The sequence below is a fragment of the Myxocyprinus asiaticus genome, chromosome 1 (assembly GCF_019703515.2).
Source record: "Myxocyprinus asiaticus isolate MX2 ecotype Aquarium Trade chromosome 1, UBuf_Myxa_2, whole genome shotgun sequence".
Taxonomy (NCBI): Eukaryota; Metazoa; Chordata; class Actinopteri; order Cypriniformes; family Catostomidae; genus Myxocyprinus; species Myxocyprinus asiaticus.
Window position 1 is genome coordinate 55,293,258 of NC_059344.1, and position 288,358 is coordinate 55,581,615.

At 37.1% G+C, this 288,358-nt stretch overlaps 11 protein-coding genes and 1 non-coding gene across 43 annotated transcripts; 10 read left to right on the forward strand and 2 right to left on the reverse strand.

Moving 5' to 3' along the window:
- Positions 1-1,094: 1,094 nt before the first annotated feature.
- On the reverse strand, positions 1,095-29,876 carry LOC127446536 (mucin-3A-like). 14 transcript variants are annotated; one of them, XM_051707533.1, is made up of 11 exons: positions 29,495-29,873; positions 25,785-26,057; positions 24,851-24,943; positions 24,412-24,504; positions 23,967-24,059; positions 23,535-23,621; positions 7,628-7,720; positions 7,183-7,275; positions 6,605-6,691; positions 2,320-2,409; positions 1,095-1,215 (listed from the first exon to the last, which is right to left on the reverse strand). In XM_051707533.1, the coding sequence occupies exons 1-11, from the start codon at positions 29,553-29,555 to the stop codon at positions 1,178-1,180; spliced, it is 1,101 nt and encodes a 366-aa protein (XP_051563493.1). In that variant the 5' UTR covers positions 29,556-29,873; the 3' UTR covers positions 1,095-1,177. The 14 variants fall into 14 exon arrangements, with proteins under 14 accessions (XP_051563493.1, XP_051563501.1, XP_051563548.1 ...); XM_051707541.1 differs by having other exon boundaries at positions 2,320-2,382; positions 29,495-29,866; XM_051707547.1 differs by lacking the exons at positions 1,095-1,215; positions 2,320-2,409; positions 6,605-6,691; positions 7,183-7,275; positions 7,628-7,720 and adding exons at positions 20,779-21,596; positions 22,095-22,166; positions 22,301-22,369; positions 22,467-22,541; positions 22,956-23,042 and having other exon boundaries at positions 29,495-29,869.
- A 2,867-nt stretch (positions 29,877-32,743) lies between these two features.
- LOC127444608 (HAUS augmin-like complex subunit 6) lies at positions 32,744-47,725 on the forward strand. 3 transcript variants are annotated; one of them, XM_051704069.1, is made up of 16 exons: positions 32,744-33,202; positions 33,384-33,479; positions 33,555-33,633; positions 34,390-34,522; positions 34,635-34,779; positions 35,052-35,114; positions 35,231-35,285; positions 36,150-36,323; positions 36,482-36,675; positions 38,167-38,296; positions 38,530-38,632; positions 38,713-38,788; positions 38,922-39,075; positions 40,107-40,205; positions 43,236-43,362; positions 46,633-47,725. In XM_051704069.1, the coding sequence occupies exons 1-16, from the start codon at positions 33,093-33,095 to the stop codon at positions 47,313-47,315; spliced, it is 2,421 nt and encodes an 806-aa protein (XP_051560029.1). In that variant the 5' UTR covers positions 32,744-33,092; the 3' UTR covers positions 47,316-47,725. The 3 variants fall into 3 exon arrangements, with proteins under 3 accessions (XP_051560029.1, XP_051560036.1, XP_051560042.1); XM_051704076.1 differs by having other exon boundaries at positions 40,107-40,196; XM_051704082.1 differs by lacking the exon at positions 40,107-40,205.
- On the forward strand, positions 43,040-43,170 carry LOC127449311 (small Cajal body-specific RNA 8). The gene has a single exon (XR_007898711.1). It is a non-coding gene; the product is annotated as a small Cajal body-specific RNA 8 (non-coding RNA).
- A 2,223-nt stretch (positions 47,726-49,948) lies between the features above and the next one.
- LOC127431374 (DENN domain-containing protein 4C-like) lies at positions 49,949-139,445 on the forward strand. 6 transcript variants are annotated; one of them, XM_051682034.1, is made up of 36 exons: positions 49,949-50,169; positions 55,751-55,835; positions 57,721-57,891; positions 79,581-79,891; positions 85,044-85,296; positions 88,603-88,672; positions 94,088-94,257; positions 94,506-94,747; positions 97,084-97,150; positions 97,378-97,436; positions 100,421-100,565; positions 101,637-101,812; positions 101,920-102,020; positions 103,527-103,745; positions 106,796-106,941; positions 107,495-107,533; positions 108,518-108,648; positions 111,986-112,118; positions 115,268-115,474; positions 116,955-117,083; positions 118,332-118,479; positions 121,178-121,327; positions 122,008-122,139; positions 122,318-122,455; positions 123,524-124,638; positions 125,903-126,092; positions 126,341-126,447; positions 128,186-128,361; positions 128,543-128,734; positions 130,074-130,257; positions 133,545-133,655; positions 133,769-133,906; positions 134,105-134,222; positions 135,267-135,420; positions 136,575-136,639; positions 136,747-139,445. In XM_051682034.1, exons 4-36 carry the CDS (start codon positions 79,593-79,595, stop codon positions 136,881-136,883), a joined length of 5,841 nt encoding a protein of 1,946 aa, XP_051537994.1. In that variant the 5' UTR covers positions 49,949-50,169; positions 55,751-55,835; positions 57,721-57,891; positions 79,581-79,592; the 3' UTR covers positions 136,884-139,445. The 6 variants fall into 6 exon arrangements, with proteins under 6 accessions (XP_051537994.1, XP_051538077.1, XP_051537918.1 ...); XM_051682117.1 differs by lacking the exon at positions 55,751-55,835; XM_051681958.1 differs by lacking the exons at positions 55,751-55,835; positions 57,721-57,891.
- A 1,672-nt stretch (positions 139,446-141,117) lies between these two features.
- LOC127438279 (alkaline ceramidase 2-like) lies at positions 141,118-155,688 on the forward strand. Its single transcript, XM_051693798.1, has 6 exons — positions 141,118-141,505; positions 142,793-142,907; positions 145,108-145,249; positions 146,232-146,369; positions 150,394-150,531; positions 154,442-155,688. The coding sequence occupies exons 1-6, from the start codon at positions 141,401-141,403 to the stop codon at positions 154,626-154,628; spliced, it is 825 nt and encodes a 274-aa protein (XP_051549758.1). The 5' UTR covers positions 141,118-141,400; the 3' UTR covers positions 154,629-155,688.
- A 566-nt stretch (positions 155,689-156,254) lies between these two features.
- On the reverse strand, positions 156,255-163,239 carry ppp1r15a (protein phosphatase 1, regulatory subunit 15A). The gene is made up of 3 exons (XM_051693682.1): positions 163,018-163,239; positions 159,583-160,513; positions 156,255-159,128 (listed from the first exon to the last, which is right to left on the reverse strand). The coding sequence occupies exons 2-3, from the start codon at positions 160,498-160,500 to the stop codon at positions 158,910-158,912; spliced, it is 1,137 nt and encodes a 378-aa protein (XP_051549642.1). The 5' UTR covers positions 160,501-160,513; positions 163,018-163,239; the 3' UTR covers positions 156,255-158,909.
- A 9,883-nt stretch (positions 163,240-173,122) lies between these two features.
- LOC127447314 (cytoplasmic aconitate hydratase-like) lies at positions 173,123-197,595 on the forward strand. The gene is made up of 21 exons (XM_051709503.1): positions 173,123-173,255; positions 182,107-182,240; positions 182,468-182,636; positions 183,029-183,166; positions 183,935-184,004; positions 184,765-184,948; positions 185,180-185,319; positions 185,453-185,624; positions 185,798-185,898; positions 186,259-186,375; positions 186,576-186,735; positions 189,078-189,213; positions 190,622-190,706; positions 190,801-190,957; positions 191,181-191,305; positions 191,651-191,755; positions 191,862-192,004; positions 192,178-192,325; positions 193,601-193,723; positions 194,090-194,275; positions 194,521-197,595. The coding sequence occupies exons 2-21, from the start codon at positions 182,132-182,134 to the stop codon at positions 194,635-194,637; spliced, it is 2,685 nt and encodes an 894-aa protein (XP_051565463.1). The 5' UTR covers positions 173,123-173,255; positions 182,107-182,131; the 3' UTR covers positions 194,638-197,595.
- A 400-nt stretch (positions 197,596-197,995) lies between these two features.
- LOC127419823 (O-phosphoseryl-tRNA(Sec) selenium transferase-like) lies at positions 197,996-215,963 on the forward strand. 2 transcript variants are annotated; one of them, XM_051661984.1, is made up of 11 exons: positions 197,996-198,317; positions 202,185-202,339; positions 202,555-202,673; positions 202,833-202,991; positions 203,547-203,766; positions 203,891-203,993; positions 204,149-204,278; positions 206,987-207,078; positions 209,957-210,050; positions 211,213-211,303; positions 215,508-215,963. In XM_051661984.1, the coding sequence occupies exons 1-11, from the start codon at positions 198,204-198,206 to the stop codon at positions 215,752-215,754; spliced, it is 1,524 nt and encodes a 507-aa protein (XP_051517944.1). In that variant the 5' UTR covers positions 197,996-198,203; the 3' UTR covers positions 215,755-215,963. The 2 variants fall into 2 exon arrangements, with proteins under 2 accessions (XP_051517944.1, XP_051518743.1); XM_051662783.1 differs by having other exon boundaries at positions 197,998-198,317; positions 203,547-203,700.
- A 4,300-nt stretch (positions 215,964-220,263) lies between these two features.
- On the forward strand, positions 220,264-230,230 carry LOC127417815 (leucine-rich repeat LGI family member 2-like). Its single transcript, XM_051658433.1, has 8 exons — positions 220,264-221,266; positions 221,525-221,596; positions 224,189-224,260; positions 224,748-224,819; positions 224,935-225,006; positions 226,875-227,044; positions 228,031-228,195; positions 228,615-230,230. The coding sequence occupies exons 1-8, from the start codon at positions 221,034-221,036 to the stop codon at positions 229,430-229,432; spliced, it is 1,674 nt and encodes a 557-aa protein (XP_051514393.1). The 5' UTR covers positions 220,264-221,033; the 3' UTR covers positions 229,433-230,230.
- A 9,419-nt stretch (positions 230,231-239,649) lies between these two features.
- Positions 239,650-242,677, forward strand: LOC127440131 (uncharacterized). Its single transcript, XM_051696554.1, has 7 exons — positions 239,650-240,060; positions 240,154-240,328; positions 240,415-240,578; positions 240,657-240,877; positions 241,161-241,290; positions 241,647-241,747; positions 241,845-242,677. The coding sequence occupies exons 1-7, from the start codon at positions 239,650-239,652 to the stop codon at positions 242,008-242,010; spliced, it is 1,368 nt and encodes a 455-aa protein (XP_051552514.1). The 3' UTR covers positions 242,011-242,677.
- Positions 242,678-243,780: 1,103 nt separating this feature from the next.
- On the forward strand, positions 243,781-252,414 carry LOC127412400 (uncharacterized). Of its 10 annotated transcripts, none has more exons than XM_051651483.1 (8): positions 243,804-243,864; positions 244,156-244,222; positions 244,437-246,429; positions 246,539-246,702; positions 246,791-247,011; positions 247,542-247,671; positions 249,905-250,005; positions 250,095-250,789. In XM_051651483.1, the coding sequence occupies exons 3-8, from the start codon at positions 246,315-246,317 to the stop codon at positions 250,231-250,233; spliced, it is 870 nt and encodes a 289-aa protein (XP_051507443.1). In that variant the 5' UTR covers positions 243,804-243,864; positions 244,156-244,222; positions 244,437-246,314; the 3' UTR covers positions 250,234-250,789. The 10 variants fall into 10 exon arrangements, with proteins under 10 accessions (XP_051509045.1, XP_051505076.1, XP_051509860.1 ...); XM_051652278.1 differs by having other exon boundaries at positions 243,819-243,864; positions 244,147-244,222; positions 245,611-246,429; XM_051653085.1 differs by lacking the exon at positions 244,437-246,429 and having other exon boundaries at positions 243,781-243,864; positions 244,147-244,222; positions 250,095-252,408.
- A 14,407-nt stretch (positions 252,415-266,821) lies between these two features.
- LOC127410252 (coiled-coil domain-containing protein 149-like) lies at positions 266,822-285,871 on the forward strand. 2 transcript variants are annotated; one of them, XM_051646422.1, is made up of 13 exons: positions 266,822-266,957; positions 267,810-267,971; positions 268,696-268,734; positions 268,845-268,952; positions 269,040-269,156; positions 269,776-269,948; positions 271,315-271,387; positions 271,516-271,600; positions 272,100-272,244; positions 272,491-272,567; positions 277,741-277,854; positions 280,691-281,161; positions 281,230-285,871. In XM_051646422.1, the coding sequence occupies exons 1-13, from the start codon at positions 266,907-266,909 to the stop codon at positions 281,262-281,264; spliced, it is 1,650 nt and encodes a 549-aa protein (XP_051502382.1). In that variant the 5' UTR covers positions 266,822-266,906; the 3' UTR covers positions 281,265-285,871. The 2 variants fall into 2 exon arrangements, with proteins under 2 accessions (XP_051502382.1, XP_051501709.1); XM_051645749.1 differs by having other exon boundaries at positions 280,691-285,871.
- Positions 285,872-288,358: the final 2,487 nt, after the last annotated feature.

The following is a 288,358-nucleotide window of genomic DNA, read 5'->3' on the forward strand; positions in this document are numbered from 1 at the left end:
ATTGAGGCGAGTCACTACGCCACCACGAGGACTTAGACCAGTGCTGGGTAGATTACTTCTGAAATGTAATCGGCTACTGATTTCAAATTACACAACTGAAATCATAATCTGTTACATAATCATGTAGATTACACTTTTTAGGTAATCTAATCTGATTACTTTTGGATTACCCATTTCTTATTTTGATGAAAATTTCATTATTATTTTTAAATGTATTAAGTACCCATTAACAAATTAGTAAACATAAAATCAAACGGAAACTTGCTATTTGTCAGTTGCTAAGAAAAAAAGTTCTTAAAGGATCATACAAATTTGGACAATTGGACAAAAGACAATTAGAACATGCTTGTATTTTTATTTCTTTTTTCTTCTCCCAATTTGGAATGCCCAATTCCCACTACTTAGTAGGTCCTTGTGGTGGCGCGGTTACTCACCTCAAGCCAGGTGGCAGAGAACAAGACTCAGTTGCCTCCGTTTCTTGCCTTGTCAATCTGTGCATCTTATCACGAGGCTCGTTGTGCATGACACTGTGGAGACTCCGCATGTGGAGGCTCATGCTACTCTCTGCGATCCACGCACAATTTACCACGTGCCCCATTGAGAGCGAGAACCACTAATCGCGACCACAAGGAGACTACCCCATGTGACTCTACCCTCCATAGCAACCGGGACAATTCGGTTGCTTAGGAGACCTGGCTGGAGTCACTCAGCACACCCTGGATTCGAATTCGCTTCTCCAGGGGTGATAGTCAGCGTCAATACTCACTGAGCTACCCAGGCCTCCCCTAGAACATGCTTGTATTTTTAAAAGAAATTTTGAGAATTTCATTTAGAGAATGTCTCTAGATATTATGTAGAGATGTACCTCCTCCTCCTCCTATGTTTGTTTACTACCTGTGTTTTTACAGAACAATGTTGGACAGGTGGATGAGAGCTTGTCTGAAATACATTATTTTCGAAGCAGGGTGCAACTACAAACAGCTCTGCATTTATTTGTGCATTAATTTAGAAACTAAATTTTAAACAGAAACCTAATGCCCTGTGTGTATTTGTGGATTGTATTAAGCACTTTCAATGCAGTGTATCAGATTCGGTAGCCATGTTTCATTTTTTTTTATTAAGAAATTTTCATTTTTTTACATCAAGGAAAATGTATGAATTTCATAAGGTCCACTGTCTAGATCCTGTGGTACACTACAAAACTGTACTCCTCATCTGGGAAGAAAAAAAAATAGATGTGTTTAGAACATTAAAATCATTATACAAATGCAGTAATGAGACGCAGATCGAGAAGACTGGTGTAATTATAGCTACATATGTCTGAAACTGAAGTATTACTGATATTAACCTAACTGTACAAATCTGCTTTTTACTTTATAAGGTATTGTTAATCACTGTAAAAATTACAGAAGAGCACATGATGACATGAAGTTCACCAATAGTGGCTCTTCCAGGAGCAATGACCAATGAACATGTAGAGACAGTACTCAGTGTCACTCACACAAACACTAAACACCGTCAGGGTAACACATATGAAATTTAGATAATGAAATTTAGATAATGCAGTAAACATTAACTAAACTACATCAACACCCCAATGTACATAACTGATATTAAAAATAAGAAGAAACATAACTATTCCCATAAAATATAATTAAATATGATGGGTCATGCAGGGAATTGTGGGAACACCCGATTATTGTTTTTTACTGTAATTTTAACAATAATTTACTGTAAAATGTACATGTACTCTCTTGTTAAAAATAATGTACATTTTTACCATTAATTATACAGGAAAAATTTTACATCTAAAAAATATAATTTTTACAACATTTTATTGTAAAAACTACTGTATTGTCTTTTAAAATATATATAAAAAAATACATACTGTATATTTTACAGTTAATATTCGTTAATCAATTAACGTTTTATTTCTGTAGCATTTTTACAGTCTTTTACTGTTAAAATTACAGACATTTATTACAGTGTATCAGTAAATTTACTTCTGCATTCCAACTCATAATCAAAGCTTTACTGTCAAATGTGCTTTTCTTTGTGACAAAAAATGCAATATCAATATTGTTAACTGCATTTGTTCAAATTTTCTATTATTGTTTATTATTGATTCAATTATTTGAAATGTTAACAGGAAAATGGGTGGGCCCAATTGGCTGGATTATTTCCAGGACAGAGGTTTTTGTCCCAGTTCAGCCCTGCTTCAGCGTTAATAGATAATTTATGCCAAAAGATCAAAGATTTTTTTTATAAAAAAATCCCAAAGTTTATCTAATAAGACCTGGAACAAACAGCTGAAAGTACCTGGAGTTGAAGTGAATTTTGGGTGGGTGTATTTATTCGTGGGTCCATCCAGACTGTCAAATCCTGAAATGTTTGTATTAATGTGGATCACTGAAGGTGGTCAAAATATGAAAAATTACATCATCTATGGCAGTTCATTATATTGAAAACAACTGGAATATACAGTTAAATGTAAAGGAGATTTGGGGATGGTTATAAAAGGTAACATCTGGGTTACTGGTATAACCCCTGTTCCCTGATGGAGGGAACGAGACGTTGTGTTGATGTAGTGACACTAGGGGTTCGATCTTGAGAGCCCCAATCACCTTTGCTTAAAATAGAAGAGGCCAATGAGGCCCTGGACATACGGGTATAAAAGATGGCGTGCATCACTCATTCATATTTATGCCGAGGAGCCGATAGAGAGTCCTGGCCATGTCAGCGGCCGATTCAGCGCCGCGGCAGGAGAGACACAACATCTCGTTCCCTCCATCAGGGAACAGGGGTTACACCAGTAACCCAGACGTTCCCTGTCTGTCACTCACTCGACATTTGTGTCGATGTAGTGACGCTAGGGGTTCCTATAGGAAACGCCACAGGCGCTGAACTGTGTCACAAGGTATGGAAGAGTGGACACGGGCAAGCTGCGTGCCTCGCAGCGAGCACTCGACCACGTTGTACGATTCCGACAGCAGAAGCCCACCCTCCGATTCTGCGACCGATAACTCATCCTCGTCACGAGCCCCGAACGAGACATTAAATCCGCCCTGAGGCAGACTGCCTGCATCGCTCGACAGCTCTCCCGGGTAGAACGAGCGTGCTGGGGGATAGGAGGTCTGCGGGGGCTGAGCCACCATGTCCACATCCAGATCGCCCGCGGTGCTCACCGACCCGGCCGCCTGAGTTTCAGCGCAGGACGGACTGGGTTGGGAAGCAGCCATGGTGGCTCCTTGTTTCACGAAGGAGGAAGTGAGCCGTGACCGCAACGTTCTCATGGGCATGTTCTCGCAATGAGAACATGACCCCTCCACGAAAGCTGCCTCGGCGTGCTGGCGCCCCAAGCACTCAAGACAGATTTCATGGCTATCCGGAGGGGAGAGATAATGGCCACATCCAGTAGCACAAAGGTGAAAGGCCATCTTTAAAAAGACAGCAATCGTTTGTGCGAGCTCTTTTAGAAGAAAATATACTCTTTAGAATATACTCTTTTAGCACCTGCAGACTCGGCCACCGAAGCACCCAAGAGAAGCACAACACTCGACTGTGTGAGGTTGACCTCTCATATGCGCTGTAAATCCAGCAGCATAAGCGTTGGTGACAGGGACGAACACACATGCGTTCTGCTCCGAAGAAGAAATCTGAATGAGTGATCCACGATATCTCCTTTTATACCCGTATGTCCGGGGTGGAGAATGGCATGTAAATTCCACTTGCCAATTCTCATTGGCCTTTTTTATTTTAAGCAAAGGTGATTGGGGCTCTCAAAATCAAACCCCTAGTGTCACTACATCGACACAATGTCGAGTGAGTGACAGACAGGAAACAGATGGTTACTCAATATACATTTTTGCAAACTGACTTGAAACTGACAGTTTCCTGATGAAACATTAGAGGCACTACAACAACTGTGTGGTTTAATCATTGTCACACAAATCACAAGTACAATTGCTGATTTTGATTTTATAAAAACGTATTTTTCACTCTATTACTTACCCCCTGCTATGTTATGATATCAAAATACTTTAATGCATTATTTGAAAAACAAAACATTTTAACACTTGTATTACAGACCCATCTACGATTATACACTTATTCCATTGTCTTTAACTTGCTTGGTAGTTCAACTGATAGAGTGTTAGACTTGAGGATCGATGATGGTTTGAATCCAGCTAAAGCTGCACGAAAATGAAAGTGGCATAGAAGCAACACAAATGATGTGGCTGCTTCAGTTAATGTGTGTTTTCTTTTTTTATTTTGAATTTGCATTTTAAAATACTATTGGTTAGGATTAGATGCTGGTTAGTGTAATTATGTCTGTTTTGTTAAACTCTCATTTATCTTTTCGGACACTATTGTTTAGGTTTAGGGTAAAGTTTTAGGTTAGGGAGGTATGTTTTACTTATTAAAACCTCCATCTAAAATTCACCTTAAAAACCTTGTCTGACTACAACCTCTTTTTGTTCAGACGTTTCACTTGAAAACTGCAGCCAAACGTGTAATGAAGCATATCTGCCCTGTAAATGCACACAAGAATTGATACGCAGAAAGTCATCTGACAAAACCAAGCATCTGACCGCACCTCGCGGACACCTTTTCCCCACTGTTTACCGAGCTGAGGGCTGTTACAGAGAAAGGTGTGATATTTTAATGGCACCTATTTCAGTTATATTTGACTGGTAATAAGGATGTTTTCTGCATGTCATCTTGTAAAAAATTGAGAGCTCTTGGACCAAAAATCTCGTATTTGTGGTTAGACAAATGAGTTACAATGATCCCTAGTCTCCCTCATCTGGTGTTGAGGTTAATGCTGGATACGTGTATTTAGACTGAGTACTTCTGGGTTCATCCATCCTGGTCATTTCTAGATTGGAGTGTAGTGGTGCAGAAGAACATTTTAAAAGTAAAATCATTACTTCACATTCACCGCTTCATAAACAACTCTGAAAGATTGAAAAAGATGATTACATAACCTTTCTGAATGTCTATTCAAACTATTTATTGCATTGTGATGTCTTTTGCAATGTAAATTATATACACAACTCTATGATTTTAGATGATAAGTACATCTAAATTTGTTCAGATTATTTAAAAGAGTTTGATTAAATGTGTTTGACATAAATGCTCTGTGCTTTTCATGGTATATCTGGTTTAAAATCACAAATCTGAAAATGACGTACATTTGTAGACAGATGTAACTCACTTGTTGAATAATATGAAAAAAATTTTTTCCCAGAAATGTAACATTTAGGAGCATTAAAAGCACACAAACTGATTTACAATTTTTACTCTGTACTTGACGGTTTTTACTGTGGCATTCAGCCAAATATTATCCTATAGTGTTTTTTGTGTTATGATGTTTTGTAAATTATTCACAAATACTTTTGTATGGATGGATGATTTTGTGAAAGCATAGAGAAGTGGAGGGGTTCTGCTACCCTTGCCTAGAGTGGGCAATATTATTAATCACTGGATAGTTGGGAAAAATATTACATGACCTCTTATTAGGTTTTCAAATGTAAGCACTTTAAGTTGTATGTGTACTTTACAACCATTTGTGCTATATTTATGGAAAACAAGCCAGATGAGAAAACAATGCTGCTTATATGACAAGCCTGCATTATGCTAATACATTGGTAATACATGGTAAAACATGCATCTAATTAGTCATTACAGTGAACTTACAGATCTTTGACCTTCTGCAACTTCCTTCTCAAACTTATAAAAGTCTATTTACGACACAATTCAGCAGGATGTAGCTCAGACTCAGAATAATGTGTGTGAGCATTTTTCGTTTCGTCATATTGACAGGCATTACATTATAGTTTTTCTCAGTTGATTTAATACATTTTTCCTAACTATAGTCAATGCTCTCAAAACAATTCACACAGCCAAACTAAACATACTCCTAATTTTTCTGAACAATTCACTGCATAATGCAGCACTGTATTTTTTTCTGATAATGCATTTATTTAAAGTAAATACTAACATCAAAGCTATATACTTGTTCTCTACTGAATTAATAACGTATTCAGCAATAGACACACAATTATACTATTGAAATAATATATCTGTCAAAAATATCCACGCTAAAGCCATTTTTTCCCCCCATGTGTTTTCTTGAAATGTCTCTAAATTTAAACATTCACCAAGTCTTTCCTTTCTGTCCGGCTCAAAAATGTCATCCACATCACACAATATCTTCCGCATTGTTTGTTTGTTCTGGGTTTTCACATTTGACCGCTTTTGTAAATAAATGATAGTTTTGCACAATATACAATTTTGTGCATTTAATTTGCTGTGTGCATTGCTGACACAACAGATATCAGCATTTGACAACCTGATGTGTAAATCTGGAGAATACGGCTTTCATTATATTGCCTTTGTCAGCTGTTTGTTTTTTTTGGTTTTTGTTTTTTTTGTTTTTTTTTTTGTAGTGTTTCGAGAAAATTATGAAAATCAATAATAAAAAAATAGGACAATTAATCATTGTTCATATGACTGTGTAAGCTAATTGTTTTGAGAATATTGAGAATATCTTAGTTTGGTAAAACATCCTTTTCCATAAAACTAGTTAATAGATTCTCACCTTTCCTTTTGATACATGCCAGTATCAAGAGTACGAGGGCCACAAACACAACTCCACAGGAGACTGCCACGATAACACCAACAGAATCTAGAAAAGCATTCAGACATTTTGTTTTTTTGAGAGTTTAATTTTTGATTAATTTTCAATTAGAATACACACAATCAAGACAGAATGACACCTTTAAATATCACTTTTTAACACATTCTGTAAACATTTTGCTGTAGTGGGAGAATATTTCGAAGATTTAATGAGACCTCAGCCCATTTAACGTCAGTCCTATGATTACATTTGCAAAAGAGCAAAAACAAACTGTACATGGGATTTACAAAACCTTTAAAACTGTCAGAGAGAAGATTTCAAGAATACTGATGATTCAACTAGATGATACATGACAAACAATTTTCCTTTTATCAAGAAAAGACTTTAACTAGCAGAGTCAATGTAAAAGAAAACTGCAATATTTTAATTAACCTGGTGTTGTTGTCATAGTTCAACATACTGTATATGCCTGTGCTTTTTTGTCTGATATTTGTGGACCATAAAATCTAATTAGACCTGGAACAAACAGTCAAATGTACCTGTTGAGGTGAATTGTGGGTGGGTGTTAGATTGAGTGCTCTTGGATTCTTTGACAGTGCTACTTTGTGAACTCACTGTAGTTATGGGGGTCACTAGAAGAAGACAAAAGAAGAATAGTGACACCATAATTTTTTCACTGCTAAATGGACAGCCAAAGGAAAAAATCATAAGCCATGTGACTATCCATAAAACATGTCATTATGCTAATATTCATTCATTTAGAGTGACAATGTCTCTCTGATTTTCTATAATTTCTCTTCTAAATTTACACCAACAAATGATTTACCACACAGTAAATGGAAAATGTGGTATGCATTTAACTCTATATACTGTAGGCTGGTGCCTATGTGCTATTTTGCCTAATATTTATACACCATAACAGTAAAAAGCCCAAGAAAACAGTCTTCTAATCTAATTAGAATTGGAACAAACAGTCAAATGTACCTGTTGAGGTGAATTTTGGGTGGGTGTTAGATTGAGTGCTCTTGGATTCTTTGGCAGTGCTTCTTTGTGAAATCACTGTAGTTATGGGGGTCACTAGAAGACAAAAGAAGAATGACACCATTTTTGCACTGCTAAATGGACAGCCAAATGAAAAACATCATAAGCCACGTGACTATCCATAAAACATGTCATTATGCTAATATTCATTCATTTAGAGCGACAATGTCTCTTTCTAAAATGTATCTTCCAAATTTACACCAACAAATGATTTACCACACAGTAAACGGAAAATGTGGTATGCATTTAACTCTATATACTGTAGGCTGATGTGATGCCTATGTTCTGTTTTGTCTAATACTTGTACACCATAACAGCAAAAAGCCCAAAATCTTCTCTCTAATTAGAACTGCACAAACAGCCATATGTACCTGTTGAGGTGAATTGTGGGTGTAGGCAATAAAACTAACTAATGCGACCTGCCTGATCTAACGCAATGCTCGATTTTTGTCCTTTACAGATGTCTGTTTAGTTTACTTTTATAAATAAGATCTCTAAGCAGATGAGACTTCAGTTAAAAAATAAACAGATTAAAATATGTATTAGGTAGGACCTGCTGAGTGTTGAGCATTAAATGAGATATTCATTTATTAATTAATAAAAAGATAAATTACATAAGCACCTAAACCCCATTGACTAGGAACTAAAAACTACTGCTTACCACTTCTTATTAATGCTTAGTTTTATTAAACACAACAAGGTAAAAAAATATATAAGTTTGCAGTAAAAATGTCAAAGGCTATAGACATTTTATATAGAATATTTTTATGAATACATAACCTGACTTCAAATTGTTGCATATTTATAGCAGTATGAAGTAACATTTTTCAGTAAATATTACATTTTATGAATTATGTGGAACATATGAACACTCACCTGATGCTGTTACTGTCAGATACACAGTTGTATTCTCATTACAGTTGTAAATTCCAGAGTCTGAGAGAGAAACACTCTTTATGTGTAGTGATAAATCACTCAATACACGATAACGGTTGTGCGGATCATCAATGTATTTCTTTATCTCTTCATTTTGAACACTGAGAATAGTCCTTCTTTGTCCATCTCTGTCTTTAGTCCATACCACTTTCCCCTCATGTTTACAGTAGAGGGATGCATTATCTCCCTCAGTGACACTCTGACTGTATATTTCTGTCAAAACAAAGAAGCAGAACTGAAATGCTGCAGATTCACAGCAGTGTAATTCTGCTATATAAATGTGAAACGTTTTTCTTGCTGTGTTTATACACTATAATATACTGTACACTTCTGTGTCCTGACATTAATGACAAAGAGAAAACTCAGTCTTTCATCCTTTTACACAAACTGTTGTTCTCTTATTGATCTGCATGTTAAGAAATATTAGTGTTTTAGTAAACAACTCTGTATGTATTATCATAATAATATGAAATCATTAATATATGATATAATGAATATTATAAACATATGCATTATGAATATAGACCTATGTTCCTTTCTGTACAATAACGTTTCAGACCTGATTGTTCTCCATTAAACAAACACGTGAAGGGCTGGATAAGCAAAAGAGTCTCATTTGTGTTTATCCATTTAGTTTTTCACAATTGCTAAGACACATTTCTTGAAACCTTCACCCATTTTCTCACAACTTTGAACACAAAACCAAATCTTCAAACTACATTCACAAAACCCCTGACTCTTCTGGCAAAATCAAACAATCGCCTCAAAACCGTTTCATCTGTGCTCAAAATCAAACAATGCTTTCAGATCATACACACAGCCAGTGAATATATAAACACTACAGAGCATTCATAAGACACTACATCACAAAATGGACTGTACTACTTTAAGTTGTGATTACTTTCTTCTAACAGTAATTGCAAAATGTGCTTACTATATACAATAAACTTTTTTTCTGTAACTATATGCCCTGGATGCTGTGTTCTCCATTTTCTGATGTAGTGTCTAATGAATGCTCTGTAGTGTTTATATATTCACTGGCTGTGTGTATGATCTGAAAGCATTGTTTGATTTTGAGCACAGATGAATGTAGTTTGTGAATGTAGTTTGAAGATTTGATTTTGTGTTTAAAGTTGTGAGAAAATGATTGAAGTTTTCAAGAAATGTGTCTTAGCAATTGTTAAAAAATGTTAAACATAAATAAGTGTTTTCAGTTCAATCTTTACGTGAATTTAGTCTCTAGACATGTCAGGATAGTAATACTCACCACTCTGAGTTGTGTGTGTGTTTCTGTAGAGCAAGAGACACATTAAGACAAGGTGCTTCATTACTCCTGACAGTGTGAGAATGAGACAAGCCTCTGGTCACAGTTTTAAAGGGGCTCTCTGAAGGAGAACTCACCTAGGAAGTTAAGATTCTACCTTCTGATTCTACAATAAATCTTTATTAATTTTGTTTTGTGCATCATAGGGATTGATTAGAAACCTACCTGCAATGTTCTCATTTAAAAATGTGTATGTTTGTTTGTGTATGTGTGTATGTTTGTGTGTTAGTGTGGTGTGTGTGTGTGTGTATGTGCATGCATGCGTGCTTGCGTGTGTGTGTACATGTGTGTATTTTGTGTCCGTGTCTAAATATGTTTGTTCCTAATTCTTAAGTGAACATCCCTTTTCTGCAGACATCCATGAGACCACAAGATGAGTAATGGCAGATTGTGCATGTCTATGTTGTTCAGAGAAAGATAAAATGTCACGCAGTGTGTGTGTGTTACACATGTATAGTAAAACATTTGGAAATACATCAGAAAACAATCCCCACAAGGAAAACATCTTAATACACATACAAAGTAATGTCTAAATGAAAATGTTAAAATGTTGAAAAGTTTCTGTGATGTGTTAGGGTTAGTGGTAGAAAATATCATTAACCCTAAGTATAAAACATGGTAAGTCCCCACCATGGAAAGAAGTTTTTGCTTTGTTTTTCAGTAAAATATCTATACAATCACAATGTCTATATCTATACATAACAATAGCTAAACATCCATTCATCAAAATTGTGTAGCCTATAATGTAGTATTGTGAAGCAGTTTTGTTTTTCTTACCCCTTTCTTTTTTTTTTTTTTAAGGATGTATAGATCTTTTTATTGGAAAACAAGACAAAAATAGGCCTGATTAAGAAAATTATTTTTGCAGTGCAGGAGATGAGATCATAACTGTGTTGCTTGCAGACAAATTTGTAAGTTGTAGAATAAAGCTGATGTTAAAACTGCAGTCTCTTTTTCTCTGTTTTATTTTAAAAGGTAGACGAAGTACAGTCAAAATCAGTGTGCACAATTGCATTAGCATCCTCTCTCTTCATAGGAAATTTGAAGGACATATTTTAAGAGCAAATCTGTTTTGGGGATTAAGTTTGAAATTTTCTTATCTTTCCATGTGAATAAACCATTATTCCTGTCTGACCATGAAAGGCTTTCTGTAATTAATGATTTGTCTACTTAAAATTAACATATTTTTGGGACATGCTAGGATGCAAGGTCAAAAATCAGGCAGACAATGCAAGGTGGTCATCGGGGGACTGATACACTATTACACTTTGTTACAACTGTATCCATTGCATTAGAAACATGGTAGCAAATAGTCCTTCTAACGTTGTGTTAGCATTAAGTCAGTCAGAAAGCTTAGAAAATAAAATAAATAGACATTACACAGTGGGGTGGATGGATGGATGGATGTGCATGAGTTTGGTTTGATGTGTGTTCATGTCTTCATTGCCTCGTATCAGGGTTAAAAAAGAAAGAAGAGTTTTAGCTGTCAGAATTTATACATATGCAAGCAAATTGGAAAACAAGCATATTGGAAAACAATCGGAGTATAAAATGAAATCCCTTGACATTTGTGCTTTTTTCAGTTGATTACACTGTATTCAGCACAAACTGGGCTACAATAATATGTAAAGAACATGTACATGTTTGTATTTTTGAGAACATAACATTTATGCATGGTTTTTGAAAAAACTAAAATTGTAAGTCACTGAAATAAGGCCATATCACATACTAAACATTTGTTCACAAGACTTTTGAGAACTGGATCTTGTAGCCTAGAGTTTTTGCTACAAAAATGATGTGAAACCATCCTGATCACTCATTCATACAAAACAATATAGTCATTTAACTTTTGTAAGACACTTTTAGTGTTAGAAAGGCCATATCCGAGGAGGCGTGGATGATCATGAATATTGAAGTGATTCACAACTGAGGAGACAAAGACCCCTCCCCTGAGAGAGGATGAATGTGAGGAGACTTAATGATTGAATGTATTTTTTGTAGCTTATTCACAAAATCAAGTTTAAGTTAATAGAAGTAATCTGACTATACATTTTCTTTACATAAAGACTTTACTTAAAAACTTTAGACCTACACTACCATTTAAAAGTTTTTAGATCTGTAAGATTTTTTAATGTTTTTAAAAGAAGTCTCTTCTGCTCACCAAGGCTGCATTTATTTGATCCAAAATACAGCAAAAACAGTGATACTGTGAAATATTTTTACAATTTAAAATAACTTTTCTATTTGAATATATGTCAGGTGTATTTTGTTGATTCATGTCTTTTATTTTGAAAAAAAAAAAATTTGTTCCCTAGTCATGTGATGTCTTGTTTTCCATCCATGTTCATGTGTCATGTTTTCATTGGTTTATTGTTTAATTATCTTGTTATCAGTTCTGTTTGTTCATTGGTTTATGTTCTCCCAAGTCTTGTATTTAAGCCCTCATGTTTTCATTGTCTGGTTGTCAAGTATTGAATGTGAATGTTTATAGTCAATTCATAGTCAAGTTCATGTTTAGTTTAGTTCACGTGTAGTTAGGGTTTTGGATTTCACGTACTTTGTAAATAAACCGCACTTGGGTTCTCTACACTTCGTCTTCGTCATTGCCAGCAGCCAACAACGTTACAATATATTGTAAAATGCTATTTATTCCTGTGATCAAAGCTGAATTTTCAGCATCATTACTGCAGTCTTCAATGTCACATGATCCTTCAGAAATCATTCTAATATGCTGATTTTCTAATATGGGCATATTTACAGCACATTTTACACATTTACACCCGAACAGATATTTGCAAGCACAAGCTTCGTTGATGATGAGGCAGCATAAAAAAAAAAGTTTATATAATCTAAACATTCATATTATTTTTATATCATATTACATATATTTATATCATACAGCATACAATTTAAATACCTGCTTTAGCTGAAACATTTAAATGTAACTAAATCTTGCCTATTAGGACATATTTCAAATTTCAATACTCTGAATCCTGGCTGGCAATTCTGGAAATAGTCCAACTAGTAAAATATGTACATGTTTATATAAAATAGCATATCAACTAATATGTAAGTAAAACTAAAAGACTTACTCATCTGGAATTGTATCCTCGGCTGGATCGAGTCGCTCTTCAAAATACAAACATTCATTGTCGGAGTCCCGCTCTTCTTCTGAGGAAAATTTGAACACTTCGTCACTATCCAGGACCATCTGTAGAGCTTCCTCACCTGTGTAGCATGCCATCTTTCAAACGCTCAGAAAGTGAATGAATCTGATGATGAACTTGATGTTTTTTAAGGCATTTTTGGGGGGCGTTTACCATTTGCATTGATCACCTCAGCACGTTACCATATGAATACCGTGCTCTGCTGATGGGTGTGATCACATTAGGGATAATTAGCTGAGCCAGGAGAAACTGCACATCGCTTTGTTTCATACAGATTACATTGCAGGAGAATATTAGTTTTGAATTGTTTTATTTAAAAGTAGATATTTTAAGCTTTCTTTAGACATATGTTTCATGTTTGTCTAATAAGTATTTGTGGTGTTTCAGTTCATTTTTGTGACGCGTTGCAGAAAGATGCTCGCGGAGACAGAGACAGCTGAAAGCGCACCCTGTTTATTTTCTTTATTTTACAAAAGCACAAGGTTTTGTTATTGTGAGTGTACACAAATAAAAGTAGACATATGGTCTCTACTGATGACTTACACTTATCTGTATGCCCAAAAATGACAGAGTATTTTAAGTTGTTTCCCCTGTTATGAGGAAAAAATCCAGCAGTTCGCGCCGGCGCGTCCGTCGACCCCAGAGGGTTCATCTTTCTCATGAATCATATCTCTATTACATAATACATAGTGTACATTCTGTGCTTTAAGAGGTTGAGATCTGTATTGTGACCCACTTGTCACAATATCATGTTATCATTGTGCTACTTTTGTATCTTCTTACATGGAAATGAATTCATATGATGCTTTCGGGTGTGGGATCACATGTTATAGCTTATATGCAACCAATTAAAAGTAAAAACCATAAAATGCATCTTCATATAAATTTAGGACACTTTCACCATTTTGACAATGATAAAAAAAATTTAACCTTAAATATGTACAAAAATATATTTACCACATATAATTTCCCTAGCATATTTGAGGTCTGAACATATGTCAGTGGTCCTAAAAGTGGCTACAAGGGTCTGTGCATAATATACAATAAATAGAAACAGACAGCTAAGATACAATTGTTAACATTTCCAACCACATGAGACCGGAACTCTGAGGGTTTCACATTATAAAATGATAAACAGACATTTCTAATTGGCTTGTTTAACTTCCACATGCTAACAAGACAATGAAACAGGCAGTATGCACAAAGACTCACATGTCCAACAACAGGTAAATGAAGATCAGAAGTGCAGATCACAGCAGAGTGGCCTAGCCACATGGATGAGAACAATGTTTTGTGGTGGCAAGTGTGACTTGTAAAATATCTTAAAAATACACTTTCACATACAATGTTTCTGTAACAATTTAGAAAAAGGACATATGGTCCATGTGATGAGTTTTATTAATAAATATAATATACAGTATAACAATTCAGTCTAACAATCCAGCACTACCCAGAGATCACTTGTTTTCACACACACACAACACACAAAACTTAGATCATCATAATAATATCAGAATAGCAGCACCAGTTCTATGGTTTTAGACAGAACATTATATGAAATGAAACTCAACCAACTTTCTTGTTTTTAGGGAGTGTGGACCAGAGCTGATAAAGACTCAGGTATTTGTTTGAATTACTATCTGTTTTGTTTGGTTTGATGTTTGATATGGTGGACACATAATTCTTTGCTTTCATAAACTGCAAAGATAATGAAAAGACAAAAGCATGATCTAATTGATTCTTTGAAAATAAATGGAAGAATTAGTGTTAGGAGATGACCAACTATAAACAAGAAAATGTGATCAGCTGCAGATAAAAATGTGATTTGAGGACATCCTTCTGACTGATGTTGCAAATGAAAGACTAAAAAGGTTAAACAAGCACAGTAAACACCTTGGCAGTAGCAGAAGGTAATAACATGGAACAGTGGTGAACCTTCCCAGGAGCGGCCGGCCGACCAAAATTACCCCAAGAGCGCAGCGACGACTCATCCAAGAGGTCACAAAGACCCCACAACAACATCCAAAGAACTGCAGGCCTCACTTGCCTCAGTTAAGGTCAGTGTTCATGACTCCATAAGAAAGAGATGGGGCAAAAATGGCCTGCATGGCAGAGTTCCAAGACGAAAACCACTGCTGAGCAAAAAGAACATTAAAGGCTCGTCTCATTTTTGCCAGAAAACATCTTGATGATCCCCAAGACTTTTGGGAAAATACTCTGTGGACTGACGAGACAAAAGTTGAACTTTTTGGAAGGTGTGTGTCCCATTACATCTGGCGTAAAAGTAACACCGCATTTCAGAAAAAGAACATCATACCAACAGTAAAATATGGTGGTGGTGGTAGTGTGATGGTCTGGGGCTGTTTTGCTGCTTCAGGACCTGGAAGACTTGCTGTGATAAAATGGAACCATGAATTCTGCTGTCTACCAAAAAATCCTGAAGGAGAATGTCCGGCTATCTGTTCGTGACCTCAAGCTGAAGTGAACTTGGGTTCTGCAGCAGGACAATGATCCAAAACACACCAGCAAGTCCACCTCTGAATGGCTGAAGAAAAACAAAATGAAGGCTTGAGTGGCCTAGTCAAAGTCCTGACCTGAATCCTATTGAGATGCTGTGGCATGACCTTAAAAAGGCAGTTCATGCTCAAACCCTCCAATGTGGCTGAATTACAACAATTCTGCAAAGATGAGTGGGCCAAAATTCCTCCACAGCGCTGTAAAAGACTCATTGCAAGTTATCGCAAACGCTTGATTGCAGTTGTTTCTGCTAAGGGTGGCCCAACCAGTTATTAGGTTTAGGGGGCAATCACTTTTTCACACAGGGCCATGTAGGTTTGGATTTTGTTTTCCCTTAATGACAACTTTCATTTAAAAATGCATTTTGTGTTTACTTATCTTTGACTAATATTTAAACTTGTTAGACAGCAATTGTATGCAAGAAAAGCTGATGACCTGTTTGTAGTATTGACACTTCATACTGTCTAATGCAGAAGAACACTATTCTTCCTGTGCTGGCCAATTTCCTTTCTGAGAAAAAAGTATATAGAATGTGGGTTTTAAAAAAAACCCCAGCACAGTAAAGTTAAAGAAAGGTGATGAGTTCCTGTTGCTTCATTCTCTTTTGCTAATCTGAGACCAGTTTTGTTTTTCACATCACAAAAATAATAATAGTTGCTATTGGAAGCTAGCAAGCTACAGCAAGAAAAATTTTAAACAGTTTCAGGAATTACTATAAGAATTCAGAAGTTGCATATTGGAAAATTATGTTAATGTAAACAGAGGTTTAAGTACAGACAGAGAGTATTTATTAGAGACAGGCCACTTCTATTCAAATGAATGGGAGAATGTAGAGCTTCTTGGTTGGGCGTTCTAAGTGCCAACGGTCAACAGATGAATAGAAAGGAAGTTCCAACATACAGATAAAAGAGCCAATCACCTTTTAGATACAGACATCGCATGTCAATCAACTCAAGAACGCAGATGCGCTTGTTATACAAGCCGGAAAAAATTGCGTTTTTAACGTAATACGAGGTAATGAAGCACAATTTACTCCACCTTTGACCAGCCCCAACCAGTAGGTGGCTGAATGTGAAAGTTCAAGTCACTTCAGCACCTGAGTGTGGAAGTGAAATTGGAGATTTACAGTTAAAAAAGGAAGAAGGACTTTTGATCTATTTCTCACTCACACTCATATCACTTCAGAAGAAATGGATTTAACCACTGGAGTCTTATCGATTATTTTAAACTGCCTTTTGGGCCTTCAAAGTTCTGGTCACCGTTCATTTGCATTGCGAGGACCAACGGAGCAGATATATTATAAGAATCTTCATTTGTGTTCTGCAGAAGAAAGTCATACACATCTGTGATGCAATGAGGGTGAGTAAATAAGAGAATTTCCATTTTGGCGTGAACTATCCCTTTAAGCACTTTGAGTGTAGTGTCAGAAAAGTACTGTACAAGTGTAACGTTCATTCAACGATCATTCATTACCGGTGTGCTTCAGGTCATTGTCTTGTTTCATCACCCAACCTCTCTTATGCTTGGGGTCATGGACTGCTGCTCTGACATTCTACTCTAAAATGTCTTGATACACTTTTTAATAATTTGATCCCTCAATGATTGCAAGGCATCCAGGCCCTGAGGCAGCAAAGCAGTCCCAAACCATTATGCTCCCCAGAGGTGGGTAGAGTAGCCAAAAACTGTACTCAAAAGTACAATTACTTTAAAAAACAATAATTACTCAAGTAGATGAAAAGGTACTAACATAAATAATTACTTGATTAAGAGTAAGAAAGTATCCAATTAAAAGAGTACTCAAGTAGTGAGTAACTTGTTACTTTCACAAATGACATAATGGACGTTAACTCCCCTATATTCCATTACTTAATAGACATTAAACATGTCTTTCAGAATTATTATTAAATGGAAATTCTGTCATCATTCACCATCATGTTGTTCCAAACCCATATTACTTTCTTTCTTCCATGCAACACAATAAGGAGATTTTAGACAGAATGTTAGCCTTGGTCACCATTTAATTTCAGTGAATGTGTTTTTTCTCCATATTTTGAAAGTGACTGGTGACCGAGACTGTCAGTCCCTAACATTCTGTCTAACATATTGTGTTCCACATAATACAAAGGGTCACATGGGTTTGGAACAACGTGAGGGTAGGGAAATGACACAATATTAAATTATAGTTTCACTTTAAAGGGATAGTTCACCCAAAAATGTTAATTCTTTCATCATTTACTCACCCTCATGTCATCCCAGATGTGTATGACTTTCTTTATTCTGCAGAACACAAATTAAGATTTTTAGAAGAATATTTCAGCTCTGAGGCCAAAGTTTTTATGCTCCAAAAAGCACATAAAGGCAGCACAAAAGTAATCCAGAAGACTCAAGTAGTTAAATCCATATCTTCAGAAGTGATACGATAGGTGTGGGTGAGAAACAGATGAATATGTCATTTTTTGCTAGACATTCTTCTCCCTGCCCAGCAGGAGACAATATGCTGAGAAGAATGTGAATCACCAAAAACACTGATCTGTTTCTCATCCACACCCGTCACATCACTTCTGAAGATACCGTTTTAACCACTGGAGTCTTATGGATTACTTTTATGCTGACATATGCAATTTTGTTTAGCTTTAAAATGTTGCCACCCATTCACTTGTATTGTATGGACCTACAGAGCTGAGAAATTCTTCTAAAAATCTTCATTTGAGTTCAGCAGATGAAAGAAAGTCATACACATCTGGGGTGGCATGAGTAAATAATGAGAAATTAAATTTTGGGGTGAACTATTCCTTTAAGAGCTCTTGTCAGATCTGGATTTGTCAATAAGAGAGGTTTGGAAACATTTCTAGTAATTATTACGGTGAAAAACGTGAAAATGTCCCACAAGGGCATTATATAAAAAAATGCTGAAATATAAATCAAAGTAAGATCATGCTTTATTAATGCCTACTTTCACTATTTCATAGCTTTTAAAGTCCTGCATGGATTCTTATTTCAGTATAGTTACAGTTTTCAGTGTCAAAAGAATTTAGATCATTAGTTCTGTACAGCAGTACAACTGCTCTCTTAACACAGAGTACGCAGCCTGTGTAGGGCACCAACCCCAGTCGCAGAACACTCGCTGTGTCTGAAACCGCCCCCCTATCCATTATATAGTGCACTATTTCAGGTGTCTGCCATTTTATAGGAGTGTCTGAATTCTTAGTGAGTCACTCATTCCCTACTTTTGTTCACTCATTCTTACCCACAATGCCCCCAATTTCGAGTGTTCATTTGATGTACACTCGACAATGGTTAGTTGTCCATAATCCACCACGGGGAAGACGTACGAGCTGGGAGTTTACTGCTTCCTTCGCTCCTGCAATGTTTTATTTAATGTTGAATGTATTAAATTACTTTGACAAATCATTACTTAAGGATTAGGGTTATAATAACCCTAACGATTATGAAAACAAGATAAGAGATAAAACGATTATTGTGCCACGTTCCATTTTGCAATGAAACACCCCGGCATTATATCTTTAAAGCATCCTTTAATAACAACAACATATAGAGGCAAAATATACAGATACATTTTTAAAATGTACTCTTTATTTGATAAAATGTGTTTACTCTTTATATTAACACACAGTATATTAAAAATGACAAACAGAATGATTTATTGTATTAATATATTATTTAAGAATTACCAGTAAGACAAGTATTTTAAAAAGTTCATGTGACGTCGTTTCTGTGACAGTCCTTAGAGCTCCAACACCGTGTATACGTCAGCGTCCGAATTCACTCACTCATTTCGTTCACTCACTGCTGAGATATAGTGCACTCACTGCCATTCACTATATAGGAAATAGTGAATGAATGAACCACTTCGGACACAGCCACTCTCTTCGCCATAGGATCACCTCGCGCCCGCACATCTCTCACGCGAGTGCCTCGCACCCTCCGCTGTGCACTTGCAGAAATGCTGTCTGTTCGCGCTCCAGTTGTCAATCACACGGACGGCAGAGCAAAAGGTATATACACTTAACTTTGTTTACATAGATTTATACAGTTTATCAGCCCAAAGTAGCTGTAATAGTTTCCAGTAAATGCATAAATACTACTCATGACATGCGGGACAAAGCACGCGCTGATATATTGCTGCGCTGATTTAAAAATGTACACTTAAAAACTGATGTCATAAGAGCCCAGTTACATTATCAGTGGCATATTTAGGCATGGGCAACATGGGCAGTTGCCCAGGGTGGCATCACACCAGGGACAACACGGGCAGCCCCCCTCCCCCCACTTCACCCAGGGCGCCATACAGGCTAGAACTGTTACTGTACATTATCACCCTGAAAATGACCATCACATTACACAGAAAAGCCTGTGTCAGCATTAGAGCCAAAACTTACCTCAGCGTGCTGCCTTAAATTGAAGCTGTGATTTTAATCTTGAAATATCCACTTGCCTTGGTGTTAAACGAAGGCATTGCATGACAAACTATTCTTTTTTTTTTTTTTTCCACTGTGCAGAGCGAAGAAAGAGTTTCACTTTGAAGAGTTTAATGCTGCAGCACTGATGACTTGAGTGACAGTCTGTGTCAGCTCGTGCAGCTGTGTGAACTTCTGCTCTCGTAAAAGTCCCATTCAATAACCTCTCAACTTACACATTAACTCAAATTAAACCCAGTAATGTAACGACAGGAAGTAAAAAAAAAAAAAAAATTCATTCAAAATTTAATTGAGTGTAAAAAGTACCCACTTTTAAACCGACTCTAAAAAGTAGATATTTTTTCCAAAAAGTTACTCAAGTGAATGTAACAAAGTAAATGTAGTGCATTACTACCCACCTCTGATGCTCCCTTCACCATGCTTAACAGTTGTTAAAGAGGTTTTGGTGTTGGTGTTCTGTGCCATTTTTCCTCCACACGGAGGATTGCACAAATTTACAAAGATGTTTAACTTTAACCAACTACAGAACATTCCCCCAAAAGCGTTTGTGGAACATGTAGGTGATCATGTGAAAACTTGAGAAGTGCCACAATTATTTTAAATTTATTTTTAACAGCAGTGGTTTTCATCATGGTATCCTTACATGAACACTGTCATTGCTCATTTTTATCATATTTTTATAGTGGACACATAAGACATGTTGTAGTTTGTAGAGTTTTCTAGATGTTTTGCAGTTACCTTTGGGTTTTTCCTCACTTCTTTCAGGATTGCCCATTCCCCTTTGCACTACCCAGACTCCTAGGGAGAGTAGCAACAGGCCTGAATTTTCCCCATTTACAGACAACTAGTCTTATTGTGGACTGATGAACACCCAGGTCTTTGACAATGCTTTTGAAGCCTTTTCCAGCTTTGTGCATCTCCTAAGGTCCTGTAAAAGTTTAGGGATCAAGGAATGGTTCACACCAACCAATCTTTCTTAAGAGAAACAGATTTGTCAGTAACCAGGCTTTGTGTGCGTTTATTTAAAGGGCAGTGCACCTGTTCAACCCATGCTACCAATCTCATCTCCTAAATTAAATCACCTGGCCTCATTTAGCTAATGGAAAAGTCATTAACAGAGGTTCACTTACTTTTTCCAGTCTGAACTGTAAATAATTACTCAATGTCTTCAATTCAATTTTGGAAAGTACAACTGTTTGTGTGTGTCAGATTGTGTTTGTCTATGTATAAATGTGACTTAGAAGATCAGACCACATTTTATTTGTAATCAGTGCAGAACTTCAGGTAATTCCAAAGGGTTTGCAAACTTTTACTTGCAACTGTGAATAAATTATTAAAATATAAAGAAATCAAAGCTATAAACAACAAATATTGCCATCATAGTATTCTTATACTTTTCCAATCTTTGTATCAGAATAATCATAATCTATTCTGCCTCCATTTGCATTTTTTTCCCAGTTCATAGTTTGTTCCAGAATCCACTTTAAGTTATTTGATTGTAGAGTACAATGGCTCATCCTGTCCTTGGTCTGGACAAACAGAGAAAAACAGTAATCTGTCAGTATATTAAATAATGTTGGAATTAATTATTTACATTTTAGGACATCACAGGTTATAGAAAATATGTATTGTTTGTAATGTTTTTGAGTTGGATAAATTGTTTTTGGTATAACGGGTACATTTTGGCCAATAAATCCTTAAAGGTAAAGTCCACCCAAAAATATAATATCTGTCATCATTTACTCACCCATGTTGTTCCAAACCTGTATAACTTTCTTCTGTGGAACACAAAAGGAGATGTTAGGCTGTATATTACACCCCTAACATTCTGCCTAACATCTTTTGTTTTCTACAAAAGAGAAAAAGTCATACAGGTTTGGAAAAACATGGGTGAGAAAATGACAGAATATTTATTCTTTTTTTTTTTTCATTTTGGGGTGAACGATCCCTTTATATCACTCTATTGAGTATACAGTTTTTCATCTCATTCTACATCTCCTTAGAAGAAAACTCTCAAAATTCTTTACCAGTGAGATTCTCCTTTGACTCCGACTCTGATATCAAAGTATACGTGTGATCAGCAATCTCCTTGCTTTGACCTGAGTATTGATTTAAAAAAAATATATTTTATTATCTCTCCATTTATTAAAAATATATCCATCAACACCAATATAACCACACAAAAACAAGAAAACAATCACATCCTGTAAACTGTGAAAATGTCCTGTATTACCAAGATTAACTATATTAGGGTCTCCAGCCAAGTAATATACGGTGTCATTTTGCTTTTGTGGGGGAACTGCTGTAAGAGGAGATAAAGACTTCTGTAAATATGTTGTCGTTATTTATATAAGGCAATAAGATAGCTCATACAAACAGAATATTGTGAAAACATTTACCAGGTTGTGCTGTAGAATCACCATTATCTACAGTCTCATATATATTCACCTTCTCCTTTTTGTTAGTAATGACAGCTGGAAAACCCAGGGAAAAGCAGCACTTATTAGCATATATTTTATTTGTCATTTATATGGCATGTGTCTGGGGGGATTGATAATTGAACATTGTGAATTCAGAATTATTTTTCATTATGCTTCATTTAAAATGTTTAAAGTTGCTGTATAACATGATTTTTGTGTTAGTAAATGAACTTCTGGTATATGACTGAATAGAACCTACAAGCAACAGTCACATAAGCTTTTTTTTAGCCCTGTAAATAAGTACTATTGCATCTTATTCAAATATCAGTTTGTATAAGAAGATGCAATCAAAATTAGAGCTCTTTTTTGTGAGAGTATAGAGTTATAGCTATAGTTTGAAGAGGGAGTTAATAATCAAAATTATCACATGAACATCCTTTTCCATAAAACTAGTTAATAGATTCTCACCTTTCCTTTTGATACATGCCAGTATCAAGAGTACGAGGGCCACAAACACAACTCCACAGGAGACTGCCACGATAACACCAACAGAATCTAGAAAAGCATTCAGACATTTTGTTTTTTTGAGAGTTTAATTTTTGATTAATTTTCAATTAGAATACACACAATCAAGACAGAATGACACCTTTAAATACCACTTTTTAACACATTCTGTAAACATTTTGCTGTAGTGGGAGAATATTTCGAAGATTTAATGAGACCTCAGCCCATTTAACGTCAGTCCTATGATTACATTTGCAAAAGAGCAAAAACAAACTGTACATGGGATTTACAAAACCTTTAAAACTGTCAGAGAGAAGATTTCAAGAATACTGATGATTCAGCTAGATGATACATGACAAACAATTTTCCCTTTGATCAAGAAAAGACTTTGACTCTGCTAGTTAATATAAAAGAAAACTGCAATATTTTAATTAACCTGGTGTTGTTGTCATAGTTCAACATACTGTATATGCCTGTGCTTTTTTGTCTGATATTTGTGGACCATAAAATATCATTAGACCTGGAACAAACAGTCAAATGTACCTGCTGAGGTGAATTTTGGGTGGGTGTTAGATTGAGTGCTCTTGGATTCTTTGACACTTTGTGAAATCACTGTAGTTATGGGGGTCACTAGAAGACAAAAGAAGAATGACACCATCATTTTTGCACTGCTAAATGGACAGCCAAATAAAAAAAAATCATAAGCCACGAGATTATCCATAAAACATGTCATTATGCTAATATTCATTCATTTAGAGTGACAATGTCTCTCCGATTTTCTATAATTTCTCTTCCAAATTTACACCTAATGATTTACCACACAGCAAATGGAAAATTTGGTATGCATTTAACTCTATATACTGTAGGCTGGTGCCTATGTGCTATTTTGCCTAATATTTATACACCATAACAGAAAAAAGCCCAAGAAAATGGTCTTCTAATCTAATTAGAATTGGAACAAACAGTCAAATGTACCTGTTGAGGTGAATTTTGGGTGGGTGTTAGATTGAGTGCTCTTGGATTCTTTGACAGTGCTTCTTTGTGAACTCACTGTAGTTATGGGGGTCACTAGAAGACGACAAAAGAAGAATACTGACACCATAATTTTTGCACTGCTAAATGGACAGCCAAAGGAAAAAATCATAAGCCACATGCCTATCCATAAAACATGTCATTATGCTAATATTCATTCATTTAGAGCGACAATGTCTCTCCGATTTTCTACAATTTCTCTTCTAAATTTACACCAACAAATGATTTACCACACAGTAAATGGAAAAAGTGGTATGCATTTAACTCTATATACTGTAGGCTGGTGCCTATGTGCTATTTTGCCTAATATTTATACACCATAACAGTAAAACGCCCAAGAAAATAGTCTTCTAATCTAATTAGACCTGGAACAAACAGTCAAATGTACCTGCTGAGGTGAATTGTGGGTGGGTGTTAGATTGAGTGCTCTTGGATTCTTTGACAGTGCTTCTTTGTGAAATCACTGTAGTTATGGGGGTCACTAGAAGACAAAAGAAGAATGACACCATCATTTTTGCACTGCTAAATGGACAGCCAAATGAAAAAATCATAAGCCACGTGACTATCCATAAAACATGTCATTATGCTAATATTCATTCATTTAGAGCGACAATGTCTCTCCGATTTTCTACAATTTCTCTTCTAAATTTACACCAACAAATGATTTACCACACAGTAAATGGAAAATGTGGTATGCATTTAACTCTATATACTGTAGGCTGGTGCCTATGTGCTATTTTGCCTAATATTTATACACCATAACAGTAAAACGCCCAAGAAAATAGTCTTCTAATCTAATTAGACCTGGAACAAACAGTCAAATGTACCTGTTGAGGTGAATTGTGGGTGGGTGTTAGATTGAGTGCTCTTGGATTCTTTGACAGTGCTTCTTTGTGAAATCACTGTAGTTATGGGGGTCACTAGAAGACAAAAGAAGAATGACACCATCATTTTTGCACTGCTAAATGGACAGCCAAATGAAAAAATCATAAGCCACGTGACTAGCCATAAAACATGTCATTATGCTAATATTCATTCATTTACAGCGACAATGTCTCTTTCTAAAATTTATCTTCCAAATTTACACCAACAAATGATTTACCACACAGTAAATGGAAAATGTGGTATGCATTTAACTCTATATACTGTAGGCTGATGTGATGCCTATGTTCTGTTTTGTCTAATAATTGTACACCATAACAGCAAAAAGCCCAAAATCTTCTCTCTAATTAGAACTGCACAAACAGCCATATGTACCTGTTGAGGTGAATTGTGGGTGTAGGCAATAAAACTAACTAACGCGACCTGCCTGATCTAATGCAATGCTCGATTTTTGTCCTTTACAGATGTCTGTTTAGTTTACTTTTATAAATAAGATCTCTAAGCAGATGAGACTTCAGTTAAAAAATAAACAGATTAAAATATGTATTAGGTAGGACCTGCTGAGTGTTGAGCATTAAATGAGATATTCATTTATTAATTAATAAAAAGATAAATTACATAAGCACCTAAACCCCATTGACTATGAACTAAAAACTACTGCTTACCACTTCTTATTAATGCTTAGTTTTATTAAACACAACAAGGTAAAAAATATATAAGTTTGCAGTAAAAATGTCAAAGGCTATAGACATTTTATATAGAATATTATTATGAATACATAACCTGACTTCAAATTGTTGCATATTTATAGCAGTATGAAGTAACATTTTTCAGTAAATATTACATTTTATGAATTATGTGGAACATATGAACACTCACCTGATGCTGTTACTGTCAGATTCACAACTGTATTCTCATTACAGTTGTAAATTCCAGAGTCTGAGAGAGAAACACTCTTTATGTGTAGTGATAAATCACTCAATACACGATAACGGTTGTGCGGATCATCAATGTATTTCTTTATCTCTTCATTTTGAACACTGAGAATAGTCCTTCTTTGTCCATCTCTATCTTTACTCCATACCACTTTCCCCTCATGTTTACAGTAGAGGAATGCATTATCTCCCTCAGTGACACTCTGACTGAATATTTCTGTCAAAATAAACAAAAAGAAACAGTTTAAATGCCATTACTAAACTACAGTGTTATTCTGATCTCTGACTGACACATTTTCCAGCTGAATTTGTTACATTCATTTTTATTTAAGAACAGAAATAGAAATAAAAAAAAAGAAAACATTCCTACACTCAAGCATTTTTTTTTTCTACAAAATACTTTTGCTTTTTTATTTTGGAACTAAGAAAATTGTTACTTTTAAAACCATTCATGTAATGATTGTAATGAAAAATGAAACATTTGTTATCACTCTGTGCGCCGATGCCCATCTGATTTGATATTTGTGCACAGTGAGCTCCGCTGTTCATGAGTGCAATGAAAGCGCTTCTCCAAGACACGCACATTCATAGAGTTCTGGGCCTCGTTTCCCAATAACTATTGAACTTAGCTGTTAAGAGCATTTTCTACGAGCGATTTTATGAAAGTTCGTTATTTTTTATGTGCGCCCAGGGTGTGAAATAGCACACGCCACCCGCAAAATGCGACGAGGCTCAATCCAGTTCGCGAGCTCCTCATCCAAATATATTTCATGCTCAAGTAATTTTACTCATCTACCCACAACAGGCGGGTGACCTGTAAGACGTCTCGAAGTGACACATGACAAGAAATGCTGTTAGTTAAAAAGACGCGCTTGAAGAAACACACTTTATTATATTTTTAAGAACAGACAAAAGAACAGCCGTCAGTGCTCGTGTCTGATTCGCTGTTTGTTCAGAGGCGTGTAATGGGACCCTGTCTCGTGGAACAAGCGCATCTAAAGTTATGTAGTTATCACTCCCTTTTCTCTGTTTCATTCGACTGAAAACTGTTTGCAAGAATAATGTAGTATATGAGAATGCTGCAAATCAGGGCCAGAGTGGGATTCATATTCAGTCCAGGATGTCATGTCCAAGTCAGCCCACACCCAAAAGGGGGGTTGGAGGTGAAGATGATAACAATAAAACAAGATCACAGCAAAAATATACAATATATGTAACTACTTGAAAATTATTTAAGCTCTCCATGTCATTATACCACATACGGCATTCAATAAGATTTTCACTTTGTCATAAAACATCATTGTATGTGTTGTAAAATTAAGTGAATGTTAAAGGGATATTTGATCATTTCCTCACCCTCATGCCATCCCAGATGTGTATGACTTTCTTTTGCAGAACATGAATGAAGATGTTTAGAAGAACTGTTGGTCCATTCAATGCAAGTAAATGAGAAGCGGTGAGAAACAGATCAATAATTAATAATTTTTTTACTATAAATCTCCACTTTCACTTTCATAAGCACTCTTCTCTCTTAACAGTTCTTCTTCTGTTTTTGGTGATTTACATAAGCATATCGCCCCCTACTGGGCAGGGAGGAGAATTTATAATAATAAAAAAAAAACTTAAATATTGATCTGTTTCTCACCCTCACCTATCATATTGCTTCTGAAGACATAGATTAAACCACTGGAGTTGTATGGATTACTTTTATGCTGCATTTATGTGATTTTTGTACCTTCTGAGTTCTGATCACCATTCACTTGCATTGAAAGGACCAACAGAACTGAGAAATTCTCAGAAAGTCATACACATCTGGGATGGCATGAGGGTGAGGAAATGATGAGAGAAATTTCATTTTTGGGTAAACTAAGTTTATTTTATAGACTATCTAGGCACATAATAACACTGTAGAATAGAACTGTAAATGTTTATAACTCTTTCAAGATGTACAGGCTCACACTTTAAATGGTCAGTGCTTTGTATTTTAGATAATTAAAATAGCAACAGATCCAGTTAAGAAACAATTAAGGTTGAGTGATTGTTTTTATATGCCATTGAAAAACGTGCCATTTTACAATGATAAGAGTGAAATAAAAGACTAAAAATAACACATTTGTACTTTTCTTTTACTTGGATTGTAAATGTTCAGGACGAAGGCAAAATGGTTACTGTCTCTTTAAGAGGGTTTTGTCGCATTATACAACATTGAAGGCACTTTGTGCAGTTTGTTTCATTGAGTTTAATCTTTTGAGAGCTGTAAAGTCCCATTATTTTTGTACCGTGTCGTGCTGTTGCATCTGTATGCATTTACTTTAAGTATTCTGTTATTTTGTGACAAAAAATAATTTTGCTATTATCATTCTGCACTGCTAGGGAAGAGGATTTCAGAGATTAATTAATTGAGATTGTGAGACTGCAGTCAGTATTAAACTTGTGATGATCTTGTACCTGAAGCATGTTCATTATTCAGTTATTAGTAGCCTATCTGTTCTCGATGCATCTTCCGTGATCCTTCTCGAGCTGTCACGTGAAGCACATCAGTTTCGTCTCTCACAGGATACTCTCTGATTTGTTTGGGTGTGAGATTATAAAATACAGACTGCGTCCGCTATAATACGGAACGCAATTCTGATCCTTTAAATACCGGATGCAAATGATCTCCGATCATCTCATGAGGTGCTGTGAGATTAGCGCAGTTCGCTCTTACACATTGTGAACGCAACTCTGCAGGTTCAGTAATATATACAGGTATCTTTGCATTAAAGAAACAAAGACAAAAGTAATTAAATCATAAAGTAGTTATTTTCTTTAGGCAGCATTAACTGTATTACCAAAACGCAATACAAACACATTAGATAAGAACACACATTTGGCAGCATTTTTTGGGAACACAAGGGAATTTATTATGATGATTATTTTAATTATCTTTACATTTATAATTGTCTTTAGTTCTTAATTTGTAAGCTATAAGTAATTTTTCACCTGTTGTGATACTTGTGTGATGGCAAATGGAGAAATGTTTGGATTTGGGGAGGTGGTTATACATATATAAGATTTTTTTTAATCACTTCGTTATTTTAATTGATTTTTTCGTTTCGTTTAAAGTGCAATTTGAATATAGAAATGTCCTTTAAATTTTTCGTGTTTCAATAACTAAATTTAATTTTTAAAGCAAAAATATTCACCGACATTGGGGGTTGACCATATAATCGGATATCGCGATATTTTAAATGCGATTATCGTTCAAATATTTTTTTACATATCGCCCAGTCCAAAAGGGAAGTTACATTTTTCATGAACAATTGTAAAATGAAGTAATTTTATGGAGACTCGCACAAACACGTGTATTCAATTCCATATTACAACATGTTACCTATTAATTTTTGCATATTTGTTCAATGACTATATAAACATTTTATTTTATTAAAAAAACTTTGCTTTTGAAAATAGTAAATTATTTGTTTGTGGTATGGCTCTTTTGAAAAAATTAATCAACCAAAAATTCAAAAATTGTCTCCTTAGTAAAAAAAGGTTCCAGACCCCTGAACTAGACTATTAAACAATGTCAAAAAAATAACAGGTTGTGTCTGTCTGTCAGTCATACCATTCACACTTAAATCTGAAACTTTAGACAAAGATAATGATACTACTCACCACTCCGAGCTGATTGTGTGTTCCAGTAGAGCAGAAGAAACATGAAGACAATTTGCTTCATGTCTCCTGTCAGTGTCACAATGAGATGAACCTCTGCTGATGAGCCCGTTCAAGTTTTAAGGTCTCACTTCACATTAAACTTTACCACAGACAAATGGATTAACAGAATTTATTTTCTTCGTGGGTACTGTCTTCTTAGAGGTATGGACACATTTATTTTTTTCTGTACTATACGAAGACAGCTGATTCTATTCTGAAATGAAACAGGAAGAGAAGTGTTTGGTTCATGGTTTTGGATTCCTCTGTGTATCTGCGCCTGTGTGTTTTTTTTTTATTTTAGTGCAAGTGTAGTTTGCTATGCAGAAACAGAAGATAGTGAATGTCTGTGCAATCTGCAGAGAGGTCTACACAAACTGGCTGAAACACACCCACTAAGGCACGCACATGCACTCATGCAAACACACTCTGCTACATTTCCATTTGCATTAAGTATGTTGAGTTTGATCAAAAGGTATGTTTAACTGTTCACTCATACACCGATCAGCCACAACATTAAAACCACCTGCCTAATTTTGTGTAGGTGCCCCTCATGCCGCCAAAACAGCTCTGACCCATCAAGGCATGGACTCCACAAGACCTCTGAAGGTGTCCTGTGGTATCTGGCACCAAGACATTAGCAGCAGATCCTTTAAGTCCTGTAAGTTGCGAGGTGGGGCCTCCATGGATCGGACTTGTTGGTCCAGCACATCCCATAGATGCTCAATCAGACTGAGATCTGGGGAACTTGGAGGCCAAGTCAACATCTTGAACTCTTTGTCATGTTCCTCAAACCATCCCTGAACAATTTTTGCAGTGTGGCAGGGCGCATTATCCTGCTGAAAGAGGCCACTGCCATGAAGGGGTGTGCGTGGTCTGCAACAATCTTTAGGTAGTTGGTACGTGTCAAAGTGACATCCACATGAATGCCAGGACCCAAGGTTTCCCAGTAGAACATTGCCCAGAGCATTACACTGCCTCCACCGGCCAGAGTGCATCCTGCTGCCATCTCTTCCCCAAGTAAAGGACGCAAACGCACCCAGCCATCCACATGATCTAAAAGAAAGCGTGATTCATCAGACCAGGCCACCTTCTTACATTGCTCCATGGTCCAGTTCTGACGCTCACGTGCCCATTGTAGGTGCTTTCGGCAGTGGACAGGGGTCAGCATGGGCACTCTGACCGGTCTGCGGCTACACAGCCCCATACGCAGGAAGCTGAGATGCACTGTGCTTTCTGACACCTTTCTATCATGGCCAGCATTACGTTTTTCAGCAGTTTGTGCTTCAGTAGCTCTTCTTTGGGATCGGACCAGACGGGCTAGCCTTCGTGAGCCTTGGGTGCCCACTACCCTGTCGCCGGCACACTGGTTGTCCTTGGACCACTTGGTAGGTAATAACCACTGTATACTGGGAACACCCCACAAGACCTGCCATTTTGAAGATGCTCTGACCCAGTCATCTAGCCATCACAATTTGTCCCTTGTCAGATTTGCTCGTATCCTTACGCTTGCCTATTTTTCCTGCTTTCAACACATGAAATTCAAGAACTGACTGTTCAATTGCTTCCTAATATATCCCACCCCTTGACAGGTGCCATTGTAATGAGATAATAAATGTTATTCACTTCACCTGTCAGTGGTTTTAATGTTTAATAATGTTTAATAATGAAATGTAAGTGTAATACAACTGGAAAACCCTTGTCTTAGTAGGTTTATACAAGACTTAGAGAAACTCCTTAATTTTAAAGCTGAACCCACCAAAAACATCGCAATCTATGATTCTATGAAGTCCCATGAATGCCATCTAGTGGCTGACAGAACACGAAACAGATACGTGTCCTGCAGCGTGACACCCTACCTAAAACCATGAAAAAATTCTGGTTATTATATGTGCAGTTTTTATGGCTTCATATTAATTGATAGAATGCATAAAATATTTGTACATTTAAAATTAATTTGTCACATATAAGGGCTATTTAAGTGGACTGCAAAAATGATAACAGCAAATAGTGAAAAACGTTTATTATTATTATTATTATTATTATTATTATTATTATTTTAGTTTACACATTATAGTTAGTTTACAGTTATAAACAGCTACAGAATGTAAAATATAACTTTACCCTTATACATTCATATAAATTCTAATTTAAAAATATTGATTAAACAAATAATTTATCAATATTGGAAAATTACATTATTTTTAAAGCAAATTTTGCAATCACATTAAAAAAATAATCGTTGAGTTACAATAAATGTAAACAATTTAAAGGCAGTAAAGATATATATAGATTGCAGCCTATGACAATATATATATATATATATATATATATATATATATATATATATATATATATATGTATATATATATATTTGCTGTATTAAAGATAACTTTTTTCCCAAACAGATGCTGTATTCTTTGATTTCCAAATGGACCTGTGTTAAACTTTGCCAGGAGTCTAAACATTCCTCCATAAGTATATTACATTTACCCAAAATGATAAAAAGTAGCTACTAAATAAAACTAACTAACCAACTGACTAACTAACTTTCTAAATTAATAAAATAAATAAATATACACATAAATAAACAAATAAAAAAAAAATTCAGTGCTGTCATTATTGTCCTTGGAATAATATACTCTATATACCTAAATGTAAAAAATCATCAAACCTAAAAAAAAAAAAAAAAAAAAAAAGATATCAGTTTTGCTTCATAATTTTAGGATTTTTATTTATTTTATTTTTTTTATTCAGTTTGCCTTCATAAATTTAAGATTTCTTTTTTTATAATTATTTTTATTCAGTGCTGTCATTATTGTCCTTGGAATAATATACTGTATATACCTAAATGTCAAAATCACCAACCTAAAAAAAAAAAAAAAATTATAAAATAGTTATAAATTATATATAATTATATAATTATAATATAGTTTTCCTCCATAAATGTAAGATTTTTTTTCTACTACTAATTGTTAAAAAACAAAAAACAAAATAAAAAAAAACCACTGTAGGTCAACAAGTGGCCTCCTACATTTAAAAAGTTGTCTCGCTTCTCAATCTTTTCTTTTCGCTTGCCGTAGTACGAACTGTAACGTCACAGAGGTCCCGCCCAAATGCGTCGGTTGTGTTCCAATACATGAAATGCTCTTGCGCTCTTGTCCTCGCGCATGTTTAAACGCTGAACTATAAACACACTGAACAGACCTGCGCCATTCAGACTGAAGCTGACGCCATCTTGCTTTATCTAATCACTGTTACATAGACATAATGATTAAACTAGGGAACGAGACTGCAGTGACAGTTCTGCAGCGCCCCGACGGATCCTCGGACGTTGTAAACACACTCGAAAGATTTGGCGGTAGACGGAAGTTACTTCGTTGTTGTATTGATGTAAACATTTATTCAGTGTATTTTGGAGTCGGCCTCACCTAGCTGTAATAACGCACAGTATGGGATAAATGGGTTATCATTGTTAGTTCACAAACTGCTTGTTCGCTAAATCCGTGAGCTATTATTATATGATTCCCCAGCTAGTTAGCCTGCTTCTGTAAAATGCGAAATGTCTAAACCGCACAAAGCAGACGGTAAATATTTATGGTGGTGCCTTACAAGCCTCGAATTCAAGCCGGACACGGCTGTGAAAAATATAAAACATCTAAATCTAGGAATGTAAGTTAATAATGGATCTGTTTTCCTCTCAACGGAATAGTTACCTCCATTAGCTTATTGCCCTCATTTACTGGGCTCTGGGCTATTACAGTGCTGTTTGGAAATGTACACAAAAATGTCAGCCTTTCAACAGTTGACAAATCACCGTCTTGAGTAAACTAATTGTTTTTTTATTTGACAGAAACATGTTTGACAAGCCAAACAAAGAGGGATTCTACATTGTCAGTCACTTTTTATTCGAGAAGCTCAATCCTACTCGTGCCCAAGAAGCCTTCAGGTAGTTCTACAACACTGTTTTGCTTTCATGTCTTGCTGTTTTGCTTGTAGTACTGAAGTGTTTTTGTTTTTATAGACATTGCTGGCCAGTTTGGGATCACAAATGTAATGCCGAGTTTCGTAAGGTGACTTTGGGATGGCTTCAAGAAATAGCGGTATGTGTATTAGGTGTGCTGTTAAAGGGATAGTTCACCCAAAAATGGAAATTCTCTCATCATTTACTCACCCTCATGCCATCCCAGATGTGTTTGACTTTTTCTTCTGCAGAACTCAAACAGAGATTTTTAGAAAAATATCCCAGCTCTGTAGCTACATTCAGTGCAAGTGAATGGTGACCAAAACTTTGAAGCTCCAAAATGCACATAAAGGCAGCATAAAAATAATCCATGTCTTCTGAAGCGATCTAATTGCTTTTGGGTAGAGACCATTTAGGGACAAATTATAAAATGTCTAGAAGGATTTGCATGGATTAGATATTAGACATCAGAGCCGCTGGCTCTCGTGGGCCATGTCCTGATGCTAGTCCCCCTCTCTTACCCTTGCTTTCCTATAAATAAAAGCAAAAATCACAAAGCAGACCCCAAAAGGTATGAGCAGTTGTTTCTGCCAATTGCAAATAAAATATTAAATGCGTAGCTAACCTGGTAGAGCTCCATATAAATTATTGTATCACACTATTTAAAAGAAATAAATGTAATGTGTGTTTATTGTTACTGTTTTGCAGTTTTGTTAATACCTTTATTTAGTTGTTTGTGTTGTTCATAATGCATGGTAATTGTAGTAAAGCTAAAGACACATTGTGGAAACACTAAACTAAATTAAGCTAAAATAAAAGAGAATGCACAACCATTGGAGAAGTAGTTTGATTTTATACTGTACTGAACATACATACATTTTCTATGTATTTCTAGAGAGAGGAAGGGAGCTCTTTTCCCAAGGTGGCTGCATCACATTTGCTTTCCCCTTCTGGACCAAGATTTATCAACCTGATGCTCCACTTGGCCAAACATGTAATGCTGAAAGCATTGAAGACATTTACCACAAGTATGTTATTAATAATGTTATTTTCTATTTTCCAGGGATCATTTTGTGATGCTCAGGTTCATGTTTTCAATTTAATATGATCGTGTTTTACATTTGTCACATCAACTCGTAGTTGACTCCTGGGCCCCAGAGGCTGCTGCAGTTCCAGCAAGGTCACAGGAGCTGGAAAAGAAAAGATTTCAGGTGGTAATGAGACAGTTCCAGAGAGTGACTGTAGGGCAGGACCGTCTCATTCAAGAATATCAGAAAAGAGCTAAGTGAGTGACATTTGTTATTTTTTTTTAAATCTGTATGCTTTGTATACGGTGTCTATAAAATTTCTTTTTTAAAAGGGAACTTGAAAACTGAAAAGTTTATATTGGTCAACCACTAGTCAGAAAAAACAAAACATGTAACTTTTTATAAAATGTAAGATTTTCATAGAGTTTAACTTGAATAGATTACCGGTAGGACTGTTGTCTGATATTGAGGAAATCAACAGAGAATATTATAGTGATTTAAACTGACTTAAAATTTGCTTTTGTTTCAGAGGTTTGGAGAAGTCTTTGAGGGACTTTAAAGCAGAAGATGCCAAAAATGACAACATTCTTCAGTAAATTTCGTTTAGAAGCATTTTACTTGGCTTAACTTGGTTGAATTGAATTACAATTGCACAGATGATTTGTTTAATTATAACTTTATTTAAAGCAATATGTTTCTTATTTGTAGAGAAGACAAAAGTAACACAGATTTGCTGGAAGACATTCTTCCAAAAAGTCAAAAGGTTTGCACAGAATGTTAGTGCTTGCTATTCAATTGCTTAATTTCTTAGTAAACGGCTTGATCATTTTATTAAAGGAATAGTTCACCCAAAAATGAAAATTCTCTCGTCATTTACTCACCCTCATGCCATCCCAGATGTGAACGACTTTGTCTTCTGCAGAACACAAACAAAGATTTTTAGAAAAATATCTCAGCTCTGTAGGTCCTCACAATGCAAGTGAATGTTGACCAGAACTTTGAAGCTCCAAAAAGCACATAAAGGCAGCATCATAATAATAATCTATACAATTCCAGTGGTTAAATCCATCTTCAGAAGCGAAATAATAGGTGTAGGTGAGAAACAAATAAATATTTCAGTACTTTTTTTATGATAAATGTCCACTTTCACCATCCCTCCTAAGCACCCTCTACTTTCCTAAGAGTTATTCTTTTTTTTTTTGTTTATGGCTATTTGCATGCTTCTTGCATATCGCCACCTAATGGGCAGGGAGGAGAATTTATAGTAAAAAAGGACTTTAAATATTGATCTGTTTCTCACCCACACCTATCATATCACTTCTGAAGACATTAACCACGGGAGATGTATAGATTACTTTTATGCTGCCTTTATGTGCTTTTTGGAGCTTCAAAGTTTTGGTCAACATTCACTTGTTTTGTGAGGACCTACAGAGCTTTTTCTAAAAATCTTTGTTTGGTTAAGCAGAAGAAAGTCATACGCATCTGAGAGGGCGAGTAAATGATAAGAGAGTTTTCATTTTGGGTGAACTATTCCTTTAATAAAATTTCTATCTCTAATTTGCTGTCATTCTACAATACCACTTTGTTATTTTCATTGGTTTATGTTTAAAACGGTTTATGTTCTCAGGTGCGAGACCTTTGGGCTGAGACATACAAAGTCCTATCTACCCTTGAAGGAAAGCGAGAAGTAATGGAGAGTGTGATCCATGGACAGGTAGACCAGTATACCTTGGATGGGAAGGACCTGAATGTAAAGATACCTTCAGTTCTACTTGACAGAATGGAGCGGCTATCACACAAGGTGAGTGCTGCAGGGGGGGAAAAAAGAGTTAAAGGAAACATTTTTAACATAGATAAGGGTAAAACATGCTGACCAAATCAGAAATGATTTAAGTGATGTCTTTCTTAATTAAATAAAATTTTGGTGTTTGAGGAGATGTATGATGTCTGTGTCATTAGTCCAGTGTCAGTAGCTTATATGAGGAAGGACAGCCCATGCTTGTGCGTTTGCTGGAACTTCTGAATGAAGGATTGGGCCTCCTCATCGAGGAGAGGGAAAGGATTGTGAGACCCACTACACAACTCGGTCACCAGGCCCTTCAAGAACATGCCTTGCTCTTCAGTCGCTCCAAAGAGAATCTTAAGCTTATAAGGTATCAGAAACATACTTCTCATCCAGTGTTCCCTTTAAACTGGGCATGTGCGGCGGCACACTTGTGATGTTGCTCCTGCGCAGATGCAAAAAACATCCGCGCATAAGGCAGACTCCAGTTTGTGGGAAATCCTAGAGATTTTCCTGAATCGCAGCTAAATGCATGCTAAGTGTTTCAGCTGGAGTCCATATGAATGATCATTTTTTCCAGTGAAATCTTGTGCGTAAACAAGGTGGAAATACACATTATTGAGTCATGAATAAACACATACACAGCACCGCATTTATCGTGAGTCACAAGCGCTATTGGTGAATGTGTAAATGTGGCCTGATTGGTTAAATGTGCTTCATGGTCAATGCCTGTCTCGTGAGTGATTAACATAAACAGTCGCTTTTGTTTTACGTGAATCCAAACAGGTGCAACCAATCAGGTGTGTGTCAAAATATATGATCTGTGTGTAAGACTTTGCAGTATAAATGCACTAATGCAGCTCAGTAGATCTGCCACTATCTATTATGTTATTTTTAATATTAATCAAACAACAGTATTGAAAAAAAGACAGTGACTGTTCTTTATTTGTTTGTTATTATTAGCCAACTACGTTCTTAGTTTACTTAATACTAATGCTACTTTTGCTATTATTATGAATATTTATCTAATAAAAATAAAAAAATTAAGCATTGTTTACTCAAAGGAAACATTCCATTTGTTTTTATTTAATATATTTATATTATTAATATTTAACTTTTTAAAAATTTTTAGAAATATTTTTAAACATTAAACATTTTTACTGTGGTGTTGAATTTCAAATACCAAGAATTGTAAAAAATGTCACTGTTTTTGGTGATACCAACTAAAATTTTGGTCTCTCTCTCCCTCTATCTCTCTCTCTCTCTCATATATATATATATATATATATCTCCTGCTCAGGTGGCTGAAGCTTCTGCCCTATAGAAATAGGATTTGCTCAGCAAGAACAAAAGTTAGAGGAAACAGAGCTTCTCAATAATGAAAGGAGACAGTCTTAACTGTCTCCTTTTACTCTTAAACATTTAGGATGTGATTTTATGAGTCATTTTGAGAATTATTTTGAAGTTGTTTACATAAAACAAAAACAAAAATCAGTCACTGATTTTTAGGATCAAATTTAGGATTTTTTTTTTTTTTTAAACAGTCACCTGAAAGTTGAACTGTGACGACAAGCTTTTGATTTGATTCATGTGTTGGCAATTAAAATATGTGACCACACCCTCTGGGTTCACAGTCACCTGAATTATAAAGGCATTAGAAGCTATGAAGGGATTGAAGGACTTTTGGCTTTTATGAGTTATTTGGCTTTGGAACACAAGAATTATGGTTCAGTTTGTTACTTAATGAAGTTTAAGTGTCTGGATGGTAGAACTTGTTGTTTTTTGGTCATTCATTTTAGGACTTATTTTGGTTAGATTTTCTTTGAGATGTGATTTTTTTTTTTTTTTTTTTTTTTTTCAGGCATAAACTGATCAAAGAGGATGCACCAGAAATCAAGAGCTCCATTAGAAGGCTGGAAGAGGACTGGGACAGGAGGTGGGCAGAGTGTTTGATAAACACACCCCTGACCTCTTTTCTGAAGGAGGATAATGTAAGTCTTTTTTTTGTTTATATTTTTATTTTTAAACCTTGGCTGTGAGCTGTTGTTTGCTTGCTCTCTGGCCATACAGTTTACATCATCTGTCTGAAACCCTCTGCTTTGACCAAATTGCAAAGCTGTACACTCACAGTATGCTTCTAGACTTTGGTTTGGTGCATTTTGTTAAATCTCTTTGTTTGGATGACTTAATGCTGTCTTCTGACTTGTCTCTGTAAAATTAACAGGTTCTTGACTTTGTCTCCCCAATGGCCCCACTGTCATTTGAGCCAGCTTCTGAGGCTAGCTTTAAGGCTTGCATCCTCTCCCAGTATCCCAGTAAGCTACCTGGTAAGTTGACAACTGGTGGTTGCATTGCTTAACTTCCTCTCATACCTCTGGTGCAAATGTCCTGTTTCCCCACCTTTCAGAACTGCTAGAGCAGACTTCCAAAATAAACCCAGAGGTGGAGAAAACAGAAGTCCACCTGATGCCTGAAGTGCTGAAGTAATAGATCTTTTTTGGGGGGTCTTACCAAATGGTCAAAAAGATGGGAGAAAAATAACTGTAGCTTTAATCTTTAGCATCTTTCCATAGGAATACAGTGTAACTGAAACCATCCTTCCCAACTTCCCAACAGCACTTCATTGCCAGATGAAGATAAAGGAGTCCTGCTTTCCTCCGATTGCTGTTTTTCTCCAAAACCAGCAATATGTGATGCTCCACCATGTGAAACTCCCCTAGTTCACCCAGTTAAAGTTCAGTCTGTTGTCCAGACACCCAGTCCAGTACAGGTATTTTTTTTTTTTTTTTTTTATTGCTAAGCGCTGTACTACTTGCTTTTATTTTCGTAATGCCATGTATTTTGTCATGTTTACAAGCCTTGGATGTATTTTATAAATCTCTGAGGGGAAATTAATATGTAAATGGACAAACATCAAAATTTCATGCACGATACAAGGGTTCTGTTAAAGTGTTTGTGCTCTTTTGTAATGTCCATTTAAGCAATTTTTGCTAAAGTGTTTTATGGCTCTCTAAAACATGGAATTGAAATTAATTCTAGTGAACAATTTAGCCAAATTTGACCTTCTGTTAAATGGTCAATTTCACATAGTTCCTGTTCTTTAACAGGGTTCCTGTGGATCCTTAATCTTAAATTCAGTTTTCCCAAATTTAAGGTCAAAGTCTTAAATGATACAAAAGTCTTAATCATTTTAAAGAGGTCTTAAATTTGGGGGCAGAAAGACAGGAATTGTGATGTGATTTTCAAACTTCAAAAGAATACAATATAATTAAATAAATGCATGTGCCTCGGAGTGAAAACGCGGCACTGTTGTATTTTCTCCAAGCATGTGGGGGCTTGAGTGTTTCCAGCTGTTGCAGAACAGTTCACGATAATTAGACCATATTGGAAATTTGACAAGTGACCACTAATGATCAACTGTTGATAAAATGACTTTACTTTCAACTGTTTATATTGTAATGCGTTGTAGATTTTATTCTAGGAGTGCACATTTGATTTCCCTTATCTGTTTGAATGAGCAGTTGGAAGCCGTGAAGTGCAAACATAAGAGTCCCCGGTGTATTTCAGCCTTTAACAGTTCCAAGCTATGATTCAAATTATTTTTTTCCTCCTGGTTGTGTATATATTAATTAAATTTGGGCTCTTGTTTACTGTCTGGCCCTCCCCATCACAACATTTGTTTTGGTATGGGGATACGGTATTTTATTTATTTATTCAGGTCTTGGAAAAAGTTCTTGGTCTTGATTTATAAACTCTGCAGCAACCCTGGTTAACATGACCGATGATGCATTTCTTTTGTAGGCTTGCCACAGGAAAACTCAACTCTCAAAGACGAAGTCCTCTATTGTGAAGAACAAAGAACAAATTCTAGATTTGGAATGTGACAACTTGGCAAGTCAAGTATGTGGTTTCAAGTGCACAGGGACACTCTAGGGGAACCAAGAAACGGTGGATCCTATTGTATTGATTCACTCAGAGGCAGTATTTAGTAGATGTGTTATGCCACATACCAATGATTAGGGCTGGGTAAAAATACTTAAATATTTTTTTCAAATTAAATTGCAGTCTTCGTTTAAACTATCCTGATATCAATTCTTAAAATCCAAAGATCGATGTTTTACTTTAACGTTGACAAGTTTTGATTTTTTTTATTAAATCTGGTAGATAAATTGCAGTTGAACTGCAGTTTGAGCCTTGTGGTTAATTTTTAAAATTTCGTAGTGTACCAGGTTACGATGCCTGTATAATTTGCAGAATTTCTTTTACCTGTGAGCAAAACTGACATTTTAACATGTCCATTTTGGTTTGTTCTGAGCAGAAGACTTTTTTTCTGGTTCAGAAGTTCTGCAGCCTCCTTTCCAAATGGTTACCAGTTAGAACAAAAAAACCATTAATGTTCTTCTTAAAATGACAGTACTCTGTGCTAAGGGGTGGGTGAAATACCAATTGCAGTGTTGCCAGATCTTGCAAAAGAAATGAGCAACCTTGTCTGGAAAATCGAGCCCAAAAAAAAGCCACTTGCCTCCCCAAAATAAGCAATTAAATGTTTCCCTGTGTGGTGGATTTATCAGCATAGAAATCCTAAGCATACAGTTACCTATAATTTTTAATTACAGACCTGCTTCTGAGTCGAAACCCGGCAGCATCAAATATGTAGTAATGCATCATCTAACAATAATTCAGTGAAGACTTGGAAACAATTGAGAATTATACTTTACCTCTAATGTTTTCCTTTTACCTGGATTAGCTGTGCATGTATATGTAGTAAATTGGGCAACATGAAGTGTAGTTCTAAAAATACTGTGAATAAACCCTTTGATTTCATGAGAAAATTCAGAACAAAATTAACCAGTTATAATTGGTTACCAGCATTTAAAAATAATGCTTTCACTCCAGAACAATTGAAAATCATACTGTTACGTTCTGCAAAAAATTGTTCGCTTTTGTTCCTTGAACCGTTTTTAGTCCCTAATTTTAACTAATACCCAATAGGGCTGCTCTATTATGGCAAAAATCATAATCACGATTATTTTGGTCACTATTGAATCACTAACACAATTACTCACTGACTTTGGAAACATCATGCATTTATTGAACTTTAAAGAAATCTTTAACAGTGGATTTCCTTCTAATGTGGACTGCACTGGGTAGGGGAGGAGGCTATTGTCACTTGCGTATTGTAATCAAAGGAAAGCCTCCATTGTCATTTACAGCAGAGGTGCTCCGTCTATGGAATGAGATCTACTTCATGTTATTGCAGCAAGATCTATCATGTACAATAAAGTCTATACATTATAACGATACCAAAAGTTCAGTAGTCGGTAGTGAAATTTGACTTCTCATTACCAGCTTCAAAACCACAACAAATAACATGTTAATTATGGAAGAATGGTTTCAAGTTAAGTAATTATTCAAGACTAGTAAACAGTCAGTAATAAAATGACATAAAACAGCAATGAATAGAAATAAAAAATAAATTAAAAAAAATCTAGTGTTTTAACAGCAGTAGGCTATCAAGTATTTAAGAATGAAATTCTACCTAAAACTACTACTGGTCTTCACTTAATGATAATCCATTAATACTTCTTAAAGCTACTAAAGTTAACCAAGTCGAGAGCAGTGAGTGTTTTCTTGTTATGGAAACCTCACTCTCGGTGTTTACATGAATACCTCAAGAATTGAAGTGAATTTGACTGTTCAGGTGAGCATTGGTGCAAGCATTTTCGGAACGCGTGAATGTTCAGCACGCACGCGTCAATCAAACGGTGCAGCTGTTACTAGATTGTTAGTGAATTATAAAATAATGTGCTCTTTATTACTTTCAACAGCAGAATAAGAATATGAACTTTTTGAATAAGTGACAGGCCTAGGCTATCACATAGCCAGTTGTTTTTTTTTTTTTTTTTTTTTTTTTTTTTTTTAATCAGTCTGCTTGTCCGGTCAGGCAAGTAAAATTTTCACTTGCCCCTTTCAAAAATCCACTTGTTGCAGACAAGCGTTAATGTTGAGCTCTGATTAAATATTCAACATTCCAATAACTTTTTTTCTTCAGTATAGCTCTAAAGTAAATGCACATTGTTTAAGGAGTTTTCCTAAATATCTAAAGCCAAAAAAAAAAACTTTTGTTCCAGTGTATAATGGGCTAAGACTACACTCGCCTTTTGTTCACTTCAATCCATCTTAAAATCACAAACTAACTTTCTTTTAATAGAGCTGCATATCGCTGATTTTCTTCATGATGTGAACGTGACGCATGTATTGATTTACTACGTTATAATCTAGCTGCAGTAAAAGCACGTGAGTAACGAACATCCCTGCGCCAGAGTGTGCATCAGCCGGGAGAAGATTCAGTCTCTTTCCCCGGTTACTGTACGCAACAAAGATGCGGTGCTGACCACACAGGGAAATGCCAGTTTTGAAGTTTATTTTCATAACCTGCTTCCTTATTTGAACTTTAATGTATGATTTAAAGATGACGTCAGGGCATTTCATTGCGAAACGGAAAGCGGCACAATCTGTCTTGTTTTCATAATCGTTGGAAGTCAAAATTGTAATTGAAAATAAAATGATTAATCGCCTAGGTCTAATACTCATGAATCAGAATTGCATAAAGTTGTATTGGAATCAGATCAAGTTAGGTCTGGGTCGTGATACAGATTTCCTACCACAGATTGTTAAACTTGTATGAAAGCTGCGGTTGCAGTCTGGCTTGGCATGTTGTAGAATTTGCTCTGGGGGAAACTGATACATGGGCAGTCCTGAGCAGTGCTTTGTCCATCACTAGTTTTCCCTATATCAAACCTGCTCTCTGATGACCGGTGCGAATTGATGGAAATCGCCACGGACAGATACGGAGCAGACAATCCTGTACTTTGATTCGGGAAGTTATATGAATGCAAAGTAGAAAAGTCTAAATGCCTTGTTTGTTAGTTTGCAGAGGCTGTGATCATGAGTCCAGTCAATGGAAGGATTGATGTGGACCTGGGGCAGTTACTGAATTCCATATCTGACCCCTTTTCGACTAGGAAGCAGCTGTGCCGCACCCCTGAAAGTCTAAGTAAGATTACTCAAAGGAATAATTCGCCCACAAATTACAGTTCTCTCCATTCCAACCCTGTATGAATTATCTTCTGAACACGAATGATATTTTGAAGAATGTAATGTCTTTTTCCTATACAATGCAAGTCAATGGGGATCGAACTTTCAAACTCCACAAAGGTAGCAAAGTGTTCCATTAAATTTGTGGCATATTCCATGTCTTCTGAAGTGATACGATTCTTTAGGTGAGAAACGGACACAAATTTAAGTCCTTATTCACTATAAAACTTGATCCGGCCCAATTGGAATGCAGTGCAGGCTTCAGTAAGGTGATTCTGCATGCTGTTGCCAGGTACTCAATCCATGTATAATTTTAAATTTAATAAGATGTTGCATTTTTAAATTTGTGTCATCAACCTTTTTGGTGACTGCAGGACATTTAAATAAACTCATCCGTGGCTACATTTTCTAAATGGTTCAATTGCGTGAAATCGTGACCCTGGTTAACACTTTCTGGTTTGTGAACAGCACTCTGCACATGCTTCAAGAAATGTGTGAAAGCACCTCCCCATGAACAAGCCAGTGAGAGCGCATGTATGAAGTATGTACTCTCGGTTTCTCACGAAGCAATCCTATCACTTCAGAACACTGAATATACCACAAGTCGTATGGATGAATTTTGTGCTGTATGTGCTTTTTGGAGCTTGGAAGTTTTGATCCCCATTGACTTGCATTGTATGGATAAAAATGGGGCTGCATGATGATGGTTAAAATGATAATGGCAATTATTTTGCTTTTAGTCACGATTATTCTGCCCTTTGAGTTGCAGGGCTGCACGATTTGGACAAGAAAATACTGTTGCCACAGCTTAGATATCGATTCTTAAAAATACATTAAACAGCAGCTCCTGTTGAACAAGGTGTTAAAACTAGTACAAACTAGCAAATGATTCCTTGACAAATTAAGTCCTGTTTTGCCCATGCTTTACTTCCAATATAAGGGTTTTCACACTTAAGTTCTCTAAAAAGGATTTATTGCAATAAACAATAGTAATATATTTCTGTAGTAACTTATGTAATCTAATCTAGCTACATTAGCCAGGTGCCATGGGTTTACTCTTAAACACTTAATGGCCAAATATACCTGAAATGACGCAAATGTGCAATGAGGTAAAGCTGGAGCACTTTAAAGGTCAGCAGTCGACACGTTAGCGACGTGCATTAACCGAGAGCACAGATTTATTCGTTAACCCAATAACGCTATATGTATCATGATACACAACATTTGACAGCTCCTGCCTTACTCTGTTCAAACTGAGACGCTAAAACGTATGGTAAGTTTCACATGGCACCATCTAGTGGTTATTTGTAAAGCGGTTTCAGTGTTTATATTGATCTGTTTAAAATGGTGGCAGACTTCCACATGTCTATGTTGGGATAAATGAGTTTATTTTACAGTAATATTGTTACTGATATTTTAAAATGAGTTTTTGGTTGCTTTTGTATTATTGAAAAAGCATGTTGAAATGACATGTATCATGACACAATAGGCTTGAGGTATTCAGACCCCCTTCATTTTTTTCACATTGTTATATTGCAGCCTTGTGCTAAAATGCTTTTTTTCATATCAATCTACACTCCATACCCCATAATGACAAATCCAAAAACCAGTTTTTTTTGTTTTTGTTGCAAATTCATTAAAGAAATCACTTAAGTATTCAGACCCTTTAACTCAACTTGCTTCAACCTTAACTTTGAAGCACATTTGGCAGCGATTACAACCAAGTCTTTTTGGGTATGATGCGACAAGCTTTGCACTCCTGGATTTGGAGATTTTTCTGTCATCTCTGCAGATCCTCTCTAGCTCTGTCAGGTTGGATGGGGACTGTCGGAGGACAGCCATTTTCAATTTTTTCCAGAGATGTTCGATTGGGTTGAAGTCCGGGCTCTGTGAACATCCTTGAGTGGCCTAGCCAGAGTTGTCCCTAATGCAAGGGTGGCTTGTCTTGGCTGTGTGCTTCAGGTCATTGTCATGTTGGATGGTGAACCTTTTGGCCCAGTCTGAGGTCCTGAGTGCTTTTGGACCAGGTTTTCATTAAGGATATCTCCATATTTTGCTGCGTACAGCTTTCCTTCAACCCTGGCCAGTCCCTGCTGCTGAACACCCCCACAGCATGATGCTTCCACCACCATGCTTCACCGTTGGGATGGTATTGCGCAGGTGATAAGTGGTGCCTAGTTTCCTCCAGACATTATGCTTGGAATTGAGGCCAAACAGTTATCTTTTCATCAGACCAGAGAATCTTGTTTCATGATCTCTGGAGGTCAACTAGAGTGGCCATCGGGTTGTTGTGGTTGTTCACCTGTCTTACCAAGGCCTTTCTCCCCTGATTGCTCAGTTTGGCCGGGCAGCCAGGTCTAGGAAGAGTCCTGGTTGTTCCAAAATTCTTCAGTTTAAGAATTGTGGAGGCCACTGTGCTCTTGGGAATCTTCGATGCAGCCTCGCTTGTAGCCTTCCCCAGGTCTGTGCCTTGACAATCCTTTCTCTGAGCTCTGCAGGTAGTTCCTTTTTGACCTCATGGCTTTGGTTTTCTCTGCATTTTCAGCTGTGAGACCTTTTTATATAGACTGGTGTGTGTGCCTTTTCCGAATTATGTCCAATCGATTGAATTTGCCACATGTGGACTCCAATGTGTAGGAACATCTGAAAGATTATCCAGAGAAATGGGATGCGCCTGAGCTAAATGTCAAAGTTATCAAATCTGGTTTTTGCTTTGCCATTATGGAGTGTAGATTGACATTAACAAAGCATTTTAGCATAAGGCTGCAACAACAAAATGTGAAGAAAATGAAGGGGTCTGAATACTTTAAGAGTGCATTCACCATTACATTCATGCCCACTATAAAATAAAAATCACTGACATACTTTTTAAAGTGACCCATTGTGTATTTCCATATGCAGCCTGCTCTGTCATTATAAATATCTAGTTTTACAAGGTATTATGACATCTTACCGTAAGTTCTTTAGACCCAGCTTTTTTTTTTTTTTTTATATAAATGGTGTTTGGTGCATAAAATGCATATTTTATTCATTGTATTTGATGTGCTGAATTGAACTGAGATGTTTCAGTCCAAATTTATAGACCAAGGAGAGGAAGTTGTCATGGCTCAAACATTTGGTCTCTTTGAAAAGCCCAGGGAGTCCTCTAATACCAAGATTTACCACTGTAGCATGTATGGGCATAGGAAAAACTTAATGTCCTACACACTTAACATTTTCTCTCCCTTAGTTAATGATGTGCGAAGTTCGTGGAGAAAAGCAGTTGAGGAAGGCATGGCTGAGAAAAAACAAGCGTCCTGGAATCAACAAGACAGCCTCTCTTGGCTCAAGACATCCCCAACTGAAGATGAGAGAAATGGCCTTTGCCACGAACCAAGTCCAGAGCCTTCTCTCTTATTTGACTCTACAGCTACCCATCCCCAGTGCAATTCTCCTGTCCAGCAGGGGTCCTCCCACTCAACTGTGTCATGGGACTCTTCACAGCTGGAGGCTCTTGACAGCCAAAGCTCAAGTGATATTATTAAATTCAGCATTGCTCAAGAGGAGCTCCTAGAAGTGTTTGACATGTCGTTCAACAGCGACAGATCAGTTGAGATCCACACAAACAAGGAAAGCGATCAAGAACTTGTCCTGCCACCTGTTGCATCACATTCTCTTGGAGAATCTTCTCTACAGATGGCTCATATGTGCTTGGATGCCACCTCCGATAAAAGCTCTTTCATGGACTCCTGCTTTGAGAAGTTTAATTACATGCACCCAGTACAGTCAGGGAACAGCCCAGGTTTGAACCCTTGGGCTCGTGATGAGAGGCTGTTCTCTCTTGATTTAGACAAGCTTGAGAGTATTTCACCTCCTGCGTCAGAGAAACTTGCCCTGCCCAGTTTAGTGAACTTAAATCTAGATGAATACTAACATTGTTTTAAAGCAATATTTCCAGGTTTAATACAAGTTAAGCTCAATCAACAGCATTTGTGGCATAATGTTGATTTAACACAATTAATTTTGACTTGCCCCTCCTTTTCTTTAAAAAGTGAGAATCTGTGTTCCAGTGAGGCACTTACAATGGAAGTGAGTGAAATACTCACTATATTTTGAAAGTATAGCCACAAGATGTAAACTATACGCATGTGTTTACTGTGATAAAATCGCTTTTCCTGTGTAGAGTTATACCCAATTTTATAACTTTGTTGCCATGACAATGTAAAGCCTTCATTACCCTAATGCAACTGTAAAAATGACGATTTAAACAATTTTTATGGCTCAAATAATACGTTTTAACGGAACAATAAATGTAAGTGCCTTTTATTAAAATATAAGCTTCACATTCCTGCCTTTTTAAACAATCCAAAAATTGTCCCCCTTTCACTTCCATTGAAATGCCTTTTTGCTGTAAACTTTTTAAATATATAAAAGGAGGGACGAGTTAATTTTGGTGCTGATTAACATTGCCACAAATGCTGTCAATTGAGGTTAACTTGTATTGATCCCAGAATATTTGTTTAATTAAACAACTGCAATGGTTTACATACTAGTATTGATACAAAGAGTATCTGCCAAAATTAATTTACTGTTTCTTTTAATGTACTTGCACTCTGCCTAATCATAAGGACTTGTTGAACAGTTGAAGCACTACAGTCGACTATTTTTCTATAGTGAATTCTTATTAAATGAATACTAAAAACATTTAGTATGTACAGACTAATTCAGTTGTGCACTAATGGAACACAAATATTGACTAAATGTTGGTGTTGCATCTTTTGTAATAAAGGATATTTTTTTTTTTTTTCAAACTGTCTTTCATCTTTCTGTGTTGTGCTTTATTGAATTTTTTTTTTTTTTTTTTTTTGGTTCATTAAATTAGTATTTATATAAACTCAGCAAAACTTTTTCAGGACACTGTATTTTAAAGAATTTTGTAAAAATCCAAATAATGTTACGGATCTTTATTGTAAAGGGTTAAAACGATGTTTTCCAAGCTTGTTCAGTGAACCATAAACAATTAATGAACATGCACCTGTGGAACGGTCGTTAAGACACTAACAGCTTACAGATGGTAGGCAATTTAAGGTCACAATTAAAAAAACTTAGGACACTAAAGAGACCTTTCTACTGACTCTGAAAAACACCAAAAGATGCCCAGGGTCCCTGCTCATCTGCATGAATGTGCCTTAGGCATGCTGCATGGAGGCATGAGAACTGCAGATGTGGCCAGGGCAATAAATTGCAATGTCCGTACTGTGAGACACCTAAGACAGCGCTACAGGGAGACAGGAAGGACAGCTGATTGTCCTCACAGTGGCAGACCACGTGTAACAACACCTGCACAGGATCGGTACATCTGAATATCACACCTGTGGGACAGGTACAGGATGGCAACACCAACTGCCTGAGTTACACCAGGAACGCACAATCGCTCCATCAGTGCTCAGACTGTCTGCAATAGGCTGAGAGAGCTGGACTGAGGGCTTGTAGGCCTGTTGTAAGGCAGGTCCTTACCAGACATCACCAGCAACAACGTCGCCTATGGGCACAAACCCACCAGATAGGACTGTCAAAAAGTGCTTTTCATTAACAAATCGTGGTTTTCTCACCAGGGGTGATGGTTGGACTCAAGTTTATTGTTGAAGGAATGAGCGTTATACCGAGGCCTGTACTCTGGAGCGGGATCGATTTGGACGTGGAGGGTCCATCATGGTCTGGGGCGGTGTGTCACAGCATCATCGGACTGAGCTTGTTGTCATTGCAGGCAAACTCAATGCTGTGCGTTACAGGGAAGACATCCTCCTCCCTCATGTGGTACCCTTCCTGCAGACTCATCCTGACATGGCCCTCCAGCATGACAATGCCACCAGCCATACTGCTCGTTCTGTGCGTGATTTCCTGCGAGACAGGAATGTCAGTGTTCTGCCATGGCCAGCAAGAGCCCAGATCTCAATCCCATTGAGCACGTCTGGGACCTGTTGGATCGGAGGGTGAGGGCTAGGGCCATCCCCCCCCAGAAATGTCCAGGAACTTGCAAGTGCCTTGGTGGAAGAGTGGGGTAACATCTCACAGCAAGAACTGGCAAATCTGGTGCAGTCCATGAGGAGGAGATGCACTACAGTACTTAATGCAGCTGGTGGCCACACCAGATACTGACTGTTACTTTTTATTAACAGTAATCCCCACAGGTCTGCCACGTCTGTGAAACTTGTTCAGTTTATGTCTTAGTTTTTTAATCTTTGTTCATACAAATATTTACACGTTAACTTTGCTGAAAATAAAAGCAGTTGAAAGTGAGAGGATCTTTCTTTTTTGCTGAGTTTATTTGCAGAGTTTAATTTGTGCACATGTGCATTAAGAAACTACAAGTATAAATATATTGAACGGTACAATTTATGTGCTGTAAGAAGGGTGAAGCCCGTACTAAGCCACCTGTAACTCATGGTGCGCACTTGTCTCTAGACAGTGGGCACAAGCAGGCAGTGCAGGGCGGAAAGCAGCGCGCGCGAGAGAGTGGAGCAGCGAGTCACTCATGGGCGGGTCTATCCGCCTCTAGCAGTCAGCCGAGAAACCCGAGAGCGCACCGACCAAAGTAACAAAACACAAACATGGCGCCTACTTGCTGCCATACAGACTGACGCTGGAGAGCAACAAAGTTTCCAGGAATACACAGAGCGCGCTCGTCGCGTACATTGTTGGGACGTTTTATTCTCATTTGAGACGGGGTGAAAGCTGCAACTTGCCTACATGTCAACGTGTTTTCCTGTAGAGGTCTGAACAGCTGGTATGTATTGCTGGGTTTGGGCGAAGTTGCTTCATTTACGAAACTGCATTCGTTGCGTACATTGGAGCCAGCTGATCGGAAGTGACATATATTGCAATGTTTTCGGAATGGCTTTAAGGAAAGCGTGTTCATCTCCGCGAGCCGGTCGACATTTGGGTTTAAACGCGGTGCTTCGCTTAGCGAATGAAGCAGTGGAAAGTGAGTCTGGCCGAGTTGTGGGTGAAGTTGATCTAGTTTGTGAAGATGCAACAGTTGGACGCAACGGAGCTCGTTCGAAGGCATCGTTAGGAGAGAGGAATTGGCTGTGTTCCAAAACCTAGTGAGCTGCCTACTTGGGTATCATTAAAGGGCATCATATTTGTTACCTGAGCTGTGTGCGCGTGTGAGCCCAGCTAACCTGGAACGCGATAGGGAGAGTCTCACGAAACCAGCCTAGAAAATGCCGTTACTATTTTACTCAAATCAGAAGAAAAAAATAAATTATGCAAAAAAGATGGTGATATTCTCATTAGTCGAATGTGATTTTTTTAAAATTTATTATTATTTACATATAATTTGAATTACATCATAGTAGTATTCTCTTGGCACGGCATTCAATTTTTGCTCATTAGTTTAAAATTAAAATGTAACTGTGTTACGGTAATGACAAACATCATGGATAACATTTGGAATATAAGCTAAAAGTAAAATGTCTGGACGCATTGATTATGGGAATGAGAATTGTGGGGGGGTAAATGTGTCCTGAAAATAATGGCACATTGCAAAAATAAAAATTATAATTCTTTAAGAACATCTCATTACCGTAATGCAAAAAAGATGGTGATATTCTCATTAGTCGAATGTGAATTTTTTTTTTTTAATTATTTACATATAATTTGAATTACATCATAGTAGTATTCCCTTGGCACTGCATTCAATTTTTGCTCATTTTAGTTTAAAATTAAAACGTAACTGTGTTACGGTAATGACAAACATCATGGATAACATTTGGAATAGAAGCTAAAAGTAAAATGTCTGGACGCATTGATTATGGGAATGAGAATTGGGGGGGTTAAATGTATCCTGAAAATAATGGCACATTGCAAAAATAAAAATCATAATTCTTTAAGAACATCTCATTACCGCAATGTGAAAACGATGATACAATATTAACATTTCAATCTTAAAAATATATATTCATCATAGTAGTACTCCCTCCCTTTTGCAGATTAAAAATATCATTGTACAACTGCATCTTTTTTTGCTTTTTTAAAGGCATTTAAAAAAATGACTGTTACGGTAATACAAATCAGCAATGAGAATAGTAAAAGTATACTGTGTAAACATGTTATGGTACTGAGATTTTGAGGTTAAAATGTGCTTAGGTGTTCCCAAAATAATGGCAAAATGCAAAAATAAATAAATCTTAATGGTCCTTAATTTATGCTTCATTTTCTTTATACATGTTGCATCTATATATATATATATATATATATATATATATGAGCAGGGCACTTTCTTGACAGGTTTCATTGGAATCACCAATAATGATGTCAAGGTAGGCAGCTGACTAGGTTTTGAAATGCAGCCACTCTTGGTCTGAGTGAAATAAAGCATGCAGGTGCTGTAGGGTGTGTCAGCATGCAGGTAAAGTGAACAGAAATATAAGTCACATCCGCCTCTGTTTGAAGCCCAGGAAGTTATGAAAAGCCAGCTCACTCCATTCTTTTATAGCGTACATATGAGAGTAACTTATTTATTCTCCTTTGTGAATTCAAACTGTAGTAGTACAATTGTTGTCTTGAAGGAACATATATTTATCTGTGTGTTAATCCCTTATCTGACCCAATATTAAGGTCAACTGATCCACGTATGGCGTACTCTCCAATAATGTGTCGAAGTTATTATTGCTTTGTATTTTTGTTTGTTGTTTTAAAGGAGTCCTCAGATGGTTTGTCATTCAATCCTCTGTAGCCAGCAATGTGTCAGTGCTGCATGAGTGTAAGCTTAACAATAATTCTAAATGTGTAAATGCAAATGTTAATCCTAATATAGCATTTCAAAACCAAGGCAGATGGAAATGAATTCATTTATTGGGTGTGTTTACAGATCAAAATTTGTCATGCTGTACTTAATGTAAAAAATCTGTTTGTTGTATAATTATGTATATGCATGCAGTTTTTATGAGCTCATATTAATTGAGAGACAGTGTTCTTAAAAAATCTCTTGTACTGCAACAAATATATAATGTGATTAAGATAGTAAACATCTAAAATATACACTTTCCGTTATATAAATTTAACCTAAAATCTTGAGGTTGAAATAAAGTGCATGTCCATATTATTTGTTAACTACCCATATATGAATTCCAAGATTCAAGTTGTTTGTTGTTGTAATTTGCCAACTTTAGTATTTGCGGTTGAAGAGGAGAGAGAGATAGATGGAGATTATTTTAAGGCTGCTTTGTGTCTGTGAAGCTTGTGAAGGCCAGATGTCACTGACTGTTTCAAATTTAGGTGGTTGATCAATAGCTCTTCTGGCCTCCAGGTTGTGTCAATTTACATTGTGTCTGTGAAATGGACCCCTGTGCATTATACTGCCAATAGTGGGTTATGATCACTAGGTTGAAGGTTTTGTGTACGCCTCCACGTTTGTGTGCATGTGCGCTGACCTTGTGCCTCATTACATTCACTCTGCTGAACTTCAAGGTTGTGTCAGGTGACAGGAATCATAAAAAATAAAAAAATCCTCAGGAGTGGCTAACAGAGGTAAAAGCGAGGCATTGTGGGTACGACAAAAGGCAGGCCAATTGACTAAAGGGCAGGGCCGCTCAAGTGAAAGAGAAATGCAAATCCACATAATAATACTGTTGGTGTGTGTTCTCTGTGTCTATCTCGGAAACGTTTATAGAATCTTTGAGACAAGCAGAATCAAAAAATGTCATTTTTAAACTTTAAAGTTATGATTTATGTCTTAAGGCACTTTCCTCGGAAAGTCATGCTTAAAAGATGATTTTCACAGATCTTTAATGGGTGAATCTCATGAAGAAAAATCTGGGTCATATCTTGCCCTTTAGTCAAAAGAAAAATATAGGGAATTATAAAGATAAAAAAGCATATTTTAGGACCATTCAGATTTTGCACTGTGACATTTTCATTACAATTGTGACTGTAATTACTATGAACATCATCCTGTCCATGTGTAACAACCCGATCTCATGGAAAGTTGTATGAATTAGTAGAAATTGGCTAAATCATATAAATTTGTACGAATTGTAGATTCCCAGATGTGTAATGCAGAAGTAAGAGAAAGTTCTGCCTATTAGACGTTGTGTTCATGCTTTTCATTTTATGCCCTAATCCAAACCCTATACCTAAACCTAACTGTAGAGGAGAGTCTGTAAGCATGATTTGAAATATAAAGAGTACATCGTTGTCATTTAGTAATAAGATCTTGTGGGTGTCTGAATCGGTCGCAGTTTTTTAAAGATTAATCGTGCAGCTCATTCATTATTGTTGGCATTACAGTAATTATACTACATGTGTGTTTGTTTTACACTAAGCCGATGAGTTAACAGATTCCGCATTTTGCTTTTTTGCTGCTTTTCACACTATTTGTAAATGTTAAATCTGAACATGAAGGATGAGAAGAAAAGGGTAAAATGTGGTGGATTTGTAAGTCACAACCTCTTACTATCAAACTGACATGTAACCTACTATACCAGACTAGGCTGTGCTCCTTCCTGCAAATGGTGAGATAAAAATGACTGATTAACAAGCTGTCTAGCTGCTTGAAATAGAAGTTTTGCCACTTATTGTTGCTCAACAAGTATATGTGATCTTCACTGATGTTGACAGATGGTGTCCTCACCACACACTTAAGTTCAATCATATTTGGCAACATTACAAGTAACAACAGGTTGCAGATACACATGGATCTATTGGAGAATTTGGCCTGGTTCTGCAGTGCATTTTAGCAGAACACATTTTTTGGCCACTTAAATGATACAAAATACATAATCATTGACATAGCAGTAGAAGATTTTAGAGGTAGGCTTGATATATTGGAGGTTTAATGATTTCTATGAAGGATAGTTCACCCAAAAATGAAAATTCTCTCAATATATACTCACCCTCATGATATCCCAGGTATGTATGACTTTCTTCACCAGAACACATTTGAAGAAAAATAGACAAATTTCTCAGCTCAGTAGGTCCTTAAAATGCAAGTGAATGGCGATTTCTCTTTTGAAGCTCCAAAAATCACAGACAGTCAGCATAAAATTCATCCATACGAATCCAGCTGTTAAATGAATGTCTTCTAAAGTGATACAATCACTTTTGGTGCGAAAAAGATCAATATTTAAGTATTTTTTTTTTTTTTACTATAATCTAACGCTTCAGGAGAAGGTGGAGTCCAAGCGGTCTCTCGTGTGACATATTCGCGTTGCCATGGATACAGAGGTAAGCTCAAATTCTACACTCAGTTGAGACATCCAGGATGAGAACACAAACGCACCATTGTGAGTAAAGAAACAAATAAGTACAGATCTAAACCAAAATCAATGAAGCTACTGTACAGCTTCCTCCTCCTCACTTGTAAACAGCACTGCTCTTCCGGCTATGACACACGTGCATCAGTTCTCATGTGTTTCAAATACCAATGCGATTACGTCACGTGCAAACTGCTTCTGACCGGAAGCATGATTTAGAGTTAAAAGTACTTAAATATTTATCTTTTTCACACCAAAAGCGATCGTCTCACCTTAGAAGACATTCATTTAACCTCTAGAGCCGTATCGATGACGTTTATGCTGACCGTCTGTGATTTTTGGAGCTTCAAAAGAGAAATCTCCATTCACTTGCATTTTAAGGACCTTCTGAGCTGAGAAATTTTTATATTTTTCTTCAAATGTGTTCTGGTGAAGAAAGAAAGTCTAATGGTTAGACAGAGAACTGGAGAGACATTCAAGTCACAGTGTCTCGCACCCACTGTAAAACTTGTTGGAGGATTGGTGATGATTTGGGGGTGCTTCAGCAAGACTGGAATTGGGCAGATTCGTTTTTGTGAAGAACGCATGAATCAAGCCACGTACAAGGTTATCATGGAAGAAAACTTGCTTCCTTCTGCTCTGACAATGTTCATTCGAGGTCTGAAAACACTGCATGTTTTTTGTTATTTTGACCAGTTGTCATTTTCTGCGAATAAATGCTCTATATGACAATATTTTTATTTGGAATTAGGGAGAAATGTTGTCAGTACTTTATAGAATAAAACAAAAATGTTCATTTTACTCACACATATCTGTAAATAGTAAATCCAGAGAAACTGATAATTTTGCAGTGGTGTCTTAATTTGTTTATTGTTTACAGTTATTTACATTGATATATATACAATACGTGCTTAATCTGTACTGTCTCTTTAAGACTACCAGCATCAGCCAGTGAGCGCATCTAACGAGAGAGGACGTGCATGGATTCTTTAGCGCATCCATCTGTGATTAGAATAAAACGTTTCATTTTTGTTGTTGTTTTAACACTGATTGTAAAGAACAGAAATGGTATTAAAAGAGACATATTTCAATGACAAATGGATTGTGTAGATCTCATCTTTGGACACAGAATGATCAACACACAGTGAATGGATTACGATGCTAAAAACACCTTCGCCACTATGCTCAATCACTGGTAAGTGAAATCTAAAAGTTTAACAGCCAGTGGCTAGTCACAGACATTGATAGATGCATATCATGAAATTTGGTCGCACATTTGAAAGATTTATTTGCTATATGGTTGCCACTTGGAGTAAAAGATCGATCTTGGGACATAAGAACCGAAAATGTATATTTTTACCAAGTCCTACTACTAAAATAATCTAACAGTGTTTCCTGCTGCGCTATTCAGTGGCAGTGCTGCCACACAACTGAATCTATATACAAGTGTAGGCCCATTCCCGAACGATTGTCTCTTTTTAGCCGGTTCTTTTGAATCTACAGTGCAACCAATTTAGTAGTCCGATTCCATTCATTTCCAAATATTTCTTCTTCAAAACTAAGAATCATCAATTGAACCGATAAAGAATCAGAAATGTTAAAAGGAGTCTGTCCATCCATCCATCCATCCGATAGGGCTGGGCCATAGAACGATGTAATCATATATCTACGATATTTTACAAAGATCCCATTGCCGATTGCAACTCTCGGTTGATCAACAATGATCGACAATATCGGGAAATGGTGAAACCATGGATCTGGGAAGTCAGCAAATACTGTATATTAAACAGTAGCCCAGGGTGTGAAACTAGCACCCGCCAAATGCGACGAGGCTGAATCCAGTTCACAAGCTCCTCGTCCAAATGTATTTCATGCGCGAGTAATTTTACTCATCTACCCGCAACAGGCGAGCGACCGGTAAGACATCTTGAAGTGACACATGACAATGCTGTTAACAAAGACACACGCTTGAAGAAACACACTTTATTATATTGTTTAAGAACAGACAAAAGGAAATCTGTCAATGCTTCTGTCTGATTCACTGTTTGTTCAGAGGCGTGCACTGCAGCACGAGCCTGTCTCGTGAAACACACATGTAAAGAGTTCTTACTCTTTTTTTTTTCTCTCTCTCTCTCTCTCTCTCTGTTTCATTCATCTGAAAACTGTTTGCAAGAATAATGTTGTCTATGAGAATGCTGCAAATGATCACCAATCATCTCAGGAGTTTAGTTTGCTTTATTTCCACAGAGCGGTTTGTGGTTAACATGCATTGTGAATGCAACTCTGCAGGTTCAGTAATATATATCTTTGTATTAAAGAAACAGACAAAAGTAATTAAATCATAAAATAATACAAGACACATTCACCTTGAACCTTAAATTGAGTTTAGGCAGCATTAACTTTATTACCAAAGCGCAACACAAACTCGATAAGAACACATATTAAGCGGTATTATCTTAGGAACAAAAGGACATTTATTAGGCTTTATTATGATGATTATTATTATTATCTTTACGTTTATAATTGTCTTTAGTTCTTAATCTGTAGGCTATTAGTAATTTTCCACCTGTTGTCACTGACGGATGCTTGCGTGATGGAAAATGGGGCCATTGGAGGCGTTGAATGTTTGGATTTGGGGAGGTGGTTATATATACGATTTTTTTAATCACTTCGTTATTTTAATTGCTTTTTTGGTTTAGTTTAAAGTGCAGTTTGAATTTAGAAATGTCTTATGTTTTTTGTGTTTCAATAAATGAATGTAATTTTTAATGCAAAATCAATAAAAAAATAATTCACCGACCCTCGGCAGTGGGGTTGACAATATAATCATATATTGCAATATTTTTTAAGGCAATTATCAATGAAATATTTTGTACATATCGCCTAGCCCTACCATCCAATGTTATTAATTTTCTGAGCCATTTATATAGGCTAATGGCTTCAAGACATTAGGACATTTTTATTATCTCCAAAGTGTTGATAACAAGCTATCTGGGACAGTTCAGATGTTTTTTGCATTTTTAGCCAAAAGGAGTATTTTTTTTAAAAATTATTTTAATTTTTAATTTTTTTACTTTCAGAACTTTCATTGATCATGAACTTTTCAACCTTGGACACATCATCTTCAGTCTGTATGTGGCAGAGAAAACTCTGATCCGTCACTGAAACTGCAGTCTGGCTCCACAAGCAGTGTCTATCAGTTGGAATTGAAATTGAATTTTCCTGCTCTATCTACCAAGCACTTCCACCTGGTTAGAAAGTGCTTATTAATATGCAGAGTGAATATCTCAGAAATCCTGCATAACTGTGTCGAGCAACACTGGCAATCAGAAGTCGAAAGCTCACTTGTTCTCTGGTGCCACAGCTTGGCTTGCTCATTTTCTCTTGATTTTGGGGGACAATTATTTTAAATGTACCTGCCAATTTAGACATGCATAAAGACTGCCTGCTGCTTGCTGTCTCTTCTGAGTGCAATTTCTTTGCCTGGCAGTGTATTCTGTTTAAAGGCTTTGGATATGCACAGATATCTCCTTTTTCAAGGTTAAGCCTTAATATTTCTTCTCTTGTTTGAAATGGTTTTCTTCTCGAGATAACAATTATACTGATATCTGGGTTGCAATATGATAAAATTATAAATTCAAAACTGTTATATTGCAATCTTTTACTTATTTGTTTCTCATTGATCTTGATTGGAATTTGAAGCTGTGCACAACTTCAAAGTGCTAAACTTCCTGATTTAACATTGAGTGTATTATTATTATTTTTTTAAAATACTGGGTTGATGAAATACTGAGCTGCACCTAATCAGCTAATTTTGGTGGCCCACACACCTCTCTGTCCAGGTTATTGAGCATTGTATACCTTTTATGTTGCTTAACCTGTGTTCAGAAGAAAGGTGGTGTCTGTGAGTCAGACATTGTGGTTCTTTACACTATTACTCATTTTCCTGTCTGAGCAAGAGCCTGTGGGTGGCACCCATGAAAGGCCTGTTTCAGAAGTCTGGATTTGATGGCTAGCAAATAGCCATATGCCCAGTCTAGCCATAAAACAAGATTTTGAACTGCGGACAAAGTTGTTGCCAAAATAAAACCAGCATTCTAGAATGATTTTCCCTGACGTGTCTTTCCCTGTCATCGTTAATCGACCACAAGAAAGTTCATTCAGAGTTTAATTGGCTGTTTCCAAATAGATTTTGCATTCAATGTAATTTTCTTTCTAATGGATATAACAGACATTACTGCAGCCCAAAAACATATTTTTCTTGCCGAGATGAAGAAGGCTACTTAGTCATTTTGTTAGTTGAATTGAAAGTTCACCCAAAAATGAAAATTCTGTCATCATTCAGTTGATTCGAGGATAATTCAAAAAGATGTTTGTGTCACACTCAGTCACCCTTCACTTTCACTGTATGGAAAAAAAGTTGCAGTGAATGTGAATGGTGACTTAAGCTAACATTCTGCCTAACATCTCCTTTTTTGTTTCACGGAAGAATGTCATATAAGCTGGAGTGACATGATGATGATTAAACAATGTCAGAATTTTTATTTTTGGGTGAACTATCTCTTTAAGAAATCTGAGATCCTCTTAGTATCGAACATGGTGGTGGCATGCACATTGCAAGTGCTGTATAATTCTAAAGCATGTCATATGCAACTTCATTACTCAGAAACTGAATGCTGCTTTTACATTTAGGGAGTTTCTGCATCCATTCAGATGATTTACTGTACTCGGCTGAGTCTGGGGTTTGTGGTTGTTGTTTGTCAGCAGAGACAGTGTGAATAGTGCCACAGGTGCCTGAGACAGGGAGCCACATATCCAGCTGGTGATGAAGCTTTCCATGTGTCATTTGAAGTGGGCTGAGATCTTACACCAGTCAACAGCTTTGAGGGTTTGCTAAGAAGCCTCTTAAGCTTCCTTTGATGGGAAATGGAGGAGTATAATAGAAGATATTAAAGAGTACTTTATTAATGGATAAATTGTTACTATTTAAAGCTGAAGTGTGTAATTTCTACACCACTAGTGACCCAATGGGATTGCAAAAATGGAACACTCTCCTCTCTTCCATTTATTGGTAAAACAGATTGTCTCGCCCCAAACTGACACTGTTGGTTGAGCCAGTGTTGTTGTTTCAGACTGGTCGGAATGCTCAAACAAACAGAGCAATGTTTATAGTGCCACAAAGTCATAGTGTTTACACTTCTTGAGGAAATCAACCTGCAAATGTCTTCCTTATAGTTGTCTCTTTATCGTAAACTGGAATAGGAGAGAATATTTAAAAAAAATAAAAAAATTAAATGCTTCGGTTTTAGCTAAAATAATAAATTATTGTATTGTATTATTATTATTATTATTATTATTATTATTGTTGTATAATTGCATATGAAAATAATAAAATAATACAGATTGATTTATATAAACTACAAGCATAAAATAACTATTATTTAATAAAAATAACAGTAGTATTAATAATGAGTATAGTTATAATAGTTTTCTAAAATTAAATATAATTATATATTTGTAATATTAATCATTGTTAAAGTAAAATAAAAAGTTATGTTTAAAGTATATATTTAAATTATATCATGATTTTGGCTGATTTGCATATGTTTCGAATTTATATCATAAATTGTTATTATTTTGTGATAAGATTATATTTAAATCAATTTGTATATCTATTTATATCATGATTTTGGCAAAATTGCATAGATTTATTTTATTCATTTATCACCTGAAGTTCAATAGACACTTAATCTTTAGCTCTTTTCGAAATCTCAAATTGTCTTTCTATTTCCTTCTCAGACAGCCTTGTACGTGTCAGTCTATGACACATCCTTATTACTGCTGTTAATGGAGATAATGCTGTTACATTGTGTGATCTTGTTTTTTGTGGGTATTGGTCACTCGCCATTCTCCTCAGCCCTGGCCGTCCAGAATCGAGCTGCTTTATTGTGGGGCCTCCCAGAGGCTAAGCCAAGTGAATTGAGACAGGCATTGCTCAGCACAGGGCTACCGGCCATCTGTACACCTCTCCCCCTCTGCCCCACAGCCAGTGATGCGTCCGTTCAACACAAAGTGCTCGGTCCTTTGTGCTTGGATGAGTTACTGTGGGGGTGACCATGGGGACCTGTAACAGGGTGAAGAGTGTCTGTTTGCACAGTGTGTCATACGTTATAAACAACTGTCTCTTATTATTGCACCCCATAACAAGAAATTCTGTCAGCATTTACTCTCTCTCATGTCGTTCCCAACCGTGTTATTTTCTTCTGTGAAACAAAGAAGAAATTTTGCGTAATATCCAAGCTATTTTTTGTTTATACAACAAAAATGAATGGGGCTGTCAAGCTCCAAATACAACAAAAAGGCATCATTGAAGAACCATTAAATTAGTTCATGAGTCTCGTGTGCTTTTAAAAAGTCTTTTAAACTCATACGGTAGCTTTCTGTGAGGAACAGAGAGATATTGAAGTTGTCATTCACAGACAATCTCCCCTCCGCCTTAGCATCCAAATTTGATTTGTGCTTGTGTCTACATTGAAACATGCCTTTTGTGTTAGTTTGACAGTTGACAAATGTAATTGGTTCTTGCATGTCTCGTGACTGATCTCTCATCGATTTCAAACATGCTGTGACAGATCTTGACATGGCACGTTTGGGAATGTACGTAAGCGTGAATGAGGTTTGAGAGCTGTAGTGTAGAGGAACATTTTCATTGAATAACTTCTCAGTGAATTCAGTGGAGATCTGGGTGACCAAATGGTGACAGAAGTTTCATTTTGGGTGAACTATCCGTTTCACTTTGCAAAGAATGTGTGTAGGCTTAAGCTTTTTAACACCATCTGATGACATTACTTAAAGCTACTTCATAAAAGTGTACATGCTTTTTAAATCTTCAAGACGTTGGGAGAGAGCTAGACTTTGGAAAACAATAAAAGTAATTTGAAACAGGGAGGTCGAATTGGATTTTTGAATTGAGGGCTATTCTTTAACTCTGTCATCTGCCTACAGGCCATTGGACAGGTATTGCAGGTTTTTGGATCACAGGTTGCAGCCAGTGTCGTCACTAAGACCCCGTTTACACCTGGTCACTTAAATGCATCTCATGTGACCACTCATGATGACATGCATCAATCATTATGCCAGTGTGCTACTACATGATAATAAACTACAAAAAAGTCAGAAAAGACAAAAAGCGTGAAGCAAACGGCACGCTATTTCTCCCAGAAGCAGCTGAAATGTAATCAAAGGACAAACGCAGCATTTCGAGCATAATTATCCATTATTGTAGTGGATTACCTGTATTAACCTGATATGTGTCCTTGCATGTGAATACCAGACACACTGAAGAAGATTAGTGAAGTTCTCGTGCTTGTGTATGAACTCGCTTTTTTCAAATTTTCAGGTTGGATGGTTACTCCACTCGTAACTGCCAAAGAGAAGCGGTTGATTGACGTGAGGGCTGGTATTGAAGATGTGAAATATATGTTTTTCAAGAAAAATTTTGTAAACTGATGGAAATAATATGCAGATTAACTGATTATCAAAGTATCTGTTAGTTGCAACCCTAATTGTTACAGTAAATATTTTTTGCTTGTCTTTTTTATTAGCCTTTTCAATCTTTTAGACATAGTATATTGTTTGTTTTATATTCAGAGACTGATGACTGCTACCATGTAGAAAGCTCTTTTGTGCAGCAAAATGCCAATGATTGACTAAACTGCTCAACATCTTAAGAGTTTGAATGGGCAGAAATGAATATAGATGGGTTTATATAGTAGTGCAATAGGCTTTTCTTCTTGAGTATTTGAGCCTCAAATCCTGCATTCAAAGACAATACACCTAACAAAGGTGGTGACACCGGATCTACTGGTCTGTGAGTCCCTGAGAAACCAGTTTTGAAATTAAGAGGGGCCGTTTCCAGAGAAGTCACACGGCATTGAATTACAGTTTTTTTTTTTTTAAGAAAGGGACAAAAGTGGGGATAGCAGGAGAAAATCCAGCCTTGTATTGCCAAGTTTTTTTAATGTCTCTTCTTACTCTTTCGTAGCATTAGTATCATCTCTTTTCAACTTAATATGCTATGGCCTAACTATGTTTTAATTTGGTCTCTGACTTGAATTTCAGTGTTGGACACTGAAGAGAAATGCATTTTAAGGGCTGGTGTAAAGATTGCCAATCAGAGAAAAGCATTTGTGGACTACAGATGTTGTTCAAAGTGGCCAGATATATAATTGTATAAGCTTTATACATACAGGCCTATAGGAATTGGAAACTTCTTCCATTACTTTTGCTGAAATAAAAATTAATCCAACAAACTAAAGATATGCTCTTCAACCTTCCAATTTTTTCCTTTTTTTTTTTTTTTTCAATTTTGTGATAAATTTCCCTTTGTAATGCAATTAAGAGTTCCAATCCAATCAGTTTTTTCTGAATAGTGTCACACAAGCAATTGATCTGGTGCTCTAAAAAGTGCCGATTTATGCCGAAATGGTTTTTCTACACACAGGTTTTCTAACAGCTTTGAGACCTTTGCACACCAAAGGCAAATTTCTCACCGCAATCAACATTTTGATTTTTGTGTTTATGTGTGACGTTTTGTTTTTTGAGCAATATAACACAAGTAGATATACATGAAAATAAGATACAATCAGTATAGTTCCAATTGACAACATCTGTTTTAACAACCATTATGTGTGTGAATTACGCCGTTATTTTAAACAAATGTACTTAACCCAACTAAACATTACGCGTGGCAGTGGCATGTAATCAGTATTGTTCCAATTGATGACATGTTTTAAGCGTTAATAACTTGTCAATTAGTTGTCATCTGTGATGGGCAAAGGGCAGACCAGCTGAAAGGTGCTTTAAGACACCAACTGTACTGGGGTAAAATTGCTTATCGATTAGCACCACCTATTGTAAAGTCGTCAATGTATTAACGCCGATCATTTGCGTCACTTTCTATGTGATAGATTGAGTTGAAACTCTGCCTGCTTATTAAGCTCTAGTTTAAGAAAATTCAGACTTTATTCAATAAATTTTTTGAGTCTGCCTTCTGCACATATCTTCTGTCTGTGTCTGTCTGATTAAAAGGAACATTGTCAATGATCCCTATACATTTGGACCACCCTCATATTTATTGATGCCAAGTCTGGGAAAATAGTGAGTTTAATGAATAAACAGTCTGCACGGTGCCTTTTGATTTCCCCCGACTACACAAGATCATTCACATTGCCATTTGTGTATGTGTGTGTGTGTGTTTTAGGGCATGTGCTTTTGTGAGCTGTGGTGGTTTTTGATTATTTTTGGTGCTTCTTGTTATGACAACAGCAGATGTTTACCTGTGCTCTGTGTAAAACAGGACTTTATCTCCTCTTGAACATTCAGATGTAATGCATTGTAATGCTTTTCAAATGCATTATGAATAGCCCCCCTTTCTCATTATTTTTATCTATTTTATAGGCTACTTTTTATGTCCATACACTACTATTTTCTTATTCTTCTTATATTTCTTTTTCAATGTGTCTGTCCAGTCTCAGCAACTGCAAAGTCAGATTCTTTGTAAGAGCAATTTCACCTGGTCAGTCTGCTCTGATTCTGAAGTGGTTTGCTTTGTGTACTCTGACTATAACTGCCTTTGTTCTGTTTGTTGGCAACAACAGGTATTGATGATTGTTTGTGTTTAATAGTTTTAACTGTTTTAAATAGTGGTCAACAGATGTGGGTTTTTCAATGGCAAATAGTGATGTCTTAGAGAAGGGATGAAAAGTAATGCATTGCTATTTTAAAACACATTAGGGCCCACAATACATTTCCATGTTTGTTTGTTTTTTTTGTCTAACATGTCATGAAAAGAACATTGAAAATAGGAAAATTTGCTTTTAGGTTATCTGCCTTCTCAAAAAAATGTATGCCATGTTACATTTAAATAAAGATTGTGAGTTTATCCAGAGTTAATATACAAAGTCACATGCCCAGAGTATTTGCAGGGACCCTTTTTTCAATATTTTTACAAATATTTGACACTCACTCATTGCTCCTCTCCCTATGCATCTTAAATGTTTGTAAAAAGTGACTCATGCACCAAATTGCTGCAATAATGAATATTTATTGGAAAGAATATTTACTAAAATAATTTGTAATAATGAATTTGAAAAAATCCAACACTAATCGGCCAACTGGGAAAATGATCGGCCAGATTCTTATAATTAAAAAATGGCAAATATTAACTGATTTATTGGACTTGTCGATTTATCGGCTGGTCACTAGTTCTAAATATAATAGTCTGTTATTTATTCAGGTTATGTATCAAATTAGGTCTGTAAACTGGATGTTAAAAACAACCCAACATGAAATAATCAAGATAATCATTTAGTCTTATTGTAATGTGCTGAGATTACTAATGTTTGCTGTGGCTATGATTCATGAGTTATTGGGAATTCCACTGCATGACTTACTGTCTGTGGAATGTGAGCTGCAGCAATTAGTGCGGCTCTTAGCATGCTGGATTAGATGTTTGGCAGTCACCTCTCTCCCTTCCTGTGAGCGAGCTCTCATCTCCCCGCTTTACTGAAGTCTTTCTCACGCTTTTCTACAGAATTTTTAAATCACACGCTTCTGTTCAGTTTTATTAGACTTTACTAAGATTGAATTTCATCCACCCTATTATCACTGTTTTTTGCATGCACTCTCTGCATTGTTTTAGCACTACATTCACTTAAGGAATTATGCAAATCAGGCAACAACGGCCACAATCTTGTGGGTCGGTTCTGAGTGCTAGTTAGTGGAGCATGCAGCAGACTACCACGATCTGACATATACAGTGGGCCTACCATCTGTGTACCTCAGTAGAAATCGAGATTCATCAGACCTTGCTATGTTTTTCAGTCTTTAACTGTCCAGTTTTGGTGACCTGTGTCCAATGCAGCCTCAGCTTTCTGTTCTTGGCTGCCAGAAGTAGAACCCGACATTGTCTTCTACTGTTGTAGCCCATCCACCTCAAGGTTCGATGTGTTGTGCATTCTGAAATGCTATTCTGCTCACTACAATTGTACAGAGGGGTTATCTGAGTTACCGTAGCGAGTGAGTGAGTTGTGTCAGCTCAAATCAGTCTGACCATTCTCCATTGACCTCTCTCATCAACAAGGTGTTTCCGTCCGTAGAACTGCCGCTCACTGGATGTTTTTTGTTTTTGGCACCATTCTGGATAAATTTAGAGACTGTTGTGTGTGAAAATCCCAGGAGATCAGCAGTTACAGAAATAATCAAACCAGCCAATCTGGCACCAGCAATCATGTCATGGTCAAAATCACTGAAATCAGATTTTTCCCCATTCTGATTGTTGATGTGAATATTAACTGAAGCTCCTGACCCATATCTGCATGATTTTATGCATTACACTGCTGCCACACTATTGGCTGATTAGATAATTGCATGAATTAGTAGGTGTACAGGTATGCCTAATAAAATGGTCACTGAGTGTGTATTTTACAGCCGCTAATCCCGCCCTCACCATAACCATATAAAAAAATGTAACATGCAGATAAATGTGATCATAATAATATATTTTTAAAAAATGGCAAAATCCAGTACAAAATAGTCCAAAGGATAGAGCGCTGCATCTGATGCGCTCCCTGAATTTGGATTTATTCCTCACACAAAGCTACCTGAAGATTTGGATCACAAAAAATTTATAAAATGGATTACTTTTGTTATTGTTTTATGGTGCTTTTGAGGTTTATTTGATTTTTTTTTTTTTTTTGGCATATTCTGAAAACTCATTTTGTGTCCCATGTCAAACAAAATAAAAATTAAATGCTTAATGAATTATTAAACAGTTTAAAGTTTAGTCTTGGTTAAAGTGATATAATCCTTTAAAACGTTGAATAGAGCAGCAGAAATCACACAAAACCGAATGAAATCGATTAATGCATCAACTGCATTAAAGAGATTTAACATTTAGCTATTCAAATATTCAAAATGTAATTAATTTCATTGATTAGAAATGCAATGAAGTTAACTGATTAATTCCATTAATTCAACATTCATCTATTTAATCAGTATGTGTAAGCATTTGTACGCTTCTAAAGGTGTTAATACGTAAAATGATTACCTTTTAGATGCTGTCAGTACGTCAATATTGTACGTTTCGGTATCTATGCAAGGGTAAGAAAATGTAAGTTTTCTTAAAACCAAACGTTATGTAAGAATGCATACGAATTCTCATGTAATCACATTGACATATAGCATACTTTACTGAGACTTTGCAGCATCGCTCCAACACTAAAATCCAGGCATCTGAGTCAGCTCTTTAAAATGCAAAAATACATGCTTCTCTTCTGTACGTACATGGTGCATATGCCAGGTTAAAACTCTTTTTTTCACTCTTTTAAATGTCTTGGTCCTATTTTACTTCAAAATCAAAAGAAACAGATAAGAAATTAGGTTATGCGTATTGCAAATTGAATAGAAAATGAAACCTTTTTTTAGGGCCATTATTTTCACGAATAGAAAAAAAGATGGTTGTTGAGATTCTCATTACTCTCATTTTTTTTATATTATTTAAATTGTAAAGTATTTATACATCATAATAGTACTCCCTTGGTACTGCGTTTCATTTTCAGTCATTTCAATTACAAAATCATTGTACAACAGCTGTAATACAGTAAAAAAAAAAAAAAAGAAAAAAATGACGGTGATCACCCTTATGGTAGTAGCCAATGTTCTCTCTAACTTTTGTTCTTGATGAGTAAATCCTATTTCTGTTGGGTAGAACCTTCGACCACCTGAGCACAATTAAATACAGTGTGCTTGATTAAACTGGATTGCAGGTGGTTAATTTATAAGACATATGTTTAAAAAAGTGGTGCAACTGCTTAGTGAATTTTCTCAAGAGTGTCTAGATGTCAGGGAGAAAGAGGAACAAAACAGAAGCAAAACATTACCATGTCAAAATACAGCAGATATTTTCCTTCTGTGCTGACAGGTTGCAGCTGTTGCTATGGTTACAGCAAGAGGGTCAAACTACTGTGTCAGACTGAATAGTGATAAGGATGCTGGGAGCTTCAGGTTTAATTATTTTTATGCACATTTAAAAATGAGCTTGAGCGAGGTCTTAGAATACTAATGTTTGGTGTTGTTGGATCGGCCTATAGACTATAATATGTATTAAAAAAGGACACCTGTGATTTCAATTCATTGTATTGTGAAAATATGCATTTATTCTGTGGATAATTTTTCTTTGGAAAATGTTGCCTAATTGTTCAAAGCAGTGTGCAGCACACTTTGCTGACACAAAGTTTGCAGTTTCAGATCTGGGTAGGAGTTTAAAATCTTGTTCTATAACAGTTGTGCTCTCAAGCAAGGCATAACCTCAGGATGTTGTACCAAATCGGCTGTACCTGTAATAAGTTTACCTTAAGCTACTGCTAAATGGCATGTAACCAAGTAACATCTCATTAGCGAGGTGACTTGAGATGTTCTTTAATGGGAGCTGATAGGTTTAGCAAAACCCCCTAGAGCAGTACTTCCTAAACTTTTAATAATGCGCACCCCCCTTTTTTTAAAACAAGAATTGTCAAGTACCCCATCACCCTGTCCCAGCTAAAAATGACTGGAGTCATTATCACATTTTTAGCTGTAAAAGCCAAATGCCTGATACATAAAAATTAAGTCTGCAAGTAAATTCCAGAGGGAATCAGTTGTTTAATTTCGAGGAGTTTTGAATTGTCGACTCCATTCATGGGTGTGACATGATCTTTTGTCATTCATACTATCCATCATACATATTATATATTGCACTATTAATTATAAGATTTCACTTTGCCTTCCGTTTTTTCTTAAGAATTGAGAAAATTTGTCTTTAATCGACTTTATTCCATTGATTCTGCAATCCTGGAGTCGGAGTTGTTTCCAAAATTTCTGTAATAAAACAGCCCTAATAAAAATGCTTGATTCATACCTGGCAGATGAAATTTTTCACTTTGTGATTTAAAAAAATAGTGAAACAAATTAATTTTAAGTAACATTGATTATTTTAGTGAGATGGATGGATCTAAATGCTTGAATGAGGTTTGTGCAAAACTACAGTAATAAAGTACAGATTTACTCTTTAATTTTTCTCAATAAATCATAAATTTTTTAGTGACTTTGTATTTAAGCTACTGTAGGCATATTGTCAGCTCGCAGCATTTATGAAAATAGATGCAATTTGGTGCTTGACCGGCGATTATCAGTAATGCTTGTAATGTATTTTCCACCTAGATCAGTGGTGACCAATTAGCGGACCACGGCCCGAGTCTGGACCCCGGCTTAGTTCCATCCGGACCGCGAGATAATGACAGCGGTTGTCCTATCTTTTTTAGTGAGCAGTGCGTCAAAACAACGGAGCTATATCATCTTTTTCTCAAGCGCCAAACACGCTTAATTTCCTGCTACGTGCATGTTGCCTCTCTCCCTTGCGATATACACAAGGTGTCGCATAAATCCTGATTAGGCTACGATGAGTTCCAGGCGCGGTTAACAACAGCAGCGGAGACACGTTGAGCAGCAATAGAACTTTTTCACACTCCGGGTTTTGGAACGAGGAACGAAAAGTTTACAGGGTAAACTTCGACAGCGGTGAATGGGAGATCACAACAAATATTATTTTCACTTACCCATTTGCTCCAAGACTAAAAGAAAAAATCCACTATTATATATGAATGACTTTCCAGAAGAGGAAAAAATAGAGAGCAGTGGATTAATACAGTAAAATGGAAGAAGATGCCACATTTACTGTCACTTTCTCAGCAGCTGTAATAGAAACCCCCTCGCAGCAGTGATAATTTGTTTTTTAAAACTAATTCCAGGGTAATATAACACAAATCATAATGTTATAAATTTACACTCAATATTTAGAAAATGTATAATATAAATAATAAATAAATAAATAATAATAATAAATAATCTAAGATGGCGCCACAGATGGCTGCTTTGATGTGGAGCTCTCTAGCGTTTTTGTTACTTTTGTTTGTTTGTCATGCTTTTTTGTCACTCTTTCCTAATCAGTTTCACCAGGGATTAACTGCTGAATATTCAGCATAGCATACCTGAAAATTTTTTGACAGTGTTTGATTATTCAGATGTTTTATTAGACATCTTAGGCACAGCCGTGTTCTACAAGCGATCCAAAAGAAGCATGCGAGGGAAGCGAGCCGGCGCGCTTGTGAAGCTTCCTCAACGCGACTTTAGGTCTCCGCTGCCGAGTATTCATCTGGCGAATGTCCACTCCCTCGCCAACAAAATGGACGAACTGCTTCTGCTCACTCAAAAAAAATAAGGACTTTTCTAACTCCGCTGCTCTGTGTTTCATGGAAACCATCCCAGACAGCACATTACATCTTCCAGGCTTTCAGCTGTTCAGAGCGGATCGCATTGCGGAGTTATCGGGGAAAAAAAGAGGTGGTGAAACATGCTTTTACATCAACGAAAGTTGGTGTACGGATGTAACAGCATTGAAGAAGATGTGCTGTCCTAATTTAGAGGTGCTCTTCATCAACTGTAAGGCTTTCTACTCGCCGCGGGAGTTTTTCTCCTTTATTCTGGTGAGTGTTTATATCCCGCCATAAGCATGCGTGAACGCAGCGTTGCAACAGCTGGCTGATCACATCATAGACATGGAGCAACAACACCCAGACTCTCTAATCATTATTCTGGGGGATTTTAATAAAGCTAACCTCATCCTTGAACTGCCAAAATACAAACAACACATCACATGCCCCACCAGAGAAAGAAATATATTGGACCACTGCTACACCACTGTAAAGGATGCATATTGCTCTGTCCCACGTGCAGCTTTAGGACTCTCTGATCACTGTCTGGTTCAACTTCTCCTAACCTACAAGCAGAAACTAAAATCAGCTAAGCCTGTAGTAAGGACTGTAAAGAGATGGATCAATGAAGCAGAGCTGGAACTACAAGCCTGCTTTGACTGCACTGATTGGAGTGTTTTTGAGGCTGCAGCCACAGACCTGGATGAGCTTACAGATACTGTGACATCATATATCAGTTTCTGTGAGGATATGTGCATCCCTACTAGGACATTTTTAGCATTCAATAATGATAAAACATGGTTTACAGGAAAACTCAGACAGCTTCGTCATGCCAAAGAGGATGCTTACAGAAGTGGGGATAAAACATTGTACAACCAGGCAAGGAACACACTTACTAAGGAAACCAGAGTGGCTAAAAGAAGCAAGTTTTCAGCCAACAATCCTGCATCTGTGTGGAACGGACTAAAAAGCAGCACCAAGTACAAAACACCTCCCCCTCGCTCTGTAGAGAGTCAACTAATGGCTGATGAACTGAATGTGTTTTACTGCAGGTTTGAAAAGCCCAGTCTCACACCCCTCCCCCGCTCTGTTCTTCAATTCACACACACCAACACCTCCTGGAACCCCCCTCCTCCCTCCTCCTGCTACTCAATCTGCACTTATGATCTGTGAGGGGGATGTGTGCTGGGTCTTTCGGAAACAAAAGACAAGAAAAGCTCCAGGCCCAGATGGTGTTTCACATGCCTGTCTGAAAGTCTGTGCTGACCAACTGGCCTCCATCTTCACACAGATCTTTAATAGATCACTGGAGCAGTGTGAAGTTCCCTGCTGCTTCAAACACTCCACCATCATTCCGGTCCCCCAAAAACCCAAAATCACAGGACTTAATGACTACAGACCTGTCACTCTCACATCTGTGGTCATGAAGTTGTTTGAGAGACTGGTTTGGCCTACTTGAAGGACATCACTGGACCTCTGCTGGACCCCCTTCAGTTTGCTTACCGAGCAAACAGGTCTGTGGATGATGCTGTCAATATGGGACTGCATTATATCCTGCAACACCTCGACAGACCTGGGAATTATGCAAGGATCCTATTTGTGGACATCAGTTCAGCCTTTAATAACATCATGCCTGATCTTCTCTCAACCAAACTGACCCAGCTCTCTGTGCCCACCCCAATCTGTCGATGTATCACCAGCTTTCTGACAGATAGGCAGAAGCTAGTGAGACTAGGGAAACGCACATCTGGGACCCTCACTATTAGCACTGGTGCTCCTCAGGGATACGTTCTCTCTCCACTGTTCTTCTCCCTTCTACATGAATGACTGCACTGCAAAAGACCCCACAGTCAAGCTCCTGAAGTTTGCAGAGGACAACACGGTCATCGGCCTCATCCGCGATGGTGACAAGCCTGCATAAAGATGGGAGGATGATCAGCTAGCTGTCTGGTGTGGTCACAACAACCTTGAGCTGAACACGCTCAAAACAGTGGGGATGATAGTGGACTTCGGGAGACCTTGAAGCCTTAGGACTCCCCCATAGTGCAATAATGTAAATACATATCTCTTGTACATATGTAAATTCACATATTTAATTCAATAACTGTACATACTCCTACCTTACACATACATTACCACTTGCATATGTACATATGCCATTCCTATTATTGGCATGTCTGTTTTTACTCTTACCTTGTTTTATATTCTGTGTTCACTGAAAAGTTCTGTGCGCACTTGTTTCTCCTATCACCAAAAAAAAAACTGATGTCATCATATCTGATTATTAGTTATAATTAATATAATTCTCACATTATTTCATAGCCCATTTATACTTAAGAAAACAGTATTTTTAAGATGAAAATTGTTTGTTTATTGTTATCAGAATTTCACTTTATGAAAATATAAAAATGGTCCATTCAGACTTTTACATTTTCAGAATTTTCTCTCAGGGGTTACCCCTGAACCCCCATACAGTAACTTATATTTTCTCAGTCAAAAGTACTCCTATGTCCCATACATAGGTATCTGAATGTAAAAATAATTAAAAATAAATATTCAGAATGTAAAAATATTTAAACACAAAAACTAGACTGCTGTCACCCAGCTTGAAAAAAAATGTTGATCTTATCTTGTAATATTAATATATACTGATATACATTAGTGCCCTCGACTAATGAACTCTATGAAATATATTAGCCTAATCTTTTGGTAGAAAAGATCCCTCACACCCCACTGCTTTGGCCTTGTCTCTGGGCAGGTGTCCTCATCTTTGTTTTGAAGAGACTATTTTGACTGTTTATTTTTTTTAGTGATATAGTACTTTCAAGTATAGTACTTTGTAAAACAAAATAATTAAAATGAAACAGTCAATGTGGAAAGTTATAATAACTATCCCCCCCCCCAAATTTCAAAGCCATACTGACTACTGACACCGTGCAAGTTGTTATTTTCCGGACCTTTGCAGGGAAGGAAATGTAGAGACTAGACCTCTTGAAACTAATTGAATACCCCTGGCCTATGACTGCTATCTGAACTGTGTTTTTGTGACTGTTCTTTGTTTTTGTATTATTGTGTTACTATTGTAAAGTGTCCTTGAGCTCTGGAAAGGTGCTATATAAATTAAACTTATTATTATTATTATTATTAGATTATTACAATTTCTGAAAAAATCAAAAAAGCTGTTTAGGCTCAGCTTACTTGGCAGGAATGCATGGTGCTACTTTCACTTTGTTTATGTTTGTTGTATGGGGCTAGTCACAGTAAGCACCACAGCAGGACTGAACTTATGCTAAGCAGATGGCAGTGCCTACGCTGCCAGGCATCTAACTCCCATTACTCAGTCTTTCCTATGCATATCCCACCAGCAACACCATCAGGGCCCAGAAAGAAGCAGCTCACAAAAGACTACTGTATATGGTGCTTGTTGGTAAAGGTTGTTTTTTGATATGAGGGTCTTGGTTTCAAGTTCCCTTAAATCTAACCCTATTTCTTTCTTTTTAAGGCAAATATCACTATTACTATTGCTCATTTTGCTCAGGTTTTTTTTCTTCTTCTTTTAAACCCCTAACTTTAAGCATTAAACTTTGGCATGTAACTCTGGCCTGTGCTACTGACTGTTTGATCCCTCAAGTCTTGTGCAATTACTTTGAATTAATTAATTAATTATAATTTATAATTTAACTATAATTATAATTTAATTATAATTATATTTCTTTATCACACATATGCATTTGCACATATACAGTGAAATTCTTTTTTTTCACATATCCCAGCTAAGCTGGGGTCAGAGTGCAGGGTCAGCCATGATACAGCACCCCTGAAGCAGATAGGGTCAAGGGCCTTGCTCAAGGGCCCAACAGTGGCATCTTGGCAGTGCTGGGGCTTGAACTCCCGACCTTCTGATCAGTAACCCAGAGCCTTAACCACTGAGCCACCACTGCCCCCAACTAATTATTTAGAATTAATCAGACTTACCATTTTCAGCTGGCAGATGATAAAACAGGCAAAGAAATTCATAGATTTACAATGGAGGTACCCGGCCTGTCATTGTGGACGTGAAATTCATATTTGGGGTGGATCCTTTTGGTCTGGGCCAGTACGCAACACCCTAGCAACCACCCAGAACACCCTAGCTACCATATAGCAACATCCGACTCAGCTAATAATGATTCAGTACTCATTAGCAACTCCATAACAATGCCCTGGCAACCACCCAGAACTTACTGGCATCATGTGGTGGATAAGTTTTGCACATGCAAGCACAGCTCACCTTTTCTAAAGAAAATGTGGAAATGGACTTCTTTTTTTTCCTTTTTTTTTTCTTTCTTTTTTTTTTACTTTTTCTGTCTAGACTTATAACCATTTTCCATCTTTGGACTGGAAAGAGTGAACTCCTTCCTTGCTGCTGTAAAAATCAGACGTTTCACTGCCCACGCATCAGAATCAAAAGGACCAGAATGGGTTGAGTATTAAGGCAACATTCTAAGCTGTTTTTACAGTGTGGCTGATTATGTAGTAGAGCAAAACCAAAGTAAAAGAGGAGGGGAAAGTGCCTGGCTGTACACTTCAGTGACCAACAAACTGTAGCCATGGCCACAATGCTGTAAATCTTAGCTTAGTGAAAAGAAAATCAACAAACAATTTTGTAGAAGTTACAATCTTGCCAGTACTCTGCCTTAGAGCTCTTGTGCTTAGAGCCACATCTCATAGAGTTGTGTTTTTATAGGCAATCAAAATCGTAGCTCAGTTGTAAAGCACACCTCCCCTATTGGTCTTAAGATAATCAGACAATCAAAGAGCCGGACGGGTGAGGTGCGAGTTCTTTTTGTTACATATTTTTAATGTTTTCTCTTGTTTGTGAGAACACATTGAACATTTTCCTGGCTCCAACAATATGTGCTTTTGGAAGTGTACCATTATGTAAATGAAGTCAAAGCCAATGGCAAGCAGATAGACTGATATGGCTTTTTGCACTCCATGCAGTTCTTTTGCTAGATGCCATGCAACATAGAGTGCTCTTGGAAAGCATGCAAGCATTGATTATTCAGAGACATCTCAGCAGTGAATTTTACAAAGTCACCAGTCTGCAGTGGCATTTTTCATGCGCTAACTCTGAATGCTTGGTGACCGCACCTTTATGTTTGCCACAAAGTTGCTTAGGAAAAAAATAAGGCTGTGTTGCATCCCAATTCACATACTTTTACTGTGAACTACAAGTATGTACTTCGATGGTGATAGGAAATACAGATTTTTGCATTGCTTTCTTGATACCACAGACCTTATTACATACTGTTTGTCTCTGAGTTAGCATCAAGGTAAATTCTGTAATTCTAGCCTAATAATATGTATAGTCAAAAATAAGTAAGCCATTCATAAGTTTTGTACCTAAAAAGTTTAAAAACTGTGGCTCTGTGGCACTATCAATATGATGTGTTGCTGTCACACATTTCGTCCCTGTGTTTGAAGTGCTTAAAGCAGCCAGCGGAGCTCGTGTGTGCTTAAAACAGTGCCGCTCTGGTCAAGTACAGTGGAACAGGTTCCAACGGACTATTTTTGGCATTAGAGGTGTCGAACTCAGTGCTGAGGTGCCAGAAAGCAGTTCTGGACCGTTCCATCCCAATTTAAGTTTCCCTGAGTTTGTTCAACTGGAACCAATGGAGGATGTTGGCATTTTTGGGAAACCTATTTGAAAACAGATTGCAATTCTGTTTGATGCCACTAGTGGTATAGAAATTACATTTATTAGAAAAATAGAAATGAGGCAACTTTGGCTTCACATTCCTTGCCACTTTGCTATTATAAATGTAATCCGGGTATCTACAGCTAACTTCTTTCAATACACAATAAATTGGGATGCACAAATTCAACTCTTGCATATCGTTTAGGACAGATACAGCATGATTTGGGATGCAGCGCAATTTGTTTTAGCTTTCAGATAACAACGTTCTTCGTTCTTTTGCCATGCTTTTTGAACAACGTACAGTGCTGCTGTCTGTAGCTTGGCTTTCCTCTCATTTCCCACCTTACCGTCTTTAAGGTGTCTGCGATGACATTAGTTGTCTTGTCTTTCAGAAGTTTAAATGGACAAACAGACATGTGCCAAATCCATACTTCTGAATGTGTAGTGACAGTGCTCCAATATTGGGACAAAATACCACAGCATAAAATTGCACCTTGAACAGACGAGTGCAAAATCTTATAGCTTAATTGATAATTTAGACAGTGTTTTATATCTGTCTGTTTGCAGAATGTTTAAAGTGTATCTCATGTCTTTACGAAGTCTGTTTTTAAAGCTTCAGGTTGTTCCATCATATACTTAGCCAAGATCCTGAGGCTTTAATCCCTGTAATCTCTTATTCCTGAGTCAGGCAGAATGAAATACGGAGAAAACAAATAGGTTAGCCAGTGTCAGACCGCACATTTTCTCTCTCTCTCTCTCTCTCTCTCTCTCTCTCTCTCTCTCTCTCTCTCTCTCTCTCTCTCTCTCTCTGTATCTGTCTCTCATACATTTATATTTTCTTGGCAAAGCTGATTGGATTTTGTTAAAAGAGTAATGTAGTACAGAAACCATTGTGGCAGAGTTGAATGATTTTCACTTCATTCTATTTAAGGGCCATGAATCAGCACTTATGTGAATACACTGTATGCATAATGCACCATCTAAAGATGAAACAGTGGCTCCAGAAAGTATGTGAACACTGAAGCCACACTTTAAATGTAATTTTGTTTCATTAGATAACAAAGTATCAAACAAATGATGCTAGACGTTTTCTCAAAACTAACTTCACTTTTCTTGACTTTTACCCATTTTTAGTGGCTGTATGAAGTTCTTCTCAAGTTCACACAGCTGTCCTAGCATAGTAACCACAGGTTTAGTTTTCACATTAAATATGTTCCAGTAAGTTTAATAACCAGTATCCAAATATGTTTTGTCTTCTTTTTAAACAGTATATTTATTATCATTTTGTCTTTTCGTGTAATGTTTTGTTTAGTAGTGTGCAGCCTGTGTGATTGTTTAAAATAAACAAACCATGGTTTGATATTTTGTTATTTAATGCAATGACATTCATTCATTGTCTCCAAATACTTTATGGGGGGCACTGTACTGAGAACTGCAGGCTATTGTACAGGACACAACTTCAACATAGAGTTTTGTAGAAAGATCTGGCAAGGGACTTGTAGGGATAATGGAAGCTCTGGAGGTGAGCAGCCCCATTCCTGAGGCTGGACCAGTGAACAGATGACTGGAAACTTTCACTTCCTGCCTCCCTCCCTGAAATCTTTTGAAGGCAAGAGAAATGTTTGCTTTTGTAGTCTCAGTTTCTTCTCTGCCAGGTATTTGCTCATGATCTCCTACCCTTGTTTTGAGGGGTAATACATCCTTCGTTTTTGTACTCGTACTCTTTCCAAGACTTGCATACATTTTCAAAGAGGCAATCCTTGAAGGATTGCACTGACTTGCATCCTCTTTTCAACAATGAGGGCTTTTCTTGTCAATGCCTTTTGAACTTTTGATTACCTTTGATTTGCAAGCTTCTGTATGATCTTTTTGCTACGTTTGGCACTGTCTCGGTCTATGAAGGCAACAATAAAGAGGTATTCAGAGCATCTTTTTAAAGACTGAGGTCAACTTGTTGATAATCTATGAAACAAAGGAGAATTCAAAATTTGTGTATTGAAATACAAATAAAATCAGTAATTTGAACATTGTGTCTTTAAAGTCAACATGACACAACATTCACAGCTAATTTTATTTCCACAATGTGGCATACTTCCAAGTGAAACAGGATAGGGCCTGCTCAATAATAAAAAAAAAAAAAATGTAAGCATGGGGAATTGATTTGGTTGTGACAAGTGGGCATTCCATACCAGAAAAGAGCCAGACCTGAATGTGAATTTGCCAAAACAATTACGTAAACAACTATTTGACTGTTGGTTAACATTATCCAATAGTTTTTTTTTTTTACATCAGCCGAAAAGGAAAGTCATTTCAGAGCTTGAGAATTGTATCAAATTTTTGATGAAAGATTAATAATCAGATTATGCACTGATGAATCAAGCACAATAAAACAAGGAACATTAAGAAAGTAAATTGGCTCAATTTCATGTTGTCTTTAAAGCAATTACCAAAAGAAAAGGATGATTGTTAGAAACATTGTCTTTTGGTGTTTCCTTCTATTAATTAAAGGGCATGACTTTTTTCCAATGGCAGGACATAACTGCACAGAAAGAAACACATTAATCAACATATACACCTGTTAAGTCTAAGGGGTTGGTTTTTCTAAATATATCCAAGAGTCTGAGGAATGTTTTTTAATGGTGTTAATCATTTGATTTATGTTTGTGATGGCATTTGCTTCAATCCTCATGGTGCTGCTCTCTCTTTTACCACTGTCTGCCCAAAATCATGAGCTAATTAAATTATGTATAGAGGCAGTAACTCTCTTAGACCCTAAAAGAGTCCCTATCTGCAATTTTCAATGCCTTGATGCCGTTGGTGGCAAATATTACAAAACTGAACATTTTGTACCAAAAGCTTTTGTTCCTGGTTTTGCAGCTGTCAATGGCTTCCTACTGCATTCAGTCATGATCAGATTATTGTGACCCCAGCCAGTCTGCTATGATCAGCCACAGTACTGGATATATGCTTTTGGCATCTGCTTAGCTCAGAAAGTGGTGTATTCTCAGCATCCTGTCTTGATAATTGTCAATATCATGATCTCTGCACTTTATCGTAAGTCACTTAAAGTGTGTGCTAGCAATATAAATGCACTGGTAATTGTGGACAAAGAAATTCTTTACTGTTGCACTTTGCATTCAGCTGCTAAATTACTACCAATTTAAAAGCTATTATAAAATGGATAAATGGTTCAGGTCCTGGATGCTTATTGATCAATAATTGTATCAGGGACATTTTTCTGTTAATGTAAGAGTTTAATGAAGATTTGTGTCCTTAATACTAGTCATGGCTAAAGGGGTTGTAGGCACTCAAAATGTCCTTTTATCCATGATTATGCTTACAATAAAATGCAAATTCTTGTTTAATTTTGTAAATTTAGTTATTGAAAAAAAGACTGAAATGAAGCATTTAGGAACCAAATGGCTATTTTTAGTTGTCAAATTACAGAATTGCTTCATATGACCATCTGATTCAGTCTGATTTGTGATTCATAAATCTTTTTGACTGACTCATCAAAGAGAACTGGTTCAAAAGGAGTAGTTTGTTTGTGAATTGTTTATTTTGCTCAATGCAACAGAAAGAGTGAAAAGTGGTGCAAAAAACAGAGAAACATGCTCTAATTCAATAAGACCATCTCACAAGATACTGGACAAAACCAAATATGAATGCGCACCATCTTTACTATCGCAAATGGGGATTTCAAATTATTTCCACATTTTTTTACATTTGTTGTCGTGTTTACGATCATTTTAGTTTCTGAAGACTTTTTTGTCACAAGATAAGTCTATATTGTTGCTCTTTCAGCTACTAAATAACTATTCATATTGTATTTGTTGAATGAATATATTAATATTATGCAATGTTTGTTATGCAACAGCATACAGTTTTAGATTAAAAAAAATAAATAGTCGCTATAAGTAATACAAATTAAAAGTTAATTCTCTCCAAACAGGCCCGTCCAGCCATGATTGAGGATAAGGGTCACCGCGTGACGGACTACTTTGTTGTGGCTGGCCTGACAGACAAGTCCACCCCACTAGAACAGGATCTGTCTGAAGCCAAGTCCAGCAGGCCCAAGTCTGCCATCACAGACCTGGCCGTCATCAACAGGTCAGCCGGAGAAACAGTCCCTGAAGGTTTCACCTGCATTGAGAGCACCTATAGCGGCCAGCCAGCCAATCTCAACCATGGCAGTCTCAAGAGCCCAGAACTCTTTCTATGTTACAAGAGGGGTCGCGGAAAGTCCCCACTGATTGACATTGGGTAAGTGTGTTGAGTGAATGGCTGTCGAGGACAGATAATAAAACTAGCACATTTGAAACTAGCACATGAGTTTTCATTTAATTAATTTTCTTGTGATATATGCGGATCTCTCTTGCTCCACACACTTTAGATTGAGGGAGAGCAAAAGAGCACTTTCATCAGACTCGATGGACGATGTTGTCGTAAACACTGCGACTGGATGTGTATGTTTTGCACTTTGGATGTTTTATAGTCTCACCCTTTAATTTCTGTGTGTTTTTCTTCTTCATTGTGGCGATGTATTGATTGTAATTGACAGATAAGGTGTTAGGGTTTTTTTTACGACCACTTAGACTTCAAATCGAATCATGCCCCAGTTTTTTTGTATGTTCAGATGGCAAGTTGAGTAAAAGTCACTAAGTCTTGTAGCACTCAGATAAAGGAAACAATTTTTATGAAATCAGCAAAAGTGATTCTGGTCAAAAATGACCTAGGGTTAAAGCATGAATAACGTATAATTTGTGTTAGCTGGGTTACTTTTAAAGGTAAGCTATACCCTGGTAAAATGCTCCTGAATTGTAATTTGTGATGACTGAAAATGCCAATATTTACTTTATCAAGATATCCAATACAAATAGAATGGACAATACATAAACAAACACAAAACTACTCATATTGGTACTCAGTATCAGCAAATACCTAAAATGTGGTACTTGGTACTCATACACCGATAAGCCACAACATTAAAACCACCTGCCTAATATTGTGTAGGTCCCCCTCGTGCCACCAAAACAGCACCAACCAAACTATTCTTTTAACCACAATTGTACAGAGCAGTTTTCTGAGTTACTGTAGACTTTGTCAGTTCAAACCAGTCTGGCCATTCTCTGTTGACCTCTTTCATCATTTTCTAACCTCATTTCCGTGCACAGAACTGCCGCTCACTGGAAGTTTTTTGATTTTGGGCCATTCTGAGTAAATTCTAGAGACTGTTGTGAAAATCCCAGGAGATCAGCAGTTACAGAAATACTCAAACCAGCCTGTCTGGCATCAACAATCATCCATGCTATTATCTAATCAGCCAGTCGTGTGGCAGCAGTGAGTGCATGAAATCATCCAGATATGGGTCAGGAGCTTCAGTTAATGTTCACATCAACCATCAGAATGGGGGAAAAATGTGATCTCAGTTATTTGGAGCGTGGCATGATTGTTGGTGCCAGATGGGCTGGTTTGAGTATTTCTGTAACTGCTGATCTCCTGGGATTTTCACGCACAACAGTCTTTAGAATTTACTCCAAATGGTGCCTAAAAAAAAAAACATCCAGTGAGCGGCAGTTTTGTGGACGGAAATGCCTTGTTGATGAGAGAGGTCAACGGAGAATGGCCAGACTGGTTCCAACTGACAAAGTCTATGGTAACTCAGATAACCGCTCTGTAAAATTGTGGTGAAAAGAAAATCATCTGAGAATGCTATTCTGAGATGCGGGTTGGCACTGTTATGGTGGCATGAGGGGGACCTACACAATATTAGGCTGGTGGTTTTAATGTTGTGGCTGATGTATAGGTCTTCAAAAATTGGTATTGGTGCAATTTTAACCTTAAATCATGATGTTGAAAAAAAAAAGTTAATGTCCTTGTTATTTGTGATGTTATTTGTCAACAGAATAAACATCATGTGCTTAAGCATGTGAGGCATGCACATGTTATTTCTCTAGTTTTGCTCACTCACACTCTCATAATCGACATTATGAGTATCCTGTTTGTCCTCTCTGTGATAAATGAAGTTCTAAAATGAGTGGGACATATGCATCCAAAGTTTATTTGTGGTCTCCATTCATTACCAGCAGACTGTCAGTTTGATAGTGCAGCAGTGCAGCTCAAGGCCATTGCTCTCTTTAGGATATTAAATATCAAGATGACGATCTAATGTAGTCATTGATAAGGCATTTGATGCCACTATGTGTGTGTATGTGTGAAGCTTTAAAAGGAATACAGTAATTCAATATGGACTTTCTGGACTCTCTCTCTCTGGAGATTGCATTATTCAGGCCTACACTACTATTAAGAAGTGTGGCACTCATGGTACAGTAGTCTTCTGATGAGCACCAAGATCTAAATAGTTATCTAAATAGATATTTATTTAATCTGTGTGTTAGATTTAAGGCCATCTATATGCATACTCCTTAACACTGACAAAATTCTATTTTTCAAAGTTCTATTTTTTAGAATTCTCTAGCAGATATATACATTTAAGGCCATATCCACACTAATCCGTTCAAGTTTGAAACCTGTTTTCAGTTTCATAACATCATCGTTTTCCAAAGTGTGCGGTCTTGGAGAGCGTTTTCGAAAGTCTATGTTTTCAGTGGAGGAAAAGTGTGGATTAGAGGCATAAACATGGTGAAATCAATGCGTTTTCGAGCGAAAACGTATTAGTGTGAACATGGTCTAAAATTTACAGTGCATTTTTATCGGGAAGATTTTTACAAGCGTTTGTTCATCTGCAAAACACCCATTTGCAACAGATGTTAGAACAGCATTTAACAGATGGTTTTTGGGATATTGTTGTTTTAGAATGTTTGAATCTGTTCTTTTTAAGATGTTTATCAGATGTTTTTAAACAAACATGACACTTAGAATGCGATGCATTCCAGATTCTGAATTTACAATAGCAAGTCTATGTATGGGGCAACCATACAACAGAATGCTTTTAAAAAATAATTGTCCTGATATTCTGATTTGATTTTGATTGTTGTTTGATTTTAAATGATACTTTAACAAGAGTCTTGTCACTCAGATTAAGCAGATATAGAGCCTACATCAGTGCTTGGATGGGCACAAGAGCGTTGTCCCTTATGACTTGTGTAGGTAATTGGAGCGTAATTGACTTATTATAGATAAACTCTTGTCGCAGTTGTTACTGAACCTGTGTTCACACTACAGAGAGGAAGTGGCCCAAAAAGATTAAGTAAGTCTTATTAGAGTCCTTAAACACCACAATGATGATATAAATTGAACAATTCTTATAGCCTCAGATTAAAACCAGTCCTGTGTTTGACTTGTCCAATAACACTTCTAACGATTTCATGTTTTTAGTTCAAACAGATCTCAGTTATATTTTTGAGTAATTTTCAAGCTGTCAGAATAATTATTTGGAATCAATGAAAAGATAGCTGGGTTTTATTACTATACCTTTTATAGATTATAGTGAGAGGGTTTCAGCATAAAAATCATGTAATAATAAAGACGGTGGCAAGCTGATGCTGGATGATCTATGGATGAAGTGAATCATTGCATTGGGTGAAGTGAATCACCTGCCTTCTAGCATTTCTTTCCAGACTGTTATCATATTCTCGTTCCTTCCTAAGCCTGTACACTTCAATCTATTTACAGTGCACTCCATCACTTACAGTCCTTGCTAATTGTCATTTTTTCCCATCCATCAGTAATATCTTGTTTTTATCTGTCTTTTATGCCCTTCTTCCTCAATCCCTCTTCGTCTCTTTTCACTCCATTCCCTTGCAAACATGCATTAGCACCAATAGCACACTGATATTATTAGGAATGACAACTGAAACTCTGTGCTTTCCATGTCATACCCTGATCCAATGTGTTTCCACAGATCTTTCCGCCTGCAGCCATTCAACAATTGTCTGCACATTTTTGTTAGTAGGTCACTCATAAAAATGATCTCAAGGACAATAGAAATGCAAGGTTGCGGTGTCATTGACGTACATGTTTTATTGTACATTGTGGTATGTGACTGTTGAGTAAAATGGCAATGTATTGTTCTGCTCCGATAAGAACAGAAGAATCGACTCTGACAAAAGATGGGTGCACGTTAGCCAAGTTTCTAGTGTGTGCTAGTTTATGTGTGCTAATGTAATGCTGCGATCAGCACACTGTATGAGTGTTAATTAAGTATGCTAGAGGACAGCCTAAGGGAAAAAGTAAATGGTAATGGGTTATTTTCCATTTCCTCTCTGTTTAAATGTGCATTTCTGTAGCTCTCTTCCAAAACATAGTGAGCTGCCTATGGTGGCGGTATTTTAAGGCATCATAGGCATGCTTCTGATGTGAGGGTGGGTCTATAAGTCAGCTATTTGATCCAATGTGTGTGTACTCTTGTGCTTATTGAGTATCTGCTTGCTAGCTTAGCAGCACACTTATATTATTTATATTATATATATTGAATTATTATAAATCTAATTCATTCAATACTGAAATCTAATGTTATTCAATTTGAATTAAAGATGGATTATTTTACCCTGTATTTGTGTGAGCTTTGTTTTGTAAATTTATACTTATTAGGGCATTGCATTGTTTCCAGAAAGGTGCATTGCTAGAGTGCAAAAGTCGGGTTTCGGAAGTAAAAATCCAGTTCATTTTCTCCATAGACAAATTAAACACCAATTTATAAACCCTTAAAGGTTGTAATCATTGGTATATGCTTATGTTGAAGCCATCAGTCTGTATTTTTTCAACTTCATTTTTTAAAAGTCTTGTTTAATAGCAGAATTTTTGGTAATTAACTATGCATCCCATAATTCTGTAGAAAAAGATCCACCAATCAGATAACTGTGGCAAACAAGTCACGCCAAAAGAAGCACCGCAAATGACACAACGGAGTCGGTCTTCCCTACTCTCTCAAACTACTTATATATTTGTGTATATATGAATACTTTGCAAAAAAAAAACTTAATGTATTGTTTCTGTACTTATAATCAACAACTTTAAATCTATAGTTTTTTATATTTATCGTCATTCACAATGCTTTATGTGATTTGTAGTTCATTCCCTCATTAAAAATGTTAAGTACACAGTCTTGTACCTTCTTTGTTTTTGTGCGATTTTTAAACGCTTTTTGGCTTCAAACCAAAGTCTGTAAAGCTGGGTTCACCTCAGAGCTGGTTAGTTTGGGTCATGTCTTAGAACTCTTTAATGAAGGATTTAATGAAATTAATGGGTAAAATACTTCCAGAATCAAGATGACTGAAAAAGTGGGTGGGCACTGTTGCTAGTATGTAGAGCATTCCAGTTCAGTCACTTTTGAGGTTCCATTTCTGTTAGGATACTGCCTCAAAAGGAAGCAGCCTCAGTTGGCAGTAGATTTTAAAACAGATCCAGTGTGTCTAGTTTAAATTGCTTATAAACGTTTGGTTGTTTGTTGTAGGGTGCTGTATGAGGGTAAAGAGCGGCTCATTCCGGGCTGTGAGGTCGTCCAGGCCACACCTTTTGGCCGCTGCGCAAACGTCAACAACAGCTCGGCCACATCCCAACGCATATTCATCACCTACCGTCGAGCGCCCCCTGTCCAGCCGCAGAACTCGCTGGCTGTCACTGACATATGCGTCATCATCACAAACAAGGGCGAAACTCCTCCTCACACTTTCTGCAAGGTGGACAAGAATCTCAACTGTGGCATGGTGAGTTCAACCTGGATGTCAAAGTAGGGTACAATGGGACTAAAGGCTCCCCGGGGTAAACGGCTCCTTTGATTTGATTTTCTCCAAAAGCACTAAATAGCATCAAAAGCTACCACAGGACTTTCCTAGACACCTGTTTGTCACTATATACAGCAACATTTTACTATTCCATGAGATCATTGTGTTTAATGTCCTAGAGTTTGATTTTAAGGTCATTTGATTTAAATGTATGTAATGTATTTAAAATGTTGTAAATGTATGTATCAAATGAATATCCTGGAAAGTATCACATTTATTTTGAGACAAAATAGGAATTTGTCATTTTCAATTTTGTTCATTGTGATTATATAAAAAAATTCCAACAAATGTCCAATAAGTGAAAGGAAAGTATTTGGGGGGGAAAGCACCTCTTTTGCAGGGGCTAAAGGCCCCTATCAATCTCATTGTTTTTCTTAAGTGGAGGGAAAATATTTGTTATGAAAAATGTTCAAAGTGGGCTCACATTGGGGGCCTGGGTAGCTCAGCGAGTAAAGACGCTGACTACTACCTCTGGAGTTTGAATCCCAGGGTGTGCTGAGTGACTCCAGCCAGGTCTCCTTAGCAACCAAATTGGCCCGGTTGCTAGGGAGGGTAGAGTCAAATGGGGTAACTTCCTCGTGGTCGCTATAATGTGGTTCTCGCTCTTGGTGGGGTGCGTGGTGAGTTGTGCATGGATGTCGTGGTGGATGGCGTGAAGCCTCCACAAGCGCTATGTCTCCGCGGTAACGCACTCAACAAGCCACGTGATGAGATGTACGGGTTGACGGTCTCAGACGTGGAGGCAACTGAGATTCATCCTCCGCCACCCAGATTGAGGCGAGTCACTACGCCACCACGAGGACTTGGGGAGAAAAAGGGGAGGAAAAAATAAGTGGACTCACATTAACTTATCCAATCACAATGGAGATTAATTTTTTTTATAAAATACTTGAGATGTTATGAAATGATTATGCACCCTTAAGTGATTTATTTTAAATAAGTAATATCTTAATTTGTAACTCAAAACATCATATTGCTGTCTCAAAAGTATTTGCATAAGTTGACAAATTGACTATTGCCCGTTATCTACACCAAATCAATAGCCTAGTTTCCATCCACTTTTTGTGCTATTTTGTTATCGACAAAGTGAAAATGCGTAAATTTTTCTTTTAGAAATTTGCCATCTTCTGCCTGTTTCCATTCAAATGACCTTTTATCAAAAAAATGGTGTGTGATGACATCATGCCTAAAAAAACACTTTGTCGCATAAGTTTTCGTTTATCACATAAGAAATCTGCCCTTAAGCCGTTTCTATACAGAAATGTGTGTTTATCTCTAATTGTGTACCTTTCGCCTCCCAGATGTCCCTAATTTTTTTTCCTCCGAAGTTTTGGTAAAATGGGGAGAGTATTGAGGCAATTCATTAACATTAGCCAGCTTACTGTCATTTTAATTTCACAAATAAATGCAATTAGAAGACGAAACTGCAATCAAAGGGTAGCAGTTGCCCTTCTAATAGGACTGTAATATTGGTCCTGATGTTGAGCCTATCACAGGTTGCCACCAGTTCCGACCCCAAAGCGATTCATCATGGCCCTGTTCAAGCTGGAAACCTGCACCAAGTAGTGGGGGAAACTTTCGGTCTTAGTATAAAGACCATCAATCGATGTGTCTATGCTGTGTGCACAGCTAAACTGATACAGTGTAATATCAGGGTTTACATATATGATACATTCCATTCAATGGGCTATTTTGAACAATCATCTAATCTAAAGCATCGCCATCACAACTGCATTATGTCCCGCATATTTGTCCAGCAACTTTTAATGACCAACTGAACTTGATTATCATCTAAAATCAATTTTAGCGTCATAATTTACATTTTCTGAAGAAGCTCAGCAAATGCGATCTGAGGTAGCCTAAAGAAGATTAGATTTCAAATATTTAAAAGTTTTAAGGTGTTCAAAATCTCGTTTTCTGAAAGTGAGCTCAGCATTGGACAAATAGTTCTGTTAGTTTATAGTCTTGAAGTGTAGAACATTCTGAGAATGTCATTCAGATGAATTTTTTTTATGTACAGAACAGGGTAAGGCTAATTTAAATGTGTGTTAAGAAAAGGCAAGTATATAGGCCTAACAATATTATTTTTTCGTTTGGTAATTAATTATTTTATTTAATGCTTTATTCATTTGGTAGGCTAATTTATGTAATTTAATAGAGGGAATTTTGCCAGCATTTTTTCAAAAGTAAGCTAAACAATAACTTTATATAATTGGGCTTTTCTCCTTGTATTGTGTATTTATTTTTAGTTTAAAACATTGTGCATAGTTTTTTTGGGTTTTTTTATTGGCTAATTCCATGACTGATGTCTATTATTTTGAATGGAGTGTAAAAGCAACTTTAATAAATAAACGGATGGCTACCACAATTCAATTAATCCCAAACAGTGGCCATTAATGTGTTCTCCGTGCATTTATCGATGTTCATGATACGAGATATTTGTGTTGGCACTCCTGGGAGTGTCATGTTTGCAGCATCGGATCTATATGCCGTTAAGATCAATCCATAATCACGTACAATAAATTGGCTTTCAAGGATGTATACCGTCGTCATGATTAACACAGGCTAACGATTGGGGTAAATTCTGTCATGTGACACTATATTTTCGAATTAATGCCAATTTTCTCGACCAAAAATGTTTCCAAACCAGTTTTTCGTGACATTTGAAATATCGACATAGAGTTTATGCGTTAGAGTTAAACGGAAAAATATTATGTCGATACTTGTGAAATTTTAGCGATAATTTGTGTTTCCATCAGCTTTATTTTGTTTATTTTATTTTATTTTTTTCGCAAAAAATCCTTGAATGGAAACGTAGTTACAGTAACCCCCCGGTGGCCTTTCATCCCAAGTGAGGGAGACTTTTACCCCAGGTGTGGGCTAAAAGACTCCCTCACCACCTTTTTTATTCAAAACAACCTTCAGTTGTTATTTCTATTCACACAAATTATGTTGCTCCATCAATATTCAATAAAAATAAATGTATTTTTTGAATCTTGATACACCTTGTGACCAGAAAAAAAAAAGCTTATTTTCCTTAACGTGTACCTTTAACCCCATTGTTCCATACTATAGAAAGAGACAAGCCATTGTACAACACGTTATAAATATATGCTGATTGATCAGTTTATTGTTCCAGCTGTTATTTGTGCCATTTGGTCATGCTAGTTCACAGAAATTACATTTTATTAATGGTGACTTTTTTTATGCTTAATTTTCTATGCCCAGTGGGGATCAAGTGTCTTTTTGTGCTACAAGAAGTCAGTGTCTGCCTCCAACTCCATCGTCTATAAGGCTGGTAAGTCCCCATCTCTGCATCATTCTCTCTTTTTTCCCTTTCTCCTTCTCTCAGTCTATGGCTGCATCCAAAAACTGAGGCAGCTGCCCTGCTGCCTCACTGCTCAGTCAGGCAATGACTTCACATGCAGCTTTGTGTGCACAAAGGAACCTTATAAGGACACTGATTTTGGACTGCCTTCCAAGGTACCATTGCGCCATGTCTAATGATGTCAAACAAACTCAAGTGAGCTACAGAGATACCCAAGCAAATAAAAGTATGATGCTTATTAGAAATTATCTCTGTAGAAATGGAGATATAAGTTGAAAAAGGATTGATGTGAAGGCCTTGACTATGACACCTTCAAAAACTGACCCAGATGAAGGCATCTTATTGACAGGATGTTATGTTTTTGAATTTGGCATTCCTGCCTCTTACAATGCAAAGGCAGCATTTCTAAGATTTGGGATGAAGCCCATGAGTCTATCTCTCCCCCCATCATTTTGCTTTTTGTTCACTCCTTTCATCTGAAGTCATTGATTTTGAGTTTCAGAAGCTTTCTGTGTGCTGTAGATAAAAGAGAGACTTCTAAATGTCAGTCCTGCCATTTCACAGTAAACAACACCTTACCTCTGCTGATTAGGGATGTGCATAACTAGATGATTTTCAGAGTCGACTAGTCCGTGGCTTGCCTAAATGCCTAGTTGACTAATTGTTCTTAAATAGATTATTTAAAAACAATATCTGTCATTAATGGGGTAAAGACACTGACTACCACCCCTGGAGTCGCAAGTTCGAATCCAGGATGTGCTGAGTGATTCCAGCCAGGTTTCCTAAGCAACCAAATTGGCCCGGTTACTAGGGAGGGTAGAGTCACATGCGTAACCTCCTCATGGTCGCTATAATGTGGTTTTCGCTCTCATTGGGGCACGTGGTGAGTTGTGCGTGGATGCCGTGGAGAATAGTGTGAAGCCTCCACACTCGCTATGTCTCCGGTAACGCGCTCAACAAGCCACGTGATAAGATGCGTGGATTGACGGTCTCAGATGCGGAGGCAACTGAGATTCGTCCTCCATCACCTGGGTTGAGGCGAGTCACTACGCCACCACGAGGACTTAGAGCACATTGGGAATTGGGCATTCCAAATTGGGGAGAAATGGGGAGAAAAAATGACAAAATTAATTATTCACCCTCGTGTTGTTCCAAATCCTTTTTTCTACCGTGGAACAAGAAAAGAGACGTTAGACAGTATGTCAGTCTTGTTCACATTTATTGCATCTTTTAAGTCAAATGGGTTTGGAACAACATCGGGGGAGTAAATGATGACAGATTTTTTTTTTTTTTTTTTTTAATAAAAGTTCAACTTTTTCTAACTTGACACACTGTGTTAAAATTCAGTGCAGTGGCCAGAAACAGCTGCCTGAATGTGTATGTCTGTAGGTGGGTTCATTTAGAGATGCATCTTTAAAGAAATTATTGTGCAAACTGTCTTAACAGCTAAAGCACATCACGCTGTCAGCACATTTATTTTAGCACCGCCAGTAACTAAAAGACAAAAAGAAAAAATATAAATAAACTAGTCGACCTCAGTAAATTGACTTTCAAATGACTAGTCAACCATTGTGTCCCACCTCTACTGCTGAGATTTCCACTAACCCTGCAAATTAAAGCATATTGATTTTCAAACACACTGTCAACCTTCATTTTACAAAAATTGCATTTGGTGTAGTGTTTTATTTGCAAAGAGGAAACTCAACATGTCTTGCTTTGGAAGTAGAGCAATGTAATTAAATGTACTTAAATACACTTTTAATATACATTAACGTAGCATTGCTCTTAAGATTGGCGACCTTAAAAAATAATCCCTATGTCTTACAGTCCATAATGTAAACACTAATGTTGTCATCACTGGAAAAATCTAATTGTCTTTAGTTAAACATTACTTGAAATGTCAAGTTTCTGGCTCAGAATTCAAATATTTATGTTTGTTGAACTTATCTTAAAAATCTACAGGCTTAAGATTTTTAGTGTTAATAACTTTAATCGATTGAGTACAAAATTGAGGCTATGTGGAATACCCATAATTCCTTGCACTTACATTATTTAATTATGTTTCCTTGATCAAAGGAAACTGATGGGGGCATTTAAATAGTTGTTATTAAGAATTCATAGAGGTTTTAGCTCTTTTGTAGTATTATTTATGTTGTTTTTTTGCAAATTTTCATGAGATGATGCCATTAGGGTGATCTGTGTCCAATTTGGTGAAGTTGGACCCTGTTAACTCTATTTCAGTTCAACTTGTGCATATGTGCACCTAAAGTACAGGTGTGTGATATATATATATATATATATATATATATATATATATATATATATATATATATATATATATATATATATATATATATGTATGTATGTATTTCGGTGGAGAATTAAATTGACCCAGGATCATATATATATATATATATATATATATATATATATATATATAAAATCTTTACTTGAGCTGTGTTATTGTATGATCTAAATTTTCTCATTTCAACTTAAATTATTAAGTAGAAACAACAATATTTAAATAAATATAAAATCTGAGTTGTCTACTTGCTTCTAGTTACTTTAAGTAGTTAATTCTATATGAACACCAAGTTAAATTAGCTTAATTAGACAAGTTTTGAAGACGCCATTACTCAATTCAATTGATGGAATGAGTTTACTCAATCAATTGTGTTAAGTCAGCTTATTAGGGTTTTCAGTGCACATAGTGATAGGCCTCCCTGAGTGTTCAGCCTATCATTGTGTTCATGTCTGTGTGATTTACTTTGCAAGTGCATAGTCCTGACATTTCACATTTATTTATCATTGTTCACTTTCTGTGAGCTAGTTTCTTTATCTCCACATTGCATCACTTCCTGTCACATGACATTGTGTTAATCACAAAAAGGCAAAACTTCCTGTCTCATCACTTTCAGCTTGAATGTCTAAATACCAGGACAATAACTACTGATACCATTTTAAACCAGACCCAAACACAGAATGGTTCAAAATGTTTGCCCATTAACTACAAAGTATGATTAATTAGCCAGACAACCCTTTATGCAATGGCCCAAAATGTATTTGGACGCTTATACCACAATATATATATATATATATATATATATATATATATATATATATATATTAGTCTAGGCCTTCAGTGCGATTCATGCCATTACGAAAACACAGTTTCATGCCTATCATACATTATGTGGCAGTCAACTAATAATACCAATTGACATTTTAAAAACACGTCCACACACAAAAGCCAGAACCAAGGAGGTCTAATACCAAGAAAAAGCTCTCTAATAATATTTGTGGTTTAAATTTTGCTTGCAGTAAATTTTGTTTTGTCAGGGTACACGGTTACTTTTCAAAACTTGATCCGACACTGAATGCTCAAGCAGCATAATTTACACTTAGAAAACACCTGATGTTGCTATAACAATGCAAAAAGCACTTACCAATTTACTTGAAGTGAAAATCAGTCCTCCTTTCCTGTTTAATTAATCAATCGCACGATCATGCAGAACACCTTAGATTTTTAAATCCATAAGAATCTCTTTCTCAACGGCAATACCAGCAGTGATGACAGCTCTTCGCTTTCAAATTACATACATCACTTAAAGCGTTATTGTGTCAATCAAGGCCAGCTAGAAGGCCTGGACTGGGACATATCCTAAAGACCACACCCACCAAGAATAAATAAATCATTCTGATTGGCTGATGAGTCTGACACTGCAGTGTTGAGGGATTGTGTGGAAATTCCGAAGGCCTGACGGGGTGGAGCTCAGAATACGCACTGCTTCGGCTTCGGGCATGCAATTTGAGAAACAGTTGTTACACTTTGCTTGTCAGCATCAAGGAATAAATTCTGGTTGGATAAACTTTTTGTTTTTTGCTAATCGTTTGGAGATGAAATAGGAGTGGAAATCGATTGAAAATGAATGGATGAAAAAATATTTATTTATTAGGCATGTTATGCCAGTAAAGAAGGCATTTAACTGATCACAAAGTACAGTCAGTACATTACTGATGTAAAAAACAGCACCATCACTATTTGAAAAAAGTCATTTTTGATCAAATCTAGACAGGCCCCATTTCCAGCAGCCATCACTCCAACACCTTATCCTCGAGTAATCATGCTAAATTGCTAATTTGGTACTAGAAAATCACTTGCCATTGTATCAAACACAATTGAAAGCTATTTGGGTTGTTAAATGAAGCTTAACATTGTGTTAATTTTTGAGTTGCCACAGTATGCAATAGACTGGCATGTCTTAAGGTCAATATTAGGTTAAAAATGGCAAAAAAGAAACAGCTTTCTCTAGAAACTCGTCAGTCAATTATTGTTTTGAGGAATGAAGGCTATACAATGCTCTAAATTGCCAACAAACTGAAGATTTCATACAAAGGTGTACACTACAGTCTTCAAAGACAAAAGACAACTGGCTCTAACAAGGACAGGAAGGCCAGATGTACAACTAAACAAGATGATAAGTATATCAGAGTCTCTAGTTTGAGAAATAGACACCTCACATGTCCTCAGCTGACAGTTTCATTGAATTCTACCCGCTCAACACCAGTTTCATATACAACAGTAAAGAGAAGACTCAGGGGTGCAGGCCTTATGGGAAGAATTGCAAAGAAAAAGCCACTTTTGCAATAGAAAAACAAAAAGAAAAGGTTAGAGTGGGCAAAGAAACACAGACATTGGACAACAGATAATTGGAAAAGAGTGTTATGGATCTTAACCCCATTGAGCTTTTGTGGGATCAGCTAGACTGTAAGGTGTGTGAGAAGTGCCTGACAAGACAGCCACATCTATGGCAAGTGCTACAGGAAGTGTGGGGTGAAATGTCATCTGAGTATCTGGACAAACTGACAGCTAGAATGCCAAGGATCTGCAGAGCTGTCATTGCTGCACATGGAGGATTTTTGATGAGATCTCTTTGAAGTAGTTTAAGAAGAATTTTTTTTATTCAAATTGTAATAGTAATTTTACATGTTATTAATGTCCTGACTATACATTGTGATCAGTTGAATGCCACTTTGGTGAATAAAAGTACCAAAAATCTAAATCTGTACATTATTCCAAACTTTTGGCCACCAGTGTGTATATAAATATATCTGTCTAGATTTAATCAAAAATGACTTTTTTCAAATAGTGATGGTGCTGTTATTTACATCAGTAACGCCCTGATTATACTTTGTGATCAGTTGAATGCCACTTTGCTGAATTAAAGTACCAAATTCCTTCCAAAACAGCAAAATCTGTACATTATTCCAAACTTTTAGCCGCCTGTGTGTGTGTGTGTGTGTGTGTGTGTATATATATATATATATTATTTTCATTTTATTCTGGCACCCAAACTTCTAACTTGAAATTCTTTCTCTTTAAAGGTCTGATATTTCGATATCCAGAGGAAGACTATGAGTCATTTCCCCTCTCAGTGTCTGTGCCCCTGTTCTGCCTACCTATGGGGGCCAAGATTGAGTGCTGGGCCCCCAACACACGCTACCCATTACCTGTCTTCTCCACATTTGTCCTGACCAACTCCAATGGAGAAAAGGTACAGTAAAATCCCATTAGAAATCAGTGAGGTCAGGATGATCTAACTTGCATTCAGCTGCTAAAACCTAACTGCGCTTTTTCCGTTCCTTCTGTTCCGGTTGGTCTGACCTAAATGAATAACACACTTTAACAGCATCTCTCTGAACTGAAAACATTTAAGTGCGCCTGAAACCGTTGAAAAGGAGCATTGAGGTGTTTAGACCCTGGAATAGCTAAAGAACACAATCCAGTTCTGTTTTCTTTCAGGTGTATGGAGCTGGTATACAGTTCTTTGAGCCGTATCCTGTGGAGGGCCTCAGTGAGAAACAGAAGATCCAACTAGGTCTGCTCTCTGCTGTGGACAAGAACGTCATACCCAACCGCACTGTGAACACCAACAAGTGCATCTGCCTGCTGTCTCGTTGGCCTTTCTTTGAGTCATTCAGGAAGTTTCTCATGTTCCTGTACAAGCTGTCTGCCAATGGAGTCAACCCACTACCCATTGAGAAGTATAAACAGTTTCTTATTTCTTATTTTATTCAAAATTATTGTGCCGAACCAGTGTCAGAAATGTTTTTATTATTATTATTATTAAGGGACAAAAATTTCCATCTGAAATTGTTTTTTAGGGACTTTTTTACCTTCTATTTTTACTAACCCTAACTATATAAAAACATGTTGTCCATTTTATGTCAAATTAAATAAATTAATTTCAATAAATAAATTCATATTAGATAAGCATTCAACAACACTTGCCTCTCAGACAGCCAATGCAGGTATCTGACAGCTACAGCTCACAGCAAAGTCTGTAGAGCACTAAACCTATGACTAGATAGGCCTTAAATCGAATTGTGAGAAACCATGAGTGAGACAAAGGGACCCAAAAGCAGAAGTCAAAGGATTTATTAACAACAGAAAATGTCAACTGAACTGGTGAAGGCTGGCGATCCCAGCACCGGCTGCAGTAGCAGGAGGCAAAGAACGAGTCTTAGTGCGTGTAGTGGCCGCGCAGTGGGCAAAGGAGGAGTGTGTTTGTAGACAGGTGTATGCGTTGTGGAAGTCATGAGCAGATAGGTAGGAAGTGTCCGTTGAAGCATGGTGTGGTGCAGAGAACAAAGCCTGGGCGAAGGAGGGCAGTCGTATTCCCGAAGCGTGGGCAGAGACGAGGAATCCTCCACTGGCGATTCATGGGTGGCGAGGACAGGCGTACAGCAAACTGGAAGGTAACCGCACTTCCTGACACGTGGGCAGAGACAGGCAACCAACAGATACACGAGACAGCACCAACTAGACAAAGAGAGCAAGGTTTGCCACTTGACAACGCAAACAGCATAAGCTCGCTACGTTCAACACAAAAACCCAACCTGACAAGGTGACAGATCCATGACATCACTGGAGAGTACATGGTGGTAACTTGCGCACTGCGGTCACTAACAACCGGACCGTGTGCTCACACAAAGATGGTACACAAAACACGAGATAGGACGATAATGCCATGGTCCTGTCAGACAGAAACCCAACCTTACAAGGTGACAGGACCTTGACAAGAATACTATGAACAAAGGAATTCACCACATGGGTATTTTATGTCCCTACATTTTAAATATCTGAGGTATTTTCACCAATTTTGGTTGGATTTTGATATCAAGCCTTGATTCATTTCTGAGACTGTGCAGAACACTTATCGAAATGCTAGAATATTACCTCTATTGAAAAGAAAATGGCCAATAACAGTGTTTTGAACTCAACAGTGATTTGAACACAAAAGTCACAAACATAGTTTACTGGATTCAGCTGAGCTTTTGTGCTGGAGATGCCCACCGCTTGAAGTAGTTTCTCTGCTGTAACTCGCTATGTTGTCTCTGCTCCATTCTCTCTGACAGTGTCACTGCATTGGCACTCAGCAACTTTAATGCGTTAATGACATTAATGTGGGGAAAGATGACGGTATCCAGGTAGAAAAGGGTTCAGGGCGGCAGAAAAAGTTTGGTAGCCTCTAAAGCATGAGATTGTCTTCCCTGTTTGAACTGAATGATTACGCCAGACGCGCACACGACTCTCTAAGAATCCCTACGTGAATGCCTATCAAAATTAAACAAAATACTTTGATATATTTATTAAAATGATTCATTTTCATATTTTAATGAGTTGTAAGATGTAAGGCTCAATAATATACTATAATTTTTAGAATTGAAATTGGTCACCGTGGCTGAGATGCATAGTATATAGGAAACTTTACATCTGTTTGATAGTGAGCGAACATGTAGTGTTAGATAAAAACCGTTAAAACTGTGCATATTAATTAACCTCAGCGACGGTTTAGTTTTAAGATAAAAGATGATTTAATGATAGTAATTTATCAGAACCAACAAAAATTATATATCAAAGAAGAATTATATTTTACCTTTGAGTGGTGAAAATGAGGATACACTCTGCCGGCGTCACCCAGTCACTGTCTGTAAGATCCTTCAGAAATGTACAGACGTAAAAAAAAAAAACTGTTTTGGATTACTGTATATATGAAAACTGGGACAGATAATGGACAATGTCGTGTTCAAAAAAATAAATAAATAAATAAATAGTTTCATTTCTAGTATTCTAGTTTTGATGAAACATCAGGGGAGCCCCAGGTTACATTATTTTGGCCTTATGGGAGGGGGGACCGAACCCCCAGTTTACAGTGGCACTTAAGATATGGTGTTGTTGGGGAACTTTACAGCTGGGGATTTCAGTTAATCAGTTTCAGTATGAATCACTGTGTCAGTGTGTCATTTTGATACCATTTGAATGTGATATCAAGATATGGGTCAGGTCATTTTGACAGTTTTCACTTTTTTTTTTGTAGACACATATCCCACTTCATGCACAATGTCTCCTTCCCTTCACCTCAGAGGCCCAGAATACTGGTGCAGGTACTGATCCCAGTCTTTCCTTTTTAACATACTGCGGCTCTTTTTTGTTGTTGTAATTTGTTGATTATTGCTTGTGAACCTTGCATTTATATCTATAAATCTTTTGTAACCATGATGTGATTTATACAATATATATTTAAATAATTATGACATTTTGACTTTTGTCTGACCATAATTTGTGTATGTCTGAGCAATGCCAGAATTTTTTTTTTTCTTCTTCCTCCAAGCTGTCAGCACATGACACCTTAATCCTGTCCCAACCTGTTTGTACACCTTTACCACTAAGGTAAATCTTTTATGAGTGTGTGTGAATCAGAGAGAGAGAAATGTGGATGTTGGAAAAGATACAGTGGCCCGACTTAAAATGTGTGAATGTCATTGTATTAGACCAGAGGATATCAAACCAAGTTGCATATATGTTCGAGATAAATAGCACTTTATAACACTTTTCAAGCAAAACATTTCATAAAAAGAGCTTTGTTGTTGGGTATTAAATGATAAAACAGTTGATATACTCTTTAAAATTCAGAGGAAATTTTTTTGTCGAATGCTGAAAAACACATGGTTTGAGATCAGAGAAGGATGTTGGTTCATTTTTCTAACATCCTTTTTTACATATGAATAGATTGTATCTCAAAAGACAAGCATCTTTGGATCTTCAAAGTTTCCATGATTTAGGCTTGCTTAATGCACAACACATTCAGTCTTACAACCAAAGAGCTTTTAAATGAACATTAAAGCTCTTGGTTGCAGAACATGAAGCTATTTCAGGATCAGTACCGGAGAATTAAGAGAGCACATGGCAATACAGCCTCAGAACACAAACACAAACGCTTTGGATATTTCCTTCTTTCTGTATGCTGTAGTTGTGTTTTTATTAGCCAATCTAAAGATCAGAGAAGGGTTACTCCAAACTGCCCTTAAGCCACAGCTGTTGACCTTTTATATCAATATCCTCTCTCCACTCTTGGTTACATGTTCAAAGTATGCTTTGTCTAAGCAGCATGACAAAAAGAGCTATAAGAGTTCCGCTCTATAGTTATAGGTTTTAGTGAGAAGGAATGTTCTAGTTTCAATACAACTTAAAGCTCTGTCAACAGTCTCTGTGACATGCTGTCAGCTACCATAAACAGTAATTTTGACTCACTCCTCAGTTTGTAAAATCAAACAGAAATGCTCTTTACAGTAATGCATTTATAATGGAAGTCAATGGAGCAAGGCATTGCACCTGGATAAATGTTAAAGCTAAGGTGTGTAATTCAGAGAGGCTAGCAGTTAGCAAGCTAGCTTTGAAAGCATAGAGCCCGCCCTCGCTTCAGAGGAGTTTCAAAAGCCACGCCTCCTCTATCACGCATGAACACGCCAATGTTAATTCTGCTTTTAGCACGCTCTTGATCCAAAGTTTTTTCATTGTAGAAGTTTCTAACATGGTCTTTCTTTTCTTGTTTTTACTGGTGGTTCAGGAGGAACATAAGGTAGCTGCGGTTCGCCTTCCATTCTCGCACTCGCTCTGCACAGCGTCAAGGAACCCACGCTGATGACGTGTGATTGTCTGTGCAAACAAGTTGCGCGGCGGTATGCAAATATAGATTGACAGACAGGAAGGACATCCTATCATTACATTCGGACCGAATGCAATGATTGGTCGATCATTTTTTAGTCCTGTCCCTTCCGCAGAAGATATATATATATATTTACATTTAGACCACTTAAATTATTGATTGCTATCAGGATGTGAAGAGACTTTCAACCAGTATAACAAATAGCTTTAAAATTACACTGTTTTAAAAGTATAGCAGCAAGACTGAACATTATACATGTTAACATAAGACAAGTGTGATAAAATTGCTTACTAACCTTGTCTGTGCAATTATATCTTTCAACTTCTGTCATGACCATGTAATACCAGAGATGGACTTTAGGTAACTATACACAAAGTACTGTTTATATGGAGCAAATTCCATGCACAGGAATTGACCCTTCGCTAAGCCCCGCCTAAAAAGTGTTTCTGACCAATCCTATCTTAGCAACTGTTGCCATCCTCAATTTCTCAAACAAGTGTTTACTTTTTTCCAACGAGAGTCTACGTTAGTAATGTGTGTTTGAATAGTTTTAAGCTGAATTTTATAGAAATTATAAAAAAAAAAAAATTAAAAACATTGTTGCTGGGTCACTTGTATTAGTGACACCAGGTACCTAGAGAGGATGCATGCAGTTTTTTCTTTTTTCTTTTTTTTCTCTTTTTAATCTTTAAATAAATCTCGAGAAGAGCATGCTATCGATTAAACTTTGTCATTCCTCATTCCCGAATAAACATGTATAAAATCAGTGAGGACACCAACATTTGCTCCAAGGTAATTATGCTGATAACTTAAAGTTAATATATTTACATATTGATTTAGGTCTTAGTAAAGACGATAGTAAATAAGGAGTTCACAGATGCATATTGAGTGTGTTTTGAGACTTTATGAGCAGTTCTGTTCACTTACACTAATGTTATCAAGTGTCTAATCGCCATCAAATGATGCTTTTCTCATTTCAGTTGACTGTGATAATCGTTTGCCTCAATTCTGATTCACAGTCTCCAGTTTTCAGTCAAATTACTGTGCAATTTAATTTATTTCACAAAAATGTCAAATAAATATGATTTAAAATGTCACTCTTCATTCCTGCCCACATAAGAACATTATCAATGCTGTTTATAAGAAAACTTTGCCAAAAACAGCACCGTTCATGGCAATCTCCCATTCATTTCTATGGGAAGTTCTGCAAAGCTTGTCAGAGTGAGCAGTGGTAGCAAAGGGAGGCGGAGCTTAGCGAAGGGTCAATTACTTTAGTATCGCATAACCAGAAGTTTTAGATGGTCTTGAACAACAGTGCAACTAAGGATTAATATATATGCTCAAACAAAAAAATACAAGCTTTACACTTCTGCTTTTAAACCCACTGGAATGCCTTACCCCATACACTTCCACAGAGTTCATGTTTCGTTTTTCACAGTTTGCTTAGTTTTGCCATGCCATCAGAATCTGAAGAAGGTTTTGGTTCCTATTATATTGTAGAACGTTCTCCTTTCAGAGGAATTACAATCTATGCTTTCTACGTAATGGATACTTTTGTAGAGTGTTTTTTTTTTTCTTACAAATATGTAGTTATTACCCTGCCAGCCAGTATCTGTTTTTGGAAATTTTATACTTGCCAGGAAAACAGCTTCTGACATTGTGCTTACATAGTCTCCCGTTCTCTATCTTTCACTTCTCATCTCTCCAGTGGAGCAGACTATAGCACTCTGCTCATGATTTTGGGCCCAGAAAACTGTGCCACATTGCTACACTTCATCCTGCTGGAGAGCAAGATCCTGCTGCACTCCCTTAGACCAGCCGTACTGACTGGAGTGGCTGAGGCCGTTGTGGCGGTGAGTATTTGTGTAAATATGGGTGATAGACCATGGCTCTGGTCTAAAACCTTGTGAGATGCCAACCTAGACACACTGTCGATGCAACGTTTTTTCCAAAAGGTTGGCAGCATGATCGAGCTGCCCTCTAAGAGACTCTATTTTGACCACATTCTAAGGCAGCATTGCATGTATCCTTTGCAGAGAAGCCAATCCCAGAACAACAGTTAAATTTTTTTTAATTGTCATTAAAAATAAAAATAAAAATAAATTCCTGTTGCACTTTTTTCTGTTTTGAATACTAATCTGATGCTAGTGAAACTTTGTAATACGGCACTTTTTATACCACTGTCTCCTTAAGATGATTCGCTTATGTTTTCCTCTTTTGTAAGTCGCTTTGGATAAAAGCGTCTGCCAAATGAATAAATGTAAATGTAATGTAAATTGATTGTTTGTTCCACTATTTGTGTGCTGTGTATTTTGATGCAAAGTAGCACCCTGTTAGCGTAGCAACATGCTAACTCCAAACTTTGAATTGAATTCAGATGTTAGTTGAGTCTACTCTCTAAGACCTATCTAGGCACTAAACAGGAAGGCAAATCAGGTTTTAGAATAGTGCATTCATGTAAATATGCTCTGTTTGTATGAAAAGTGTGGTGATAGCCTAGTCAGAAAATAATCTAATGCAAAGATATGGTTTAAAAATTGTCATTATTTATTTACCCTCATGTTGTTCTAAACTTGTATGACTCTCTTTCTTCAGTGGAACACAAAAGGAGATGTTAGGCAGAATGTTAGCATCACCATTCACTTTCATTGCATCTTTTTTCCATACAGGGAAAGTGAGTGGTAACTGAGGCAATCAGTATCTAACATCTCATTTTGTGTTTCAAGAATGAAATGAGGTTGAGTAAATGATGACAGAATTTTTATTTTTGGATGAACTACCATTAAACTAGTTGGAATTGATATTCTAAAAGGGGATCAAAGTTATGGAAATCATCACATTATTGAAAACTGATTCTGAATGCAGATTTTTAGACATAATACCTCATCATCATTTCCACTGTATCTCTCCCTCTCTTCCTCCAGATGATCTTTCCATTCCAGTGGCAGTGTCCGTATATCCCTCTGTGTCCTCTGTCTCTGGCTGGAGTCTTGAACGCACCATGTCCCTTTATTGTGGGCGTGGACTCTAGATACTTTGACCTCTTCGATCCCCCACCCGATGTAGTCTGTGTGGACCTGGACACCAACACTATATATTTGTGAGCAGTCCAAATATTTAGGGAATTACAGCCATCTGCTTTACATTATACAAACTGAATAATTGCTACCACCTGCGTTTTCATATTTGCATTGTTTTTGATTTGAGGTCTGATGAAAAAAGACACAGTAACTGGAAGAACCTCCCAAAGAAGTCATGCAAGAGTCTCATCAACTCACTGGGAAACCTGCATCACCAACTTGCCACTAGTAGGAACTCTTTCACTATTACTGCTACAGTATAGTTCTACTCTTTCTATGTATGGGTGAATCTCACAAAAATATGTCTGGGTCATATTTCACCCCAAAATCAAGAGAGAAAAAAAATAATATTTTGCATAGAAATTTTGCAAAAAATAATTTAAGCATATTAGATTGACTGTGAATATATAATAAATGTATTTTATTACATAAATGTATTTTATTATGTATGCATTTTGCATGTATGCATTATATTACTATTATTATCTGGACGCAATGATTTTTAAAATTAAATCAGCATATATTAAGGGCTGAATAGTGAATACTGGCATTGTGTATAGATGATTTACAATGCATTTATAGGAATTTTCCTGGTTCAAAACAAGTTAAGCTCAATTGACAGCATTTGTGGCATAATTTGATTTATTAATTTCGACTCATCCCTCCTTTTCTTTAAAAAAAAGCAGAGATCTGGGTTACAGTGCGGCACTTACAATAAAAGTGAATGGGTCCAATCTGTAATCGTTAAAATACTCACATGTTTCAAAAGTATACCCACAAGATATAACCAATATGCATGTTAAAGATGCACTAAGTAACTTTTTGTTCATGTCATCTTGGACTTACAGTGACACCTAGTGGTGTGGATGCAGCATCATTCAAAATCAATAGTTTTCCTTTACAGATGCCACTGTAGAAATTCACTATTCACAATCAGTCATGATTAATTTAATCCAAGAGTGAAAGTGTGCAATAACAAGACGGTTACTGAGATTAAGTGTATTCTACTCGTCATGTGATTCTAAAATGGCAGCCTCCATGAGGGCGCCCCTGCCCCATGTAGAATAAAACAGCTTTTATAAGGCTACTGAAATACTAGAGTCCTCATCTCATATGAGTGGTCATGATTTTATGCATCTGTTTCAAAATTACAATTAATTTATGTAGGAATACAACTTTTTTAATGGGGAAAAATACTTAGTGCACCGTTAACAGGATTTTTGTGTAAAAAACAATTGCTTTTCAATGCATGCCGTAATGACGTAATGCCATAAAACAACGATTCAAACAACTTTACAGCTCAAATAATACAACTTTTAACAGAAGAATTAATGTAAGTACTTTTCTAAAATGATAAGCTTCACATTTCTGCCTTTAAATTCTATAAAAATTGGCCCTATTCAATTCTATTGTAAGTGCTTCACTGTAACCTTGATTTTTTTTTGTGGTAATCAACATTTTGCCACAAATGTTGTCGATTGAACTTAACTTGTATTGAACCTGGAATATTCCTTTAATGTATCTTTTTTCTATTTCAGTAATGGGAATGAGATTTTTTCACACTGTAAAAAAAAAAATCTTGATTGTCCAAAAAAATAAATAAAAAGGCTTAATTTTCTTTATGCAAATTATAATTTCTTATTTATTCATTGGATTTTGGTTGTAATATGACCTGTATGTTTTCCAAGATGTTCTGGGTGCATGAGAACTGTTTGCATGTTTGTTTTAATACAGTTCGGCAGGCGGCACTAGAAGGCTCGGCGGTGGAGATGACTCCTATTGAGGCTGACTTTACCTGGCATAAGAAGAAGACAGAGCTGGAGATGGAGATCCAGGAGACGTTCTTGCGCTTCATGGCCACCATTCTGAAGGGCTACAGAAGCTACCTCAAACCCATCACACAGGCACCTTCTGAGAAGGCTACTGCTGCCGACTCACTCTATGACCTGCAAGGTAACTCCTCTAATATAGAGATATGCGTGTCAGTATTTACCCATCCGGTTGTCCTTGAAACATTGTCATATTTGCAACAGTCCTAACACACGCCATTGTTTAAGCCACTGACCATGTTTGCACTTAAGAAAACAGTTTATTCCAGGGTTTTTGCAGAAATCGGCATTCTGAAATGTCATGTAAATGAGAACGGCGATTTCCTGACGGCGCTTAAGGGATAAAGAGATAAAGAGAAAGCAGTTTAACACACCCGGGTTTCTCCCACAGAACGTGGCTTAATGTGGTCTTGTAAACGCATAAGTGCTGTTGTTACAGGTTTTTGAGAAAAGCACATGTGCCTGAACAGACTGGATAACAAACGTCATTGGATGGAGCCCAACAACAAGTCAACACAGCAGAAACAATTCAACATTTCTGGGAGTACAGTGGGAAAAGCACATACACTATAAACTATACATACCAGTACATATCGTTTATACATACCAGTGTAAAATATCTCCCTAACATTCACGTAAATGTACTTGTACATTGGAGGAATCCCGGAGTTTGACATAAGGGGGAAACCCCACTATTATAGTGCAATTCTGCTGCAGGTCACAATAGAAAGTTAAGGAAACAAACACAGCAACAACTCTGAAATATCTGGAAGCAAAGAAACAAAGAATAAAATGCACAAGCATCAAGAGGAAATTACATTGCTGTGGAGAAAGCTGCTTAGTGAACGAGCCGCATGTATAGAGAACGCCGTGAACACAGCTCATGTGCTGTAAACCCATACACAGATTTCGAGTCTTGGGTAGCTTTTTCACAATTAACGGCTTTCTGGTGTCCATGTAAACGTAGTCATTGTTGCCATGTTGGTTTGGTTGGGAATAGGGATGTCAAAAGTACTGTACTTTGGTCCCAAGTCGATACTAAAAGAAAAAGATGTTGGTCTTCAACGAGCCCAAGAAAGCACACGTCAGATCAAACTGCACTGGCTGCCAATGGTTGTTCGTGTTACGTTCAAGGAATTGATGCTTGCTTACAGAACAAGACATTGGCAACTCTGCACACCCCCTATCTACACTCACTACTTCAGGTCTACGTGCCCTCCAGAAGTTTACATTCTGCTGGTGAGCGGGACCTCATAGTGCCATCTCAAAGAAGCAAAAAATCACTGTACAGGACTTTCATTTCAACTGTTCCTCACTGGTGGAATGACCTGCCAAACTCTAGCCGAGCAGTTGGTTCTCTAACATCCTTAAAAAAGACAGCTGTTCCGTGAGCACTTGACCCAATCCCTTAGTGTCTTCTTATTATAAAACAAACAAACAAATGGTCTCTCATCCTCCTTGCTAGGGGTACTTCTCTAAACAATTTTGAAACTTGTATTACTGAACTTGTGTTACTACTGCCACCCTAGGATGATTCGCTTCTGTTGTTCTCCTCATTTGTAAGTCACTTTGGATAAAAGCATCTCCTAAATGAGTAAATGTAAATGTAAACAATACCAATGTTTCTGTATTACCGAGCACCAACTCAGTTTGGTCCCCATATGCTGTCTGACTGACACGCAACTGTTTCCAAATGCTCACGTGCTTATTTAAGCGTGCTCTGTTACTCCTTTTACACTGAAATTGAAATTAATCATTTTAAAATCATGATATATCCTAGTGTGATAATTAAACCACAAAAGGATGACATTTTATTAATTAAATATACAGTCTGCATGTGCTACGTGCTTCAAAGCGAATGTGTGAAGCTGCTCACGCTAAAAACACCACATTTTATGAGCATCTTGTGCTGTGCTTGTTGTAGTAGATGACAGAAGAGAGCACTCATTCGCTGTGAAGCGCATTGCGCAGACTATATATTTATGTAAATAAATCGCAGTATTATGTGCTTTAATTATTGTACTGGACCCTATAACCAACGTCTGAAAAAAGAAAAGCCTTCACGTCAAAATATTAGCTCCATTCAGTATAAAAGCTTAACATGTGAAATTAAAGAAATCACGACAGAAATATATTACAATTGTATAGTATAATGTAATATTTACTGTAATAATAGTAATAATTATTATTATTATCATTATATTTAAGCAACATCTCACAAGTTGGAGTGCCATACTTACTAAATAGAAATTTTCATCAGTGTTTTCATTTACAATGTTATGCTCTGTTGTTGTTGTTTTTTTGTTTATTTGTTTTGCTTGCTTTTTTTTTTTTTGACAAAAATAAATCCAATGTTCTGTTTTAGATTATGCTCTGAGGATCTTTACTGAAGCACTTAATTTAATAAATAAAAAAAAATGCAATGGTATATTAAAAAGTAATAGTTTTATTTTTATTTGATTAAAGTTTTACAAATACATTTGATTAGACACAATTTTGATGATGAAAGTTAATTAAACTTAAAACATGGAAAGTAAAACAGAATGTTTTTGAGGGTTTTTATTTTTAGAAAAAAAATAAAACTGATTTCATAGGGTCCTACTTAAAAAAACTTAAAGCATTGTTTACTTAATTGAGAAACACTTAAAGGAAACATGCAGTTGTTTTAACTTTGTTAAATACGCTAAAGGAGTGTGTTCAATAGCAGATTAAAAAATTATTGTGGTATAAAACTTGAGATCGATAACCATGAAATTTTGCTGTACCAACAAACTGTTTGTTTGTTACTGTTTGTACTAACTACTGAAATCTTGGTACCGTGACAACCCTAGTCGGAACAGAGCAATGTTTTCATAGCACTACAGAGCCACAGTGTTTACACTTGAGGGGGGAATCAACCTTTGAATGGCTTCCTCAGAGTTGTCTTTGAATAGCAAACTGGAACAGGAGAATGTATTTTAAAATAAATTAAAAAAAAATACACTTCACCTTGTTGGTGGATAATCTTTAAAATGTCTTTAATATGCTCACAATTGTTTTAATATTCACATTGAGTACTTTTATTTTTTAAATATCATTGTCTTAGGGGCAAAGGGCCATAATTGTAATTGCAAAAATAATGAGCTTTTAAAACTGATTGGAGTCATTGATGGAAGCTGTTGTATTTCTCATTAGGATTCCTGAAGAGTAGAGATCGTGCTCACCAGAAGTTCTACTCTCAGCTCACCAAGACTCAGATCTTCATCCGATTCATAGAGGAATGTACTTTTGTCAGTGACAAAGACACCGGCCTGGCCTTCTTTGATGACTGCATTGAGAAAGTAAGCAAATGCACAAATGCATACACACAGGAGCAAAGGAACACTCCACAAAATTGGAGAGGACACTCAATAAAGTGTATACATTTGGCTCATAAATATCAATTACATCATGTGACGTACTCCATGTAGTCCTTTCTGATTTGCTGAAAAGCAGGGAAGGGGCACTAGCTGTAGTAATATTACTTTGTACTGCTTGTCATGTTCATTGAGTATTTGATCTTGAAGTTATGCAACTGATTGCAGTGTTTTTCTTTGCAGTGAGGCAAAGAGATATGAAACTTTTAAATATAATCATGATGAAAACAAATGAAGGGGGTATTTCTAAAAGTAGGGGACATGGGGGCTCACAAACAGATCTTTAACTGCACTAGGCAACAATGTTTATTAAATAGTAAGCAGAATATTATAATAAACCAAGAAACATATGAAAAACTGTTAGAACCTTAAGCACTTTCTTTTCTGAAGTACTAATAGGAAGCTGATTTCCCAGTGGTAAGAACAGAGGATGCAGAGTTTCCTATGATTCAATTTGTTCCCCATGTCTCTCTTTCAGCTTTTCCCTTCTGACAAAGGAACGGACAAGGGCACAAAGGTGAGTTTTATTTCCATTACAGCTCCTTTCCGTAAGGCATTACTGTGTCATGTTCCATGTTCAACTTGTATTTACACTGTAAACCCAAATGGCTGCAGATGGAGGTAATGATAAAACTGTCCGGTTGTATTGACCTCAGATCTACTTTGGAATGGGAGTTTTAAAGCTAAAGTGTGTAATTTTTTTAAAATGTTTCAATACTTTCTCCTATTCCATCTTAATATGCGGAGCCATTTGTAAGCCGTTTGTTGGTTGATTTCCCTGAAATGTGGCATGATGCCACTGTCTGTGGCATTTTGGAAACATTGCTCTGTTTGTTTGAGCATCCCAATCAGCCCGACACAGCAACATTGACTCAGTCGATGCCGTGAGTTTTGTGCGGCACTGTCTGTGTGTCCAACCAATGATAGACAGGGTTGTGTTTAGGAAATCTGTTTGAAAACATCACTATTTTTCCAGTTCCATTTGGTGAAGCTAACGGTGCAGAAATGACACACTTCAGCTTTAAAGACTGTGATGAAGGACATTGTGCTTAGATCTGCAGTTAAGGGAGATGTAGAACAGATGGTTGTTACTCTTCATACCCAGATTTAGTTGAGGTTTAGTGGAGTAAATAATTAACTTTGCCATCTGCTGCTTGGTACTGTACATTGGCACAGCGTTAATCTGAACACATTTAGAATGGGAATAATGTGGAGAGAGTAATGGAAAGTTCCAGGAACTGTCTGAAGTCTGATGGATAACACAAGCCAAAGTGCATTGTTTATTATAAAAGAACATGCAAAGAAAGGCTTTCCATTATTTCTTATGAGGTTATCAGATCATATTAGTCAGAATGCGAGCTTTTTAAATTTCCATTTACTATTTTTATCAGACACATTAGAGTTTGAAAGCATTACTGCAAATTCCTGCATTACTTCCTATTGTAACAGACAATCTTATGACTTAACATGTTGATGTTAAGAGTGATGATGCATTGCACAGGTGGAAGGTGAGTCTTTTGAGGATACCAGGTTGATGGAACTGGATGAGTCGCAGAAGAGTGAGCATACAGTCTTCGTCATGCCTCCCGAACCCCCTCCAGAAGACGGAACTGACCCTGCTCCAAAATACTGGTACCCACATACAGGGTTGTCTTGAAACCAATACCATTGAATTTCATGTTTCTATACCACAGCAAAAACTAATATGCTATTGTACACACTCCTTTGTTTATAGAATTAAAGGGATAGTTCACCCAAAAATGAAAATACTCTCATCATTTGCTTGCTCTCATACCATCCCAGATGTGTAACTTTCTTTCTTCTGTAGAACACAAATTAAAATTTTTAGAAGAATATTTCAGCTCTGTAGGTCCATACAATAAATGTGAATGGTGGCTAGAACTTTGAAGCTCCAAAAAGCACATAAATGCTGCATAAATGTAACCCATAAGACTCCAGTGGTTAAATCCATGTCTTTGGAAGCAGAATGATAAGTGTTGGTGAGAAACAGATCAATATTTAAGTCCTTTTTATACAATAAATCTCCACCTTTGACCAGCCCCGACCTGTAGGTGGCGATATGCACGAAGAATGCAAATCACCAAAAACAACAAAAGAAGAATATGGAAGTGAGGGTGCTCCTCAATCGGATGGCTGCAGCCTAGATAGGCTGTGTCCTTCCTAGACCAGTCCTTCTGAAGCTTTAGGCTAGGCTTCTTCTCAGTTTCAGCGCTAGAATGAGATGGTGTAGTTAGTGCACGTGGCTACGTCATTAAGGTTTCGACGCAAAAACTTTGAAGAGAGAACAACTGATAAGAGATATGGAAATTGTGCTGATCCTCTACAAGTTCTTTGTAAAAATGGAGAAAGAAACCAGGACAGTGCACAGTCGTGCAATAGCATGCAAAAGGACTTGTTTTCCTCAATTTTTTAAAATAAATTGGGACATGTGAAAGGGATTGTGGGTCACCATATTATGGTGAACGAAGACTGCGAAACGAGGCTCCCTTCCAATGTCCTCACAATTGAGACCGCCTTTGACGGTGCTTGATGACGTGGCAGCCTTATGGATTACTTGCATGCTGCATTTATGTGCTTTTTGGAGTTTCAAAGTTCTGGCCACCATTCACTTTCATTGAATGGACCAACAGAGCTGAGATATTCTTCTAAAAATCTTTCTTTGTGTTCAGCAGAAGAAAGCAAGCAATACACATCTGGGATGGCATGAGGGTGAGTAAATGAGAGAATTTTATTTTTGGGGTGAACTATTCCTTGGCATACCTTGTTCCGTATCTCTCAGTTAAGTATGCATTGCTTCAAGTTTGCCAATAAAGTCATTCAAAGCAAGTAAGCAATCAGTATTAAGAGATTGTTCCAGGTTCAATACAAGTTAAGCTCCATCGAAAGCATCTGTGGCATAAGGCATCCCTACCCACACACTCTCTAAATTCATATTAGAATCAAGATTGTAAAAATTGATGGGATTACTGGATCTGTTTGCACTATAATTAAATAATGATTGCTGTGGCCAAACAATAAAAGATCTAGTAAATTAGGAGTACAAGATAAATGACTATAACTATAGTAATACCCTCAATTTGAAATTCTGGTTGCTTCTTTTCAATGCAGCTTGTTTGTTGAACTTCTCTGTCCACACCCACATTATCTGGCTGCCATTCTCGCCCACCCTACACCTCCCTCTGCCCTAATCGCATCTAAAGCGTCTTTATCCATTAGCACAAGACCAGCGTCATCTATTTCCATTCTGCCTGTTACTCTCAGTCCAGCCTTGAGTCGGAGCCCAGCACACAGGGCTGCTGGAGCAGGTGCCAAGCACTTTTCTCTCCGCTGGCACTGTTTGTTCTATAATGGGCATCTCTCATTCTTTCTTTTCTCTGCCTCTCTCTCCTCTCTTTGCGTTTTTCACCCTCCCAACCCTGACAGCAGCACTTTAGCCCAGCCAATCTTCACAGAACCTGTTTTTCTGCAGTCACTTTGTGTAATGCAGGCCATTCAGCAGACCAAAATTTTTTCAAGCACTGTTTTGTATTGTGTTGGCATTGTTAGCTATTGTTGAGGCAAGTAGACATAGAGACTTTTTCATTATTGAACTTGAGTCTGCAGAATGCAAATTCTATCCACAATGAAGAACACTATCAAGGCCCAAAAAATCTAAATCCAGCCAATCTGTTGAACATAAAGATGTAGTCCATACAGTGCACAGCAAAAACTCACAGTATACAACAACCAAGCTCCTATTTTTCTAATGTAAGAGGTTGTTATTGTAACTCTACTTTGGTTAACTTTACCTTTCACATACACAAAACACACTCCCATTCAATTTATTTACTTCTCACATACACACTAAATGCTCCCATTCATTAGATTTACCTTCAACATTCACACACCGCTCACATTAACTGTGTGCAAGGGAAAGTGAATAATGGTCTACATGGCTCCTCATAACATCTATAGTGCTATTGGATGCTTTGGAGCATCAGTGAGTTCATAGCCCTTTTAAGTGCATATTATATGATGACCTTTACGTCTGAACATTGCTATTATTATATTTTCCCTCTTTATACACTACAGCACATGCACTGCTTTTTTGTGCATCATGTGCATTGTGTGATGAATGTTTACATTTTTGGATAATATGTGTCTACAGTCTTGTATGAAATATCTATAAATTCAGTTGGTAACACTTTACAATAAGGTTCTATTCGCTTACATTAGTTAATGCGTTGGGTATCGTGAACTAACAATGAAAATTTCAGTGCATTTATTAATCTTAGTTAATGTTAAGTTCTCGAATTCTATTGTTCATTGTTTGTTCATGTTAGTTCATAATAATGTTAACGTACACAACTTGAGATGTACAAATTTATTTGAGAAATTAACATTAACCAAGATTAATAATTGCTGTTAAAATATTGTTCATTGTGTTTATTGCTTTAACTGATGATCATAATTAACAACTTTAAATCAATAGTTTTTGATTTTTATATCTTTTTTAATTTGATTACATCATTTGCAGTGCTTCATGGGGTTGTAGTTCATTCCCTCATTAAAGATGTTAACACAGTCTTGTACCTTTGCCTTTTGTCTAATTTTCAGATACTTTTTTGCTTGACAAATTTGTTATGTTGCGATTCACCTCGGAGCGGATTGGTTGGGTTCATGGTTTAGAACTCTTATGAAGAATTTTTTGAAAACCATATGAAAAAAAAGTTTCCCTTAGGGAAAATACTTAGGAATGAAGATGGCTGAAAAATTGGGAGGGCACTGTTGTGTTCTATTTTTAAAGTGTGACCATTATGTTTATTATTTTGCCAGTATACTATCAGCTGTATTGTGTTCCTCTCTGTACTGTATTGACTAGCCTCTCTCTCTCTACATTTCCCATATTGTGTTTTGCACTATATTTTTAATAACTTTTTAATAGGTTTTCTGTTTTTTCCCCCCACAGTTATAAGAATTTCCCTTGTTTGCGGTTGGAGCTCTTTGATCGTCCGCGAGAGCTGAGGCCAGCGCTGAGCACTGGAGCTGCAGGGGCCAGTGTGTCCAGTAGCCCCGCCCTGGTGGCCAAGAGAACTAAACAGGTAAGGTGTCTCATCACGCCCATGCAACATCCACATGTTTTGGATGTTTTCATCCACCACATTACTTGAAATATTGGTATGTCATTCCATCTGGTCCAAACTTAGGCTATGTCCCAATTTGCCTACAGTACACTCTGCACTAAAACTATGTACTTCGCTATAGTTGGGAAAGTCAGTACTTTTAAATGTATGAAGTAAAAGAATATTGCCAGTACTACCACATCATAAAATTGTCTTGATACCACAGCACATTTGATGTGTGCTGTTTCCCTTAGCATGTAAGCACTAGCATCTAGCGAAACCCATTACCTTTAAATTATTTTTTCCTTTTCTGGACTTGCAGGTTTTACATACTTTTGAGTTTGTAGCAATAGAGTATGCCAGTAATGGGACTACCACACCATAAAATTGCATCGTGTTACCACAGACCTCTTTGTCATACTGATTGCGTTAACATAGAAGAACTAGCATCTAGCTAAACTTATTACCTTACTTTTTTATTATTATTTTTTCACACTTTTTAGTGTGTAGCTAAAGAGTATGCCAGTAGTAGGATTACTACCTCGTCATAAAATTGCATCTAGATACCACAGACCCCTTTGACGTGCACTGTTTGCATTAGTATGTAAGCACTAGCATCTAGCTAAAAGCATTACCTTTAAATTCATTTTTTTTTTTTTTTTTTTTTAACGTTTAGGTTTTAGATACTTTTAAGCATAAAGCAAAAGTGTATGCCATTATGGGACTTACTACCATGTCATAAAATTGCACCTTGATACCATAAACCCCTCTGATGTGCTCTGTTTGCGTTAGCATGTAAGCACTAGCATCTAGCTAAACCCATTACCTTAAAATTACATTTTCCTTTTCTTTTCTGAACTTTTTTTTACGTACTTTTGAGTGTGTTGCAGAAGAGGCTGCCAGTAATGGGACTTACTACCACGTCATACAGTTGTGTCTGTTGTTGCATATTGTTTGTGTTAGCGTAAAAGCACTAGCATCTAGCTAATTAAAATAATGCTTTAATCATAGGTTCATATATTCAAAAAATTCTGTTCATTCGTTCAGAAACTTTTACTCAACCTAAAAAGTCAAAGAGAACCATTACAAGCTTCTCCTCTTCCTTAAGGTATGATTTCTAATATTGTCTGGGGAAAAATAAACATGCATAGATGAACAATTAAAAAATCCACAATTCCAAAATAAGTACTGGATATCCAGGTACCTTTGGCTTGCTAATTTCAAAATACTACTATTTGGGCACAAGTTCTAATCTTGCATGCTATTTAGGATTGAAAGTACTCAAGTATTCCTCTTTTAGGCAGTCTGTGATCTAGTCATAAAGTTAGTTGGAAAAACCTCAGAATCATCCCTTCAGTCATTTGACACTTACTGGCTATTGATTCACTCTCTACAAGAAAGCACTCAGAGTGCGTGAGGAGAGCTACACTCAACATGTATTAAATTTGTCTTGACCGGAGAAACTTTGGAGGCTTAATTCAAAACTGCTGACTCATTTGTGTCAAGCAGCAGTTTGCTCTTACTTGTGTTTTGCATGCAGTTGTTAAAATGTAAATTAAGATCAGATCAGCTGATCTTAGACCAGGCACATTGTAACTTCCCCAAACACAGCTGTTGCTGTTTCTGTGGTTGAGTGTGCTTTGTAGAAACCCTAGTGGTATGTCGACATGTAAGACATTTTGTACACCAGCTTGATGGAAAAAAACTAAAAAAAACAGTACACGAGTGTGAGGAGTGCTACACTTAACATATATTAAATTTGTCTTGACCGGAGAAACTTTGGAGGCTAAATTAAAAACTTCTGACTCATTTGTGTAAAGCAGCACTTTGCTCTTACTTGTGTTTTGCATGCAGTGGTTAAATTGTAAACTAAGATCAGGTCAGCTGATCTTAGACCAGGCACACTGTAACTCCCTCAAACACAGCTGTTGCTGTTTCTGTGGTTGAGTGTGCTTTGGAGAAACCGTAGTGGTATGTCGGCATGTAAGACATTTTGTATGCCAGCTTGACGGAAAACAAACAAACAAACAAAAAAACAGTACATGTGCCATGCACACCTCGGCAGATTTCAGAGTTCAACACAAGGGAACATTACTTGAAACAGGCCGTGCTTTAAACAAGCATTGACCTGAAAATATATTTATTTTCTTATTTGGTGCTCTTCATCTTCCCCGCTGCTGAAAGTCTCCTTTGTACATTGTTATTAGGAAGAGAATACAAACACAGTGAATGCTTATTTAAGGAAGAAAGAACACACAAATGTAGGCCAGTTTTCAGCTGTAGTCTGACCCCTTTTTGCACACATAGAAACATACATATTCACATGACAGGGTGGAATTGCAGGATATTGGTGTACTCTACACGGGTATGAAGAGTACATACTCTACAGCACAATTTGTCCCTGAACCTATTAAGTAATTTATTTGTCATTGTTACAGTGTGCTGGACAAAAGGGGTTGGGTTCTGTTCAATTCATGAAAAAGTGCACACTCACACAAGGTATATAGCTAGATCATATATTACACTCTAAAGTACACAGAAGCCTCATGGATGCTTGAATTGAATGCTGAATGTGTAAGGTCAGATGTGACTGAAAAGGGACAGTTCACCCAAAATTAAAATTGTAAAACAAGTGGATCTGTTACTGGATGCTGAATGACCAATACAGTGTTTCAAACATGCTAAAATACACAATCTAGTAGAAACTATGATGCAAAACACGTTCTTCTTGCTACTGTAGTGTAAAATAGCCTTGACTATTTTACAGTACAATATACCGACAAGAGCCATATTGCTTTATTCCGTCATCACCTACTTACCCTCACGTGTTTTGCAGCTGTTCTTTTTCAGTGGAAGGTGATGTTTAAGCTCCAAAAAGGACAAAAAGTACCATAATAGTAGACTTTGACAGAATTTTCAGTTTTGGCTGAACTGTCCAAGAGTGTTTCCTTGGGAAAATACTGCTCCGGTGAACAAATGGAACTAAAGGGTTTTTTAGTTGTCAGGTTGTTCTTATAATATACACAGCATATTTTTGTCTTGGACCTGAAAGTTGTTTTAACAGAAAATGCCCGTCAATGGCCCTTTGTGGTCTCAGAACTTCAAATTGTACTTTTTATTCTACAAAGGAAATCAAAATGGCCTGCAAGTTGGCAAAGCGTTTCTACTCCAATCCCCCCCAGTGGGCGAAGTGTCTGTTCAGTCACTGCTACAGTCTGTGGTTCATCTGTCTTCCTGCTGGCATGCGCGCAGCGCAGTCCAAACCCAGAGCCATGCAGCAGGCCTTCAACATTCTGCTTAAGATGAGGAGCTCTGAGGTGGAGGTGCTCGATGAGGTGGGTGCATTTCAGTGTGTGTGTGGCCCTCACAGAGCCCGGATCTCAACATCATTGAGTCAGTCTGGGATTGTATGATGAGACAAAATACAAAACATAGACAACAAAAGATAATGATGACTTCAGCCAAAAATGAAAATTCTCTCATCATTTACTCACCCTCATGCCATCCCAAATGTGTATGACTTTCTTTTTTCTGCTTGACAGATGAAGATTTTTAGAAGAATATCTCAGCTCTGCAGGTCCATACAATGCAAGCAAACACAGCCAGAACTTTGAAGCTCCAAAAGGGAAATAAAGGCAGCATAAAAGTAATCCATACGACTTCAGTAGTTAAATCCATTTCTTAAGAAGCAATACAATATTTAAGTCCTTTTTTGCAATAATTCTTCCTATAATCTTACTATAATTCTTCTTCCTGCCCAGTCAGTGGTGATATGCATGAAGAATGTGAATGGACAAAAAAAAAAAAAAAAGAAAAATGTGAAAGTAAAAGTGGAAATTTATAGTAAAAAATGACTTAAATATTGATGTTTCTCACCCACACCTATTATATAGCTTCTGAAGACATGGATTTATCCACTGGAGTCTTATGGATTACTTTTATGCTGCCTTTATATGCTTTTCGGACCTTAAAAATTCTGGCCACCATTCACTTGAATTGTATGGACCTACAGAGCTGATATATTCTTCTAAAAAGTTTCATTTGTGTTCTGCAGAGGAATGAAAGTCATACACATCTGGAATGGCATGCGGGTGAGTAAATTCTGAGAGAATTTCATTTTTGGGTGAACTATCCCTTTAAAATTGCCACAGAGTTCAAAATTTAGACTTTTTGATACACCTGCCAATAGTGGGTAAATTTATCATATTTTCATTTTGGTGGCTTTACGTGAGGATTATTTCACATATGTCACTTCATGGAGTTCCACTAAGAAAAAAGGTGCACAACTTTAGTAGACGGTTTGTATATGGTTTATTTGAATCACTTATGTTACTTACATATAGCAAGAGTGTCAGCTTTTAGATTAACAGTAAGTAATTAGATTAACAGTAAACCATGTATTATTGTGTTACAGTTCCTATTAAAGTTATCGCCAAACTGCATTTTAGTTACTTGCTAGAGACACTTTTATACTTTCATTCAGCACTTGGCGAGTGTTTTTGGACTCTATGTGGCCAGATGTATCCCTGACCCCCTCTAAAGTTGGTTTGAGTAAGAAGACACATCAAACCATATTTACACCTGTATTTTGTGCTGTCCACTTCCGATCACATCACCGAAGATAGATTTTAATATCAGGTGTAAATGGGGTTATAGAAAGATGAGACTGTATTTGAGTGCTTTCCTTGTTCACTTTATTTATAAAATGATGTTTAAATTGGCATCCCTTGGTATCCTTTATGTGTTTCTGAAGTTGAAAAGGATTACTCATGTCTGTAGACCTCAGTGTGACCCTACAGTTGATGTGTTTAACAGGTGTGTTACCGTGTGGTGATGCATTTGTGTGGTCTGTGGGGGATGCCAGTCATGGCTGTGCGTGTCTTAATGGAGATGAAAAAGGCTGGAGTTCAACCCAACGCTATTACTTACGGATACTACAACAAGGTAGTTCCCTAGAACACTTACTTACAATGCATTATTAATACCTGTGTAGACCACAGCACAATACTCTCACATAATGATACTGCAAAGCATTGTGGTACGCAGGGTCCCCACGCTCCTGGAAAACATGGAAATATCAGGTCATTTTAAAATAGTTTTTCCAGGCCTGGAAATGTCATGGAAATGAATAAAACCTTAAAAGTCATGGGAATTTTTATAGTGAATAAATATTTTTCTACAGTAGTTATGCTCTGCTTTAAAATATTTGAGCAGCTATATTTTATTAAAATATATTTTATGTTGAGTAGAAATTGCTTGCAAGCCATAGTGATGTCCGGTTTGTGAGCAAATTGTTCTTTTGAGACTGCTCTTTTCAGTGAATCTTGTCTGAATGATTAATTAACGAATTGGTCAAAAAGTCTGGGAACGCTGTACATTATACTGTATATAGAGTAAAATGCATGTGCATAATACCTCAAAAATGAATATGAAACCATAATATTAGACCCAAATCAATTTGAACTTCTGTTATTAATACAATTCTTCAGTACAGACAATGTTAAACAATTCTGCAGATTCTGTCTAGGGTTGCAAATGTAACTGTGTGATATAATAATATATATCGAGAGTGTTGTTTTTTTTTTTTTTTTTTTTTTTTTTTACAAAATTTGCTTTTATTAGCTAACAGCATTATCTGTATTACACTGTTTTGTGCACCATCCCTGGAATAATATACTGAAAGAGCTCGTGAAAACAGTTGATCTGTAGCTGTCAAACATTTTGTTTCATGGTTTAAAGTTGTCCTTAAAGCTTTTTCCCAGCTCCAGGTGACTCAGTCATTGAAGAAACTTTTTTAAATTTGATTAAAAAGGCAAATAGGAGAGTTAATTGTAGGGATACCCTCTGGTGCTCTGCTCTTGAAGGCATAATAACTCCCAACTTACGATTTATTAACAGATAAATTAGTTGAACATACTACAAAGGTGCAGATAAAACATTTTCATAATTGTTCATTGCCTAATGGGATTCTTCCAAGAATTCAGCAGCTCTCATGTTTTGGATGAGTTCACACAAATGAAAAAGCTTTTTAGACTTCCTTCTCATGGAACATTTATATAAATATTTATAGGTATATTTCCCATCATAATAGTATAGGATTTTTGCGCCAATGAAATGGAACATTTAAGACAGATGTGTTGACATGGAAGATGCATGTTGTCCTGTTGACCTGAATGACTGTGTTTTGTCCAGGCTGTTCTGGAAAGTCCCTGGCCGAGCCGGAACCGCAGTGGAATATTCATGTGGACCAAAATGAGGAACCTGGTGCGAGGAGTGATGCAGTTTAAACAGGCACTGCATGGGACAGCTCCTCCTAATGGACCTTCTCTGATAACTACAGGTTCGAGTTCCTACCACAGATGTAGAAATATGTTTATTACACAGCTCTCTGGAAGACTTGATTCCGATTGGTCAATCAAAGCATCTTTATTTTTTTATAATGACCGCTAAACTGGATAATTGACCATTGTTCCAATGCCAACCAATCTCCCACATTGTGCTAGTGTCATGTTCTGAGCACTCTGTCTGGGTTTATTTCTTACACAAAATTCCTCGTCCTAAAGAATTAGTACAGAATTTGTCTTAGGTTTTGCCCCTTTCATTATAAGTTAGAATGGTCTGACGATGACTGAAGACTAAAAACGTCCTAAAAAAAATCCATAGGCTGTGCATACATGGGCTTTGTTTAAAAGAGCCAGCAATGTTCAAACAGGTTGCTATTTCCTTTTTTCTTTTCTCTACCTGTAAATGATTTTACTTTAGTTTGGGATTAAGAAAGAATGAAATGAACAAATGAGAAAGAAAAATGAAACACTCTCATCTTGCTAAATTGTAAAAATAATATGCTCTGCTGCAAGTCGGTCAAAATTGCGAAAGGCGCATGTAATTGAAATGAGTGTGAAACAGTCACTATGGCAACGTTTAGTATACCTACAATGAAGGTTCAGACTAAAATGTACCAGCAGACATTTCCCCATGGACCGGTGCCACAGTGCTCATGTTTTGAGAAATGCTGGCTTCGTTATTGAAAAGACCAGTGCTGCTGGTCACTAACATGGGATACTGGTGTGCTGGTGAACGTTGACTGAGACTGAACATTCTGTGTAACATCATTTGTGGTCCACAGAAGAAAGTTAGTCATATGGGTTTGGAACAACATAAAGGAGAGTGAATGTTGACAGAGCTTTCTTTTCTATGTTGAATACAAAATAAGTTATTAATAGGATAATTAATAGATGATGATATCATCCAGATAGGCAGCGGCATACGCAGCGTGTGGCGAAGGACCATAAGTGGCTGAATCGTCGCCGGGGCCCCAAACAAACCGAACGGAAGAGTAACGAATTGGTGTAAGCCGAACAGATTGGAAAAGGCCATTTTTTCTAGGGACATGGGAGTCAAGGGAATCTGCCAATATCCCTTTGTTAAATCCAGTGTCGAATAAAAATGAGCCGCACCCAACCGATCGAGCAGTTCGTCAATAATCTACACAAAACCGGACCGACACGTCACTCTTAGTGACTAAGGCTACCAGACTGACCCAATCACTGTGGGATTCTTCTATTACCACCATATCAAGCATAGACCTCAATTCCGCCCACACTACCTTTTTTTTTGTTGTGTTCGGCCAGCCCGACCCCTCAGCGGCACGCTCGAACAACTCAATGAAAGCTTCGGGGTTGTTTTGGGGACCCATCTTGGCCAGGGTGATCTGTGGTGGGGGCCCTGCGGCCGGTGTCGCTGATGGAGTACCACGTGGCAGCAAGATCTGGAATACCCGCCGGTCCTCCGCCTGGGCTTGTAGGAGCACCTCGAAACGTTGCTCCTGTTCCACTCGAAGCTCAAGGAGGGCCTGGTGTTGAGTCTGATGGATGCCAGTGAGGGTCTTGATGATGTCCGCAGACGGCGAGGACTCTATGACGATGTATCTCCCTCAATCCCGGGTTTTGGCACCAGTGTAATGAGGTTCAAGGAATGAGGAAGCAGGAGATGGCGATTCCAACTCAGGAATGTCACTTTTATTGAATGACACATTCAATACGTTCGCTTAAATGTGCAACGATATATCTTTGCATATAAACTCAAATATCTAAAATGGCATCGGCCAACACACACAAACAGCTTCTCAGCTGGGCTCTCTTTCTCCACTGCCACTGTCTCCTCTCCTTAAAGGCCCCTATCACTCCTCAATGAAACACAAGACAGGTGTTAAGCACAGGTGGAAATCATTCACCACTCATCTCCCCTGCTTCACTCTCCACAGCACGGTGCTCGGCCAGGTCCTGCCTCCACACAGCAGTATACGCGTGTGATGTAATTGTGTTGGCATGTGGGACATGCGAGAACTGGCGCACATGCGACACACCCGGAAGAGCAGTGCTGGTTACACTTGAGTAGGAGGAACACTGTACTGAAGCTTCATTGGTTTTGGTTTAGATCTGTATTTGTATCTGTTTGTTTACTCACAATGGTGTATTTGTGTGCTTAACCTGGATGTCTCAACCTAATGGAGAACATGAGATTACGTCCATAACATTCCAGTGCGAATATGTCACATGAGACCACATGAATTCAGTGCTCTTGTGAATGCATATACTGCTGCTGACCGGAAGCGATGGTTTATAGTTAAAAAGTACTTAATTATTGATCTTTTTCACACCAGAAGCGAGCATATCACTTTAGAAGGCATTAATTTAACATATGGAGTCGTATGGATGATGTTTATGTTGACTGTCTGTGGTTTGTTTGGAGCGTCAAAGGTCTGATCACCATCCACTTGCATTTTAAGGACCTAATGAGCTGAGATATATTTCTATTTTTCTTAAAATACGTTCTGCTGAAGACAAAGTCATAGACACCTGGGATGGTATGAATGTGTTTAAATGATGAGAGAATTTTCATTTTTGGGTGAACTGTTTCTTTAAGACATCAAATTCAGTAAAACATACAGTGAAGTTATTAATATTTAGTTTAATCTTCAGTTCTTGTTAAATGACATGTGTGTGTGTGTGTGCATGTGCGTGTGTGTGCTTCTACAGAGGTATCAGCAGGTATAGCTGCAGGTGGTGATGGAGACAGACTGAGTCACTGCAGTGCAGACAGCTCAAATGAGACTAATGTAGAGGAACACACTCTTTTTTCCCGGAGCCTCATAGTCGAGGACGCTACTGACAGTCAATTTAGTACAGGTACTGGAGCCCTGTATCTCTGTGGTCCTTATACACCACAATAATAATAAAACAAAAACTTGTATTTATTATAAAACAGCATTTAAGTGATTGCATACAGTGGGGTTCCAGAGTCTTAGACCACCATTGAAAATGCTTCTATTTTGCATTTTTCTTACTTTATATATAAAAAAATCATAAAAGATTATACAGGATTATCACCATAAAAATTTGGGTGAAAAGTTTAATCAAACTTGATTTCATTTAAGTTGATTAAAAATTTCAGAATGTCTTCGTATTTTTTGGTATGTCCCCCTTTTTCTTAAATGATGGCATGCACTCGAGCTGGCATGGACTCCACAAGTTTGTCCAAAACCTAATGATCCATGTTATCCAGCATGATTTGAGAATGATCCAAAGAGTGTCTTGTGTAGTGGAAGTAAATCTGTCCTTTTGTGCATAAGAGTTGACATGGTCAATGTCACATATTTGCTTACCGTAATTGATTAATGACATGGATAGTGTAGAATCTTAATTATTGATTAATCACTTTATACGTTTTTTTTTTGTTTTTTTTTGTTTTTTCAAATCCGAAAACTTTGTTTACAAATGTAAATGTGAAATGCTAGGTTTAGATTTTGAATCCCAGATTTTGGACCCCACTGAATATTTTAGACTAAGCATGTCTCATGTCTCTTAAGGTGGTCAGTCTGATCAGGGTTATGGATCTAAGGACGAGCTGCCCCAGGACCCCACAGATGCTTCTATAACCTCTGCTCCCCTGTCCAGTGACCACACCAGCAGCAGCAAAGCCAGCAAGGCCCAACAGAATGGTACTTGAATCTGTTGTTGTACTCTGCTTAGTAATTGGACTAACCTTAAATTACAGTTTCATTCATATAGTTATGTAGGTTTTAAATATAGTTTATTCTGCATTGTGCACTGCTACCAGTAGGCTATGATAATTTCTCTGAGATTGGTATAAATTACCTCCATTTATCTCTTTCAAAGGGGATGATATCGCTAGCTCTGTGGACAGTGTTGTAGCTGTGACGGAGCCGTCCAGTCCTGCTGAGGTGGCGCTTCCTGGTGCCAGCATTGTTAAACTGTCCACCGGGAGCTTTGACAGCAATGCAGGCAGAGAAACTGGTCAGTCACTGGAAAAGGGCATTTTTAAGAATTTTTACCCTTCAAGTACTTCTTTAATGTTTTTAGCTGAACAGTAGTTTTAAAGTGCCATTCTATTGCACTTTAGGGATGTCCAGCCCTAGAAAAGGCATGTCAATTTCTAAAGTGATTATAATTTTTTTTTTTTCAAGTAATGCTATGTTCCAAAACATTTCTTTGGTTGAAAATGTTACTATGTGAGTGTGGTCTCTAGTTATTTAAAAAAAATCCTTATCAAATAATCCAAACAACTGGGAAAATCATGGAAAATTCATGGAAATTCATTGGTAAAATGGTGTGGGAACCCTGCAAGTAGAAAGTTCTGACTTTCTGCATTAATTGGGACACATCATAAGACATGTTGTTTAAAGGAATAGTTCACCCAAAAATAAAAATTATCTCATAATTTACTGACCCTCATGCCATCCCAGGTATGTATGAATTTCTTTCATCACCAGAACACAAACAGAGATTTTTAGAAGAATATTTCAGCTCTGTAGGTTCTCATAATGCAAGTGAATGGTGACAAAAATGTTAGAGCTCCAAAAAAGCACATAAAGGCAGCATGTCTTTAGAAGTGATATAAGTGTTAATCAAAAATTAAGTCTTTATTACTATAGATTCTCCTCCCTGCCCAGTAGGTGGCGATATGCATTAAGAATGCGAATCACCAGAAACAAAAGAAGAATTTGAAAGTGAAAGTGGAGTAAAAAATTACTTCAATATTGATCTGTTTCTCACTGACTATCATATAGATCCTGAAGACATGGATTTAACCACTGGAGTCTTATGGATTACATTTATTCTGCCTTTATGTGCTTTTGGAGCTTCAAAATTTGGTCACCATTCACTTACATTGAATTGGCCTGCAGAGCTGAGATATTCTTTAAAAAATGTTTGTTTGTGTTCAGCTGAAAAAAGAAATCATACACATCTGGAATAGAATGAAGGTGAGTAATGAGAGAATTTTCATTTTTGGGTGAACTATCCCTTTAAGGGCTGTCATCATGGAATCATTAATATGTTTCTCACTCTCTTTTATATCTCCAGCAGGTGTTAGCACAGGCAAACTCTTCATGCCCCGCAAAAAGAGTGAAGATATAGCCCTGCCTGTGGAGGACGATTCCACAAACCTGGATTCGGTCTGTCAAACTGCACAGCAGCAGAGAGTGAAAGCGTTTGCAGAGCGCAGCTGCAGTTTCAGCGCTGAAAGCAAAGCAGGCATGCTGCAAAAAAAGGGCAGTCTGGAGATCAGCGTAGATCATATGGGCGCTGATGCAAAAATCCTCGCTGCCGCTTTCCCTGGCAGCCTCACCCCTCCACCTTCTGCAACCGTCCCTCCCTTTAAGGAGTTTAAGGCGGAGTCCATGCTAAGCCCCACCCTCATGGAGGAGGAACTTGAATATAAGCAGCAAATGGATCACGGAACAAGTTCTGAGGGACATGGGAAGAATAAAGTGGAGGAACAAAGAAAAGAGGGAGATTCAGTGGAGGTGACGACACCCCCAGGGAGTGAAGGAGTTGGGCGGAGCATAAGCATTGGCTCCTCCTCCTCTAAAACAGTGGAGAGGGAGGATGTTGAGGTGGGGGCGGATCCTCTCTCAGTCTTTGCTTCGGAAAAGGAGGACGCAGCCTCGATTCAAAGCCAGGAGTCCACGCGCCCCTTTCCAGCTGTGGTATCCAGGAAACTTGCAGATGAAATCGAGATGTACATGAGCTTAAAGAGTCCACTGGGTGCAAAATCTCCCAGCATGGAGTTGCAACAGGGGGCAAACCGCGACTTGGGTGACTGCCCGGACTCGCCAGCAGCTAAGCAGCCTTTGGAAAGGAGATCGAGCCTTCCAGCTGGCCCGGTCAAAGGACCTAGTTTAACGGAGACTCCGAAACAAAGCCCTGCCGTGACCCGCTCAAAGACCTTCGCCGTCAAGTCATCCAAGACCCCGGGCTCTGCAGGTCAAAGGTCATCATCACTGACCGCACTTGTGAAGTCGTCACAGAGCAGCTCATTGGGATCTGTCATCAACTCCATATCAGGAATCAAGATAGACTCGCTGATGTCAGGGCCTAAAGTTGACATGCTGAAATCAGGCATGAAGCAGGCAGCCAATGTGGCCAGTAAGATGTGGGATGCAGTGGCCTCAGCGTATTCCTACTCTGATGATGAGGTGAGTGAAAGACTGGTTTTCATGGGAAATTTCATGAACAGAGATGATGATGCAGACAATTCAAATCAGTATACTTAGACTTAGTTACGGCAGCCATATAAAAAAAGCCAGCACCACACTTGCAGATTTAAAACAACTCCATTTTGGCCGAGGGTGTCACACTTGCCGACTGTTTTGCTGAGATCTCACTCTCTCCAGTCGGAGGAATAACACACTTATCGATACAAATTGGTGGATGGCTGACAGACATACCAACTCAACGCAACTCTCTCTCTCTCTGATTCCCTGTCACGTAGAGCTCGCCGAAATAACAACAGGAGTACGGCATGAGCATAAACAATTGTAATAGAGTGATTTAGGATGTGATTCATGGGGTAACTTACCTTGAAAGTGTGTGATTGTGTATTTATCCCTTCGAGGCTTGCCATAGAATGCGTATGACCATATGCGGCTTTCAGTAAGTAAAGAAATCACATTCAATAAAAAAAGACTGTTGTGAATCTGCTTTCTCATTATCATTAGTCATTTTAGTGTGTAAAAATGCTTGGTGACAGAATCACTTTGGATTACAATCAGCGTTTGTGATATTATGCAGCTGAGTGCTATGAAAATGTTCAGATCAGCTTTACGTCTTCTCAGTTCTTCAGTAGAAGAAGCTCATTGGTCACTTGAAAAGAACACAGGAACCCGTCCCAGCGACATAAAGATTTTTTCTCTCATGTTGGATCCTCTTTTTCCCATTGCTGGAACCATTAACTCAGCAGGGAGTCCCGATGTTCAAGTGATTAAAGATCTCCAGCTTGCAGACGCTAATGCGTGCTTCATCCCTCTCCGCCTGGCCAGCGATTATGTTAATGAACCTCACACCTGAAAATCGCAAGAAAAATAGGCTAGTGTGACGCTGATTTAATGCAAGTGAATTATGTACCTCATTATGTCAGAGTCCACTGTCTCTGATGCAGATTTTATTGGATTGTGGTCGTTGTAATTCTTTGAGGAAGTTGTTTTATTTTGCTGACAAGTTGTTTTATAAGTCAAATGAGAATCCGTTTTTAGAGTTTTACTTTTTTACACTTTAACCTGTTTTTACAAGCTGGCATGCATTAAATAAAATAGAGTTCTAACTTTATTTAAGTATTGAGGACAACAGTGAAAAATAACTGCCATACCTAACTGTTTAATATGTAAGCAATTCAACTCTTTGTAAATGTTGTACTTATGCCAGTCTTGACTACTGTATATTTTGAATGTATGTGGGATTCAGGAGGAGAATTCCCAGCCCAGAGACAGTTTCCCAGCCAGGCTGGAAGAACAGTTTCTGTCCTCTGAGGGAACAACAGACACCCCAAGAGGCCTAATGCCCAGCCTGGCATCAAATGGGCTCACACGCAGCAATACCAGCCTGGGCAGCAGCAGCGGGAGCAGCGATACCGGCCGTGGTCAGCTGCCAACACGTAAGCATACAAATACAGCACCCGATCTTTATGCATCAACACAGAACTGACATACAAAGCTAAAATGCAGTAACTGCATCAGGCTTCAGAAATTTTGATTGTCCAGCCAAATGTGGATTATAAAATAGCTAGAACTTTCTAGAGACAAAATGTACTTTCAAGACAGTGTGATGTCATTGCTATTTTATCAGTCTGTACTCTCTGTTCCTCTACTGGAATACAGTTTCTCTCTCTCTCTGTTTCCACAGCTTTGACTCCAAGTCGGTCTATGAGAGGCGCAGACTCGGAAAGGTCTGAACACAGTTCCTCTCATCACGCCAGCACCTCCAGCATTTACCAGAATTGTGCTTTAGAGGTGAGAACAGCACCTCCTGCTGATCAAAATCAAATCAAATCACTCTATATTGGTGATGGCAGAATGGCAGAATGTCAGTGCAGAATTAAATTGCTCTCAGTTAAGCCCCCAACCACACATGCCATATCTTTTGAAAATTTGGATCACAGATTAGCCATATTGAAGGTGAAACTAAAATATCACTCTAATTTGACAAGGAATTCGTTTTCGAATGAACATTTTGCAGGGAAGAGTGTTTTTTTATACAAACTGCAGCAGTGCCCATTGCATCATATCATTAACGAGATGAACGATCAATCAGTGTATGAATCAAACTCACTCAGACTGCTGACTGCTTCGTTTGTTTTCCATGCATCATTTTTTATTGTATTCATGTGTGGCAACAGACAGATCATATAGAACAGTGAAATCGCTCACAGAAACTTGAACATCTCCGTCTTGCCTACACTTGACGCATTATCTCACAGGAGATGAAGAACGTCTTCTCTCTCAAAAGTTGCACCTCATTTGCATAAAGTTACATTTTTCTCAAATTTCTGATATCGCTGGACACGCCCACATCTAGTTGCTAATGGTCGCTGTCACTCATGTCGCCGGAAGTCGCCAGCTCTAACTGAAAATCAGTCAAATAATTGCTGCATGTATGAACGGGGCTTTAATGTAAAGTAGTGTGTATTTCAACTTTTTTTTTATTTTAATCACGTCCAAATTGAACATGTCTGTTTTTCTCACACAGCCATGATAAAAAAAATGACAGAGCACATTAACTACTGCTTTTCCTCTAGAATATAATCCGATCTGGATAGAAATGTCTGTGATTGCTGTTATTTTTTTTTCACAATGCATCTCCTCATTTATTTTGTCCTTTGTTGAATACTGAAACTAAAGCTAAATTTCCCATCCAACTTTCTGGAGAAAATAACTGAAAGTTAATAGTTCAAGAACTGCTGGCATCCTATTGAACATAAAAAGAGAATTAAATCAATGAAGTGAGTGTGATCACGGACCGCTCAGAATGGCTACTGTAGTAGCATCATCAGGTATGATCCTCGCATAATTAATTCCTTCCCTTATTAACTCACAGAAGCAAATCTTCTGTATTTCAATGGGTTTCTAGATGGACACACACTGTCTGTGACATCAACATTCAGATGGACACCTCTATTTTATGATAAACTACAGAGATCCCAATACCATCCCAATCAGTATATTAAAGGTACACTCAGTAACTTTTTGCTCGTGTCATTTTGGACTTACAGTGACACATAGTGGCGTGGACGCAGCATCATTCAAAATCAATAGTTTTCAGTTACAGGTGCCATTGTAGAAATTCACTATTCACAGTCAGCCATGATTAATCGAAGAGTGAATGTGTCCAATAACAAGACGGTTACTGAGATTAAACAAGTGGTGTTCAACTGGTCATGTGAATCTAAAATGGCAGCCACCATGAGGGCGCCCCTGCCCCATGTAGAATAAAACAGCTTTTTAAGGTTACTGATATGACTAGAGTCCTCATCTCATGTGAGCGGTCATGATTTTATACATATGTTTCAAAATTACAATTCATTTCTTTAGGAGTAAAACTTTTTTTAATGGGGAAAAAATTACTGAATGCAATATGACAGTCATCCTTAGTTAATAAATGTTACTCAAATGTTTATGGATCCCATCTGTGTAGTTCTTAAGTCATGTTTCTTTCAGAAAGTGAACCTCAGTTTTGTGGTCTCATCCTCAGGTGCTCATGTCGAGCTGCTCTCAGTGTCGTTCATGTGAGGCTCTGGTGTATGATGAGGAGATCATGGCAGGCTGGATGGCAGACGACTCCAACCTCAACTCCACCTGTCCATTCTGTCAGATTTCATTCCTCCCTCTGCTCCATGTAGAGTTCCATGACCTACGCACCACACCAGGGTGAGTTACTTAAGATTTAGTATCAGAAAGCATGCCCATGGGCTGTTTAATATACTGTATATTGCAAGCAAACATGGCCATCTTTGACTATTGTTGTTGCATATTTTGACTGATAAACATCTTTGCTATTTGAATAAATAGAGAGTAATATTGACTGCCCCTATATACATTTGGTTTTCAGCTTCTATTTGAAGACAAGCACATCAGGAGACAGTATACACAGCTCCAGCACTCAGCCAGCCACCTCTGGTTCCTCAGAGGTCAAAGTGGGCAGTCTTAGTGACCCTCCTGACCTCATGAGCTGCCCTGAATCGCCTGAGGACGGCGAGGGTTCTGTCGAGATAACCGTTTCTCAATCTGGAAATTCTAAGATGTATGCAACCAGAATCTAAGAAATATTTTAATTTATAATTCATGTATAATTAAAGGTGATGTGTGGAATGTTTCATGTTAAAATACTTTCTCCAATGCCAGCTTAAAGGGATAGGTCATAGAAAATTCATGAAATCATTTACTCACCCTCATGCCATCCCAGATGTGTATGACTTTCTTTCTTTTTCAGATCACAAAAGAAGATTTTCAGAAGAACATCTCAGCTCTGTTGGTTCATACAATGCAAGTGAATGGTGGACAGAACTTTGAATCTCCAAAAAGCACATAAAGGCAGCATTTAAGTAATCCATACACCTCCAGTGGTTAAAGTGTTTTCTGAAGTGATATGATAGGTGTGGATGAGAAACAGATCAATATTTAAATCCTTTTTTACTATAAATCTCCACTTTCACTTCCACATTCTTTTGTTTTTTGGCGATTCACATTCTTCGTGCATTTCGCCACCTACTGGTCGGGGCTGGTCAAAAATGGAGATTTATGGTGGAAAAAAGGTCTTAGATATTGATCTGTTTCTCCGCCACACCTATCAAATTGCTTCAGAATACATGGATTTAATCACGAGAGTCTTATGGATTACTTTTATGCTGCCTTTATGTGCTTTTTTGAAGATTCAAAGTTCTGTCCACTATTCAGTTGCACTGTATGGAACTACAATGTTAAAATATTCTTCTAAAAATCTTAATTTGTGTTCTGCAGAAGAAAGAAATTCATACACATCTAGGATGGCATTAGGATGAGTAAATGATGAGGGAATTTAGATTTTTGGGTGAACTATGAAAAGTGTAAACACTGTGCCGCTATCTAAACATTGCTTGTTTGAGCATCCTGACCAGCCTGACACAGCAACATTGATTTGACCCAGTGACAGTTGGGAGTGATAAAATCTGTTTGTCCCACCAATGGCAGGTGGGGGATAGTGTTTTGTGCAATTCTGTTTAGTGATGATAGAGGCACAGAAATTAAACACTTCAACTTAAAAAATTGAAGGCTTGATTTTGAAGACAAGGGCCTGTGCTAAACATTGATCACAGTGTGATCTGTGTTGAGTTAGAGCCATAGATGGTGAGTCATCCACTCGCACTTAAATCTCCTGCTGAGCTTGACATAACTTCTCATGACACAGAAACATCGAGGTTAAACATCGCAGTAGGTAGCAGTTACAAAGGCACAATTGAACCTTAGCAGATTCCATGTTTTGATCATTGCTGCAATTATGAATTTCTTTTCAAAAAGGCTTCTTTGCAAGTAGTGCAGAGATGACTGTTTTTGGCTAACTACTATGAATCTCACATTACATGGAATCTGACTTTTCTCTACAGTCTTGTGCCAGAGCCAGTGCATTCACACCCCCTGGGTCTAATGGAGGGGCATGCTGAGAAGCGCAACACCTCTTTGACCCGCAGTAACAGTGTGGGTGGCCCTCTGCAGAGCCTGGACTGCACCCAGTGGCCCAGTCACGGCATATCCACCACCAGCCTGCCCACCAGCCTGCTAGAGGTGGCGGTGAGGGATCTTGAGCTTTTCATTTTATTATGTTCATTTCAAGCAACTTGAATGCTTTTTTTTTTTTTTTTTTTTTTTTTTTTGGTCTTACTGAAAAGCATAAATACTGTCTTATCAAATCATATTGAACATACAGTAGCTAAGTCTTAGAGAATTAGTTTAACCAAAAACAAATTATTTCATCATTTTCTCACTTTTTGTAGTTCCAAACCCATATGATTTTGTTGTCTTTATGTACCAAGAAAGGAGAAGTTTAACAGAATGTTCATGCTGATCTTTTCCATACAATGAAAGTAGATGGTGACTAGTCACTGCCAAGCATAGGCGATGCTAGACCCTATTTAGGAGGGCTTCCAGCCCCCTAAAATTAATTTTAGCCCCCCTAAAAATCTGTGACTATGCAATCAGCATGCAAATCTTTTAAACAGCGACAGCTCAGCACTGCACTACACTTGTAAAAACTGACTATAGCACGAACCCAAGGCCGTAATCATGTCTTGAACATTGGGGGGGGACCAAACCATTTTGGGGGTGGGGGGTCGCAGGTGTTGAGGTCACAAATATAATAGTCCTCTTTGGTCCATTAAAATAGGAATGAGTAACGACGCTGAATGCAATATTTTTCTGGAAAAAAAAATGCAATAAAGGCCCAAAATTTTATAATTTGAATTTCTTTTCATCACTGATGTATCTGTAAATTGCCATGACCGTGAAAGCTGGCAAGCAAAAAGAAAATACACAAAATTATTTACTGCTCTCAAATTGTCCCTCATTGTGTTTTTCCTCCAGTAGAATCTTAATACAGTCTTTTCTATAAGAATCCTAACGCTGCTCTTTTCCATACAAAAACAGTTCATATTGACCACTCCTGATAAGGTTCAAAGAGAGAAAGAGAAAAAAACATTATTAAAATACCATAAAAGTAGTCCATACAATAGAAAGCTGTTGTATGGCCCCAGAAAGCTTGGAATAGAGTGCACAAGTCATATGGACTACTGTTGTCTTTACTATGATTTACTATGAAGACAATGATGTTTTTATACTGAACATTTAATAGTGCTTTACAGTATAGTAGCCAAATGGTGAATAGTTCGTACCCTTGGAAATTACTGTTGGTTGGTACAACATTTCAATCAGTGGGCATTTTTAGTTAGATACTTACATGACACACTCACATGACACTCTTAACCTGAACTGCTTGCTGATGTGTGGCGCTGGAATAATCCACGAGGTTCCTGCTTAGCTTCTGAAACTTGAGTCCCGCATTCATCGATTTATTTGGCTATGTCAAATGACATTGACGAGCGGCGTTAGACTACTGAGCATGCTAAAAATTACACTTTTTTTTAAACCATTATGTTAATCCTGCAACAACTTTATGACAGTTAGGCAGCAGTGCATAATGGACTACAGCAGAACAGCAACAAGAATATCAATTATTGGGGGGGACACTCTGGCCATATCTGATCATTGGGGGGAATTGTCCCCCTCATTGTATATTGTGGTTACAGCCCTGCACAAACCAGTAGCATTGGAGTGTGTGCTGTGAAGGAGCATATCATTGGTTTGACCCACTGACCAAATACACCCCATTCACCCATTGGATTCGTGAACGAGCGAGGATCAGCATCTGTTGGCGAGGAGGCATGCCGTTCATTTAGTTTAACAAGGAAGGAAAGGGACTGGATGAATTACGAGTAAAAGTGACTTATGACATTACAATGACATGAGGGCATAATTAAAACTTGTAATTATTTTTAGGCTAATATCGGTCTTATTTGTATAGTTGATAGTCATGAACAGCAGTTCACAAAATGATTGATATGCTTTGTTGTCATTTGCGGTGAAATGATGCGGTAACACTACAATAAGGTTCCATTTGTTAACATTAGTTAACAACATTAGTTCACATGAACTAAGAATGAACAATACTTTTACAATATTTATTAATTTGGTTTAATGTTAATTTCAACATATATTAATACATTTTTAAAATCAAAAGTTGTATTTGTTAAAATTAATTAATGCACTATGAACTAACAATGAACACGTGTATTTTTATTAACTAACATTAACAAAGATTAATAAAGGCTGTAAAAATGATTTTGTTTATTGTTTGTTCATGATACCTAATGCATTAACTAATGTTAACAAATGGAACCTTATTGTAAAGTTTTCCCAATGATGCTTAAACACTCTCTCTCTGTAGACACACAGTTTTTAATAAAATATAATTAGACTTGTTTCAGTCATGAACAACTTGGTGCTTTATCAATGGTTTAATGACTCACTCAAAACACATAAAAGATGTGTATTTGTTTGCCACCTACTGGCATAAAAGTGTGATTTACAATAATAGTCAATGAACGAATAAGTGAGAAAACTAATAATTTTATTTTTATATTTTTATATATTTTATATATATATATATATATATATATATATATATATATATATATATACACACATTTATTTTACCAGTTTAGTCTCTTAAGATTAAAATCTAATTTCCGAGTGATTTTCTCTTTTGAACGAATTCAAAAGACTCGATTCACGAGTGACATATAGAGAAAAATCATCTGGAGTTCATTCACTCCACTAAATAATGACCAAGCTAAATGTGACATTTATTGTAACAATAGGTTTTCATGGTGTTTTTATGGTATAACTTTAATCTATAGAAGTTGTGAAATTGATTCATGCTCTACAATTTTTGTTAATAAATGGAGAATAAAAGAATATTCTTTAAATGGTTCTTTTAGCAGTCTCAGTTATTTTTTTATATTTTTATAAGTGTTTTTATTATGGAAAATGACAATATTCTGAATTAATATTAGCTGGCTATCTTGAATAATGTAAACACTGTTTAAAAAACAAAACACTATCTATGCAACAGAGTGCAATACATTAAATGTACACATCTTATAGTGTCAATGGGGGCTGAGCCCCCCCTAAGATTAGAAATTCTAGAATCGCCGCTGCTGTCAAGCTTCAAAAAGGACAAAAGAGTACCAGAAAAGCAGTCCAAACAAATTATGTGCTATTTTAAGAGTCTTCTGAACCCATATATAAGCTTTGCAGTAGGAACAGACCAAAATATCGTTTCTGCAGTGGCATAGCAATTCAACCCATATGCAGATGCTCAAAACATATGCTTGTTTTTGATTCGGGTCCCTAAATTCACAACACATACAAGCGCAGCACAGGCATACCATGTTAACTGTTGTTAGCAAGACAGCAATATTAATAATTAATTCTGTGATTAATTCTGTATTTTGATGTTCCAGGACACTTTGGGTCAAAAGAGACCAAACCCCAAACCAGTTTCTGTGCCGTATCTCAGTCCGCTGGTCCTGCGCAAAGAGCTGGAGTCACTATTGGAGAATGAGGGGGATCAGGTATTCAGCAACAACAGCTTCACTTACAACATTGGAGGGGGGGGGGGGTTGTTGAGTCTCCTCTAAAATCACTTTAAATGTCTCTTAATTAATTAATTTCAATGATCTCTTAGGTAATCTATACCCATAAGTTCCTCAGTCAACATCCCATCATCTTCTGGAACCTGGTGTGGTATTTCCGCCGCTTGGACCTACCGAGCATTCTGCCTGGACTCATCCTCACCTCTGAACACTGCAACAATGGAGTACAGGTGTGTTACCTTCATTTACAATGCTGTTCCCTCCCCTACTCATACAAAACGAGCCATTGTGTCTCGCTCATCCAGCTTGGCATGAAAATATGCTCTTTTTACTGGATAAATCCATAATCCACTATTCGATTTAATTTTAATCAATTTAATTGAATCATTCAACTTAACTGAACTAACTTCTCTGTTTTCCTCCCATAGCTGCCGCAGACATCTCTGTCTCAGGACAGCAAGCAGGTGTATTTGCAGCTGCTGTGGGACAATGTGAACTTACATCAGGAGCCCACTGAGCCCCTTTATCAGCTCTGGAGGACCTTCTGTGAGTACAGTAGGGGTTGACACATGTCCCTTGTACATTTATGTATTTGTTCAGTATTATAGATTGTTCAGTATTATTACACTGGTCGGTGTGACCGTTTATACTGTTGTGTACAGAAACGAAGGAACAGCAAAACAGTATTTGCACCTTTTGTGTTGTTGAATACTTTTGAATGCTTAATTAATGTAGTGGAGGTAGAGAAACATTAACATGTACAGCTCAAGAATGGTTTGCTAATATCCTACTGCATACGAGATGCTGCATTTGAGTTTGTAGAGAGGAATAGTTGATCGCTTTGTCTCATAATTTCAGTGAGTTCTGTAAATTGATAGTAGTTGAGTTTATAGGCTCTCTGAAAACTTCTAATTAAATGCTTATGTAGTTAAAGGGATCGTTCACCCAAAAATGAAAATTCTCTCATCGTTTACTCACACATCTGGGATGGCATGAGGGTATGACTTTCTTTCTTCTGCAGAACACATATTATGATTTTTAGAAGAATATTTCAGCTCTGTAGGTCCATACAATGCAAGTGAATGTTTGCGAAAATTTTGACGCTCCTAAAAGCACATTAAGGCGTCATATAATAATCAATCTGACTCCAGTGTTTTAATCCATATCTTCAGTGATATGATAAGTGTGGGTGAGAAACCCAGTCAATATTTAAGATCAAGATCAATATTCAAGTACTTTTTTGCTCGAAATTCTTCTCCCTGCCCAGTAGGGGGCGATATGCATGAAGAATGTCAATCACCAAAAACACTAGAAGAAGAATGTGAAAGTTAAACGGGAGATTGTCTGAGCTGGGAAAATAATTTATAGAATATAAAAATTTATAGAAAAAAAGGACTGAAAATGTTGCCACCCATTCACTTGCATTATGTGGACCAAAAGAGCTGAAATATTCTTCTAAAAATCTTCATTTGTGTTCAGCAGATGAAAGAAAGTCGATGGCATAAGGGTGAGTAAATGATGAGAGAATTTTCATTTTTGGGTTAACTATTCCTTTAATGACTGGCTCTACATGTCATGTGTGTTTTGCAGTGCAAAGAAAGGGAACTCTAGCCCCCACTGACCACCAAGAGACAAGGACTCTGTTGAACAGCATTGTACGCAACATCCAGACAAACGATGTTTACGGACCCATCAACCTACTCCTCAGAGAGATCAAGAAACGGCCAGACGTTAAGCGACAGAGGTAGGACAGACATCTAACATGCTAGATCTTGCATGTCATGAGACTTTCTAATAAAATGCACTTACAATGGATGTCTCTGGGTCAACCGTTGTATGCTTGCCCCATAGACTTCTACTGTAAGTTCATTACCGTCAATGCCTTTTTTTGTTTGTTTTTACAAACGGAGCTACAATTAGAAACTATTTTCTATGGTAATCGACAGCATCTGTAGCTGAGGTTAATAGAGCTTAAAGGGATAGTTCACCCAAAAATTATAATATTCTCATTATTTACTCACCTTGATGCTGTCTCAAACTCTTTAAAACATTATTTCTTCTGTGGAACACAAATAATTATATTTTTATGAAGATATGAGGTGTTTTTGTCTGTACAACACAAGTCAATGGGGTCCAACACTTTCAAGCTCCAAAAAGGACATAAAGGCAGTCTAAAGGTAATCTATAAAACTCAAGTGGTTTAATCCATGTCTTCTGAACCGATGCAGTTGGTTTTGGGTGAGAAATGGACCAAAATGTAACGCCTTTTTCACGATAAATCTTGTCATCTGCAGCCTTCTTGACGATCATGATTTCAAGCTCGATTACACTTGGCTTAACGCATGAACAAAGCACTTGCATAGAGCGTATGTACATTTTCGTCCGTTTTCCACCCAAAAACGATTGTATTCTTCAGAAGACATGGATTAAACCTAAAAAAGTTTTATGGATTACCTTTATGCTGTCTTTTTTGCTACTTGAACATATTGAACCCCATTGACTTGCATTGTATGGACAAAAACACCTCAGATCTTCATCAAAATATCTTCATTTGTGTATTGCAGAAGACAGAAGGTAATGCAAGTTTGAGACCGAATAAGGAGTAAATGATGAGAGAATTGTCACTTTAGTGTGAACCATTCCTTTAAACTGTAATTAACTTGGAACATTTCTTTAATAGCAAAAATATTCCTATCTGTGATAGGAATTTTCTTATCAAGTATTCCTTACAGTGTATTGTTCATTTATTGTATTTGCAATTTAGTTTGAAGAACTGTTATATCTTTGATTGTCAATTTGAATTTATTATAGGTTAAATGATCATGTAGCATTTGCACACTTTTTGTGAGATATAAGCGAATATCAATTGTTCAAACCACCTCTTCTCTTCATGTCCAGGAGTATCTACAGGGAAATAATGTTTCTGTCACTTGTTGCTTTGGGGAGGGAGAACATAGACATTGGTATGTGAATGCTATTATCCAATTTCATATGAAAATGCTTTTGTTACATTTAGATTGATTTCATACATTCATTCGTATCCTTTCTCTGCTTCGTTTTTCCCTCACAGAGGCCTTTGATCGCGAATACCGTCTTGCATACGATGAGCTCAGCACAGAGCAGCTCAAAGTCCTGTCCCCCATCGACAGACCACCTAGCAAAAGCGTGCAATGGTGTCTCAAGTGCTTCGGAGCCCCATTTATCTGATCTAACCCACAGTGCCTGTTGAATCTCTGAGGCACGGAGTGGATGATGATTTGTGGAGACAAACTCTTGTACAGTCGTTTCATTTGTGTGCACTATCCCCCAGAAAATGATACTTTTTTATCATTTACCAGAATAAAAGTTTATTGTCTCGTTTGCTCTGAAATTCCTGAGAGTGTCATGGCGCGAAATTTGTATAGCGAGTAGAAACTGCGTTTTTACCGTGTTGGCCTTCAGATGTTGTGCAAGCTCTGTTCGGACTGCAATGGAAGTAAATGATGACCTCGGTGTAGGGCGAAAAATTCTTCACACAGAAAGACTTTGGAAGTTCTCAACACACTGTCCTTCTAACTTCAGCCTACCCATGGAAGGAGTCTTGTGTATATGGGAACAGCGTTCTGGAGAGGTGACAGTGACAATGGTCTTATTCAATGTGCACTTCCAGAAATGGTTGCTTTGTCGTTCTTCTCCATTGTTGCGTTGTGTTTTTATATATGTATTTTTTCTACATTGGAATATTTGAACTCTGTTGCCTTTCTCAAAGTGAGGGATCGTGATCTAGATTTTTGCTGAGTCTTAAACGCCGAGCCTATTTAGGTAAACCTGGGTCATGAGTGTCACAGTGCATCGTGAGAGGTTTGCGTGTGTGTGTGAATGTGTGTATGTTTGTGTGCATTGCCTAGACCACACCACAAGATACTGTGACAGCGGACAATCAAATTAATTCCAGAACATTCCAGAATGCATCTCTAGTGTCTTAAAGAGAGGTGGAATCATTACGAAGGATGGTCTAGTAGTAGAATTTTGAGTATTTTTTCTTAAAAATACTATTCAGACCTTAATGTTTGCTAATGATGTATTGAGGGGAAAATCATGAAATACATTGGGAATTTAGGAGTCAACTTATGAAGTGATTTAACTCATTCATTTATTCATTCATTCATTCATACACATGCTTGTTTTTCTTCACACATTTACAAAAGAACAGTTTGTAATCTCTCCATACTGAATGGATACAGCAATGACTCTTAAACATCAGAAAAGAAAACATCCATTGAACTTTATGCAAAAATGTATATCTCATTTTTTTTTAACTGTTGCTTTTTAATCTCCTAGATTTATTCTTATGGGATACTAGTGTCCATTAATTTCCTGAGCAGAAAACTCAGTCTTAAAGTCTGTTTTGCAGTCCCGTTGTACAAGCGAATCCAAAGGATGTATAAACCTTCCAGATACTGTCATTAGAAAATAAATCAGTGAAGAAACTGAAATAGATCTTGTGCCTTGTTATCAAGCCAAGATAGAATTTATAGGATTTGTAAAACTGAAGATTTATTTACTACTAATAAATTAACATGATAGAGTGCAATTGGTTTGCCTTAATTTATCATTTTAATTCTTACTATTTTATTTGACTGAATATATGTATTTTTGATAGCCAGTGTGAATGCAACATTATCCCTTGGTTTTTTTGTCCCTTGAAATGATCCAAATGTAAACAAATATCTGGCATTAACAAATTACTATTTTGTCATATCATTATCCAGATAATGTTATTGTGTGTGTGTGATACTCATGTATACAACTGTATCCCCAAGAACAACAGAGCACAGTAAATACAAATCAAAAATGGATGTTTAACCCAGAGCTCACTAAATCTAGAATACAAACTAATGTTCAGTGAGAACAAGAGTAAGAAAGGTTAACATATACCGTATGTATATATCACAATGCATTTTTTTTTTTGTTCTGGACAGATATAGACTGTATGTCCTAGCAGAGCAGGTGTACCATTATCTCATTGTTAGTCTGAATGTTTGCATTGCTTGGCCACTTAAAAGAGGAAAAACTCTTGCGGTTATGTGCATCAAACTGTTGAAGAATGATCATCTGGAGCTTTATTATTTAGGAAGTGATTTAATCTGTGTCGAGTATATATGTTCAGAAACATTACTGCATACAATGAAGACCTGGCCCATTCAGCGCTCTCATTCTGCAATAAGTCTGGCTTCTTATCTATCATTTTATTCACTGGCTACAAACTAAAACACATTGATTTGACCGACTTGAGAGTCCCAAATTAACTGCCATTGTTTTTTTCAGACTATGGTTGAGCTTAAGTGTTTCATTCCTATAATAATATACTAATGTAGCATTCCAACTCAATTTATATCCTGACAAAATTGTGTTCATTATAGTATTTTCACACCATAAATGTGGATAATTAGCCTCAAGAATGGATAATACTGACAAACCAAAAATATACTGTTGTGACACTTGTGAAATGTATACATAAGACTGATGTGGACTTCATATCCTGCAGTTAACATTCACAGGTCTTAAACTAATCCCGTGTAAGTGTTGGATATTGTCGGCTTACATAAAGCAATGCGTGAGTATCTTTGACCTATATGTCTTTAAACCATGAATTGTAGGACTGCAGTTATAGTTAAAAAGAGCTCATCATAACCAGGGTTTAAAATTGCATATATGATACAATATGTCTTCTTTTACCATCCTGTGAAATGGAAGTGCATTTGTCACACTGCAATAAATACATTTTGCCCTGGCTTAAGTGTCTTGATAACTTGCATACTTTTCCCTATAATCAAGTATGATTATTAGTTCAGAATTTACAGCATTATTTTTGTTTCACAAGTTCAGTAAATATCTGACTAATGATCAATATGACTGAGGTCCCAAATAATGACTTAAAAGAAGAAATTGATAGATTTGATGCATGATATTGGAATGCTGTTACTCATTGCACTTTTTTGTGTCAACATTTTCACAATTAAGCTCTTGCTGACATGAAAAAAGATAGTCTGAACCTCACATAGAAGCCTGTGGAAGGGATGGTCACTGTATGTTGTTCACATTTCATTATGGATCTTGTGATATGCTCATGTTGCAATTTGGGATTCTGGTTTATTTATTTTTATTTTCATTTTTTCAATGTAATATGTTCTGCAGACAAACTATTTTGAAGGGGCAAAGTCATATAGAGCAATCACAATGGTTGAAATTGGTTCTTATATATTTTCTTCATGGGCATGTGTATGTCCTTATTGAATTAGGAAATGTGTGCTAGATGTATTGTTGGTTTTTTGTTTTTACTGGAAAATTTTCCCAATAGTATTTACATTATACCTTAGCAGCGATGCAACCATTGCAAAAGCGTGAGAATTATGACTTGAAAATTGTCAAACAGGAAATGTTTGACTGTCTTACCATGATGTACTCTCTAAGACACCATCGTTTTAGACCTGAGGAAGTATCCTGTCTGAAAAACAACCACTGTTATGAGCAACACCTTTTCTTGAAAAACATTACGAATTACGTCACAAAAAATGTCACTAATATTTCTTGTATTTTTTTAGTCCACATTACACAAGGTGTTTCCATATTTTTGGGAAATGATAAGCCTACTATGTTTGTTTTGTACAGCGGTCATGAGACATACTGTATTTGTACACTGAGTTCACAACTGAAAATGGATGAATGTCGTTGCATTACAGAAAAATATCAAACCAAGTGTCACAATGCAGCATAAAAGTAATCAAACTCCAGCGGTTAAATCTATATCTTCAGAAGCAATATGATAGGTGTGAGTGATAAACAGATCAATATTTAAGCAAAAGGGACTTAAATATTGATCAGTTTCTCACCCACACTTATATCTCTTCTGGAGTCATGAATTTAATCAATGGAGTCGTATGGATTACTTTTATGCTGCCTTTATGTGCTTTTTGAGCATCAAAGTTTTGGACCCTGTTGACTTGCATTGTATGGACCTAAAGGGCTGAGATATTCTTCTAAAAAGCTTTGCATTCAGCAGAAAGAAACTAAAAACATCTGGGATGGCATGAGGGTGAGTAAATGATGAAATAATTTTAATTTTTCGGTGAACTATTCCTTTAAGTGTCCAATTTTATTTTCATTTTATGGTGCAATGTAAAAACCATAGTATAAATAAGATAATTATTCAATTCCATAGTAGCTACACATCACTGTGGTACTGTATGACAATCCGATTTCATTGTACAATACCATGGCACCTTCACAGTCCTGGGGGCTATTATGTTAGAATGTGTACATTTACTTAGACAAATGTTGTAATGTAGATATGATCTGGGAATATAAACAAAAGTATCTGTCCTTGATAAGTGAATGAGCTGAAAGTGCAAAAGTCCGAACCGGTCTGCGCATGCGCGGATCACATGTTGCTCTGTTGTTATTGCCAAGGCTGCTGTTCAGTGGCAAGCAGAAAGCGGCACACAGGCGAGCTGGATTAGATTAGGCTCGGAATGTGTGGCAGGATGACACGCCGGATAAAAAGACTACTCATACGTCACTGATTAAAACAAACAATGAGAGCCAGAGACTCTGTGTGTTGTGTTTAATAACCTGACGCAACTTCTTCGACATCGCTTTGTGTGAAGATATTGAGCCAGTGCAGCACTCGTGCCGTCGGTATTTGTGATCATCTGTCACGGTCCTATAATAGTGTGCGAGCAGATATGGACGTGCATTTGTGGGATCAGCTCCAGGCTGGCAGCTCGGATGTGGATTGGTGTGAAGGGAATTATCTCATCTATCCTGGAATAGCGGAGTTCTATAACACGGTACGTCAGCGATCTTTGTTGTCTAAAGCTTTAGTTTGACGTGTGAGACTTAAAGTGCACTTAAAGTACACAAAGAATTGATGTTAAACATGCCACATAGGGTGTTTCTTTAACTTAGGGTACTTTTAGCACTGTGGATCCTCGTTGAACATTTTTTCACAAAAAAGTCTTTTGCACCACATCTCAAATTCTGTTTTGTGTTTAGCAGAATCCTGTGGTGGAAATGACAGTGTTGGGATAGGGAATGACATGTTTAAATGGATAGTTCACCCAAAAATGTACTCACCCTCATGCCATCCCAGATGTGTATGACTTTCTTTATTTTGCAGAACACAAATGAAGATTTTTAGAAGAATATATCAGCTCTATATGTCCATACAATGAAAGTCAGTGGTGGACAGAACTTTGAAGCTCCAAAAAGCATATAAAGGAAACATAAAAGTAATCCAAATAACTCCAGTGGTTAAATCCATGTCTTTAGAAGTGATGTGATAGTTCAGGACGAAAAACAGATCAATAGTTAAGTCCTTTTTACTATAAATCTTAAATTTCGTTTTCATATTCTTCTTTTTCTTTTTGGCGATTCATATTCTTTGTGCATATCTCCACCTACTGGCCAGGGCTGGTGAAAAGTAGTGATCTGTTTCTCACCCACACCTGCCATATCGCTTCAGAAGACATGGATTTAACCTCAGGAGTTGAATGAATTACTTTTGAATTTATGTGCTTTTTGGAGCTTCAGAATGTTTTGGTCACCATTCACTTGCATTGTACAGAGCTGAAATTCTCTTCTAAAAATCTTAATTTGTGTTCCGCAGAAGAAAGAAAGTCATACACATCTGGAATGGCATGAGGGTGAGTAAATAATGAGAGAATTTTCATTTATGGGTGAACTATCCCTTTAACATTTTTGTGAGAAAAAAAAAATGTCAGTCTCATTTGTTTTAATGTCTGCTAATGTCATAGCAATCATCTGATATATTCTAAATACACACAAAACATATTTGTTTACACTTTTTGAATGATTGGCAAAATGACAGCTCAGATATCGGAAATGACGGCCAATAAAAATATTCTAAATATTTTAGGTAAAGTGATATTTACTTCGATTTTTCTTTGTCTCATATTTCATCTTCGCTCTTCACTGACACTTTTGTTGACTTAAGAAGTACACAAATTGACCCTTAGACTTTCCTTGAGCAAAAACCCAGTTTGCTACAAATGTAACACACAAGTCATGTTTTCAAACCTGTTGAGATTCTCTTCTCTTTCTTTTTGTCTTTTCAGATAAGCAATGTGCTGTTTTTTGTCTTGCCTCCTATCCTCATGTGTCTCTTCCGTCAGTATGCCACGCATTTCAACAGTGGCATCTATCTCATATGGACTCTGCTGGTGGTTGTTGGTAAATTTGACCCCTCTCTCTCTTTCTCTGTGTTAGATTGACTGAAAGTAACTTCTTGCTTAAGAGCGACAGAGGCCATATTTTTCAACTTAATAGGAGGTGGCAGTTTCTTTTCAGGAGTATTGCTGGTTTTCAGGAAATTCAGGAATTTCAGGGGCAGGAAGAGCTACTGAAGGAAATACATGATCTCACTGAAACCAAATGAGTGTGTTTAGGGCAGGAGTCATTGCGAATATGAATTGTGTGAGAGAACATAGCATAACGTTTTGTTTGGTTTTATTTTTAGTATTTATGTCACAGGTTTTATTTCAAATGCTAAATATGAATTATTTTGGAAGTATAGCTAAACCCTTTGCAAAATTACTAGTGTGAAATGTTGTTTTAGTGGTCAAAGTTGCTTTAACCTGGGGTTAAAAAATATGTTAACTTAGGGTTAAACGTAATGTTAAATGCCTATTTCTTTCTCTGCTCTCATTCGATCTTTTGGCAGAATTTCTTCATTTTTTTTTCAGTGTACAGAAGACTTCACAGACCACATTTCCCATAGTCATCTTTAAAATGTGTTAATATTCACATGACCTGAGAGCATTCACAAGTCCTTATTCATGAGACGCTAACATTTTCAGTAGTTCAGTGGTCTTCAGTTTAAACAATAAAAGCTCTGTCACCATCTAAGCTTTAGGTTTTCGAAAGCTGCCCCTCTCATGGTGGTGTCACCCGCACCGCTCTGTGAGAACCAAAGCTGCAATTTTATCAAGTCAATTTTATCTGTAGTTATTAGTGGAAAATTTATTTTTACTTCTTATCTGGGCCCGCCTGTTGTATTGTCTTGTGTAACAGTTAAGGTTAGGGCAGTCACATTAGAAAACCTTTACGCCAAATCAACCACTAGTGTATTAAAATCACACTGGAACACTGTCTGTGAAACAGCATTGGAAAGTAGCCAGCTCAGCACAAACACTGCTCTGTACAAATGTCTTCAGAGTTTTTCCGCTCTAAGGAAGCTGCTGACTTAATTAATCTGGCTGTGATTTTAAGAGTCAAAATCCTCCTTGCAATCATATAATAGAGTGAGTTTAGTCAAAGGATCAGACCAGGACAGAGCTTGTTTTAGGACATTTTTGAAGACCTTTTAACTGGCATACTGTCTATTTGCCAAAATATAATTCGATTTTTTAATAAGGGCTATTCTTCATTGGCTGCACGATTTAGATGGGAAATAATGTCTCCAAAAAGTCAACTCTAGTGTGTAAAAGTATTACCATCTAGATTTTATAAAAGTATAACTAACTAGAGTGCTGCACAATTAAATCCGACACAAGTTTTACAGTATATCTGTAGCACAAATAGTACAAGACACATTGAAATGTAATACTTACTTTTAGATGTTTGTTCAAATGCCTAACTCTAAGTGTGGGCATTAGGAATGATGCGTGCCTTTGCAGGTAAGAAATAAAATAGGTCAGTGGCATTTATTACTTTACTCCAACAAAAACGTAACTGTGTAATTATTGGCCATTGCACAAGTGAATGTGTACTGCTCGTTGAGTTTTGTTTTAATGTAGAATCATCATAAATAATCACTTTAGTGACTCCATCCAGGTCTCCTAAGCAACCAAATTGGCCCAGTTGCTAGAGAGGGTAGAGTCACATGGGGTAGCCTGCTTGTGGTCGCGATTAGTTGTTCTCGCTCTCAATGGGGCATGTGGTAAGTTGTGCGTGGATCGCGGAGAGTAGCATGAGCCTCCACATACTGGGAGTCTCCGCGGTGTCATGCACAATGAGCCACGTGATAAGATGCGCAGATTGACTGTCTCAGACGCGGAGGAAACTGAGACTTGTCCTCTGGCACCCAGATTGAGGTGAGTAACCGCGCCACCACGAGGACCTACTAAGTAGTGGGAATTGGTAATTTATGTTGTAGAACAAAACGTCCACATATCTTCAAGTAATGCTTACCACAGACCTTATTATACTAAAATCCTGAAAAAAACAAAAAACTAGGAAAATCCCATGGGAACCCATGGCGAATTAACCTTCTGGGTATAACTACAAAATTGATGTCAAGGTTGAACAGCTATAAAACTGTGTAAATCACTCTATATGGGATATGTCATTGCTGTAATAATGGTTCAAAGCAGCTTCTTGTTTTTTATATCTATTATTTTTTTTTTCACATCATCCTGTTGATCTTGTTTAGGTATCGGCTCTAGTTATTTCCATGCTACGCTGAGCTTCTTGGGCCAGATGCTGGATGAGCTGGCCATATTGTGGGTGCTAATGTGTGCTATCGGCATGTGGTTTCCCAAAAGATACCTTCCCAGGATATTCCGTCGAGACAGGTGTGCTCTCACATCTACAACCAAAAGCATACATATTTTACCCAAAATATACCTGCAGTGCTTGCTTTTACTAAAAGATTGTGTTTGTCGATTTAGTGGTTGACCTTTATGGGTTTTTTGGTCAAATCTGGTATTAATATATAATGCTCGTATATGTAATACAATTTCAAGATAGCAGATTTATAATAGCTAAATTTAATAAACACTTATTTAACACATTTATTGTGCAATATTTACACAGAATTCACTGTATAATATTTGAAAACAGAAAATGTGCACTATGCATTGACAAAGCTATCAGTAAATTTTGGAACTAACACTGGTTTGGCTCAGCTATGCTTAAATTCAGAGAGTGAGACTATTTATAAAAAAAAATAATAATAATTTCTCCCCAATTTGGAATGCCCAATTCCCAATGCACTCTAAGTCCTTGTGGTGGCGTAGTGACTTGCCTCAATCTGGGTGGCGGAGGACGAATCTCAGTTGCCTCCGTGTCTGAGACCGTCAATCCGCGCATCTTATCACGTGGCTTGTTGAGCGTGTTACCGCGGAGACCTAGCGTGTGTGGAGGCCTCACGCTATTCTCCGCGGCATCCACGCAAACTCGCCACGTGCCCCACCGAGAGCAAGAACCACATTATAGCGACAACATTATACCCACCCTAGCTACCGGGCCAATTGGTTGCTTAGGAAACCTGACTGGAGTCACTCAGCATGCCCTGGATTCGAACTTGCGACTCCAGGTGTGGTAGTCAGCGTCTTTACTTGCTGAGTTACCCAGGCCCCCAGAATTCTCAATCTCAAAATGGCCTAATATAAACCAATTAACTGGCCTTGCCACATATGTATCAGTCTGTCACTATTAGACTCATCTTGCTCAATTCAAGATATGAGAACTGATATTATCCAGTTTGTAGACATACTTTGCTTCTTGTTTCTCCCTTATTTTCCTTCCTAACTCTCTCTCTCTCTATCTCTCTAGGTCGAGGTTTAAAGTGGTCATTGGCATTCTCTCAGGAATCACCACCTGTCTTGCCTTCATCAAGCCAGTCATTAATTCAATCTCTCTCATGACGCTGGGGATCCCATGCACTGCTCTTCTCATAACTGAGCTAAAGAGGTCAGTGCTCTTATAGAAACATACACTGAAATCTCCACATCAGTTTTATAGTGCTTTTCATGGTATCACATTATATATTTATTGCTTACAAGTTCCTGACTGCTCTATTTATACATCTTCTTTTATATGGCTATATCTCTTTAAACAAAGCATATTTCGGAGGCAGCCTTTTATTTGTAACTGCATTTAAGATTTTGTTTTGTTTTGTTTTTACATAAGACAGAGAATAAAGAACATTTTATTTAATGTTCAGTAATGCACCATGGTTGCCAGTTTCAAAATAGATATAATTAGATATAACTGGACAAATGGACAAAATTTGACTTAACTTTGACTTGACTTGCATTGAAGGAAGGACTTGAGCTATATCTAGGGACTTGGGGATGGGTTGACTTGGCCAGTAAACAACCACATAACAACCACGCAGAACACAGTAGTAACTGCATAGTAACATGCTAAAAAACACTCAGAACACCTTAGCAACTGCAAAGAAATGCCCTGGCAACCACCCACTAGCACAACTCTCATTTTCTTCAGGGTATGTAAAAATGTAGAATACTCTGTACCATATTTCAAGACTGTCCACTGGTAACATTTTATTTTGCTGTTACCTTTTTGTCTTGTGCATAAGCATTTTTCTGAAGAGCTCTTGCTAGCTGTTGTTTTGTTTGAAGCCATATACTGTATGTCGCAACATAAAACAGGCAGTGTGACCGTGCAAAAACACAACAGCCATTGTGACATTTGTTCTTTAGCAGACTGGCCTGAAATCCTCTGGCCACAACAACCCAAGATGTGTATAAGAGTTCATTTGTCTTGCCCTGTAGATGAAGAAACAGGCTTATCAGTGCCCCCTTGAAAACAAGATAAGCTGCTGTAGTTTTCCTGATAGCACTTACAGACCAGCTAGATGCTTTAACGTATTGCAAACCTTGTATAAGTTTGAAGTTTTAGTGATGAATTCACAACTGTTGAAATGAATCATAAAGTTGAGCTTGTTTTCTCATTACAAGAAGTGAAATTGTGTATTTTGCTATACTTTTCTCTGTACAGAAATGCAAATTAGTACAGAAACCTATTTATTTATATTAATGACATTTAGACAACTCAAAAAAAGGCCCAAATTACCTTAATTTAAGGTAAAATGTAGCTAATTTGACTTGAATCCAGTGTCAAAAGTGGCCCAATATACCTAAATTCAATGTAAAAAAGTGGCCCAATTAACCAGAATTATACAGTATGTCAAAAAGTGGCCTAATTTACCTGGTAAATGTCAAAAAGTGGTCCAATTAAATTGACTAGAGATGTCCCGATACTGATCTCGGGTTTGATATCACACTCTTGTACTGGCACTCGTAAAATTCTCCGATACCATCTGACATACAAATGTCATTACGTAGACATTCAGCCCACAAATTAGAACGTTATGTCCTAGTGAGATTATTTAACCACAAAAGTTGCGATTTAATGAGATAAATATATTGTTTGCATTTAATTCAGATGTGAGCACTTGTGAATGTGTGGAGACAATGTTGTGCTGATGCCGGCTGCTCATACATTTTAAGGCTTCTCCAGGGCTTGTACAGGGAAAACACCGAGTGCAACAGAGTGCAAATTCACGTTGTAGCATGAGTCACATACAGAGTACATACTTATTCAATTAAATAGCAGCCTTTTGCGGTTTAATAATCACTTTGAGTCATGTAGCAACTGGCTTTTCCAGAGTGGGAAGCTGCTATCATAATGTCAGTGCTCCTCTTTGTCAAAACAACAAAGAAACGCTTCAAAATAAAAGCTCAGTCAAAATTAAAGGTACATTTATAGGGTAAAAAGTATGGCAGAAATATATCACAACTGTAAAGTTATATTCACTGTAATACTACCACCACTACTACTACTACTAATAATAATAAATCAGTAGTAATTGTTTTATACTTAAGTAGTATCTAACATCTGTGATACTCTGTTATGCAGCACTTTATTTGACAAAATATAACTCCAGTGTTGTATTTTGGATTGTGCTGTGAGGTTCTGTATAAGCACTTCATTTGATTAAAAAATAATATAATATTATGTTGAAAATTAATTGTTATATTTTCATTTGATTAAAGTTTTAATGAATTGATTCATTTAAACACCATTTTGATGATAAAATTGAAATAAACTGTTGATATGGAATTTAGAAAAACTCGGTATCAGCTAGTACCAAAAATGAAATATCGGTACTCGTACTTGTCCCAATTTATTTAAATTCAGTGTCAAAAATGGCCCAGTTTACTTGAATTCAGTGTCAAAAGTGGCCCAGTTTACCTGAACTTCATGTCAAAAGTAGCTTTATTTACCTGAATTCAATGTAAAAAGAGGCCCAATTTACCTGTATTAAGTGTCAAAAAGTGGCCCAATTGAGTTTACCTGAATCAATGTCAAAAGTAGCCTAATTTATCTGAATTAAATGTAAAAAGTGGCCCAATTTATTTGAATTCAGTATCAAACAGTGGCCCAGTTTACCTGAAATAAGTGTCAAAAGTGGTCCATTTGACCTGAATTAAGTGTCAAAAAGTGGCCCAATTTATTTGAATTCATTGTCAAAATTGGCCCAATTTATTTGAATTCAGTATCAAAAAATGGCCCAGTTTACCTGAAATAAGTGTCAAAAGTGGCCCATTTGACCTGAATTGAGTGTCAAAAAGTGGCCCAATTGAATTTACCTGAATCAATGTCAAAAAGTGGCCCAATTTATTTGAATTCATTGTCAAAATTGGCCCAATTTATTTGAAATCAGTATCAAAAAGTGGCCCAAATCACCTCAGTTCAGTGTCAAAAAGTGGCCTTATTTACCTGAATTCACCCTAAACCTACTGTAGTAGCACTTTATTGCATGAACCTTTTGTGGTCCAATGGTCCTCAATTCAGTATGCTACTCTTTCTGAGTAAATATATCCTCAGTTCCCTTTTTATTTTATGCTGTTTGCTTTGGCCCTAGTCTGTTGCTTAATGGGCAATCCTAGATTTATATATATATATATATAAACTTGCAGAGGTCAAGAATGTGTTTTTTAGTGTCCAGAAACTTCAGTAAAAATACAGGGACTACAATAACAATGTGTGCTCTATGCAGTGGTGCCAAATCCAATGTTTATAATTGACCTAAAATTGTACAGTAAGTGCTTTTGGTCCACATCAACTTCAGCTTTTGTGTAATGGGAGTTTTCATTGGCCTGTTTGCCTTTGTGCTTGTAAAGAATGGGATGTCATATCATACATTTTCACTTTATATTCTGAACACCTCTCTCACCCTTAGAGGGCTGTTTTTTGCTGCTGTGCTTTAAAGACTTTTACGCAAACACCTTTTGGGCCGAGCAAAGCTTTATGTTTATCAGTATATCTGAGTAACAGTTTCCACTTGGAAGTGTCTCACTTCCTGTGTCTATGTAACTCTTCTCTCTTCCTTCTCACTCTCTCTCTCTCACTCTCACTCTTTCTCTCAACCCTCTTTTCTCATTCTCAACACAGCAGCTTCGTCATTTTAATTGCTGTATCTGTACACCTCAGGATTCTTTATATGTTACTTTTTGTGGCATTGACCATTGATGTCAGCAGTTATGGCTATGCAAGAAACATCCATCTGATAACTGCTACACTTGTTTACTGTTACAGCAAGACAGATTTAGTGGGCAGTGTGTGTGGGCAGTTCTGTGAAAATGATCATCAGCATGATCCTATTTGTGCAAAATCGTGACAAAGTGCTCCCTGAAATGAAACAGCAGTATTTATAGTTATTTAATGTCAAGCAAACAGAGTTCTGCACATCTATGCACAATAATTGTAAGTCTGATCTCTTACAAAAGTAATGACACACCTCCCCACACGATTCTTCATGTAGACATGCCTAGGTATAATTCTTAGCATTAGTAGTTTGTTCTGATCCCTAAGACTTTGTATGAGCAATAGCAATAGTGATGCCTCCCTTAGCAAATACCACAAAATATGTCACAAGTTATTTACATTGTTGCTCTTTCTGTAGGTGCGACAACCCGCGTGTGTTTAAGCTGGGTCTGCTCTCAGGTCTGTGGTGGACTCTAGCGCTGATGTGCTGGATTAGTGATCGCATTTTCTGTGAGATGTGGTCATCTGTCAACTTCCCTTATCTACACTGTGCCTGGTGAGTACACCTCCCTCCATCTGTTCAAGTGCACTCATTCATGTCTTATTCATACTGCATCTACTGAGCATGCTCAGTGTACTTCATCTTATACAAGTAGGCCACAGCTGTTCTACCATTGTTAACTCTTTAACTCTCATTAATGCAACAAAACAGTGAGTCTACTTATCATATAGGAAAGCTACAATGACCAATTTAGTTTAATTTAACACTTCAATACACTTGAATGTACTTAAATACAGCTATAAATACAGTTGAAGTCAGAAGTTTACACCTTAGCCAAATAAATTTAAAATTGGTTTTCACAATTCCTGACATTTAATCATAGAAAACATTCCCTGTCTTAGGTCAGTTAGGATCACTACTTTATTTTAAGAATGTGAAATGTCAGAATAATAGTAGAGAGAATGACTTATTTCAGCTTTTATTTCTTTCATCACATTTCCAGTGGGTCAGATGTTTATATATACTTTGTTAGTATTTGGTAGCATTGCCTTTAAATTGTTTAACTTTGGTCAAATGTTTTGTGTAGCCTTCCACAAGCTTCTCACAATAAGTTGCTGGAATTTTGGCCCATTCCTACAGACAGAACTGAGTCTTTTTCCTCCAAACATAACAATGGTCATTATGGCCAAACAGATACATTTTTGTTTCATCAGGCCAGAGGACATTTCTCCAAAAAGTAAGATCTTTGTCCCCATGTGCACTTGCAAACAGTAGTCTGGCTTTTTTTTTTTTTTTTTTGGTGGTTTTGGAGCAATGGCTTCTTCCTTGCTGAGCAGCCTTTCAGGTTATGTCGATATAGGACTCGTTTTACTGTGGATATAGATACTTGTCTACCTGTTTCCTCCAGCATTTTCACAAGGTCCTTTGCTGTTGTTCTGGGATTGATTTGCACTTTTCGCACCAAACTACATTCATTTATAGGAGACAGAATGTGTCTCCTTCCTGAGCGGTATGATGGCTGCGTGGTCCCATGGTGTTTATAGTTACGTACTATTGTTTGTACAGATGAACGTGGTACCTCCAGGCATTTGAAAATTGCTCCCAAGGATGAACCAAACTTGTGGAGGTCCACAATTTCTTTTCTGAGGTCTTGGCTGATTTCTTTTGATTTTCTCATGATGTCAAGCAAAGAGGCACTGAGCTTGATGGTAGGCCTTAAAATACATTCACAGGTACACCTCCAATTCAGTACACCTCCTATCAGAAGCTAATTGCCTAAAGTAGAGGTCCCCAACCCCTGGGTCACAACCCAGTACCGGGTCGTGGAAGCTCTTTGCCCTTTATGAGGCACTATCCAAATTTACATAAAAGGCGCGATTTCAGAAAACATCGGTTCCACTCTTCCTATATATATATATATATATATATATATATATATATATATATATATATATATATATATATGAAGTTACTGTTTACAAACAATGCTCCACCCTGCCCTTTCCTGGTTCTTTTGGTTGCCCAGAAAAGAACTGCTGTCTATGGGCGCTTCGCTCAAATTGCACTGAAACTGCCCAAAAATTGCTGTTTGTGGGGTTGGAACAACCCCGTTTTCCACAGATTATGGGAGATTAGGGCTTCTTTAAATTTTTACCAGATCATTGCATCAGGAATAACTCTTAATGGGTCACCATGATTGTTATCACGTCTGCTGTATTAGACACAATTGATCCGCAGCAGCGGTTGGTGGATCTCTGATCGCAAACAGCTGTTTTTAATTTCCAAAGTGCTGTCGCTGTGACAGATATGAGGTCAAATATGAATACGATTATATGATCAAGATCACCATATACGTTAGAACGGGAGGAACAGGACCCGTCTTCACCACCGCAGAGCATGGACTACCATTTGTGAAAGGATAAGTGAATAAAAATAATGTCATACTGTGAAAATGATGTCTTTGCATTTATTTTGAATGCAGTAAATAATATTGTTCAATTGAAATGGCTGTTATTAAGTTTTGATATGGAATATGATCATACTGAAGTAAGAATATTATTATTTATTGTATACGGGTTAATAATTTAAGCAGTAAAGACACATATTTCATGTCTAGTGGTAGTTTTTTTTAGCCTATAGAAGCATGTTAAACATGCAAGGATGTAAACATGCAAGGATATGTATTCATCAACCTGTTACATGTCCAACATAATCATACAGGCTTTCTTCACTGTAAACCATAGATATTCCTTTATAATAACTTTTATTAACATTATTCTTTATATTATTTTTACATTCTATTAAGCTTAAAAGATTAAAAGATCCACTGCGGTGTGATGTCAGAGTAATTTCATCTATAGCCAATGTTAACATGAGTGTAAAACTAACGTAACCTCATGACCCACTGGAATTGTGATGTAGTCAATTAAATGTGAAACAATCTGTCTGTAAACAATTGTTGGAAACATTACTTGTGTCATGCACAAAGTAGATGTTCTAAACGACTTGCCAAAACTATAATTTGCTAATATGAAATATGTGGAGTGGTTAAAAAATGAGTTTTAATGACTTCAGCCTAAGTATATGTAAACTTCTGACTTCAGCTATATACAATGGGGTCCAAAAGTCTGAGATCACTAGTGTTTCTATTTTGCATTTTTTTTAATACAATTTTTTTCCATTTAAAAATTATTTTGTCAGCATAATAATTTGAGTGAAAAGCTGAATAAAAAAATTACCATGAGTATTTATGATGGTCCCCTATAGCTTTAAAAAAATATTTCACCCAAAAATGAAAATTCTCTCATCATTTACTCATCCTCATGCCATCCAAGATGTGTGTGACTTTGTTCTTCTGCAGAACACAAATGAAAATTTTTAGAAGAATATTTCAGCTCTGTAGGTCCATACAATGCAAATGAATGGTGACCTGAACATTGAATCTCTAAAAGCACATAAAGGCAGCATAGTAGTAATAGATAAGGCTCCAGTGGGTTTGAAACAGATCAATATTTAAGTAATTTTTACTAAAATTTACACTTTCACTCTCATTTCCAAATTCTTCTTTTGTTTTTTGGTGATTCGCATTCTTCGTGCATATTGGCACCTACTGGTTGAGGCTGATCAAAGGTGTTGATTTATAGTAAAAAAGGACTTAAATATTGATCTGTTTCTCACCCACACCTATCATATTGCTTCTAAAGACATTGATTTAACCACTGGAGTCATTTAAATTACTTTATTGCTGCTTTTATGTGCTTTTTGGAGCTTCAAAGTTCTGTCCACCATTCACTTGCATTGAATGGACCAACAGAGCTGAGATATCCTTCTAAAAATCTTCATTTGTGTTCTGCAGAAGAAAGAAAGTCATACACATCTGAGATGGCATGAGGATGAGTAAATGATGAGAGAATTTTCTTTTTTAGGTGAACTATCCCTTTAATGATCTGTGTTCCTGTCAGTCGTGATGGCCAGATCCCGACTGGCACTCATTCCAAACTTGCCAAATATTCCAAAATGTACCTGTCTGTTACATGTTTTATATTGTTGAAAATTGGTCAGGTTTAGGAATTGCGTTGGGTTACAGGATCTAAAATATCGATATGACAGTATAAAGTAATTAAAATAATGCATTTCTAAAACATATTGCGTTCAAACACAATAATATCTGAAGATTGCCGAGCCTGTGACAGAATCAAAAGCTTTGTTAACTACCGGGTTTAAATTTAAGCTTTTTTTATGTAATCTGTCTTTTGGACCCCGCTATATGCCTATACTTTTCTACTTTCTACTGACCTGGAAACAAAGCAGTGCATTAGGTCTTGTATTATGAATTACCAATGTTTGTGGGCTGATATCCATTGAACAGCGTACGCTGTGTAATTTTTCAGTAACAGAGATATCATTTATTGCTATTCTGATAAATTCCTCTACACTTTTTATCCCCTTGTATGTCTGTTTACAGGCACATTCTCATCTGCCTGGCTTCCTACCTGGGGTGTGTGTGTTTTGCTTATTTTGACGTAGCATCAGAGGCTCCCGAGCAGGGCCCCGTAGTCAAATTCTGGCCCAGTGAGAAATGGGCTTTTATCGGGGTGCCATACATCACTCTTCTCTGTGTGCATCGGAAGCCTTCAGTTAAGGTGACATAAACTGTTCTTCCCAAGGTATCTGATTACTGCTCAATGCACTTTGTACTAGATATTCACAAGGAGAATCCTGTTTTTGCATGTGGGTTTGTTTTTGTGTTTGGGCGGAGATGTTGGTCAATCAGTAATAGTCATGTCAGTATGCACAAAATGAACTTTTGAATTAGCTGTTGAATGAATTCAGTAAGGATTTCATGTTACGACAGCTTTATATGTTTTAATGGAATTTCAGGCACAGAAAATACACACATTAATATGGCATATACATTTGGAATGAGGGACTATAAAAATTGTGTTTGCTTTTTTAAAACAAATTTTCACATACCAGCAGTTGAACCTGCATTTAATATTTTGAAAATCTAATTTTACCTGCCCTTATAATAAGGCAGCACAGTCATAAAGGGGTTGTTGTTACATATTAACACAGAACATGATGTTATTTCACTTCACACACACTTGCAGGGTTCTGAAATTAAGAGGTATAAACAAACTGCAAAATGTTTTGTTTTCAGGACCCAGATTTTGATTTATGGGATCTTCAAAATGATCTGTTTTAGGGTTTGTTCAGACAGGCGACAAAGATCGAGTCCAGTCCCTTCTTTTTTTTTTTTTTGTATGTACACTACTGTTAAAAAGTTTGGGGTCACTTGCCTGAAATGTTTCTCATGATCTTAAAAATCTTTTGATCTGAAGGCATATGCTTAAATGTTTGAAATTAGTTTTGTAGACAAAAATATAATTGTGTTAACATATTAATTTATTTCATTATAAAACTAAAATTTTATAAAAAAAAAAAAAAAAAAAAGGAGGTATTATATCACTTAAAATTTTTTAAATTGATGATTTGGGCCGAATAATAAAGAAAAGCAGCCAATAAGTGCCCAGCATATAGATGGGAACTCCTTCAATACTGTTTAAAAAGCATCCCAGGGTGATTCCTCAAGAAGCTGGTTGAGAAAATGTCAAGAGTACATGTCTGCAAATTCTAGGCAAAGTGTGACTACTTTGAACATGCTAAAATATAACACAGTTTTTTTTTTGTTTTTTTTTTGTCAACATAATTCCCATATTTCCATTTCTATTATTCCATAGTTGTGATGACTTCACTGTTATTCTAAAATGTGAAAAAAATTAAATAAAGAATGAGTAAGTGACCCTAAACTTTTGAACGGTAGTGTATATATTTATTTAACTCAAATCCATGTAGTAGTTTGTAGTCTAAACAGCAAAAGAGAGGAAAAAATGTATTACTGTAAAAATTAGATTTTTACAGATTAAATTAAAACTTTCAGCCATTTCAGCCGGAATTGTCAAACTTATTTAGCCTATTTTTAAGATTTACGCATTTTAATTTAATGACAAAATTCTATCAAATTTGATTGTGTAATTGTTAACAAAATTAAATTAATAAAACCTAAAATATATTTATTTATTTGTATTTTTAGTTAAAGATTACTCAATTTGATGGAATTTTGTTATAAAAATTGAAATAAGTCAATCTTAAAATAATTTTTTTGAGTGCAGAATGGATTTCAGTTTTTTCCCCCCACAAGTAGTTTTTTCACGATTGAGTCTACAGCTGTGTCCAAATGCACTCATTTTCTTTTTTCTTTCTTTCTTTTTTCTTTCTTTTCTTTTATCCCCTTTTTCTCTCCAATTTGGAATGCCCAATTCCCACTGCTTAGTTAGTCCTCATGGTGGCGAGGACAAGTCTCAGTTGCCTCGGCTTCAATCTGCGCATCTTATCACGTGGCTTGTTGTGCATGACACCGCGGAGACTCACAGCATGTGGAGGCTCATGCTACTCTCTGCGATCCACGCACAACTTACCACGCGCCCCATTGAGAGCGAGAACCACTAATTGTGACCACTAGGAGGTTACCCCATGTGACTCTACCCTCCCTAGCAACTGGGCCAATTTGGTTGCTTAGGAGACCTGGCTGGAGTCACTCAGCACACCCTTGATTCAAACTCGCGACTCCAGGGGTGGTAGTCAGCGTCAGTACTCGCTGAGCTACCCAGGCCCCCCTCAAATTCACTCATTTTCAATGTGTTTTATGTGGTAACATCTAAATGAACAGATTTTATTCAAGACAAAAATTTAATTTCACATCACTAAATCAGCTTGAATGCATTAGGTTACACCAACAAAGCTAATTTCATGGGTAAGATCGGACAGAAATAGCTCCAAGTTACCACGTTTTTCAGTGTAAAATATGTGGCATTTGCTGTGGCGTGAACGAGTGAGCTGTTTCAGACACAGCATATGCACGAATATATAAAATACAGCGATGACATTGTCCCATAAACCTCATGAGTATAGCACCACGGCAAGATGCCTTGCATGTGATCAAAGACATCAGATCAAACAGATCAGATGCCATTACCTGGAAAACGGTGTGGAGAGTTTGTCCTAAAGGACTGGGTGCAGAGTGGACAAAGCCTTAGTGTCTAAAGCTCATTTTCTCTACTGAATGCCAAAATGAATGAAAAAATGTATTTTGAATATGAATTGACTTTAAAACATGGGCAACTCAAGCTAACTAATGCTTTTTATTATTACTTTTTCCTTATTGTTACTCGCACATTGAAAACGTGTAATCGATTTTTTATCGAGGCCAATTACCTGATTGCATCGCCTGATACCCCTGATACTAAGTGTATGATGTTAATATGTAACATATTGATTCCAATAACAGTATAAACTGGATGTTTTAATCTAAATATTCTGAGCCATGTTGCACTACTGTAAAGTGAAAGAGCATTTGATACCATTTTACAACACTGCATGAAAGTTGTTTGGTGAACTGAATGTAAAGGTATGCTCCATTGAAAATGATTGGCAAATGTTTGCCAACTGTTAGTCTTTCCTCTTTTGAATGTAATCAGACAGAAATGTGTGTGTATGTATATGTATATGTATATATATATATATATATATATATATATATATATATATATATTCTAAAGAACATGGAATAGCTTGTTTTCTCATAGACTGTTAATTTGACATTGTATTGCTTCACATTTTGAATTTACAACACTTTACATAGGCTTTTTGTAGATCGATGGATCATGAATTTGTACTGCCAATTAAAACAATTCAAAGGATTTATTGAAGGAAGAAACACCAAAAACACCTTACATGCGCAATATAAATACAAATCCAATGCCGATGTATACATATTACGCATTTTTGACTTTTTTCTGTTTTCTTCCATTGCCACAAAATTGCATTGGTATTTCTAAGAGAAGCTGAATAATACCTCAGCTTCTTCATTGTTTTTGCCACTCAACCAGCCTTCAGAGTAGTAGTTTTCTAATGAACAGATCCTGAGTCATTTTGTATTCTTGTATAGCCTTCTGCTCAAGCAATGCACAATATGTACCGAAAGCCAATGCAATGACTATTACAAGTGTGAGTGTGTGTGTGTGCTATATTTTGCGGTCTCTGCCAACCAGACTCAGATGCAACACAGAGACCAAGTATACAAAGACTATTTATTTTTTTGTGACTTATAACCGATTAATAGTTTTGTAACTACCATTGATCAATGACTGTTTGTTACCAAATGAGTTAAATGATTGTATTTTTACACCTTATTTAATAAAAAATAAACATGCTGCAGATAACGGTTTTGAATGCTGCATGTCTTTCTTAATGTGTGATTTATATATATATATATTTTTTTTCTTCTCCATAATAGTTTTACAGTAAAAATACAGTAGGTGAACTACTTATAGCATTTTAATATGTATTTAATTGTCATTTGTACATACTTGTTGCTCTAATGCTCAGCTGATGTTCTTTACATAAGAACCGATTCCTAGACCACTGTTAGTATATTACACCAGAGTGGCTTCAAATGTTAATTTGTTATTTGTTTTTGTACCTGTCCTTTTAATGCTGTCAGCTTTATAACATATTCATTATAATGTTATAATATGTATATTTAACAACTGAAATATTTAAAATAAATAAATGAAACAATACTGGATAAATGGTGGAAATGTTTAGTAAGCTGTCAGTTGCTACATAAAATATACAGTATTTTAAGACATTCACAGTGTTTTGTAGTATAAATTAAGTATAAAAGTGCAAAACATAGAAAATGAAACTCACATGAAACAAAAATATATAAAAATTGCACCACAATATTTTAAAGGTATAAATTGCACAGTACAAACAAACAATAACATTCAGTTTTTTGAGATTAAAAGCACCATAGATTACACTATTCCGAACATCAATACGGCTACTTCACTTTATAGTGTAATAATAAACTAGGCTGACAGTGTTTCTCTTTGAAGTATCTCCCAAACGCTGGCTCTGTGTTCAGGTGTCAGGCAGGGCTTAATGACCTTCTCAATATTCTCCACTCTTCTTTTAAAACGCTCTTTATCTCTGGCCATCTGCAACCAACAAGACCCATCCCGCGCTGCCCTGCTAGCGAAACTCCATGCCACCAGGGGGTGTACAGTTAACTCATCACTGAAACATACCTAAAATAGAAAGTAAATGAAAAGTGGAAAAGTTGAGTGTGTTATCAGAGTACTCAGAAGTTATATTCAAAACCAGACTATTCAGTGTCACCTTGTACTTTGTCATGCAGCATGAGTCACATGTGTGTAACGTGGCAACCTAGCCAATGTTATGAGGAACTTCTCTAAATACTCATCAGCTGTTGTCATAGCAGATAAATGACAAAGTGTCCCTCTTGTTGCAACCACACAATCCAAATACATTTCTCAGGTTTGTCTTATGGCCATTTTTGCTTGTGTGTTGCACAACCTTGCATCACTGCTCCACAGAGATCTTTTTATTCCTTATTTTTCTTTTTATATCTTATTTTTTATTATTTAATGGTAAATTTAATATACAAGATATTATTATAACCAATATATTTCTAAGACACTACATATTAATAGTTAACCTCGGTATCCATGAAATATTTACCTTTTTCCCACCCTCCTTTGTTCTTTGTTTTGGTTGATGCTCTTCAGCTGCCTTTGATGTTGAATGCTTAACTTGTTTGATTTGTGAACACAGGGTTAGCTGGTTCTGGGTTGTGCTTGCAGTGTTTGTTCTAGAACCAGTGGAGGAGGAGAAGCTCAGAGGGTTGTAGGGGTCACTGCTGTTGAGAAAAGATTCCCAGAGCTCAAGGCTCTCTGTTGATGCCTCTGAATCCCCTTCATCATCCTCATCATCATCATCTGACCATTCAGAATCCACATTCTCATCACGCTCTGATTCACAGTCTTCATCTTGTGGAATGTGCTCTTCATTGTCCTCATCATCTTCCTCCTCATCATCTTCATTTTCATTAACTTCTTCAATTTCTTCTTCAGACTCCCATTCCAGCCATTCTGAGAGGTTGGGTTCTTCGTCATCCTCCTCTTCATCTGAATCATTCACAGACGATTCTTGCTTTTCAGCAGGCCAGATCAATTCTTCATCATCTAGCTCCACCATGGCTCTCATCTCTGGATCCTTCATCTCCTTATTAGTGTTGACCAAACCAATGGTTCTGTTCCTAAATTCCCAGCCAGGCCTCTCCTGGGCCTCCACACCACTGGTCTTCAAATCGCCTGTCATGGCCATATTTTTCCCCACACAAATGAAGAAAGACATCTTGGATCTGAAAAGTTCTGTCACACTCATACAACAGTTCACAACTCTTCGGATGACCTGCCACGGGTGGAGTTTGATCTTTAGTAGCATGGAGAAGATGGACATTCTACCATAGGGACTAAGGGGCAGATCTTCATGCCTTCCCGGGGTATTGGATGACAACTCTGGGCTCATTTTGGATTGCATGTATAAAGCTGCCTGATGGGATAGTGGGTGAGCTGGGCAAATGGTGAATGGTGCCATAATCACATTCACTCTGCAAAGAAGCAAACAAAATCCAAAATGTTCAAAGTATATCAAAATAACTAAAAGCTGTTTCAAATTGCCCAATTCCCAAGACTATGCTTGTTTTGTATGTTGAGACTATGACACATAACAGTGTGACTTGCCCTGCCTTTATTTATTTATTTATTGATGTACTGTCATGCCAATTCAACATACTAACAACAAGGTACTTCAATGGTGTTTACCATGTAAACTAAAGTCATTACATGTTTGTTTTTTTGTTTTTTTTCTAAAAATGACCATGATGGTACCATGGTGTTTGGACATGGGACCATGAGAATACCATGTTTTTTTGGACATAATATAATGTTTTTTTAGACATGTATCATGGTAATACTATGTTTTTTTGGACATGCACCATGGTAATATTATGGTTTAGTCATGTTTCATAATAATATCATGTTTTATTTTAAATGTATCATGGTAATATTATGTTTTTAAACATGTTTCATAGTATTATCGTGTTTTTTAGACATGTTTCATGGTAATACCATGTTTTTGTACATGTATCATGGTAATACTATGTTGTTGTTTTTTTGTACATGTATCATGGTAATATTATCTTTTAGACATTTCATATTAATATCATGTTTTTTGACATGTATAATTGTAATATTATGTTTTTAAACATGTTTCATAGTATTATCGTGTTCTATGAAACCATGTACCATGGAAATATCATGTTTTTTAGACATGTTTTATGAGAATACCATGTTTTTTGTTTTTTTGTTTTGGGGGGGGTTGTTTTTACATGTATCATGGTAATATTATGTTTTAGACATATTTCATAATAATATGTTTTTTTTTTGTTTACATGTATCGTGGTAATATTATGTTTTAGACATGTTTCATAATAATGTGTTTTTTACATGTATCATGGTAATATTATGTTTTAGACATGTTTCATAATAATGTTTTTTTTTACATGTATCGTGGTAATATTATGTTTTAGACATGTTTCATAATAATATGTTTTTTTTACATGTATCGTGGTAATATTATGTTTTAGACATGTTTCATAATAATGTGTTTTTTTTACATGTATCGTGGTAATATTATGTTTTAGACATGTTTCATAATAATATGTTTTTTTTTTACATGTATCGTGGTAATATTATGTTTTAGACATGTTTCATAATAATATGTTTTTTTTACATGTATCGTGGTAATATTATGTTTTAGACATGTTTCATAATAATATGTTTTTTTTTTACATGTATCGTGGTAATATTATGTTTTAGACATATTTCATAATAATATGTTTTTTATTTTACATGTATCATGGTAATATTATGTTTTAGACATATTTCATAATAATATGTTTTTTATTTTACATGTATCGTGGTAATATTATGTTTTAGACATGTTTCATAATAATATGTTTTTTCTTTACATGTATCGTGGTAATATTATGTTTTAGACATATTTCATAATAATATGTTTTTTATTTTACATGTATCATGGTAATATTATGTTTTAGGCATGTTTCATACTAATATGTTTTTTTTACATGTATCATGGTAATATTATGTTATAGGCATGTTTCATAATAATGTGTTTTTTTTACATGTATCGTGGTAATATTATGTTTTAGACATGTTTCATAATAATATGTTTTTTTTACATGTATCATGGTAATATTATGTTTTAGGCATGTTTCATACTAATATGTTTTTTTACATGTATCATGGTAATATTATGTTTTAAACATATTTCATAATAATATGTTTTTTTACATGTATCATGGTAATATTATGTTTTAAACATATTTCATAATAATATGTTTTTTTACATGTATCATGGTAATATTATGTTTTAAACATATTTCATAATAATGTGTTTTTTTTACATGTATCATGGTAATATTATGTTTTAGACATGTTTCATAATAATGTGTTTTTTTTACATGTATCGTGGTAATATTATGTTTTAGACATATTTCATAATAATATGTTTTTTATTTTACATGTATTATGGTAATATTATGTTTTAGACATATTTCATAATAATATGTGTTTTTTTTTTACATGTATCATGGTAATATTATGTTTTAGACACTATAATTATTCATGGTTTTTGACATGTATAATTGTAATATTATGTTTTTAAACATGTTTCATAGTATTATCACGTTTTTTGTACCATAGAAACCATGAGAAAACCATGTTTTTTTCGAACATGTACCATGGAAATAACATGATATATGAATGTGATAATCAAACAGTATCATGGTTTATCAAAGTACCGCGGTATTACTATTTGATATCATCATTCTACTATAGTCCCGTCATGGTACTTATTAGTTATGTATGACGGTATGACGCATAGATAAACGATTTTGCACGCAAGCACATCACGTATCTGCTTTTATTGTGTATGTCGAATAAACAAAGATCTATAAATGTTTTCAATTATGCATAATGACAGTTCATTAATTAATCCTTAATAATAGACGGTTAATAACACATTTCTTACCTTTCTGTGTTTGGTCAGCCTGTCGCTTGGCAATCGCTCCAATGAAGATTTGGTTCTCCAATGTTCAGTTTACTGACGTTCTCAAAACCACTCTTTGAGTAATATGACAACGATTCAAACATGTACTCCATTTTCGCTTTGTTCATAAACGTCTCTCGCTCGGTGTGTATTTCATGTATTTCATTCTTCTCTGCCGTTAATAGAAATACTGCCTGACTGACGTCGAGTGTTTATATACGCTGTAGTGACGTCAATATTTTGGAGGCGGGACTTGCGCTTTTCCGTCAACGACGTACTGGGAAATCACGTAACAAACGTTTTGTTACGTTTCGAGAAGTTCCATGGTGGGCGGGGCCAGGACATGAGCGTCTGGTTGAAACCGGATTGCATCATACCCAAAAATCGAAAGGAAAGTCCAGAACAAAAGCGTCGTAGGGGATGTTGTCTGAGAGGCTGTAAACAAATATATCCAAATTAACGGGACTTTCGTTGCGATTACATTATGACTGAAAAGTAAAAACCACCTCTTAAAGTGAAAAAAACAAAAAAACACAGACATCCTATCTTTATTGCAGTGATGTGAAAATAATGTTTTGTTTTGATGACAACAAAGAAAAGGACAGTTCTCTTTTTTTTCTCCCATTCGGTCTTTGAGTCAAAGTAAGCTTTACTGTCTTTTTTTTTTTTTTTTTTTCTTCCTGTAAGGCAGAGGGAAAAAAATAAATGGGGTTTCCCTGGAAACCTTGGTGCATACTTTCAACGTTATGAAACAGTTAAAGCAGTGCAGTAGCACCATGTCACAGACTGACAATAATAATATACATGAGGGACAACAGAGACAGTAGACATATAAATTCAAGCAATACAAGCAATAGACAAGTGGTGCACATGAGTACACAATATAAACACAAACAATAGATAAAGTAGACATATGCCAGCCTAGTGCAACAGCATTCAGGACAATAGAGAAAACAGACATATACTGCAAATACAAGCTGTGCAAATAAAAAATAACTGATAAGGTGGCATATAACAGCATAGTGCAACATCCTGTAACAATAACAGATACATTTTGTGCTTTTTTGCAGCAATTGTTACTCTTAAAGTAGCTAGGGTGAGATACTGTACTTTGATCAGTCTTAAAGTGGCTTGGGTGAGGTTGTTTAATTAGTACAATAAACGTATGTTACAGTAAATGGGGGGAGATTCATATGAGTCCGTGTGGATGCATTATTTATATATGTGTGTGTGCAGTCAGACCGAGTTGTTGAGAATTATGATTACCTGGGGCAGCAGGGGGGGCCCGCGAAGCAAGGTCATTTTTTTATTTATTTTTTTATTTAGCATTATTATTATTAAATATACTAAAAGCTGTGAGTAAGACTCAGGCAGTTATTATGGCTCAATCAGAGAGTTGTGTAGGGGGCCCCCTTGTGGCACGAGCGTGAAGGGAGAATGTAACTGAGGAGAGCGCTGTAGCTAGATGTGACTCAAAGGGTTTATCATCATGAAGCGCACCTACAAATTGGGAGTAGAAAAAGGAAGAGGGGGGAAACACAGCCAGATACCAACCAGCAACCAGCTACCTGGCTAGATGGTGATGGTTCGTTGTCATGCATTAAATTGTAACAATAAGTTAGCTAACGTTTTGCAATTGTCTCCCATTTACATAGTTCTTTGTTGTTATTTATAGCTATTTATTGTACATTTTTTGTATTTTGTGTAGTTCATTGTGACGAGGAGGAGGGCGGGGCCGGGCCGTGACTACGCACGCCCGGCCCCCAATCCCGCTGCATTTATCCCTCTCCTCGGCTGATTAGCCCGACTGGGGGCCGGGCGTGCGTAGTCACTTTTTATGGGTGAGATTCAATACACTCTGTTCCATAATTGTTCTACCAGGACAATATGTCATAGAATCCAAAATCCTCGGGCTCTGGAGACATTAAAAGACAGTTACATGCTCAAGCTGACACCCTCGAGCAGGCCGCAGGCCTGGGAGTCGATTTGGTCAGAAAGATGCGGGAAATGCGTTGGGAGATGCTGAACATGTCAGCAATGCTGACGAAGGTCATTGCTGACTTGGAGGATCTTGCTGTGATACGTCAAAGTTTACTGATGTGGTTACAAGAGTGGAGGATGTCGAGAAATGGATCGATTACCTGGAGTCATATGAGAGGGAATTATCTGCTAAACCGCTAGCAACCAAGGTGGATTTGGAGCATGTCTGGGAGAAGTTGGAGGACATGGAAAACCATAGCCGGTGGAATAACATCCATATCGTGGGAGTCCCAGAGGGAGTGGAGGGACAAGATATGGTGGAATTCCTGGATGGGCTCTTTCCGAGTCTGCTCAACATGGCAGGCCATAAGCTGGCAATCGAGTGAGCTCACAGGATTCCGGCTCAACGATCCACGGAGGGAGACAGGCCCCGATCAGTTCTGGCCAAATTTCTGAGATCATCTGATAAAGATCTTGTGTTTCACGAGGCGAGGTGTAAAGGAAGGCCTATTAAAGCCTGTAGACTGATTTTCATGCGAAGGGAGCGGGTCGGTTTGCCGGGAAATACTAAAGGATGTGAGGTTTATGCACGCTCCCGAGAGCCTTCCCTCAGACAGTAATAGCTTCTCTTCCACTATTCAACAGTGACACCAAACTGCAACTCTAGGTAACATTATCTTAGAGATGGAATCCAGCAAACGGCCTGCTCCCAGCACAACACTGACTCCTACACAAACTCAAGAGTAAGCCAAAAAAAAAAAAAACATTTATCTACTGAATCTCGTCTGGCTAAGCGGGAACGTGATTGTGGTCGAGCGAAAACTAGAGTGAACATCAGCAGGGCATTCGATTCCTGGAGGGACCTTCGTTTGGTTTTGAGGATCAAAACCGACCCTGAATTGGCGTTCTTCTTATTGGACAGGTAAGCTTACATTTAAAAAATGTAAAAGTATGTGAAATATAGTGCCATAAGGATTGATCTGTGTAATTTTAGTTAACCTACAATAACACATGAAATGAATGCTAGACAGTGACAAGATAATGCAAAAAGACCCATTCATTAGTGTAACGTAACTTGGTTATACAGAAAATATGTACATTCTATTATTATAAAACAATAGCGTATTGATATATCAAAATGACAGTTGTGATGGAATCACATCGATACTGAATTGTGTCAACATATTTATAATGTACAGTCTATTTTATAAACAGCTACTGTCATCATCCACCAAATTTAGCTAACAGCTATTGATAAAGCTGGCTAGCTAGCTAACGGCGACATAATATGCAGTCAATGTATCATGCAAAGAAAAGTGATTACTTCAAACTACAGTCTTGCATAGTCATACCTATATCCACACTTTGTTTTAGCCCTTTTCCAGCACTGGAGAGTCAAATATAATATACAGTCTCAAAGTTTGTAGTAAAACAATCATAACTGTGTCATTTTAATTATGCTACCTCATCTGTCAGCATGATGCCAGTGGATCACGTTCAATCTCTTTGTACATTACGTCATTGTTTTGGCCATGCTCGTGTCCCTATGGAGTGTGTGCACGAGCACGAGCAAGGGCAACAGGTAGCTGGCTGCAGTTCACTTAACGGCCACAGGTGTCATTAATAACAAGGGTTTCTGAATCTTACATACTGCACCTTTAAGCGTAAGAAATATGATATAGTGTTTCTTCAAGAAATGCACCTTTCTCCACAGGAAGCTAAAAAATTTGGGAATATATGGGGTGGGCATTTTTTTATTGTGCTGGCTCGAGGAAGAGCAGGGGAGTCATTTCACTGGTAAGTAAACATCTACAATTCAAATGTCTCAAACAGAGTAAAGATAAATTAGGAAGAGTCATTATTGTTTTATAAGTCTTATTTTGGCTAATATTTATGGACCTAACGTTGATGATCAGGGCTTTTTTATAGACCTTGAAGGGGTGTTGCAAGCCACTGGCACCCCTCATGATATAATATTGGGAGGAGACTTTAATCTTTTGATGGACACGGTCCTTGATCATCGTGAAACAAAAGTGTGCAAGCCCCCTAGAGCAACATTGATGCTTCACAGGATGTGTAAAAATCTTGGTCTTACAGATATTTGGAGACTTTTGAATCCATCTGGTAGGGACTATAAATGTTTTTCATCAGTCCATAAGATTTACTCTAGAATAGATTTTTATTTATTTTTTTTTTATTTTTTTATCTAAGTCCCTCATTTCATCTGTTGTTGATTGCTCAATTGGAAACATTTTAGTCTCAGATAACACCCTGGTGTGTTTAGAGGTGTTGCCACATACGGAGAAAAAGAAATCATATAGTTAATGCTTTAATGTATCCCTTTTGCAAAATCCTGAATTCCAACAAATGATAAAGGCTGAAATCAGTGTCTATATGGAGACCAACTGGTCCTCAGTATATCTGTGGGCATGGCTTGGGAGGCACTTAGGGTGGTTCTTAGGGGCCGGATCATACAGAATGCCTCATTTACCAAAAAATCCAAAGCACAAGAACTCATGGAATTGGAAGGGAAGATTAAAAGTGCCGAGGCAGAACTGAAGTGCTAATGTCGTCTAATGGCCTCAGGGAATTGACCTGACTGAAATACAGATATAATACTACTTTGTCGTGGAACGTGGAGTTTTGGCTATTCAGGGCAAGACAGTCATACTTTGAGTCAGGGGACAAGGCAGGGAAACTCTTGGCTAGATATATAAAACAGAGAGAGTCTTTTTCTTCACATTCAAATCTGCTGGTGGTGAAAGATTTACCTCAGCCATTGATATTAATAATGCTTTTAAAGAATTCTATCTTGATCTCTATAGTTCCACATCTTCGTCTACTGATGAAGATATTAGAAACTTTGTGGAACCATTAGAAATTCCTAAACTGATGATTGAGCAAAACAATTCTTTTGATTCTGAGATAAACTTGGAGGAGCTTGGCGAGGTAATTAAGGCCTTGTCTACAGGCAAGGCTCCGGGGCCAGATGGCTTTGCCGCTCAATTTTATAGATCTTATGCTACAGAACTGGCTTAATTTTTTCTAGAAGTTTATACGGAATCATTAAAGAATGGAAAGCTTCCACAAACCATGACACAAGCCCGGATCAGTCTGATTCTTAAAAAGGACAAAGATCCAAGCGAGCGTAAGAGTTACCGTCCAATTTCCCTGATCCAGCTAGATGTTAAAATATTGTCAGTGGAGTACTGCTGTCCTCAGAGACCCCATCCTTTTCAGGTATGCCCATTATGGACCACGAACTTGTGTCTACGCTGTCCTCATTCTTCAGGGCTCTGCCCCTGAGCTTTCTGTGGCTCTGCCCCCGAGCTTTACGTGGCTTCACCCCCGAGAATCCGTCCGCTCTGTATGAGTCTCTGCCTACAGAGTCACTACCAGACTGTTCACCTCTAGTGGCTTTACCCTTGACACCTTGGCCTCTGGACCATCTGCCATCTCCGCTATGGCCTCTGAATCATCCGTCAGCTCCGCTTTGGTCTCCAAAACATCTGCCAGCTCCCTTCCTGGAGCCGCCTCCCAGGCCGCTGGACTCCGCTCCCTTCCTGGAGCCACCACCCAAACCATCGGACCCCACTCCCTTCCTGGAGCCACTTCCCTGGTCACCGGCTCCGCCCTGGTCCCCTGGTCTACACCTGTATCTGGTCCCTGCTTCAATGTCTACTGTGTCTCCTACCATAACGCCTTAAAGTTCCTGTTATTTGTTGTTCCTTTCGTGCTTCAGGAGCCGCACTTTTGGAGGAGGGGTTATGTCACGTCATTATGTTTTTTCCCCCAGGACTCTTATTTTGAAAGTGTTTTGTAATCCTTGTAATTTATTTTTCCCTGGTCTCCCTCCTGACTGTATTCCAGGTGTTCCTTGTCTTCTTGTAAGCCCGTGTGTATATACCCTCTTGTTTGTTCCTGTGTCGGTTCTTGTTTGTATGTAGGGCGTTATTAGCCAGCATACTGCTGTAGAGTTTGTATTACTTTCTTTTTCAAATGTATCCTCTTCTGTTGTTTACAATTAAAGTTCTGTGTTTGGATCCTCACACTCCCACCTCTTCTCTTCACAAAACCCTGACACCGACCCTGGCTTAACTTTTATTGAACACAGAATATTCCTTTAAATTTACATCATAACGTTCTGTTTAAAATGTTTCAGAAATCTAAAACTCTCTTTATTTCCTGGTTTAAATGAAAAAAAGGCAACACACTGTATGTACACAGTCAAAATATAAAATAAAAAGTAAGATTTGTTAAGCAAGGAAAGAGCTTAACAAATATTGTTGCTGCAATAGTAGTATCCAATTTTTATTCCCTGTGTGTAAAACATTTCATTTAACACAGGTTAACATGGATAAATATAATACTTCTACCCTTGGTAAATGGCCAAATTGCATGAGCAGAGTGTAAAATTAAATATTAATTGTACAATAAAGATGTCATCCAAAAAAGAAAACCTAAATACTTTTGGCTTTCTATGTCCTAAGTGTTTGCCCTTAACCAGACTGCTAATGGAACCCAGCTCTTTTGGGAGGACTGGAGAAGCTCTGCACACTCATCCTGGACTGTAACAACTACAACGCTTATGTGAAATTCCCCTACATGCCCAGCATATCTACCTTTTGGATCAACAAGAACAAAATCAGTAAACTGCCCATCAATGTGGAGGAGATCTGCTGCAAATTCCCAAATATCACATGAGTTTATCAGTTTTTTTGTGTGTGTAGAATTCCATCCATAAAATCCATTCACAAAAGCAGTTCATTCATTAAGAATACATACAGTATATTATTAAAAAGATGATCATTAACCAGTAATAATTTTTAAGTGACTTTTGTTTGATTTAATAGCAGAATACTTAGTATGATGAACAATGAAGCAGCACCCAGTTACTTTAATGGAGACAGTCTTACCCAGTATATTGACTACAGGTAAGCAGCTTAAGAGGGAGTAGTTTATGAAATACGGTAGCATATAGACGGTAGCATTTATCCTACCGTACTTTATTTCTAGAATAAACCATACATTCATGTAATTGCACTGGCAAGTTGTGATCAAATGGTACATAGTACCATTTTGTGGTCATGTTACTAACATTAATTGCAGTACAAAATCTTGAGCAAGCTGCACTGTACTATTTGTAAAAGCATTACTCTAAAAAAATATTTAATATTGAGATTTGAGATACGGCAAATCAGCCAGTGTATTAACAACTTTAAAATGACAATGCTTTACTGCTATACTACTACAGGACTTTAAAGGGATAATTCCCCCTAAAATGAAAGTTCATCCTCATGCACCCCACATGTGTATGACTTTTTTTCTTCTGCAGAACACAAATTAAGAATTTTAGAAAAGTATCTCTGCACTGAAGGTCTATACAGTGCAAGTGAATGGTGACCAAAATTTTGAGGCTCCAAAAACACAAAAAGGCAACATAAAAGTAACCCATATGACTCCAGTGGTTAAAGGAATGTTGCGGTTTCAGAACAAGTTAAGTTCAATCGACAGCATTTGTGGCATAATATTGATCACCACAAAAATTAATTTCGACTCGTCCCTCCTTTTCTTTAAAATAGATTATTTTATGTTGCCTTTATGTGCTTTTTGGAGCTTCAAAGTTCTGGTTACCATTCACTTGCATTGTATGGACCTATAGAACTTAGATATTCTTCTAAAATCTTTGTTTGTGTTCTACAGAAGAAAGTCACACATCTGGGATGGCATGAGGGTCAGTAAATGATGAGAGAATTTTTATTTTTGGGCAAACTAGCTTTTAAAATGTGTGCTTTTAGTTTAGGCAAAATATAACTTGAAAATATCATTTGAAAATATAACTTGAAAATATAACATGTATCCATACTTAAACACTGTGTATAAATTTGTTACAGGCAGTATGTGATCAGTCAGATACCCAGTCTGGAAGTGGTGGATGACACAGAGGTGCAGGAAAAAGAGCGAGAGCTAGCCAGGAAGACCTACAGGATGCAAAGAATCAGAGAAGGCAGAGGTGGAAGGATCTTCGTCGCTAACAGCGAACTGCTAATCATATCATAAGCTTCCCCCGGGCTCTATGCCAAGCCATTTACAATCCCAGAACAACCCAAGCACTCTTTACAGACTTCATAAGCCTCAAAGTTTGTTGACAGAAATAAATTACATATGAACTATTTTGTTTTTTCATTTAAATTTTGATTTGAAGCCACAACAAATACATATTAAATGTTGTGTTTAACAACTTTTTTTTTTTTTTTTGGAAGAAATTATCTGTGTTGATAAGCATAGGGGGAATATTTTCAGCTGCTATAGTCTGAAATATTTACACAAGGTGATAGCAGTGCAGGATTTATATATATCAGTATATAAAGTATTTTAATTATCCTTAAATAATGTTGATGGTAGCTTAAAAAGATGCCTCACATTTAATAATAATTAAGGGAAATCTTTTAATAATACAGAAAATACTGCTAGAAATAGATAATACTCAGATAATAGATAATATTCAGAGCCGTTTCTGAGCATATGGGGGCCCTAAGCAAACTCCTACTTGGAGGCCCTCACCCCCAAACCCACAACCCACCTAAGAGTGTGTGGGCCACTATTTTCTCATTTCTTTTGCCCCAGTCGCAGAAATTCACAAGCTATCATTTTTGTCCTTTTAATATTCTGTTTACAATTCATAATAATCTCAAGCTGTTTAAAATATAACGATTTCACAGCACAGTAATTTACGTATTAATTTGTTGATTGTGTAACACCTCTGAATTATTTAAATTTACTGCTAAAGAATTTATTAATGAAACGTATTATTGTAATTTTTATAATGCATATTTCTGCATATTATTTTCATGTTTAATAAAGTAGATTTAATCCCCCATCATTATTGAATCCTCGTTTTATGTTTTACAGTTTATTGTGTGCAGTGCACAGACGTACTATTGTAGTATTACGGTTTTACTTGCATTATCGACTGAAGTTATACAATATAATATAAAATAATAAAGTCTTCTATTGAACTCATATCAGCCATATCATGAATTTCACCTCTTATACTGATGTGTAGTACAATACAAACATTAATAGTAGACAAAACACTTGAATGATCAAACTGCATAAAAATACACTGGGAACTGGTGGTGGTTTGTTATCAGTGTAAAAGCGCTTTGACTGTAGTGTCAGAAAAGCGCTATAAGTGTAAAATTCATTCATTCATTTAAAATATGTATATATTAGTGATTATCTTTATGAAAGCAAGTAATATATTGATATCAACATGAAAACAGAACATTATGGCTCCGGCTCTGATATATCTCCCAGTCATGATCACAGACAATGTCCAGGTAAGCTTAAACAATGAGATTCATCCGCGCAGAAGAGCAATGGCGAAACAACTCACGTAAAGTGTTCTTCTGCAAATTGCTTGCAATTTTAAGTTTCAACCACAGATGTCGCTAGAGAGCACAAAGTTCCATTGTGCAACTTAAAAAATTGACAAATAAATAAAACGACCATGTTTTGCAGAGCCCCCCTGGTGGCTCGAAGGCCCGAAGCGGCAGCTAGAAACGGCCCTGTATATTTCATAGATAGAAAATAAAATAGATTTTACCATGTTGCTGTCATCATGTTCATTATTTCCATGCACAGCATGTTGCTCCACTTAAATTACAGCACCCTCCCCTCAGTTTATTTACAATGCCGGATGTTTTTTAATTTGATACAGACCTCAAATTATATTTTTGTATCAGATTTATGCTCATCACACAGACATTTCTGCCTAAATTATGTAAGTGGACGTTCGACATGTGTTCTCTGGTGTTACATGAGTAATGAGCTAACTCTGACATTTACCACACATTCATAAACCCAACAGGAGCAGAAGAGCTGAATCATTACCGTAATATACACAGTGTTATATATATATATATATATATATATATATATATATATATATATATATATATATATATATATATATATATATATATATATATATATATATATAAAAAGCAACGTCTGAATCAGAATTATTGCAATATATTTTACAGCCTATACTTAATAACCAAAGCTGGAGATGTAAATATAGTTTGTAAATCAACAGGTGTCGGAGCAAGTTCCTATGTTTTTTTAAAGTGGACGCTACTCATTTAGAAATATTACGGTAAAATTGCATCAACACTAGTGAAAGAGGACGAGCATTTAGTAGTGACAGGACTTTAAGTTTACTCTAACAGTACGAGGTAAGGCTGTTTCAACATGCTGTTGTACAAATACTGTCCCGTGAACATATCTGCATGAAATATGTACAGTTTATCTGCATTTGTATATGCATGTCTCAGATAAGTGCTTAAATTAGAATGTTGTTTTGTACTGCTGTCATTCATCCTGTGTTGTGGTGTTACATACTAAACGGATGAAATTCAGGTTCTTCAACTGAGTTTTCTGACGGACAGCTAAATATATATGCATAATGAACTGAGGTAAAATGAAAATCTTTGCCGTTTTAGCTCCTTTTTGGTTGAGCTAACGTTAGCTAACCTGCCATCTGGCCATTGACAGTGTAGTATTGAGATTTCGCATGATAACTCATTACTATGGAAAACGCCAAATGCACTTTTAAGATCATCTGCTTTTCTTTAGCTCTGCAGAGTGTTGTGTCAAAGACAGGGCATGAAGGGAAACACACATTCTCGTCTCTCAGTCAAGAGTCCAAGAGACAGTGCTTCCCCCTCAATGCATGCAGAAAACTGTCATTAGAGTCACATGATGAATGCTTGAGCTTTAATGCACGTTTTGTTACACCGGGAGTGCTCTGACTTTGCCTCAGATTAATTTAGTCACTTTGAATTACATTTGGAGATATATTAGATAGTATTTCACTGAACTAAGAAACTTTATACTCCGAGTGTCTTACTATTACAGATTACATAAACACACACACACACACACACACACACACACACACTATATATATATATATATATATATATACACACACACACACACACACACACACACACACACACACACACACACACAGTACTGTGCAAAAATCTTAAGCACATAAGATGTTTAAAAAAACATTTGTTTTAATATGGTTATACATATCTTCGCTTTAGTGTGTTAATAGGAAATACACATTTTAGACTCCCAAACATTCCATTTGCAAATAGAATAGAATAGACTAGGATAGAATAAAATAGAAGAACAGGGAGCAACAGCTGGCGTGACACCCACAGAGCCCCCCACTAAACATCGAGTCAGTCTGGGACTACATATAGAGACAGAAGCAATGGAGACAGCCTAAATAGAGAAGAACTGTGGCGAATTCTCCAAGAAGCTTGGAACATCCTATCTGCCAACAACCAAGAAAAACTGTGTCCAGGTGTATCTAGGAGAATTGGTGCTGTTTTGAAGGCAAAGGTGGTCACACTGAATATAGCTTTTTTAAGTATACTGGACTTTGTATGACATTAAGTGATAAATGAAAACTATTTATGGCATTATTTGTGAAGACATCCTCACTATGCAACTTTTTTCACAAGTGCCTAAAACTTTTGCACAGTACTGTGTGTGTGTGTGTGTGTGTGTGTGTGATATATATATATATTTATAATAAAGCAAGTGCTTTACAGAAATTGATTTGCCTATGATGCAAACTTGGCCACATCTACAGTAAATCTTCAAATGAAGGGAATGGTTTCTGTAATTTCCTGAATAATTTATAACTTCCCCCTCAGTTTGGGTTGAAGGGTTGAGTGGCTCACGCTGCTTGGTTGGTTGTCTCTTCTTGCCTTCTATTTGCTTTATTGCACAATTACTCACTTTTCTTGCTGCATAGCATGGCCTCATTGCTTGCCCATATCCCAGAAGGATTGACTTGAACTTGTTAACGTGATAACATAAGGTAGTCTGCTGGGATGAAGCTCATTGGGCCCTTAGACACCTTTTTGGCCTTTGTGGTTTTAACATATCTTTTTAGTCGTTGGATTGAGAACTGCTACTTTTGATAACATTTTGCTATAGTAATGTTTGCTTTTTTTATTTGATTTTTTTTTATTTGGTGCATTGAATCTGAATCATACTGTGTAATTTAAACCAATTTTACACCGATACTGAATAATGTCCAGGTTGTCTAATCAGCCAATATTTAGCCATTATGAGACTATTGCAATCTGCCAATAACAGTGCCTCCTTGGCCAATTAACCAGAAAATATAAAAAAAATTAATCTCTTATTTTTTTCTAGAGCTGTGTATATATATACAGGTGCATCTCAATAAATTAGAATGTCATGGAAAAGTTCATTTATTTCAGTAATTCAACTCAAATTGTGAAACTCGTGTATTAAATAAATTCAATGCACACAGACTGAAGTAGTTTAAGTCTTTGGTTCTTTTAATTGTGATGATTTTGGCTCACATTTAACAAAAACCCACCAATTCACTATCTCAACAAATTAGAATACATCATAAGACCAATAAAAAAAACATTTTTAGTGAATTGTTGGCCTTCTGGAAAGTATGTTCATTTACTGTATATGTACTCAATACTTGGTAGGGGCTCCTTTTGCTTTAATTACTGCCTCAATTCGGCGTGACATGGAGGTGATCAGTTTGTGGCACTGCTGAGGTGGTATGGAAGCCCAGGTTTCTTTGACAGTGGCCTTCAGCTCATCTGCATTTTTTGGTCTCTTGTTTCTCATTTTCCTCTTGACAATACCCCATAGATTCTCTATGGGGTTCAGGTCTGGTGAGTTTGCTGGCCAGTCAAGCACACCAACACCATGGTCATTTAACCAACTTTTGGTGCTTTTGGCAGTGTGGGCAGGTGCCAAATCCTGCTGGAAAATGAAATCAGCATCTTTAAAAAGCTGGTCAGCAGAAGGAAGCATGAAGTGCTCCAAAATGTCTTGGTAAACGGGTGCAGTGACTTTGGTTTTCAAAAAACACAATGGACCAACACCAGCAGCTGACATTGCACCCCAAATCATCACAGACTGTGGAAACTTAACACTGGACTTCAAGCAACTTGGGCTATGAGTTTCTCCACCCTTCCTCCAGACTCTAGGACCTTGGTTTCCAAATGAAATACAAAACTTGCTCTCATCTGAAAAGAGGACTTTGGACCACTGGGCAACAGTCCAGTTCTTCTTCTCCTTAGCCCAGGTAAGACGCCTCTGACGTTGTCTGTGGTTCAGGAGTGGCTTAACAAGAGGAATACGACAACTGTAGCCAAATTCCTTGACAGTTCTGTGTGTGGTGGCTCTTGATGCCTTGACCCCAGCCTCAGTCCATTCCTTGTGAAGTTCACCCAAATTCTTGAATCGATTTTGCTTGACAATCCTCATAAGGCTGCGGTTCTCTCAGTTGGTTGTGCATCTTTTTCTTCCACACTTTTTCCTTCCACTCAACTTTCTGTTAACATGCTTGGATACAGCACTCTGTGAACAGCCAGCTTCTTTGGCAATGAATGTTTGTGGCTTACCCTCCTTGTGAAGGGTGTCAATGATTGTCTTCTGGACAACTGTCAGATCAGCAGTCTTCCCCATGATTGTGTAGCCTAGTGAACCAAACTGAGAGACCATTTTGAAGGCTCAGGAAACCTTTGCAGGTGTTTTGAGTTGATTAGCTGATTGGCATGTCACCATATTCTAATTTTTTGAGATAGTGAATTGGTGAGCCAAAATCATCACAATTAAAAGAACCAAAGACTTAAACTACTTCAGTCTGTGTGCATTGAATTTATTTAATACACGAGTTTCACAATTTGAGTTGAATTACTGAAATAAATGAACTTTTCCATGACATTCTAATTTATTGAGATGCACCTGTATATATACACACACACACACACACACACTACCGTTAAAAGTTTTGAAACACTTGACTGAAATGTTTCTCATGATCTTAAAAATCTTTTGATCTGAAGGTGTATGCTTAAATGTTTGAAATTAGTTTTGTAGACAAAAATATATTTGTGCCACCATATTAATTTATTTCATTATAAAACTAAAATGTAATTAAAAAAAAGAAAAGTTTTTGAAATTGATGACTTGGACCAAATAATAAAGAAAAGCAGCCAATAAGTGCCCAACATAGATGGGAACTCCTTCAATACTGTTTAAAAAGCATCCCAGGGTGATACCTCAAGAAGTTGGTTGAGAAAATGTCAAGAGTACATACATGTCTGCAAATTCTAGTCAAAGGGTGACTGCTTAGAAGATGCTAAAGTATAACACAGTTTTGATTTATTTTGGATTTTGTTTAGTCACAACATAATTCCCATAGTTCCATTTATGTTATTACATAGTTTTAATGACTTTACTATGATTCTAAAATGTGAAAAAAATTATAATAAAGAATGACTAAGTGTTTCAAAACTTTTGACCGGTAGTGTGTATATGTGTGTATATATATATATATATATATATATATATATATATATATATATATATATATATATATATATATATATACATACATACATACATACATACACACGATCAGCCACAACATTAAAATTACCTGCCTAATATTGTGTAGGTCCCCCTTATGCTGCCAAAACAGTGCCAACCTGCATCTCAAAATAGCATTCTGAGATGCTATTCTTCTCACCACAATTGTACTGAGCGGTTATCTGAGTTACCGTAGACTTTATCAGTTCGAACCTGTCTGGACATTCTCTGTTGACCCCTCTCATCAACGAGGCGTTTCCATCTGCAGAACTGCCGCTCGCTGGATGTTTTTTGTTTTTGGCACCATTCGGAGTAAATTCTAGAGACTACTGTGAGTGAAAATCCCAGGAGATCAGCAGTTACAGAAACACTCAAACCAGCCCATCTGGCATCAGCAATCATGCCACGGTCCAAATCACTGAGATCGCATTTTTTTCGCCATTCTGATAGTTGATGAGAACCTTTCCTGAAGCTCCTGACCTGTATCTGCTTGATTTTATGCATTGCACTGACACCACATGATTGGCTGATTAGATAATCGTATGGATGATTGTTGGTGCCAGACATATTTTAGCCAGCAGGTGGTGGCAAATGATAATTTTTGTGTGTAATATAAGCCAGGTGACGTGAAGTGAGTCAGCGTCAGTCAGAGTTTTCATTCATCAGCATACGTGATCATTCGTATTACTACTACACTACTAAAGCTAGAAAATAGCTTTAAATGGCTTTAAATTAACAACTTCAGCATTAAGGCTCATCACAGCTGAGAGACACAACAGACTGATTAATTACACAAACTCAAGACACTTACCTCTTACTGGACACATTGGAGAGGACATACTGTTCAAAATGGCGGAGGAGATTGCGGTTTCTATAGTGAATGACTCTTGCACACCAGCTACTGTGAAATAAGGAGGAATACCCCACTTAGATGGCTGTTTTTCCACTGAGAAATAGGAGGAATTTCACCAAAATGACATTATGTTCAGAAAGCTACACACTTCAGCATCTCTGCTTGGGGGTGGCAACAGGTGATGGCACACGCTCCATATCTGTCTCTCTCTCTCTCACACTCTCTCACTCTCTCACTCACACACACACACACACACACACATCCTTGTTTCTCCAATAACTTGTTAGAAACAGCCCAAGCCGTGATACTAGCTCTAAAGCTACATTTTTTAATTACTAACAAAACTTGGACACATCATTTGGTTTGAACTAGCAACAGTAGATTCTGATCCGTCATGTAAGAAAGTAGTTCCATGCACAAATGCGTTTTTTTATGACCGTTTTTCCTACTTTTTTTTTTACATTTACTTGTTCGTTGAACTGTTGTAAGCAATATCACACTCGCAATCGTGCGATATGGCCCTACATCAGCACTGCTGTGATTACCTACGGCATTCGGCTTGCGGCCTCGTGCCTGCATCCGAATCACAGCAGTTCACAAAATAGATTGCATCATGAGGAATGAAAATTATGTGGATATATTGAAGCAACATCTCAAGACATCAGCCAGGAAGTTAAAGCTTGTCGCAAATGGGTCTTCCAAATGGACAATGACAAGTATACCTCCAAAGTTGTGGCAAAATGGCTTAAGGACAACAAAGTCAAGGTATTGGAGTGGCCATCACAAAGCCCTGACCTCAATCCGATTTGTGGGCAGAACTGAAAAAGCGTGTGTGAGCAAGGAGGCCTGCAAACCTGACTCAGTTACACCAGTTTTTTTCTGGAGGAATGGGCCAAAATTCCAGCAACTTATTGTGAGATGCTTGTGGAAGGCTACACAAAACGTTTGACCCAAGTTAAACAATTTAAAGGCAATGCTACCAAAAACTAACAAAGTGTATGTAAACTTCTGACCCCACTGAGAATGTGATGAAGAAATAAAAGCTGAAATAAATCATTCTCTCTACTATTATTCTGACATTTCACATTCTTAAAATAAAGTAGTGATCCTAACTGACCTAAGACAAGGAATGCTTTCTATGATTAAATGTCAGGAATTGTGAAAAACTGAGTTTAAATGTATTTGGCTAAGGTGTATGTAAACTTCTGACTTCAACTGTATGTATATATGATATATATAATTTGTAAATATTTAAAGGTAACTATTTATAATTATTTCATCATTATATACTGAATTATTGTTATTTGAGGGGCTTTCTCAGCAAATATTTATATATGTGATTTATTCAAGTAATTAATCGGGACACCATGTATTTTATTAGATTAAAAATGTTAATCGATTGACAACCCCAAAAAAGATTTTTTCACAATTTTTCAAGTTAATTTGTCATCAATAAATTGCATTGTGTGTATGGGTGTTTCTTCAACTTTGGGCACTTTTGGCCGTTTTTCTGAAAGGTATGAAAATTCCCACCATAGTGTTATTTCCACCACATCTCAAATTCTTTATTGCATTTAATAGAATTCTGTGGTGGAAATGACAGAGACAGAATTTAATTTTTTTTATGTTTTTGAAAGAAAATGTCAGACTCTTTGTCTTCTTTAGGCTAATTTTATTGATAACATTTTATATGTCCTAAATACACACAATTGAATTATATTTTTCACACTTCTTGCAAAATTTGCCAAAATTAAAGCTAAGACTAATTGAAAATGACACCCAATTAAAAGTTATTCTATTTACAACAAGTGATATTAACCTTGATTTTTCTTTGTTTTCTTCAAACATTACTTTTCTCATATTTCATCTCAAGTATACTATTTACTGACAGTTATTTAGTAACATACAAAAATAAAATAAAAAAATAAACATTTTGGGGCAAAGTCATAATTTTTGAAAAATGGATAGAAATCATTGTCACACAATTTCGAAATGGTTTATGTTTATTTCACTCTTTGTTTAGACTATTATAGTTATAAAAATGTAATAATTAGTATTTTCTATCATGGATTTCCATAGTTTAATATTGAAAGTCTGGGTCTGGGATAAGACTAACAACACAATAAAATCTATATATTAAAAAAGCATTTTATAAGAACCAAAAATAAATAAAGGCCTTGTAAAAAGTTTCTAAGTGAGTTTTATGTGACCTTCATATAAGAAAAAGAAAAAAAAAGTTGAAATTTGTTTTAATAGTTTTAATTCAAAGCAACCCCTGGGATATGAAATTGTCAGAAGTTAAAGAAACATCAATAAATAGGCTAGCCTATCATCATATGCTCTATATCGGTATCAGCATCAAAAACCTGTATCAAAGGGGCCTAGGTAGCTCAGCATGTAAAGACGCTGACTACCTCACCTGGAGTCGCAAGTTCGAATCCAGGGTGTGCTGAGTGACTCCAGTCCAGGCTTTCTAAGCAACCAATTTCCACGGTTGCTAGGGTGGGTAGAGTCATGTTGGGTTAACCTCCTCATGGTCGCTATAATGTGGTTCTCTCTCTCGGTGGGGCACGTGGTGAGTTGTGTGTGGATGCCGCGGAGAATAGCGTGAAGCCTCCACACGTGCTGGGTCTCCGCGGTAACGTTCTCAACAAGCCATGTGATAAAATGCGTGGATTGACGGTCTCAGATGCAGAGGCAACTGAGATTCGTCCTCCGCCACCCGGATTGAGGCGAGTCACTACGCCACCACGAGGACTTAGAGCGCATTGGGAATTGGGCATTCCAAATTGGGGAGAAAAGGGGAAAAAATCCAAGCAATAAAAACCTGTATCAATCATCCACTGTTTTGCATTACAATATACAGTATATTTATGTAGCTAAACCGCTATGTTAAGCTTATTACAACCTTTGTTACAAAGGGTGGCAATGTCTGCCAATGTATTAGTATAATTATTATGACCTGTAAACAGATGCGACGTGAAAATAACTGGCTAAATGACTTAAATAATTAATTAGGAAATCAGTATGGAGAAAGTTTGCTTCACTGTGTCAGAGACTTTGGCATCATGGTGTGACCACTCACCTGATGCATCACTCCACTATCTTGCCCAAACTGTGTTCAAGATCTCCAGTTCTGGATGTCTTCCAAGCTCTTATTTGAGTTCTTTTTTTCATGTTTAGGAGAGGGGAATGTTTAATCTCATTGCATAAAACTGAAATTGCTTATCTTTTTAAGATCAAACAGATATAAAGTTTGTGATGTAACTTGTAGATTTGTCAACACGTAGCTTCTGTTTAAACTAGTCTGTGTGGAGACCTTCCTTGATCTCTCCTGGTGAGTGGTGGTGATAGCTGGTTCAGATGGTGTTGCCTTGACTGTCACATACCAACCTCTTAATTATGGGAAATGCTCAAGCCTTTGGTGTTAAATAGAGATGGAAAAAAGAGATAGGCCTTATGTTCCATTTACAAAGCTTGAGCTGAATGCCAGGATAAGACATACAGAGATTTTTGGAGATTTAGGGATTGTGGACAGTTATATCAGCGTTCAGTACTGGACCTGAGGTGTCTAGTCTATTTTTCTAAATAAGAGTGAAAATGCTGGTTGCACTTTAAGTTTGTGTAAGCTATTCCTTTAAATGTTTAAACTAAGTGCTTAGTTTTATAACATGCTTGTAGTAGCCTAATATAAGTGACACTTATCTGGATGACATTCCAGCAATCTCTATCGCTGGATACTTAAAAGGTTTTTCCTCAACTTTCCTAACCCTTCATTTCAGGTTCAAGTGTGTGTGGTAAGGAAGCATGTCTGATGTGATGACGAACCCTTATGCACACATTGTTGAGCCTCTGGACCCCCAGAAGCCTGACCACAAGTTTTTCAACCTAAGGAAGCTTGGTGACCCCAGATATGGTAAGAATAGCTTATTATATGAATGCCTTTTTGAATTATCGAGCCATTCACGCAATGGAAGTTAAGTCATTGGTGTTTCAGGGGGTTATTGCATGACTTTCCCAGGGAATGTAGACACGACTGTGTCCCTCTCTGAGTTGGTCTCAGTACTTTTGAATTAACTTTTGAGTTTATAATCTTTAACTGCATCAGATGCTTTTTATGACCTCTTTCCCCTTTCTTTGAAGATCACCTTCCATTCTCCATCCGTGTGCTGCTGGAGTCTGCAGTGAGGAACTGTGATGAGTTCCTAGTAAAAAAGGATGATGTGGAGAAAATCCTCAACTGGAAGGTGACACAGAGTCAGACCGTGGAGGTGCCTTTCAGACCAGCCCGTGTCATCTTGCAAGACTTCACGTAAGTTTGAACCAGTGTCAAAAATGTACTTTTCCAAGGGGCAATATTTGTACCTTTTTGTAAGAGCAATTTCTTTCTAACCTTATGAGAAAATCTGTGTCATCCTTTAAGTCAAATGTCAGATGATATTAATTAACAACAGAAACTCATTTTTGTCCATTTCGTTGGCATTTCTGCCCCGAGCACCCGTTAATTTCCGACCCTGGTTTGAACTAAGACCTAACAACTTGCAGCCTTTCTAGTACTTGTGAACAAGGCTTTCTTCTTGGTTATTGTATTGAATGTTTTAAGCTGTGATTTTTAGTGTGTGTAAAGTATGTTGGCCGGATGCATTTAAATGGACTGTGAATCTGTTAAATCTGATTTACTCTGTGTTCACTTGCTTTGGATAGGGGAGTTCCTGCAGTGGTCGACTTTGCAGCTATGCGTGATGCAGTGAAGAAATTACAGGGCGACCCTGAGAAGATTAATCCTGTCTGTCCTGTGGATCTTGTCATAGACCATTCCATTCAAGTGGACTTCAACAGGAAGTAAGTCTCTGCCTTTCGTCAGAAATGTAAAATATTTTTTTTTCTGCACAACATATTTCTCAAACTCTCATTTATTTGATGTTATGTTAAAATAATAATACATTTCATTCCCTACTAAAACAGTAGTTTCCCTTTATATAGTGTTTTTTGTGCACAATACACAAGAATGAAGCTGTCTGAAATGTTAGAGCAGAACATGAGATTTTTTTAAATAAGTTACGAAAAATGGACAGGGGCATGTTTCACATCAAAAGAAATCACATCAGAACAGACTCTTTTTAATGTCTGTTGTAATACTGAGTTCTCATGATGAAATGTTTTAAGGAGATTCAGGTTACATAACAGGGTGTTCTCAGAGTATTCAATTTTAAATGAAACGCTCAAGGTGTTGGTGCTTTGTGTGTATGGGTTAAGAGTGCTAACCAAGTCACAGGAAGCATGAATAGTGAGGCATGGGAAAATACTACTGCAAATACTGCAGTTGTGCCCAAACAGAGTGGGAAAATCGTTCTTCTGCGGTGGACACATCATTAATTATCATAGCTTCAATTAACTAAATACCACTTGAAACACTTGGCAGAAATTATTTCAGTGGTCAACATGTGTATTGATGTAACATGCCCACATCAGCTATTTGGGTTTTACTTCATGTCTACCTATCTGTTGAATGGTTGTTTAGCAGACGAAACATTGAGAATATGTCTTTCCAAATTCTTGAAAAATGTATGGTTAAAAAATGTATTACCTTTTTTCTTTTCTTATTTTAAGGTCTGACAGCCTTCAGAAAAACCAAGAGCTTGAATTTGAAAGGAACAGAGAACGATTTGAGTTTTTAAAGGTACTTTTTTTCCCTGCATGTTGATGAATGTATTGACATTAAGTTGTATCTTTTAGTCATGAGACTGATTGCATGCTTTAAAGGAATAGTTCACCAAAAAATGAAAATTCTTTCATCTTTTACTCACCCTCAGGCCATTCTAGATATGCATGACTTTCTTCTGCTGAACAAAAACAAAGATTTTTAGAAAAATATCTCATCTCTTTTAGTCCATTCAATGCAAGTCAATGGTTACCAGATCTTTGAAGCTACAAAAAGCACATAAGTGCAGGATAAAATAAATCAGTACAACTCCAGTGGTTAAATCCATGTCTTCAGAAGCGATATGATAGGTGTGGGTGAGAAATAGATACATATTTAAATTATTTTTTTAAATTATAAATCTTCTTTTGTTTTTGGCGATTCACATTCTTCGTGCATATCGCCACCTAGTGGCTGTGGCTGGTAAAAGGTGGAAATTTATAGTAAAAAAGGTCTTAGATATTGATCTGTTTCTCACCCACACCTATCATATCACTTCTGAAGACATTAAATTAACCACTAGAGTCATATTGATTAATTTTATGATGCCTTTATGTGCTTTTTAGAGCTTCAAAGTTCTGGCCACTATTCACTTGAATTGTATGGACAAACTGAGCTTAAATATTCTTCAAAAAAAAAAATTTGTTCTGCAGAAGAAAGTCACACATCTGGGATGCCATGAGGGTGAATTTTCTTTTTTGGGTGAACTATTCCTTTAACTACTATTATCGGTCCACAGTGGGGTTCTAAAGCATTCCGGAACATGCGGATCATTCCTCCAGGCTCAGGAATTGTACATCAGGTCAATCTAGAGTACCTGGCCAGGGTTGTGTTTGATCAGGATGGTTACTACTATCCGGACAGTCTGGTGGGCACCGACTCCCACACAACCATGATTGATGGGTTGGGAGTACTGGGCTGGGGTGAGTGAAACTAATCAAGAATCACCTATGGTTGCTTTAAGTTTAGCTGCTGTGAACAAAATGGGAAAACATACAGTGGATTGCTATTGGGCCAGTTGTTTAAGAAAACACAGTGTCATTATTGAGTTCTCACTTGACAGTTAAATTAAAAGTATATGTTTCTGATAGTAATCTAAGTTTATTAGGGCCTCGTCAATTTGACATGTTTTAAACCTAGATCTCTTTGGGCAGGTGTGGGAGGTATTGAGGCAGAGGCAGTCATGTTGGGTCAACCAATCAGCATGGTGTTGCCAGAGGTCATAGGCTACAAACTACAGGGGACACCCAGCAAATACATCACCTCCACTGACATAGTGCTTACTGTCACCAAGGTATGGAATTCATGTCATATCTGTAATTGAGTTAAGGTGAATTCATCTTTGATCATCTGTGACAATTTAAGGTGAATTCATTGTTGAATTGATCTTTTCAATTAAAAAAAAAAAAAAACAAAAAAAAAAACAGCATTTGCGGCAAGTTGGTGTGGTTGGTAAGTTTGTGGAGTTCTTCGGCCCTGGTGTTGCCCAGCTGTCTATCGCTGATCGTGCCACCATTGCCAACATGTGCCCTGAGTATGGAGCCACTGCTGCCTTTTTCCCTGTAGACCACATCAGTGTGCAGTATCTGGAGCAGACAGGTAGGTTAACCCTGACCCCAGATCAATTTATAAAGCCTGTGATGTGTTCATCTCAGTTCTTCTCTGATATGGAGAAAGTGGAATTGCTAAAGCTACTGGCTACAAAAAGAATTGTGAAATTCTTGTTTTTTCCCTGTGTGCTTGCTAATGGTTTATGTGTATGTGTTTTTAAGGGAGGGATTCAGAGAAGCTGAGCTACATAGCTCAATATCTGAAAGCAGTGGGCATGTTCAGAGACTACAGCAACACAGCTCAAGATCCACATTTCACTCAGGTACTTAACATACATTGAATAAGCTGTCATTGCAAAGGCAGATTTCCTCTGGCTACAGCTGTCTGCACCTCTGAATGCAAATTTAATATTTATTATATGTGTCATACACATTCTCCTGATTTGGACCCATAAGCAACCACTCACAACATCCTGTAAAGACACCTAGCAGTGCCCTTGCAACCACCCAGAACACCCTAGCAACAGCACAGCAACATGCTAAAAACACTCAGAACTCATTAGCTACCACACAGAGTAATGCCCTGACAACCACCCAGAACATCTTTGCATGGTGCCGAATCTTTGCATGGTGCCGAATCTAGCGAATCTACTTCCTTTCTCTTTCTCCTTCTGTTTCTCCAGGTTGTTGAGTTGGACCTCAGTGCTGTCGTCCCCTGCTGCAGTGGTCCCAAGCGGCCACATGACAAAGTGGCTGTTTCAGACATGAAGGAGGACTTTGAAAACTGTTTAGGAGCCAAGGTACATGTCACAGTAACACCTGAGAAAACACTCAAGACACACCTTTCCTTTCCTCATTGGAATGTCCTTGTGACATTTCACTATTCTGTTTTCTTCCAACTCATCAAAACTTTGTAACTTCTCTCTCAATATCTATTCCAAGTTGTCCATTGTTGTGAAAAGAAAATGGGTAGTTCATCCATTTTTGTCTTCGTCTCCAGCAAGGCTTTAAAGGATTCCAGGTGGCCCCTGATCGTCACAATGCTAGTGTACCTTTCCAGTATAACGGGGCAGAGTATTCCCTCTCTCACGGATCTGTGGTCATCGCTGCCATTACGAGCTGTACCAACACCAGTAATCCCTCGGTCATGCTGGGAGCAGGTTTGTATCTACTTACAGAGATGCCAACTCTATTGTACAAGTGGCATATTTTATATCGTTTTGTCCCAAAAATGACATTTCTGACATCATCTGTTCATTCACCACAAATTACAAATTTTTGGTCTTTGGAACACTACAGTATATTATTATGATCCGATAGCTTTGTCTGAATGATCAGTATGATGTTCATGTGATAGCTTTGTCTGAAGAACAGAGCAGGGACTAAAAACGGTTCAAGAAATTAAAACCAAAACGAACACAAACAATTGTTTTTTTGCAAAACGTAAGCGAAAGCAGGAATTAAATCCTTTTCAACTGTTCTGGAGTGAAAACATTATTTTTCTGATTAACATTTTTGTATTGATTTGTACATATAACAAAGAAAAACAAAACATATGTACACTGAATCAACATTTAACCCCCACTATTACCCCTCCCCAATCACCAACCCCACCCTGACCCCCAAAGAACATCCCCGTGGTAACATATAAATATACACACACAACCCCCCCCCCCCAAAAAAAAACCAAAAATATAATAATCGTACACATTTAAAACTATACTTCTCTCTCCAATGCCCCTCCCCGAGAGTCCCCCAAAAAATGCCAAATAACCACTCCCGAAACGAGGGCGCTCCAGCCCTCTGGAGCCTAACATAACACTGGTCAGGGCCCAATTTTTTTATGTGTTTATCTCCTATATTGATGACTGCCCCATCGCCTAAAATACAGAGTCTGGGGCAAAATGAAATTTGAGTGCCCAATACGTCACACATAAACTCTGAACCCTCAACCAAAATTCTTGGATCTTAACACACCACCAAAAAACATGGGTTGTGTCTCCATCTTCTGATTGGCATCGCCAGCAGGTGGGTGTGTCTTTAAGACCAAGCCTATATAATCTAGAGGGGATCCAATAGACTCTATGTAAAATCTTGAATTGCATAAGGAGTGCCCTTGCATCTCTAGATACAGACTTGATGTTATTTATAATCCTAGCCCACACTCCCTCCTCCAATACCAAGTTTAAATCTTTCTCCCATAATCTCTTGATAGAAGTTAAAGCTCCATCCGCCAGACTCTGAATTAGCAGGGAGTAATACACTGATGCCTCATGACTTTTTCCAAAAGCAGTAATCACCACTCCCAGAGATATCTGCCACTTTAGGGGGATGTATGCTACTCCCAAAAATAGTACAAAGCAGGTGGCACAGCTGTAAATACCTAAAGAATTGAGACCTGGGAATCTCAAAATGTTGAACCATATTTTCAAAGGATCTCAACACTCCACTCTCATATAGGTCACCGAGCGTATTGACCTCCCTCACAATCCACTCTGGCCAGCAGAAAGGGGACTTATTAATACATAATTTTGGGTTCAGCCATATGCTCGAGGCAACACTTAAATAAATGTCTGAATTAAACACACTGGACACTTTTGTCCATACCGAGTACAAATGTGAGATAACGGGTCGTGACTTAACTTCTCCGATTAGTTTGATAGAAAGGCTTTACAATGACGAAATAGGGGCAAGAGCATCCTGTTAAAAAAAAAACCAGGGAGGGGCTCTCTCAGGTGGAAGCGACCAATGAGCCAAATGTCTGAGACCGAATGCATATTAATAAAAGAAAACATTATTTTTAAATGCTTGTAACCGGTTAATAACCAGTTAATTGTTAGTTGTTGTTTATTATTATATCTATCCTGAAAATTCCCCCACATGGAAACATTTTTATTAAAAAAACGTATTTTTGCTAATTTTGGGTGAGGCAAGTCCCTAATTTTGAGCTTGTTTTTCCAAAACAGGTGCCTTGTTTCTCTTGTGAGATCTGGAAACACTGTAACTGGTATATCACCCACCCTAATCACAGAATACTGTCATTTTAAAAAGAACGTTATTAACCGTTCTTTAATTTCATTCTAACCGGTTACCATTCAGAAAGGAGGCTGCAGAACACTGGAACCGAAAATAGAAAATACTGTTTTTACTTCGAACAAACTGAAATTAAAAAACTTTCATTTTTAGACCTTGGAGCAGTGGCCTATGTCACAAAGCAAGATTAAGCAGCTAGCTAGATAAGTTTAAACTTAGTTTAAGTGAACTCTGAATTCGTTGTACCAGTAAAGTGGATAGGCTTTCATCAGGGTTCCTCACCATAGTTACATACGCTAATCGGCTAACCTGTTTCGGGGAAGGTTATGTTCCCCGATCAGAGATCTCATCCAGATTCTGGACCAATCAGCTGTGAGCAAGCTCAAAAATGATTTTTGTAATTTTATTGTTGAATATGTTTTTGTTTTTAATTTAATGTTATGCTGCTCTTTTTTTTTTTTTCTCTCAGGTCTCTTGGCCAAGAAGGCTGTTGAGTGTGGTCTCAGTGTCAAGCCGTATATAAAGACCAGTCTGTCGCCGGGTAGTGGAGTGGTCACCTACTACCTTAAAGAGAGTGGAGTCATGGACTTCCTCTCACAGTTAGGGTAAGACACTATTGATTGCCATTTGAGGAAAAAAAATTCCAATAATTTTTATTGATTCTTTGTATTTTTTTATTTTATAATTTTTTTTTTTTTTCACAAATGTAAAATTCTAACAGTGTTATATATTAAAGAAATAGTCCACCCAGAAGTGATAAATCTCTCATTTACTCACCCTTATGCTGTCTCAAACTCGTATAACTTACTTTCTTCTGTGGGACATAAACAAACAAAAAATAATTTTTGAAGGACATTTGTATGCATGATTATCCATTTAATGCAATTCAGTGAGGTCCAAAATGTAATGCTCCAAAAGGACATACCAGTAAAGGCAGCATAAAGGTCATCCAAATTACTCTAGTGGTTTAATCCATGTCTTCTGAAGCGATTCGATCAGTTTTGGGTGAGAAATGGACCAAAGAATAACTCCTTTTTCACTATAAATCTTGACATCTGCAGTCTCATTGGTGTGCTCATGAGTGAAGCTCGTATACACTTCCTTGAGCTTGACGCATTCGTCTAGTGTAAGCACGGGGTACATTTTGATCTGTTTCTCACCCAAAACTAATCATATATCTTCAGAAGACATGGATTAAACCACTCAAGTCGTATGGATTACCATTATGCTACACTATATGGCCAAAAGTTTGTGGACACCCCCTTCTAATTAACGAATTTGGTTACTCCATTAAATCCAATAAAGAAAAATCTTAATGTTTCTTTATGTAATGGCTTGGGCTTTATGTGCTTCCAAATTTGTGGCCACTGTTTGGGGATAGCCCTTTTCTGTTCCAGCATGACAATGCCCCTGTGAACAAAGTGAGGTCCATAAAGAAATGGTTTACTGTGTCTGGCATGGAAGAAATCGACTGGCCTGCACAAAGCTCAGACCTGAACCCCACTGATCACTTTTGGGGTGAACTGGAACAGCAACTGTAAGTCAGGCTCCATCGACCAACATCAGTTCCTGACCTCACTGATGAGAGCAAATCCCTGCAGCCATGTTACTACATACAGTATAGTGGAAAGCCTTCCCAAAAGAGTGGAAGCTGTTATTACAGCAAAGGGGGAAATTGATGCCTAAGGTTTTGAAATCAAATATTCATCAAGCACATATGGTGTCCACAAACTTTTGGCCATATAGTGTACCTTAATGCTGTTTTTGGAGCTTGAAAATTTTGGACCCTATTGACTTGCATTGCATGGACAAAAACACCTCACAAAAATCTTTGTTCCATAGAAGAAAGTCATACGAGTTTGAGATGGCATAAGGGCGAGTAAATGATAAGGGCGAGTAAATGATAAGAAAATGATCATTTTTGGGTGAACTATCCCTTTAATATGTCTTCTGTAGATTCAGAGAAAGAAATTCAGGCTATGTAACTGATTGCTCATATTTTATTGTCTGTAGTTTTGAGGTTGTTGGCTATGGTTGTATGACCTGCATTGGAAACAGTGGACCCCTTCCAGAGCAGGTTGTCGAGGCAATTACTCAGGTATATACATTCTTACTCCTGATTTTACAAAGGTTTTTATTTAATGCTTTAGTATTAATACAAATTTTGGACTGTTAACAATTTTTTCTCTCAGGGTGATTTAGTAGCTGCTGGTGTCCTTTCTGGAAACAGAAACTTTGAGGGTCGTGTTCATCCCAACACACGCGCCAATTATTTGGCTTCTCCTCCACTGGTCATTGCCTACGCCATCGCTGGCACAATGAGGATAGACTTTGAAAAGGAGCCCTTAGGTGAGTGATGCAGTATATGCCAGGTGTTTATGCAAATTATTTTACACTCTTTTCTGGGTAATACATTAATCGGGTTGACAGCCAGGAGCAATGTGCCCTAAAAAAAATCTAAGACAGATATACATGTTGAGAGATAAAAGAGTCATGTGGTGTCTGGTGGTTTGGTTCTCCCTCAAGATGATGATTTGGCTTTTTCTGGTTTTCTGGTTATTTCTTGGTCCAGGAGTGAACTCTGAAGGAAAGAAGATTTTCCTGAGGGACATCTGGTCCACACGGGAGGAAATCCAGGCAGTGGAGAGACGGTTTGTTATTCCTGCCATGTTTAAAGAGGTCTATGAAAAAGTGGAGGTATACTTGACTAATAATATTATAATAATAATAATATACTGTTATAATTGCCCTTTCCCAACAAAATAAAGACCCAAATTTGCTTAAACATGCGTAGTTGACAAATAACATGGACATAGGCTTTTTTATTTAATATTTTTGTTTTTTGGTTAAAATATATATGAATTTATAAGACATGATATGTTAAGATATGTTAGGTGCAGTAACAGGTCACTATTTCTTTTTTTTGCAGTCACTCACTAAATCATTGAAATAGTCCTGTTTATTTCTCAGTATTAAGTCATAAATATGAACTTATTAAAAGCCTTGTGTTTTCTTATTATTTATTCTTTTATATAAATTTAGAAAGTAAATGAACGCTGGAACTCCCTGAAAGCCCCCTCTGACAAGCTGTATACCTGGGATCCCAATTCTACCTACATAAAGTCCCCACCTTTTTTTGATGGACTGGTATTGAACACTGTTTTTGTTAAATATTTCTACTCTAGGTTTATAATATTTAGTATAATTACTATAGGATTAAATATCAGTTGCTTTGATGCTTTTCAACTTTTAGACCCGGGAGCTCCAGCCACCAAAGTCCATAACAGATGCATATGTTCTGCTCAATTTGGGAGATTCTGTGACCACAGACCACATCTCGCCTGCTGGAAACATTGCACGTAACAGCTCTGCTGCCCGTTACTTAACTGGCCGTGGGTAAGACTTTGACACTCGAATGCTCACTTGAGTATCAAAGCACATCCTATGTTTTGACGGTGTCTATGTGGTATTCATTACATTTTTTGCAAGAATATTTTAGATTCTCTTACAAATGAGTCACATCAAAATTTAAACATTATGGGTAATTAAAAATGTGTTCCTTTTCCTAGACTCACTGCGAGAGAGTTCAACTCGTATGGTTCTCGTCGAGGCAACGATGCAGTCATGGCTCGAGGCACATTTGCCAACATCCGCCTCTTCAACAAGTTTCTTAACAAGCAGGCACCCTCCACAACTTACCTTCCTACAGGGGAGACGGTATGAGACTCTGATCTTTAAAAAAAAAAAAAACTGTCAATTAAGAGACATAAAAAAGAGAGTTGCATAATTGATGAGGATCTTTGAAGCATTTTCTCTTACTCTTGATGCTATTATATTATTAATATTTATTTTTAATTGAAATGCGCAGCCTTTTCAAAGTATACTTTTAAGTAGGGATGCACCAGTGTATCGGCTGTAGATCTTTATCAGCCAATAATTGACTAAATTAAAACCATCGGCGTATCAGTTATAAGCATGAAAACGCCGATATGAAAAACCAATGGTTTATTTATAATTATGTAGTAGTACACTTTGTAAAAACTCTATGAATTTAAATGCACAATCCAAAAATAATAATAGCCACAATATGTAGAAGGTGTGGCACTCATAAGAACATGTAATACTGAATTTTTAATAATTCTCGTTCTCACATTGAGGAAAAACCATTGTTACAGACAGTTGTGAAAGAAGCGCTTGCCTATAGGACACATGATAAGGGAAACTGTCAAAAACGTGTTGAAATTTAGCAGACTTTGACTTCTGAGACATTGGTATAATATCTATTAATGCGGCATGATTGATTGATTTAAGATTGAAATCGTAATATGGCCTTGCACGATTACTAAACCTTAAAAGGCTTTTGTTTCAAAATGTAGTCACCATCAGTGCTTCAGTCAGCATTGTGTGAGCAAGCGGCACCCTCTAGTGGTCCGGACGAAATTACAAAATTTAAAAGGGTTTCTTTGGTTAAATCTTTTTATTTTTCTATGATGTGGTTGATATTTCTGTGGAACTGCCCAACATATGCATGTTATGAATTTGTGATGTTTTATCATATATTGTAAATTTGTGAAAAATGTGCAAAAACAGAAGTGCAATCTTTTTTTTTTTTTAAACAATCATCATGTTATATATTTATTTATTTTTTTGTATCTTTTAAAATATTTGTATTGTCTATTTATCTTTTATTGTGGCTCTCTTTAACATTTTGGCCTGTCATGTGTTCAATAGAAATTATTTATTGTTAGAACAGTAAAAAAGCTTTTGTACCTCTGCACATTTTTAAAGCATAATTCTTAAGTGAAACAGTGATCTGATGACAAAATAAGGTGAGTGACAAAATATCAGTATCGGCCTATAGCTTTTTGGCAAAATCTGTTTCGGCCGAAAATATTGGTGCATCCCTACTTTTAAGTAAAATCAGTGCTGTGACTAACATTATTGTATAATGATTTGTATTGCTTGTCTATGTGTTTCTTTATAAACAAACAGATGGATGTGTATGATGCAGCAGAAAAATATCAGCAGGCTGGTCATCCTCTTTTGGTTCTAGCTGGTAAAGAGTATGGATCAGGCAGCTCCAGGGATTGGGCTGCCAAAGGACCCTTCCTGCTGGTGAGACCTTTACATCAGCAAATATATCTTCATCTGTACATTCCATACATTATGCTGCCTATACATTTAGACATTTTAAATGGATCATTCACTCTTTTGGGTAGAAGAATGCACTTTCAGGAAACAATAATGGACAGAACAAGCAGTATCTGCCTGTATACTTTTTGTAGGGCAGAAATAAAAAATCTTAAAGACATTTACAGTACTTTGTGCAGTTTCATTGAGAGTTTCCAATGATGCCTGCATGTGAGATATCTCAGCCAATTTGTTGTATTTCTCCATGAATGTCAGTCTTTCTCTCAGAATGTATCAAAAAGGGTAGTGTGCAACCCTCTCAGGGGTTCTGTTATTCCCTTTCTCCCTCAGGGCATTAAAGCTGTGCTAGCAGAGAGTTATGAGCGGATTCACCGCAGTAATCTGGTGGGCATGGGCATCATCCCTCTAGAGTACCTGCATGGAGAAACGGCTGAAAGCCTCGGACTCACTGGCCGCGAGCGATACTCTGTGGTCATTCCCCCACAGCTCACGCCCAGAATGACCGTGGACGTCAAGGTACTGCTTGACTCTGTAGTCAGAAGATACATTAATTTCTCTGAAAAGAATACTAATTTACTAGATTGATGAAGAAATTCAAAATCATCTCCATATTCAAATATTATAGTGGCTAGAATGGAGAATAGATTTTGTGGGAGATAAAAACTTGCAATATCATTATGATATACATTAAATGTTGCACTTCCATGTGATTAATCTGTTCCATGTGATTAAATATGGTGTACTCTCATTCATCTCTGCAGCTGGACACTGGGAAAACATTTCAAGCTAAGATGAGGTTCGATACGGATGTGGAGCTCACTTACTTCCTTCATGGTGGCATTCTCAACTACATGATTCGCAAAATGTCTGAAAATTGAAATGCATATGATGCTTTCTTCAGGAAGTTTCACACTAAACGCACATATCCACCATCTTGATACTTCTTTTGTTTTTTTCCGTCCTGACTGTTTTTTTTTTGTTTGTTTTTTTGTAAGAACCAGCCAATTCACTCTTTGGTTTTAAGTATCATGTTTGCTGTTAAATTTTGGATTCAAAGTCAACATCAAAATATCATGTATATTCATATATTAAACATGTTTGAAGTACAATCTTCAAGATCTGAAGTATATGTAGAGAGTTATATGATAAGATTCTGTTTTTATTTTGGTGTTATGCATCAAATGGCTGTAGTGGTTTGGTGTAGGTTCAGTGGGATTGAACGGAAAGTTTGAAAGCATTAGATGTTGTCAATGACAAACTTCACCTTCTCCTTTCTAACCCTACCTCAGCACTGCCAAACCGCAGTCCCATTTTTTCTTTCTTGTTTTGTCAACATCAATTTATAAATGACCAAATAGTTTTATTAATTACTGTAGTAACACTGAACTTGGACACAAATTCTTTACAGATAACGATTGCACAATCAAAGTATGCATGCACAGCAATTATTAAAAGATATAGAATTTTTGAATTAGAATTTTTGACTTTAAGATGTGTGGTGAACCATCGCCCCTCTCTAACTGTCAAGGCAAAGAAAGGTTGCTCCATTTTGATTGGATTGTGGCAGGATCAACACAAACGTCAAGCACAGCCATCAGATAAGCTGCTCGGACAGCTCCCAGACACCCCTCACAAGGCAAGAAAGACCTTCCAACATGTTGGAAAAGACTTCTCATTGGTCCATGAGTGGTTTCTTAGCAACCTCTCACACCCCCCATCCTAAGGTTTGCCCAAGTCCAGAGTTGAGATAAAGACCATAAATATCTTCAAGACATCTTGAAGCAGCATTAACCATGTGGCAAAAGCTGAAACGAAGAAGCCACAAAGACAAATCTTTACACGCAAACTTTTATTCCTAACATGGACACCAACTGCAACACATCCATTCCATGTTTGTTCACAGAACTGTTTATTTAAATTGCAGTTGTTCAATTAGCACAATAGTTCACACAAACTATGATGGTATAAATTAATGCATGCATAATATTTAATCTTTCAATATCATGTTTGGTTTCTATATCTTCAGAAAAATGCCAAGAGTTTGGAAAAGGAACAATGCATAGATGAAACTTTAAAGACGTTCTAACTAAGTACTTTAAAATATGCAAATGTTTCACATAGAGAAGGGAGGGTGAGCCACACTGTGTAGACCCCCCTCTGATCTTAGCAGCCAATCATAACCCTGAAACAAGCGTCAAACTGAAATCTCGTCATCAAGAAGGTATAAAACTATCATCTGGATGACCTCACCTTTGTCCTGAGTCATTATGAGGTCCATGTTGATGGACTCTCCTCTTCAGTTCACCCCACAAATTTTCTATGGGGTTCAGGTCAGAGGACTGGGATGGCCATGGCAGAACCTTGATTTTGTGGTCAGTGAACCATTTTTGTGTTGATTTTGATGTTTGTTTTGGATCATTGTCCTGCTGGAAGATCCAACCAGGGCTTATTGTAAGCTTTCTGGCAGAGGCAGCCAGGTTTTGAATTTTTATCTGTTGGTATTTGATAGAGTCCATAATGCCATGTGTCCGAACAAGATGTCCAGGACCTCTGGCAGAAAAACAGCCCCACAACATTAAAGATCCAACACCACATTTAACCGTGGGTATTGGGGACTACTTCATCTCTGTGTGCGCCAAACCCATCTCTGGTGCTTGCTGCCAAAAAGCTCTTTTTTTTGTTTAATCTGACCATAGAACCCGGTCGCATTTTAAGTTCCAGTAGTGTCTGGCAAACTGAAGACGCTTGAGTTTGTTGTTGGATGAGAGAAGAGGCTTTTTTTTTCTTGAAACCCTCCCAAACAACTTGTGGTGATGTAGGTGATGTCTGATATTTTTTGGGGGGGACCTTCTGACCTCAAGACCCAACTAATTTCTGCAATTCTCCAGCTTTGATCTTTGAAGATTCTTTGGCCACTTGAACCATCCTCCTCACTGTGCGTGGAGACAGTATAGACACACGTCCTTTTCCAGGCCGATTCTTAAGATCTCCAGTTGATTGGAACTTGTTAATTATTGCCCTGATGGTGGAAATGTATTTTTTTCAATGCTTTGGCTATTTTTGGCAAGTATTGGCAATGCAATGCATTACTGAGAATTTACCTGTTGAGTGAAATACTGAAAGACAATGTGTCACACATTCTAAAGTTTTAAACAAAGAGTCCATCAGATGAGTTATTTTAACAATATGAACTTTGCTCTTTATTAAGCTGTAGGATATTTACTATGCATTTTGAAGTGCCTTTATTTTGTGTTATAACATAACCACCAGAATAATTCTCTTGTGTGTTCACACTTGGTCGTCTGTCTATATTCATTATGAAATATGTAAAGCATTCCTGTGCAAAGTGCTTATTTTCATGAAGGACAACAGAATCCACCCAAAGCTGATTTCACACTCATCTTGCTGATCCTGAGTAAATACAATTGGAATCAGGTGTGACTTTGCTGTTTCAAATGCATACGCTCTTCTGTAATGTTCAAACTGTACTTTACTTCAATTTAGGATTATTTTCAGGATTTATGAAATTAAAATAGTCGTTGAGGGGTTTTTGGATTTAGAAACACACTTCCTTTGACGGAACCATAATAGAGCCATTACGACATTATTCTTATACAAATAATAGGGGTTTTGTAAACTTTTACAACATGTTCTGTTATAGCCAAAAGTAAATAAAAATTGTACAGCTTTTTGTAATGTTTCAAGCCCAGAATGCCACAATCTGAGTATTTCAGTAGCCAGGTAGATTAAACTCTATTATAAAGACAGAGGGCCAACACTCACATCTACAATGTTGTAAAAATCTGGCTTTATTCAAATAAATGTTCATGGGAAAACTTCTAGGCCTAATACATGTGTGTTTTTTATTTGCAGCATAATACATCTTAATTTCTGTTGTTGAAAGTGGCATATGATGGCAACTTGTGTTATGCTATTAGCAATTTCTTTTAGCATTTACAATATAGGCCTACAACCAAACCATTTTTATCAATTGAGAAATTTGAGAAAATATCACTAATTGCCCTGAAACAATATTTTTACCTGCTATGTGTTTTGGTATCACAGTGGAAGTTGCCCTGATTAGCATCTAATAATAATAAGTGGTGGGACCAAAATTCATAAAAAAGAAACTGACCATGTAATTAGGAGCAAAGTTCCAAAAATAGAGTACCTTCAGACCTCTGTGTGCCACAAGAGAACTTCGAGGGGGACTTTTACTTTGAAATATAGACGCCATTAAGGCGTAAACAGTCCAATGTGATGCTGACTTTTTTTAAAACTCATGCTGACACAGAGATATTAGAAAATGTTTAACAGCCACATTAGTGAAATCATCGTTTGCATTTATCAGTGTCAAACAGTATTAGGTCACATCAGCAGCTCATTAAACACGTGCACTAATCGTGCATTAAACACTGTCAGCGAGTGTCGAGACTAGAAAAGCATGAACAACGAAAACTTCAACCTGAGCGAAAACATCGTCTCGTCTTCATATGTGCGGCAGGGTCTGCAAGCTCGTCGCAGTCATGAGCAACTGATCAGAGTCCTCTTAGAGCAGGTAATGACTGTATGATTGATTATGTGCTCAGTTTATACAATAACATGGAGTTTGTATAGTCCTGAAAATATGGAGGAATTTTCAAATGTTGTTTTCTAGGACTGAGAGAGTCATGAAAATTATTGCAATATTTGAAAGCCATGGGAATGTGAATATAATATTAATAATATTAAAAAAATATATATATTTTAATGGGGGTCGGATAAGGATGTAAACAAGATATTTTAAATGTATTGCAGAATACAGTATATCAAAGTTGTAAATGCTAGTTAGTTATATATCCTAATCCTAGTATTGCAAATCACACACACCCACACACACACATACTTTGTGTGTGTGTGTGTGTATATATATATATATATATATATATATATACACACACACACACACACACACACACACACACACACACACTGGCGACCAAAAGTTTGGAATAATGTACAGATTTTGCTGGTTCGGAAGTAAATTTGTAATTTATTTCACCAAAGTGGCATTCAGCTGATCACAAAGTATAGTCAGGACATTACTGATGTAAAAAAACAGCACCATCACTATTTGAAAAAAGTCATTTTTGATCAAATCTAGACAGGCCCCATTTCCAGCAGCCATCACTCCAACATCTTATCCTTGAGTAATCATGCTAAATTGCTAATTTGGTACTAGAAAATCACTTGCCATTATATCAAACACTGCTGAAAGCAATATGGTTCATTAAATGAAGCTTAACATTGTCTTTGTGTTTGTTTTTGAGTTGCCACAGTATGCAATAGACTGGCATGTCTTAAGGTCAATATTAGGTCAAAAATGGCAAAAAAGTAACAGCTTCTCTAGAAATTCATCAGTCAATCATTGTTTTGAGGAATGAAGGCTATACAATGCTCTAAATTGCCAAAAAACTGAAGATTTCATACAAAGGTGTACACTAGTCTTCAAAGACAAAGGACAACTGGCTCTAACAAGGACAGAAAGAGATGTGGAAGGCCAGATGTACAACTAAACAAGATGATAAGTACATCATAGTCTCTAGTTTGAGAAATAAGATGCCTCACATGTCCTAAGCTGACAGCTTCATTGAATTCTACCTGCTCAACACCAGTTTCATGTACAACAGTAAAGAGAAGACTCAGGGGTGCAGGCCTTATGGGAAGAATTGCAAAGAAAAAGCCACTTTTGAAACAGAAAAACAGATGTTTCCAAGGTGTTTCCGATGTTTTTTTGTTTTTGGCACCATTCTGAGTAAATTCTAGAGACTGTTGTGTGTGACAATCATGCCATGATCCAAATAATTGAGATCACATTTTCCCCCCATTCTGATGGTTGATGTGAACATTAACTGAAGTTCCTGACCCGTATCTGCATGATTTTATGCACTCACTACTGCCACACAATTGGATGATTAGATAATTGCATGGATGATTGTTGGTGCCAGACAGGCTGGTTTGAGGATTTCTGTAACTGCTGATCTCCTGGGATTTTCATGCACAACATTCTTTAGAATTTACTCATAATGGTGCCAAAAACAAAAAACATCCAGTGAGTGGCAGTTCTGCAGATGGGAACGCCTTGTTGATGAGAGAGGTCAACAGAGAATGTCCAGACTGGTTCGAACTGATAAAGTCTGCAGTAACTCAGATAACCGCTCTGTAAAATTGTGGTGAGAAGAATAGCGTCTCAGAAAGTTATTCTGAGATGCGGGTTGGCGCTGTTTTGTTGGCACGAGGGGGACCTACACAATATTAGGCAGGTGGTTTTAATGTTGTGGCTGATCAGTGTATACACACACACATATATATATATATATATACAGTTGTGCTCAAAAGCATGAACATGAGTGAGCAGGCAAAACACATTTCTTTTATTTCTTATGGGATTCATATTCAACTGTAGGTTATAACAGAATGGCACAATCATAAAACAAAACATGGCAACAAAGAAAAAAATGAAATGACCCCTGTTCAAAAGTCTGCATACCCTTAGTTCTTAATACTGTGTATTGCCCCCTTTAGCATCAGTGACAGCGTGCAGTCTTTTGTAATAGTTGTCTATGAGGCCCCAAATTCTTGCAGGTGGTATATCTGCCCATTTGTCTTGGCAAAATGCCTCCGGGTCATGCAAAGTCTTTGGTCATCTTGCATGAACCGCACATTTGAGATCTCCCCAGAGTGGCTCGATGATATTAAGGTCACGAGACTGTGATGGCCACTCCAGAACCTTCACCTTTTTCTGCTGTAACCACTGGAGGGTCAACTTGGCCTTGTGCTTAAGGTCATTGTCGTGCTGGAAAGTCCAAGAGTGTCCCATGCGTAGCTTTCGTGCAGAAGAATGCAAATTGTCTGCCAGTATTTTCTGATAACATGCTGCATACATCTTGCCATCAAGTTTCACAAGATTCCCCGTTCCTTTACAGCTCACACACCCCCAAAACATCAGTGAGCCACCACCATGCTTCACAGTGGGGATGGTATTCTTTTCACTATAGGCCTTGTTGACCCCTCTCCAAACATAGCGCTTATGGTTGTGACCATAAAGCTCTATTTTGGTCTCGTCGCTCCAAATTACAGTGTGCCAGAAGCTGTGAGGCGTGTCAAGGTGTTGCCGGGCATATTGTAACCAGGCTTTTTTGTGGCATTGGCGCAGTAAAGGCTTCTTTCTGGCAACTCGACCATGCAGCTCATTTTTGTTCAAGTATCGTTGTATTGTGCTCCTTGAAACAACCACACTGTCTTTTTCTAGAGCAGCCTGTATTTCTCCTGAGGTTACCTGTGGGTTTTTCTTTGTATCCTGAACAATTCTTCTGGCAGTTGTGGCTGAAATAATTCTTGGTCTATCTGACCTTGGCTTGGTATCAAGAGATCCCTGAATTTTCCACTTCTTAATAAGTGATTGAACAGTACTGAGTGGCATTTTCAAGGCTTTGAATATCTTTTTATATCCTTTTCTATCTTTATAAAGTTCCATTACCTTGTTACGCAGGTCTTTTGACAGTTCTTTTCTGCTCCCCATGGCTCAGTATCTAGCCTGCTCAGTGCATCCACGTGAGAGCTAACAAACTCATTGACTATTTATACACAGACACTAATTGCAATTTAAAAAGCCACAGGTGTGGGAAATTAACCTTTAATTGCCATTTAAACCTGTGTGTGTCACCATGTGTGTCTGTAACAAGGCCAAACATGCAACATAGGTAAACTTTTGATCAGGGTCATTTGGGTGATTTCTGTTACCATTATTATTTAAAAAGGAGCCAAACAAATATGTGATAATAAATGGCTTCATATGATCACTATCCTTAAAAGACAGTTTTTTTGCATGATCAGTCCTATTTTCAAAATCAGTGCCAAAATTTCACAATTTCTGCCAGGGTATGCAAACTTTTGAGCACAACTGTATATATATATATATATATATAAGTCATTGGAATTTCTTTATAATTCTCTGCTCTAAAATATTTTGTTATTGACAACCTGGAAGTATCAGGGGATTTAAAAAATAAAATTTTCTGGGCATGGAAAAGTCATGGAAATTAATAAAATATATAAAGTTGTGGACATTTGTGTAATGAATATTCATTTTTATAGTTATGCTTTGTTCCAAAATATTTCATCGGGTAGAGAGCCTATTGCTCTTGTGTTGAGTGAAACTTGCTCGCAAGCCATTGTGACCTTCGATTTGTGAGGAATCGTTCTTTTGAATGATTCATTAGCGAATACATCTGAATTTGAATGATTTTTAAAAAATCCTTATCGTGCACAAACGACCGGAAATGCCATGGAGTTTCATTGGTCAGAAAGATGTGAACCCTGAGGATGGATTGTATCATGTTTATATAGTCTTTTCTTTGATGCTCAGATTTCTCTGTTCCTTCAGGGCAAATGTCCAGTGGAAGGATGGACCGAAAGCACCATAGAGCTCTTTCTAAATGAGCTGGCAGTCATGGACAGTAATAACTTTTTAGGGAACTGTGGTGTTGGAGAGAGAGAGGGCAGAGTTGCCTCCAGTCTGGTGGCCAGAAGACATTACAGGTTGGGCACACTCACTGTAAGCTTTTGTACCTCTTAAATCACTATGTCAAGCCACCTGTTCCTTTCAAATGAGGAGTTGTTGCAGAGAAAGTGGATAGAATAGGCCACATTCTTCCAGAGAAAGAATAGGCCATATGATAAATAGATAACCATACAGAAATTTTGACTGTGACCTCCCTTTTAGTTTAAGACTATATGCTGTTTTTTTCCTTCAGACTGATTCATGGCATCGGTCGATCAGGGGACATTGCTGCTGTCCAGCCTAAGGCAGCCGGATCCAGTCTCCTGAATAAAATCACTAATTCAGTAGTGCTAGATGTTCTAAAATTTACAGGTGAGCCCTTGGACCATAATATTGTTAACTACATTATTAATTCAATGACAACACACTTGTATATGCCAGTGGTACTTGGATCATCGAGCAGTGATAGCAGCAATTTCTTCTTCTCTAATGGTGCAGCATGTATGTGCACATCTTTATCTATTTTCACAGGTGTAAGGAGTGTATCATCATGTTTTGTGGTCCCCATGGCAACAGGAATGAGTCTCACATTGTGTTTCCTCACACTAAGACACAGGAGGCCTGGAGCGCGCTACATCCTCTGGCCTCGTATTGACCAAAAGTCCTGTTTCAAGTCTATGGTGACTGCTGGTAAGATACTTTGAGAAACAATAATTATGCTAGTTTTCATTTTGAGTCAATTTAAAATCACATTCACGTTATGGTTTTCCCAAATAATACTGATAATTATTTACTGCTTATTTACTTACTATAAGTTACTGCTTGTTAGATGCCACAAGTTAACCAATAATGATATTGTTGTCCAGTTTCAGTTTTCACATGCTTTATTTGCATGACAAATAATTGTACATATGAATTATAATTGTATGGACAAACAAGCTGGATTTGCAGCTTCGCTGCGTACAAGGAGCGCAAAACAATGCACATGAATTAAGGAAAATACCATAAGGCAAAATGTTCAAAGAGTTAGAAAGATATTAAAAGACATTAAAGAATAAGATTTTATTAGAAAGGACGGTTTCTAAAATGACAATTGTACAAAGAGACAGTAATCTGTCAAAAGAAGAATAGGTCATGTTTGACCCTCATGGCTTTTTTATGCTTGTTAAATTCATTTTAACATGTAAGTAGTGAATCACACTACTTACACATTAACAATATCAAATGTATCGTGTATTTTGATAGGTTTTGAACCTGTGGTAATTGAGAATATTCTGGAAGGAGATGAGCTGAGAACAGACCTGGAGGAAGTGGAGAGGAAGATTGTGGAGTTGGGGGCCAAAAACATCCTGTGTGTCCATTCCACAACATCCTGCTTTGCACCACGTGTCCCTGACAGGCAGGTCAAAACCACTGGAAGCAAACGCCCTCTACTGAAACATACATTTTACCCCATAGAGGTTCTGTGAGCATATACTGTAGATAGAAAGTTTAAGTTATGTGCATAATAATTCTGTATAATATTGCATTTTTAGTAGTAATAATCCATTGAAAGTCCATTGTCTTATTTTTTTTTTTTTTTTTTACAGACTAGAGGAACTTGCTGTTCTATGTGCCAAGCATAATATCCCCCACATAGTCAATAATGCCTATGGAGTGCAGTCATCCAAATGTATGCACCTGATTCAGCAGGTACTGTATATCCTGTTCATATCACTCCACATTAATCTTCATATTTGTGTATAAGTGGTTTTACTATACATTTTATTTCTTTGTTTATATGTACTTATTTATATGAAAATGTATATTTCAGTGAAACCAATGTGGCTTATGAAGTGCCTTTATAGGGTGCCCGCATAGGGAGAATTGATGCCTTTGTCCAAAGTCTTGATAAGAACTTCATGGTTCCAGTTGGTGGGGCGATCATCGCTGGATTTGATGACGTTTTCATTAAGGAGATCAGTAAAATGTACCCTGGTATGTATACAATCTTTAAATGGCAGTTTAAACCAGTGTTTCGGGCTGTTTGATGAAACTGTCACTCGCCCTCTCTGGCCAGTGCAGCATTGTTGTAATGCCTTAAAAATGTAACATTTGGTTTTCTGTGATGCATTTAACGTTGTTGCAAATTCTGCTGATTTAAATTTGGGAGCACTGTCTAGCAGGCTAACATAGATGTTGTTTTATTGAAATTGTGAAAATTGCTTTTGATAATTTTAGAAGCATCTCTAAGGATGGGTTTAAAATAACAAACCAGTCTGTAATGTTCTGCATCTGATGCCATCATTGTCCAGTAAAAGTGTGTTTATGAATATTACTATCATTGAGTTACGCTATAGCTGTATAATTTCAAGCTAATATTCTAGATAAATAACCTAGTTATGTTTTTGTAAAGAACTTAGGCCTATATTTAATGAAAAAAATCTGGCAAATAAAAAAAAAAAAATAATAAAATTGCTTAATATAAAATGCTTAATTTCTATTGGTGGGGCCTATGTAAATGTTGGCATGGCAAGTAAAAACCTAGACTACTGGCCCAACCTGGCCAGCAGAAAAACTCCTTACTGTTTTATCAGCCCTGTATTATGGACCTGGTTTGTGCAATCCATATGCATTTTGTTCAAATTGCAATAATGTGTCTGGCCGCTTGCTATTTATTTAGACGCAGTATTACAATTACAAATGTTGACTTCTTAAAGGAATAGTTCACCCAAAAATGAAAATCCTCTCATCATTTACTCACCCTCATACCATCCAGATGTGTATAACTTTCTTTATTTTGCTGAGCTCAAATGCAGATTTTTAGAAAAACATCCCTGCTTAGTTGGTCCATTAAATGCAAGTGAATGGTGGCCAGAACTTTGAAGTTAAAAAAGCATATAAAAGCAGCATAAAAGTATTCAATAAGACTCCAGTGGTTTAATCCATGTCTTTAGAAGCGATATGATAGGTGTGGATGAGAAACAGATCAATATGTAAGTCCTCTTCTACCATAAATCTCCACTTTCACATTCTTCTTCTGTTTTTAGCGATTCACATTCTTCAAGCATATTGCCACCTACTGGATAGGGAGGAGAATTTATAGTAAAAAAGCACTTAAATATTTATCTGTTTCTCACCCACACCTATCATATTACTTCTGAAGACATGGATTAAACCACTGGAGTCGTATGGATTACCTTTATGCTGCCTTTATATACTTTTTGAAGCTTCAAAGCTCTGGCCACCATTCACTTACATTGTATGGACCTACAGAAATATTCTTCTAAAAATCTTCATTTGTGTTCTGCAGAAGAAAGAAAGTAAATACACCTCTGGGATGGCATGAGGGCCAATAAATGAGTGGGTTTCCATCCAACTATTTTTATGCGCATTTTGAAATTGCGCATAAGAAATCCTGAATGGAAACGCTTGATAAGCAAATAAACGTTCTAAATTCGCTTAAAATTTAACGTGCTAGGAGGAGGTGGATTTTCTAGAGTTTCGCATTAGATAAAATGCGCATTAAGGTGATGAAAACGGCTTATTCGCAAAACGATGACATGTTTTGACCATTCTTGCATGTGTTATGAGTGTGCGATAGCTTGATGTTACTAGCCCACTGAAAGGTCCGACTTTGGCACACAATACTTTGAACATAGCGCTTGTCATTCGGAAGTGTTTAACCCACAGCTGGTCAATAAAGTGGGTCCTCACAATCCGCCAGAACAGTTTTGAGAGGTATGCGGAGACTGGGGGTGTGTGGGCATCGCAGCTATTTCAGCCCACATTATATCAGATATTACACTTATTCTGTGGTGTCTCTTGGATGCATTTAATAAAAATGAGATACTTGCTTCAATATTGCAAATAAAACTGTCCCCAAAGCAGGGAGAGGTCACACAGCTGCTCCATTATGACGAGGCGGCTCCCTCATGAAAATGTGCATTACGTAGTGGATGGAAACGCACAACAATTCGTATTTTCTGAAGTCGAATTTTTAGAAATGCGCTTAAAAAATGCAAAACATTTTGGATGGAAACCCACTGAATGATGAGAGAACTTTCATTTTTAGGTGAACTATTTCTTTAAATCTGCTGAATATATTCTGTAAAAATTCTTCCCCCAAATATTCTGTCTGAATGTACATTTTGCTGTTCATAACACGGTTATGTATTACCTCTTGGTTTAGCTGCCTCTCAACAAAGAGTTTTTTTAGACTGTTTTGTATGTGTAATGTGCCACTACAAAATTGCTCTCCGCTGGCACCAGCATATTCCTCCCACCTTTTTTCTGCAGTGCAGAGGAAATCCCAAACACTTTATTGTTGATTCTCACAGTGTGCTAGAGTGAGTTAGTCAGGCAGAACATACATTTGTCCATTACTTTAGTGTACTGCACTTTACCAAGTTGACACCACTACCATATTCAATGATCCTTTTAAATTCTAAAAACCTTGTTCTTTTTAAACAGCAAGTGCTTATAAGAACTTTTGCTTTACTGCAGAGGTAGTCAGATATAAAGGAGCTGCTTCACTCTCCCTTTTATGTTTAAACTTTTGCTCTCCATCAAAGGCAATAAAGTGTAATGAAGACAAGCATTTGCCTTTATGCATTATAGTTCACTTACATAAGTCTGGTGTTATTGCAAGCTGTTGATTTAATGGCATTGGGATCACCACTGACGTCAGATCTACTCTGCTCCAGGTCGAGCTTCTGCCTCCCCATCTCTAGACGTGCTAATCACGTTGCTCTCTCTGGGGGCCAGCGGATACAAGAAACTCTTGTCTGAGAGAAAGGTGAGACATCACAAAGCTGCTTTGCTAAGTTTATCCTCATGTGCAATGAAATTTATTTTAGAAAGTGGTTTGATTGTAGTAGCAAGCTTTTGATTTAGAACGCTGAAATGTATGTACACTTCGACGTTCTTAGCAGCCACTTTGAACAAAAGTCATTTTAAAATGCACTCGTGGACACACCATCATGCAGAAGCAATCGTTTTAGCAGACAGCCATGTTTAATTTATTCCATTAACGAAAGTGTCCGATAATAGTGTGGTTATAAAGTTGAAATGAGTAGTAATCGGCTGGTCATGTGATCTCAATGTGGCGACCTCTATGAGGCAGCCCATCTCCATGTAAAATAAAATAGCTTTTATTAGGCTAGTAATATGACTGGAGACTTCATCCCATGTGAGTGTAAATTTTTTACAAAGTACTCAATGTCTATAGGGGTAAAACTTTTTAAAATGAGGGAGAAATCACGTACACCTTTAAAAGAAACTGAACAATGTCTACCTTCCTTAGTGTAGAATTTCTCAATAAAAAAGGCCTGACGTAGTCGTGCCAGAGCTATGCTGTCGATGCAGTTCTGCACAGAGCATTCAGCAAGCCATTTTTTATGATGTGGACAAAACAGCCAGGTGCTTACTTGCGGGAGGAACAAAATACTTTTTGTTCAGGAGGTTTTCTTCATTTACTTGTCGGACAAATGTATTCTGGATTAAAGTTCAGCTTCTTTTAATGTTCACTTATAATATTCATCCTTCTATTTAAAATTTAGAGTAATTTAAGTCAACATTAATAAAATGTTTTCTTCCCAATTTACATATTTAATTTAAGACACAAATGGAACCTAATGGTAAAGTGTTACCAAAATTTCTTTAAAATCTTTCATCAAAATGTAATAACATGCTCAGCCTCTGAAACAACTTTTATTTTCACCTGATGTCATCAAGGCTGCTTAAATTTCAACCAAGTGATGCCAGAAGTGTTTCAGGAGTAGAGTAATCCACAGCTGGATAAAATCAAGTCCCGCCCTACGTGTTTTCTCGTTGACTGTCCTGTTTCTCTGGCTAAAATTGTCTGTGATTGCAAATGGTTTCATGTTGATTTTTAAGTCTTTTTGGTCTTGGTCTAAGCCTAAAATGTTGTTTTCAAGATTGCATGAAGACGTGAGCATGCTACTTAGATGAAACTCCAATTCATGGTGGAAGACGCCATTAGCCATCATGAGATATGGACCACATAAAACATAATTTATCATCAGATTGAACAGAGTTGCCTTTGTTGACTGGATAATATGTTATTGGTGGTCTGATTTAGTGGCTTAACATATTTTTTAAGAATCCTGGAATGATGACAAAGTGACATGCATTTGTCTATTTGTATTTCTGCTGGTTTCTTCAGTGGTCTTTTAGTTCTCCACCATAAATAAATGTATTATTTAAGTTGCATCTTTCCTGCAGGCATCAGGAAATGGTTTGAGTTGCATTCATGCAATGTGGGGTGTCTGTATTATGAATTGTCAAGGACAAATTACTGGTCCATGTGGTATAATGAAAGGGCTTTTTGTCTTGTTTTCATAGATCTCAGGCATCTTATTAAAGGGACAGTTAATCCAAAAATGAACATTTTGTCATTTACTCACCCTCATGCTGTTCTAAACCTGTATGACTTTCTTTTTTGTATGGAACACAAAAGGAGATGTTAGGCAGAAACAACCTCAGTCACCATTCACTTTTATTGCATGGAATAAAGATGTGAAAGTGAATGGTGACAAAAGTCTATTCACACGATGTCCAAAGGTTAATTTGCTCCCCACATTTTGAATTTCAAGGGCATTTTTATCCTTTTTGTGGGCATTTTTGCCCCAAACCCCTGATAATTTCTGACCCTGTCCTGAACAACAGATGCTTAGCTAAAGGCAATTTTATAAGTTTAAGCCTGCTAACAGTTTCATAATCGCAAGACTAAAAATACATTTAACAAAGACGTATCATTGATTCAGATTTTTTTTTTCCTGCAAATACTTGCTATAATAACTTTATAATAACTCCTCTCTGCATTTATGTGGTGTTTATCAAATAATTCCTTGTTTTCTGATACCAAAGACAAGAGCAGCTCCACATACATCTTTAACAGTGGTTCCTTGTTGTTCTTGATCAGGTGTATAATGTCGGTTTGCTAAGTAACTTCTGGTGGGTTTATTACACCAATGTGCTGGATTTTGTAACTGCAGCACCTCGGAACACGTTACTAAAAGCAGTTATCTCATTGGTTGGCCAGTTATCTTTGAAGTCTGAAAAAGGTCTGAATGCTCTCTATAAATAAATAACATTTTTAGATTTTTCATGGATGATTTGTAGGACCCAATGTGAATTGCTCCATAGGAATCCATTGTTCTTATTCAATATCCCACTCGCAATGAACATTCTCACCGAAAATGTGGACTTTGTGTGAATGGGCCTTTACATCTCCTTTTGTGTTCCATGAAAGGCATACGGGTTTGGAACAACATAAGGGTAAGTAAATGTTTCCAGAATTGCTATTTTTGGGTAAACTTTCCTTTTAACAACACTACAGTAGGGAACGTCCGCCTTAGCCATAACCTGAAAGCCTCCTATAGTTCTTTTGTAATTGATCCCAGTGGTGGACCACAGCACTGCCAGCACAGCCGATTCTGTTGACGTAATTACATTAAAGCTTCATAACCTATCTGCATTAGGAGAACAGAAAGCTAGGGATGAAACAGAGATGGCTGGAGAATGATTGCAGGGGGTGAGTGTCGGCCAGTAGAGACAAAATTGCAACATTAGGAGAAATTAGAATGTTCAGCAGAAAAAGCAGTGTGGAGTGTGGAGAGCTGTTTTTAACTTGCATTTTGTATGGCCCGCAGGAGCTTTACAGCCACCTGGCAGAGGAGCTGAAAGCTCTGTCCGAGAGGCATGGAGAGAGACTGCTGCACACACCACACAATCCAATATCACTTGGTGAGAAATTATTAAAAATAACTTGTATAGTTCAAAATCTAATATAAACCTGAAAATAAACTAAGTTCTAGGTTTTAGAAAAATGTAAAAAAAAAAAAAAAAAAACACATTTACAAGAGATTAGAAATAATTTAGTTATTCTCTGCTTTTGATGTCACACCATGAAGTGACATGCACATATTGCGTATATTGGATAAGCTGGTAAGATCAGTGATTAAAGCGTTTATGAAAATTGTCATCATTTACTCTCACTCATGATATCCCAGGTGTATATGACTTTCTTTCTTCAGCAGAACACATTTGAAGAAACATAAAAAAATAACTCGGCCTAGTAGGTCCTTAAAATGCAAATGGATGGTGATGAGAGTTGTAAAGCTCCAAAAATCAAAAAAATGTACCACGTTCACCATTATTTTATTAATGTATAATAATACCAGGATTAAGTACCTGGGGACCATGTGCAGCATCAAAGAATCACCATCTTGAACCCTGCATTGTGTTCCAATTGGTTTGGATATCAAGATTTAAAGTTAAAAAGAACTTACATTTTGGTCTGTTTCTCACCCAAAGTGAACGTATCACTTCAGAAGGCATGGATTAATCAACCCAAGTTGTATGTATGGATTAAATTTATGCTGACTTTGTGGGTGAACTATTCTTTTAAATTAGAAAAATACAACATTGATGCTTTTTCACAAGTGGACTCTTAAGCCCAACTGAATGTTCTTGCACTTGGATAAAAAGCCTGTTCCTATAATCGACCATATACCGATCAGCCACAACATTAAAACCACCTGCCTAATATTGTGTAGGTCCCCTCGTGCTTCCAAAACAGCGCCAACCCGCATCTCAGAATAGCATTGTTGCCTTGTTGATGAGAGAGGTCAACAGAGAATGGACAAAGTCTACGGTAACTCAGATAACCGCTCTGTACAATTGTGGTGAGAAGAATATAATCTCAGAATACTGTTCTGAGATGTGGGTTGGCGCTGTTTTGGTGGCATGAGGGGGACATACACAATATTAGGCATGTGGTTTTAATGTTGTGGCTGATTGGTGTATATACCATATATAATAGACCATATTACCACTAAAAGCAAAGACGTTTTAAAGGTGTTTCTCTCATTAAATGGCTTTTTTTTTCCTTTCCTGTGCACCCCAGCCATGTCACTGAATTGTCTCCAGACTCACAATGATAAAGCAGTCACCCAGCTGGGCTCCATGCTCTTCACCAGACAGGTGTCTGGGGCCAGGTGAGCTTCTGTCCGCACTAATGTCTGTTTTTATGTCTGTATTTGTTGACCTCTAATTTTACTTTGACTAAAGCAAAAATTATTACTTCCATTTTTACTTACTTTTATGGTATTTAGAACTTATTTAGCTCTAAATTACTAACACTATTCATTTTCATATAAAATAAGCACATTTTATGTTATCTTCACTTCCATAAAACATTTCAGTAAATTTAAATTGACAAAACATCACAATTTATCATTGGGGGTTTCTGGTGACATCTGCTGGAATAAAAAAAAATAAAAAAAATTACATGAAATAACAAGTATGTCCAGTAGATGGCCTTTAGTGCTCAATGCATTGGCTGATCTCTACAAGCCAATGTTGTAAAAAACTTAATTTCTAGATATTATCACAATTACATATGTATTTAGACATAAAAAGAGTATTATTTGTCAAATTGTAGCATTTTTTTAAAGCACTAGTGTTGAAGTGTCAGATTTTGCAATGATGCTCCAATATCCTGTCAAACCATGCTGCCACAGTCAAATCTGTGCTGCGAAGAAAAGTCAGAGTAATTATTTTGTTACCTGTCATTTATTTCAAACATCATAAAATTTCCACTATAAACTTTGTCTCACAGGGGTCAGACTCAGACTTTGACCTGTGTGGTATGTTTGGGATATATAGACAGGTTTGTCTACACTTCTGGGTAGGGTTGCACCAGCTGTGCATAAGGTCTCACTAAGTCAGTGCTTAATTTGGTTGCACCACCTGTTGCAACTTAACTAATAGGTCGTAAGCTCACCGTAAAATAATGCGTAGTCACATAATATGATGTTTACCTGTATTGATCCAATAAACAGCCTTCATATTTGTACACAGAAGTGTTAAACAGCCGTGAATTTCAGTTTGATCTTGTTCAAACCTTGTTTGCTCAGTAACTGTCAGCTGTAATAAATAATATCCCCATTAAAATGCGATACGCAATAAAAGTAGATTTGATAAATAGTATATTTGTCCTGTGTAAATAACAATATATAGGAATTCTATCTAAAATAAATAAGGGGTGATAAATAAATACTAATACAACAGGCTGGAAAAATAGACAGACTATATATTTTTTTAATTTGTTGAAACTTGACACCGGGTGACGCACCCTGATAACAGCACCGTTTGAACGGTTTCATGCTGAAGAGCCGCTTAAAAGTACGTTTTCCCTCTCTCGTAAATGTAAACGAGTGTAGGCTAAATGTCAAAAATAATTGATGCTTGTCATGCAAAACATGAGCTCATTGATGTCATAAAATATCAGTCTGCTTTTTTTATTCCATCCGTTACTGGTCGGAGGCATAAATATTTAGTTTATACGTAGGGTTACGTCCTACCTAAGTTTAATGGTGCAACGCTCAAATATTTAGTAGTGCGTAAATTGTGACTTAGTGCCCATTTACGCCACAACTAGCCTAAGTTGTAACTTGCGCATAGCTGGTGCAACCGGCCCCTGAAGGCCAAATGACCTCGTCAGTAAAAAAAAAAAAAAAAGCTCTTAAATGGGTCATATTCAAATCTAGTGATGTGCACATGTTTGTAGGATGGTTAGGGTTAGGTTTAGGGGTAGAATTTGGAAATAGAAAATATCTTTAGCCTGATGTGAAATCAGTGGAAGTCAATGAGAGATTACAAAAATAATCAAGCAAATCTGTGCGTGTGTGTGTGTTTTCTGCATTGTGTATTTTTTATAGTATCACCCCTTTTATTTATGTGTGCTTGTAATCTGCACTGTGTCTGATTTATTGATTTTTATTTGACAAATAATAATAAAAAAAAAAAATCTCTGTATTTTAGTATTTCCCATTCATTTCCAATGGCCGGTCAATTTTGACCCGAAACACCACAAGTGCCGCTTTTTTTACGACCACTTAGACTTATCGAATCAAGTCCAGATTTTCTTTGTGTGTTTAGATAGCTAGTGGAGGGAAAGTAAAAAAAAAAAAACAATTATTAAAGAAACAAAATCAAAATGTGTAAAAAATGACCCAAACTCCACATGAGGGTTAATATTGTCCTGTATAGTTACTCATTTTCACTGCTTACCAGTTTTGCAATGCTTTTAAACCAGCTGCTCCCAGAGTCATTTTAGTACATGTAGGAAGTCATTTCCATAGTTATCACTGGTGCCCTAGCAGGTCAAGTTCATCACATTAACTATGAGCATGTTCCACTAATGTTTGAAATTAACCAGAATGTGTTCAAATACTTATCAAATATTGAATATTTAATCTTAATTTTGAACAGAACCAACTTCTTTTTATGAAATGTGTTGCTTCAAAATTGTCATTGTGCTGACTTTTAAAAAAAAATGCCACTCGGTTTGACATTTTGTTTTAGTGCAATGGCATTCATACTGTACATTCAGTGTGGTTTATGTTTACTAATACTTTTTTGGGCCACTGTAGCTTACAGTGCATAAATGAACTGCTGTAAAATTTATGTGAAACTGTCTTTCTGCTGTCCACTTTCATTATTCAAATGGGGGTCTTTCTCATTCTCATGGGTTTATCTTGCAGCATTATCCTATCTACCAACTTTTAGTCTGTCATCAATCAAATCAATCAAATCCCTTTGTCACTCAACCATATACACAAGTGCAACAGTGGGTGCAAGTCATGGACTATGCACTATAACTGTCAAGATAGATGCACAATAAATAAATAAATATGACACAAGCCTTTTTTGTGTTAGAAAATAACTGCCTTCTTGTACATTGGCATGATAGAAAGACTTTAGCAATTTTTAAAAGTTAATACATTTTTAATTATCGATTTATTTTTTACACAAATGTGTTGATTCGGTTCAGAAGGCATTAATTGATTGACTGGAGCCGTGTGGATTACTTTTATGCTGCCTAAATATGCCTTTTAGACTGTCAAACAGCCAGCAGCCTGATGGCACCCGGTTACTTGCCATTGTATGGACAAACAGAGCTGAAATCTGCTTATAAAAATATTCATTTAGTTTCTGTTGAAGAAGGAAAGTTATACACATCTGGGATAGCTTAAAGGTAAGTAAATAATGCGAGAATTTTGATTTTTGGGTGAACTAACCATTTAACTTTGTTCATAGATGAGCTTTAATATTGCTATATTAATATGCTAGGTGTGCACATCATATTAAGCAGCAGGAAAGAATTTGTACTTCCAAGAAATTACAAAATATCTGTTGATTTTCACTGGTTTTGAATGCATCAATATGGATTTCAGTCTGAAGTTTATTTCAAACATACAGCAAAGCCAAATACTTCTATTTGATCCAGCAATCTAATGGCTTTGTGGTTCATAAGATTTACCTGCTTAATGTAGGTGATGCTAACAGGGTTTAGGTATATAGTATCCTCTTAATACATTTTAAAACGTATACATTTTTGTTGTGGTTTCTTTATATGATCTTACTGCAGTGACCTCGCAATGTCTAATGGGCTTATTTTTACGTTTCACAATGGTTTGTTTCAAACTATTGCATTTTCATAAGATGCTAATGGGTTATTTTCAGTAATTCATTTTGTATAGGCTTTGCAAATTATATCTGTGACATTAATATGCATGTTTCTTATTTGAATTCACTCTGAATTAAGTTTCCACAAGAGACTGAGTGCTATTAATGCTAATGCATAACCTCTAAAAAGCTCAGTTATAGAACCAATGTGGTCTTTGTTTACAGGTTTTCTAGGAGTTAATGAGGCCTTTTAAGAGGCTATTGGTGTTATTTAAATGAGACAACTAATAACAGTACTGCAGTCCCTGATAAACGAGAACTACGTTATTAGCAAAAAATGAATGTTCAAGCAGAAATAATGTATTATACATACTACCTGTCACAATACCAAAATTTCAGTAGTTGATACCAGTAAATGGCAGTAAAAATTCACAGTTCCCGATACCACAGTAAAACGTAGTAAGCTCACGAACACTCCTTTATTTAAAAAGTTAAATATGTACATAAATATTAAGAAATTAAATTAAAATAATTGCATAAAACTGGTATCATGAACTTGTTTTTGTTAAATTTTTTCTGTTTTCTTTTTAAGTTGATTTTTTTGTTAACATTAATAAAGCTGTACAGTCTTCACCACCTGCTCAAGGGCCTTCATGTCAGCAGCAGAGAAGCTTCTAAACCAGTGATGTTTTTTCATGGTTTACTCATTTGCCTCACTCATTGTTGCAGGGTGGTCCCACTGGGTGTGGAACAGACTGTGAGTGGACACACATTCCGCGGCTTCATGTCCCATTCAGATGCCTATTCATGCCCATACCTAAACGCAGCATCTGCTATAGGAATAGCCAAAGAAGACATATCATTGTGCATCAAGAGACTTGATAAATGCCTCAAGAGCCTTAGGAAAGAAGCTTCTTCAGAAAAGATCGAGTCAGCATCACCAGCTGAAATTTTGGATGACCTAACGGTTCCCTGAGAAAACTATATCAGGACTATATAATCGTATAATTCTCTAGATAAGAGTTTGACAGTTTTTTTCTGATAACTTGAATTTGTGTCAATTACCTTGTGTGAGTTTTGATATGAAAAAAATCATATTTTAGTTTCCTCCATATGAAACCAATAAGGAAACCTGTGTTTGAAAGCTGTTTAATCTGACTGACAATAAACACATAATTAAAATAATTGTAATCATCTATGGTTGTTGCTTTTTACAATGTTCTTATGCTTGAATATACAAATGCAAATGGAATTTCCTGTTAAAGATATTTTGATGCACACTACAAAATTTTACATTACTGAAGGGTTAATTTACTAATCTACATTTTCAACGCTGTAACTGGGTAAAAGTATTGATTTTCCACTGCATCACAGTCTTCATTTGAATGATCTGGATATCGATTCCTAAATCCCAAGATCGATCTTTTACTCAGCCCTTTAAATTACGAGTAAATAACTTGCACCAAATTTTGCCCTTTGTTAATAAAAATGTACGATTAGCCACTGGCTAGTACCATTATGGAGTAGTATATTGGCAAAGAAGTTCAGCGCAGAGATTCTTTCACTGCCTATTGACAGTATAAGGTTGGTTGAACTCGTTCTGTGTTATGTGTGTCCAAACGGGAGTTCCACGCAATCCATTTGTCATTGGTCGCTTAAACACATACAGCCTTTTCCAGAAACTTGCCTGCCATTTTCAGTTAAGAGGTCATGTGTGAACACGCCCCATTCAGATATACTGGTAGATTTTGCCCTGACTTGTTCCCTGAATGAGAAGTTGTACCATTACCTGAAAAATTATGTTTTGATGCTACAGTATGTGTGAATTCTAAGATTACTGGTTTGAGCATGTATGTGGTCATGCGCTGATGAAAGACGGAGAGGATTCTGTTACTTGAGTCAAAGAAATTTCATCAAATTGGACATAGTAAAATTATTCCATTTAGTCAGAGAAGTGTGAGCACAGTGTGCTGGAGTCATTTAGTGTGTGGGCACAGGTCTGATGAATCTTGATTTCTGCTCAGGTACACAGATGGTAGGCCCACTGCAGTCTCAGCTTTCTGTTCTTGGCTGACAGAAGTGGAACCCGACATGGTCTTCTGCTATTGTAGCCCTTTCGCCTCAAGGTTCGACATGTGCATTCTGAGATGCTTTTCTGCTCACTACAACTGTACAGATTGGTTAACTGGGGTTACCGTAGACTTTGTCAGCTTTAACCAGTATGGCCATTCTCCGTTGACCTCTCTCATCAACAAGGCATTTCCGTCCACAGAACTGCCGCTCACTGGATGTTTTTTGTTTTTGACACTATTCTGAGTAAACTCTAGAGACTGTTGTGTGTGACAGTCCCAGGAGCTCAGCAGTTACAGAAATACTCTTCAGACTGTTTGGCACCAAAAATCATGCCACGGTCGAAATCACTGAGATCACATTTTCCCCATTCTGATGGTTGATGTGAACATTAACTGAAGCTCCTGACCCGTATCTGGATGATTTTATGCATTGTACTGCTGCCAAATGATTGACTGATTAGATAATCACACGAATATGTAAGTGTACAGGTGTTCCTAATAAAGTGGTCGTTAAGTGTGTGATATATATATATATATATATATATATATATATATATATATATATATATATATATATATATATATATGTCGATTTTATATATGCTATATAATATATGCATTGGAATTTCAAGACTTATTTATTGATGGAATACATGAAATTGTACAGTTTTAAAAAGCTAAAATGTGGGGGGCCTGGGTAGCTCAGCGAATATTGACGCTGACTACCACCCCTGGAGTTGCGAGTTTGAATCCAGGGTGTGCTGATTGACTCCAGCCAGGTTTCCCTTAAGCAACCAAATTGGCCTGGTTGCTAGGGAGGGTAGAGTCACATGGGGTAACCTCCTCGTGGTCGCGATTAGTGGTTCTCGCTCTCAATGGGGCGCGTGGTAAGTTGTGCGTGGATCGCGGAGAGCAGCGTGAGCCTCCACATGTGGAGTCTCCGCAGTGTCATGCACAGCGAGCCACGTGATAAGATGCATGGATTGACAGTCTCAGAAGCGGAGACAACTGAGACTTGTCCTCTGCCACCCGGATTGAGTAACCGCGCCACCATGAGGACCTATTAAGTAGTGGGAATTGGGCATTCCAAATTGGGAGAAAAGGGGATTAAAAAATAAATAAAACTGAATGTGACCAAAAATGATGAAAAACTAATGATAAAATAACATTTGTAAAATTTTATTTTTGTAATTTATCAAATTAGAAAGTCGCCTGTATAGCTGTATTTGCTGATGTAAACAAAATGGCCATTATAACTGAACCCTAATGCAAGAGCCATATCAGACAATTTAGACACTGCTGCACCGACTTCCTAAACCCTGTTTAAAAAATGTATTGGATAACTGATAAACTTGATAAATGAAGTGGAGATTTGTAGTCTGCCTGAATAGACTGTCCTGACATAATCTGTATATAGGTGGAGTGACTGATCTCTAATCCATATATAGTTGTTTTACATTCATTGCCTTTACTTCAGCTGCAGCTACCTGTAGTTACCTTTAAGGGGACTTGATTAATTGTTGTGATAGAAGAAGTAAAATTTAGGTGCTAAAACACTTAGACGAATTTTTCTTTTTTTTTTTTCTGGACAAAGTTACATTTGAATTTATTGAGTGTTGCAAAAATAAGATTTTACATTGGTAAAGATAAAGATGTGCAGTGTAAGCAAAGTGATTACTTTCAGTGGAGCTTGTAATGTGTTAACTATAAACAATTGTCCAGCATTTTTACAAACATATGTGTAATGTGCCAGAGGAAGCTGCATAACATCAGTTTTTGTGTCAGTGGTGTTGAATCAGCTTACTCACACCACAGTGTAATGCATTTTATGTGCACTACAGCAGCATTTCTGTAAATGATTTATGCAGGCTCAGCCTATGCTGTTCTCTGACACTGCACACCTCCTTTATCTGGCACTGTGCTGTCATACTGTACTCCCATTCTCTCACTGTTATTCCCTCTCTCATGCACTTCATGTCCATAGTCCGTCTGTTCAACAAGCTGTATAAGTAAGAAACTCTCCTCTTGCTGTCTATCTTGATGTTTTGCTGACAAAGTAGTTTTTTCCCCTACCACTTATGCAACACTTACTCATTTCCTCACTCAATTCACCCCTTATTGATGACAAAGTATTGGACACATGGTAGATAAATGCCTGAAGTAAACATGTACAGTGGCTGAATTGAATCATTTTATTGTATATGTATCACAATGGTGGTAACTTTTACGTCTAGAGAGCAAAATGCTGAAAAAACCTGAAGCAAAATGAATAGCAGTCTATGTTTTGATATTTAGATGATTAAGTTTTACATGCAGCTTGCAATTCAAGTGTTTGGCTTTTATCATCTAGAGACATTCTTGACAAAAAATAAAATAAATCATTCTGAATTTTGATTAATCAAAATTGTTTTGCCAGTTACTTTATTAGGCATGGCCCATGTTGACAAATGGACCTAAATACTAAATTCAGACTTTGTATGTATTTCAGCCTCAGATGTGCTATTTTGCTATGTTTTTATTGAATATTAATTAAGAAACATGATTTGTGTGAATAGAAATAAAAACAAGATTATTTTAATTAAAACTTAAAAAAAAAAAATAAAGGTGGCAAGGGGCCATTTTACCCCTCACTTGTGTAAACTTTTATTAACACTCAGTCATCGTTATCTGGAATGTGTTTAATTGATTAATCACTTCTTTAAAATTCAGCTTCATTGACGGCAACAAGGTCATGTAGACTAATGTTGAATTGTATAAGAGAAGAATGTTGTGCTGCAAACAATTAGATATTAGAATATGTTAGGCCTATGTTATATTTTAGGTTATTTAGATGGTTAAATTTTTAAAATGAGAGTTTGTCAAACTCTTAATAGTGCACTCTGAAAAATAAGCAGCCTGGATGACCTGTCCATGGTGCTGATAGTAAATTGCAAGAGCAAAAGTCTATGCGATGGCGAAATAAAATAGGGTACAGCGGGGTTAAAAGCACACCTTAAGAAAATGAGCTTTTTTTTTTCTGGTCACAAAGTGTAACTGGATTCAAGAAATATATTTATTTTTATTGAGTATTGATGGAGCAACATAATTTGTGTGAAAAACAAGTTATATATATATATATAGATAGATAGATAGATAGATAGATAGATATAAAATCTTTTTTTTTTTTTTTTTGGTGGCCCAGGTGTGGGGTAAAAGGCCCCACAGGGTTTGTAGATACCTGGGGGCAATATAGGGCACAATTTGTCAACTTTGTAAACAATTTGTCAGACAGCAAGTAACAAATTAAGATAATGCTTATTCAAAATAACCACTTCAGAAAAGGGGGCATAATTTCTTGATAATTTCAATCACATTTGACAATTCATAACATCTTAAGTTTTCTATAAACAAATGAATCTCCATTGTGATTGAATCCGCCAATGTGAGCCCACTTTGAACATTTTTCATAACAAATCTATTCCCCCCCACTTAAGAAAAACAATGTATTTAATAGGGACATTTAGCTCCTGTAACAGGGGGCTTTTTAACACCAAATAATATCCTTTCACATATTGGAAAAAAATGTATGTATGCCTAATCGCCTCGAACACAATTGAAAATAAAAAAGTATTTTGTCTCAAAATAAATGTGATGATTTCCATGATATTCATTGGCTACAAATTTGCAGCATTTTAAAAATGATTAAATGTTAGATCAAATTACCTCAAAGTCAGTCTTTAGACATATTGCACGCAATGATCTCATGGAACAGGAAAATGTTCTAGTGCATAGTGACAAACAGGTGTTTAGGAGAGTCCTGTGGTAGTTTTTGATGCTATTTAGTGTTTTGGGAGAAAATTCAATCTTAGGTGCCTTTTACACCGTGGAGGCCTTTAGCCCCACTGTAGCCTACCCTATTCCAGTTTATATGGTGAGAGAGAGAGAGATAAGTCTTAATAATCAAATTCTGATCATATTTCAGGACCGCTGACTGACTGTCTGAATATTGTCACTGAATAAGCTAATGTACTGCCAAATAATCAAACCTTAAAAAGTCATCATAATTGACTTGATCCACAGAGGCTGTGTAACCAGCGTTCGCCGTTATTGGGCGCCATAATAAATAAATAACTAAAGAGGAGCGAACTGCAGCTGAACTGCTGATGTCAGGAGCTCCAGTGCTGCATTTCATGCTGCAGGGTGAATGGCGACGGCGATCTTCTCCGGATTCACACATGCGAACCTGACAAACAAGATGCGGACCGTCGTCAAACACTGCGTGATTATAGCGGCGGTATTATCGTGCCTGGTCCCGTCAGGAAACACGGCAAAAAAGGTTTTTAAATGCCCGTCCGCCTGTAGCTGCTCTAAAGAGTCTATAATTTGCGTCGGGTCTTCTTATGTCCCGCGATTCATACCCAACGATGTCAGTTCACTGTAAGTCTACATATTCATAAGTTTATTTATTGAATGTCTTTGCTATTTCTCAATGAGTGGGCTCTTACACAGTTATCTTTCAATGGGTATGGAGAAGCGACTTCTTTGCCATAATTGTGTAGCATTTTTCAGGCCAACAAGGCTCATATGCAGTTATATCTATATCATCTATATGTAAAAAGGTCTTGTTTTGTTAAAAAAAAAAAAAATGTCAGGCTTGCATTGAATTTCTACAGTGACTCATGTTTGCAATTGCAGGAGTATTGTGAATGGGACCTTCTCTGAGGTCAAGGAGGCGATGTTCTCGCACACGCCGTCCTTACAATTACTGTAAGTGGAATACATCTGACTAAGCAAATGTTCACTCTTTGTGTGGGAAAGAGTATGCCACAAATGCCTTGATATTGATACTTTAAGAAAGAAGCATCGTAAACTTTCCACTTCCCAGATGTGGAACCTCCTAAAGCATCCATCATGTTGGTTAGTCAGTATCCTAATGTACCTTATTAGTTTGAGAGACAAAAACTGGTTCGTTTTGAACCAGTGAGATCATGGCTCATGTGAGCTGCACGCCCTTTGTTGCTCCTTATACCCCTTAAAAAGTTCTGTGGTGGTGCTTTGAGGATTTCAGATGGTAGTACCATGGTACTGTATGATTACTGTATTCAAGTGCATGTGTTATAGTGCTATCGTGCCCCCCAAAAAACATGGCTGTACCATGGTATACCATGCCCAAAAAGTGAATTTTGGTACTTTTTTTTTGTTAGTAACTAAAGTGTTTATATTCTGATTTCAATACAAGTTAAGCTCAATCGACAGCATTTGTAGCATAATTTTGATTACCACAAAAATTAATTTCGACTTGTCCCTCCTTTTCTTAAAAAAAATAATCTGGGTCACTACCACCCTTGGAGTCGAGAGTTTGAATACAGGGCGTGCTGAGTGACTCCAGGCAGGTCTCTTAAGCAGCCAAATTGGCCCAGGTGGGTTCCAGTGAGGCACTTAGAATGGAAGTGAATGGGGCCAATCCGTAAATGTTAAACGACGATTTAAACATTTACATTTATGCATTTGGCAGACGCTTTTATCCAAAGCGACTTACATACTTATTACAGGGACAATACCCCTGGAGCAACCTGGAGTTAAGTGCCTTGCTCAAGGACACAATGGTGATGGCTGTGGGGATCGAACCAGCAACCTTCATAACTCTACCAGTTATGTGCTTTAGCCCACTACGCCACCACCACTCCAACCTTGCAGGTCAAATAATACTAGCGCTGTCAGCCGATTAAAACTTTTCATCATGATTAATCGCATACTTTTCATAGTTAATCACGATTAAACGCAAATTTTGAAAGTGCTGAAAATTTACTCTAAATACTACTGTTCTTATCAAAATGCATTTATCTCCTCCTTAGAAAACAAAAGAGAAGAATATATACTGTATCACTAATGCTTTATTAACATTTTACAAACAAAGCCTTTTAAAGTATTGAGAGAGAAATTCACTAAAATAGTAACATTAAATGTTTCCCAAATTCTAAGTGTAAGGTTGACTAATTAAAATAATTAGTCCCCATAGGTTGAGTATTCATTGCAATAGGCATTAAATCTCTTAAATGCTAATCCTCCACAAAATGAATCAGCGGGCAGACTGTGCCTCTCCTCTTTGCTGCAGCAATCTTGAAGCTGCATTCACGATTCTTACTAGGGCATCCACACCAGCATTAAATGCAGCTTTGAACTCCACATAAAAGGTGCTTACAGACAGTGAGCATGTTTACATGCACACCAATATGCTGATTATTCTTTAAATTCAGCTTATTTGAAACATCTGACAAAGCAATAAATCCGCATTTCCATGACATTTGAATTAATCACGTTATTCTCTGCTTTTGACATCAATCCGTGAAGAAGCATGCGCTCAACATGTGCACATATTGGATGAGCCAGTAAGAATGGCAGTTAATTTGTTTACATGCCATGCAAATCAGCGTCTACCTGTGTTGACCGGTTCTTTCATTAGCCATTTATGGCCTTTATGCCGATAAACACACATTATCGGTGTAAGAACCTACATGTAAGTGCGCTCAGTGTCTCATTCTGCATTTTCGTGATAGCTAAGACTTGACATGCTTCTGTGGTAATAAAACTGTGCATTACAAAGGCTGCAAAGTACTTGATTTCTGTCACAAGTCCCATCTGGGCTTGTTTTGTACAACAAATGGCATCACTTGATCAGTGACATGAAATCACTGTTATGTGTGTGTGTTTGTGGTGTGTACTTCAGTGTAATGTATCCTGACACAATGCAAAGGTTCCGCCCTATTCCAACCAGTGTTTAGAACTCACACGGAGATGAATAAAATGCCAAAATCTAATGTCAAACCGGTAAATGCGTTGATTGCGATTAAGAAAATTACGTGTTAAACATTGTAAAATAATTGTGTAAATAATTCAAATAAAAAGTGTCAGTAATTTTTTTCTTGAATTAAAGTATCTGTTCTACTAATATAGAACTATATTTTGGCCCTTGTTAAGGACATTGAAAAAATGGTCAAGGTTGGAATATAACATGCTTACATTTTTAAAGACATGCATTTAGCCTAATTTGCTAATGCATTTAGATACATTCTGTCACTCTGTTGACTTTCTCATAGCTGTTATTGGATGCTTTCATGATGTCAGTGGTTTGATATACTTACATAGGGATATAGATAGATCTATGCTTGCCCCAACACTAGATGGAGATTACATTAATGGTGAGAGTGCACGTTTTATCTACAGTATGTGTATTCCAAAGCTGTCTGTGATCCAACTAAATTTATATAAAGAGTGTTTGTTACAGATTGTTTTTTACACAGCACTGCAATATACAGCCTGACTTGTCTTAATTAGATTCTGGCTGTAAATCTCTGACAGGTTGCTTAACTCCAATGCACTCACTACAATCAGGGATGACGCGTTTGCTGGTCTTGCGCACCTGGAATACCTGTAAGTGTGTAATCATTTTGGTCTTTCTTTTCTTTTAACAAATATATAGCTATTTTAAAACCTCATAATGTAGATGTCTGGTACAGTATTGTTGCTATAGCAATGGTAGGTCTATGTGTTTTTAAGTGACCGCTTTGTGAGAGCAAGAGATTTTCAGATACAAACACCTGTTTCCTGTGTATTTGTACCTGTTTATAATATAATGAACAATATTAATTTCTCATGCATTGAAGATGTAAATATTGTTATTTTTTGATTATGTGTCCATGCATTTCATTTAAATGTAATTTACTTTTATTTAATTGGATGTTCTGCACTATTTATACTATGTTTTTCACAAATATATGTCTTTCTTTTTTTTTTTTTTTTTTTGGTTGTTTCTACTGTTTGTTTCAGTTTATTATCCACATCTCACCTGTTATGACCACTGTATGATTCCCACTAATCCTTCTACTCTTGCAGCCTAAATGTTCTTCTTATTCTCTAGGTTTATAGAAAACAACAAGATTGAGACAACATCAAAATACTCTTTCAGAGGACTTAGGGATTTGACCCATCTGTACGTCTATGACTGTGTATTATAATTGTAATCATAATTTAATAACATCCCATTACCAATTGTTTGTACTGTACTGTTATGTACTTTACTGTACAATGTTGCTGTATCCTCACAGGTCTTTGGCAAATAACAACATTAAAGCTTTGCCACGAGATCTATTCATAGATCTGGACTCATTGATAGAGCTGTGAGTTTGAACTTATGGAAATGGAAATGATTACTCAGTGTGTGTAAAAAGATAATCCACAGTACAGGTGCTGGTCATATAATTAGAATATCAACAAAAAGTTGATTTATTTCACTAATTCCATTCAAAAAGTGAAACTTGTATGTTATATTCATTCATTACACACAGACTGATATATTTCAGATGTTTATTTCTTTTAATTTTGGTGATTATAACTGACAACTAAGGAAAATCCCAAATTCAGTATCTCAGAAAATTAGAATATTACTTAAGACCAATACAAAGAAAGGATTTTTAGAAATTTTGGCCAACTGAAAAGTATGAACATGAAAAGTATGAGCATGTACAGCACTCAATACTTAGTTGGGACTCCTTTTGCCTGAATTACTGCAGCAATGCGGCGTGGCATGAGTCGATCAGTCTGTGGCACTGCTCAGGTGTTATGAGAGCCCAGGTTGCTCTGATAGTGGCCTTCAGCTCTTCTGCATTGTTGGGTCTGGCATATCGCATCTTCCTCTTCACATTACCCCATAGATTTTCTATGGGGTTAAGGTCAGGCGAGTTTGCTGGCCAATTAAGAACAGGGATACCATGGTCCTTAAACCAGATACTGGTTGCTTTGGCACTGTGTGCAGGTGCCAAGTCCTGTTGGAAAATGAAATCTGCATCTCCATAAAGTTGGTCAGCAGCAGGAAGCATGAAGTGCTCTAAAACTTCCTGGTATACGGCTGCGTTGACCTTGGACCTCAGAAAACACAGTGGACCAACACCAGCAGATGACATGGCACCCCAAACCATCACTGACTGTGGAAACTTTACACTGGACCTCAAGCAACGTGGATTGTGTGCCTCTCCTCTCTTCCTCCAGACTCTGGGACCCTGATTTCCAAAGGAAATGCAAAATTTACTTTCATCAGAGAACATAACTTTGGACCACTCAGCAGCAGTCCAGTCCTTTTTGTCTTTAGCCCAGGCGAGACGCTTCAGACGCTGTCTGTTGTTCAAGAGTGGCTTGACACAAGGAATGCGACAGCTGAAACCCATGTCTTGCATACGTCTGTGCGTAGTGGTTCTCCCCCACATTTTTGAATGGGTTTTGTTTCACAATCCTCTCCAGGGTGCGGTTATCCCTATTGCTTGTACACTTTTTCTACCACATCTTTTCCTTCCCTTCGCCTCTATTAATGTGCTTGGACACAGAGCTCTGCCAGCATAATTTTTATGTTATAAGACATAAAAGCCTCTTTTGCAATGACCTTTTATGTCTTGCCCTCCTTGTGCAACGTGTCAATGGTCATCTTTTGGACAACTGTCAAGTCAGCAGTCTTCCCCATGATTGTGTAGCGTACAGAACTAGACTGAGAGACCATTTAAAGGCCTTTTGAGTTAATTAGCTGATTAGAGTGTGGCACCAGGTGTCTTCAATATTGAACCTTTTCACAATATTCTAATTTTCTGAGATACTGAATTTGGGATTTTCCTTAGTTGTCAGTTATAATCATCGAAATTAAAAGAAATAAACGTTTGAAATATCAGTCTGTGTGTAATGAATGAATATAATATACAAGTTTCACTTTTTGAATGGAATTAGTGAAATAAATCAACTTTTTGATGATATTCTAATTATATGACCAGCACCTGTACTTTAGATGAATGTAGGATGCTCTGTTTATGGAGCATACAAATAAATAAGAATTTTATAATAATAATAAGATTATTTCAATAATAGTTATTATTATTATTATAAAATTTATGTTTTTACAACAAAAATACTTTTAACTATTCAATAATAATTTTGACCAATTCTATTTTTGATCTTTAAAGGTTGGTTGGTTTTGATCTTTTGCTTTTGTTGTATTTCCTTCTAGAGACCTGAGGGGCAATGCCTTTGAGTGTGATTGCCGAGCGAAATGGCTGATGATGTGGCTAAAGAGCACTAATGCCACTGTATCAGACGTCCTCTGTGCTGGCCCTGAGGAGATGAAGGGCAAACGACTCAATGACATGGCAAGCTTGCATAACGAGTGCATCTCCACAGGTATGAAAATGTCTGTGTGTGAGCGCATGCTAGCTTGATTGTGCACGAGTGTGTACCTGCCTTTCAAACTCAGCCAGTGTTTAAAAATTCAACTTAAAAATTCTTAATGAAAGGAAAAGTTCACCCATAAATTAAAATTCTATCATTATTTACTCACCATAATGTTGTTCCAAACCTGTATGTTGTTATTTTTTCTGTGGAACACAAATGATGAAAATTTGAAGAATCTTTAAACAGCTTGTTTCCCATACAAGGACATTACCATTTCTGTGTGAAGTTTCAAAAAGGACAAAAACAATTATAAAAGCACCATAAAAGTAGTCTATATGACTCAGTATATTCCATGCCTTCTGAAAAACACAACAAATTGTATATGTGGAACAGACCAAAGTGAATAACAACTTAAATTTAATCATATACAGAGTCATATGGCTTCAGAAAATTTGGAAAATAATCCATAAATTGTATGGATTATATTGATAGTGCTTTCATGGTAAGGTTTTTATTTTTTGGTCCTTTAACATACATCACTATGAACTGTCCTTGTATGGAAAAAAGCCATGTGAACATTTTCAAAAGTTCTCTTTTCGTGTTCCATGGAAGAAATATCCAGCATACAGGTTTATAATGACATGAGTGTGAATAAAAATAAATGACAGAATGTTCATTATTGGTTGAATTATTTCTTTGAGTTCTTAGAGCACACATCATACTGCAGTACTCAAAGTGTATAGACTTTTTTATTTTTTATAGCTTATATATATATATATATATATATAAATCCTCAAGGACTGAGGAATAGGAAAGTTAATATTTATTTTTGAAACATTCTGAATGGACATTTTTCATATCTTACAAAGACTTATTGCGGATCTCTTTAGGGCTTTTATACAGTATAACAAGTGCAGAACAGCTAATGATGAAGTTATATGTGTAAAAAAACTACGTTACTAAGATCTGATTTTACCTTATGTTCTATTGGCCAGATTTTATCCCCCTTCACTCTGTTTCTACTGAGTCTTTATCTGTGGACACATTCTCCCACAAGAATGATGTGTATGTGGCCATTGCTGCTCCCAACATAGAGAGTTGCATGGTGCTCCAATGGGACCACATCGAGATGAACTTCAGGAGTTACGACAACATCACAGGTACAGTCTTGTTAATGATATGATGGGAAATATTGTGTATGGCACAAGATAAACAAAATGGAAATAAAAATAAAAAAGCCATTCTTATTGATTTTCCCAAAGAGTGAAAACACTTTGGCAGCATAGAACATCTGTTTGTTTGAGCAGTCTAAAATGTCAACTTCAGGCTCAACCAATGTTTTGGCAGGACTACCTATATTAAGTTGTTTAGCATGGAATTTACAGGTTTGTTAAAAACAAAAACAAAACAAAAAACAAGGCACATAGAGGTTTGGACAGAGATGTTAGGAGTGCTTGGGAAATCTGTTTGGAAACAATCAGTATATTTGCAATTCCATTTGGTACCACTAGTCACTTTAGAGTTACACACGTCACCTTCCTAACTTATCCTCTCAAACATCTCTTTTTATTAATTTCAGGTCAGTCTATTGTTGGCTGCAAGTCTGTGATTATCCAGGACCAGGTCTTTGTCATTGTCGCTCAGCTTTTTGGTGGTTCTCACATCTATAAATTTGATGAGGACCAAAGCAAGTTCACGAAATTCCAGGACATTGAGGTGTCTAAGGTATCTAAGCCAAATGATATTGAGGCCTTCCAGATTGGCAATGACTGGTTCTTCATCATCGCTGACAGCTCAAAGGCTGGCCTATCCACTCTCTACAAATGGAACGACAAGGGCTTCTACTCCTACCAGTCCCTCCATGAATGGTTTCGGGATACTGATGCAGAATTTGTAAATTTGGACGATAAGGCCCATCTTATCCTAGCGAGCCGTTCCCAGGTACCAGTGATCTACCAGTGGAGCAAAAGCACTCAGAAATTTGCCTTGCAAGGGGAGGTCCCCAACATGGAGGATGTAGTTTCTGTCAAGGCCTTCTGGATCAAAGAGGAACTGTATCTGGCATTGACGAGATACATTGGTGACTCCAAAGTCGTGCACTGGAGTGCTAAGGAGTTCTCTGAGGTTCAGGCTCTTCCTTCAAGGGGATCCATGATCCTGCAGCCTTTTTCCTTCAAAGAGAGGTACTATCTGGCTCTCGGAAGTGACTATACTTTTTCACAGGTCTATCTGTGGGATGCTGAGCAGAAGATTTTTGAGCATTTCAAGGAAGTCTATATCCAGGCTCCACGTTCCTTCACTGTGGTCTCCACTGACCGAAGGGACTTTGTATTTGCCTCCAGTTTCAAGGGCAGCACACAGATCTTTGAGCATATCATCATTGATCTGAGCCTTTGAGTGCTGTTGTGGACACAGGCTCATTTGTGCTCAGCAGCACCCTCTGGTAGATGGAACTTTTCCTGGGTGATTGACAAGGGAGGTCTGAGAAGCATATTACGGCATTATCAGGCTCACAGTAATTAGTACTTCATGCATATATGTAGTTTTACATTGATTCTGGGAGGGCCCTGGCATTTTATGCTGTGCCATATTAGAATCGTTATGTATTAATTATAACATTACATGTACAATTCCTCAGCCCCACTAAATCAGAAGACATTTCTCTCAAACTTGGTGCATGGATGGCTGAAAAGAGTTGCACTTGTCACCTGTAGCTATCTAAATCACTCTCCATATCGATATATAACATTTCAAAAGTCTGATGCTGATATCATGCATGATGTGGCTGAAAAATAAAAATAAATAAATAAAGAGTAGCAAATAGAAAAGCACAATTTTCAAAGCAGGCATGCAAATGACATTTGAAATAAAAGTACAGGGGACAAATGCAGTTTTATTAACTTTAGTAACATTAAAGTCCGATGAATAATATTTTTACCTCATCATTTAACTATTTATTGAAATTACATCTTTGTTGGTGAATGGACAACTATGTCAGGTAAATAATCAATTAAAACGAAGCGCCTCTATCAAATTCAACAGAATCTGTTCAGAGTAGAACAAATAATAACTTCAGGTTCAATTGAGTGGGCATTAGGTAGACATGTCATGTGTTGGTTTATAGGGGATGGGTGTACTGAAGTTAAGAACATAAAGCATTTTGTAAAAAAAAAAAAAAAAAAGGAAGAAGAAGAATATATGCTTAAATACAGGGAAACTGTCAAAAGCACAAACCTTTAAAATCATCATATGTCCATTAAATGGATGTGACTTACTGTTACTCATTCAAATGAAACAAATTTTCCATGCAAATGGTTAACTGATTTTTGGTTCCAGATTTTTGTTCTGTGCAATGAATGTAAAAACCTTTTTTATTTGATCATTGTTCTAACTGCAAACAAAAACTGAATGTCTGATTTTTTTTTTAATAACAAGTGTTAAAATAAGAGCCTTTATTTCCTTACTGTTGTGCTAGCTGGAATTTGAATATAGAGAAAGGAAGACAACCCCCAAATTATCATTGCAGCCTGCAAATGCATGATATCCCTACCCTTAATCCTTAACCCTTCAGTCTTATAAACACTCAAAAAACTGTTTTTTAATCAAGTAATGTTCCTACTCATAGTACCAGTTTAAATTTTTCTGTTATGCAAGTTATTAAAAAAAATTAAACTTTTTACATGTCATAGTTGATTTTATTCTCATTTGTTGTAAATAAATGCTTATTATGCTCTGATCAGGGGTGTAGATTCCGGGGGGATGGGGGAAGGTAACCCCCAATAATCAAAACAAGTAAGTACAATTAATGGAAACAAGTAAATGCTTCATGCTGCAACCTGTAGGTTTGGTTTCAGTTGATTGAATCAGAATGAGCTTTATTGCCAAGTATGCTTTCATACACAAGGACTTTTTTGCTGAGTGAGTAACTCCTCCAAATGATTCAGTGCGTGAGTGAGCTGGGTGATTCAGTTTGAAGCGTGAACCAATTCAAACCACTCTGCTATCCTGTGTGGTGGGACCACTTCATTGTAAAAACAAAACTTACTCAAAAGAGTAATTTGTGAATAGAACATCTCTAGTTCTCATTCAAACCTGCCAACATTAGATGAGACCAGGATTGGTTGGCTACAGTGGTTGGTTGGCACAGAGTTTCAAAAAAAATGTGAGTTCATATAGATGGTATCAAGTATATTTTCTTATCTGTGATGAGCTATGCTAGCTGGCTAACTTCATTTACAAAAATAGTGTGAGTGGGGTTGGAGTGTTTTTTTTTTTTTTTTGGCTCATTGTCTTTGGGTTGGTAAGCACATTAGGTATATATATAAAAAAAAGAATAGATAAAAATGTATAACCTTCATTCACGCTATTAACAAATTAATACCTCTACAGACACAGACATTTTATAAAATAATGTATTATAATAACGTGTTGTTATTATTACACATACACATGGTTCAAGCCAAACCAATGATTTGATTTGTTTCCATCATGTGACATTTATAAATGTTTTACAGGATTATAAGAAAAGATTTATATATTTATATATATTAATATAAGTAAGAATAAGTCATTTTAACTCCAAACTATAAATACATTATATATAAATCATATTCATAATAATTACATAATCATTACTTATATTAATGATATAAGACAATTATGTTTTGAGTAGCCTACTGTTGTCCTGGTTTAAAAAAAAACTATTGTTTGTTTTTCTGTGCATTGCTTCTATCTGAAAATTATGGGGTTTTTACACTGTGCCAACCAACTCCATAACCTGTGCAAACCAACATCAATATGGGTTGGCACAAATGCACAACATAACTTTAACCATTAATTAACAACTGTCAATAAATATTTGCTTTCAATGTGTGTTTTTTAACCTTAGAAATTAAGGTTTCATTTGCACCTAGTTGGGGTATCCTAAGTAACCAGAGACACCAGAGACAGACATTCAAATAAAAATGAAAAATGTGCCAACCAACCCCAGAGAACCGGACATATGGCTTGATGTTAAACGTAGGCATAATGTTATAGTGTTTGTCAACGTTACCCTGCTACCTAATAAAAAAATATCTTAGCTACTGAAAAGTGAACAATACATGAAGACGTCCAGTAAAAGTGCTAATACAATAAACTAATATATTACAATGTAAAACCAGTGGAGCAGGTGTTTCTAATCATTCCTCTTGGTCCCTCCTCCCATCCGCCTTCTCTCAGCAGTGTGAGCTCACATAAAAATCAGCAAGTGTGTGCCGATTGTTCTTTAGCCGAAATAGGTATATGTTGACCGAATTTGAAAACACTGCCTCCAGAGGCTAATGCAGGAAGTGTTTCAGAGCATATAAACAAGTGTGACATCCATTTATATCCAGGAGAGGTCGCCAGAAGCTAGTTGTAAAAATAATTGTTTTCAGCTAAACAGGGTGTAATACAGTGAAGAGAAATGCTTTATTTTATTTTATGTACCCCCAATCAAAACCCAAATCTAACCCTAACCATTAGTAGAGACAAAATGCAATGTTAGGGATAAAAATGCAACCTCCATGTCATGCTTGTGATTGTTTATTCAAATGTGATTACTTCCTCGTTTGAATTGGGATTGAACTGTGGTCTCCCATGCAACTGACGCAACGCGCTAACTACCAGTCGTGGCACAAGGGAAAGTAATGGATACTTTTAAACTCCAAAAAGCACATAAAGGTAGCAGAAAGGTAATCCATAAGACTCTATAATCCATGTCTTCTGAAGCAATCCAGTCAGTTTGGGTGAGAATAGACCAAAATATAAATGATCATAATTTTAAGCTTGATTAGACTTCCTAGTGCTTGATGCATGCTAGAGCCCTAGATGGCACTAGGAAGTGTAATCGAGCTTGAAATTATGATCACCAAGGACACTGCTGATATCAAGATTTACAGTGAAAAAGGAGTTTATTCTCACCATAAACCGATTGGATCACTTTAGAAGACATGGATTAAACCACTGGAGTCTCATGGATTTTTTTATGCTGTCTTTATGTGCTTTTTTTTTAAGAGCTGAGATATTCTTCTAAAAATCTTTGTTTGTGTTCTGCAGAAGAAAGAAAGACATACACATCTGGGATGGCATGAGGATAAGTAAACGATGAGATAATTTTCATTTTTTCTATTTCTTTAACATTCCTTTAACTGGTGTCTTTGCAAGATTTTATTTTATTTTTTTGTGATATGTGTTATATGTTATATGGGGCACTTTTCATTAAGATTTAAGATTGAGACTGGGGCATTTAAAGTTATCAGCTTATTTTGCACTGTAATCGTGTGCCAATAGCGAGTCAGTATCATGTTACAAACTTGTAAGCTTTTGTATGTGGCAGCCTTACTCGGTACGTATGGGACAACAAAATAACATATATTCAATGTCATAATTCCAAATGTTTAACATCTCTTAACAGATTGCCTTGAATATTTGAAGAACCATGGCAGTTCCATGTTCCATATCCAGTGTAACCAAGTACAACACACCCGCTGATACAATGTATCATAAACAACAATTTTAAGTATTTTTGCAAATTAATCAAAGACAGGCATATCAATGGACTGTACCATTTTGCAGACTGGAAAGACAATATTACCCCATTGACAGCAGCAGTTATATGCAGAAATGAAAAGATCTGTTTTGGGTTTATTTACTTAATAAATAATAAATAAAGCAAATAAATGTTTCAGGTAAGTGTTCTCAGGCTTCGGAAACCTCTCTTTCTCATGAGCAAAATCTTCCAGCTCATTGATATTCTTTGGTTTCTGTGCTGCCACTGCTTCCTTGAAATCCCAACAAAGGTTTGCAATGGGATTTTAATGATGGACTGAAAGGGCCATTTAAGGACATTCCACGACCTATCCCTGAAACTTTTGGACAACTCCTTGGTGTTATTGTCTTGCTGGAAAGTCCAGTGATCACCGAGCTTCAATTTACACACTGAAGGCATCACATTTTTCATGCCAAAATGGCCTGATACCTGAAAGAATCCATGGTGGCAGTCACATAGTCAGGATAGCCGTTTCCTGCAGCCGCAAAACACCCCCATAACAGGACTGACCCACCTCCATGCTTGACTGTGGGGATGGCGTCGTTCTTGTCATCACCTTGTCATCTTACTCCAGACGTACTGCTGACCCATGGGTCTAAAACTCATTTTCAGTTTAGTGTCATACGTCTATAAAACCTTCTTCCAGGACTCCACAGGTCTTTCCTACTTCTTTCCTATTACTTCTTGAATATTCAAGTCAACATTTCCCTTGGTGAAGTTTTGCTTTTTCCACACCCCAAGAAGGTTGCTGTTGTACCATATTTAAAACAAATGTATGAATGGTGCTGCCAACTTTGTCTATTGGAAGTTAAAGTACCTTGGAAATGTACTTTTAACCATGACCCTTCTTGTGCAATGAAATCATCTCCTCTATTAGCTTTTGAGACAGCTTATTTTTAAGTGCATTTTTTGCATAGAAACACATTTTTGCTTACAACGCTAAACTTAAATTTTAAAACTTGAATAAGTGCCATTGCAGATTGATGACTTAATTTTGTTTTAAAACAATTACTTGTGTAGCCTTACATATTTAAGAAACAGCTACATGCAATAGGGGTTGAATAATTATGCCATGACTATTTGAATAATATAATGGGGGGGGGGCGATGGGTTGAATAATTTCGATTGCAACTGTACATGGAATTCAAGCAAAATTGAGCTTCTTGTCTATGGATTGTTTGCCTATATAAATGAGTTTGCCCCTAAACTTGTTCAGTCTTGTGGATTGTCTTCAGTCCCATATAGGATATTTTATTCTTCAAACAAAATCTGAAGTCATTGCTCACAGACAGTTTGTGTAAGAAAGCTGCTTCTTCAAAGAGCAAGAAAAAGAAGAACAGAATCCAGCAAGAGGTGGAGTCACTGGAGGGTGAGCAGCAAGATAAAGAAGAGGATAAAACAGAAATGGAACAACCATTTCCGGAAAGTGCAGTGACTCCCATCAAGGAATCTATTTCAATCATTCAGCCACATATTCCTGTGAAGAATCCAGCAAGACCAAAAGAGTGGAAAAGCCATCATGGAGGCCCAAATTGGAGAAGCTCACTAAAATGGATGCTACTGATACCAACATACTGAGAAATGTTACTCTTGTTTTCAGTGATGAATTTCAGATAGCCAAAGTGATGAAACAGAAGTTTTTCTTGGTCTGAGGGATGACGGCTTAGAGGTAGCTGAGAAACGAAGGATTAAGTCTAAATACAGAATCCTTAAAAACTAAAAGGAATTTTTACAGCTTCCACAACTTGATAGTCCCTCCATTGTGCGATATGTGGACTTTGCAGAGGATATCATAGCCATATCATGCTGTTCATGTGTTGTACTTTTTATAGTTTACTTCCATGTTTTATCTTCATCAAACAGCAATGTCAAATGTAAATCGTCATTTTCTGAAGCAACAGTGCCACCTTGAGTAAGAAATAGCATGAATATTATTTATGTGTATACACACACGGGATACTGATAATTCACCATTGTTGATAATTAATTGTTGCACAGAAAATCAACATGATATAGTATTTATTTGTATGAATATAGTGCTAATTTATTTTGTAATAAACAAAGAAATAGATATCTTGTGATTGTAAATGTATATAGATATAAAATAATCATAAAAATACTGACAGTCTAACATAGAGTAGGGTCTCTAATGACCCATACAATTTTGGTACTCAAACCATTATAATTGTTTTGTTGTTGTTGTTTTTTTTTTTCAATTTTGGTATTTTTTTGTGTTATACTATTTAAAAGAGAAAGATTAAGGAATACTAAAGAGGTGTGCATACCGGCACAACTCCAAAAAATGGATAAGGTTCAAGGAGTGGAATGACGTCCCAGGTCACTAAAGACCTGAGGTATGTGTTTAAGGGTTAAATTGTCATCCCTGTTACTATGATTTTCAGAATCAGAATGAGCTTTATTGCCAAGTACACTTACACACACAAGGAATTTGTCATGGTGACAGAAGCTTCCAGTGCAAAGATAATGCAACCATATATACATACATACAAACATATACATTTAAACATATATACATATAGTGACATAAACATAAAAAATAAGATATAACAAATAAAAAAGAGAAATATACAATAGAGCAATACTGTTGTTTGAATATTTTATATACAGATATTCAGTTATGTGAAGAGGTAGGATATGTTAAAGAATATAAATTTAATATAGATATAAGTAGGAATGGATGGATTAAATATTGCACATGGTTGGTTGTATTGATAAAAGGAAAGTATATGGGGGCAGTTTTAACTGTTCATGAGGTGGATATCCTGAGGGAAAAAACAGTTCCTGTGCCTGGCTGTTCTGTTGCTCAGTGCTCTGTAGCACCGGCCAGAGGGCAACAGTTTGAAAAGGAAGTGTGCTGGGTAAATGGGGTCAAGAGTGATTTTACCAACCCTTTTCGTCACTCTGGATGTGTACAGTTCTAGCAGGGTGGGTAGGGGAGCGCCAATAATCCTCTCAGCAGTCCAAACTATCCTTTGAAGTAGCTGAACCAAATCAGACAGTTATAGAAGTGCAAAGGACAGACTCAGTGACTGCGGAGTAGAATTGTATCAGGGTGAACTTCCTCAGCTGGCGAAGGAAGTACAACCTCTGCTGGGCCTTTTTCAAAATTGAGTCTATGTGGGTCTCCCACTTCAGGTCCTGTGAGATGGTAGTGCCCAGGAACCTGAATGACTCCACTGCTTCCACAGTGCTGTTCAGAATGGTGAGTGGGGGTAATGTTGGGGTGTTCCTCCTAAAGTCCACTATCATCTCCACTGTTTTGAACGTGTTCAGCTCCAGGTTGTTTTGACTGCACCAGATGGCCAGCTGTTCAACTTCCCTTCTGTATGCAGACTCGTCATCACCTTGGATGAGGCCGATGACTGTAGTGTCGTCTGTGAACTTCAGGAGCTTGACAGAGGGATCCTTGGCGGTGCAGTCATTTGTGTACAGGGAGAAGAGTAGTGGGGAGAGCACACATCCCTGGGGAGCACCAGTGCTGATTGTACATGTGCTGGAGGTGAATTTTGCCATTCTCACTAGCTGCTGCCTGTCCATCAGAAAGCTGGTGATCCACTGATAGATAGATCCGGGAACAGAGAGCTGGGTTATTTTACTCCATAGGAGAGAGGGGCTGATGGTGTTAAAAGCTGAACTGAAGTGAACAGGTCCCTGGTCTGTCTAGATGTTTAAGTATTTTTACACTAAATTCTCTTTCTAATAAACACCTTGTAGTGTCATAACCTTGAGCATAAATCTGTAAAACTGTAAAACCTGTTACTGATTTAAAGACATAGCTATCCCAACTGCCAACATATTTTAGAAAAATAAATTTAGCTTGAGATGGCACAATGCAATTTATCAACACTTAATACATTCTTTTTCTAATAGAATTTTAACTTTACAGGAAGTTCCTTTAAAAATCACCTTTTTGAAATGGAAAAGGCACTGATTTCAAGGAATGACCCATAATGAAAGCCATTTAATCATCATAAACAACAAAAATAAAAACAGGCCATATGAGCTGTGAAACTTGGTATAAGAAAGAGCTGAATAAATTAGTGGTAATAAAACCGTTTCCTAAATAAAATATAAATAATCAGTCCAGCCCCGGGGCAAAAATCTGCAGACTTTTCACATTCGTTTTTTTCTCTCTGTATAAATCGGTAAGAGTTGCGCGTTTCAACCATTTATCAGGCTATCACTTGCAAGGTATTTCTCACACGATCTCTCTCAGGTGGCGTTAACCGGTAGGGAAGTAATTTGATAAATTATCAATGAATGATCAAATGTTTTGTGTTAAATATTCTGAATAAACCTGAGTATGCTTTTAATTTGATTTCATATAATTACTGTGAAGAGCACATATCAAAATTAACCAGTTGACGATTGAGAAAAGTTTATGTTTTTAACTGCATTAATAGTATATATGATATCTATGTTCTTTATAAAATTATTTATAAATGAAATCCAGATGGACGTTTAACAAAAATGAAGTCTTATAATCTTTGCAGTCTTTATATGTTGGAATTAATTTATCTTTGAAAGTTGACACAAGAACTTCTCTCTCTCCAGCCTTATTTTACCCTGTAATGCATATTGAGCCAGTATCTTGTGGCAACCCTGCAAATTTTTACATGATGGTCACTACACTATAGCCTATGAGGCAACAAAGAAATATGCACAATATAAAAAATATCCATAATGCCAAATGTTTTATATCTCTTAACAGATTGCCTGTAATATTTGAAGAACCATGGCATTCCAGTTCCAATTATCCACAATAGAAGTTCCAGTTCCAGTTGTTCCAGTAGTACCAAGATAAACAGACCACCAAATATAATGGATCAAAGACAAGTCACAGAAATTTCGCAAATTAATGCGAGGTAGGGATATCAATGGACTTTACCATTCTGAAGATTTGAATGATGATATCACCCTACTGACAGCAGCAGTTGTATACAGGAATGAGGAAATTTGTTCTTATCTGCTTGAAGAGTCTGCCGATCCCAACAAACCCTCAACAAAAGGACTAGCTCCTCTACACTATGCTGCAATTATATCTGGAGTTCCATTGACTATTGTAAAAAGAATACTGGCAGCAAAAGCTAATCTAGATGGAAATAAATTACAAATGCTTACTCCATTTCAATATGCTGTTGATTATGGCCGTGAAGACATTGTGAAAGCACTTATAGAAGTTGGAGCTTCAGCTGTAAGTAACTATGGAAGGAATCCAGTGCTTGATAAAAAAAGTGGAAAACATAATCAATCGATTATCGATACAGAAGGAAGATTTAGCAAAAGTCCAGATATTTCTCTCTTTTTCTCATGCTGTAACAAAAAAAGACCAGAGAGAAGTTTTTGAATTCTATGAGAAGCATTTTCTTGAAGAGCACCCTGTATTTCATACAATTCTGTTTGAAGGGTACTTTGGTGTCATTGGACAAGGTGCAGAGATGTATCGTCAGAGTGGCACTCAAGTGGTTAAAAGATACAGAAAGTGCAGACCAGTATATTAAGGAAATCATCAAGCTCTTTCCAAGAATGCCTCAGGAGAATTCTCTGGTTGCACTTAACTGCTTAAATGTTGCTTTGTGTGTCAGTGAAAGAATATCTTCTCAGGTATTAAATCAGCTTGTGCCAGTTCTAACAAACAGACTCCAGCACTTTGGAAACCCACAAGCAGAAATTGTCAATCTATTGATACTAAAAATACTCAATGTCATGATGCAAAAGACATCTGAGCAAAAACTCAGCACAAACCATTTTGTCTATGAAAAGTTGTGCAAAGATCTGTTGCCTCTCACAGATGCTAATTATTAAAGTCTAAATGCAGTTTGGACCTATGGATTGTTTGCCTATATATATGACTTTGCTCCAGAACTTGTTGGAATGTATGGATTGTGCTCGGTACCAGAGAGGATACTTTGCTCTGCAGAGCTAGAGATGGATGAAGTAATGAAAAAAAAGCTGCAAAAGCTGAACACATCACTCAGACATCCACCAGGTTCAAGTGCAGTGGATAGTTTATGTGAGAAGAATGCTGCTGCTCATTCAACAAGCAGGAAAAAGAAGAAGAAGAAGAAGAAGAAGAAGAAGAAAAATTATGCAAGAGATGGAGTCACAAGAAGGGGAGCTGCAAGATGTAATAACTCCCATCGAGGAGATATATTCAAGTGTGCAACCATTCGAACTGCCTGTTGAGAATCCACCACCAAGAGAGTGGGATCCAATTAGTCATCGCTGGAGGGAACATTCTGAGAAACTTACTAAAATTGATGATAGCAAAACCTATAGACTAGGAGGTCTTACTCTTGTTCTCAGTGCTGAATTTCAGATTGCTAAAGGAAGTGATGGAACACAAGTTTTTCTTGGTCTGAGGGATGATGGCTTAGAAGTAGCTGTGAAACGAATGATTAAGTCTAATTACCAAGTCTTAAAAAATGAGGAGGTATTTTTATGACTTCCACAACTTGATAGTCCCTCCATTGTGCGATATGTGGACTTTGCAGAGGATGACAATTTTGGATACCTTGTCCTTCAGCTTTGTGAGTACACATTAGAGGAATATATTCAAGAACACTTGCCAGATGACATTGCTGAGACGGCTGATGTTTTGAAGAAACTTGTGAAGGAAGTGCTCTGCAGCTTACAGGTTTTACACAGCCAAAATACCAAAGTGCTCCACCAGGATATCAAATCCCAGAATGTTCTGAATGGTAGGAGTTAAATCTTGAACATGTAACACTATGTTAATTCAATATATTAGAACCCAAAATAACTGTGGTCTTTCTCCATTTCTCAGACATAAATGGAAAAGCTAGATTGGCTGATTTTGGCATAAGTCGTCGACTCAACCTAAGCCAAACCACTTTACAAACAGGCATAGCTGGAACTAGATTCTGGAAGGCAAAGGAAATCATAGATGAGGAGAACAACAGTGGGTACAAGAGGAGTTCTGACATTCAGGTGGGTTCTCAGTGTTGATCTATTGATCTTAAATTGTGAGAATTCTGAACTAATGGTATTACAGCAATCTGTTTTAAGGTTGCTGGGATGTTGGTGTACTATATTCTCTCTAGAGGGCACCATCCATTTGGCAAAGATCCATTTTGTGAAGTCAACATTCTACAAGGAAATTATTCACTGGAGCACCTGGATGATGAGGTGGCGAAGGATCTTGTGGAGTGGATGATCAATGAAAATCCAAAGGAGAGACCAACTGTGGAGCAGACCCTTGCACACCCCTTTTTCTGGAACGATGAGAGGTATAATATGTCACAGATTTGATAGTGCCAATTATTGGTCCAAACTTATGAACATCTCATTATTAAAATCTGCAAGTGATACAAGTCTCTCAAACATTTACAACACTGCAATAAGATAGATAGACAGACAGACAGACAGACAGACAGACAGACAGATAGATAGATAGATAGATAGATAGATAGATAGATAGATAGATAGATAGATAGATAGAAGCATCGTTGATACTCATTCATGTCTTCTGAATAGATTATAAGGGGTATTGTGTTTCTGAAATCTTCTCAGGAGACTGGAGTACCTGAAAAAATTGGGAAATCAGACTGAGGCTGAGAACTGTCGTAATGCTGACGAGGAGCTCCTTTATGCCATTGAAAAATACACAAAGGGGAAAACCTTTTCTGAATGGAAAACTAAAGTGAGTCTAACCTCAATACAGACATGTTCAAAAGCACTCTATAAAGAAATACAGATTAATACTGTATATCATATTTTTTATATTATTTGCTCATGGATATGTTCAGCAATGCTTACTGGCAACTGAAAATGATATTTTTCTGTTTTATGAGACATAGAAGGGCAACCTAAAGAAATGAAAATATCACCAATTTCAAAAATCAGTTTTCATGATTTTCCTTGTTATGAATTCACCTAATCTAGTTAATGGCCAGCTTCTGTGTTGTGAAAAATCATCTATTACTTGGAACCTTTTTTTTTATTTTTTACTGTATGCCTCTTCTTCAGTATTCGGTATAAAAACATTTCTGTTGTCAGTTGCCATCTGAGCTTGTCCAGAATCTGGATGGTAAGAAGAAACCCTATCCTGAAAACACACTGGGTCTGCTGCGATTTGTACGCAACCTGCACGAGCATTAGTAAGTAACATGTAACATGAAATATTTGCACAATGATTTTGTGATATTTTGTGTGAGATCCTGTTTTTTTTGTGGTGTCTTTTTTCACTTTCTATAGTCTAGAGGATGCAGAGAAGATCAACCTGATGGTGTTATTCCCTGATCTCTTTGGCAGTGTGTTCAGGTTTGCCAGGGAGAGTGGATGGAACTCCAGGGCGAGTCTGAAAAAGTTCTTCAGCTTAGTTCCTCAGATTTACTTTTTCTCTTGTCTGGATTCAGTATGAACGTTGATTCTGCCTCATGTATGGGTCATTCTCATGAAAAGGTGCCTGTAAAATATCTGTAAAATATGTATTTATTTTTATTATTTCTGGAATATATAGGCCTATATTTGTTTATTTTATTTTTATTTTACTGCTGAACTTTCAGTACAATTTTTAATTTTTTTATTTTCAATGGCTGATTCTTGAACTATTACTACCCAGTCCTAAGTTTACAGCCATGCGAAGAACCATTATTTATTTATTGTTACTAACCCCAAAGTATGTCAACCTGATCACAGTAAGTTTGGAAATCATGGTACTGTGGTATCTGTTGGTTCTGTTATTCTATAAGCCATTACTCATTTTCCATGCAGGCCTACCTTGTAATAATTAATTGATATATATATATATATATATATTCAGTTTTCTGAAAATGACCAATGTCAATGATTATTACAAAAATTGTAGATAATATTGTAGATAATACAGTGATTATATTTTTTATGGTATTTTCAAATTGAGGGTTATAGCCTCGGAGAAGGGGGTTTTATTTACAAATAATCTGTTTTGTATTGGTGGAAGAAATAAATAATTGTTTTAATATTTCAAAACAGCAGAATTTTTTTTAACTTTATTTACAACTTCATAATCACAATGCAGTTATAGCTTAAATTATTGTAAGAATATTTCCGACATCTACTGTATATTCTTACATTTTTCATAAATTGTTTATGTCCACTGGATTTTGCGAAACACTCATCTACAATAAAATAAATGTGCTTATACACTTCACTGTTCACTGTTTAATGTTTAATTGTTTGGTGCATGATTCATGTTTCATTTGACATTATTATTCATGGTTAGGTTCTTAGCACTTCTTAACATTTCTGATGCGGAGGTACACATCCCATATTTTTTATTTTTTTTATTTTTATTTGTTTTATTATTAGAATAACTGCAGCTACAGTATGGCAATTATACAAACATTTCAGCCAAAAGCAGAAATAAACAAAGATTAACCTAAAAATGAAACAATACCAGGCATTCAATAATATATACTGTATATGTCAAAATCAAATCAAATCAAATCACTTTATTGTCACACAGCCATATACACAAGTGCAATGGTGTGTGAAATTCTTGGGTGCAGTTCCGATCAACATAGCTCGGGTGGCTGGAGTCTCTGATGATCCTCCGAGCTTTTTTCACACACCGCCTTGTATATATAACTGATATGTATTATATTACATACATTTCACAATTCTATATTTATTTGTTACAAAGTATCCTACTTTGAAAGTCAACGATATTGAGTCAAAATCCTTCATCAAAAAACAAAATTGGGTATGACATGAGAATGCATTTTTCTGCTCCTCGTTAACGCAGCACATAACTGCTGGTTTATGATCAGTTTTCCAAAGCCAAATCGAACCCTTAACAATTAATGAAGCGCAAAAACTAGATAAGTAGTTGCGGATAACATCTTCCGACATCGCTTGCTACATTCATGCGCCGAGAAAACGTAGCTTTAATCGATAAAAAAACATTCCCAAAAGTGTAGCCTAATTCGTGGATTAAGCATTAAGTTGTTTTGGTAGCATTAAACATGATTTCATCTATAAATAAATACATTTATTAATGAATTAATTACATTTTGTCCCCACTTTATACAGAGCACCCCCAATATTATTTTCAGAAGCACCCTCAGCGATTTTGATCTGGAACTGGGCCTGCCCATTGACTCCTTCATTCTGTAGAGCTGACGTGTACAGTCGGTTGTTATAGGAAGAGGATGTACTGTAAGTCTTAGTTTCGATTTCTTCACAATCGTGTAGCCCTCGGAATGTTTTTGTAACACCATACACTCTTTAAAAAGTAAGTATTAAGTAAGTATTATTCATTTATGTTTTGTGTTGTTTTTACTTTTGTATAGCCTATCAGAAGCTACTGCACTGAAGACTTTTTTGGGGACACAAATAACAGAAACAGATCACTTTAATACTGACACCTTAAGGAAGTGTTTATGACTTATTGACAGCCAAATATCTATTTTGTGTATGTGTGTTATGACATATAATGTGTTGCTGTGCAGCTGGTTTTAATGCTCAATCCAGGACACAAGTTGAATTGTAGTGACTTGGGCTTAATTTATCTCAGCACAAACAGAACTCGGAACTGATAACTTCCCATAAGTCGATGCAGGGATGGCCATGTTACAGTGACCATATAGAAGGTAAGGGTTGAGTACCTCACTAGCACATTTCAAAGTATCATATGAAGACATTTTGCTCTGTATTCCAGGGTGAGCCAGTATCTTGTGACAAACTTGCACGCTTTAAACATGTAGCTTCAGTATGTGAATGTACTGTTTACGCTTGTGTTCAATATTACAAAAAAAAAAAAAAAAAAGAAAAAGCAACAAAGTAATGAAAAGCATCTCTCAACAGATTCCCTTGAATATTTGAAGATCCATGGCATTCCAGATCCAATTAACATGTACTCTTCCACAAGTGCCTAGAAAAACAGATCCTGTAATACAAAGCATCACAAACAATGACTTAGAGAAATTTTGCGAATTAATCAAAGGCAGGGATATCAATGGACGGTATCCTTCTGAAGCCTTGAATGATGATGTTACCCCATTGGCAGCTGCAGTTATATGTAAGAATGAAGAAATCTGTTCTTATCTGCTTGAAGAGTCTGTTGATCCTAACATCACATCAACAAATGGACTAGCACCTCTACACTACGCTACTAAAAAAGAAGTTCCATTGAGCATTGTGAAAAAGATTCTTGGAGCAAAAGCTGACCCAGATGGAAATGCATTACACTTTTTAACTCCATTGCAATTTGCTGTTGATCGTGACCGTGAAGACATTGTGAAAGCACTAGTAGAGGCTGGAGCTTCACCAGAAATTAATTATGGGTGCAATCCAGAACTTGATAAAAAAGTGGAGAGTATGATTCATCGATTATCTTTACAGAGTGAAAATTTTGAGAAAGTGCAGATATTTTTCTCTTTTTTTTGTGCTGTAACAAAACAAGAGCAGGGAAAGGTTTTCAAAATCTACAGGGAACATTTCCTTAAAGAACACCCTTTTGTTCATGTGATTCTTTTTGAAATGTACTTTGGTGTCACTGGCCCATATGCAAATAAGTATCAAAAGAGTGCTATCAAATGGCTATCTGCTACACTGATTACAGGAACCTACAGCCTCAGAGAGCACATTAGTGGACTCAGTAAGCGCTTTCCAAGAATACCTAAGAAACATAGCCTGATCATACTGAACTGCCTAAATGGAGTTTTAAGTGTTGTCAAAGGAATTTCTCCTAAGGTGTTCAGTGAGCTTATACAAGTTCTAATGAATGGTGTCCATCACTTGTCAGAACTGCCTGAACTGGACAAGTCAAAAGAAAACCAAATATTCTGCTTTTTGATGCTAAAAATACTGAACAACATGATACAAAAAACATCTCAGATAAGTGAGCACATAAACTATCCTGTCCTTGAGATATTGTACAAAGGTCTAATACCACTCACACCACAAGTGCTTTTAAGTGGCAGTGCAATGTTGACTTCTTGCCTTCAAGAACTTGTCTCCAGTTTGCTTTCTTTCACAGAAACACTAATAAATGCTGCAGATAAAAGGATGGATGATGAGACAAAAGACAAACTACTCAAACTGAGCAGATCACTCAGGCATGAACTACCAGGTACAGGTGTAGCAGATTATTATTGTGAAGAGCTTGCTGCTTATTCAAAAAGCAGGGGAAAAAAGAAAAGAAAGTATAAGAAAGAAATCTACAAAGAGACACAAGAAGGTGAGCATCAAGATGAAGAGAAGCAGTCATTTCCAGGAAATGCAATGCCTCACATCAAAGAGTCAAATTCATGTGCACAGCCACTCACAGATCCTGTTGAGAGCCCAACAGTGCCAAGAAGGTGGCATCAAATCAGCCATCGTTGGAGGCCCAAACTTGAGAAGCTTGCTAACATTGATGCTAGTGAAACCTACAGACTTGGAAATCTTACTCTTGTACTCAGTGATGATTTTAAGATTGCTAAAGGAAGTGACGGAACAGAAGTTTTTCTTGGTCTGAGGGATGATGGCTTAGAAGTAGCTGTGAAACGGATGATTAAGTCTAATTACAAATTACTAAAAAATGAGGAGGTATATTTATGACTTCCACAACTTGATAGTCCCTCCATTGTGCGATATGTGGACTTTGCAGAAGATGACAGTTTTGGATACCTTGTCCTTCAGCTGTGTGAGTACACACTGGAAGAATACATCGAAGGGCACTTACCAGCTGACAATGCTAAAATGGCAGATGTTCTGAAGAAACTTGTGAAGGGAGTGCTCTGCAGCTTAAAGGTTATACACAGCCAGGAAACCAAAGTGCTCCACCGGGATATCAAACCCCAGAATGTTCTGATTGGTAGGAACTTAACTTAGTTACTGCAAGACGTTATGTTACTGCATGTATTGGAACTCAGTTATATTAAGGGTCTTAATCCCCAATCTCAATCCCCAATCCCAATCTACAGACATAACTGGAAATGCTAGATTGGCTGATTTTGGCATAAGTCGTCAGCTGAACCTTGGCCAAACTACTTTACGAACAACCAATGCTGGAACTAAATGCTGGAAAGCAAAGGAGGTCATAGATGTCGAGGGCAATAGAGGATACAAGAGGAGATCGGACATTCAGGTGGGTTTTTAATATTAATCAGTTAACTTTATGTACTCACTGAAAATTCTGAATTCATTCTAATGCTTACATGGCAACTGGTTTTAAGGTTGCTGGGATGTTGGTGTACTATATTCTCTCTAGAGGGCACCATCCTTTTGGCAAAGATCCATTTTGTGAAGTCAACATTCTACAAGGAAATTATTCACTGGAGCACCTGGATGATGAGGTGGCGAAGGATCTTGTGGAGTGGATGATCAATGAAAATCTACAGGAGAGACCAACCGTGGAGCAGACCCTTGCACACCCATTCTTTTGGTCTGATGAGAGGTATAGTATGCCACTCTAATAATTAAGACTGCATAATAACACTGATTTTTCAATTAATTGCTATATTAGTTTCAATGATCTAATACTGATTCTTAAAATCACAGCATTCATTTTATAATCACAGCAGTAGTTCACAGAGAGTTTCGTTGGGTAATTCTTAATCTGTGCTTTTTTGTGCCTCTCATTTACATAACGTACAGTTCTGTTCATAAGTTTACATACCCCTTGCAGAATCTGCAAGATGTCTATTAAAAAATAAAATAATAAAAAAATCCTTTTTTTTTTGTTTTTGCCCTAACACACACATTTTTATTTTTTTAATAATGAACAATGTAACCGTATAATGTTTGTAAAATCTTCTCAGGAGAGTGGAGTACTTGCAGAATCTGCAAGATGTCTATTAAAAAAAATTTATACAAAAATAAAAAAAAACATTTTATTTATTTTTGATTAGTATTGCCCTAATACACACACTTTTATTTTTTAATAATGAACAGTGTAACCGCATATTGTTTGTAAAACCTTCTCAGGAGAGTGGAGTACTTAAAAAAAATGGGGAACCAGAAGGAGGTTGAGAACTGTCGTAATGCTGATGAGGAGCTCCTTCATGCCATTAAAAAATACACAGAGGAGAAAACCTTTTCTGCATGGAAAACTAAAGTGAGTCTAACCTCAATACAGACATGTTCAAGTATAACATGTTTGTATTCCCTCAGCAAAATCCACATATGAGTTTTATTATTTGTTTTTCTTCTGTAGCTTTGGTTTTTTAATTTAGGAAAATCACCCTTTACTATGCACATTTGATTCATATGTGTAGGACAGGGGTCTCCAACCATTTTCAGTCCTAGGACCCATTGGTGGGTAAATGTACGGATCAGGGACCCCAGTTACATATTTTATAAAATTGAGTGTTGATTTTTATGCCTATAATAACATGTAGATGGTACCATACTTATGTTTGTACATAATATATGATATTTACATTGCAAAGCCATTAATCATTGAATGACATACAGCAGGAGTCTGCAACCTTTTTGCCGTGGAGTGTAATTTATTATTTTCCTAGTTAATCACTATACCATACCCCTTCCAAAAACATAGACATAAGTAGGAACGCCCACTAGCGACTTCATAGTACACACACTACCAACACCAAGCGAAAATGCCGTTTGTGGTGTGAACAGATTTAAAAAGTTTCCACTACTTTAACTTGACAAAGAATCCTAAAAATGTGGCATTTATGATGCTGAATACCAGTGAGACGCTCCAAACGAATCCGTCTGAGGCACCTACATGTACATAGTGCGACAATTAAAAATAGTGCAGACGGAACGCAAGACCACATACTGCGAGAACTGGACACATTGATAAGCTCAGTGCAAAACAGATTGTTGTCAGTTGTAGGCTTGATCAATATTGTGAAAATAAAAAAACAATATAAAAGCCACTTTTTATATTGTCTAATCAATGCTTTATTCATCTGCCCAAATAATGTAAATAATTTAAAAACTGAATTTCAATCCATATTATATATTTATTATTGGCGCTATATATTATATTTATAAATATTTCAATTTTTTATGAATTTTTATATGAATTACCTTTATTTGGTGGCCTTTCTCAGCAATAATGATGTATGCAATTAATTGCGATTAATTCGATTAATCAGCATGTCCTGTAATTAATTTGATTACAAATTGTAATCAATTGACAGCCCTAGCTTGTTTATGTTCTGTTTTGTTACTTTTAGTCATAGGCGTTGTTAGATCCTATTAAGGAGGGCCTCAGATTCCCTAAAATTCCTCTCAGCCCCCCTAAAAATCTGTGACTTTGCAAACAGCACCGAAGTATTGTATAAACGGCAGCTGCAATGCTGCACTTGTTTTAAGATGCTGTAAAGACTGACTAAAGTATGAGCCAATAGCATTGGAGTGCAGGCTGTAAAGGAGCATATCATTGGTTTGACCCACTGAATGAGCACACCCCATTTCCTCATTCGCTTCCTGAACGAGCGAGGATAAGGGACAGGCATCTCTTTTGACTGATTGAAGGAGTGGAGGAGGAATGTTGCTCGTTTACTTTGGTAATCTCATTTAAAAAGGAGAGAAAGAGGCTGGATGAATTAAGAGTAAATGTGACTAATGGCATTACAATGATATCAGGACGTAAATTAAAACTTGTAATTACTTTTAGGCTAATAATGTCGTCTTTTGTTGTATACCTTGATAGTCATGCACAGCAGATCACAAAATGATATGCTTTGTTGTCATTGTGGGTAAAATGCTTATGTTGCTTTAACACTGCTGAAGTCTTTTAGTAGACACACAGATTTTAATAAAGTATAATTAGCATGATTTCGGTCATGAACGAGGTGCTTTATCATTGGTTTAATGAGTTACTCAAAACACATAAAAGACATTCATTTGTTGACACCTAATTATTAGTGGTAGTAAACTCAGTCAGTTGCATGAAACAGTGTCATGTGCTGTCAACATGGCAGCACCCATAAGGGGGCGACCTGCTCCAATATTTTAATATTAAACAGTATTTGGCTTTCCATTCAGTTCATAACTAAATGAAACAGAATGCGCGACTATGAGGAAGGATTACTGCAAGAGAAAGATTTGGCATGCAGGTGCGAGATACTTTAAAATGTATATGTACCATGGACTTTAAAACTAAAAAACTAAACTAATCTTAAAAAACATACTAATCTTTTTTGCTATTGCTCGCATTCGAGTGAAGGATTATTATGAGTGCCAGTGGTAGAGCAAACAATACTTTGTGGAGCCCCTGGCCCCTGTGGCACTACCGCAGACCCTCTGTTGAAGACCCCTGGTTTAGGACATTATAACCTCAGCATTCAGTGTTAAAACATTTCCTTTATCAGTTGCCATTGGAGCTCATACAGAAATTGGATGGAAAGAAGAAAGCCTATCCTGAGAACACACTGGGCCTTCTGCGTTTTGTTCGCAACTTGTATGAGCATTAGTAAGTAGCATGTATCATAAAGTATTTACACAATAATTTTGTGCGTCAGATCATGCTTTTTTTTAATGTGTCTTTTTCTCTCTCTATAGTCTACAGGATGCAGAGGGCATCAACCTGATGGAGTTATTCCCCGATCTCTTTGAGAGTGTGTTTAGGTTTGGCAAGGAGAGAGGATGGAACTCCAGGCAGAGTCTGAGAAAGTTATTTAGCTCAGTTCCTCAGATTTGATTTTTGTCCTGTCTGGATTCACTACAATCTTTGATTCTGCATCATTGATGTAAAAGAAAATGAAAAATTTAAGTTGATGACAGCAGGGGCATTTCTTAACTTGTATTATTATTGGGGCATAAGCAACCTATAGAATTCTGAAAGTGTCACCTTATTTCCTAGGTAGGTCCACAGGCTCCCTTGGGAGATTTTTTATTTTTTTTTCAAAAGCATTAAAGCGTTTAATTTTGGTGACTTTGTGAGCAGCATTTTATCTTTTTTTTTTTTTTTTAAACTATTGTGTAGCATTATTTTAACTATTGGCTACAAATTATTTCACTGGCTCAGTTTTACAGCTGAATTTACAATAGAGTAAAAATGGTTACTGTTTGGTTCAGCAATGACAAACTCCATATTTGTATACCTTGTAACATATGAACAATGACAAATTATCTTATACATGAAAAATCTGGGAGTCCTTTTGGACAGTGCACTAAAACTGGATAGACAAGTTAATCAGGTTGTAAAAGCTAGTTTATATCAATTGCGAGCCTTGGTGAAAATGAAGCCTTTTCTCTCTTTTGAGAACTTTGAAAGGGTGATCCATGCTTTTATTCAAAATGCAGCTGCTAGAGTTTTAACAGGGGCTCGAAAGTGTGAGCATATTACCCCTATTCTACGGTCTTTACATTGGCTACCTGTTTGCTATAGAATTGATTTTAAAGCGCTCTTATTGGTTTTTAAGTCTCGAAACGGTTTAGCACCTTCATACCTCTCTGACCTGCTGATAGATTGCCACACAGTGAGAGCTCTTAGGTCTGTCGATCAAAGCCTTTTAGTTGTTCCAAAATCTAGGTTAAAGTCTAGGGGTGATCGGGCATTCGATGTATGGTAAGTTATATCTCAGGTCTGCCTGATAGTGAGAACAGGTGCTCTACAGGAACCCCAGTCAAACTGGGACAGGCTCTTTTTTTGTTCGGCCATCACACTCATGCAGCAGTGGTGCAACGATAAAAAGGAGGAGGGTGAGGCTTTTAAATTGTACCTTCCCAGGAAATCTGTGCTTTACCGGGTGCCCACTGTATGGGCCACACAGGCCCTGACTACATAGGAGCATACCACAACAGCGGCAGCCCAATCCCCTTCCCAAGACCTGGGGGAAAATGCTCTTTGCTGCCTCCATGGCTAAGAAACCCCCCAACCCCACCCCTTCTGACTCCAGAAGAAAACAGCCTGCATGATGCTCCGACTCGGAGGGCTCTATGTCCAGATTCTCGACTGCCAGCACTTTGGGCGTGAGTTCAGATTTCCCCAACCTTACTCCCAAAAGGAGGAAAATCTCAGTTTGTGGGATCAGTCCCCCCTACCAACCAATGGTTTCCCATCCTCGGTTCTCTTGCAACACAGCACCAGATCAAGTGCTGCCCAGAACAAGTCTCGCCTCACAGCGTTCTGTTTAAAGAGTTTTCACACTGGAGAGAGACTCAGTGTTAAGTGTACAAGCAGGCCACTACACTGTTTGCACAACACTATTCTCACACTCCCAATAAAGGCTTCGGCCAGTGTGTGTTTGAAAAAAAAAAAAAAAAGTCAAGAGAATCAAATAAATCAACTTCTGAAAATAAAGAATTCTCAGCAGTTGTCCACTAGATGGCATCATAGTATCACAAATGAGCACACTGTTGCAGCCCAATGCAATTCCCTACCACAACAACATGATCGCATGTGAAGTCGGCATGATGTTTCCGATAGTTTCGGTACCCTAGGATCGGCGACTGTATGCTGACATGCTGACATACAGCATTCTTATCAGACATGTTTGCAGTGGTTTTAATGTGTTTACCTTTTCACCTGGCATGATTGGCAGCATGTTGTATCAGCTGTGTGGTAGACTAGGGTTCAAAGCCAGGCAGTAACCACGTTTGAACAATAAATGACGAGCATGATTCGGAGGTTTCACTTTTCCCTCTAACATTACATTTTTTACTCCAGTAATGGTTAAGGTATGGTTTGGGTTTGGGTTTTTGGATAGAATCTATAATTATATGCTTTTCTCTTCATTGTATAATATCCTGTAAAGCTGAAAGCAACTTGCTTCGCTACCAGCTTTTGGTGACCTCTCCTGGACATAAATGGAGCTCACATGTGCCCATTTGCCCTACAACACTTACCGCTTTGGCCACTGGGGGCAGTGTTTCAAAATTTCAGTCAATGTATACCGATTTTGATGAAAGAAAAGTTGGTTTACTCTTTCCGATTTCCCTGTGAGATCAGGCTGACCACAGGGGGCAATGCTCACAGAGCACATACAAGCCTGGCACGCTGTGTCTGCCCCTTACTGGGTAATTCAAACAATAACGCACAGCTACAGGCTTCAGTTTTCCTTGAAACTCCTGCGATAAAAGAGAGCTCAACTCATTTTCTGGAAGAGGAAATTTCCTCTTTCTTAGAGAAAGGAGCAATTCAAGTAGATCCCCTGGACCAATGTCAACAAGTGTTTTGTTCCTGTTTTTTCCTATTTCCAAAGAAGGGCGGTTCATTAGGATTAGACCCGTTACACCTAGCAGGACTGAAAATCCTGACATATATAGACAATTGGTTAATCATTGCCAATTCAAGGGAGAAAGTAGTGCAAAGTACACAACTAATGCTCTCGTACCTTGCATCTCTTGGGTTCGAGTGAATCTGAGCAAAAGCAATTTCAACCCGTTTCAGGATGTGACATTTCTATGACTGGAGCTGAATTCCTTTGTGATATGCTCTCGTCTGTTAGAAGAGTGCATTCTGTCTTTCATTAATTGTCTATTAATTGTTCAATATTTGCATGTAGTATCACATTTGTCTCAGATTACAGGACCTTACAACATCAGCCATACAGGTCTTGCCATTGGGGCTTTTGAGGATGAAAGCTTTCATCAAGTGGGTTTTGTCTTTTCATCTCAGCCCCCTGCGTGATCTCAGTCGCAACGTTACAGTGTCCTGCATATGCACAGCAGCAAAGTGCCACTGGAAAAGCACAGAGCTTTATGCACACAGGACGCCTTTAGGGGCATTTATGTTAAGGAAAGTGGCAACAAAAGACGCTTCCCTGTAGGTGTGGGGTGCCACCCAGGAGGGCAGAACAGTGAATGGACTTTGCCGAACAAGCTACGCTCAGCTAATATTAATTATCTAGAGCTACTTACTGTATGGAAGGCTCTAAGACATTTTCTGCCCCACCTTCAGGGGCATCATGTACTAGTGCACTGTGACAATACCACAGCCATAGTGCACATAAATCGCCAAGGAGGGATGCGTTCCCCTCAGCTTTACTGCCGAGCCCACAAGATTTTGGTACGAATCAAAAAATGCTTTTTTGTTTTTTGCTCATTTATTCAAAAAATATTTAGCCTCTAATGCCTGACTATTCCACATGTCAACCGTTAAAGGTGCTGTAAATTATATTAAAAAAAAAATGAAATGACAAGATGAAAGATAGAAATGAAATAGGTGCAATGAAATAATACACCTGTCTTTGTGTGTGTGTGTGTGGGGGGGGGGGGGTCTATTAATGTTATTCAGAATCAGAATCAGAATGAGCTTTATTGCCAAGTATGCTTACACATACAAGGAATTTGTTTGGTGACAGGAGCTTCCAGTACACAACGATACAAAAACAGCAACAAGATTGAATTAAAAATTAAAATTGAATAACAAATACAATAGACAATAGACATATATATATATATATATATATATATATATATATATATATATATATATATATATATACACACATACATACACTATAGAGCCAAAAGTATTCGCTCACCCATCCAAATAATTGAATTCAGGTGTTCCAATCACTTCCATGGCCACAGGTGTATAAAATGAAGCACCTAGGCATGCAGACTGCTTCTACAAACATTTGTGAAAGAATGGGCCGCTCTCAGGATCTCAGTGAATTCCAGCGTGGTACTGTGATAGGATGCCACCTGTGCAACAAGTCCAGTCATGAAATTTCTTCGCTACTAAATATTCCACATTCAGCTGTCAGTGGTATTATAACAAAGTGGAAGCGATTGGGAATGACAGCAACTAAAATGACAGAGCGGGGTCAGCGGATGCTGAGGCGCATAGTGCGCAGAGGTCGCCAACTTTCTGCAGAGTCAATCGCTACAGACCTCCAAAGTTCATGTGGCCTTCAGATTAGCTCAAGAACATCCAAGCCATACATCACCAAGTGCAATGCAAACCGTCGGATGCAGTGGTGTAAAGCACGCTGCCACTGGACTCTAGAACAGTGGAGACGCATTCTCTGGAGTGACGAATCACGCTTCTCCATCTGGCAATCTGATGGACGAGTCTGGGTTTGGCAGTTGCCAGGAGAACGGTACTTGTCTGACTGCATTGTGCCAACTGTGAAGTTTGGTGGAGGGGGGGATTATGGTGTGGGGTTGTTTTTCAGGAGCTGGGCTTGGCCCCTTAGTTCCAGTGAAAGGAACTCTGAATGCTTCAGCATACCAAGAGATTTTGGACAATTCCATGCTCCCAACTTTGTGGGAACAGTTTGGGGATGGCCCCTTCCTGTTCCAACATGACTGCGCACCAGTGCACAAAGAAAGGTCCATAAAGACATGGATGAGCGAGTTTGGTGTGGAAGAACTTGACTGGCCTGCACAGAGTCCTGACCTCAACCCGATAGAGCACCTTTGGGGTGAATTAGAGCGAAGACTGTGAGCCAGGCCTTCTCGTCCAACATCAGTGTCTGACCTCACAAATGCGCTTCTGGAAGAATGGTCAAAAATTCCCATAAACACACTCCTAAACCTTGTGGAAAGTCTTCCCAGAAGAGTTGAAGCTGTTATAGCTGCAAAGGGTGGGCCGACGTCATATTAAACCCTATGGATTAAGAATGGGATGTCACTTAAGTTCATATGCATCTAAAGGCAGATGAGCGAATACTTTTGGCAATATAGTGTATATATACATACATATACACACACATGCATAGTGCAAATCTAAATACAAATCGGTTATGTACAGTGAAAGGGCAGGAGAGGTAGGATGTGTTGGATAATATAAAAAGACTAAGCTGTGTATTGCACATTAATTATTGCTCAAGGGGGCAGTTTTAACTGTTCATGAGATGGATAGCCTGTTCCTGTGCCTGACGGTTCTGGTGCTCAGAGCTCTGAAGCGTCGGCCGGAAGGCAACAGTTCAAAAAGGTAGTGGGCAGGGTGAGTGGGGTCACGAGTGATTTTTTTCAGCCTTTTTCCTCACTCTGGAAGTGTATAGTTCTTGAAGGGGGGGGGGCCCAGGAACCTGAATGACTCCACTGCTGCCGTAGTGCTGATTAGAATGGTGAGGGGGGACAGTGTTGAGGGGTTCCTCCTAAAGTCCACAATCATATCCATCATTCTGAGCATGTTCAGCTCAAGGTTGTTTTGACTGCACCAGACAGCCAGCTGTTTAACCTCCCTTCTGTATGCAGACTCATCGTCATCTCGGATGAGGCCGATGACAGTGGTGTCATCTGCAAACTTCAGGAGCTTGACAGAGGGAGTAGAGTAGTGGGGAGAGCACACATCCCTGGGGGGCACCAGTGCTGATTGTACAGGTGCTGGAAGTGAATTTCCCCTGTCTCACAAGCTGCTTCCTGTCTGTCAGAAAGCTGGTAACCCACTGACAGATAGAGGTGGGAACAGAGAGTTGGTGAAATTTAGTCCGGAGAATAGCTGGGATGATGGTGTTGAAAGCCGAACTGAAGTCCACAAAAAGGATCCTTGCATATGTCCCTGGTCTGTCCAGATGTTGCAGGATATGATGCAATCCCATGTTGACTGCATCATCCACAGACCTGTTTGCTCGATAAGCAAATTGAAGGGATCTAGAAAGGGTCCAGTGATGTCCTTCAGGTGGGCCAACACCAGTCTCTCAAATGAATTCATGACCACAGACGTCAGGGCAACAGGTCTGTAGTCATTAAGTCCTGTGATTTTTGGTTTCTTTGGGATGGGGATTATAGTGGATCGTTTGAAGCAGCATGGGACTTCACACTGCTCCAGTGATCTATTGAAGATCTGTGTGAAGATGGGGGCCAGCTGGTTAGCACAGGATCTAAGACATGCAGGTGAAACACCATCTGGGCCCTGTGCTTTCCTTATCCTTTGTTTTCGAAAGATGCAGCTCACATCATCTTCACAGATCTTAAGTGCAGGTTGAGTAGCAGGAGGGGGGAGGAGGGGGGTTGCAGGAGGTGTTGGTGTTTGTGTGAAGGTCAGAGTGGGTGTGAGGTGTGAGATTGGGCCTTTCAATTCTACAGTAGAACACATTCAGGTCGTCAGCCAGTTGTTGGTCCACCACAGGGTTGGGGGTAGGAGTCCTGTAATCCGTAAGTTGTTTCATGCCACTCCACACTGATGCATGGTCGTTAGTTGAAAACTTGTTTTTCAGCTTCTCAGAGTATCTTCTTTTAGCCACTCTGATTCCCTTATTCAGTGTGTTCCTGGCCTGATTGTACAAGACTTTATCCCCAACTCTGTAAGCATCCTCTTTGGCCTGACGAAGCTGCCTGAGTTCCACTGTAAACCATGGTTTGTCGTTCTTAAATGTTAAGTTAGTCCTAGTAGGAATGCACATATCCTCACAGAAACTGATATATGATGTAACAGTGTCTGTGAGCTCGTCCAGGTCTGTAGCTGCAGCCTCAAAAACACTCCGATCAGTGCAGTCAAAGCAGGCTTGTAGTTCCAGCTCTGCTTCGTTGGGCTATCTCTATACAGTCCTTACTACAGGCTTAGCAGATTTTAATTTCTATCTGTAGGTTTGAAGAAGATGAATCAGACAGTGATCAGATAGTCCCAAAGCTGCTCTTGGAACAGAGTGATATGCATCCTTTATTGTTGTGTAGCAGTGATCCAGTATGTTCCTGTCTCTGGTGGGGCATGTAATGTGCTGTTTGTATTTGGGCAGTTCATGTGTGAGGATTGCTTTGTTAAAATCCCCAAGAATAATAATAACTGAGTCTGGGTATTGTTGTTCCATGTCTGTGATTTGATCAGCCAGCTGTTGCAGCGCTGTGTTCACACACGCGTTTGGCACGATATACACACTCAACAGTATAAACGAGGAAAACTCCTGCGGCGAGTAGAAAGGCTTACAGTTAATAAAGAGCACTTCCAAATTAGGAAAGCACAACTTCTTTAATATTGTTACATCTGTACACCAACCTTCATTGATGTAAAAGCATGTTCCACTGCCTCTCGTTTTCCCTGTTAACTCCCCGATGTGATCCACTCTGAACAGCTGAAAGCCCGGCAGATGTAACGCGCTGTCCGGAATGGCTTCACTCAGCCAGGTTTCACAAGGCAGCAGAGGTTGAAAAGTCCTTGTTTGTGCGGGTGAGGAGATGTAGTTCTTCCGTTTTGTTAGGCAGAGAGCGGAGATTCGCTAGATGAATGCTTGACCAGCGCGCCTGCTCGTCTCCCTTGCCTGTGTTTCATAGTGCGTTTAAACAACACAGCCACACCTCCGACTAAAATGTCAAACAAAATGTCAGAATATTCAAAATCCGGGAAAAGATTGTCTGGTATATGCTGTCGAAGGTTCAGCAGTTTGTCTCTGGTAAAACTGACTGGAAAAAGATTACTAAACACAGAACAAACAAACCTGTGAAGCCTGAGGGTTTATATTCAATATAAAACAACACAAATCAAAATAAAAAACTAGATATCCTCAGATTATGAAGGATTGGCTTTAACTGTGACATCAGGCAATATATTAACACAGACAAATTAGTTTATTTAGAAATAATACCTCTCCCACATCCCCCCCCCCCGGAATCAACGCCCCTGTATATATCCATCTGGATAAATAAAAATTACTGGTCACTCCTAACAAACAGAACATTTAAAAAACTAACTAGTTAAAATCTAGAGTTTTAGAGAGCAAAGCATCTAGCAGCCCCCTAAATGACAAATCACTTCAAATAGCTTTCCTGGCAATGACTAAATCACTCCGATCAGTTAACAAGCAAACGTTATCAATCAAATCCATGCCCAGGAAATGGCAAAATGGTGTGTCACAATTAGTCTTATGTAAATGATCAAATCCAGTGAATAAAAAGCATATTTCCCAGATCGGTATATGGTAATCTCCCTTGACATACAAAGATTTATCAGGCAATAAATGAATAAATGTTTATCTATTTCAAAACTATTTCAAAACAATGAAACAAGCTTACTATATATACCATACATTTTTAAAATATAGCAATTATAGTTTAAATTATTGTATTTCCCTTTACAAGTACTGTGAAAAAGAAGCCCTACTAGCATTACCATTGAAAAAGTAATGGCAACTGTACCATGCTACTTTGACATACATTGAATGATTAACATTAACATTCGTTTACACGTTTATCCATTGTCACAGTGTGCACCCTTTGTGTCAAAATCAAAAGTAACAGTCAGTATCTGGTGTGGCCACCAGCTGCATTAAGTACTGCAGTGCATCTCCTCATGGACTGCACCAGATTTGCCAGTTCTTGCTGTGAGATGTTACCGCACTCTTTCACCAAGGCACTTCCAAGTTCCCGGACATTTCTGGGGGGAACGGTCCTAGCCCTCACCCTCCGATCCAACAGGTCCCAGATGTGCTCAATTGGATTGAGATCCAGGGTCTTCACTGGCCATGGTAGAACAATGACATTCCTGTCTTGCAGGAAATCATGCACAGAACGAGCAGTATTGCTGGTGGCATTGTCATGCTGGAGGTTAATGTCAGGATGAGCCTGCAGGAAGGGTACCACATGAGGGAGGAGGATGCTGAGATTGCCTGCAATGACAACAAACTCAGTCCAATGATGCTGTGACACTGCCCCAGACCATGACGGACCCTCCACCTCCAAATCGATCCCGCTCCAGAGTACAGGCCTCGGTGTAATGCTCATTCCTTCGACGATAAACGCGAGTCTGACCATCACCCCTGGTGAGACAAAACTGCGACTCGTGAGTGAAGAGCACTTTTTTCCAGTCTTGTCTGGTCCAGCGAATGTGGGTTTGTGCCCATAGGCGATGTTGTTGCCGGTGATGTCTGGTAAGGACCTGCCTTACAACAGGCATACAAGCCCTCAGTCCAGCCTCTCTCAGCCTATTGCAGACAGTCTGAGCATCGATGGAGGGATTGTGCATTCCTGGTGTAACTCGGGCAGTTGTTGTTTCCATCCTGTACCTGTCCCGCAGGTGTGATATTCAGATGTACCAATCCTGTGCAGGTGTTGATACACGTGGTCTGCCACTGCAAGGATGATCAGCTGTCCTTCCTGTCTCCCTGTAGTGCTGTCTTAGGCGTCTCACAGTACAGACCTTGCAATTTATTGCCCTAGCCACATCTGCAGTCCTCATGCCTCCATGCAGCATGCCTAAGGCACGTTCACGCAGATGAGCAGGGACCCTGGGCATCTTTCTTTTGGTGTTTTTCAGAGTCAGTAGAAAGGTCTCTTTAGTGTCCTAAGTTTTTATAACTGTGACCTTAATTGCCTACCATCTGTAAGCTGTTAGCGTCTTAACGACCGTTCCACAGGTGCATGTTCATTAATTGTTTATGGTTCATTGAACAAGCATGGAAAATATTGTTTAAACCCTTTACAATAAAGATCTGTAAAGTTATATGGATTTTTACAAAATTATCTTTAAAATACAGTGTCCTGAAAAAGGGACATTTCTTTATTTATAAGGATTTATAAGGTATATCAGAAAATATAATGGTATTTCACATGTACAAAAATCGTAGCAGAACCAAGGTACAACAAACTGTATAAAATAAAATCCATGGTAGTCCCTTTTGGTACTTTTTTGTCTGAGAATTTATCCCAGAGCCTTTCTATAAAGTGTAGCCTACAAGGTTAGCAAAGCAATGCATAACATGGTGGTCCACTGGTGAGGAGACCTGAGGCCATTTTTTTATTTTTATGGATGTCTATGGTACATGCTTCAGTGTGCTGAACAAACCCCTTTTGTGGGGAAGCAGCTCATCCCTTAATGAATTTACTGTCTGTCCACTAATCTTTAACATGTCTTACACTAAACAATCCTTTTGTAAGAACTATGTGTGGCATTTACTATGATAAAATTGCTGTTTTATAATAGAAGATCTCAGTATAGACCTTATTACAGTAGCGCCATCTTTAATTTTTAACGGTCATGAAAACGAGGCTGTGAGGGATAGACAGTCTCTTCAATGGCATGCACTGTATAAAGCTACATAAAGCTCCTGGATCCCATTTGATTTTCCACAACTCATGCTGTCTTGAGTTTTTTGTCTACTGAATGTTTTTGGAAATATATTTTTTCAACGATCCAAAACATTTTAAACTGCAGCACAGCCTACTGAAGAGACTGGACATATCCCTCACTGCCTCGTTGTCATTCCCATTAAAAATTAAAGATGGTGCATGCTGTGAACAAGGCCGATAGAAGTTCTCTGCATATACTTGTTTTACACCATCTACTGGATAGATATTTTGTGAGTTGCTCATCTGCTATTAAAAAGCAACTTAAAATACTTCATCGTTCACTGGTACTTCATTAATTGTGTGACATAGAAATTCACGTTTACTTATTCACGCCGGCGCTTTTGGCTATCAATGTTGGTTCTGAGTTTCACAAACCAGGTGTTATGGATCCCCTGGGGATCATGTTAACTGGGGATGTGCACCTGCATGTGAATAATTTTACTTGCCTTTTCAGCAGATCATTCAATGTGAATTGTCGGTAAGTAAAGAAAAGATGTTTTGCACATTATAAAAAAATTTGGTATCATTATTCGACAGAGTTGTTTCATTGATGAATTTGACACAGTTTAAGAGGTTTCACAGGGAAACATCTGGTTTCCCATGTTGACGTGGGACATTGGTTTGAATGGGAAAAGGTGATTACACTTGTCAAGAGCAGTAAATCACACGTGGAATTCTTTTATATATCATCATAGGCTGATGTGTGTCAATACTATACTTTCAATTGCTTTTTTTTTTCTTTATAATGAATAATGGCTTAATTAACCATTAAACTTTCTACTACCATTGAAAATGAACAAAGTGATACACTAATTGGAGCTGGGATGCTGGTTCAATGGTAAATCATGCTGTTATATCACTCGGCGAGCTGGGTTCAAATTCCGATTAATCAAGTGCAGTTGTATCTTTGCTGCAGGTTATGATGTACTTTTAATAGGTCTATTGAAAACTATTTTGTAAAACACAGACACAATTTATTATATTGTTTTAAACAAATCTATCAAAATGTCAACAAAATCTGAAAATTGCAAATTAAAGAGTTCCACTTACGATTTACTGCTCTGACAAGTGTAATCGCCAGTTCCCATTCAAACCAATGTCCCACGTTAACATGGGAAACCAGATGTTACCCTGTGAAACCGATAAAATCGCTCTTAAAATTGTGTCAAATTTATTGGAACAGACATTGATGAAACAAAGCGGGTTAATAATGATACTTTTTTTTATTTTTATTATTATTATTATTTTTTAATGTGCAAAACGTCTTTTCTTTACTCATTGACAATTCACATTGAACAAATCTGCTGAAAAGGCAAGTAAACTTAATCACATGCACAACGCACATCCCCAGTTAACATGATCCCCTGTTGATCCATAACACCAGTATGGCATCAAAATCCCGTCAAAAGTATTGGGTCACGGATCCAAAAATAATTAGCATGAATCAAAATAATAAGCGTGAATCAAAAAATAAAAAGGGCAAAAATAAATAAAAAGCGCAGATCAAAATAATAACTGCAGATCAAAATAATTAGCGCAGATCAAAAAATAACAAGCATGAATCAAAAATATATAAACACTAAAAATATGCTGCAAAAAAAAAAAACAGAAAAATTAAAGCAAAGTCATCAGAATTGCAAACAAAATCATGTTTTCCTTGGTTATATTACTGTTTTGTGTGCTCATATTTTAATTTTTTTGTATGCTTACGCTGTATTTTTCTTTGCATTTGTTTCCAAGTTCTGCACTTGGTTTTCCAAAACTTGTGAGTGGAGTTTAATGTAAATCAGGGGAATTTTGCATCCTTATTGGTCCACTAGTTCTTGATCGACAGCTCCCCCTCTAGCCAATCATTCGAATAGGGGAGGTGGTGTCACTCCAATGCGACTCCAACAGCTGCTGCTCAATTGCAGGATGGTAGATGAAGATGGATAACTGTCAGTTGGAAAATCCTGGACAATCACAGGTAATTGAATATAACTATATTATTTGTGGTTGATAGATATGCTGCTTGTGTCTGTTTTGAGTATTTTCTGCCAGCTCTAGGAAACAATGTGTTGTCCGATTAGGCCATTACCATAGTCCGTTAACACATGTATCGAGTCAGCTGAATTTAGTTAGCAGGGTCTTTAGTTTAGGCATTATTTAAGATTTCCTTGTTTGTAGGTTATTGGCTGCATATCTAAAAAAATACAAAAAAGAAAAACAAGGCTGGGTTGGTGTGGATGTTTGATGCCTGTTTTTACTAGCCGTACCAATGTAGTCACGAGTTCAGAACTCAACTTGATCCACTTTTCTGTGTTGCTGAATGTGCCGTTATGTACTGATCCTACGTTGGCATCGCTGGCACGGCTACATGTAGTTTCTTTTTCCACGATACTGCAGCAAAATCAGAAACAAGTGACCGAGCATCCCCACGTCAATAAATAATGCAATAAATTTGGCTTGACGTTGGATGTTCTTTATTCACAATTAGTCGCAAATTTAGGGACTGTCTCTAAAGATACAGGCAACATTGGAGCATACATATCCAAAACATTTACAAACATTTCCATAATATAGAGTAGGGGTCGGGAACCTAGTGGCTCGCCGGGTGTCTCACCATTCACCAACACATGATCATTTAAAACTTTCTAGAGATAATTTTCCTGCATCTGATTTGATATATGTGCAAAGTGAGCTCCGCTGTTCACGAGTGCAATGAAAGCGCTTCTCCAAGACATGCACATTCATAGAGTTCTGGGCCTCGTTTCCCAATAACTATTGATCTTAGCTGTTAAGAGCATTTTCTACAAGCAATTTTTTGAAAGTTTATTATTTTTTATGTGCGCCCAGGGTGTGAAATAGGACACGCCAATCTCCAAATGCGGCAAGGCTCAATCCAGTTTGCGGGCTCCTTGTCCAAATGCAGGTATTTCATGCGCAAGTAATTTTGCTCATCTACCCGCAACAGGCAGGTGACCTGTAAGACGTCTCGGAGTGACACATGACAAGAAATGCTGTTTCTTGAATCAACTAATCTAAAAAAATCTAAAGATCTGATTTTTTTGCATATCCAGATTTGATCCAGATGAGTTTTGATAGTCTGGACAGCAAAAAAACACATGAAATCAGATTGTTTCGAATCTGATTCAAACCACATCGGGAGGTGGTTTCAAATGCAATTTAAATCAGATTTTTTCAGATGCGTCTCAGTCCGGACGCTCTGGCTGCTCAAATCGGATTTCAAGTGGTCTTTTGCGTCACTCTTAACGCGACACACAATGATGACGTCAAAAATCGGTGATGGAAATGCTGTTAGTATACATAAGCCGGCCATGACTGCAGCACGGAACATCACAATATTTACCAGTCTACACCGTGAATGGACAGGGCGCTTATTTGGAGAGCGATAGGATGCACCTCCATTTTTCCCGCATCTGTTTTGAAAGCATCGTCACGTGGGTACACCTGCCTATTTGGAGAGTGAGATGATGCACCTCCATTTTTCCCACATCTGTTTTGAAAGCATCATCACGTGGGTATGCCTACGTTGTTACCAAAGTGACCCATGCAGATAGGTTAGTTATGTCTGAATGTGCAAATCTGATTTGATCACTTGCAATTAATAGTGCGGACAGTCTGCCTGAAAAGATCTGATTTGAGAAAAAGTCAGATTTGCCTGCAGTCTGAACATAGCCTATATTATATTTTTAAGAACAGACAAAAGAAAAGCCATCAATGCTCGTGTCTGATTCGCTGTTTGTTCAGAGACATGTAACGGGACCCCAGGGAGTTATCACTCCTTTTTCTCTGTTTCATTCAACTGAAAACTGTTTGCAAGAATAATGTAGTATATGAGAATTCTGCAAATGATCTCCGATCATCTCATGAGGTGCTGTGAGATTAGCGCAGTTCGCTCTTACACATTGTGAACGCAACTCTGCAGGTTCAGTAATATATACAGGTATCTTTTGTATTAAAGAAACAAAGACAAAAGTAATTAAATAATAAAGTAGTTATTTTCTTTAGGCAGCATTAACTGTATTACCAAAACGCAATACAAACACAAGGGAATTTATTAGGCTTATTTATTATGATGATTATTTTAATTATCTTTACTTTTATAATTGTTTTTAGTTCTTAATTTGTAGCTATTAGTAATTTTTCATCTGGTGTCGTTGACTGATGCTTGCATGATAGCAAATGGGGCCGTTGGAGAAGGTAAATGTTTGGATTTGGGGATGGGGGTGGTTATATATAATATTTTTATTTTTATTGCGTTTTTCATTTTGTTTAAAGTGCATTTTGAATTTAGAAATATCTTTTGTGTTTCAATAAATTAATTTAATATTTAATGCAAAATCAATAAAGCAAAAATATTCACCGACCCTTGGCAAGGGGGTTATAATTGCAATATTTTAAAGGCGATTATTGTTAAAATATTTTTTTTACATATCACCCAGCCCAAAAGGAAGTGAACTTTTTCATGAAATAATTGTAAAAGTAATTTTATAGAGACCCACACAAACCCGTGTACTCAATTCCATATTGCAACATGTTACCTATTAATTTATGCATATTTGTTTGTTTTTGTGTTTTTGAGTATAGTCTATGGGCAAGATAAACATTTTATTTTATTGAAAAACTTTGTTTTGTCCAATTATATGTAAGCATTTCTACATTCATCAGTATTGTAATAGGCCTTGGTGTCGGGATCTGGATTTTATTTCTGTCAGCTGGCTATCAGATAAGAACCTTTTGGATATAACACTTTTTTGTAATTGAGTGCAATTTTTTCCCCCAACCTTCAGTAACTGTGTTTACAGTATATAAAGTTGATGTATCTTTGTGTAAATTGAATAGGCTACTCTTGTTTGGGTGAGGCACAAAGAGCCTGCAAACAACATACAAACAAGTATTTCCCGACTTAAGATAATAATTATGATACCAAGGCCTATTACAATACTGATAAATGTAGAAATGCTTACATATGATTGGACATTTTTTTTATTATATCAAAAATATAAAAGGTGTGCATTATTGCTGACACCTACATGCACACCTTGAAGTTGGTTGTATGACTAAGTTATTTGATTCAAATGTTATTGAAGTTGTATACTCTATGTTATATAAATGTTTTGGATATGCATGCTCCAATGTTGCCTGTATCTTTAGAGATAGTCCCAAAATTTGCGACTAATTGTGATTAAAGAACGTCCAACGTCAAGCCAACTTTATTGCATTATTTACTGATGTGGGGATGCTTGGCCACTTGTTTCTGATTTCGCTGCAGTATCGTGGAAAAAGAAACTACATGTAGCCACGCCAACGATGCCAACGTAGGATCAGTACATAATGGCACATTCAGCAACACAAAATGCGGATCAGTTTGGGTTCTGAACATTGGTACAGTTAGTAAAACATGCATCAAACATCCACACCAGCCCAGTCTTGTTTTTTTTTTCTTTAGATATGCAGCCAATAACCTACAAACAAGTAAGTCTTAAATAATGCCTAAACTAAAGACTCTGCTAACTAAATTCAGCTGACTCGATACATGTGTTAACGGACTATGATAATGGCCTAATCGGACAACACATTGTTTCCTAGAGCTGGCAGAAAATACTCAAAACAGACACAAACAGCATATCTATCAACCACAAATAATATAGTTATATTCAATTACCTGTGATTGTCCAGGATTTTCCAACTGACAGTTATCCATCTTCATCTACCATCCTGCAATTGAGCAGCAGCTGTTGGAGTCGCATTGGAGTGACGTCACCTCCCCTCTTCAAATGATTGGCTAGAGGAGGAGCTGTCGATCAAGAACTAGTGGACCAATGGGGACGCAAAATGCCCCCTGATTTACATAAAACTCTACTCACAAGTTTTGGAAAACCAAGTGCAGAACTTGGAAACAAATGCAAAGAAAAATTGTGTAAGCATACAAAAAATGAAAATGTGAGCAAAATTGTCAAAGAGTACAAAAAATAGTAATATAACCAAGGAAAACATGATTTTATTTACAATTCTGATGACTTTGCTTAAAAACATTTTGCAGCATATTTTAAATGTTTATATATTTTTGATTCATGCTTGTTATTTTTTTTTTTATCTGCGCTAATTATTTTGATCTGCGCTTATGATTTTGATATGCGCTTTTTAATTATTTTTGCCCTTATTGTTTTTTTATCTGCGCTTTTTATTTTTTGTTTCCCGCTTATTATTTTGATTCACGCTTATTATTTTTGGATCCGTGACCGCAATACTTTTGACGGGATTTTGATCCCATACGCCAGATCGCTCTACCAGCTGATCCAGAGTAAACAGTGACTGGGACAGGAGAACTGGAGAAGGTGGAGCGATGCTTGCGAATGTATCATAGCATTTATTTTCAATAAGGGAGATTAGAATTGCCAGACGCTGCAAGAAATGGACTCTGCCAAGAGAAGTGAAAGTGACTGGCAAGGTTTAGTGAACGAGGTGAGTGCTTTACTAAAACACGAACATGACAATGCTGGCGTGCACGAGTTGTTTCCATATGGTGCTGGTTAGCGCTGTCACAAATGGACATTTAATTAAGAAACTGTCAAAACTGAATATAGACTGGTGATTCCATTCCAATATCTTATTGCTGAAAAAAAAAAAAAAAAAAAAAAAAAACAATAGAAACCCTCACAGAAATTCTAATGGTATTGATGTTTTTTGGGGAATTGTATTGGTTTTAATGTAAACTATTATGGTCTCTGTGGGTTTCTACTGGTAATGTGTTGCTGTTGCTTCTAACGGTGGCACGTTATGTCTAGTGGACATAACGTGCCCCCCCCAAAAAACTTCCAGATTCTAGACATTACTTTATTCTAGAAAATCTGTCTCACTTAGTCATAAAGTTTTAATACGTTTAATGTGTGACAACATGACTCAAAGTAGTTTATTTTGTCTTTGCATGGAAGGTTTATCAACGTGGCCATCCTTTGCATAATTCAAAAAGGTCCTCTTGAAGTGAGTTCACAAGTTTAAAAATGAAAAGCCAGGCTTATCTACGTGCAAGCAGAGACAAATATTTATGTTCCCAAGATGCTAATAATTAAATGTTGGTGTAACATTGGCATTAGCCAGCTCACTGCAATGCCACTGGTTATAAGAGGCATGCACTAGCACAGATCCAAACTTGTACAGACCTGGTTATCTTAAAGACCATGACATTTATGGGAGCTTGGCATTTCCTTGATCGATATCCTGTTAAGAGTATTTTAACATATGTTTTGTTTCTTACCACACACATACTGTACTGTACATGTCCACACTGGTGCTTTTCTGCTTTTTTTTCTGCAGTTCTTGATATGCAAACGCAAGCTGGAGAGCAAGAAGGATGCCCTTCTCATTCTTTCCAAAGAGCTGGACACTTGTCAACAGGAGAGAGACCAATACAAGCTGATGGCCAACCAGCTTCGAGAGAAACACCAGGGCTTAAAGAAGAAATACAGAGAACTAATTGTGTGTCTTTAGATGTCATTACGTTTTATTTCAATTCAATTGAAATTGATATTGATTACATTGTTTTTTATTTTTATTATTTAATTCAATTTAAAGGATTATTTCTGTGCTCCTTTGTTGTCAGTTTGAGTTTTGCACAACTGAAATTGGTAACCAAGGGTTCCATGTTCTATGTTTCACAGTGGTCATACTTTATCCTGGGTCAGTAATTAATCTTGGGTTGTCAGATTTCAATATTTCACTCTGTTGTAAACCCTGGGTTAACATTCATATTTGCATATTTACAAGCTTAATAAAATTGATTCGACAAGTGCAGCACACAACAAGCATGCAATCTGTTTTAATAACCTAAACCTGCTAATAATAAGTACTGTTACGTTATCACTGTAGTTAACAAATTTGTTTTCACTGTTCAGCATTTTTAACAGTTTCTTCAGATGCTGAAACTAAACAGTGCATGAAGGTTTTTGTGACTATAAAGCACATGGATATTTAATGAGGCAAGCATTGGTTTGTTTATGATCGGTTGTCTGATGCTAAACAGCTTGTCGCAACATTCTAGCACCACACTGTTTTAAACTGTATACCTTTAGTACCACAAATCTGTAGTAGGTGCTAACACTGCTAATTAAGAATTTTAAGTTATAAACATAGCTTAACCCAAGGTTAAAAATGGCCTAAGCAAAATGTGGAAAGCTTAAGTGTGTTTTCTTATATATTCCAGGATGGTGAACCTTCACTTCCGCCAGAAAAGCGCAATCAGGTGATTTAGTTTTACATTACTGTGTTATTTCATTCATTCTGTGTGTTACTATGTTTTCACAGGTCATTGTTTTCACTTTCTCTCTGGCTTCCTGTCTTTCTCTCACTCAGGTGAATTTGGCACAGTTGTTGATGAATTCACGGGAGAGGAATAAACAAATTTCAGAAGAGGTGAAGGAGCTCACTCAGAGGCTAAGTGAGGTTCAGGGAGACAATAAGGTACACTACATAAACAAATAAAAGCAAATAAAGCTTTAAACCTCAATATAGATAGATAGTTATCAACCCACCCATATCTCTCTGTAGCTTTTAAGAATGACTATCACAAAACAGAGGCTTGGGGATGATGAAGTTGGAGTCAGACATTTCCCTGTTCATGAGCGAGAAGACCTGGTCAGACAGCTTGAAAAGGCAGCACTGCAGGTAAATTATTTGCTTTCCTTTGAGCTGTAATATGGGTGTCTTAAACTTACATACAGTGTATTGTAACAGATAACTCTGTATTTGGAGAGTTTACATTTTCTTTGAAAGTTGTTATATACTTTGGTGTAAAATGCTATGATCTCACACTATTTAGATTATTATGGATGCAGTTTTATGATATCATGTTCATTTTGAGACTACATGGGATATCTGTAGTTTAAAAAAATCAATTTGTGACACTTTTGCAGGACAATTTAAAATGAACTTGTGATGGCAAAAAGGTGATTAAAAACAGAGGTCAAGAAACAGTGACCATCACAGCACTTAAAATATACAATTTACATTTTACATTCATATGGATTTTAGAGTAAAATCTTGATTTTGAAATGCTCATGGACATGCTATGCATCATCTATTATATGATTTTTACATATTTTAGTTTACAGAGGATTCCCATCCTCAGAACTCCTTTTTTTGTACATATAGTTCTAATCAATATGAACAACATATCATTCATTCATATTTTCATTTAAACTGTAGAATTCACTATAAGGATCTCAGCTGTAGCAGGATTCAGTGTTAACACTTTGTGACAATAACCACTTGTACTGTTTTTTAGAGAGAGGAGCTTAAACACAGTCTGAAGACAGTGAGCGATGAACTGCAGGATATGAAGGCAGAGAGGACTGTGTTCAAGGAAAAGGCTGAACGTCTCAACCGCGAGCTGAACCACATTCTGGGTGGCCAGGAGAGACGTATCATTGATGTGGATGCCCTCTGCATGGAGAACAAGTTAGGGATTTTGAGTTTAGCACTAACATTTAGCACAACCACTACCAGCCTTCCAACTATCATTTATCGGCTCTGTTCGTTGTGTGCAATAGGTTTGCTGATATATACACTGATCAGCCGCAACATTAACACCACCTGCCTAATATTGTGTAGGTCCCCCCCGTGCCACCAAAACAGTGCCAACCCGCATCTCAGAATAGCATTCTGTGATGCTATTCTTCTCACCACAATTGTACAGAGCAGTCATCTGAGTTACTGTAGACTTTGTCAGTTCGAACCAGTCTGGCCATTCTCTGTTGACCTCTCTCATCAACAAGGTGTTTCCATCTGCAGAACTGCCGCTCACTGGATGCTTTTGGCACCATTCGGAGTAAATTCTAGAGACTGTTGTGTGTGAAAATCCCAGGAGATCAGCAGTTGCAGAAATACACAAACCAGCCCATCTGGTGCACCTTTTAAGAACAAAATTATTATTTACATTAGCCTGGCTGGAGGACAACAACCTCCTGAACACCAACAACATACAGTATATACAATACACGAAAACAGACTTGGACACAAAAAGGGGATCATTAAAATATCCAATAAGCACAATTACTAAAATAAAATGTATTTATAGGCAAGACCTTTTTCAAACAAGTATCAAATATATACCCTGCTTAAAGCTTAAGGTGGTCTAGCTATGTGGTTTTCAACTTTTTAACACCAGGGCCACTCATTGTCCAAAACAATATTCGAAGGCCCCCTCTATTCCTAACCTAATGTCACTGTCAATAGATTAAAATAATTAGTTATGATTTATTTCATGATTCCTGAAGTTTCTGAAACTGCAGTTTATAAGTTGTAGGCCCTTATCCATTTTTAGTGGATTTTAGCATTTTAAGTATGTTCGATTATTTTAATTTAACTTTTAAAAAAAATTCTGAGTCATCTTGCGGACCCCTTGGACGTTTGCTGAGGTCCCCAAGTGAGCTCCACCCCCCTGTTAGAGAACCACTGGTTTAGCTGCTTTTTGGAGCATATTCGCTTGTGTTTTTTTTTTGGTAGTCCAACGCGGTCTTCAAGCCCTAACCAGCTTGGCCACTATGGTCAACTGAGTTGATCTTGGCCCCTCTAGCTGGTAATCGAGCTGATCAAGTATTTAGACTTATCATAAATGAACAATGAACACATTACATACAGTAAATGAAACCTTGTCAAACCAAGTACCATCCAAAACCAGTTATCAGGGTATTAGCAATCATGCAAGCTAAATAGATAAAAAATAATAATAATCTGAGTTTTGGTTGGCTGATGTTTTCCTATGTTCAGTTTTGATTAGATGTGTTTCTTTTGCAATAAAAAGTAATGTCTGAATAATTTACAGATATTTACATGAGAGATTAAAACAAGTTCAAGAGGAGGTCCTCCTTTTGAAGAGTAACATACAGAAATATAAGGTAAGGCTATGTGGTATTTGTTTTTCTGTTCAGTTAATTAAGGATTAATTCCATAACATTTAATATTTGGTTTCAAACATTCATAAATCTGTTAATAAATGATTGCTGTTTGTCTGGATGTCTTGTAGACAGCTTTGGATAGAAGAAGAAACTCACAAATTGGGGGCAAGTCTAACAGCAGTGCTCTTACTGGAGTCCTTTGTCCTAAACAAGGTGATTAGGTCATGTGAATGATTTCTCTTATTCAGGGCTTTCATAGACACTCAAAGAATTAAATGGACAAGGAAGTAAACATATGTTGAAATTCAGCATATCAAATGACTTTTCTGGTTAACCAGAGGGGAACTGCTCCCCCCAAACCCCTCCCCCCGGTGAGCGTGGTTTCCCCCAAGGTTATTTTTCTCCACTACTAACATCTTATGGAGTTTTGCGTTCCTTGTGTTCCTTGCCACAGCACAGTCGCCTTTGACTTAGAATGGGGGTCTAAAGACGTATAATGTTTTTTTAAAGGCATAATCTACAATCATGTTTTTCATCAATCCGCACAATGATGACTTTAAGACATTATAGACATTACAGCTTAATTTTCTGTTACAGCATAATTTTCTGAAAAGCTGCTTTTAAAATATGTGTGTTCGGAAAAGCACTATACAAATAAAAATGACTTGACTGCATACACTTGTGCATATACACATTTTCATGCTGTCTGCAGTGCAGGAGTTGTTGTCAGAGGATAACACTTGCAGTCTACCAGCCACACCTCAGTCTATTTCAGATCTGAAGTCTTTAGCAACAGCCTTACTGGAGACCATTCATGAGAAGAACATAATCATTCAACACCAGAAAAAGACCAACAGGTGTGTGTGTGTGTATCTCATCCATGCTCTTTTAGGTAGCTTTTGGTCAGTAGTCTATACACTTGTGCCCATTCCGATCTTATGTTTCCACTGAATCCATCCGTCATCTTTCATTGTAGAGCTTATACCAACATTCAAATATCTCAACCTACATATTAAGAAAAACTGTACACACAAATATTTTTCACGAAAAGATGTTCAATGTTATTTTAAATCTTTATTGGATGAATTTATTACACCTCTTAGAATTCTGGGAAATCGAATTGCTGATTTGGAAAAGAAGTTGAAGACGCTGGAAGTTTCTGGACTTTGGAGTCTCCCAGGTGAGTGTTTCTTGAAATTGGTTCATATTCCTTTGCTTTATGTGCAATTTCCATTTATTGACATAGCTTCATGGGTAGTGCCTGACTCCAGCTGTACTATCAAACAAAGCCATTAAGTCAAAGGGTGTAAGTCTGTTTGCTCAAGGACTTGTTTCAATATCCACAACTTTGCCAAGCCTCAAGGATACGATTCAAGGACTCAATGTTTACTCTGGTTATGGTTCAAGTCATATTCACTCATTATTTGACATGAAATAGGATATACAGTGGCGACTAAAAATTTGGAATAATGAACAGATTTTGCTCTTATGGAAAGAACTTTGTACTTTTATTCATCAAAGTGGCATTCAGCTGATCACAAAAACAGTCAATTATGTGACAGTGCTGCCAGAGTCTCCTGTCGTTATTATATTGAAATTCATTTCCTGTTTGTAAGACACTGACTGACAAGTATATCATCAATCCAATGCTAATGACAAAGATAATTATAGTGTGATTTACAGCATGACTTTATATTTATCACACAGTACAAATATCGGACATAAAATGCTCAGAGACTATTCCTTGACCCATCTTCAAGCTTGAAGGTATTTAAGGCCTTTAACATTTTCATGACAATATAAACTCGAGTTCTGGTTCTTGACCGTGCAAAACTTTCCACCATGATTCCAGTGCATTGCTATGTGGTTGCTAATGTTATGAGTGGTTTTTAGCTTTGCATTTGCTAGGGTGTTACAAGAATATTTCTAGGGTGTTCTAAATATTGAGGTAGCCAGTGCAGGATGAGCTGCAGGTTGAAGTTTATTACTTTTAGGGTTAGTTGTTTGTTCACACTAATCATTTTGCAAAAATGTTGCCACAGTCGAGTAATTTTCTTGAGGTCAGACTGTCAAATCCTTATCCCTACAAATGTTATAGTGATACTCCCAGAAACAACTTATAATGATTCGATTTTAAATTAGTTTTTAAGATCTTTTTTAGCAAGTGGCCAAATACCCTCTAAAATCTCCATACAAGCCCAAACTTCAAGAGCGGTTCTTTTAGTAGTCGTCCACAAGAGGGTAGTAAAGCACTTTCATGGAAGCGTAGATCAGATCCACACCTGTCATAAAACAGTGGTTCTACTGCCATAAAACTGACAAGCATCCATTACTAAAACTGATTGCCCACATTACAAACACATTTGGGGAATGTGGTGTTATTATTAGGGAACTTTGTGGATGAGAGAGAGGATCACAACTCAGTCTATGAAAGTGACGGAACGCCAGAGTTGGTGGCCTTGCAAAAATTAATAGGTAAAAGCATTTCATTTAACTAAAGAGAGGATAGAAGAATTTCTCTTTGGAGAGAAAGAAAGTATTTTTCTTGTTTTTTTTTTTGTAGTTTTTTCAAAATGCGGACATCCACATCGTCTGTTTAGTTGTCAGCTGTGTAGCTACACTGCCCAATGTTTGCGACAGTACAATATTAGCTAGCTTTGTATGTTAATTAGTGTGACTAACCTTTAAGATTGTGTTCTTCCTGAAGTTTCTGCTTCTGAGGGCACAACCAAATGTGAGCACATATGGCATTGCGGGTAGCACCATGTTTCATGGGACTCTTATCACATTTCGGGGTTTACACGAAAATACATCATTGAATTCTATGATAAGGGTCTGATCGATCATGACACGGGAAAATGTGATGCAGATGTAATAAAACCATACAAATAAAACAAAAATTCTTCCTTTAAGATAATAATAGTTAAGGTTAAAAGATTGTGTCATTTTTGGAATATTCACGAGTCCTCTTTGTCGAGTCAATTCTGAAATCATTTAAAATGCGACTCGAGTGTGACTCGAGTCCAAGTCTCTAACTCGAGTCCCCTCTATCATACACTGCAGCAGTAGTAGGAGTTGTATTATAGTATGCTTTTCTGAACATAGCCATTGCCTGCAGTGTGGAAGAACTAGAGTCCTGTCCAGATGTTCTGACAATGGGGCCGTTCACACAGAACACAGTCTTGCTTCTGTCTGTGCTTTTTTTTTGTTTTGTTTTTTGGTCTATGTAAACATGCACTAGACAGACGTGTTTGACCACTGTGTTGCGCTTCACTCAAACCTTGAGCACCATGCTTTTTAAGACGCTGTGTTAAGTTTAAAGAAGTTCATCGTTTAAAAATGTGGTTTGAGTTTATTAGTGTTAAATTTTGTTGCGCTCCGTCTCCCTGTTTGTTAACGTAAAAATGCATCCAGTGTGAACAGCCCGTTAGAAAAACCAGACATGCAAGTTTATGCAAAAGTGAGAGAGATCATTTATTATTTAAAACTTGCCAAAATTCACTATGAAAAGAAATTATTAGTCTTCTGTGGCGCCTTTTGTGGCCTCTGAGCTGTATGATGTGAAGCAGAGCTTGGTTTGTCCATAAAACTCAATGATTTTGTTCCCTAATGTGAGGCAGGGACAAGCAGTGAATGAATGGATGGATGGGCACCTGCCAGGTGGGGATCGCTTCTCATCCATCCATCCTGTTTTGCACAGCGGGCTGTGAAGCAGCCGCAGTGAAGCTCCATGCTGCTCGGCATACAGAATTAGCCTGACTTTTTAATTAGCTCAGAAGCCAGTCTCCATAACACTTCAATGACCTTTTCAAACAAAGAAAGTTGAGCATACAGCTGCTAAAGTATCATTTCAGTGCCTTTAAAAATAAAATAAATAAAAAACTCTCTTATTTCTGTATACATACAGAAAAAAAAGTATTTGAAAAATTATGTCACATTTAAAAATGTATGAACTTCTGTGCATTGGACAACAAAGTAACATTTATTTTAATAAGACAGCACCAGCAAACTTTTCAAGCAAAACATTTCACAAAAAGTAGTTTGTTAGGTTTTAAATGACAACTATAGATAAACAGTACTGTTCAAAATTAAGGCACAAATATTTTAACACTTTCTGGTTGATAATTAAAGGAATAGTTCACCCAAAAATTAAAATTCTCTCATTGTTTACTCACCCCATCCCAGATGTGTATGACTTTCTTTCTTCTGCAGAACACAAAGGTTTTTAGAAGAATATCTCCGCTCTGTAGGTCCATACAATGCAAGTGAATGGTGTCCAGAACTTTGAAGCTCCAAAAAGCACATAAAGGCAGCATATAAGTATTCCATAAGACAGTGGTTAAATCCATGTCTTCTGAAGCAATAAAATCAATTTTGGGTGAGAACAGACCAAAGATTAACTGTAAAAAATGTAAATGTCCTTTTTCACTGCCACTGAAGTCTCTAGGCATGATCATGATTTCAAGCTTGATTACTCTTCCTAGTGTTTGACGCTGACGCATGCACAGATTGCTTGATCGCGCTAGGAAGTGTAATTGAGCTTGAAGTCATGATCTCCACGCAGACTGCTGATTTCAAGAATTATAGTGAAAAGAGAGTGATACTTTGGTCTGTTCTCTTCCAAAATCAAGTGGATTACTTCAGAAGACATGGATTAAACCACTGAAGTTGTATGGATTTACCTTTATACTGACTTAATGTGCTTTTTGGAGCTTCAAACTTTTGGTCACCATTCTCTTGAAATACAGAGCTGAGATATTCTTGTAAAAATCCTTGTTTGTGTTCTGCAGAAGAAAGTCATACACATCTGGGATGGCATGAGGGTCAGTAAATGATGAGAGAATTTTCTTTATTGGGTCAACTATTCCGTTATTGTGCTAATCTACACCTGACCAATGGTTACTCTGCTAGGACACCTCTGTGAATTAGAGGGGAGTTGACTTCATACATTCACAAAAAAATTCCCTTAAAAGCTGTTAAAATGTGTTTTTCAAAAATGCCTATTTCTGAGTTATTTCTGTTATGTCTGAGACAAGATCCAGCATTATTTGCTTGTAGATGCCTCTTGGTTTTATATTTTCTGTCTAATGCACTGATATTTATACATTTTCAAGAGTCCAAATACTTTACGCGGTCACTTTAGCTTACTATGGTTGGACACTTGGGCACAGCACTGCTATGCTACTTTAGTTCCTGTTCACTTTGTATGACTTGTAGGTTTTTGATACTTTATACCCCAGCATCCCTAGAAATCTGCCTTTAAACTGATTAGACCGTGCTAGCTTGTAAGCACTGGTGGCCAGTGTTGTGATGGCACCAGTATATAGTGTGCAGTCCGCTGTGGGTAACATATGGTGTTAACCTGTGATGCATGCAGCTAGTACTAATGAAGATGGATGAGGGGGGAGCTGTAGTCACTTCCTGTGTGCTTGTACTTGGACAGCCTGATCCATTCCATGTTACACATGTGCCTCTGCAAATATCTTCATTTTAGAGTTTCGCTAATCCTTTTTTTATATAGAGGTAAACTTTGGCATTTTTTATTTTATTTCTGTGTTTGAATAAGAAAATGAAAAATGGTTTTGTTGGATGTTGTTATTTTTTTCTCTTAATTTTCTGCTTTGTAAAATAAAATAAAATTGAAATGTACATTTTACTGATTATTTTATTAATAATACTTTATATAAATAGTAAAGAATCATATATATTTGGATTGTTATTAATTAGTAATATCATTTACATATGTTATGTAAATCAAATACAATTGACATTTAATTAACATTCATTTTAAATGTCAAATTAATGTAATTATTATTTTTTTTAAAAATTATAAAGATTTAATTTCCAAAATTAAATATTTTGTACTTTTATAATGTAATAGGACAGTTATTTTGACGTCATTACTTATTTATTATTTAAGTGTTTTGGTAGGGTTGGATACGTTTGGTTTGTATGAATATGAATCTGGTCGCATCCATTGTCCATACATTTACTTTGTATAGGTAACATGTATGCATAACAGAACTTTCACACTGTAAATGGTCAACATCTCTTGCATTAGTAATTAATTATTTAAATAGTTTTTGACTTTACAATAATTTAAATGAAATTTTATATTAAAATTTTACCAAATTACCTATTTTGTTCTTTTATAAAGTAACATACTGCATTATTTTTACTGTGTGCTTTTGGTTGGGTTGAGCATGTTGCAAATCTAGTCACAATGGCCCCCTGTCCCGTTGTCATTATGTACAGGTAACTTTTTATGGATAACAATACTTTCACACTGCAAGTTACATCAACTCTTTTGCAATTAAAGATAACACCATCTTCTTCTCGATGATGTTCAACAGGAGGCAAAGATGCCATCACTCTGAGTGAGAGCCAGTATCCCACCACCCCTTCCTCTTTTGGCCTTCCAGATCAGCCAAAAGCACCTGAAACAACTAATCCATGGCCTTCTACAGGTGAGCAGGTGTAATTGTGTGAAACCAGTTCTGCCGTTTGCTAATCATAGCGTCAAACGGCTAAAGTGCTGTAATTAGCTAATACCCCTCCTGTCCCCTTGCTATCACGCTTATCCTTCACGCACACTCTCATTGGTCAGGCCAGCGAAATGTCCAATCCCTTTCAAATGCCATGGCATTTGGCAAATGCTAGCGAATTCTCGTTCTTTGACATTCACCAACTTTTGGGGGCATGTTTTGTGGTCGGGACAGCCCCATAAATATGGATGCTACTGTGTAAAGCGGTATTTCGCTTTTCTGTTGTTCCACGAATAAGCCGCATGAGGTGTTTTTAGCGGAATGCTCCAGAATATGGGTCAGTAATCTAACAGAATAGGCACCAATGATGTAGAGGAGAGGCAGAACTAAGCTGTTGCCATTGCTGACAGGCCGTCATGCTCTTGCTCCCAGCTGGATGGCTTTTTTTTCTGTATTATCTTATTTATTTTTTTATTGCTTGTGTACTGTTCTAAATGTAATGTTCCGAATACACGCTTTGAAAAGTAGGGATTAGGGGTGATTCATCTGAGACTTTTTTGTCTGATAATTCTCCACGTCTTAGCATTAAGTCTTGAAACACTTATTTAACATGATAATTTTATAATTTGTTCCTTTGTGAAGTACACTGTAAAAAGTGGTAACCTGCAATGGTGGTCTGATTCAGTGATGTTAAATAATATTTTGATTATATTACAACTTAAAGCAAATTTTTAGGGTAACAATTGTTTTTTTTTTTTTTGTGCTTTTATTTGCAGTAATTTCATAATAGTGATTTCAAAAAGTGGGGATAATGTTTTTAAAAAAAAAAAAAATTATGTAGTTGTGCATACTATTATTTTGCATTTAAAAGCTGATCAGCTGTATTTATGTATTCAGCGCCAAAGTATTTGGAAATTTACACCACAGTTAAATATGTATGAACTTTATTGCATTAGATAACACAGTATCAAATCAAGTGGCATCTGAAAGCAAGTGATGCTAGACCTTTTCTTTAGAATTAACTTTTCAAACATTCACTCTATATTTTTTAAATTACCAACTGGTACCAAGGTAATTTTTACTGGATGTATGTAACATTGGTTTCCCTCAAGTTCATAGAGGTGTCTTAGTAGAGTAACAACAGGTGTAGTTCATCACATCAACTATGGACATGTTCCACTAACAAACAGAAAGTGTCCAAATACTTTTTGTCTTCATTTTGAACAGCATATCTATTTTATTTATTTATTTATTTTTGGCGGCAAAGTGTGCTTGTGCTGTCTTTCCTTAAAAGGATAGTTCACACAAAAATAAATAGTCTCTCATCATTTACTCACCCTCATGCCACCATAAATGTGTATGACTTTCTTTCTGTAGCGGAACACAAATGAAGATTTTTAGAAGAATATCTCAGCTCTGTAGGTCCATACAATGCAAGTGAATGGTGATCAGACCTTTGTAGCTCCAAAAATCACATAAATGAAACATAAAAGTAATCCATATGATTTCAGTGGTTAAATCCATATCTACAGAAGCAATGTTATAGATGTGAGTGAGAAACTGATCAATATTTAATTCCTTTTTTACTTTAAATCTCCACTTTAAATCTCCACTTTAACTTTCACTGTCAGATGTGAAAGTGAAACTAAATGGCTCCACATGTGACTTTTAGATGTAAAAGTGAAAGTGGAGATTTAGAGTAAACAAGGAATTAAATATTGATCAGTTTCTCACTCACATCTATTAGATCGCTTCTGAAGATATGAATTTAACAACTGGAGTCTTTTGGATTATTTCTATGTTTCCTTTGTGATTTTTGGAGCTACAAAGGTCTGATCACCATTCACTTGCATTTTATGGACCTACAGAGCTGAGATATTCTTCTAAAAATCTTTGTGTTCTGCTGAAGAAAGAAATTCATACACATCTGGGATGGCATGAGTAAATGGTAAGAATTTTCATTTTTGGATGAACTATCCCTTAAAAATAAATGCCACTTGGTTTGATATTTTATATAATACAATGACATTCATATTTTTAATAGCTTGAGAGTCCAAATAATTTACGGCACCACTATATATATGCTTTTGCTCTTTTTGCCAATTTATTAAAGTGTCATGAAACCCCCCTTGTTCAGCACTAATCGTTCACACCTCTGACTAAAAAACGGCTCTTCAAAAAGGTGTGAAAATATGTTAAAATTTGGGAGAGAATTGACTATAAGGGGTGGGAATTGGGAGGGGGTCAAGAGCTACTTCCATAACACTCACAACAGAGACTACGTTTACATGGACACCAGAAAGACATTTATTGCAAAAAAGCTGCTTATGTCTCGAAATCTGTGTTTGCATTTACTTGAGCTATGTTAGCGACATTCTCTTTGCTCCTGTATACATGCAGCTTGCTCAGTAAGCAGCTTTCTTCATTGCAACGTAATGTCCTCGTGTCGCTTGTGTAAATAACAAACATGGCATTCAAGGAAGACTTCGCTATTTTATTCTCCGTTGTTTCACTTTATTTTGAGTTGTTGCTGTGTTTGTTTTGGTCAAGACCTGCAGCGGAATTGTGCTGTGATTAGTGTGGTTCCCCACTTACGTAAAACTCCGGGATTCCCCCAAAGTACGAGCGCATATACACATATGTGAGGGACAGCCGATATTTTACATAGGCCCACCATACTGCTTATCATAGTAGCATAATAAGAATTTTAACTTAGCTCCACTTTTGCGGTACATTACACATTAGCCCCGCAGGGCTCAATTGCATTTGAACTAACACAATGACCATTAATCTTCTTTGTCCCCCTGATTTGGCTCAGATGACAGGAAAGGAAGAGGAGGGCCATCACCATGGGTGCAGGACACAGCTGGCAATGACAGCTTCCCGAACATGTGGCGTGGCTCCCATACCTGTCCAGATGGAGGTGGAGAGGAGGTGGACACACCTGTCACCACTGACAATGGGGAAGAGATCGTTTTATGTGGGACAGAAATTGTGAGACAGACTAATGGGCTGGTCAGGACTGAAGTGAAGGAAGGTCCCTGCTTGGAAACGGGTCCCAGGACTGTCATGGAGGGAACTCCAATTTTAGAGTATTTAGAGGAAGAAAATGGGAAACGTTGTCTGATAGTGGAGAAGGGTGAAGATGCAGCCTTGGCTCTGGCGACAACTCTGTCTCAACTCAAATTGGCACAAAATGCTTCCATTACTCTTGACCAAATGAGTGAAAATGTCAACTCTCATGCTGCTGGGGAAGAGCCAAAACCTAGCTTTGAAGATATTTTGGAAGGTACCTCTTTAAATATAACCTCCATAAAGAAGCAGTCTGTTGAGTATAGTAACTCTTCTCTTCTGCAGGAGTGGGAACTGGGGTGTCAATTAGGAGAGACTGACACGGACCGCAGTCAAAGTGTCGCCTGAACAACAAACAAGTTCCTTTCTTTTCAGATTACTCTGCTTTAATGTGTTTATTGTTGGCTGGATCTGCATCAATTACAAAGCAGCTGAATAAAAAATTAGTGATTGGTGTATTTTGTGGCTAAATTTGGTCTGTTTTCAAATATTGCAGATAGTTCAAACTATTAAACTGTCAAGGCTGAAACATACTTTACACAAATATGCATACGCAGATATAAGCGCTTGGCCACCGCATTGTCATCACATGTTCTGGTTGAACATGCTTAATGTGAGTTTTTGCGTTACCATGCCGGAAACAAACCTCAGTACTCGAGAGGCGCATATAGTTACCTTCAAAAGTCTGTGCCATTAAACTTGTTGTGTTATTATTCTGCTAATTTGTTATAAATATATTGACTTCAACTTAATTGTTCAGCAATAATCTCTTCAAATTGTTGCTCTGCCATAACAATAACTGGCATGAAAGCGAAAACACAGCAGAAGCTGCAGTTCACAGTAATCTGGCAATAGCGCCCCATGTGGCAACGTTGAGAATGCAACAAATACCTGCGTTATTACTTGTGGTCTCACACATTTTGTAACGCTAAGCACAAATTCCAGCTTGCATAGCTAAAAGTGTCTGCTTTCATGTACTTGCGAACATGAAATTATGTGCTAAATTTACTTAAAATGTAATGCTTCATTTTTGCAAATGACAAGTGTTTTTTTCTATTTTTATTTTTTTTAGTTCCTAGCAAATGTTTTCACTCCAAAAACTGCACCACACCAGCAAATAAATCTACTCTTTTTCACCCTAAAATCTAGGTTTACTCTACTATACATTTGAAGATCATTCAGGGCTGCGTTTCCCAAAAGCATCGTAAGCCAAATTAGATCTTATAAACCATTGGTGCCAGTAGTCTCTATGATCAACTTAAGCTTACAATGCTTTTAGGAAACGCAGCCCATAATAGTTATTTTAAGTGCTTGCAACTTCTGAAATTTTGGATTTAGCTTATAAACTCAAGCCCAAGTTCCAATCTTCACTACATTGGTAACCCCCAAAACTCCAACATTATAGAAACTCTTCTAAATCTCAGTATAACAGAACATTATATACTAACAAGTCTCCCCCTTTATTCATCTTGGACATAACACATAAAATAAAACTTCATTTTAACAATTACTCTCAACTTTGTTGCCATTATTTTAAATACACCAAAACTCAAAACCTTGTGTCTCAAATATTGCATTAAATTAAGTAAAGTTCAAAGCATAAGTAAAATGTTTATTTCAATGAGCAATATTGACTTAGGGCAGCAATCATTTTTTTCAGTGTACTTGACTGTAATGCACATATGTTTAATTTCATCCAGATAAAAGGTCTTTGAGATGAATTTTCATATCATTTAGTGTGATCTAATGTGATAGTAACACTTAACAATAAGGTTCCACTTGTAAACATTAGTTAACATGAATTAACAATGAACAATACTTTTACAACATTTATGAATCAATGTTAATTTCAACATATACTAATTCATTTTTAAAATCAAAAGTTGTATTTGTTAAAGGTGCACTCAGTAAGTTTTTGTTTGTGTCATCTTGGACTTACAGTGGACACCTAGTGGTGTGTATGCAGCATCATTCAAAATCAATAGTTTTCAGTTACAGATGCCACTGTAGAAATTCACTATTCACATTCAGTCATGATTAATTTAATCCAAGAGTGAAAGTGTCCAATAACAAGATACTGAGATTAAGCAAGTAGTATTCAGCTGGTCGTGTGATCCCAACACAGCTGCCCCCATGAGGGCACCCCTGCACCATGTAGAATAAAACAGCTTTTATAAGGTTACTGATATGACTAGAGTCCTCATCTCATGTGAGTGTTCATGATTTTATACATATGCTTCAAAATTACAATTCATTTCTATACAAGTAAAACTTTTTAAATGAGGGAATAAAATTACTGAGTGCACATTTAACATTAGTTAATGGACTATGAACTAGCATGAATTAACAATGAACAGTTGTATTTTAGATGCTGTAAAAAAAAAAAAATTTTATTGTTTGTTTTATGATACCTAACGCATTAACTAATGTTAACGAATAAACCTTTCATGTAAAGTTTTACCAATGTGGTCTTAGCTTGTTAGACAAGTCAAACCCAAGGACCAATTGGACACTTGCATACTTTCAAAAGAGCCTCTTTAAACATTGTTAATTGCAATGGAATTGGTTTAGTCATGTAAATTTACTTTGAATTATATTAGTTCTGCATTCATTTACATTTCTATCAGCATAAAAATAGCATACAAATAAAAAACCCAGCATAATATTTACATCATTCTCTGCCAAGATATGTTTCTGGAAAGCTTACAGGTTAGAGTTTATCTTACAGACGAAAAATGCATTCAAGTTACATTTGAATTTTATGAAGTGCTAAATTATGGCTCACCATGTTGCCTTACTGATGAGACAGTGGTTTAAAGTTTAATAGCCAAAGTTAGACAGAAATACATTGTGTATCTACCCTGCACATTAAATCCAAAAGTCTGTTATGTATTTGTCTGGACAGTAAATTAAATAGTCTGTTATGCATTTGTTAACATATAATAAAGAGTGATCTATCTAAAACCTTTGTAAAATATAATTAATTAAACATTCTTTTAATCTCAATATTTTATGCAAGAAACAGTAACTTTTAATCCTGTCAAAGATTCTTGTTCATTCTTGTTCAAAAGTAGTGGCATAGTTGAACCTCTCTGTGTGGACTCAGTGGGCAGCTGGATCCTTACTGTAAATACATCAAAAGACAAACTTTAGAACTGCTTGTTCTGCAGAAAGCAAGCTTTTTCTCTTTTAATCTCCCTCAGTAATACACACATACACTGGCCCATTGGGTGGCATGATGTCAGGCAGCTGATGTGGTCCATTTGAGAGGCATTAGGAAGGAAGGAATGACTTTTAGGAAACAGATGGGAGTTGGAACTAATGGAGTTATGCGGCTAACAGACTCTGCAGGCTGAGGTTAGCCACCTTACCCATGCACCAACTCAAGAATGATAATTGGGGTATTAACTGTACATGCTGTACTGAAGAATGATTTGATTCATAGACTAGAAGTGTTTATATTTGATTAGTCCATCTTCTATTGATATGTGTATTTGCAATGTCATTGAGATAGAGAGTAACACCATGAACAGTGGCCCACCAAAAGTATCTGGATACTTATGTAAGCCAAACTTTAAAATAGATAAATAGCAATGCATTAGAAAGCAAAAAAAAAAAAAAAGACGTTTGTTAGGTTCCAGAGTTCAAAATGAAGACAAAAAGTATTTGGATTTGTTCTGGTTGTCAAACTTAGTGGAAGATTTCCATTGTTAATGTGATGAAATACACTTGTGGTACACTGCAACACCTGTGTGAACTTAGAGGAACTGACTTCATACATCCACTATTAATTACCTTGGGACAAACTGGGTAAATGTCAATGCAAAAATGGCTAACACAAATTTAATTTTGAGAAAAGGTCTAGCATTTTTGCTTGAAGATGCCACTTGGTTGGATAATTTGCAATAAAATTAATATTTTTTTTAGTGTGGCTTATCCCATTGAAATTTTTCCATAGCTTAGTGGCCACATGCAGTTTACTCATTGGATAGCCCAATAAAATAAACGCAATGCCTTTTATTTTTTACAAGTTAGTGAAAATCTGCGCTATTGTCAAATTCTTGGTGACAATAGTCAAATTTTGCTCAGTTGCTCAAAAAGACCCAATAGAAAATTGCTAAATAAAGTTACATAATTTCATATTTTTTACTAACAGACAATTGTGGGGGGAATGGAAATGATCAACCAAGAATAAAGGCATTTTTCTTTGTTTCATTTAATGTAAATACTTTAAAATCTGCAATTATGTGTTTCCCCATAGGTTACAAAGCACGTATATGTTTACTTGTCCTGCGAGCATGATTTTTATGAGCCAGAGCGATCTGATTAATCAATCAATTATAGATAATTTCAACATTATATGTACCAATTATGGTATTTGCATGTGTATTATGACATGTTTTACTTGCTTCCTTTTAGGAAGATTTGACTTCAGAAGAGCAAAGTGGAATTAAATGGCTCTAGTCCCTGTTTGCACCACCCACAGAAATATGTGCACTTTCATTTATAATTGACAGTGCTGTGTAAAATACATCAATAACTCTTTTTAGATCCTTTATCTTTCAAATTATATTTCGGTCACAAATGTGCTTTTGGAGGATGCTGTAATATATATAGCCAGAGTGTAGCCATGGATGTGCACGCACTGCAGGAACTGTCAACAGTCAGCCCTCTGTCATCTCCCCTATCGCTTCAGTCTGCACCGGTCACAGTCAAGTCCCCTGCTGTTATAGACTGCCTTTCAGACTGCCACTGTAAAACTTCTTAACTAGAGGTAAAATCAAAACTTTAAAGTGACATCGATTGACTTCACTATGCGCTGCCTCCCGTGTTTGCCTGGCATCTCCCTGATGCCTCAATGGCAGGCCGTCATTCTCTGCCTTGCCACTGCCACGCATATTCTCCAGCTGCTTTTTCTTGCTCTTTGGTCCTGTTAGACAAGAAACGTTGCATTTGTACAGGAGGATGCATGCGTACACTGTTGAATTATTCATTGACTAACCTAAAGAATATTCAGATCTAGGTGACAGGGTGGCTGCATGTAAAATAAATCCCACAAGATTTCAAGGAGCACATGCATTTCAAGCCGTACTAGTCAGCTCATCTTTGTAAATAACATTATGAAACATTTAAAATAATGGAATTTTTTTCAAATCTGACATCATCTTTACCCATTGTATTAAATAAAAGAAAATGTAATTAATAATTAAAGGAGTATTTCACCCATGCAAAAATTATCATTTTCATCATAATTTAATCACCTTTATGCTGAGTAATTTACTCACCTTTATGCATCATAAATTACTCACCTTAACTCATATGGCTCTTTTTTCTGCTGAAAACAAGAGATTTTTTGAAGTATACAGTATATGAAGTGTGTTTGTCCATACAACGCAATGCCAATTTTTATAGTGTGTATAGTACAGATGTCAAGATTTACAGTGAAAAATTTGTTACATTTTGGTCTCTTTCTCACCCAAAACCAATCGTATCTCTTCAGAAGACATGGTTTAAACCACTTGAGTCTTATGGATTACTTTTATGCTGCCTTTATGTCCTTTTTGAAGCTTGAAAGTTTTGGACCCCATTGACTTGCATTGTATGCAGAACTCATTTATTCTTAAAAAAATATATTCATTTGTGTTCTGCAGAAGAAAGTCATATGAGTTTGAAATGGCAAGAGTAGGAATAAAGAGAGAATTATCATTTTTGCATGTGTGAACTATTCCTTTAAATGAAAGAAAATTTTGCAATAAACTATGTTTGAGATAGGCTGGAATTGTCTAACTCAGAGATATGCCTTCTAGGAAACTGACATTGGTAGTGGCGTCCATTTTTGGTGAATTGGGCCACTGTTTGACGGTCATTTTATTTATCTACAATTTACTTATAAAGACCGTCCAGTTAGTGAAATGTATACAGACTCAAAAGGCTTTAGAGTTTGGCCCTGGGTTAGGGTTAGCATTAGTTAGGAATGGAAATATTAAGGATTGTTTTGCTAATCGGTGTATATCCACCATTATTTTAAGCAGAAAAATGTTACAAGCAAAATAATCATTGTAGCATTTTATCAGGAATGTGGTGAATACAACAAATGGGGTAAGAAGCAGAGACTGTACAGCTTAAAGCTTTGAATATGTAGCACACAGTACATAAATAATACTTGAATACAAAATAAATCTTTTCAGTTCAGAATATCAGGCAAACACTAGTCTGAAATCCCTGATTCAGACTTTATGCATAAACATTATTAGTTCAAGCATAGCAGTAATCCTAAATTTAAATCTGTTCACTTACCCCATGGCGACCTCTCTTACAGAAGACATCCTCTACACAGATCTCCCTGCCGTAAGTTATTCATTGCATCCAATTATTTCAGCAGTTCTCCCTTCAAGAGCAACGTCCCAAATAGACCTTAAGAGGAAGTGCATGGAACATTGCGTTTTATGTCCTTATTTATATTCTGTTTGATTTGTTTACGCCTTGGGAATTGTGGCAGCCTGTCTCGGTGGTTGTTCAGATACACAGAAATCATGAAACTGCCTCACAGTGGCCAAGGGAATTTCACAATATTCTGGATTTTAGAAATTTTGTGAAGGGCAAATTATGTCACTTGTTGGCTTGGATATGTGACTTGGAAAAGGTTTGCTTATTTTTGTGACACAATATCCAATAAACTTAAAGGGACAGTTCACCCAAAAATGAAAATTCTCTCATTTACTTACCCTCATGCTGTCCCAGATGTGTATCATTTCTTTCTTCATCTGAACACAAAGATTTTTAGAAGAATATCACAGCTCTGTACGTCCATACAATGCAAGTGAATGGGTGCTAAATTTTTGAAGCTCCAAAATACACATACAGCATAAAAAAAATCCATAAGACTCTAGTGGTTAAATCCGTGTCTTCTGAAGTGATATAAGTGTGGGTGAGACAGATCAATATTTAAGTCCTTTTTTTTGTTACGATCACTTTCCACTTTCAGTTTTCCTTTAACACTCTTTTGTTTTTGGTGATTCATGCATATTGCCACCTACTGGGCAGAGAGGAGAATTTATGGTAAATACATAAATATTGATCTGTTTCTCACCCACACCTATCATATCGCTTCAGAAAATATGGAATTAACCTCTGGAGTCTTATGGATTACATTTACACTGACTTTGTGCTTTTTGGAGCGTAAAAGTTTTGGCACCCATTCACTTGCATTGTTTGGACCCATAGATAAGATTCTAAAAAAAACATTGCGTTCTGCAGAAGAAAGAAAATCATACACATCTGGGATGGCATGAGAGTGAGTTAACGAGAGCAGTTTAATTTTTTGGTGAACTATCCCTTTAAAGGGACATACTAATAAGTCACACACACAAAAAAAAAAAACCTATTTTTCCACCCTGCAATTAGTTGTCTAAGG

Coding starts and splice junctions, on each gene's coding strand:
- LOC127446536 (XM_051707533.1), bottom strand. CDS start 29,555: ATGAAGCAAATTGTCTTCATGTTTCTTCTGCTCTACTGGAACACACAA. Junction 24,944..25,784: donor TCTGACAGTAACAGCATCAG/GTGAGTGTTCAT, acceptor TTTGTCTTCTAG/TGACCCCCATAACTACAGTG. Junction 24,505..24,850: donor CCCACAATTCACCTCAACAG/GTACATTTGACT, acceptor TTTGTCTTCTAG/TGACCCCCATAACTACAGTG.
- LOC127444608 (XM_051704069.1), top strand. CDS start 33,093: ATGTCTAAACCGCACAAAGCAGACGGTAAATATTTATGGTGGTGCCTT. Junction 34,523..34,634: donor ATTGAAGACATTTACCACAA/GTATGTTATTAA, acceptor ATCAACTCGTAG/TTGACTCCTGGGCCCCAGAG. Junction 39,076..40,106: donor AGACACCCAGTCCAGTACAG/GTATTTTTTTTT, acceptor TTTCTTTTGTAG/GCTTGCCACAGGAAAACTCA.
- LOC127431374 (XM_051681803.1), top strand. Junction 94,258..94,505: donor CCAACTCCAATGGAGAAAAG/GTACAGTAAAAT, acceptor GTTTTCTTTCAG/GTGTATGGAGCTGGTATACA. Junction 135,421..136,574: donor CCAGACGTTAAGCGACAGAG/GTAGGACAGACA, acceptor CTTCATGTCCAG/GAGTATCTACAGGGAAATAA.
- LOC127438279 (XM_051693798.1), top strand. CDS start 141,401: ATGGACGTGCATTTGTGGGATCAGCTCCAGGCTGGCAGCTCGGATGTG. Junction 141,506..142,792: donor TAGCGGAGTTCTATAACACG/GTACGTCAGCGA, acceptor TTGTCTTTTCAG/ATAAGCAATGTGCTGTTTTT. Junction 142,908..145,107: donor GACTCTGCTGGTGGTTGTTG/GTAAATTTGACC, acceptor GATCTTGTTTAG/GTATCGGCTCTAGTTATTTC.
- ppp1r15a (XM_051693682.1), bottom strand. CDS start 160,500: ATGGCACCATTCACCATTTGCCCAGCTCACCCACTATCCCATCAGGCA. Junction 159,129..159,582: donor CAAAGGAGGGTGGGAAAAAG/GTAAATATTTCA, acceptor TTTCTATTTTAG/GTATGTTTCAGTGATGAGTT.
- LOC127447314 (XM_051709503.1), top strand. CDS start 182,132: ATGTCTGATGTGATGACGAACCCTTATGCACACATTGTTGAGCCTCTG. Junction 185,320..185,452: donor TAGTGCTTACTGTCACCAAG/GTATGGAATTCA, acceptor AAAAAAAAACAG/CATTTGCGGCAAGTTGGTGT. Junction 186,736..189,077: donor CTCGGTCATGCTGGGAGCAG/GTTTGTATCTAC, acceptor TTTTTCTCTCAG/GTCTCTTGGCCAAGAAGGCT.
- LOC127419823 (XM_051661984.1), top strand. CDS start 198,204: ATGAACAACGAAAACTTCAACCTGAGCGAAAACATCGTCTCGTCTTCA. Junction 203,767..203,890: donor TTTTACCCCATAGAGGTTCT/GTGAGCATATAC, acceptor TTTTTTTTACAG/ACTAGAGGAACTTGCTGTTC. Junction 204,279..206,986: donor GATCAGTAAAATGTACCCTG/GTATGTATACAA, acceptor ACTCTGCTCCAG/GTCGAGCTTCTGCCTCCCCA.
- LOC127417815 (XM_051658433.1), top strand. CDS start 221,034: ATGGCGACGGCGATCTTCTCCGGATTCACACATGCGAACCTGACAAAC. Junction 224,261..224,747: donor CTTGCGCACCTGGAATACCT/GTAAGTGTGTAA, acceptor CTTATTCTCTAG/GTTTATAGAAAACAACAAGA. Junction 227,045..228,030: donor TAACGAGTGCATCTCCACAG/GTATGAAAATGT, acceptor TCTATTGGCCAG/ATTTTATCCCCCTTCACTCT.
- LOC127440131 (XM_051696554.1), top strand. CDS start 239,650: ATGCTGCTGCTCATTCAACAAGCAGGAAAAAGAAGAAGAAGAAGAAGA. Junction 240,061..240,153: donor AAGTCTTAAAAAATGAGGAG/GTATTTTTATGA, acceptor CTTGTCCTTCAG/CTTTGTGAGTACACATTAGA. Junction 241,291..241,646: donor TTTCTGAATGGAAAACTAAA/GTGAGTCTAACC, acceptor TTCTGTTGTCAG/TTGCCATCTGAGCTTGTCCA.
- LOC127412400 (XM_051649116.1), top strand. CDS start 244,461: ATGGCATTCCAGATCCAATTAACATGTACTCTTCCACAAGTGCCTAGA.
- LOC127410252 (XM_051645749.1), top strand. CDS start 266,907: ATGGACTCTGCCAAGAGAAGTGAAAGTGACTGGCAAGGTTTAGTGAAC. Junction 267,972..268,695: donor AGAAATACAGAGAACTAATT/GTGTGTCTTTAG, acceptor TATATATTCCAG/GATGGTGAACCTTCACTTCC. Junction 272,245..272,490: donor CACCAGAAAAAGACCAACAG/GTGTGTGTGTGT, acceptor TACACCTCTTAG/AATTCTGGGAAATCGAATTG.